General features: G+C 38.8%; 12 protein-coding genes and 1 long non-coding RNA gene across 21 annotated transcripts; 7 read left to right on the top strand and 6 right to left on the bottom strand.

Moving 5' to 3' along the window:
* The first annotated feature begins 19,727 nt into the window (after positions 1-19,727).
* LOC306910150 (serine/threonine-protein kinase Sgk1) lies at positions 19,728-31,597 on the top strand. Of its 2 annotated transcripts, none has more exons than XM_079484458.1 (12): positions 19,728-20,106; positions 26,148-26,223; positions 27,623-27,730; positions 27,831-27,888; positions 27,991-28,074; positions 28,174-28,305; positions 28,405-28,517; positions 28,627-28,750; positions 28,845-28,940; positions 29,099-29,254; positions 29,341-29,430; positions 29,531-31,597. In XM_079484458.1, exons 1-12 carry the CDS (start codon positions 20,073-20,075, stop codon positions 29,696-29,698), a joined length of 1,239 nt encoding a protein of 412 aa, XP_079340584.1. In that variant the 5' UTR covers positions 19,728-20,072; the 3' UTR covers positions 29,699-31,597. The 2 variants fall into 2 exon arrangements, with proteins under 2 accessions (XP_079340584.1, XP_079340583.1); XM_079484457.1 differs by lacking the exon at positions 19,728-20,106 and adding an exon at positions 25,352-25,602 and having other exon boundaries at positions 29,531-31,595.
* Positions 31,598-31,740: 143 nt separating this feature from the next.
* eya3 (EYA transcriptional coactivator and phosphatase 3) lies at positions 31,741-52,038 on the top strand. 2 transcript variants are annotated; one of them, XM_079485157.1, is made up of 19 exons: positions 31,741-31,903; positions 40,242-40,362; positions 40,460-40,509; positions 41,732-41,841; positions 41,921-41,989; positions 42,519-42,591; positions 43,056-43,165; positions 43,400-43,537; positions 43,768-43,847; positions 43,991-44,171; positions 46,629-46,798; positions 47,621-47,704; positions 47,797-47,886; positions 47,977-48,035; positions 48,416-48,570; positions 48,982-49,096; positions 49,391-49,512; positions 49,857-49,957; positions 50,043-52,038. In XM_079485157.1, exons 2-19 carry the CDS (start codon positions 40,330-40,332, stop codon positions 50,121-50,123), a joined length of 1,821 nt encoding a protein of 606 aa, XP_079341283.1. In that variant the 5' UTR covers positions 31,741-31,903; positions 40,242-40,329; the 3' UTR covers positions 50,124-52,038. The 2 variants fall into 2 exon arrangements, with proteins under 2 accessions (XP_079341283.1, XP_079341284.1); XM_079485158.1 differs by lacking the exon at positions 43,400-43,537 and having other exon boundaries at positions 31,784-31,903.
* Positions 52,039-53,617: 1,579 nt separating this feature from the next.
* Positions 53,618-63,942, bottom strand: xkr8.3 (XK related 8, tandem duplicate 3). The gene is made up of 6 exons (XM_079485082.1): positions 63,466-63,942; positions 61,053-61,240; positions 59,510-60,246; positions 56,030-56,340; positions 55,726-55,916; positions 53,618-55,458 (listed from the first exon to the last, which is right to left on the bottom strand). The coding sequence occupies exons 1-6, from the start codon at positions 63,798-63,800 to the stop codon at positions 54,731-54,733; spliced, it is 2,490 nt and encodes an 829-aa protein (XP_079341208.1). The 5' UTR covers positions 63,801-63,942; the 3' UTR covers positions 53,618-54,730.
* Positions 63,943-69,091: 5,149 nt separating this feature from the next.
* Positions 69,092-95,842, bottom strand: ptp4a3a (protein tyrosine phosphatase 4A3a). The gene is made up of 6 exons (XM_079484433.1): positions 95,279-95,842; positions 77,276-77,774; positions 76,724-76,816; positions 72,023-72,153; positions 70,481-70,555; positions 69,092-70,089 (listed from the first exon to the last, which is right to left on the bottom strand). Exons 2-6 carry the CDS (start codon positions 77,378-77,380, stop codon positions 69,972-69,974), a joined length of 522 nt encoding a protein of 173 aa, XP_079340559.1. The 5' UTR covers positions 77,381-77,774; positions 95,279-95,842; the 3' UTR covers positions 69,092-69,971.
* Positions 95,843-99,135: 3,293 nt separating this feature from the next.
* rims3 (regulating synaptic membrane exocytosis 3) lies at positions 99,136-144,552 on the bottom strand. The gene is made up of 7 exons (XM_079484149.1): positions 144,352-144,552; positions 131,784-132,073; positions 105,806-105,947; positions 105,167-105,279; positions 104,742-104,843; positions 104,497-104,636; positions 99,136-104,290 (listed from the first exon to the last, which is right to left on the bottom strand). The coding sequence occupies exons 2-7, from the start codon at positions 132,031-132,033 to the stop codon at positions 104,078-104,080; spliced, it is 960 nt and encodes a 319-aa protein (XP_079340275.1). The 5' UTR covers positions 132,034-132,073; positions 144,352-144,552; the 3' UTR covers positions 99,136-104,077.
* A 3,994-nt stretch (positions 144,553-148,546) lies between these two features.
* glcci1a (glucocorticoid induced 1a) lies at positions 148,547-183,404 on the bottom strand. Its single transcript, XM_079485639.1, has 8 exons — positions 182,530-183,404; positions 166,745-166,896; positions 158,517-158,606; positions 153,454-153,588; positions 153,213-153,362; positions 152,891-153,098; positions 151,893-152,013; positions 148,547-151,327 (listed from the first exon to the last, which is right to left on the bottom strand). The coding sequence occupies exons 1-8, from the start codon at positions 182,936-182,938 to the stop codon at positions 150,994-150,996; spliced, it is 1,599 nt and encodes a 532-aa protein (XP_079341765.1). The 5' UTR covers positions 182,939-183,404; the 3' UTR covers positions 148,547-150,993.
* On the top strand, positions 148,875-155,168 carry LOC306910799. Its single transcript, XR_013788203.1, has 2 exons — positions 148,875-148,998; positions 152,910-155,168. It is a non-coding gene; the product is annotated as an uncharacterized lncRNA (long non-coding RNA).
* Positions 183,405-183,536: 132 nt separating the features above from the next.
* umad1 (UBAP1-MVB12-associated (UMA) domain containing 1) lies at positions 183,537-196,806 on the bottom strand. Of its 2 annotated transcripts, none has more exons than XM_079484248.1 (4): positions 196,746-196,806; positions 196,291-196,378; positions 186,619-186,704; positions 183,537-184,764 (listed from the first exon to the last, which is right to left on the bottom strand). In XM_079484248.1, exons 2-4 carry the CDS (start codon positions 196,367-196,369, stop codon positions 184,486-184,488), a joined length of 444 nt encoding a protein of 147 aa, XP_079340374.1. In that variant the 5' UTR covers positions 196,370-196,378; positions 196,746-196,806; the 3' UTR covers positions 183,537-184,485. The 2 variants fall into 2 exon arrangements, with proteins under 2 accessions (XP_079340374.1, XP_079340375.1); XM_079484249.1 differs by having other exon boundaries at positions 183,605-184,764; positions 196,291-196,398; positions 196,746-196,795.
* A 334-nt stretch (positions 196,807-197,140) lies between these two features.
* Positions 197,141-200,112, top strand: rpa3 (replication protein A3). Its single transcript, XM_079485638.1, has 5 exons — positions 197,141-197,458; positions 197,654-197,728; positions 197,813-197,921; positions 197,997-198,692; positions 199,332-200,112. Exons 1-4 carry the CDS (start codon positions 197,360-197,362, stop codon positions 198,077-198,079), a joined length of 366 nt encoding a protein of 121 aa, XP_079341764.1. The 5' UTR covers positions 197,141-197,359; the 3' UTR covers positions 198,080-198,692; positions 199,332-200,112.
* Positions 200,113-203,660: 3,548 nt separating this feature from the next.
* Positions 203,661-213,474, bottom strand: LOC306910731 (NACHT, LRR and PYD domains-containing protein 3-like). 3 transcript variants are annotated; one of them, XM_079485520.1, is made up of 17 exons: positions 213,283-213,471; positions 213,083-213,175; positions 212,785-212,871; positions 212,031-212,138; positions 211,749-211,856; positions 211,479-211,586; positions 210,640-210,710; positions 210,243-210,386; positions 208,154-209,909; positions 207,860-208,033; positions 206,981-207,151; positions 206,285-206,458; positions 205,948-206,121; positions 205,446-205,619; positions 205,140-205,313; positions 204,582-204,755; positions 203,661-204,304 (listed from the first exon to the last, which is right to left on the bottom strand). In XM_079485520.1, the coding sequence occupies exons 8-17, from the start codon at positions 210,277-210,279 to the stop codon at positions 204,295-204,297; spliced, it is 3,018 nt and encodes a 1,005-aa protein (XP_079341646.1). In that variant the 5' UTR covers positions 210,280-210,386; positions 210,640-210,710; positions 211,479-211,586; positions 211,749-211,856; positions 212,031-212,138; positions 212,785-212,871; positions 213,083-213,175; positions 213,283-213,471; the 3' UTR covers positions 203,661-204,294. The 3 variants fall into 3 exon arrangements, with proteins under 3 accessions (XP_079341646.1, XP_079341644.1, XP_079341645.1); XM_079485518.1 differs by having other exon boundaries at positions 210,243-210,303; positions 210,644-210,710; XM_079485519.1 differs by having other exon boundaries at positions 213,083-213,474.
* Positions 213,475-219,293: 5,819 nt separating this feature from the next.
* Positions 219,294-237,716, top strand: col28a1a (collagen, type XXVIII, alpha 1a). 2 transcript variants are annotated; one of them, XM_079485660.1, is made up of 35 exons: positions 219,294-219,514; positions 220,503-220,651; positions 220,799-221,364; positions 222,651-222,671; positions 222,757-222,816; positions 223,667-223,720; positions 223,808-223,852; positions 224,289-224,315; positions 224,452-224,496; positions 224,577-224,621; positions 225,480-225,533; positions 225,627-225,695; positions 225,849-225,917; positions 226,072-226,140; positions 226,244-226,312; positions 226,407-226,475; positions 226,575-226,643; positions 226,860-226,928; positions 227,020-227,091; positions 227,390-227,458; positions 228,136-228,207; positions 229,448-229,516; positions 229,664-229,732; positions 229,818-229,886; positions 229,970-230,038; positions 230,126-230,194; positions 230,271-230,339; positions 230,431-230,499; positions 230,586-230,666; positions 235,184-235,219; positions 235,294-235,330; positions 235,438-235,989; positions 236,081-236,214; positions 237,042-237,131; positions 237,244-237,716. In XM_079485660.1, exons 2-34 carry the CDS (start codon positions 220,531-220,533, stop codon positions 237,126-237,128), a joined length of 3,144 nt encoding a protein of 1,047 aa, XP_079341786.1. In that variant the 5' UTR covers positions 219,294-219,514; positions 220,503-220,530; the 3' UTR covers positions 237,129-237,131; positions 237,244-237,716. The 2 variants fall into 2 exon arrangements, with proteins under 2 accessions (XP_079341786.1, XP_079341785.1); XM_079485659.1 differs by having other exon boundaries at positions 236,894-237,131.
* Positions 237,717-243,040: 5,324 nt separating this feature from the next.
* sdhaf3 (succinate dehydrogenase complex assembly factor 3) lies at positions 243,041-252,154 on the top strand. The gene is made up of 2 exons (XM_079484090.1): positions 243,041-243,439; positions 249,644-252,154. The coding sequence occupies exons 1-2, from the start codon at positions 243,269-243,271 to the stop codon at positions 249,836-249,838; spliced, it is 366 nt and encodes a 121-aa protein (XP_079340216.1). The 5' UTR covers positions 243,041-243,268; the 3' UTR covers positions 249,839-252,154.
* A 31,836-nt stretch (positions 252,155-283,990) lies between these two features.
* tac1 (tachykinin precursor 1) lies at positions 283,991-286,809 on the top strand. Of its 3 annotated transcripts, none has more exons than XM_079484017.1 (5): positions 283,991-284,512; positions 285,214-285,316; positions 285,426-285,452; positions 286,058-286,114; positions 286,290-286,809. In XM_079484017.1, exons 1-5 carry the CDS (start codon positions 284,399-284,401, stop codon positions 286,334-286,336), a joined length of 348 nt encoding a protein of 115 aa, XP_079340143.1. In that variant the 5' UTR covers positions 283,991-284,398; the 3' UTR covers positions 286,337-286,809. The 3 variants fall into 3 exon arrangements, with proteins under 3 accessions (XP_079340143.1, XP_079340144.1, XP_079340145.1); XM_079484018.1 differs by having other exon boundaries at positions 284,023-284,512; positions 285,429-285,452; XM_079484019.1 differs by lacking the exon at positions 285,426-285,452 and having other exon boundaries at positions 284,050-284,512.
* Positions 286,810-288,358: the final 1,549 nt, after the last annotated feature.

Below are 288,358 nucleotides of genomic sequence, written 5' to 3'. Positions count from 1 at the left end.
TTTGGGAATCCCTACTGTAAAGCACTACAGGTCATGAACTTAAGTAAAACAGTTGATTTCATATTATTACAGTGTGCTGTAAAACTGTGCGTAATGAAAGTACCCATAGTTAAGAAATACCCACAGTAGCTTGTTTAAGGGTACATTGTTATTACAAAAATGTAGATAAGTGTATGTAGCAGTTAACTGTATGTTAACTTTCTCAATCACAAGATTGTTGTCTAGGATACTATACCAGTGTCATGCATACCAGATCCTTTTAAAATAGGTACCCCTCAGTTTTAAAATCGTATCCCTTCGTTTCCCAAACTTTGCATATTGTTCCCCTTTACGTGTGTAGATATACATTATTGTTATAAATTGTTACGCTGTCAATTATATTTAATTTTTGCGGGCTATAATCTAAAGCGTTACACAAATTGTATGTTTACATTTCTATAGAAATCGGTTTATTCACGGCAATGAAAGCATATTTCTTTATGTGGCCAAGTGTAAAGAGAGTGTGCCTACCAATTCAAGAACAAAACAATCTGATTTGCGTAAACTTACCAAGTCAATATCTTTAAGTGACCTACATTTCTGTTGATTCTTATGTTAACATATGGTTGGTTGGCTGTAACCCGTGGCTGAATTCAACATGCTTTAATCAATAAAAAAGATAAGAGCATATCTGAAAATACCTTTTGTCCTCACATGAACAGGGTCAGAACATGCTGTAGAAACTCTCTATTGTTCATTTATCTGAGGAATCCAGTGGCATGGAGTAGGAGTTCAAGAAGAAAAAAAATATAATCAGTCCTTCAAAACAACATGGACATTCCGGAATGAAGGGGCGGGACAAATGGGGTAAGATGGTAAACAGACAGCTATAGTTGACCGTGCAAGATCTCACAAAGCAAATACAAGAAGAATTCAAGTATTGATGCTAACTTGTTGTAGCAACACACCTGAAATCATTAACTTGGCACACTCCTGTGATTTATAACTACTTTGGTTTATAGATTGTCTAAAACTAAGATTTGTAACATGGTTTACATGGTTCCCTTCATAAAGCTGTCCTGGAACTGAAAGTAGAACGACAGACGACTCTATAGCGTGATTCAGAGTCGACTCCTTTTTTCCCAAGCGAATAACTTTGCTGTGCGTTCACTTTCGGTAGCTTGGCAGACTACTTACATTCACAACCAGCAACATTACACACAGCATGAAATGTAATTTTAAGGTCATTGTAATAGTTACTCTTTTAAGACTTTAAGAAATTGGTTAAATGGTCCATATTGAACATATATAAATAAAAAATAACACAAAATTATATAGATCAATTCATTTTTTAAATTGTAATAATTGGACAGCTTCCAGGGGGATTACATGCATGAATGTTTAGACACAATATTGCAAACAAAACACACAAGAACTTCAAAACTTACAGTCTCTGACTTCCACAAAAAACAATCTTCACATCATCATTTCAATTTCAAGATTTGTGGTAAACTAAACAAAATTGTCTATTTTTAAAAGAGGTGGAATCATTTAATAAGTGAACTTCCATTTTCAGTTGAAATTACATTACAGTAATACATCAAACAAAGCTGGACATTTCACAACTGAATCTCACAAACAAGCTCAAGTCTCAACTGTGTCATTCATTTTAGCTTCATCATGTCGTCCTGATGGGAGTTCCCTTGACAAGTAACCAGAAAGATGCATATGTCATGGCTTCATAGGATTATTTTTTAACATGGACCTTTAGTCTTATACAACAGAAACACATGGAGTGTCCTCATCTGGATGCTGTTATTAGAAGTGCTGGTCTGAGTGAAATTTGGCCTAAATGTCATCTGATACTGCCACACCAAAAGATAATCAGGCCGATTTCTCCCCTTCCAACAGTCCTACCGATGATCTAAAATGGCTCTTAAGATAATTTTATCAGATTTTCCTGTGGTGTGATCGGAGCCAATCTTAAATATTCAACATGAAATCCTGATGTGTGGGGGAAACCCAGAGGACAAACGCACAAGAACTCTGAAAGTTCTCAGAAAGCCAGAAGCTGACGGAAATATAACCACTGTAGTTATCACTTCAACAAACCCTTTTCTTGATGTCAGCATCCTGCTGTTTGTCTCCAGGACTCTAGAGGTCACCTGTATTCCCCCAGGTCTTAGTTTTTCCTCTTGTGTCCTTGTTAGCGTTATCCAGGTCACTTGTGCCTTGTTTCCCCTAGAATATTTAAGCTGTCTTTTCCCCTTATTCCTCACTTGGTTTATGATTCTTGACTATGCGTCTCCTGCTGTCTCCCATTGAGTGTGTCACAGTAAGCAAAGTTATCCCAAGTAAGCTGTTCGTAGTTTTTTGCTTTTTCTCCCCTCGTGGAGCTATTTTATTTACCTCCTGTGATTTTTGCAATATCTTTTTTGTTAGTAATACCTCTTTCTGAGAACTTTTGTTGGACTTTTTATGGACTTGCAAAGTACCTTTCTTTTTAAATAAATTACCTTTACCTGGAGTATTGCCTTGAGTGTTTCGTTTGGATCCAACACTATCTGCTCTGTGGCTCAGTGGTAGATCTCTCAACCCACCACACTTGAGACCCCAGTTGTGACACTTGATCATGGCAATTACGAATAATTTCAATAAAAACCAAGCTATGTGCAAGTGACGGTAGTAGTTGGAGTCCGAGTGTTCGGATGCTTTAAGGTGGAACAGGAAAAATAGCCTACATTGTAAGAAAATTGAAAATGAACATACAGTATGAACTTTTGATGGAATTGTCCTTCTGCTCTTCAAAAACCTTTGACCTGTGATAGTCTAACCTAGTGTAGTGACACTAATTTAGTCAAACTGAATAATTGTATTGTTTTTAATAAACCAGTTCATTTACAGTAGATTTTACCACATTTCACATACATTACATGACCCTTCATATAATGGATGTAAATGGGTTCCCCGGGGTCAAGAGTTCTTAATCCGAAACAATCGTGATCCACGTGCGCCTGGTGACATATTGACATCTTGTAAAGCGAATCTTTAGTTTACATTTTATGCATTTGGATAAAAAACACACTTTAATCCAAAGCAACTACATTGCATTGTACTATACATTTGTTTCTGACTATGTGCAACCCCCTGGGATCAGACCATCATGTACAAGATCTGCACACGCGTCCTCCCTCTACTATGTAAACACCCAGTGTCCGTTTACCTTTGAGATTGACATACGTCATTTATGCGACATTCAGACATCAACATTTAGTACCTCAACAACACACATAACATGACGGCCTTTGGCGAAGTACATTCATTTCACACTCTCAAGGGAACTAATGCTCACCTGCAAACACAGATGTGGGTCAAGCCTTATGGGAACAAATTGCGTCTGAGCAAAGGGCTCAGATTTTGACAGTCTGCAAATCCACCTCACTGCTTGCACATAGGGGACATTTCACACATTCCTGTAATGTTCTCACTGGCTGTAGGCTGGAGTTTTCTACTTGTCTAGAAACTTGTTTGTGTTGCTAAAATCAGGGGTGTGTGGGCAATGGCCTCATAATGCCCCTCTTTCAGAGGCTCGGGCGTCACTCCACCCTTTTCCATGAGGGATCATGTGTACTTTCATTCCACCTCAATCCCATTTTGACTGGAGGTCTAACACAAACACATGGGTTATTTGCAGGCAAAATTCTGTCATATTTTATGCATGTGTGTTTGTGAACTCAAATGACTTTTATTCATTTGTGGAGCACAATAGGAGATAAAGGAAGCAAGAGTAGCTTTTTTTTGTATTTTGAGTCTTTATTCCCACTGTCTCAATTTGACTTTTGCACTTTTTGCACTTATGTTTTTGTCAAATCTGGCACAATGCATCTTTGCAATGCGTAAAGGACATTCACTGGATAAACATAAATACTTCTTAACTCAGAAATGTATCATACAAGTATTTTTTGTTTGCTTGCTTTTGAAGCTTGGCGGCACGTGTACTCTTAGTTTCATAGAGAAAAGACATTTGTATGTATTTGTATGAACATTCTTAAAAAGATTCTAGGTGCGTTCCATAGAAGAATTAAATGCATGTGGGTTAAGACATGAGAGGGAGTGAATAATGCATGTATATATATAAAGTGCTTGTAATGAATTAGTGCACTGTCAGTATTAAATGCATTGTGCTCGATCCATAACTTATTACATAAATCCTGCTAGGATATTTGACATCGCATCTTATTAATGAGCCAGACTCTGTAAACTGAAACTGTACTTGTGCTGAGAGTCAAGAGGAATCCACTGGCACACAACCTACAAATGAACTCAGCAGCGTTACGACAAACTGTTTTCTACAGTGTCTGCCGCTCTACGCACAGTTGAGCTCTAAGGAAATACTTAACTGTACTGTATGAGAATTTTCAGACAGATTGTTTATTATACACAGAAAAGACAATAACTCACACACGCTGAGTACATTGAGATCACTTCCATAAAAGCATACGAAATCCATATTTCCATAGAATTTCACACGTGAAAGCAGAATGTTATTTTTTTATATAACTTTACTTTTTCAAATACAAAAATCATGCAAATTCATCTGAAAAAAATGAGATACTCCACCTTGTATTAATTGTTTCTGTCGAAAACATATTGAAGCTTATGAGGAAAGCTTTCTAGGGCTTTTCCCCATATAATGGCCTTCAACGGGGAGGGCATCCTGGAGGCACTCCAAGGCAGTACGAGCCATACATTATATTTATGTTTAAGAAGTGTTTACGTTTTCGTTTTCTTAGAGAATGACTAATCGTTTTCCTAGACAACACAATATTTTAACATCGGCTGGTACTCCTTTAATAGTTTAAAATATCCCTATTTTTGTTTAAATATTAGTTTTTTACAAAGTTCTTCTTTTGTAAAATATTGAATTTAAGGTCCTGTTACCTTGCATTTAATAGAGGATATAAGGATGAGATCATTTTAATTTCCAGGTGAACTATTGCTCTAAGGGTCGATAATAATGTTGTAAAATTGTCGGCCAAGAGTTTATAACATTTGTTTGTTTAATGATCCAATATGATGACAATGATGAAAAAGATGTCACTGTGCATCACTGACAAGAACATTTTCAAGTGGGTAGCCAAAAGATGACATCATCTTTATTTATGGAGCAGCTTTAATCCAGACCTCTGATAGACTGGATAATTTTTCTTATGAGAAAGAGATTGATGCATTTAAGAAAAACACATTATATTAATCTGAACCTTTCATTTTAATGGAAAATAAATCCTAGATAAATGACAGAAGCATTAAATCTTTCGAATTGCAGAATAAGAGGCATTGCTGGTGATATAACATTTGTTAAGCTTAGAGATTGAACCCAAAGGTGAAATCTTTCTTTTAAGCTTCTGAAGGGGTTTAGCCGATATTGCCGCTTCTCTTAGAGCTGTTTGCTACAGCAATTGAAAATGGGCAAAAACAACTGTTAGACTTAAATTGAAGGGGCATGAGCCATCAAGGAGAAAATGTTATAGCAGTATTTCTTACTATTGATGACGATATTAGAACAGTTTAGCAACCGCATCGAAGCACCTTGCCAACCTTGTGACTTTGAGTTTGTCATTGGCAGAGCAGTATTTTTACATCAAAAATAATGTTATAATCTAATGACGTAGTGCTAAGAAAGACCAGTAGTGTTCTACACTGTCTGCAAAAGCTACAGGGAAAAACATAGAAACAAAGCTCGTGCTATTTTTTGTTATTGTCGAATCAACACTTTTCACTATCATTAATAAAACCGAGTGTGGTTGCAGGAACATAGCGGGCATTGGCATCACTCAGCCCCAGCTGGGCAACCTCACTGCCCCAGCTGTGCCTTTAACCATTTAGATTCATTACTTTCTGTCGCTACATTGGTTTAGTCCCTTTCTCTCCTGTTCGTCTTACGTAATATCTTTCTCTCTCGCTCTCTCTCTATGAGATTCTGGGTAATTCCAGGTGATCTTTCTTTCACTGCTGAGTAATCATCAGAGGGCTCATATCTACATCGGCCCCATGCGAATGCATCCATACGCAGAGGCTGCTGGAGCGCTGTGATGCCGTCTCCGTTGCAGGGCATTGACCTGATTTGGAGGCCTATAAATAAAAGCTTTATTCAGGGTGAATGGAAGTGTGCGTGTGTTGTTGGGAGGGCACACTGGCACATTATTCCCCATTGATCGCAGCTGTGAACAAACATCAAGTTGAGTGAGCAGTCTAATGAGTGACTAACAAGAATCAATACAAATCTGTCGATTTCCCCCGAAGAAAATCACAACCCTGCTGATATCTACAAAACTGCCAATGAGCTACTTTGCCCTGTGGTTGAAGTGTTGAAGAGTTATTTGTATCCTGGTTAAATCGCTCCTTGTTAAATCCGTCCTAAATCCTTCCATTCTCAACGATAGACAATCTTCCTCTCTACTTCAACAAAAACGTGGCATGTTTGTTTGACAGTCATTAGACAGCATCCACGATGAAGGGATAACCTTATGTGTTTTCACATGACGACTTGGTACATTACATAATGAGATCTGCCAGTTTGAGTCAATATTCTTGAAGTGATTTGATAACGATAACTGTAACGATAACCGTAACTATAACTATAACTATATTTGCATCCACACCAGCAGACGATAGCAATAATGTTATGTTTATTTTAAGCTTGCGTGCTTCAGTGTTCCCAGTCACTAAAATAAATGTAGATGACCTGCTAATGATGCTTTTTTTTCATACCCGAACATCTTTTCTCCGAAATATGACAGCAAAGGCTGGGACGCTCACTCTGAAGGCTGAAGGTACGCTCGTGTCCGGGATGTAATGCATATATTTTGCCAGCTTGCTGAATCATAAGCGTTACATATGCTGACTCATAAGCGTTACATAAACTGTAAAGACCACTACATTCTTTAATTCTGACATAAATCCGGCGTTGCGATCACCAATAGTAAAACGTCTTCTGCCAGAAACTGTATGACACTATGCTTTATTGTTCATCAGCCGGGATTTTTTCAATGAAAGTGATCCCCATGATGGTTCTCTGTATATCTATCATTACCGCTAATCTCCTGAATTAAGAACGATACTTAAAACGTTATGTTTTAAAGTTATCGGTATAGTTACAATGTGAACTGTCACGATTCTGCCTCTTTTAAACATGTTTTCTTAGTCTTGTTCCTGCATTCAGTCAGTCTAGTTTTTAGTTCAGTCTAGCTGGTGTTCCTGTCAAGGTCCTGTTTATCTGCTGCAGTGCTGTGTTACTCTCTCGTGGGCTTTTGTTTTGTGTCCCCTTTGTATTAAAGTATTTTTGTTAAACCTCCACTCCTGACAGTGAATGGCCCTTATTCGAGCTAAGTTTCCTTTAAAATTGTTCTCTCTTGCTTGTAAAACCCATCCAGGTCAACTACAACTGGAAAATACTTTTGACTAGTAAAGCAAGTATTTGCATATTTACAAAACAAATAGACTGCCCCTCTAACACACAAGTGAGTTCAAAATACATGTCTGTGAAGGAAATCCCACACATCTATCCATTCAAGCTAATGTAATATTATATATTCATTCAAATTTATGACAATAATATCGCTCAGAATTCCCTAATTGGTATCATAAACTGATTTAATACTTCTGAAGGAAGTCTCCTGGGTGAGTGCCGCTTACAGGTCAAAAGAGCTCAAACTTTGAATAAAAAGTCGATGTTTTTTACTAGCTTTATAATCCACCACCCAAACATTTCATTAGTTTTATTGCTCAAACACTAGAAGATCACCTCACTTCATCATTTGAGGTATAATTCACAGCAAGCAAGTTTAAACAATAGGGTTTAAGGCGTTAAAATGGCAATTTGTTATATTTTACAAAGTGGCAAATTCACATAAATTGTCATGCATTTTAATTCAATCTTTTGCAAATGATGGTTATTGGTTAGGTTTAGGGATGGGAGTTGGGCTTTTTTCTAATAATTGTAAAATGGTTACGAGTTCCATTAAGAAGGATGCTAAAGCGTTGAATATTCTAAATAAATATTGTGTGATTTATGCTGCAGGTTGTTCAGACAGACCTGATGTCTTCATGACTCCATAATAAACCCAAAAGGCCCAGAGCAAAATGACAGAAGCGTTCGCATATCCTGCTTATGCAATCACTACGTTCAACTCAACTTAACCGTCGACTCCCAGAGTAAGAGAGGATAACCAGACACGGAGGAAACAACAATAGCGCCAGGCCTGTGTAATTCAGTCCCTTAGGTCACAGAGATTCAATACATTTTTATGGAAAGCACCAGATTCACAGTACTCTAAAATGCTTTGCATTTGTCCCCAGACCCCACATTTATGTACGAAAATTGTCATCAGTGGTGCTGGGAGATAAGACATATTTGCAGAAAAGTACAAAGTGACTGGAATCAAGAGATACAAATGTCAGGAAATTCAGATTTTAAACTGGGTTGTACAACTGCAATAGGCAACTTAATGTAACAATAAAAGGCCTATAATAATAATAAAGTAATAATAGTATTGTTTTTGTTTTGTAACTAAAATGTACTTATTTTTTTCCCTGTTAAGGGATAGTTCACCTAAAAAGCACATTTCTGTCAACATTTACTCACCTTCAGATTGTTCCAAAGCTGTAAAAATGGACAATATTCGGAAAAATGTTAGTAACCAAACAGATCTCTCCCCCCATTGACTCCCACATTATTTATTTTCCCTTTTATGGCATTAAACGGGGAAGGAGATCTGCTTCCAAATATCTTCCTTTGTGTCTAACAAAGACATTTACTGTATACAGGTTTAGAACAACCCGAGGGTGAGTAAATTGTGTCAGAATTTTCATTTTTGGGTGAACGGTCCCTTTAAAAACCTCGGAAATGCTATCCACAAGTTTCCTACGCCCCATGACGCTTTGATGTGTGAAACTTCCGGTTCAATGTTAACAAGCGCTATTCTGCCATATTTCAATTCATTCGTTTATAGCGGAATGTGAATTTACACACTTTCAGCACTTATAAACTACATCAGGATACCGTCCACTGCTTAATAGAGGATTTAGATGATGATTTTAATACTTTGATATTGGGATAGTAAATAATAATTTTTTGGTATTTAAATGAGAAGTGCAAAGTGTTACATGGGCCGCTTGCACAGATCATAGAGATGCTGAATCAGGCATATCAGCTGAGAAATGTAGTCCATGTGATATATTCCAGCAGATTTTTGACAACGTGTCCGTAAAATACAGTAAAGAATCGCACTTCTATTGAAGAATATAAGACCTTTTAAAACTGCAAACTCTTTTAAACTATGAGCACATTCAGTCAATCTTTGTCAGTTGAGATAAGGGTTTTGTCTTTTAAAAACTGTACAGTCCCTCACGGGAGCAGTCTGTCTTCACTTTAGATCTACTGTGAAGTGTTCTTTTAAGACGTGAAATAAGCTTCGCCTGGTTGAACAGCCATGAACAGCAGTGTTGTTCATCAGTTTCCAAATAATTTTTTAATGGATTCCCACATGAAACCAACGGTATTGCAACTCAAAATATGAATAACAGTCTCATTTTCTGTCATCAGAACAAGTTATTTAACGCTGTAATTCACTACTTCCGCCACTTCATGGAAGTTGCACCCACGTTCATTTTTACTGTAGGGCAATTCCGTGAAAATGTCAACCTTACCATGAAAAAATGTACTTACGTTTTTACTATGGTAACACACAGATATTAAGTTTGGTGGTTCGAATACCCATGTGAGTTCTCTCTTCAAATTTGTAAAGCATTTGTTTTATTTTTAGTGCATGATTTTTCATAGTCAGGTAAGTACCATTTTCAGGGTTGTCACATCCATAACGCTACATATTCCTCTTAAAAGGACACATGAAAATTAAAATACTGTAACTATTTCATGTTCTATAAAGAGCATCCCTTCTCCATTCATTGGGTATCATTGCTTCAGAATTTTACATTTTATTTCACAGAAATCTTTTTTTGAAAGTCTGTCGTTTCACAAAAACCGAATCCTTTTTTGTCCCTTCCATAACGCATGTTTATTTCCCTTTTTGTAAATAGAAAATGTGTTCATAGAATGACATTTTTTATGTTAAGGCTTAGTAAAATCTAAACAGATGCTTCGTTCGTAACAAATTCATTCTTTGAGCATTTTAATATCCCGTCCACGACCACGTCAGTAAACTTGTGGATAGCGCCAATGTTTTATATTAATTTGACTAGGTCAGATCCCATTCGAACTCACATTCCAATATAATCAGAGCATTTAGATCAAATTTTTTCAAGCATTTCAATGTTTTTTTTTTTTGCTGAAGGACATTGCACATTCATTCAGATGATGTATGGCCATAATCCCGCACATAGGTATGATGGCATCATTTCGTAACATAATGACATTCATTTGGGGACATGTTCTTTTCAACCGAAGGATGCAACAGGATGGACAATCTGATCAAATGAACACGAGACCTTTAATTTAAAGGGATAATCAGGCCTAAGAATTTACATAAGCTTTTATTTTGAGCCCATGTAGAATGCTGCAGAAGACTCTATAGTAACACAGGCTGGTAAATGGCAGGTTTCAGAGTTAAGTGGTATACAAGGACAAGGAATGTTTGATTTTTGCCACCACACCCATTCTGATGACAAAATTGTTTTCAGAGAATATTTGTTTATAAGTTCAGCATTTTATTAGTAGAGAGGCAGCATTCTTGGCATCTACCGAGAACACCCTAACAAAACATCCTATCAACCATCCATCAACTCAACTCATTAAAAGCTAAAATCACCTGTTGTGCCAAATAGCAGAAAATATATTTTCATAAATATAGATTTAATGCTTAGTGGATTTCATTTTGTCCTTAAAAATCATATGTCCATGTTCAGTCTTGTTTTGTGTCACATAGAATGGCCTCGGACTGGACATCTACTTAGGAAGTCACATGGAGGTCTTTCGGTTTGGTGAAGTTTCCATTCAGTACTGTTTTGTAAGCATGTGTTTTTTTGCTATTTCAATTCATTCACAGCACTTCAAGGCATCGTGACGTCAAATTCTGGGAGTTAAACGCAAGTTGTCAACAAAGGGCCATTTAGCTGGAAGCGCATGTGATTATCCACCTGCACATGTGCGTTATCTTTTACCCCTCAGGGATATCGTCACATGCTGTTTATACGTATGTGTATGTGTGTGACGCCGGCATTCTTTCTGCAATGAGGAACTACAAACGTAGATTTCACGTGAGCAGGGCAACACTGGAATCACAACAACTACAACTCTTTGTGGAACGGCACAGGGAGAGGCCTTAACACTGATATCCCTGGAGGTATCTCCCCACAGGCTCAGGTGTCGGAATGCAGTATTCCCTTCGTGAATAATGAAGGGGTGCTTTCAACTTTCCTCTGGCAGAAATATCTAGAACACCCGCTGTCTTTGTCTCCAAGCCATTTACATTTATTTTCTGCGGGATGTTTTGTAGTTGTTGGAAGCCTATCATATTTCTCCTTCACTACTCTTGGTGGAACGATCTAACAAAATCACTCCGGTTAACCACATCTCTCACCGTATTCAAAAGACAATAAGGAATATTTTCTGTGCATACTTGACAGGAAAATGTTGACTGCTCTTCTATTTATCAATTGATTTTAGGGTTTGGGGTGAGGTCAAATAAAATACTTTTTTGATATAAGGTTATAAATATGTAATTGTACATACCATAGACCGCGGAACTGGGGGGGCCAGGGGGGGCCACGGCCCGGGCAACTTTTGTACTCTGACAAACTATCTTATATGAATAAAAGCCTAAGTTGTATCTGTGTTTTTACGAGCCAAACAATACTAGTCACCACAACGGCGGGGCACCTGTTTACCCGCTGGTGGCATTAACAGGTTGCGACAATGAAGAGACTTTTACAAATAAACTGGCAAAACAAAATGAGCAAACTACTCCAGCTTCCACTGTGGCCTCAACAACAGACCCGGAGCGTCCATCTCCACCACGGACTCTGACGAGCTCTAAATAGCTCGGAATAAAATAAAGTGATCCGCAACGTTATTTAATATATCAGTAATATTGTCTGTTTCAATGCATATGCTCCCCCACACCCCCCCCGTGACTTGAAATTATGGCCCCCCCTTGTTCAGATGCATTCCGCGGTCCATGGTACATACACACACGGTCTGTATATTGAAAGTCGTACTGGGTGACACGACAAAAACGTTAACGGCGAAAAAAGGTTGTGCTGGCCCACACAAAATAAAAAGGGGGGAAATTTGTTTCCATGAACATGAATAAATAGATTCCAAATTTCGTGCCAATGCCACGAACTGCCTTGAAACTGGGTTGCTCTCTCAACAGGTGTGCATTGTGAAAACTGTAACTTAGTATAAGCACTTCTCGTATTATTGCTTCCTTATGATATATCGCTTGTTTATTTCCCAATTTGGATGAAAGCGTATGCTAAATTCCTAACTTAAATGTAAATATAATTTGAAACAGCAATCCAAAAATGAAAATCTGTCAAGATGTACTGTACTAACTCTCATGTTGTTCCCCATCGGTAAATGATATTTTCAGTGTAAAAGAGAATTTCTTAAAAATGACAGTCCTCCGAATAGGACCAAAGACACTATGGACGTAAAAATAATGCATTTTATGCAACTAGTTCACTATTCTTTACGTATTTTGAAAAAGTATACTGTGTTTGGGTTTTGCAATGTTGTTCCATCAATTATGCAGCTATGTTGTTCACGGCTCGCAAAGCTGTCATCGCGGTTTCAGATAATTCGTAGACATCTCTTTGAAGGTCCTTTTTGACAGAATGAAAAAAATAATTACTAAAATTTCCTTTGTGCACCATCGACGAAGTGAAAGCATGCAGGCTTGAAACAACATCAGAGTGCAACGTGAGTAAATAATGAGAGGAATTTAATTTGTGGGTGTTAACAGCAATTACAGTTGTTATGACAGTATCATTCTTTTTCTATTTAATATAAGGACTGTGGTAACTCCCACGTGTTTGCTCACATCGCACACATAGACTCAATGGGCTGGATCCAGATTCGGCAAGACCCGAGCCTGTCAAAGCAGATACCCCTAACTTTTGATGTCACTCTGTCAGATTCCACATGTTCATGGTTGTTTTGAGTGGTGTGGTGGTCCATCCTGTTGACATTCAGGAGTCACAACCTTTATATTTCTTTCTTAATTGTCTTTGAGGGGAACCTTAAAGGCCAAACGGACGTGAGATCTTTGCCGCGCATACTCAACATAATTTACCGACCCACTTGTCACCAACAGAGATGGTTCATTTCCTGAAAGTGCACTGAGGCAGACTGTAGAGCCATGGATTGTAATTGGAATCATTAAAGGTCGCCTGCCTCACTGATACGTTTGATTCAGTGAATGCTGTTTCTGCTCAATGGAGCATTTGTGTTGTTGCCAAAGAAGGCAAGGACACCAGAAAGGGGATGCCAATGTGAAAGTAAGGTCGATGCACAGGCAGATTTAATCAAGATCTACCACAGCATTTTTTTATATTAAGCCCAAATGTCCATTGCAGAATTTAAAAACAAATCTTGTGCATTTTATATATTACATTAGCATTTATCTGCATACAGAATGAGACAAGATAGTTTATTTACAATTGAGACGTACTATTACCAACATACAAACAAACAAACAAACTGCTTGTATGGCTGATGAAAAGCTCTGGATGATTATCTTTTTTTGTAGAGTATTTAAACCTGGCTGCAGCTTCAAAATGTTATGAATGAATTTTTACTTTCATATTTGTGAGAATCCAGAATTCTCTGTGTCCGATCTGTTGCAACATTGCAAGTACAGATATATGTTTTGTCCAACCGATCTCCATCTATTACGGCGTGCTCAGTACACGTTGACCTAACCAATGTGTAAACTTGTTATTGTGTGAGATGTTCAGACATAAGTGATATGTTCGTCACTTCCTTACTTATGCATATATATACTGAACCCATCTTTAGTAAAATTTTACTTTGGGTGAACTACACTTCTGTGTCTGTGTCATTCTTGGTCCCCGGATCCGGTTCCTCTGATTGCTCCATCGACTAGACCCTTCAACTCACGAAAGCTGTATACCTAGGCAAAGTAATAATGTTACAATTTACAAGCATTTCCAAGCTTGTTGGGATATTAATAAACGCATCAAGGTTACATTGAATCATAAAAAGTGGGTGTCACATAATACAATGTATACAACTATATAAACAGGGAAGGGTCATTGTCCCCGTCCAGATTCGCCTCGGTGCCCCTCCAAAAATATACAGCTGACAAATCATGCGTGATGATATATGATTATATATAGTTAAATATCTGATTGCCCCCCCAGATGAAGCCAGCCTACAATAGGGCCTGAGAATAAATGTAAACAATAATTACTTTTATTGAAAACAAAGTTTGGAAAAAGGTTCAAAATTTACATTAAATAAGAAATAAGAAACAACGTGATACAAATTGTGCTTTTTCAAAAAGATGCATCATTAAACAATTGCAATGTTACAACAAAAGAAAGTTGCCAACCACTGAACCAAAATGACTGATACATGTGGTGAGAGTGAGTACAAAAATACTTCTCGACCAACTCATCTCAATTATTACTGTACAAAATACAGGCTACCTTCACATTATGCAATCATTTTCAATAATCGTGCATTAAATCATTCTTTTGTATCCAAACAAATTGTCATGCCATAGTCGATAATGGATATCGACTCAACAGATCCATTAAACAACATATAAAACTGTCTGGTTTTTGAAATAACATATGGCTATGACCTGCTTACAGTCTGACTTCTGGCTAACACACTTGTTTTAAAGGCATAATATCATGAAGGCAGTCCACCCACCCCCCGCACTTGCATCAGTATGGAACAACTCTCATTCACTAACCCTCTATAAGTCCATAATCCTATTTACTACACAGTCACTATTGTATAACCTCAATGGCCTGGTGTCATAACCATAAGACGGCATAGATTTTACATTAGAAGTCCTTACCCGCGCCAGGGCAGACGCAGGACCTCTGTGTGGCAAATATTAGGGATTTTTTTAATAGACCGGTGACTCCACACACTCTCAATCATCAGAAATGTTGATGCATGACACGTAACATGTGGGCATGGGCTATTATGAGTTTGTCCTTTACAAACCTGGTGCCCTCAGTTTAACATTAAAGGCCCTTCTTCACTTTACTCAACCTAGTGTCCTTCTAATCTTAAAGCCACAAACAATTAAAGTATTCATCTGAATGCAGTGCTATCCCATCTCAAATACATGCTTACCTCTCCAAGGAAGCATTCTTCTTTATCACAGGACAACGAAAAACAGTCAGGATTGGTTACGTAAGGATATTTAAATCGCTTTTATAAAGATGCATTAGAAAAAATCATTACTAGTGTGCAATTTTAGACAAAACAATGGCACTGATCAATTTCAGGGCAAGTTATTTTCAGTTAAGACAGTTCAAACATTAATTTTAGTCTAGAACTACTCTTAAGCCTTGTTTATGAAACCGGGCAGAGTATAATGAAACTTTTGGTCTATGCATTTGGTCTATACTTAAATCTAAAGGGATACATTTTTCAGTATGTGTGTTAGCTAGATCAAACGCAAGACCTTTGCACCGCTAAGGCATTTCTCTAACTGAGTGGGAAGAAGTTTTAAAACTGTAAACTCGAGTTTAAAATGATTGAATTAAAAATGAAATAGAGACCAGTAGAGACTAGAAGTGTACTGATCACTTTCGTGCCATGAATAGCGAGTCTAGTGCATTCCTCTCACATGGATTTGTTATAATCCCTGATAATCTGGAATGAATGACGAGACATTCTTAGAACTAGAGCTAAACATTTTAGGCACTTAAGACAAAAGCAATTCAGCTTGCAGGAGCTGCACTCTCAGCCCATAATTCATTGCTTTGTGTCAACCAGCAGTAGAGTCTTGTGCTCGCTGCATATCACATATTAGATCTCTCACTGTATGTTGAAGGGATAGCTCACCCAAAAAATGTCATGATTTATTCGCCCTCATGCCATTCAATAGCAGTGTAGGATTCCATTTTCTGTGGGACACAAAGATATTTTGAGAAATGCGGTTTTGTGTCCATACAATGGAGTGTTGTTGAGGCACCAATCTTCTTCTACAAAATCGTATTTTGTGTTCCGCAGAAGAAAGTCATACAGGTTTTGAATGGCATGAGGGTGACTAAAAGATGAAAGAATCTTTATTTTTGTGTAAATTGTTCCTTTAACTTAGATTATTCTCAAAAGGAATATCTGTTTTAGTAACAGAGAAGTGAGAGAGGCTAGCATTTAAAGGGATCTTGGTCAGCCTGTGGCTAAAATAGAGCTAGCTAGCTACCTCATAGCATTACCTTAGGTGATTTTCCTATATACAAAATGTTAATATATTAAATAATTGAATACTTTTTTTAATATATAGAATTTTATATTGTAAATATATTACAATATTACAGTATTGAAATTCTTTATAGTTTGAAAAATATAAGCACCTGGTTCAAATATGGAAATTCATTATTTAATCAATTGTATGATATTATTCTGTACATTCTCATATATAGTTTGCTAACTTAAATTTAACTTATCAAAGGTCCCAGGTGTAAGCTGCTCAAGGCTGTTGTATGTGCTAAACACAGAAAGATGATCGAGGAGTCCGTAAAACAGTCATTCCAAACTCAGCGACGGTCAAAGGCTATTTAAAGTGTGTTCTTGACTCAAAGAGTAATCTTTGTTCCTCAAACTAATCCATCTCTATCTCTCTCTGCATCTTTTCTACCCACACATGAGCATGAATAAGCATGAGTGAGCTATCCACATACACGTCCTATGGCACTGAATTATTACTGAATGGTAGGCCTGTTTACTGAAGTAGATGCAATATTGATGTTGCAATATGTTGTATTCATGAGCTCACAGTTAAAATATTTCAGATTTAATGAAGAAATGGTGGGTGATGCTTGCCTGTGTAAATCTGCTGCTATAACAATGCGTTTGAGAGTTTTAGTGTGTTGCTAAGGTTTTTCAATGTCGGTTGCTAGGGTACTTCGGGTAGTTAAATTAGCCTATTTAAGAGCGGATTGTTTGCCAGGGTGTCAGGTGTGGTGAAAGTGCAGTTTATCAACCTGAGAGACGTTTGATCTCTTTTTCGCTTCCTTTGTTATGGAATGAGATGTATTTGCTCTTGTTTACACTGTGATAAGAAAAGTGACATTCTTGGGCTTACAATAAATTCTCGATGGCTTGTCATCACCCCAGTCATGTGTTCTTATAGTTTTCAGCATTCCACAGTACACAACGTTCCCCTGGAGTCTTCTTCCGTAAATCAGTTCCCTACACGTGATGTCTAAAATATAAATACAACTGCAGTTCAACAGTGGTGTGCATTCATATTTTTCGCTAAATGTTTTGCTAATTAGTTAATGTGAAACTAAATTCATTAGAAGCTCGTTTTATCAATTACTTAGAAAACCACATGATCAGACAACACATACCAACTCACTGGTAAGCACACAACCCTCCAGCATTATTGCTCTCTGCAGAGCTGCTTTATAGCTAATGTTTAGTAAATATTCAACAAAAGAGGTTCCTTTAAAGTTTAAAGACAAAAACATATGTAGACAACATCGGTCTTGTTATTCGTGTGTTAACGTTGAACAAAAGCATGTGTCTAACTTAAACTTATATTGAAATAAAACATTTTTACAACATAGATGGTCAAGTGAGAAGAGACCGGTGCATCTGTACTGGCATGTGCACAGTTACTGCTCAAGAAGGGAAATAACACACTTCATCATGACTCATATTGTGCCTCCCTCAGCCTAGGCCCAAGCACCGCTCTTCTGAACAACGATAACCACTTAAAAAACCCAAAACTAAATCTCAAAGATAAATCAACACGAAACCCGAACAAGTCTTTCATTTTACTGAACAACACTTAAAATGATAGTTAATCCGGTAAATACAAAGCACGGGAACCACAGAAGCCAAGGTAGTTATATCTATAAAAATGATTTATGTAGTCTCAACACAAAATAAATAAGTAAACTTAATATCACCTATTTAAGTTGGTTTAACATAATAATTTGCTCAACTAAAATTACTCAAACAAAATAATAAATGTCAAACCAAAATGAGTCGATTTTATTAACAAGATTTTTACGTTATTTTATCTATAATCATTTGTTAAAAACATGAACATTATTCTATTAAGTATATTTTTCATAAAATCTAAGGCACATAATCTTTTTTTTATGTATTATACATACTATTATGCTTTTAAGTTGGCTTCATCTCTTGTTTTCCAGTTTCCTAATGTGAAGCTTAAAATATGTAAGCGTGAAGGTGTTGCTAAAGAAAATGTCAAATGTAAATAAAGATCTGGTCAAGGACATCTGTGATCATCTGTGAGCAGATGACTGAAATGGAAAGTGACTAAAAAAAAGAAATTCCAGTCACACACTAAATCTATTTGAAACAGGAAGCGAAACTTAAGCTTCAGATAAATATCCGGGCTTTACAAAAAGTACCATCATTTGTACTTCCCGTGTTTAAAGCTCTTATTATCTAGTGACGTGTGATATGTGACATTAAAACATTAAGATGTTAGATATAAACATCTTATAAAATTCAGTGCTTTCCTTGAAATGAGAAGCGAGAACACTTATTTTGTTTTAAAAAGGATCATAAAGAAGTTAGTACATAAGATAGATCCACAGTAACTTGTGACCCCATCGTTCAGAATGCCTGCCTAGAAAAACTCAATTAATACCTGATTTATATCACTTTTGCAGTGGTTTGATAAGAAAATATTGCAGTGCTGAAATGGATTTTGTGGCCTTGCTTTGATTCCAGACCAACTCAGTTGGTGTGTGGAATGCAGAAAGACATAAATATTCAGGTGGCCTATAGAAAGACCGAACAATAATAAGAATGTAATAGGTTCATTAAGCTTCCCGTGTGTCATTAAGACAGCCATTTAAAGACCACGTTAATCTACACGGCCTAGAAAATGCCATTTCCAGCCCCTGCTGAGTGAGGCCGGTCTCTATTACCCATAAGGCCATCAACATAAAACTGTTCTATCGGCGGGGATGAATGTGCACTCGGCAGGAAACAAAGTCATAAAGATTTTGATCGTCTTTCTAATAATTATGTCTTGGATAGCTTTAATAAGGTGAGTTAACCTTTAGCATATAAGGATATGTTCCACATTTTATTGAAACGTTCAGCCGTGGTACATTTGCATGTGTTGATTTGAATACGGCTGAATGAAAGATCGCTGTTCGGAATATTTCTTCATACTTTGCTTATACATACCCCTCTCTGTGCAAATGAATTGCATAACCTATTTTCCCCTGACTTTAATTCGGTGGTTTCTCTCTCTACCACCGCTGACCAGTTTGCCCAACCCTGCCCAGGTGTAGCTGCGTATTTGCACGAATACGCAGTTCGTGACTGCAGGGAACTAAAAAAGCGAACTGCTAAGTCATTGTTTTTCCTTTTTTCACTCAAAATGTTCTCTCGGTACAACAAGGGACCTAAGAGGTCATTAGAAGTCACCTCGGGTATTGGCCTAGTGACTGGTGTAACCTGGAGACTGCTTTCCCTAGGGCGGGACCAGAATGCTCGTGAGACGAGCGGCTATCCGACACCTGCCGCTTTGTTGTGTTTGTGAGACACGGGAACAAGGGAGCTGGGAGGGAAGAATAGGTGCGTCACAAAGATTTGGTTTCAGCTATCACTGGACTATGAGAAAGAGCAGGAAAGAGCGAGAAGACGGATGAGGCTGGTAATTTGCTGATCTTTGAAATTGAAGCGATGAGTCTGCCTCGAATAATAGTGCAACAAGGGAGAGATAGTCTCTTAGACACACACTCGTATTCAGAAGATACAGATGCAAAATGCTAAACTCCTGAGGATTCTGCATTTTCGAAGGACTTGTGACTTATCAGACTAACCAATAAGGATTGAACATCTGATTTACATTCTGAGAGATATTCTAATGACAATGAAGACTGGGAAAAAATCCTTCATAGGTAGGAACCTTTTATACTTGAACTGATCTGTGTCATTCTGCATGTTACTATTTATATGAAACTTTACTGGACTCACATTTTGTCCTGTTTAAATGCTTATTCAGAATGAAATGCATTATGTCCACATTTCAGTCTAATGATTTAAATGCACTTAGATAAACTCAAATTAATTTATTTCTGCCAAGTATGCGTCAATATAAAGTGGCTCCAAAAGTATTTGGGTACATACTGAATGACCGGCATTGTATGATTGCTATTGCATTGGATTGCAAAAAATATTTTCCTAAATGATTTAAATGATTTCACACGTTTTTAAGCCAATCTGACTATGACATTTACTAAATAATGGTCATAAGGTGATTTTAGGAAATCATTTCCTCTCAAGTTCACACAGGTGCTGTGGCAGAGTAACCACGGGTGTAGTTTACCACTTTGACAATAGACATGTTCCACCATGGTTTCGACAACCAGAATGAGTTCAGATACCATTTGTCTTCTTTATTTTATCATTTACATCAACAATTACATCTAATTTTATTAACAGCTATTACTCATGTTATTTAATGTGCTTTAGTGCTGTGACATTTCTACAGGTGTGCGTCAATACCCAGAAACTTTTTGGACCATTGTATTTAGGCACTTCATATTGTATTGTCTTGTATAGTCTCGTCTTTCACTTTGTTTAAGGGAAATATTCCATTCCATAGCGTGCAAACAGGAAACACCACAGAAGCAAACTGACACATATTGTCTCCAGTGGATTGGCTTTGATAGTCAATTCAATTCATTCATCCATCACAATAGACATAATCCACTTTAGTCTGATCCAGTTGTCCAGGCTTTGATCTTTCAGGCTTTCTGTTTGTTTTATCTGTTACCTGGGTGAGCAGGAAGCTCTTTTCCATTAAATAGAATCAAACATGTTTAGTATTTATCCCATTTAAACCAAAAGATTTTAGGATTATGAATTTGAAACAAGAAAATGTATTTAAGACTTGAGCTACTGTTCACAAGTCACTAAAGGTCACTACATTTCCTGTCAAAAAGGGTCACATTTTTGGCTACCGATGCATTCTTAAGAGCATTCTTCACATTTTTCTGAGATAACAGAGATCAACAGGTTTCACACAATCTTTACTGTCTTTAAACCCAAGTGTTAACGTACGATATTAAGAGAGTTTTATATCCAATTTATTCACTTATAATCTGTTTTCAATGCAACTTTTCTTACTAAAACACTTATATTGTTATCGATCATAATGAAGAAGTTTGAGTTCAATTAGAAAAAATGGAAGCATTTCACTTGTGTCTCAGACTTGTGGACTCGTGTGGACACTGTAACAAACAGTATCTCATTTCTTTCACATTCATTGAGTCCCATTTGCATTAAAACTTGATTTAAAGAGCCTTTTCCTTCCTCATATATATAAATATATATGTACAGTATGTATATATGATTTTTGAACAATTTACAGTGCTGAAAAGGTTCTTCACAGCGATCCCACAGAAGAACCATTTTCTGTTCCACAAAGAACCATCTCTTTTTAATAATCTGAAGAACGTTTTTTCATTTTTTTGTGGAACCAAAAGGTTCTTCTATGGCATCTTAGAACCTTTTGAAGCACCTTTTGTGTACCTTGAGTTTATATATGTTTAATGGATTGCATACTGTAATAGAGAACTGATCCTTTTTGCAACCTAAATAATTTCCCTCATCATTACACCTTACATTATATTATTGGATTTACTGTTTTGCATTATAAAATGTTTTGCAACAGCTTAATGTTGAATTTCATTCTGTTCACCTAGAAACAACACACAGTTACAGTATCTCAAGCATGGCAGACATTCAGCAGTTGCTCCTAGTTAAGAACTGTAACTGAAAAAAATCCCTGAAGTGAGACATCAAGCTATTACAAAGATGGTACTATATTCAATTCCCATAGTGAAACATATAGATCAACACAGTGTGGATTTTTTATGACTGGTTGAAAAACTTTATAATAAATCTAACATTGATGTATGAATTCACCACAAGAATCCGTTCCTGATCCAAAAAATCTTATCTAAATTGACTTCTAATGACAAATATTAAACTATTAAAATCTTCAGTTTGTACATTGAAACACTGCATCAACCGTATTTACATTAAGAGCTTACTGTGAAATTGTTTGGATATTCTATACAGGGCTATAACTGAGCGTTAAAGGGCTTCTTCACGTGCTAGACGTTGCATCAGCAATGCAAAAGGTCACAAGTTCGATCCCAGGGTGCACACATACTGGTAAATGTACAGATTGTGACTGTACGCCAGACAACAGAACTGCCAAATGCATAAATGTAAACATAACAAAAAAATGTCATCAATAATAGAATGGAATATACATGTAGCTTGTTTCTGAAATGATTTTCCATTGCTGAACTGAATGGTAATGAATACAGTTGGCTAAGAGAGTAACCCATTTAACACCCACATACACTGGCCTCTATTACAATGTCCCTGTTGAGCTCCTAATATAACAATCCAAAAGCACTTCAAAGAATAATATGTAGAAAAAGACTTAATGAAGTCGAATACATAAAGAGAAAAACGGAAGTAGTGGGAGAAAGTCATATGTAAATCACTGAAAGTTATAGAAATTTAAAAACAAACAGCAGGTCCCTCTTGACCAACGCTAAAGAAGAATCACATATGTTTGAGTGTGCGGGCATAGGGTTGGCTTCATATTCATTACAGCGAGATGATATGGGTCCAGTCTGCCTCGAGCAGTGAAAAGCATTGGCATAAGTAGAGAATACCCCCCAGCCCTCCACCTTCAGATGACTCACTTCCTGCCCACCATAGTGTGACAGGCGATATCTGGCCAAATGACATTCTGCCTGTTATGTAAATGGAGGCGTTCAGTAAATCAGCAGAGACTGGCGTCTCCACAGTAACATGGTAAGTCTAGTAACAGGAAGGATAATAGTTGGACCTCGGACAAAAATGACAGGTTGACTCATTCAGAGGACTTTCGGGAAGCGGGGGAAAGACTTCACCACCTGACCATTTGGCAGATGAGATACTATTACAGTAACGTGGTTATGTGAAAACAATGGCAGGCTTGTAGGGTGATTTTATCTGGCCTAAATATTTACATTTATAAACAATTACAGTAACGTGGAAATGCAAAGGGAAGTTACATTTTTGGGAAATGCTTGTCTTAAGAACTCGCAATGTTACTGGAATCTTTTAAAGTTTGATGGCTCTGATGATAGTTCAGTCTTAATCTGTGTTGATGTATTTCCTTATAAATTCTTTGATTGTAATTTTCTTTTAATTCAGATTCGCTCAATAGGACTAGGTGTTATAATCCCACTATTTCAGCACAGTTGAATTGCCCAATGGGACATTTCCCACGCCTTGTGCATGACAGAGGAAGCAGTCAAGTTAGGAAAAGGAGGTCTGAGGTTTCCCTGGGTTCGTCGGGTAGGCATCCTCTGTGTTTGGGGCACAAATGATTATAGAAATATATACCTATTCTAAATATATACATGAGTTGTGATCCATTCGTCACATCCATTATCCTGGGAGATTACATATTTTAACATATTTAAGTCGTTTTTTTCTAGTTTTTGTCAGGAGTTATTGGGTGGAGAAAAATGTGCAAGATGATTCATCAATAATTAGAGAAAGCATTTAATGCATATCTGACTTTAAAGCTTGTTAACTTGTATATGTAAATGCAACATGATTTGTCTTATTTTAACCAGATACAGCAACATATTTCTTATTGAAATAAAAGTGCATTTACCCTGCTGTGTTTCTTATAGAATCTTCTCATCACAATTAAATGTGTTAACCTACAATTAACCTACAACAGTACATTCAAATCTATATGCATTTGCAGAAATTATAAACTATTTATAGTGCCTTCAGGTTAAACATATAATCAAACCCACAACTTTGGTGTTGATGCTAGCAAACTCAGTTGATCTGTTGAAGTGAATATGTGCATTGCAAGTTAATGAGCACTATCAAGTAGTTCATTTAACTATTTACATTATTTTTTATTTAAAAATGACAATTCCTGTTACCCAGGTTTCCTCTTAACAACTGAAAGATGGGATGTTTGGTTGAATAAACTCTCATATCGCATGTTACCTAAGTCAGATGAGGTCATGCCACCCGATCCCGATCTCATGTCAACAGATCTTGGCAGGACTGCTCATCTAAAGTAACCCATCACCTGCAGTGTTCAATTGCGTCCACGACAGGACAACGGCTTCTCTGAAACTACTCAACCTCTTTGTCTACGATGAAAGGATGAAAAAGAACATTACACATTTCAGACCGGTCTGACAGAGAGAGCAGGTTTTGCCTTCCACAAGCAAAGTCCTAAGTAGGGAAAGTGGAATTTAAGGAGTAAAGCAACATAAGTAAAACCACTTGATTCATCATATGTTGTCTGTAGAATAACTTAAATTTACTAAATGTTTATGTCCGAACCCTATTGTATAAGATATATCTAAGTACCCCCACAACATTGACCTCGGTTAAAGGAGTTCTGTGTTAAAAGACAGCAAAGATTTGCATCTGCCGTCTGCAGTAGCCTACTGTACATGAGATGGCACGGGGCATCAGTTTATGTAATCTTGACCGTGCTGCCTCCTCACACCCTTGACCTTCTGGGATGGCTTGATCGTTGAGCTGTGGATGAGATGAGAGTCACAAGATTTAAAGTATGCGTCATATGAGTTTATCACCCGTCTGTATGTAAAGCTTAACATCAAGCAAGGGATTTTCGAACATCTGTTCACCATTCAAATATATTGCATTCATTTTATGCAGACCTCGCAGTACATTAAGGCATACGGCAGATGCTTATCCAAAGCAACGGTGCACACAAGGCCATCAGTATGTGTTCCTTAAGGAGCTAGAGGAACAATTTTATAAACGTCACACTGAAACATTTTCCACAAAGCACTGCATTACTGCATTTCCTTTCTCAGTTTTCATCGCTTCACCTCATTTTTCATTAGAAGGCTTATGTCAGTTCATCCGTTACACTCTGGTGGGATCACAGTCCAGATGTGTAGTTATTTTCCATTGATAGAAAGTGTCCAATCTGCTCAGGTTGAATGGAGCCTTTCCGCTTCTCGTCCCGTCGCCCCCTACAGGCGCAACGGGGAGTTGCGGAATCCCGTGACGTCACTATTCGCCAGACCCCTTGGTTACACGAGTGATGTCACTAGCCTCGCCTCCACAACCACGTGTTCCATATAAAAACATCAGATGAGCGCAGGCGGTTTAGACAGTAGCGCTGACTATCCGACAGCGGAACATTGAGACCGAGTAGTGCGGTTGGCTGCTGGGAGATCACCGCGATTCGATATTAAGGGACGCGTTCCTCTCTTGGATTTATTATTATTATCTTTTAAGTGTGATGGCTGTTACTCAGACTGGATGTGACTTGACATACTGCAAGATGAGGGGGATCGTGTCTGTCCTTACTGGTGCGTTTGAAAAGATTTGAGTTCTTATGGGTCATAGATTTGTGCCTTTTTTGTACAAAATTGTAACGGAGAAATTGAAACGAATGACGCGTATAATGATGGTCTTGGATTTCTGATAATTGTCGTTGTTTGTTTTCCAAAGAGGATCCAGTGTATGCGAATAGATAATCGTGTATTAATTCATGTTGGCTTGCTTTTCTGGTCAATTGTATTCGTTTATTTATTTTCGATTAATTAAATGTAGTGGTCAGCATCTCATTCAAGTACCTTCAGTGTAAATGATGAGCGTCAATTCCTATAATAAGAAAATAGCTGCCTATACAATACTCAATACAGTTTAATCATGCGTCTGTAAGACACTTTCCAAGTGACGTTTTATCGGTTCTCTGCAACATCTGTATCACATCATCTCTGGCATACCCCATTACTATTTGACAGTTTAAGGGATTTCTGTCACGTGGTTGAAATTTTGTTCAGCTCAAAAGCAGTGGTATTCGTGACGTCAGTTGAGGATTTCCTTCTGACGTAAATTGCTTTTTTTGCAGCTTTCATCAAAGAAAGAAAGATGGGCTTAAACGACTTCATCCAGAAACTGGTTTCCAATCCTCCCATTTGTCAACAGTGAGTAGACCATCATTATCTATCTATCTATCTATCTATCTATCTATCTATCTATCTATCTATCTATCTATCTATCTATCTATCTATCTATCTATCTATCTATCTATCTATCTATCTATCTATCTATCTATCTATATATATATATATATATATATATATATATATATATATATATATATATATTTGTTCCAAAAATCATGAAATCATGTTTTCATTGTTATCATTTTTTCATTGTATTAGTTAGCTGTATTTTTATTATGGCTTAAAAACAAACCAACTTTAATATTTGATTGATAATAATTGGCGCGCACAATAAAAAAACAAGATCCTTTTATTTTTGAGTTATCTCATTTTGAAACCAAACTCATATAAGAAGAGGAAGAATCAATTGTATTGTGCATTGCAATTCATGTAGAATATATTATATGTGAAGGAAATACGGCAAAACAAATAAATAAGAAATAGATGGTCCGAGACACTTTCCTGTGGGGGTTCAGGACTTTTCCAGCTTTCATTCACCAAATCAACAGTATGACCTGGATGGTGTATTTATATTTATCTTAGTTTACTGCACTAAACCATGGTGGGGGTTATAATCTCATTAATGTGTTTGGCTGTACATTCTGCAGGTTAATCTGTGCCCGGCGTTAAAGCCAGCACCAGAATAGCGCTCCATGGAAGGCATCTGTTCAGTCGGCCACTTGGGGGCTGTAAGCACCTTTGAGAAAATCCCTCTTGTCCCTTAGATGAGGATAAGGGTCTAATTCAATTAAGTGCGGCCCATTTGGTCTTGGTGTCAGCCTAGAGTCGATCAGGTCGGACCAGCGGAAAATTTCCCACTGCTTCATCTCTGTCCCTTTATATCCACCGCAATGTGTTCAAATTCTGCAGGGTTTCTAATAGATTAAAGTTGTCAAGAGACCAAAATCTGTTGTAACGAAAAAGATTCAGACTCAAAGTTGCTTATTTGCAGTTTTATTTAATTCATATATTCTACTTTTATTGCATTAATAGATGATTCGTCAAAGAGTTTGAAATCTCTGCTTTCCAAATTCACATAGCTCCAAAAACTTGATCAACACTTCCATCTATCAGCCAGTAGCAGTTCTACAAGACGGAGGAATAATATAATTCTAGGATTATTTCCAATTAAATTGACATATTCTTACAAGTATAACATAACATAAAAATGAGCACTGTATTAAAGTGGCTTTTGTTTTCAATTTAAACTGTCAACACATGACAGTGTTTTTGTGTGGGGCGAGACAAAATGATTATGTTTTAGAATAATTCCCATTACAATAGGACAACACGGTTAAACCTAACGCGATGTTTTTGGGTTTGTAATATTCCTCTCAGAGGTTAAATCTGTAATGTTTTTTCATCTTCTTGTCCTCAGTACCGAGGTTGGCTCCTTCCTAAAAGTCGATGAGAACCAGAATGAGGAGCTTGAGGAGAGCCATCAGTGTCTGACCAATCCCAGGAGCTCTTTGGCTGAGGAAACCCAGTATGTACTAATTCCTTGCTGTTTTCTCCGGCATTTGTCTGTACGCCAAACCAACACACTTTCTGCATTACTAATGTTTCGATTTTTCTTTCCTTAACAGGATCAAACCCACAGATTTCGACTACTTGAAGATCATTGGGAAGGGGAGCTTTGGAAAGGTGAGCACAAAGACCTTAATTCAGCTAATGGTGTAGTCAATGATGCGAAAGGCAGTCTGTCAATATCTAAGCCGAGGTCACTAACTCTATTTTATTCATCAGGTTCTGCTTGCACGGCACAAGGAAAGCGAACAATACTACGCCGTTAAGGTGCTACAGAAGAAAATCATTCTTAAAAAGAAAGAGGTAAGACCTAATGCATGTTTTCACACCAAAGACGTGAACGTACTTTGCCATTCTTAAGCGCATTTATCATAAAAATTCCCCTTAAATTATTTATTACAGCAAAAGCATATCATGGCAGAGAGGAGTGTATTAATGAAGAACATCAAGCATCCATTTCTGGTCGGGCTGCACTACTCCTTTCAAACCACAGACAAGCTATACTTTGTGTTAGACTACGTCAATGGAGGCGAGGTGGGTAAACAATGCAATAATGCTCTTGCGCACACCGAAAATGCCACACCTCAGCTCAAAATAGCTGAACACTGAACTCTTTATCTTTTTATCTTACAGCTGTTCTACCACCTTCAGCGTGAGAGGGTGTTTCTAGAGCCCAGGGCAAGATTTTATGCTGCTGAAATTGCCAGTGCACTGGGTTACCTTCACTCCCTGCACATAGTTTACAGGTGTGTGAGAGTGTGGCGCCCCCTATCGGAGGAGAAGGACTATCACATAAATTCTGCTCATTTTGCACAGTAACAATGGGATTATACTATTACCTCGTTGGTTTTACAGAGATCTCAAGCCAGAAAACATCCTTTTGGATTCTCAGGGCCACATTGTACTCACAGATTTTGGTCTATGCAAAGAGGGACTGGATCCCAATGGAACAACCACAACATTCTGTGGAACTCCTGAGGTCAGTTTGGTTTTCTGGGGTTCATTCCTAACATGCAAGTTCATACAGAAAATCTCGATTTGAACAATGTGTTGATTTCTTCTTTCTCCCACAGTACTTGGCACCAGAGGTGCTTCAGAAGCAGGCCTATGATCGCACAGTAGATTGGTGGTGCTTGGGATCAGTACTGTTCGAGATGCTATATGGACTGGTGAGAAAAACCTAAGATCCTTTGCATGAAAGTTATCACTTCACCATTGAGGCCTTAAACATGTTGAGCATTTGCATACTTGTGGAGAATCTTTTGGCTTCAGAAAGGTATACAGTATGTGAACAGTGTGAATGAATCGTTCTTTTTTCTTCATCCAGCCTCCGTTCTACAGTCGTAACACTGCCGAGATGTACAACAATATCCTTCACAAACCTCTGGCGTTGAAGCCCAACGTGTCCAACGCTGGTCGTGATTTGCTGGAAGGTTTGCTGCACAAAGATCGTACCAAGAGACTGGGATCAAAAGATGACTTTGTAAGTCGGACTCATGCTATCCATTCACATGCATACCATTTATTTTGAGATTTCTGTTTCTTATATCAGCATTTTGTTTCCTGCAGCTGGAGCTAAAGTTCCATAGCTTCTTCTCACCCATCAACTGGGATGAACTTATGAGCAAGAAAATCACCCCTCCTTTTATTCCCTCAGTGGTAAGTTCAACTCTTTACCTACACTGGTAAAGATGCCAATAAAAAGAATTATAAACAGCATTTTTGATCGGGTATGTAACAGTTTCTTTTTAACCCACAGAGTGGTCCCACAGATTTGCGGCATTTTGACCCTGAGTTCACCCACTTACCCGTGTCTACCTCCCTTTGCAACACCGACAGCCTGCACGTGACCAGCAGCGTGCGTGAAGCAGCAGGCGCCTTCCCGGGTTTTTCCTACGCTCCCCCTGCCGATGATGCCTTCCAGTAAAGGCTTCCGACAGGCATCCCTGAACTCCCAGAACGTCCATTTCTGCCTCGCTAGAACCAACAGGAACAGACTAAGATCAGTCAGCCCAAAAGAGGGACTTCTTAGCCCTTCCTAATTTTTAAGAACACGTGACATGGCAGCACAAGGGCCCAAGACGAGCTTGAGACTTTTGAAGTCTCAAAGGACATTGATGGGAACAGCTTCCAGACGCATAGTGTGCCAAGGAGTGGATGCACAGATGACCTGAGCTCTCAGAGAGAGAGCTTAGAAGTGCCTGAGAGTTAAAAATGACGACATGGCTGTGGAAAAACTGCACAGCAGACTTACTAGTTTACCGGTGATAACACCAGCTACTGGGCGAAATGCCTTCTGTGATCATGTTTCTAGATTTGATCAAAATGTCACATGGAACAGTTTCTTTTATGATGTTTTATTTGTGTTTCCATGCATTATTGCACAGTGGAGGAAAAGGATAAAGGAAAGTACAAATATATATGGTTTGAAAGGGGTTTATTGTACACAAACCCCGTCAGTACAAGAGGACACAGGCAGTCCGACGCAAATATCAACACATTTTTAATGCATTTTTTTCATCCTATTGACAAATGTTTAGTTGATACAATAACTACATTATTTTCATATGGTTTGTCTAATGATACTCAAATCAATGTGAACATTTGTAGGTTTAGATTAGACCGATTGAGGTTAGAACATTTTCCTCAACCACAAGGGTGCTAGCTGTGATTATTTGTCGAAATGAGTAGATGACACCTTGTGTTCCTCTTAAGAGAATTATTGTCTTACTAGTACTTTCTGTCCTTTTTTCTCCAATGCACTTTTACGCATAATGCCAGACACTGTTTCTTGGAAAGCCTGTTTTAGTTATAAAATGTTATCATACACTTAGTGGAATGAATGTACATTTTATTCCACAATTTACAAGAATTGTACATCAAGTCGGCACACAAAAGCTCCAAAAATATCAAAAATTTATTAATTAAAAGACTTTCGCATGGTGTGTGACGTATTTTTTAAATAATTTTTTTTTATATATTTGGAGCTTTGGTGTGCCAATTTTTCCGTCCACTTGAAGTTGATATGCGTGCTTTTGTCTTCTTTTCATTCCACAATTATCAGACACTGTTATTATTTTATCACAGTTGCGCACACGGCATATCTATTAGATTGTATTAAATTCATTTGCTTCTTGTCTAGAGGTTCTATAGTATAGTAGCCCAGAAAGAACCTTGTCTCTTCTTTTTTGTTCAAATTGTGCCTGTTCAGCTTTTGTGTTCTGAATTTTACATGTGTCTACCGTTCCTTCCGGCATTGTTCGGCTGGGATCTGGGGTGCAATAGAGATTAACAATTTGTCATACAAGGCGATTGAATGATATCGTTCGATCAAGACGTGGGATTTTGATCCTCATAAAACTCCCTAATTTAACTGTAACATATTTAATATCTTCGGACCAATAATGTTCTTTACGTTGTTCTTTAGATGACTACAAACATGGCAATACAGAAGTTTATTTTCTTCCATTTTTGGAAGTTACTCATATATTGTTTTATATTTTTCCATGTATATTTATTTACATGCCACAGATTGTACCTCTAATGATCAGAGTATTAATTTTTAGAATGATAAAATATTGGAGAATTATCTATTTGAATGCTTAATAAAAATGTCAGAATACATACAGCACATGTTTTAGTGTATTTATTTGTTAGACTTTTAATTTCAAACATATCTAGAAACATATAATGTAACATAGTAAGAAAAGAGAAAGTAATACTAAATCAATATGTAAATTAATTTATATATCATTTATAATTAAATAAGTAAGTACTGTTAAAGGTTTTCGTTGAATGAACTAACAATAAACAACTTTTACAGCATTTATTGTTCTTCTTACTAGATCTTTTTGCTTAAAAATGGAATTGCTGATCATCAGCGTACATGAAACAATAGTAAATATTTTAAAATTAACTTAAATCCAGGTTAAAATCTGCTTAAATATTTATGCTTTGTTCGTACTATTCTCTTTGTGATTCGGAGAAGCGCCTGTGGTTTCTGCGCATGCGTGTTTCGAACTGCAGCGACTTCCTGCCAAATAGTTGTCCCTAACAACATAAGGCGCTCTATCGAGGGAATTTAAGACCAGGGAAACATAAAGTTTCCTCGACGGTAGCACTTGGTGACATGGTAAGAGTTTATTTCCCATTTGTGTTCAATACACATCGTGTTTAAACGCTTTCATTGGCGGCTTAGGCTGAACTATTAAGGTCACTGGACAACGAGCTAAGTAAAACACGTTTGCTAGCGGGTTAAAGTGTGCTAACCGCTATGTTACACTAAAACACAGTTACACTGGAATGCCGTTTGTGTCTCTTCTTTTATATTGTACACGTCAGGAATGGCTCGTGGTTCACATTCTCCAAACATGCTCGCAACAAATGTGTAAATATCGTAAATATACGAACTAGCCACGGTGCTTGTGAGGAGCGCTGTCTGTGTCTCAAAACCTAGTGGGCTGCCTGAATAGTTAGCATTGTTTAAGGATCACTGGGGGATAAATAGATGTTAGGAAAGCCTAGGTCACGGGATCTTAACCTTCGCTGGTCACCTGTCCTTGGATTGAAGCCTCTTGCTCTTCGACCCAGCATGTGTGCTTGCTTTTAGTTACATTGCTTTCATTCTGCAGTTATAAGTCCCAGTATGTGATTCAAAGGCGATCAATGACTGTATATAATGTGATGGTTTAATGTTGTGCTACATCTGAACATGTCCACTATCTGCAGTCTAAAGATTCGTGCTGGCTGAATAGTTTTTCTCATTCAAAAGATCTTTGTACTCGTATGTCATATTTTGTCACCAACTACATTTGCTTCTTCATATTTTAGCTTATTTAAAATACCAACACATTCTCTAAATATCATTGGATGCTTTTAAACTATAGCAGAGTTCCAAAAATAGGCTACCTGCCACTTATGGCTACCTTCCTTTGCTGATAGATAGATGACACTCGTCTATTTTAGTGGATTATATTTGTCTTCAAGCTTGTAAACGCAAGCCTAAAGATCACAAGAAACCTAACACTACCGTTGGAATGCTATTATAAGCATGTTTAAATGGTCCAAAATGCTAAATGTGGCTTAATCTGTTAAAATCAAATTCAGTATACACCTAAGCATATTATGTAAAGAAATGCAGAAGATCCTAGAATGTGAACGGAAAGCACATCAACAAAAGAACACGGGACAATCTGTAAGTGCTTTGCATTCATGTTCGAGTCTTCTGCTTTTCTTGACATAATATGCGTTTTTATATGGTGTATATTAAACTTTAAACACACTTGGGTATATTGAAACAGAACAGGTTATTTTACAATTAAGATGCAGTATAACAAACAAAATAGCTGTAAAGAGGGGCTGCGATCATTTGGACCGCTGCCTTTTATGTGAGGGTGATGTTAAATTCGACAACACAATCTCATCCGCCATGTTAATGAAGCAATGAATGAACTATATGCTCCCTGTTGTAACATCCACCTGTTGTAAAAAGAAAAGTGACATCTATTGGACAATAGTAGCAATAACATAACGTTAATGAAGGATCAGTGCTTGCGGAAATGTGAAAGAAAATAAAATCGATTCACAGCTTTTGAGAATCGATATTGAATCGACCGCATTTTTAAATCCGATTTACTGCCTATTATTAGAAAATGAATGTGTTTTTACACCGTGTGTGTACGTAAACTTGTTGTTGGACACTCTCTGACCTAAGTAGGATGTTAAAAATCACTAGAGCGGGCAGCACGCATGCCCAGACCTGACAAATGCTGTGATTATAGAGCTGGACAAAGGACGTGGCGACTACAAAATTATTAACGATAATCTTAAATCCAATAATTTTTTTTATTTTGCCTTGTTGTGCAAGCACTGTCGAGCTTGTGCAGAGGCAGCAGTTTTTGGCAGAGAGGATCTGGAATCCCCTGGTTAGTCCTGGTTTCCCTCTGAGGTTTTTTTCTCCTCCAATGGAGTTTTGGGTTCCGCGCCACCGTTTGCATACCGTTTGCCTGGCCGGGGGGGCTGCTAGAATTTTATAGTTTTATTTAATTAACACTGCATGTAGCAATTTATGTTATTTTATTTATGTGATCTCGATTCGAACACCCACACGATCTCATTAATAAAAATCTATGATTCTCGTGTTTCTATTATTAACTTATACCTCCAACATAACGCTTCAATCTGTTTTGGTGCTGCTGCAGAAGCAGAGAAAGCATTATCATCATTAGGTATGACACAACATCAGTCTTTTCAACCACACACTATCATTATTTCTGTGTCAAATGATCACAGATTCAAGATTTAAAGAAGCTTTATTGGCATAAAACATTTTTACATTGCCAAAAAATTAAACACATAAAAACATACACAATTACAGATTAAGATAAAAATAAAAGTATATGAGTATCTATATATACATCTCAAAATAAACAGAAAAAGTTGTGCTGGTTGTTCTTTTGTCGTGGCAAGACTTGACATATCTTGCAGCCAGGTTTGAGCTTCTTGGGTTTTCTCCCAGTATCTATGAAACCGTGTCCTTTTGTTGAAGCTGGTTAAAGTCACAGAAGTACTGGGATTAAAGCGGAGAGTTGCAGACTCGCACACATGATTGACGCGTTTACAAATGCACACCTTGCCCAAATTAATCTCACACCAAATACCAGTCCAACATAAAGTTAATACAGCTTGACAACAAAACTGCTCTTAGGATTGTCTTTCAGGATTGTATCACATTGTTCTGATAATGCTTCACATCTTAACTAGACAGTTTGTAGCATGGACAAATCCGAGTGCGTGCGGTCCACCTTATTGTTGGTGTAAATGTGGGTACCGCCATCTTTTAGCTGTTTGTGTTCAGACTTGCCGTGAGTAGAGGTCGACCGATATTAGATTTTGCCGAACCATGAAACTGTAATGTTCCTTTAAATAAAACATCTAAACATGAACTATATTGATAAGTATTGAAGTTAGCTGTATGGTTTAAACAGTAGTTATAAGTGGTTTTTTTTTTTACATTGACAATTAAACAAATGTTTCTTGCATCAAATTAATGACAACTGAGAGATCAATTGTTAAATTCTTTATTTTAAAACATTACATACAGTTTTTACTTTGAAAAAGCCCTGATGAGCTGAGTCTTGCTGTTCTTGAAAATACTCTTCTTTAAAAACAGCATCACAAATGAATAAATTATAAGAATGGCTTTATCTGCTTCTATTACTGTTATCATAATGATCAACACAAGAATACAAAGCGCTTTGACAAACTTGGTCTCTTAGCAATATTTGGAAGTGTTTGCCTATAGTGGATAGCAGTGCCTTAAGCCATAATAATGTGGCATGTAGATAAACACTTCGTGAGATTTACTTTATAGACTTATTACGCCGAATAGAAACATGACCTCTGTGATTTTGGTGATTTAATATATTGTCGTGTATATGCATGTTTCTTCACTTTAAAAAATGTATTAGCCGATTGTGTTTCCACATAAACCAGTTTTCTGTTGCGGAGGCAGGGCACACACATACACACACAAAACTATTATTTATAAATCCTACAGTCCCATACTACAGTCGTGACATTTAAACATTTTTGCATGTATTTTCTCTCATATTGTACTTACCACTTGAGCTAAGAGGCTACTAATGTTAGCGCGCAGCTGTATATTATCTGCAAAATTCTGCTGTTTTCTCCATTAATGCAGAATTTTTAACATGTCCTGTGTACTGCAATGTGCTCTACCTTGTCATTGTCAAACGTTTAAATCCACCAATAATATAGCCGTTCCGTGTGTAGTGTAGTCTCACGTGTGCGTCTCCACAGAAACAAAAAGTATGAATCTGTCGACCTCTACCGGTGAGCCACTTTAGCTAACTGCAGTTGCATTTCGAGTGAGACAAGTGTGCCGTTTTGACTGGCTAGTTAATATTTATGATGGAACCCAAACTTAATGTGTGCAGTTAGAGGATGCCGGAATAAACGTAAAACATGTCTTCAAAACATTTGTTTTTACCTTGATCCACGCGCCACAGCTGAATCTGGAACCATTATTCATTATTGTAGCCTACTGAATGCCCTTTCTCCTGGACAATTTACGTTCTTGACTACAGTAACTAATAAACATTGTTCAAAGGCAGCTATTTATGGTGAGAGTGACACTAAATGTACAAAAATATCATTATATATCATAGATTATATATATAAACAAAATATATTTAGCACAACTAGATAAACGGTATGCAATAAGTGGTATAATAATATTAGCAGCAGTTAATATTTAGCTAAATTATCGGCCATATCGGTATTGGCCAATAAATGGTAATTTGTTATCCTATCCGCCGATAATAACATTAAGGCCGATATATTATAGCCAAAAATCATAAATAATTTCCTCTGGTTAAACTTCTTAAGCTGCACCCTGCTCACAGTTAAAATACAGTACAGTATCTTTCTGTCGTGATCGTTCACTTATTGCCTTTTGTTGCAGTATTAGGAAATGTTATATGAATCATCTGTTATCTGTGCATCCCTAGTTAGAGTTTTAATATGTGTTTAGCAGTTTAAAACCTAATAGGCTAAAGCAAACCTTCCTGCCAGCGGATCGCAGCTGCATGAAGTTAACAGTTACAGGATGTTACATTTTCATTAATTTGGCAGACGCTTTTATCCAAATCACATTTTACATTTTGTCAACATGTTAAACATTACTGCTAGCCTAGTTTACCAACATTCACATGGGTCTTTCGCATCCGCAGCGCCTCGGACTGCCAGAAGAGCTTTGGGATCGAGCAGCGGGCTTCTGAACAGTAGCAGACTGTACCACGAGTAGTACAAGTTCATATTGCGTTATTTTAAATACATTCACAGGCAAACCTCTTCAACAATTGAGCATCTATTCTGACTTACACATGTGCAACCACAGCTCTTTACTAAAAGCTACGACTGCTATGAGAACAAAGCATCATTTTTGTACAATCACTGCCTGTCAGATAAGTTTGTGACAAAACATTTTGCAGTGTTTACATATTGTTTATAAATGCTGCTGCATAATATATTCATTAAAATAGAAGTTGAATTGGTTTCATAAAATACAAGTTGATTTTATAATGCCTACATTTTTAGCGTCAGGTTATTTTAAACCATTTACAGGTGATGTCTATCTTTGAGCCCTTCAAGCATTCTGTAGATGTCAAGAAATTGATAAATCTTTCTAAAGACCTTTTATTGCAAGTGTCACCATGAATTTGTTTTACTGTAGAAATATTCCATATACAACAGGAGGTTACTTCAATGCATTCATTCTTTTTACTTACTTTTCTGTGCTTTGTGTTGATTTATATTTGAGATTTAGGAGAGTTTGGGTATTATTTTTGAGTCAAACAACATTTTGTGAACATTGAAACTGTTAAGAGGATGACCGCTGATGTTCTCAAGTGTTTCTCAAATTGAATATAATTGAATCCATATCATCACAGCCCTTCTTCCAATAAATCAGCCAAATTACATCCGTAACCATCAGATAACTTTAAATGAGCAAGCGTTGTTCTTTCATCTTTAAATAGAAAACACCATACTTGCATTATACAACCCACATCAGCCGTCCAACTATGCCATATGAGGAGTTTATTTACTAGGTTTGAACTGGGCACGTGCCGGTATCAGATTGTCATCATATGATAATTGCTGATGGTTTTATAACAGTATTGTATTGCATTATGAAACAGGTTGAAAGATGAGCTTTATCATTATGATTAATTTACAGTTTTAGTTTGGTTAACATTGTTAGCACCAAGTGGCCTTTGAAATGAGAAGGTGTAATCGAAGCAATCGTGAAAAGAACCTTCAATAAACACTTAAAGAAATAAATACAAACTAATAATCACGTAAGGACGACATACAAAAACAACATGCTGCCCTTCTTTTTGACAGTTTCCTCTATAAGTAATTCATCGAAGTTAATCCATATTGAAGGAATGTGGCTAATATGATTTTTTATAATTTGGTAAAATTTTCTATTACAGATAATCACAATAAGTGGAAAAACTTGATGGACAATTTTCTTATTAATAGACTTTTATTTAAGCAGTAAGTAATGCCAATATTCATCTTATTACATAACAATAAAAACCGTTATGTGTATAAGTGTTTATTCTAAGTATTTTCTACTAATATGTATGTATGTGCTGTAAATTCTGATCTGGAAAATTGGAATAGATTTGTTACAAACACGGTTGCATGTCTGCTATTTGTGACGGCACTTGTAGACACTTGCAGAAATCCATTGTGGAAACTAAAGCCTTTGGTTTTCTACCTGTATATGCAGGGCTCTAGTCGCTCCAACTTTCAATTGATCGCACCCTCTTTTATAGTAAATATAAAGACCTCAGGTTAATTTGGCACTCAGGTCTTTTAAAAGAATCGGCTATAGACCACTTCATAATTGTCCTTTATTGCCCTCTTTATTTTTACCACATACAATACAATTAAATGAGCTAGCTCAAAACTCAGTAGCAACCTAGAACTAAATTATTATATACATGCATTACTACACATTGTCATAAATAAACTTTAAATACTTTTGTTAAATGGTCTAAGCACGCTTGTGTTTTGAGTGTCTGATTTGATGGGTTCAGACAGTGAGTCTCGTGAGTTCAGTGTTTGAAGTGTGAGTTGTTTCAACAAAATGAATCGGTTCAAATGAGTCATTACGTTGCGAATCGGACATTGAAACGCTTTTAGTTTTTCACAGCTGTTAGGACATCGCAAAGGATAGAAGTTAACAGGGATAACACTTCACTGCATAGGATTTGTCCTTTATGTCAGCTGCATGTGCGGGACACTTGTCAGGGATGAAAAGCAAACATGTTTTGAGCACATTCACACCCAGCTGTAATTCAAGTAAAAATATTCTCCGAAGGCGCCCTGTGAATCATGGATTCTGTCTTGCTTGCTTTTATATTTACATTTACAATTATGCATTTGGCAGACGCTTTTATCCAAAGCGACTTACATTGCATTATCCTATGCATTTATACATAGGTATCTGCAATCCCCTGGGATCGAACCCACAACCTTGCGTTGTTAACGCAATGCTCTTACCACTGAGCTACAGGAAACCTTTTGATTCAATTGTGATGCACAGACCGAACCGAATATGACGTCAATGTTTCGTAAAATCGTTTTAAAAGCATATGGAGCAGTCTGTCCTGCGACGCTTTTATGCCATTCGGTCTGCACACACTTTAGTTTGGAGACGGAGGGAGTGCTGCTCGCTCTTTCCTGCGACTATCACAAGCATGCCGTTCACCACTCATAAATCACATTAAATGTTAAATCATTTACGCGCACCAATGCGACCCTATCAAATTTAACCTGGCACGTTATAAAAAACGAGCAGTTTCGTCGCAGTATATAGCCCTGATATGTTTATTTTTGTACATACGATAATACGATGTAGCCTTTCAAGGTATACTCCATTGGATTGTGTGCAAACACAGGCAGTCAATGCTTTGTACTCTTTAAAAAGGCTTAAGTTGTTCAAAGGCAGGTATATCCTGACCTCCTCATATAAATGCTTTTCAATGTGGGTGTCCATTGTTAATATTTCCAATAGTTTCTGTCTGTTCCTCATTTTCTCCCTTTGAATAAAAAGACAATGCAATGTTGCCTTAACTGTTGGCTCACATAGTGTTTTTTTGTAGTGTAAGTAAGTAGTATAGTGTTTGTAAGAAAGAACATAAAACATAATTTTAGGGTAAACCAATGGGAAACCCAAAGGTTTTTGATGTGTGTTTGCACAGCTTGTTTTAAATGTCATCTGTAGATTTTTCCACATTTGCCACAGTAGACAAAAGTAGACTGTATTAAACCTGTCAAGATCATGCTCTTGGGACATTGATCTCGACATTGCATAAGCATTGTTCCGGCGACACGTGATTTACCAAACCTTGTAGTCTCACATTTACATGAATGAAGATTTAAATGCAAGTGGACGTCTGACCCTCATTTTCCTCCTCTAGCTTCCAATTTATAAATGCAGTTGAAGGACGGCACGGGTGAATAAAATTAGGTTACATCTTATCTCTGTGGATGAGACAGCTTGTGCAGAAACACCTAATGCCATTGATATAATCAGTAAAGAATACAACCTTCCTAGTTTTCACTAAATGTAGGTTAGTATTCATGTAAGGAGACACGTCCGTGTAAATCCAGGCATGTGCGCTGTAAAGTGGGAGGGTATAAACAATACATCTGGTGCCTTTGTGGGGAAGCCTCACGTGCCTCACCTGCCGCGGCTGACCTCACCTGCTACCAGGTTGAGAGTAGGATTAGGATCGGCAAGACCCATTTTTTGCCATAAATTTCGCATAGACAGTGCTTGGCGGCCCGATCACGCGCACACGGGCGCGAAGGTAGGGGCTGGAAGAGCATATATATAGAGATGTCCCAGTCACTTATGGTGTTTTACTCAGGGCCTTGGCCGAAGCAGTAACAGCGACTCCAGAGACTGACAAAGCAGATTTACCCGGGCAAACGGTGCAGAATTCCTCTCTCACAGCCATGGACGAATCACACGAGGTGCCTGAGCTACCCGTGAGTACATGGCCAATGTTAATTTAAGCAGTAACAAAATAGTTACATGGATATAGGGAAGACTGATAACCAATTTTTCTGTTATTTTGTTCAACAGTCAAAGAAAGCACGGCACGATCCAGAAGTAAGTCAGGAGAGTGATTCAAGGTGAGATTACATGCATTTTTGTTATGTTTTTTCGTAGGAACCCAGCATTCATTTTAAAACACCAGCAGCATCCAATATGGTCAGATGAAACCGCTGCGCCTTGTATAGAATCATTTTAAAAGGTCTTTTGTTTTCAATTTGTACTCAAATTTTGATGACAGAAATGAGGTTGAGTGATTAAGTTAAATAGCAAAAGCAGGGCAATAGTGGGAATGTTATGTCCATGTCTTGAATGTAATACAAAAGAATAAAGATTTTACAATAATAGGGACCTGACTTAAAAACAATATGCATGTAAATAGTTCGACTGAATGATTATGAAAAGCACTGACTGATAAGTTGGAAATTGTATTATGGGTAAAGTAACAAGAAAAAGTACTGTGCTAATGGTTGCACTTTATTACAGGAACATAGTCAGTTATACATTATGAAAATATATTTTTACATGCTATTGTCCGCATTCGATTTGCATTGTGCCAAGTCAAGAAATTGCATGTTCTTTATATGTCTGGTTTTATTCTGCAGTTGTGAGCATGTGTGTTTTTAGCTTTTCATGAACAGAGAAACATGTACTATCTATCCATCATTATTAAACATTGTAAATATAGCTCTCACATTATACACGGCTATATTGTAAGTATACACGGCTTGTTCACATATTTATTTTACACCTTTTGCATGTATCTAACAACCTAAATGTTTAAGGTTTAAAGGTATAAGAGTATCCTGTATAACAGGATATAAGAAATTCGTGCTCTTTTGTGTCCTTGAGACGAGATGAAGAAAGGTTTTTGATCTGGCAAAGTTGCATGACTTCCTTATTCCGTGGGACATTATCATTTTTGAGAACAGCCACAACCACTGTTTCTATTCACAGAAGAGAAAATATTTTAAAAGCTCCATATTTTCTAGGAGTTTAGTTGTGTTGTCTGTACTGGATATGTTATTTTGAGAAAACATAGCATGTTGTAGTTTTATTCATTGTATCATTCAGTGCTAGAAACCACCTGATTAATTCAGTAAAATATTTAACCACAGAAATCTTAATGTTCACTTATAAAAGATATTTTATATTTAATACCTGAAGCTTTAAAAATATTTTCAAATAATATGCAATGAATACATTTTTAAATACCTTACATTAGTTTGTTTTCCCACTTGTACTTAAAGAGAGAGAGGGAGAGGTTGGGCATCTATACCATTTGTATTTTTTATTTTACAGAGGCATGGTTGCTAATGACAACAGCAATCCCATGAACCAGAGCGACTCGACAGCTCTAGACTCAGAGGTCAACTCATATCCACCATCATCTGTCAATCATCTACACACAAGTAAGTTCAGTTCTGTTCTCACCTTGATCTTCGGAATGTGATTACATTTGTTTCATACAATAATGTAAATTTCCTTCAGATCGGTCAGATCAAGAGACTTTATCAAGAGCCCAGGCTTGTGACACAGGAAATGCATATACTCGCAATGGTAATGTCCAGTTGCTCTCTTGAAATCTCCCTTTTTTCTTACACGTTTACACCAGTGGAATTGTGGTTTCATTCTTCCTAAACATCCTACATTTAACTTGAATTATGTATTTAACTTTATTTAGCAATCTGTTTGCATGGTTGAGTATCATTGCACATTTTTTGTACTGACGATAATTGAATATTATAAACCGTGACAGCTAATATCTTGTTGATACTTCACTCGGTATAACACAGTCATATTAAGCGAATCTGTAAATAACCCAGTAATGTTTAAAAATGAATCAATAAATAAAAGGGACTAGTAACGTAATGTGTTATACAGCGCACTTACTAGTCTTTGGAAAATAAATGTCCAATTAGGTTTCAATTGCATAGTATTATAATACTGAAAATACGATGTATTCTGAGCCCTCTTCATTTTTCATAATGATATCTCTAACTATTGCCTAAATGTATGTAAAGCTGCTTTGCAACAATGCAAAATTGTGCTGTATAAATAAAATGTAATGTATTCCTTTTTTCAACAGCCGTTACATGCAAAGATCTCACCACAACCACTGCCACCGAATATACCTCACAGATCTACCAAGGAAGCAATAAGTACTGAACTCCTTCCTGAAACTCCTGAATTTTGAAATGAAATCTTTTTAGGATCGTTCCAGGTTCAGTATGAGTCGTTACAGATATCATGTGCGATATGTAGCCACAGAAAGGGTTAAGGTACAAGCAAGTAAAAAGGAACTTTCATGCACAGTAATGTACTTATAGCGAAGGTCAGGGCATAGAAATAAATGCTAAACGTCTCGCACTGTTCCAAATGTATAGCTATAAGATTTACACATAATCGAAACTGCATACTAATCGCTTTGCCGAGTTGTTTAGTACGTTATGTTCCGAGATTCTAAGAATGAACAGAGTTAAAACTCAATGAAGTCTTTAATGCATTTAAGCAACTTTTTTCGTCTTACATTTCTGCTTTTTAACTCTCTGGATCATCTACATATGACCTATAGTATAAAGCCCACACACTGTTCTGGTTTTAACTATCCTTTGTTTTTCTTAAGCCCTGCGGTCACTGCATATGCCGGTCAAGTGGCTTTCCCCTCCCTGGGCCAGTCGTCCATATACAGCGGCTTTCCTCAGTCTGGCCAGACATACGGGCTGCCGCCATTTGGTCTGTGCCTCACCCTGTTGCAGTCTATGCATTCACTCATCAGAACACTTCACCCAAACTCATTTCCACTTAAACCCTCACCTTGCTTTCACACCGTATGCTCACAGATCACATCGAGCCACATTTCAAGTTACATCCTGTTCTTAACCGCCTTCTAATCACCTCTTTCAATTCTGCATCCCTTCTCTCCTCCACTCGCCCTCTCATGCTCCATCTCTCCGTGCATGGCCTCAGGCACCATGTGGCCGGGCTTAAAGACAGAGTCACGGCTGCCAGAGGCGCCCTCTGTTGGCCAGACGGGGTTTCTCAGCTTCAGCTCAGGCTATACCTCAACCCAACCCAGCCAGATCCACTACACCTACCCCAGCCAAGGCAAGCCTGCTACAGCTCTCTCTCTTTCTCTGCCTCCCATCGATAGCTCTACACGCTCACTGCAGCACACTGCTTCATCAGTACGGGAGTCGAAAGACCCACCAAGATCCATCTACCTAAAACCACTTCCATTTACACTCAAAGTGTTCTATCCAGTTCGATTTATCATCCCCATGAGGTGTAGGAATGCGTTCACTGCAAACTCTTTATTGTTGTTCGTATATGTTTAGGTTCCTGTTTCACTACATCAAGTGTGTACACCAACATCCCCTCTGCAACTGCAGTGACCACAGCCACCGCCACACATCAGGTGAGCTTTCCAAGTCACACGAAACCACCAGCAGAGTCCTAACAGGAAGAAACCAAACGTTTGCAAGAACATACTTCGTCATGGTGTGAGGCAACTGCCTTTGCTAAATGTTAAATAAATGGTGTTGTTTCTGATCTCTTCAGGAGTTTACAAATTACAACACTCTCGGCCAGAGCCAGTTCTCCCAGTACTACGTTCCCCCTCCCAGTTACTTGTCTGCTGGGCTGCCCAGCAATGATCGAGATGGAGCAGGTGTGGTGGCCCCTGGATATCCAGCCATTAAGACAGAAGGCAGTGCTTCAGCGGACCTTCCCAACACAACAGGTGTGTTATCTACCTTCTAACTTTTGTCATATGCACTAGGCAGCTAGCCAGTCAGATTAATACAGTTGGGTATCTTTGTTGTTTTGGTGATTATGGATGTCCACCTTCTGCCAACAGTGTCAAGTCAAGTCAAGTCAGCTTTATTTATATAGCGCTTTTTACAATTTTCATTGTTACAAAGCAGCTGTACAAGAAAAAATGACTATAAGTAAAACATAAAAGGTTATGGAATTCAAAACACAGGTCAAATATCAGACACACAATAAATTACTATATGCAGAGTTAATTAAATAAGACTATCAAATTCTAGCAGCCCCCCCGGCCAGGCAAAACAGTGCAAAACAGTATGCAAACGGTGGCGAGGAACCCAAAACTCCATTGGAGGAGAAAAAAAACCTCGGAGGGAAACCAGGCCTAACCAGGGGATTCCAGTTCCCCTCTGGCAAAAACTGCAGCCTCTGCACAAGCTCAACAGTGCTTGCACAACAAGGCGAAAAAAAAAAAAAATTAGATTTAAAATTATCATTAATAATCTAATAGTGGCTGAAGTTTTGTAGGGACGTCACTTCCTTCGTCCAGCATTTGTCAGGTCTAGGAATGGATTGCGCCCTGCTCGCTCCGCTCTTGTAACCTTGGAACAATGAGACAAGACTGGCTGAGAGTAGAGTACTGTTCTGCACTCTTTGATGCAACAAATGCATCAGTTGTTATTGGAAGTGTCCCTGGTTCCGGTTGATCTAACTAGTGCAGCCTAGATCTTTGAAATACATATATTATGATAATCTAGTGTATGCAAGATTAAAAAGATGCGTCTTTAGTCTAGATTTAAACTGACAGAGTGTGTCCGCCTCCCGGACATTGCAGGGAAGACTGTTCCAAAGTTTAGGCGCTAGATAGGAAAAGGATCTGCCGCCTGCACTTGATTTTGAAATTCTAGGTATTACCAACTGACCTGACGCCTGAGAGCGTAGTGCACGTGATGGACTATAATACGTAAGAAGTTCTCTCAAGTAGTGAGGAGCTAAACCATGCAAGGCTTTATAGGTAATAAGCAAGATTTTAAAATTTATGCGATGCTTTATAGGTAACCAGTGCAAGGTTGACAGAACCGGGCTAATATGCTCATACTTTTTTGTACGTGTAAGAACTCGAGCTGCCGCATTTTGGACCAGTTGGAGTTTTTGTAATAGGCCTGCAGGGCAACCACCTAATAGTGCATTACAGTAATCTAGTCTTGATGTCATAAAGGCATGTATAAGCTTCTCCGCATCTGATGATGACAGCATATGACGTAATTTAGATATATTTTTAAGATGGAAAAACGCAATCTTACAGGTTTTGGCGACCTGGTTCTCAAATGACAGAGTACTATCGAATATAAAGCCAAGATTCTTAGCTGAAGATGAGGGTTTTATGGAACATCCATCAATAGTTAAGCAGTATTCTTGGTTGTTACGTAGGGCGGTTTTCGGTCCGATAAGTAACACTTCAGTTTTGTCCGAGTTCAGTAATAAAAAATTGCTACTCATCCACTTTTTTATATCGACAATGCATTCCACTATTCGATGGAATTGCTGTGTTTCGTGAGGCTTCGAGGAAATATAAAGTTGCGTATCATCAGCATAGCAGTGAAAGCTTACTCCGTGTCGCTTTATTATATCTCCTAGGGGTAACATGTATAATGCGAAGAGCATAGGCCCTAGTACTGAGCCCTGTGGTACACCGTACTGGACTTGCGATTTGCGTGATACCTCATTGTTTATTTTTACATATTGGAAACGGTCGCATAAATAAGATCTAAGCCATTTCAAAGCTATTTCCTTAATACCGACATAATTTTCAAGTCTATGTAGGAGCATGCTGTGGTCAATGGTGTCGAATGCAGCACTAAGATCTAGCAGCACCAATAAGGAGATACAACCTCGGTCGGACGCCATAAACAGATCATTTGTAACTCTAATCAGAGCAGTCTCTGTACTGTAATGTGCTCTAAATCCAGACTGGAAATCTTCATTAATCTCATTCCTTTGGAGGAAGGAACATATTTGAGTTGAGACTACTTTTTCCAGAACTTTAGATAAGAAAGGTAGATTCGAAATAGGTCTATAGTTAACTAGTTCTCCAGGGTCCAGATGGGGTTTTTTGACAAGGGGCCTTATAACAGCCACCTTATATGCTTTAGGCACATGTCCTAATGTCAGAGATGAGTTAATAATGCTAAGTAGAGGATCTATAATTTCTGGGAGCATCTCTTTCAGAAGATTTGTAGGTATAGGGTCTAGCATGCATGTAGTCGATTTAGATGATCTAATGATTTTCGATAGTTCATCGTGATCTATAGTAGAAAATAAACGTAATTTCTCCTTAGGGGTGCTGTAGTAAGTCGTTTGTTCAGCGGGTTTCGCATCTGGTTGCATAGTTATAAAGTGTAGTTTATACAGTTGCTTTTTCTTGTAGATGAGTCCCCGGGTGAGACTCTGCCAACAGGTGTGGCTCTGCCCACCGGGATGGCTCTTCCCACAGGCGCACGGGATCAGGACGAGCCCAATCGCAAAAACCCTGCCGGCAAAGCTAAAGGCAAAGCCAAGAAGTCAGACAGCTCCCAAACCACAGACAATGACCTTGAGGTAATCCAGCAGTTTTCAGAGACTTAGGAAATGTACTTGGATACTTAACAACATTTACTGTTTATTGCTATGTTTTAAGGTAAAATGTTCGTTTTGTTTTATTCTGTGAACCACTAAAAACATTTCGCCCAAATTCCAGACCAAAATACAGTTTCTTTCTGCATTTATTTGAAATTGCAGAATTTGAGGTCTGATCTTTTTCTGTTATTTTGACCGATTTTTCAAAGAAAACCGTTCACATTCACTTTTAAGTAATAGTAATAGTTGTACATACCTTTTATGTGGTGACCTCGATTTTTATCATAGTTTTCATGTGTCTTGTGATTCTGTCAGTCTTTCACATTGCTGTTGGATGACTTGGTTGAAATTCAACACAGACTGGAGTGTAATGACCACAATACATCTAGAAATGCTTTTGAAATGAAAATTTGGAACTGTCTAATTTTTTTTCTGCGACTGTATAATAATATAGCATATAATATTAATCACATATGTGACACTGGACAACAAAACCACCCTTATGGGTCATTGAGATTTTAACTTTGTCTGAAAGTTGAATAATAAAGCTTTCTACTGATGTATGGGTTGTTTGCTTTCTACTGATGTGTGGTTGTTATCTTTCTACTGATGTATTGGTTGTTAGCTTTCTACTGATGTGTGGTTGTTAGCTTTCTACTGATGTATGGGTTGTTAGCTTTCTACTGATGTGTGGTTGTTAGCTTTCTACTGATGTATGGGTTGTTAGCTTTCTACTGATGTGTGGTTGTTAGCTTTCTACTGATGTATGGGTTGTTAGCTTTTGACATTATTTTCTTTTCTCAGCGTGTCTTCTTGTGGGATCTCGACGAAACCATTATCATTTTCCACTCTCTTCTTACTGGATCATTTGCTCAAAAGTTTGGCAAGGTATGACAGATTCATGTTATAAAGATTAAACATCTTGACTGTAAATATGTGACAGTAAACCTTTGTTTACTGTTGTGTTGTGTGTTATACAGGACCCAGCGACGGTTCTTAATCTGGGCCTGCAGATGGAGGAGTTGATTTTTGAGCTTGCAGACACTCATCTCTTCTTTAATGATCTCGAGGTATAAATAAAGTGTAACAACTCTGTTTTTCTTTCAGTTTGCAATGTATTTTGTTGATGAGTAGGACATCATCTTTACCTTTGAACGCAGGAATGTGATCAAGTCCATGTTGATGATGTTGCCTCAGATGACAATGGGCAGGATTTGAGGTAATGAAACAATAAAACAAGGAAGCCATGTCTGTAATTAGTTTGGAATTTTGTTAATAGTTGCGATTTTAACTAATAAAACACAACATCAATGTTGGACGAACTGTTCCTTTCAGTCACAACTTTGCATATTTAATACATATTGGTACGTTCACACACCATGACCAAAGTAAAGTGCACTGAACTCGAAATATCTAAGACCCAGTGGCATACTGTATACCCTACACATACTGACCAGCTTGCTAAATCGGCAAGTAACTTCCTGGTTGGTAAATTGAGTTTCTTGGAATGCCATGTTGTAGCTGCCATCTGCGTAATACCATAAACGTACTTAATAAGACAGGTCACTGGCTTCATCCATGCTAACGGTTTTGTCTTAGCAACTACAACTTCTCCAGCGATGGCTTCACCGGTCCCAATGCAGGCGGGGGTTCCACCATCGCGGTTCAGGGGGGCGTAGATTGGATGCGTAAGCTGGCCTTTAGGTATCGCCGTCTCAAAGAGATCTACAATGGATTCAAAGGGAATGTGGGAGGTAAGGATACCACATTTTTCTTCTCCCGAATCCACAGTGTTGTCCAGCAGGGCGGTGCCGTTTCTTAGTCACCAAAAAGCATTTGATCCCAATATTTAGTATTTTATCCACTTAAGAATATTAAAATAAACCTTCATGCATGTATGCGTCATGATTAAATCGTCAGTGCATCATATATGGAATATCTGGTTTGCCATTTTAGGACATCAATGCCCATATCAAAACCAGCAGATATATTTGATGTTTTGAAATCCAAATCTATTGATGCATATGTCATAGCTGGATGTTACAAAACGTAACATTCGTTTGTATCCTGTAGTATCTTTTATTACTACATTAGTCTAATGCAGTCTGTCTTTAGTCAGTGTATTTCAATAGATCAACAGCAAAACTTCTCTGGTGTTCCTTCAGGTCTGCTGAGCCCCATGAAGAGAGATTTACTGCACAGACTGCGCTCAGACATTGAGAACGTCACAGATGCCTGGCTGAGCACTGCCCTCAAGTCTCTCCTGCTCATTCAGTCAAGGTGCGATTCACTTGGAGCGCAATTGTATTTGCTGTCTAAACAGGCATGATCTCAACACAGTGGGCCGGTTGTTCAATGTGGATACTTTAATTTATCATAGTATGGTCCTGTGGCTCAGTGGTAGAGCATTGCATTAGCAGCGTAAAAGGTTGTCGGTCCGATACCCAGGGAACACACACACACACACACACACACTGATAAAAAAATGTGCAATCAAAATGTGTGTGTCTGCTGAATGCATAAATGTAAAGGTCATACTAACAGTGAACTAAAGGTTTGGTTGGTTGTTCACAGGGGCAAATGTATGAATGTTCTGGTTACCACCACTCAGCTGGTTCCTGCTTTGGCTAAAGTGCTGCTTTATGGCCTGGCTGATGTCTTTCCCATCGAGAACATCTACAGCGCCACTAAAATCGGTAAAGCATGAAGGAAAATCATTTATTTTGATTCATTTGGATTTATAAATCATAAGTGAACATGAATATTTTAGCATATTAAAGATATCACTCATCATTATATATCTCTTATTTGATGAAAACTAAGATTTTTGGGGGACAGAAATTAAGTGAGGACCATGTAAAATGCTAAAAATTGTCCTAAGCAGGTTTTATAGCCTTGAAAGCAGACGCTTATCAGTCAAATGCCTGCGATATTAAAAATCAAACAATAGTCCCAAGTACTGAAGTACCAATGCTGTCGACATCACTAGTATGACCACAGGAGAAACACTTTTGACGCTGACTGGTACTTGTGTTAACAGGAAAAGAGAGCTGCTTTGAACGTATCATCTCTCGCTTTGGGAAGAAAGTGACTTACGTTGTTATAGGGGACGGTCGTGATGAAGAATTCGCAGCAAAGCAGGTATAGTCAAGACACTTTAAATCAAGTTTTGTACAGATAAAGCCAAGTGCAGTTGACCTATTCAGCATATATTCTTTTTCTTTAGCACAACATACCGTTTTGGCGAATTTCCTCTCACGGGGACCTGATTTCCCTTCACCAAGCTCTGGAACTGGACTTCTTATAAATGAAGAACTGGATGAAAGACATGGATCTGGTCAGCAGCCCCGAGCAGCAAGTCTTCAGCTGCATTACGGCCCCCCATCTGCAAACCCACCCATCCTAAACCCCATCCTTAGCTGAACTCTGCTCAGAGACAGAACTCAACAAAATGGGTCACATGTGTGACTCTTAGATCTCGCAAACCCTCCGTTCCCTCAATGGCAGCTATTCTCCCCCGACATGAGACTTGCACTGGGACACCATTTAACACAGTACATGAGAAAAAATGTGCATCTATCTCAGCCTCTTATTAAAAAAAAACATGGCAGGTTAAAGCCTGCCAGCCTTGCCATCTTCAACGCAACTGCATTCACCAAAGGAGTACCCCATGACCAAAGGTCTGCACTGGCATAGAAACTTCTGGACTTTGACATTTCATTCTTAGTTTATTTTGCATTCATTTTTAAGGGCTGAAATGTAAATTGGAGTAATTTTGTACTTATTCGAAGGCTTAATACTGGTTGTTATAGGATGGCATAAATAAGAAAGGATTTATGCACATTTATTCAAGTGCAGATATTGAAATGGTACGTACAGGGTTTAACATCAATCCTACATTCAGTTTCATGGGTATGATAGTGTCTCATGGTGTCTATAAAGTGTCCTTTAGAACGAATCAGACCAGTTAAAAAAATGTCAAGTAATATCATACTTTCTTTGTTCATTTGCCCTTAGGAAATATGTCTTTGTGTGTCTAACCACATTCAGTTCCTATATTATGTTTTAGCCAGAAGATGCTGGAACGTCATTCCAGGCTCTGTTATTTTCTTTAATTTGTACGTACTTGGGAGAAACCCATCTGATAGTGTGCAATACATTTCTGGTCAGTGATAAGAGATCGTTTCAACTTTGTTTGAAGGTGGTTTTACGAGCACAGTGGGTAATGTTCCTGGCCGCTGTGAGATTTCGACTGAACGTTACTGAGCCTGAAGAAAAAACATTTTTACGCAAGCAGCTTTGACAATTAAGAATGTTGTTCTCTTCATTTGTTTGCATAGTTGTGTGTCCTTGTTTGCGTTTTTCTGTACATATTTATATTGTGCCTTTTTAACTATAATCACCATTCAGTAAATGTATTATCTTTAAGGGAATTACTGAAAAATGACAACATGCGTTTATATTTTTTGTTTGCTTTCTGGTGAAGTGTTACATTTGAGTCATAGGCCCTATGCTGTTATATTTGTCATTTTCTGCTAGTTTGATGCTTGTGATCTGTGTTGGCCTCTGAGGTTTTCAAATGTCTCTGCATAAATCATATTATTTCGTCTTGCTTTTATCGGATGATAGCAAACACTTTGCAATGGGTTTTTATTTGTTAAGGCATTAGCTGGCATAAACTAACAATGAACAATATCGTTTTACAGCATTTATTCATCTTTAGTGTATCAGTACATTTTTATGTAGTTATTCTATTATTTTGCATTAACGTTAGCAAATACTTGATTTTGATGTCAAAGTTTCAGTAACTGTTGTAATGAACATAAGCGAAGATTTAATAGATACTGTAGATTCTTAGTTTAGTGTTAGTTCAAGTATGCTAATGTTAACAAATGGAACTTAATTGTAAGGTGTTACTTTGAGATCTTCGCTTCTGGTGCTTTTTTCTACTCCGTTTGTTTCCTGCATTTTTCAGGAACGTTATCTGGTCCTGGCATGCTGTCTATCTGCTACATGAATGTATCATCATTGCTGTTGGGATTTGGTAGTAATGCACAGACAATCAAGGGATGTAACTGCTCTTGTATAAGTGTAACCCTGAAATAATATATCTGTCATCATTATTTTGAACGTGGGTAATGATTTCTCCACAGCAAATATCTGTGCTACACTGCTCCTGCCTGGTTTTGTGTACGTTCATTAAATACTTTTGAGGCTGGTCCAACTGCCTTGTTTCTTTCTGATCCCAACAATGATTTGCCGTATTCTCCCTAAAATACGTATTCTACAGTTGATATAATATTTGTTGGAGACGGTTTTAAAGCAACAACATAAACAAACGGTACTGCGCATGCACACGTTTTTGGACTGACCTTAACTTCCCGTACACATTCTCAAAAACGGGCGCATCTCAAAAATGTTTTATATCACGATCAAGTTCTTTTTCTGTTGTAACCTAATTCAAAAAAGCTGACTTTTATTCTAGATTTATTACATGCGAAGTAAAATATTTCAAGAGGGGTTTCTGTATATATTTTCTCAGATGCAGCTAAAAAAACGATTTATGAAATCTCAAAATTATGTTAAATCAGAACTCAATACATGGTTGGGGCTCCTTTTGTATGAATTATTATCTGACATGGAATGGATTTACTTAAGTAAAAGTAATATTTTTTAAGTTCTGTCCACCTTTGGGTAGGCCTAAGTGATAATGTATGAGCATTCCATAGATTTACAAATAAAGAGAAAACATACAGACTGCAATGTACGCAAGGTTACAATAAACAGACATGATCCTACACGCTCTTAAATGACAACTTAAATTAGTCTTTAAATACACTTTATGAAATAATTAATACAGCGTATGAAATGCATTAAATAATACACAACATCAAAAGCCTTAAAAGGACTGACTATTGACATTTATAGACGCAGCATAGACATAACAATTAGGGTAAGAATCAATTTAGCTATACGCAGCAGTATCGGGAGTCTTTATCTGCTTTATCTGAAGTTCAAGATTGTGAAATTCAGGGTGTGGCGTGTGAGTGTGTGAACTTGCTGAAATGAGACTTGAGAGCACTGGGGCCCGTTGCAATAAGGAAGTTCAACCAACATCGAGTCAAAATGAGAACTGAGTTGATTTACACCGATTTTTGATTTCTGAACAGATGATTTGAGTTAGTTCTATCAACTCTGGGCAGGCTTACCTTGAGTTAAGTGCTTGCACCACAACCACGACGAGCCATGGTCAATGCAGCTCTGATATTACGCTTCACCAAGGCAATGGCACCAAAAAAAGTAACATGGCGGCAGAAAGCGCACACTTTCCACTCAGCAGTGGATTTACTAATGTGCTGAAAATGACTTAAAATTAAATTAATAAGTAGATAAATGTACCAATAAACAAAGAAATGAATCAGAAAATGAATGAAGAAATGAAAAAAACTGAAATAATAAAACATTATCATGTTCTCATGGGCATTAGACGTCATTGTGTGTATAGGACACTTGTAGGGGCGTCATACTCTCATGTCAAAGTCGAACCCTTCTGAGCAGATGAAATTAATAGTTTATTACCTTTTTCGCCTCATTTCTGCATTAATGTCTGTATTTATTAATTTGTTTATTCATGCACTTCATTTATACACTTTATTAAGAAATTGATTATCCTGCATAGAAAACTACGATTTGTGAGAACATGTGATGGAAAGAATATGCTCTGATGTAATACACGGCCATGATGGCTGACTGTCAGGGAACGTAAAGGAGGAGAACCCAAGCACACACAGCGGTACGTAGAATCGCAAGACGTTTATTAACAAAGGACCCACGATGGGGAAAATAATAAACTAAACAACGCAAACCACAAAACAAACTGTAAAACAAAGGCTTCCCTCGAAGGGGCAAAAAACAGAGGAACAGGATTAATTTAACTAGACACAAGGCAGGAACTGTATACACGGTATATGGGAACAAGGATCAGCGGTAAGTACAGCACATCGACAAGGTATGGGGAATGAAACACTGGCGGAAAGCTCAACGAGGGGGCGGGGTCAAGAGACCAGACAGGAGAACGCATGGCCATCATAAACAAACAATGACCATGCGTTCCCCCCAAAAACATAACATAACCATTACAGTATCCTTTTTGCAGTGAGTTCATGTTAAAAGTTATTGGGTTTAGGTACATTAACTTGCTTTTAGTACATTATTTATAAGATTCTATATTTCTTTGAATTATAGGCAAATTTGGATAAAGGGATGTTGTTAATTATGGCCCGATGTAAGGAATTGCTTTGTTTGTTATAATCTTCAAAATCAATCACATTTTTGACAGACTAAACATGCTGGTAAAGTGAGGTAAAGTGTACATATTTGGGTTTCAGAATGAAGTGAGGCAAAATGGCTACATAGCGCCACCTACAGAATTTCAGTTAAGCAGCAGTGCAACTAGCGAATAGAGAAGGGTTTAAAAGTTGTCCGAATTTTATTTTAAAAACATCCCTGATTCTTTTTTTATTTATGTGAAAAAGATGCAGTCCAGGGACTTACTATGCAAATAAGAACCATAATTATTATTATTAAAGTATGTAATTTATTTTTTTATTATGCCATAAATAAACAAATAAATTAAACAGTGGTCCGAAGAACAGGCATTGTTGCTTGTTTGCTAATCTGGGAATGTAAATTTCATTGTCTCTCATCTGTATTATGTATAATATTATGTATCCGATATAGTAATGCATCTGAAAATCGTATACCTTATAAACGTAATGTTTTGTAAACAAAAGACGTGCAAAACCACAGCAGCAATTTTAAATAATATTTCTATAAAATAATACATCAACCACATTGTTATAAACTATATTAACTAGATATGTCAAGACATAGACAGTCTTTTGAAAGTGGACACTACGAATAGAAATTAGCAGCCATAGTCCTCATTCTCTTCTGAGCTCCAGTGACAGGTTGTGTTGGAGTTGGAGTTTCAGGTGAGACATCTGTAGCTGAGTCCGTCTCTACCAAATGAATACATGCTGCTGCTCGTGGGGTGTTTACAGGCTCATTCAATTCACCTATTTTCTTCATATCACAGTTAGGATGGAAGACTTTGTAGTATATAATTCTCACGATAGTTCCTGAAACGTACAAACTTGCTAGTGTAATGATCATTATATAAGGTGGAAGGAGAATAATGCACGCATGCTCCATCTTCCACCACCAGAACCCAAGTAGTGCCATTGTGTCCAACCCCAAAACAGTATAATAGATGATGCTCTTTAATTTTGTGGTTTTGCTTCCTACATTAAACCAGCTGAAGTACCAGATCAGTCCAACAGTAGCTCTGAAGAGCCATTCCCAACGTGGATCTTCCATGAAATCCGTTTTCTGTCTCCAGACCACCAAAACCAGGACCATCCACACAGAGAGGAAGTGAGCAATAATGTAGCATGGAAACACAGAAGTAAAGAGTGCTAGAGCGGTCACACGGGGGGCGATAACTAAAAAGTTCCAGAAGAAGTAGATTACAGATTTGGTCCAGGTCATCTTGCGTTTGTCAGGAAGAAATTCACGCATGCTCTGGTGGTACGTGACAACACTCCAGGCGATTGCGACAAATGCTGCGAGGGTTTTTAAACCTGAAATAAAAAAATTATGTCATTAAATCTAATAACCATCTAATAACACTTTCATAATACTCTTCTGCATATATTACATTACAATGTACATGAAAACATAGATATTAAATTATAATTTATATTTAATTTTCATGATTAAAGTCCTTTAGTTGCTTTACTTTTATGGAAAAAGCTTTCTTTTGTTCCAAAGAAATTATAAATAATACATTCTCATTTTTGAATGCAACACTCATGTTCTCAACAAATGTTTTGAAGTTCAGGACATACCTGTGAAAAGCTGTAGTTCTTGCCTCGCCGCGATTATCGAAATCATAAGTGTGAGCTGGGGAGCATTTTCAGAAAACGCCTCTATTAGTCGGAGCATATAAAGATCATGGTTCAGGTTTACTGCAACGCCTTCCTGGAAGCAATCAGTCTGTCGAAATCTGCGTGTCGAGATTTCCACAAGCCCTGCATACCTGTGAAAACAAGGCACTTGCTTGTCAAGATCATAAAAAATTGAATCGTACAAGAAAGTAAATACATTTTGATTCCATGTAACAAAGTAACGAATGAACTGTTTGTCGCGGACCTCAGAAAGACTCCAAGCTGCATGACGTGGAACGCATTGAGTAAATGATGTCTGTTTACATATTTTTCCACATGGGTCTGAAGCTTGTCCAATGAATCAGAATACCAGCGCCAGCTAAACACCTGCACTAACACTGAAGAAAACAGCAGCAGAAAGATTATGACACCCATGTACACATGAGCCCCATCCTGATAAAAAGCTACAACAGTCCAAACATCCAGTCCAATATCCAGAAGGGAAGAGAGCAATCCAAATAAAGAAAACACGTAATCCTTCAAAGAATAATGGAAAGGGAAGGTTTCTTCCATGATTCAGTCCAGTACAAAATAAACACTGTACAACATGAAGAGAACGGTTCAATGGATATATAGTGTGGACAACTAATGAAACAGAAAGTAAACACGTAAACACACCCACACAAAAAGTCCACCCATGTCTTTATCAATGAATGATTTGTCATGTGTGTGGACTTGGTAAAATGAATAACATGCTGGAACATGTGACCCGACATTTTGAAATTCCAAATAATTGTCAAATACATCAGCTGTACAGCTGAAATCAGATGATTTACAGGAAGCCTGTAGAAAGATAAAAGGGATTCAAACTAAAAGAGACGCTCTAATGGAGTAACATTAGGCTATGACATTGTCTATTGGACAATAGCAAAATAATAACAAATAAAAAAGAACATGTAAAAGTTCTTTATTACATCATTAACAATGATAACTATACCAATAAAATATAGCACAATGACATAGTGATTAGAAAAATACAAATTAAGATGTACAACTAACAATGAACAATACATATACAGCATTTACTATCCACTGCTCAAAAATGAAGGGAATAATTGTTTATTGTTTCATTACTGTGATCAAATTAGAATCAGCCTGTATTTTCATTTCATGATTCTGATTGGCCATTCACGACATTTGCAGGTTCATTATTCTCAGATAACAACCTCTCAAAACGAATAACACACGGTAACCGGGTGAAGCAAATCATTTTGACAGTTTTCTTTGACAAATTAAATATGTACTTGTTTTTAATAACATATTCACGTATGACATTATATTGACAAATGATTGAACCAAATTGCCTGTTCGTGACATTTGAACGTCATTTCTTACCTTAAAACCGAAAGTAAACAGATTTTCCTCGCGGAACGTTTGCATTCGGCAAAAATGAGCTAATAAAATATTTCAAAATCACATTCATGTCCAGGTTTTTTTTATGTGGCAAGTAGCCGTGTAATAAGCAGGATAATACAGGCAAGCCGGCTGTTATCACAAAATAAGCCCAAAATAAATAGGCCTAAGTGAGACCCTCCGGTTCGGGTCTTGATCACACTGTTGGGGCTTATTTCTGCGATAACAACCGGCTGCCATAATGCACCCTGAACTAACATAAATTATTGTTTTGACATTTCAATTAAAGAGGAGTAATATGTGCTAAAAAACGATATTGTTTATTGTACGTGTTAGTTAATGAAGTTACTAATGGTAACAAATGCAACCGTAACTGTTACCGAAGTGTTTATAAGATGGTAGTCGGACAATTTATATTAAAAGCAATATCGTGGAAATGTCATATTAGTGTCAGCCCTTAGTCACTTTAAGTTACATCCAAAATGACCAAAAGAAATAAAACAGGTGATACTTAAGTGTCGGATTAAAAAATCTGTAGATTTTTGTTTATGATCAATTCATACAGTTACTACTGACAATGATTGACTGGCAAACCTGATATACAAGTCTCCCTCTAGGCTCCTAGTTTTGGGCCTGCTGATTTTGCTCACTGGCTCAAGTCAACAGAGCGCACCCTGTAGACTTTATTATATTATATCCTGAGATGGCTTTGGATCGATCTATGGGGCGTTTATCCCTTTTATTGCCTACCAGGCACAAATAAATGCACACCTCTCAAGTGATGGCTTCAGAGGACTGAACAGATTCAAGAAACACCAACAATTATTGAAATTCCTTCACTGTACCCCTAACAGGAAAATACCATTCCCAGCGGTGCTTCCCGACAGCCTGGTGAACGGTTGTCAAGTTGACCAACTGGAAATACTTGATACGGTTTCTCAGAAACAACAACAAATAAACACAGAGCACAAGCGTCAAAATAATCTGGCTGAAAACGGATTTATATATGAAACACAAAACACTCCAGAAGAGTAACATTAAATCATAACTCATGTGTCACAGCATGATGAGTGGACACAATATCACCATGTTCTACCATGTGCATGAGACTTACTGTATGACATCAAGTTGACAGGAAACCACAGCAATAGACAAAAAAGTATTGCATAAGGAATAAGGTTAACGTTACTGCAAGGAAAAATGAATATTGCATTACATATATATTAAAATAACACATTTATAAATGAAAATAATGGACCAAACAATGGTAGTGTATGGTGGAAAACCTATGTAACATGTAAGAGAACAATGTACCTTATTTGTATTAATAATTTGTAAATGTGTTCACAGTGTTCTTTATTCCATATTCAATATGGAATTTCTGGGAATTTCAAGATGTCAAACTCTGGGAATTTTCTAGTCATTACAAATATAAAACTGACATTAATATACATGTCACTAAGTGTAAACAGAAGCAGAAATTGTGTGCATGACCTCTGACATAATGACAAAACACGCCCCAGTCAAAAAAGAAAAAAAACAAATCGTTCTCATTTGGATTGGTTTTACATTATGATAGAAAATCCATTAGCATTCAACAAACTCATAAATACCATTCAGTGCAAAACAAATAAAGCTTTTGCCACGTGACTGAGATCTTAATTGATAAATGCTCACATATTTGTTTTTCACAAAATACCAAATAAAGCAATTGTATGAAAAACTATTCACTGCCAATATCCTCTTCTATCAATTTTTCCTCCATGGAATTTCCTTTCTGGGATTTGTTTCTTTTCTACACAACAAAGGCATATATAGACCAGCGGATGCCAAGCTTGAAAGACAAACAACCACTATAAAATTCATGAGATATTTACCTGAGAAAGAGCAAACTTTTTTTAATTCTAATCCCTGCATGTGAATTTTCTATTTCTCACATAAATTCAATGTATGGCTTTAGAACAGAGGTTCTCAAACTTTTCAGATCACATACCAAATAACATTAGTTGTGTCATGCACAACCAGGGCTCTCTTCAAGTACCACTAGTGGTACGCGTACCACAGTTTGAGAACCACTGCTTTAGATCATATGAACCTACTGTAGCGTATCAGTAGTGTTAATGACTACTTTGGCTTTTTTTGTAGCTTAGTGACTGCCCTGGTCACTGTATACTTTCACTTTGAAAAAAAAAGCAATGTGAACAATCCAAAGTCAATCATCATGAAACTAAGACAACAGAGTATGACAAAATCCTTTTCAATTAGCTTTTTTCTAAACAGAAGGTGGCTGGTTTAACTTTAATTTAAACATTTTGTACAATCCTCACAATACCGATGCATTCCTTGCTTCACTTCTTTCTGTTTTAAATACATAGGACGTCCGGTTTGTGTAAAAGTTAGCAGCTTGCCTGCCCATCCTTGTGTTGGAGATGTGAAAAGAAGCAGAGTCAGTCTGAACAGTGCTGAATGGTTGCACACCATCAGATACATCTTCTAAATCCTTCCCAGAATCCACCGGTCGCCACAGCTTGGGGTGAAAGCAGTTATAATAAAGGACTTTAATCAGTAACCCCAAGACATATGCAAGAGGAACGGAAATACTGAGAAAAAGGGCGTACGACCGGGTCGTTTCCGGATCTCTGTGACACCACCACGTGACCAGAAGAATGCCGCTGTCTGAGATCATCAACAAGTGGTAGATGATACTTCTGCCCCTGGTGTGGCCTTCAGCCACATTAAACCAGCTGAAGTACCAGATGAGACCTATGATGGCCCGATAGAGCCATTCCCCCACGGTGCTGTCCATGAATTCGGTGCGTTGTCTCCAGGCCCAGAAGACAAAGACGGACCACAATAACAAGAAGTGAACAGCAATATGCCAGGGCAGCACAGAGGCAAAGAGAGCGACAGATGCCACACGTGGACCGATCAAAAAGAGGTTCCAGAGGAAGTAGACGAGCGAGGACGTCCAACCCTGTTTGTCCTTGTCAGGAAGAAAAGAACGGAGCGACCGATGATAATCCACCACCATCCAGGCTATAGAGGTTGTGGAGGCGACCGCACTCACACCTGTATAACAGACGCATCAGGATCATGAAAAATAGGCAGAATGTGTTAAATGAAACATTTATTAAACATAAAGCTTATTATTATAACTCATTCTTTCTGAGGAGGAAATAACACGAGAAGTGACAGGACACAGAGTTTGTTCTGATAGGGTCAGATTGATCTCTGAAACTTGAAGCCACAGAAGTTGTGTGTCATACCTACAATGAAGTTCCTGGTTTTGTTTCATGTCAATGCTGGACTTGAAGTAGACTGTACTCTAAATGTGCAACTTCGCGGCTACAACCACATAGAAACACACACTTCTGCATTGTTTTTAAAATCCTTTTGTTTTTTCACTCTACAGCAGTAACCACTGACTAAATGTATGTTAAGCTGCTGTCCAACAATGCAAAATGTTAAGATATATATATATATATATACAAATATATATAGTACTATATATAAATAAAACAGAATAGAAATAAATGTTTCCCAAATCCGCCTAGGGCAATAACAGAACACACTCCATCGACAGTGTAGAGGCTGATCAGACAGAACGTGTATTTTGCGCCTCTTTTGAATTGTTTTCAGTTGGCAGGGAGCGTTTTGCAGGTTTTGTAAATGACACCCCTGGATGACAATGTCAGCCTCAGCAAGCATGAGAAAATCATTTTTAACACAAGCTGACAAGAGGAAACTGAGCTCAAACTAGAGGAAGTTTAATTAAAGACTGTATTAACCAGCAACAAATGCACCTCATGTGAACTGTCATGCCGAAGGCTACAGAAATGTGATTCCATGGCGTCTGAGGTGAAGTGGTTACCCACATTGGACAACCCTTGCGTGGTTTGAACTCAGCATGATGTACATCATGAGGGTGAGTTGAGGTGCGCTCTCACAGAACGTCTCGATGAGGCGAAGCATGCTGAGGTCATGAGTCATATAAATCGCATATTCTGATCCAGTTCCCCCTTCTCGCCACACACGAAAGCCTTGCCAGATGGCTGATATGTGCCTATAGAAAGATTACAAAAGAGCAATTGATATCAAGTATTAACATCAATTTTAAAAACACAGTTATACATTTAATGTATATACAACTATTCAGAAAAGACACTGTGTACCTTGAAGCATAATGTGAATTAATAGCAATACGTAACAGGTTACCACCACAATACTATACATTTTCGGATTTGGCAGACAAGCGACATTCAAGGTATAAATTTGATCTTGTCTTATTAACCAGGTATTAACCCTTCCTCAGTGCCATCTGTTCGGTGTGTCTCGTTCTTGTCTATTTTCTACAATAAATGATCTGTCAGAGTGACAGTGACTGAAGTCCATGTGACATAAACAGGGTTGTGACACCTACAGGGGATTTAATGGGAAAATGTTAACATGTATTAGCAGTCATTTGGTTTTTGACATAGGCTGCAGTTATTATGATCAAACAACATGTTCAATTTTGGTATAACACCATTGTTCCAAGAGTATTTAATGCAAGGGGTTATGACATTGACAAGACTGACTAGTATAGTTATTAAATCATTTAAGCAGGTCACAATTCTTGTTTCTCGGGCTCTACGTATTTGCATGTTTTTGGGTAAAATGTGACATCTCACACACTAGGTCATATAACAACAAGCACTATACCACCAACTCCTGCTGCATTCTGTACATATAATAATACATAATACAAATGATATACTAATGGTTCACAATATCAACTGAATACATTATGAACCATCAGCTGACCATTAGAAATTTCTGTATTATTTCTGTAGTATTTACAGTTGAAGAAGAGGAAGGAGGACAAATCACCTGATAAAGACACCCAGCTGACACACATGCAAGAAGAAGAATCTGCAGCCTCACCTGATACAGACACCCAGCTGACACACATGCAAGAGGAAGATGAAGAATATGAAGAAGAAGAAGAAGGATCTGCAGCCTCACCTGATAAAGACACCCAGCTGACACACATGCAAGAGGAAGATGAAGAATATGAAGAAGAAGAAGAAGGATCTGCAGCCTCACCTGATAAAGACACCCAGCTGACACCCATGCAAGAAGAAGAAGAAGAAGAAGAAGAAGAAGAAGAAGAAGAAGAAGAAGAAGAAGAAGAAGAAGAAGAAGAAGAAGAAGAAGAAGAAGAAGAAGAAGAAGAAGAAGGAGGATCTGCAGCCTCACCTGATAAAGACACCCAGCTGACACCCATGCAAGAAGAAGAAAAAGAAGAAGAAGAAGAAGCAGAAGAAGAAGAAGAAGAAGAAGAAGAAGAAGAAGAAGAAGAAGGATCTGCAGCCTCACCTGATAAAGACACCCAGCTGAAACACATGCAAGAAGAAGAAGAAGAAGAAGAAGAAGAAGAAGAAGGAGGATCTGCAGCCTCACCTGATAAAGACACCCAGCTGACACCCATGCAAGAAGAAGAAGAAGAAGAAGAAGAAGAAGAAGAAGAAGGATCTGCAGCCTCACCTGATAAAGATACCCAGCTGACACCCATGCAAGAAGAAGAAGAAGAAGAAGAAGAAGAAGAAGAAGAAGAAGAAGAAGAAGAAGAAGAAGAAGAAGAAGAAGAAGAAGAAGAAGGATCTGCAGCCTCACCTGATAAAGACACCCAGCTGACACACATGCAAGAAGAAGAAGAAAAAGAAAAAGAAGAAGAAAAAGAAGAAGAAAAAGAAGAAGAAGAAAAAGAAGAAGAAGAAGGATCTGCAGCCTCACCTGATAAAGACACCCAGCTGACACCCATGCAAGAAGAAGAAGAAGAAGAAGAAGAAGAAGAAGAAGAAGAAGAAGAAGAAGAAGAAGAAGAAGAAGGATCTGCAGCCTCACCTGATAAAGACACCCAGCTGACACACATGCAAGAAGAAGAAGAAGAAAAAGAAGAAGAAAAAGAAGAAGAAAAAGAAGAAGAAGAAAAAGAAGAAGAAGAAGGATCTGCAGCCTCACCTGATAAAGACACCCAGCTGACACACATGCAGGAAGAAGAAGAAGAAGAAGAAGAAGAAGAAGAAGAAGAAGAAGAAGAAGAAGAAGAAGAAGAAGAAGAAGAAGAAGAAGAAGAAGAAGAAGAAGAAGAAGAAGAAGAAGAAGAAGAAGGATCTGCAGCCTCACCTGATAAAGACACCCAGCTGACACACATGCAAGAAGAAGATGAAGAAAAAGAAGAAGAAGAAAAAGAAGAAGAAGAAAAAGAAGAAGAAAAAGAAGAAGAAGAAGGATCTGCAGCCTCACCTGATAAAGACACCCAGCTGACACACATGCAGGAAGAGCGCAAGTTTGACTTGTTTCGCTCCGCCGAACAGCACCAGATTCCCGGCTAATGTCTGAGAATCAAAGTCCTCCAAATCGCGGTCATACTGAAGCCAGAGCCAGCTAAACGTCTGAATGACGACAGACGACACGAGCATAAATCCCACAAACACTCCAAACCACATGACATTTCCATGCGTGTAAAACTCCTTCGCCACCCACACATCCGAGCCCACGTCAAACAGAAATGTGCACACGCCGATGATAGTGAAAACAAAATCCAGCCAAGAATATTTAGAGAGAGTTGGACACTCCATGTTGGGATCAGCCCGCACTCAACGAAGCGACTGCTTGAAATATAAACGCAGGATGCATCTAGCAGAGCAACGTTAGCATGCTTAGGGTTCAAGTTAAAACCCACGGATACAAGTTCAGCAACTTGCGTGTGATTTCCATGAACACTCAGATTCAGCGCGCAAACGTCTCGCGTTTAAACGATCTCTGTCGCTGCAGACACGCTTTTCCGCAACTCTGCCTTTGTATAAACAATAAAACGGTCTTTGCAATACAACGTGAGTCACGCCCGCGTGACGTCACGCCGCCACTGCACACGTAAGGAAATACAAACGCGTTCGCCATAAGTACATTTCATACACGTAAATACAGTGTTTGTACAACATTTAAATAATCTGCATAAATAATAAGTTGTTAAAAGTAAATATTAAATCAATGTGTATAGGTACAGTTGAAAATGCTAAGAAGTATTTATTTTATTAAGTTTAATGTCTTCGTGAGATTCTTAACAGTTTTTGTAGCGGTTATTTTGCAGTAGTTTCACTTGAGCGTATATGCATTTCGACCAGCAGAGCGCAGTGTTGTGCCGTAACAAAAGACTTTAAATGTGCAAAGAAACACGTTTAGCACATTAACCAGATGTTGCTTTCATACTAACTGCTGTAGCAGTGATGAGATGTTTGATCTTAATAGAGTTTTCTGCTCTGTGTAAAAGTGCCACCTAGAGAGATGTTACGTTACATGTGCATGAAGTTTTGCCATTGTTGATTCAGTACGGAGCCCTTTTAGGGACATGGTGGTTGGAACAAAATGAGTGGCTCTTCGGCGTTTGCGTTTTTAAAACCGGAGCTACTAAACATATTTGCGTTATCTCGCACAACATTTAAACGTATGTTGTGCCGCTCCGTACATTAACAATGGAGCGGTTCATAGTAGATTCCCGGGCCAATAACTCGTGAGCTAAACACAAATAACACATAATTCCTTAAGCAAGGATTGAACAACATAGTCTTCCTCAAAACGAGAATGTAAAGTTAACTCTATATGAGCAGGTGACATAGACTAGTCCAAGGGACCATCTGCAAAGTGACTGTAAATCCGAAAAGACACTTGACAAAATAACACTTTAATGCTCTCCTGCTGAATTTAAACTGGTTTTAGTTATACTACATATAGTACTGAAGTTAATGACTAAAAGCAACATTGCAATATCAAAATAAGCGAGGCGGCCAAGAAGAAGAAGCAGGAGGATCTGCAGGCTCACCTGATAAAGACACCCAGCTGACACACATGCAAGAAGAAGAAGAAGCAGAAGAAGAAGCAGAAGAAGAAGAAGAATCTGCAGCCTCACCTGATAAAGACACCCAGCTGAGACACATGCAAGAAGAAGAAGAAGAAGAATCTGCAGCATCACCTGATAAAGACACCCAGCTGACACACATGCAAGAAGAAGAAGAAGCAGAAGAAGAAGAAGAATCTGCAGCCTCACCTGATAAAGACACCCAGCTGAGACACATGCAAGAAGAAGAAGAAGAAGAATCTGCAGCCTCACCTGATAAAGACACCCAGCTGACACACATGCAAGAAGAAGAAGAAGAAGAATCTGCAGCATCACCTGATAAAGACACCCAGCTGACACACATGCAAGAAGAAGGAGAAGAATCTGCAGCCTCACCTGATAAAGACACCCAGCTGACACACATGCAAGAAGAAGAAGAAGAAGAATCTGCAGCATCACCTGATAAAGACACCCAGCTGACACACATGCAAGAAGAAGGAGAAGAATCTGCAGCCTCACCTGATAAAGACACCCAGCTGACACACATGCAAGAAGAAGAAGAAGAAGAAGAATCTGCAGCCTCACCTGATAAAGACACCCAGCTGACACACATGCAAGAAGAAGAAGAAGAATCTGCAGCCTCACCTGATAAAGACACCCAGCTGACACACATGCAAGAAGAAGAAGAAGAAGAAGAAGAATCTGCAGCCTCACCTGATAAAGACACCCAGCTGACACACATGCAAGAAGAAGAAGAAGAAGAAGAATCTGCAGCCTCACCTGATAAAGACACCCAGCTGACACACATGCAAGAAGAAGAAGAAGAAGAAGAATCTGCAGCCTCACCTGATAAAGACACCCAGCTGACAAACATGCAAGAAGAAGAAGAAGAATCTGCAGCCTCACCTGATAAAGACACCCAGCTGACACACATGCAAGAAGAAGAAGAAGAAGAAGAAGAATCTGCAGCCTCACCTGATAAAGACACCCAGCTGACACACATGCAAGAAGAAGAAGAAGAATCTGCAGCCTCACCTGATAAAGACACCCAGCTGACAAACATGCAAGAAGAAGAAGAAGAAGAATATGCAGCCTCACCTGATAAAGACACCCAGCTGACACACATGCAAGAAGAAGAAGAAGAAGAATCTGCAGCCTCACCTGATAAAGACACCCAGCTGACACACATTCAAGAAGAAGAAGAAGAATCTGCAGCCTCACCTGATAAAGACACCCAGCTGAGACACATGCAAGAAGAAGAAGAAGAAGAAGAAGAATCTGCAGCCTCACCTGATAAAGACACCCAGCTGATACACATGCAAGAAGAAGAAGAAGAAGAAGAATCTGCAGCCTCACCTGATAAAGACACCCAGCTGACACACATGCAAGAAGAAGAAGAAGAAGAATCTGCAGCCTCACCTGATAAAGACACCCAGCTGACACACATGCAAGAAGAAGAAGAAGAATCTGCAGCCTCACCTGATAAAGACACCCAGCTGACAAACATGCAAGAAGAAGAAGAAGAATCTGCAGCCTCACCTGATAAAGACACCCAGCTGACACACATGCAAGAAGAAGAAGAAGAAGAATCTGCAGCCTCCCCTGATAAAGACACCCAGCTGATACACATGCAAGAAGAAGAAGAAGAATCTGCAGCCTCACCTGATAAAGACACCCAGCTGACAAACATGCAAGAAGAAGAAGAAGAATCTGCAGCCTCACCTGATAAAGACACCCAGCTGACACACATGCAAGAAGAAGAAGAAGAATCTGCAGCCTCACCTGCTAAAGACACCCAGCTGACACACATGCAAGAAGAAGAAGAATCTGCAGCCTCACCTGATAAAGACACCCAGCTGATACACATGCAAGAAGAAGAAGAAGAAGAAGAAAAAGAAGAATCTGTTCTACAGCATCACCTGACACCCAGCTGACACACATCCAAGAAGAAGAAGATTTTCAATCAAATGAAAGGAGGCGGAAATTAATGGTTACAAAGCCAGGCAATGACCAATCAAATCAAAGAAGACGGAGCTACTGTCACGCCTTTAGCTAAAGTGACTAAAACATTCAATGGTTGTGAACCGTTCAGTGTTTAACGGTGGAAATGTTGAACATCTGACAGTATTCATTGATGCAAACAACAAAATGCTAATTTAGATGAAAAATATGTCATTTACGTGATTCGTGTAAATTACGATTATCTGTTAATTCATCGTTTTATTTGGGATGATGTTAAGGATAATTGTGTGCATGTTGTAAATTAATTTATTGGTAATAAAGTAAATAATACTAAATAAAAAAATGTGAAGGCTTGGAGGAAAATGATCTCAGCTTGGATGAACAAGCATCACCTTCAGCTGCACCCGGCCCAGACAGAACTACTCGTGTTAATCACTCCCTCCAAAGCAGCCAGGAACCTCGGAGTCCTATTTGATGCACAGCTGTCCTTCAATGATCACATTGCGATCACGCCGATGTGATGTGCCTTATTTAACATTCGAAAGGTTAGACCCTATCTCACTGAGGTCTCATGTGATTCCCCTTTTCATCTCTCTCCACTGGCTACCAGTTGAAGCCCTGATTACAAAAATCTATGGTCACAAATGTAACCACTTTATTTGTGTTAAAAATGTGCCATGCGGATGCAATTACATCCCAGGATACTTCTCTGAGGTGAGAAAATACTTATTCTATAAATGAGGAGTTTGGTTCCAAAATGTGAACTAAATTTTTAAGAATTGTCAAAAATCATGTTTTTGTTTTGTTTTGGTGTGTTAGCTGTATTGTTTATTTATTATGCTTAAATCAAAATCAACCAACTGCTGTTTGATTTTAATATTAGTAGAAATGCACATTAAAGACACATGATTTTCGAAAACTTTAAAAACTTAAAGGAATTAAGGATAAATCCATTCCGGACGCGGGCAGCGTGACAAAAGAACCAAATAATCAGTTTTGCATTTACTCATTTAGCAGATGCTTCATTCAGGGCGAGTAAGCAACTTGCCAGTAGGAGAGAATATAACCACTCTCAAGACAGTTTGTGGCATAGACGTGGCAAAATATCCCTTTTTTTAGTGTCAGTGAGCACAACCTTTTATTATTGTCAATTAGTACGACTTTCAAAACACAGACTACGTGTGTATTCATATTTTTATAACCTGATAAGAAAAAGGAATTCACGCGAATGAGCCACCTTGTAAAATAGGTATGAATTCCCATCAGATTGCGTCATATTTAATTTTATTCTGTACAAAATCAGAGCAGCCATGTTGCCAGAATTTATGTTTTGTCATATTATTTAATTTAACTTTGTTAAACCTAAAGATACTTTAAAATAAATAGGCTATTAGGTGAAACAGGAGTGACTCATCAAGTAGTGTTCCATTTCTAATATAACCGGACTGCATCCTCCCGTCCTCAAGAGTTACCTGTCTATCATGCATGACAAGAAAACACCTATGAATATCACTGGCTCCTAACATTGTGGTCTACTTCAGATCAGAATATTACAATTACATGCAATTAGTAGTGCTCCTAACATCCATAATTCCAGATTGTTTATGTGTGCTGACTGTAAAATATTGTATATTATGTATCTCTCAAAAAAGCTTTTAAGTGTAAAACAAGATTTGATTATCAGATATTTCAGGATGTCAGGGAACAGTATGAGTTTTGGTTTCCTTTGAAGCGATACTGTAGCCGTCCGCTGTAGTTACCGCACGCAAGGGTTACATATTTCCCCCATTTGCTTTAAATAAAAGATCGAGAATAGCTCCCGTTTAAAAACTGGGCTGTATTACCTAAACATCTTTAGGAGAAACTCAGAAAAATAATGCCTCATTCATGAAACATTCGTAAATACAGAACACGTATATTTTGAGTAATCTTTAGCAGAGTAAATTGTTTGCTTTGTGAATCATAAAAGTCATTTTAATCTTTCATCCTTTAGGTGGCAGTATGGGAATATTTTGAAGTGGGGTGAGTTGCTTACACATAATAAGGTCAACCTGTGACAAAACACAAGTACTGTAGAGTCATGATTGCACAGCCTTTATTTGTATTATGCAGCTGGAGGGGTGTTCTAAAAAACAAGCATTTTAAACCACCTTCAAACTCGATCACTGAGTAATTCATCCACATGACAAGTATCATAGACAGCTCAACCTGTGAAACCATTCCCAGGGAGTCCTGAAAGGTCTAAACCACTTAACACATTATAATTACCCAAATAACCAAACGGTTTCATTTGGAAAGAACAAGTTAAGCACATATACACACATAAAAAGCATTATCCTGGATAAATTCACAGACCTTCATCTAGCTCTTTAAAAATCATTCAACATCTGGTTCTCAGTCGACTAGAAGTAGCAGAGAGTTGGTTTATGTAACAGAAATCTTTCACGTTAGCCCTTCTCAAGTCCACTTTGACCAATGTTAGCTTACAAAACATCAAAGCATCATGGAAAAGGTCCGAAGTAAAAAGATTTGTGCTGAAAACAGAGTTTTAAAGGAGCCGTAAGTTGTCTAAAAATCTGACTCAAGGCAAGAGAGTACAGAAAGAAAAACAAGAGTAGAGGAAGCAAGAAAGGGCACATTTTTTCCAAGATTCACATTGTTTTCACACCAGCTGGTTCTTTCGGACAATCACCATCTTTTGAGGCATGATTAGTCTTGGTGCAGGGTCAAAGGTCGTAGGTTGCTATCTCATTGACCTCCGAGATAGGCAGCCTTTTGGCGACCTCCAAACGGCAAGCCTCAGACGGGCCATGGCAGTATCCACACCACAAACCGAGTGAAGGAGATTGAGGCACCAGTGGGATCATTCGACCAGACCGAATCCGTTTGTATTTTAATGGCAAATCAGCAAAGTGCATCCGTTGTGGTCAGGTTCAGCTCGTTGAGGATTCAGTCACATGATGCAACACTTGTTCTTGAAAAAGTGAGGGTGCTTGTAGCGCAGTCTCTGTTTGGACCGATATTTCTCTAGATAGGTAAGCTGCTTGCTGTTTATGGCGCCCCTGCGTTTCCTGCGAATGCAAAAATAAGAAATGAGCTGTTTGTTAAAGGGGTAGTTCACCTGAAAATCCTGTCATCATTTACTCACCCTGTTGTCATTTTAAGCGTAGAAGATATCTTGAAGAATGTTGGGAATAGAACAACGGTGGTACCCATTGCATTGCATTGGTTCTGTGTCTATCTATGCAATAGAACTTCTGTTGTCTGGTTACCAACATTCTTCAAATTATCTTCTTTTGTTTTCATCAGAAGAAAGAAAGTCATACAGATTTGAAACGACAAGAGGGAGAGTGAAGGTTTTTAGTGTGTTAATAAAAAGGTTCTTCAGCAAGTATGGTGACTAAGTTGACGTCATATACTTTACATTTGTCGTCCTTGTATGAGGTCAAGAGATGTACGTACTGTCTGATGAACTGGATGGCATCTTCATACTTCATCCCACTTTCGATCAAAGCCAAAGCCACGAGGACTGGAGCTCTGCAGAAAAGAAACAAACCTCAATGGGGGGCAAAATCTGTTTGGTTACAAGCATTCTTCCAAATATCTTTCGCCATGTTCATCAGAACAAAGAAATGAATACAGATTTGGAACAACTCGAAGGCGAGTAAATGATGACAGAATTTTCATTTTTGGGTAAAGTGTCCCTTTAACACTGGATTCAACTCAATAAGTTCAACTACAAACAAACTCTTAAACATACATTCATCATTTTGATAACTACATTGAACATATCTGACTAAACATGCCACAGCCTTGAATAAAGGAAAGATGTGCGCTTTAGACTAATAACACAAGAAGAAACAAAAATCATTTTACTGCGATTATTTAGCTTTCACAATTGTTGGAAGCCAAAATTGAAATTCGATGAAGATAAACTGCACAGCTCTAACTTAAAAATGTAAACAAACGCTCAACCGTGAGTGAGGACGACTAAGGACCAGCATCGGCTTTAAACATACCCTAAACAGAAAGGAATGCTCAAATATACGGTGCCCCAGTTCAGTACTTGCATCATCTGAACTGAATGAAAATAAACAAGTTGGGCCAAAAAGCATTGGCACTCTTTCAAGAGTCGAGGCCGATTCCCTTTGGAAGCAGATGAAGTGCGTCAGAGTTTGTGAAGGCAGACCACCCCTCCTTCATCCTGACGTCACTCGTGTTGTTTGTGGTATTTTGTTGAGCTTGTAAGTGCGCCATTAGAGCTTTGATATATCACCTGGAGGGCCTTACCACGATTATTATGTTATGTAATATTGGTTGTAAGAGTTTCTGACTTTGTTTTCTCTCTGTAATATTGAAACTGTGTGAGAATCCGAACCCACTGAGTACAAGTACACTGCGTAGTTATACAAGTTCCCACTTTCTCAGTAAAGAGCCAAAATAGAACACAAGGGAACGTCACTCATTTATGACTAAAGAATCTCAGGGACAGACATTCTGTTGAAAAGGTCACAGAAAGAGCGCGCGTCTGAGAAGGACAGTACAAACATACGCTCGTAAAAGAACACTTCCTGTTTTGTCTTCGTCCCTCACCCCGTTGCTTCTAAAAACACAGCCGAGTAAGTGCACTTTGGAGACTGTTGACTTTGGCGGAGCACTCTGTCCACTTTAAAGCCTCCGAAGATGCACCTCTCACTCGCTACAAAGGCAGTACGACTTTAGTCCATAGGGAACGATCAACTGTGTCCACGGTTAATAGAGGAGATGGGTCTCCTGGGAAACCAGGAGGTTCATAATGTTCTTTAGAGCACACAGTGCATATTCTTTTCCAGATTGAGGTTCAGAGCAGGGCACCAGAGGTGGGCTTTGCTTGTGAGCCACCAGACGAGAAATGAACCCATTTTCCTCTCTGAGTTCTCAGGGTGGGTATAAAAACAGCCAGTTAAAAGCATGTTTAAATCTTCATGTCTGTGGAACTCCATTTTCACGAATACGTCAACTGACCTTCCTAGACCGGCCACGCAGTGCACAGCCACACAGCAGCCGGGGTCTTCCATGAAGCGTCTCTTCAGTAAACTCAACCAGTCCTCCACAACCTTGGAGGGAGGCGGAGCGCCATCGTCAAAAGGCCAGTCCTGGAAAGAGAAGATTAAACTTCATATTTGTTCATTGTAGTGAACATTTAGTGAATGTAGCTCTATTAATAAATGTACAATATTTATTTTTGTATTTATAGTTATATTAGGTTATTCAAACACTTTGCTTATGTGGTTGATATTTTGTTATTTATTTCTTTAATATTGCCATTTAGGTTTAATTTACTTTTACTTTAGATATTTCTAGTAAATAACATTAAAGACTTAACTTACAGCGCCAAGGCAACTAATTTTAGTTAAGTGTAACTTTTTCAAATGATATTCAGGTCCATATTTTATTTAATAACCCAGAAATAGACCATTTCACAAGACGTAAACAATACCAGTTCAAAAGCACTTCCTGTTTTAGCTTTCGTAAGACTACGCAAACGTTACAAAACCAATAGACTATTTAGAACAGAATCAAAATGATAAATTAACATAATTGTATGTGTGAATTATATATAAATTCATGTTTTTATTAATAATATTAATTGTCAGGTAGGTTATATTCTGCCTTCCACCTTAATAATGTAAATCCATCTTTTTGGTATGCAGAGCCTGCGAAATCCACATCTTCATTGTAAACAATCTTGAAGTTAAATCCAAAATAATAGTGTCAAAACACTTTTTGTAGCTAAGGTACAGTATCAGTATTAACAGGGCTTAAAGTTTCGATTTTCTGGCCCGTCTGAGACAGATTTGCAGGCATTAAATTCTTGTACACTTGGCTCTTAGAAAAGTAGGTTATCCAGACGGTGTAGAGACAAAGTATGGACTGTAACATTTCTATGTTGGTAGGGAACAGCATTCAGAAATAGCCTTTCAGCTCAACCAAAGCAAATGACTGCCAACGTACTATGAAGCCGAGAACTCTCACGTCAACTGAGCTTGTTCTTGCATTGAGTGCTCAGATTTAAGAAATCATTAGACAATATATATATATATTTTATATTTGTAAAAATAATATTTATATTATTATATTTGCGTGTAGCAATCACATGACGAGTGGAAGAAAGATATGGACCTTTTTGAAATATGATATCTGAAATAAATGAGGATGAAACATCCGTCCATGTTTAATGTGCAAATCCATCAGTGAAACGGTACATTGCAGCATATAAAACATTTAAATAAACGTCAGTAAATAAACAAAACTTAAATAATATAAGAAAGTTAAATATGAAATAAAAAGCTCCAGTCTTAACAATTCCATTTGAAACAAAACGTTTAAACCTACATTGGCTTTTCTATTCAGATTGGCATATAAAAAATTACTTTTCCCAACTCATTGATGGAAAATGTTGAAATTGTCCAGATTAAGATGTGTGCAGCTGCACTTATCTGCACCAAGCAAACGGGTCATAGCCGGTTTTGATTGTATGTATCCGTTCATTTCATCCGGAGAATTACCTGGGTTTTGCCGTGCAGGCCCACGCTTGAACGCACCAACGAAACGGTCTCCTCAAATTTCTGTGTTAATGTAATATATTTTAAATAAAACCATCCACAAATGAAAGGCAATAAATACCAATCCTTATCACAACTGTCATTTTTATTACACTTATATTTGTCACAGTGACGTGCACCCCCGTCATGGACTTTACCACGGCGGTGGTGCGGTTTTCACAGCCACCGTCACAGCCCTAGGCTGTATATCAACAATTTCTAAATTTAGAGTTTGATTCAAACATTACACAGCACCTTTATATAATCCCAAAAATTGCCAAATGGCAGTGCCTGGAGGCATGTGAAACCTTAATTATGGCGTACGTGTGTCTGTCCTGTAGTCCTGTGACCTGAAGTTGAGAGGTTAATCACAGCCCTCTTAACAAGCGGTCCAGTTAATCCCATCCCACTTTTCTCGCCGCCCACCCAAAACACCGTTGAGGGTCTCTGATGTTGTACAGCTGCTGAGGGACGTGGCTAATGCAGACCAGCAAACTAACTGGCATGCCTTCACAAGCATAGATGTCCGCATAAACACATACTCGTGATCCATCGAGGCTTGGCAGGGCAAGCTTTAATTATAAAAAGCTTTCACGCGGCACAAACGCAGATCAGTCAGCATTCAGAGACCTCAAAATATCACTCGTCACATGAGACCACTGACTGATATGCAGTCACACAACAGCCTCGGGGATAGGACGCTCAGCAGGTGTGAGCCCCTTCGAGTAAACAAGGCGACTGGCAAGGCCTCTTTAGAGAATAGCCTCTGATGCGTGAATGGCACGACACAAATGCTTCCTCCACTTCCTCCAGTCCATCCTATTGATTTCCAGGGAAAACATGCCTCGTGCAGAAACCTGCTGCAGAAGAGCGGATGGAGATCTGTCTATGATGTAATGCAGGTTGGGTAAACAGCCATGGCCTACTTTGGGAATGCAGAATTGGATGCCAGGTCACATGCACATATCTTTCTACAGATGAACTGATCTGGAAGAGTGGCATGTGCGCACCTCCTGGGAGCACACAGTTAAGTCCCTTGTTGTAGGTGCTCTGAACATCGAACAACACGCAGAACACCGCTGATTGTTCCCACTGGGTCTTTTTTTGCCTTGCAAAGTTTCTCAGCAACTTATGTGCCAGATGAGTGACATTTTGTGAGCTCACCATGGCGCTGCTGACCAAAACAACAAACATGCGTTTCAGATAAAGCAATGGCGTAACAGGAACGCAACTGATATTAAAAGAGTCTGAAACATTGACATCTTATATTAAAATACATAAAACACAAAGGAACTGATATTAGGTGCGCCATAAACATTGAGATCTTGCAATAACGACAAACGCTTGTTCTATATAAAATGGCATGCGACGGGTGTTTCATGACTGCCATCCCATGAGCTTGCCATAAAATTACAGATAAAACAGCAAACGCGTATTTTGTTTTAATTTAAATAAAACACGTACGGCAGTAAACTACATTAAATGCGTCACGTAAACAATGTCCAACGCGTCACACATTGCAGCGTTTTACTTCATTCTGCCCTTGTATCTTTTTATAGAAGTCTTATTCACTTCAAGTTAAAAAAACAACCAATCACTCCAGAGGACGCAACAATAGGATGGATGGTTGTGTTTGTGTGAATTATTGAGTTCTGCAAGAATATTGGCTCCGTTGTGGCCTTCAGGTCCACAAAACGCAGTCAGGCCTTATGCAACACTTCGCCTTGAGTTTCTCCTTTCCTCAGTCTTACTGTGAGAAAGTCTAGAAAAAGTATAAAAGAAAGGTTGGGTGGGCGGGGACCGAACGGAGGCCACACGGTGAGACCAGGCTCTGCAGCTACCATAGCAACAGTGCAACGTTGACGTGGGTAATAAGAAACACGTGCAGCTGCTTGGAAGAGAACATTCTCTATAATGAACATAGTGTGTGTGAGAGAGTATATGGGGTCAGCGGAGTCAGCGGGGACCTTTCTCTTTCTCGTCTAATGCAGATAATCGTCCCGTGTGCTTCATCTTTTTCTCCATGTCTTCCTTTAAGTGTGAAGTAAACGTTATTTATTACACGGCTCTTGGAAATGCTTAATTCTTATTGGTAAACAACATCATTCTGAAGACAAAAGCTTTCGTATGACTGGCAAATTTCATAAATGCTCCTGCTTGTTAATCTCTGCTCTGTGGTCTCTTGATCAAAAATATTTGAACTTGAATTCTTAACTCGTGTCCATTTGAGTAGTTTTGTAATAAGCAGGTCAATGTACATTCAGCTGGGTGAACAAGACCCCGATGGGTAGAAACATATTTTATGACTCGAAAGGGGTTTATTTAGCAAAAAATGTCCAGCTAACTAGAAATTACACAACAACTAAAGGAACACAAGTACCGGTAAATCATTTAATGTTTTAATGAATCATTAATGTTTTATTTGATTATATTTATTATATAAAATATATAAAGCTGCGATCTGCTTCTATATCAGTATGCCTGTTTAAAAAATAAAGTTTATTTTTACATGGGTTAGAATCAAATGAGATAAAGCGTACATTTTCGCCTAAATTGCACTCAACAGGAAAAATTACAGAAATAAGTAACAAAAAATATATATGTTTTTTATTTACTTGCTCAATACATTATTTTGTTCATACATTTTTTTTTATCCAAACATCAGATTGCAACTTTGGCTCATACGAGCCATTGTGCCGCCTTAAATGTAAGTGTCTATCCTTTAAAAGAACCAAGTTCACCCAATGGACGCTCTTCACCGATGTGTTCAGTCTCAGATCTTTTTTATTATAAAACCTTTAAAGACGCCTTTATGTTTAAAGTCTCCAAAACCCGAATCCTCTCTTTAATGGCTTACTGTAGCCAGAGAGGTAAGATCACCCCATTAGATTTCTGAAGAGTTTTGGGTGGCAAGACCACTGGCAGTAGAGGGAAGACCGTCTTGGCGCATACAGAATAATAGAACCGATAAATTAGTTGAAATGAGTGGTCCGATATCACATAATCCCCAGATGTGTGTAACTGGGAATATCAGACAGTTGGATGGGGTGATCAACCAATCAGAACCCAGTATTCAAGCCTAAAGTTATTTTTAACAGATAGCAAGACAATGTGCACTCACCACAACTGTAATTCCATCCTTTTCCAGCGGGGTTTTGTCGTAGGTTATCTCGCAAACTCTGACCACCGTTGTGGCACCGTACTTCTTAAGATCCTGAGTAAGATCATGGGGGAAAAAACGATAAGTGAATAAAACAAAATCAATCACCCTTTCTACTTACACATTTTTTGAAAATGCATTAAACCACAAACACAATTACTTTAATGGAAGGAAAAGTAAGGTAAGCCACCCATGAACATCCCCTGTCCCTTATCCCTGCCATGTGACTGGAGCACCGGGATGGGTTTCCATGGCAACGGATCCTTTGTAGATGTGCTGTTATCATTAAAGCCTCCATGGTTCATGCACACTTTCCCAGCAAGATAAGAATGAGTGGGCCATGTGACAGTAGAGTTGTCTTAAGATAGACCATGTGAGCCAAGACGGGATGTGCTGTTTAAGTGTGTTTGTGTGCTTCAGAAAGGGCTAAAAGGAGAAGCGGTAGGAGGGAGGGAACAGACGGCACAAATACACACATTAGTGTGTTGGATAAGACGGAGAGAAAGTACTCACCTCAATGAAGCTGTTTAGAGTGGAGTTTGTCGGGTTGTGAGTAATCAAGAACCTCATGTTCTTGTAGCACACCTCCACGGGGGCCGGCCGGTTCATCCGAGCCATTGTGCCGCCTTAAACGTAAGTGTCCGACCTTTAAAAGAACCAAGTTCACCCAATGGACGCTCTTCACCGATGTGTTCAGTCTCAGATCTTTTTTTATTATAAAACCATTAAAGACGCCTTGATGTTTAAAGTCTCCAAAACCCGAATCCTCTCTTTAATGGCTTACTGTAGCCAGAGAGGTAAGATCACCCCATTAGATTTCTGAAGAGTTTTGGGTGGCAAGACCACTGGCAGTAGAGGGAAGATCGTCTTGGCGCATCCAGAAATCAGATCAGGCCAGCGAGTAGCGCATCGAGCATTATCTTCTGGTTCAAACAAGTGGATGTTGAGCGTGGCAGTAATCTCCAGTCCTCTGAAAGAACGCCATGGACAAGGCCTCTACCGAGGGGAAGAGCTGTTAAAAAGAAATAGAAAAAATACGTAAGTTTTCTATTCTAAAATGTTATATCGACAAGCAGAACCCAGGACAGTCTGTTTAAGAAAAACATGACGCACAACGCCGTTCACGTTAACTGTGAGTCTGTGACAACAGATTACATACAGTGTCCCTGAACCCACCCACACAATCCCATATTACGCACACACACGAGAGCATTGCGCAACAAAGGCTGATAGAAACTTAAATAAAGACAAAATAAATAAATACTAGAGCTGGGCAAGTGAACGTGTTATTGTCATGTTAACCCATTAATTAATTAATTCTGATTATAATTTTTTTATTTCGAAAGTCTGTGGCTCACTGGCTCTGCAAACGTACAGATAAACCATGTTTCATAGAAGGGGTGGGCTGTTGATTGGAACCGGCTTGGGATGGACGTCACCAGGTGTCTCAACCAAGTAGAGTATTTGGGGTTGGCCTAAAACTGCTGAAGTGTGCACATGAACCATGAACACCAAAACTGAATGAAGCAAGGTACCGTAACCAAACTCTTACATAGACATTTCGTCATAAATCTCTTCCAGATGGCATAGAAAAAAACACTCAATTTCTTCTCCCCTCCTTCACCCATGCATCATCGGTGCCCTCGCCTCATAAAGATGTAATATGCACGGGTGTCAGAGCCTTATTTAATGCAATTGATGATAACGCGGAAGGAAATCCATAGCCTGCAGAATACCCAAAATACCCCCGGCTAAGGTACAAAGCACAATAAGTTTTGTATACAGTGTGAGGCTAATGCAGAAAACATGTTTAAACATGCACGCCAAGAGAGTCAAAACTACTATACTGAGTTCTCTTTCAAGTCTTCTTACTCTGAAACAGAAAAATGATGGTCCGTGTAAAAGCATTCTATATATATATATATTTATATTAGATCCATATATCTGAATAGAGTACTCTTAAAGGGGCAGCAGCATGATAAAGATCTGTTTATAATGTTCATCAAAAAACAACGGACGGGCCCAAAACCCTCATTCAAGGAATTGTGTTCTCCTTAAATGAAGAAGAAAAAAGAAGCATGCAATCATTTAGTTGTTAAAGATGTGCTTTAAATACAGTACACTTTACACTTTGTGTTGAAAGAGTGTTGAAGTTTACGTATAAGCAGTAAAATCAATAATCATTATAACTTGTTTTTCTATATCAAACTAGACAGAATTTTTATGCCCTGGCAGTGGCAGATAGCTTTGGTATATATATTTTTATATGACCTTGAACTTCACAAATCCGTACCTGTCTAGATTCAGTAAAGTTTAAAAGAAACAAACTTACTCCCCCTGTTTTCAGTTATTCACTTAAGAACGAAAAAAAAACTTGATACAAATACACCACATCACTGACAGCCTCTGATATCAAAACGTCTGTTACTTACCAGAGTGGCTTAGTTCTGCATCGCTATTTCATTGTTTAAATCATAAATTTAATGTTGTGGATACAGCGCAGTTAGGCTGGGAGATGCGTGACACGGCGAGGGATTCTGTTGTGTGAATGCTCTCCCGCTTGCTTGTGTGTTTTACTGAGCATTCCCCACAGATCTGTTACTGTAGGGACCTACACGGGAGACCAGAGCAGAGCAGTGGAGACTGAATGAGGGATGGGCACGATTCCCCAGGAGTACTCAATACTGACAGTAGCAATCGATTGTGACAACATAATTGACTGCTTTAAAACTTTATGCTGATCTCAATTGTGTAACAACTAACATGCACAAATCTGCCTAACATTTCAAAGTGAGATGGGAGTGTCTCATTGCAAAAGATGATATATCAACATAGAATATGTCCGCCTAATCCTATTCGTCGAGCTGCCAACACATGAACTGTCAACAATTCTTTTAATTCACATACAGAATTTACATACAAAAGGATGACTTGAACCTTGAATGTTGTCAATTCCAAACAAATTAGATTTTTTGGGAAATAAATATGTTATTTGAATGTCAATGTATATTAATATTCTATTGTATATCAATTGTGCTGAATTAAATTTAACTCTCTCACTCTCGTCATTTCAAACCCAAATGACTTGCTTTCTTCTGCAGTACACAAAACAAGATTTTTTGAAGAAAGTTACTAGCCTGCACCCGTTCACTTGTAATGTATGGACACAAAACCAATGCAAGTAAATGGGTGCCAGTTAACAACAATATTCAAAATATCTTCTTTTGTGTTCTGCGGAACAAAGACATTTGAAAAGGGTTGAAATCACATGGAAGTGAGTGACTGATGGCAGATTTTTGGGGTGGGCCCAACACTTTAAGTTAACATTTGTTTATGTTGTTGCCACTGAAACCGTGGATATCTATTTTATAAACAAATCTAATGTTTAAAATGCTTGCCAGCTTCACATTTCAAAACATACTTGCCAATGAAATCACCGTAACGTGCATATTTTTATGCTCAAAATAAAGGTTTTAATTCATGCAGGTACACTCAACCTGCACGTCAGCCCTTGGCTAAAGAAATATTTCTATGACATCACTTTTGCATATTTCTTTAATTAAAAAGGCAGGAATTCCTTCACTAGGGCCGCCATATTGTTACTTGAATATGCATACACAACAAACTGCACTGCTTGTTTTTGCGTGGTAGCTTACCATTCTGAACAGCCCAGCATCCAGTAAGATAAACAATTAAATTAGCTTTGATCCTGGAGCTCTGAGTAAATAAGACTGCTCCAAAATCAGCGAGATAAGAACTTCCTTTGGGAAGTTGCTTTGGGTCTTTAACTACAGTTCTAATCGATAAAAACTTGAATAACTACAGCTTGATCTCATTTGCATTTCCTCTACTTTCTACAAAAAGTCCACTCTTTCTAAAATCTAGATTTTTCAGACAAAAACGAATATTTTCTTTCATTTTGTGATGCAAGATAAAGAACAAAACAACACCAAGTAAACAATAATATCCAAACAACATTGACCTATTTGATCCGTTTATGGCATTCCTACTTTTACCAGTACCATTAGGATTTACTTTTATTATTTATTTAACAAATATCATGGTTAAAGGGGTCATATTGGATGGCTAAAATGAACATTATGTGTGTATTTGGTGTAATACGCCGTTTACGGTTAAAACGTTTTCACAGTATGTGCATTACTGTTGCTCCTCTCTGCACCGCCTTTCTGAAATGCCTCGTTTTTTAACAAAGCTTATCAGTGTAAAAAGCGCTGTGAATGGCCGAATACCTCAAGCATGTGCATACAACATATCAGCCTTCAAAGCATATTGACAGCTGATAATGTAAACGGTACCGTGTGAGTTCAAGCCAGAAAATGCATTTGACCAAGTAGATTAACTTTGCCAACGCGACTTTGCCAGGAGAGTGTAACAGATCGGTAAGGTTTTATTTAAAAAACTATTATTATGTCTCATATATGCATGAATACGAAAACACATCATAAGTCTCCTTTAAACCACAATTATGTAGGGAGATCATAGTTAATCTGTGGTCATAGTCAATCATAGTCAATTCTTGCCTGGTGGATGAAGAGGAGAAATAAATGCCGATTTAAGAGCACAGTAAAAAATATAGGCACACAGACAATTGAAGTTGTTTTTAAAGAAATATTCAATGAAGAGACCAAAGCCATGCCCAGGGTCCAGAACATAGACTACAAGTGGGCTAGACTCAGCCAGTGAGTGACACCCTAGCAACACCTTGGAAACCACCCATACATTTATTGCTTCTAATCTAGCAGTTTAATCATATCCAAAATCCCCAAATATGCTGAATCGGGTAAAAATCTCAATCGATGTAGAACAATGAGCCATGAACAACAGTTGTTGGGAGAAAGACCAGCGTGTAAAACAAACGCTGAGTGCGATACTTCTGACACTAGGTCCACGGGGGGGAACTCACTTGTACTGGTCTCAAGAATTCCATGCAGAGTAAGGTTAGTATTATCTGTGCTATATCAACAACACACAGGGGTCACCCACTCATTCACAGAAACAGACTTCTGAAGATCTGTAAATAGTCACCAGTAAATCCACAGCATTATCGTGAACTTCCCAGCCGAGTTTTTCTTTCTAGTTGTTTTCCCTCATAAGCAGGGTCATACGGAGTCAGCAGACTTTTGTTTTAATTCCACTCTAAATCCACAGAATAGTTTTAAATATATGTACATTTGTACAGCAAACTGCGCATACTAGTAACACGCTCACAATGTGTGCATCTACTTGTCAATAACAAGCATTAAAATCCACGGAATTCCACAGTTGTATGCGGAGAGCAGCGATCGCTTATTCCGGTGCTGCCTCATCTAGCATTGGTACGCTGAGTGTGGAATAAGCTGGCGCTGTGCTACAGCTCCTTCTACAAGGGACCTCGAACCAGCCGTCAGTCCGGCATGGGAGTCGGTCGCGTCTGCCGCTATAGCACCTCTTGAGATCAGGAAGTGCACCTTACCTGAGACCTGCAGAGCTCTCTCTCACCTGTGCCGCTTCATTTTGAAACACTTTAAACATGAGTATATTTGCATGGTCGCCCGTGGCGATCTCCGCAAAAATATCACTCACAAATTTGTATTTTTGGTCGCAAAAGCAACCGTTTTTGGCGCAGTCTGGAGCCCTGATGACAGTGTTGTGCTTGTCTTCACAGACCAATTACCAAGCCTGTTTCCCTCAAGACCACAAATACTACTTAAATATTTGCGCTGACAATTTGAAGTGCTGCTTTGGGCAACTGGGACCTTTGTACGACGACACTAACAAATAATGTACAGCAAAACATGAGGGCAGATGGAGAGATGAGTAAAAGAAAATGACAATGGGTGAAGCGACCCAAAAATAAAAGTTCTGTCATCGTTTACTCACCCTGTCATTTCAAAACCTGTTTGACTTTCCTTCTTGTGCAGAACACAAATTTTTTTAAAGAATGTTGTCAAATGGGACCCATTCACTTGCATTGGTTTTATGTCCATACATTAAAGTGAATGGGTGCTGGCGCAGTTCGGTTACCAATTTTCTTCCAAATATCTTATTTAGCATTCTACGGAAGAATGAAAGTCAAACAGCTTTGAAATGACAAGAGGGTGAGTAAATGATGATAGAATTGTAAGTCGCTTTGGATTAAAGCGTCTGCTAAATGAATAAAATGTAAATGATGCATAATTTTTCTGAACTTTTGGATATATGCGTTACTCTTACAAACCCTTGTGTTTTTCATGACAGCACACAATCTACAAAGAAATTACTCAATTTGTATCTTTAGAGTGCATCAAGGAGTTACACTGGCAGTTCAGTTTGCTCAGGAATTACAAACACATCATATGCACTTTAGCACATGATGAGTACGTCAGTTACCCATGTGGACAAAAATACAGTATAATAAGTGTTGACAGAGACGATGAATTTACCTTGTACACCAGCTGCATATGAATTTGCAATTAGTATGCCTCCTTAAAAAGCACGGCTTGCGGACAGCAGAAAGTCTGCATGACATGTATTACCCAATAGGTTGAGTTACTATTTCAGTCACCAAGTCTTTGGACATTGCCAAAAATGTGGCCTTCCTGAAATATCAGTTAACTCAGGTGATAAAGACAGATCAGGTCAACTAGTTATCCGACAAACAACAAGTTTGCCGAGTTAGTGAGTGAGTCAATCGTTTTTTTTTCAAGCTGGGTTTTAAATCTTTAGACATGTCAGCCAGGCTAATTGTATTCCACAAACAGCTTAAAGTGATGATGAGAGTGGCCTGTGCACTACGTGTCACCTGTGTGTTATAAATAGACCCGGCAGCTGCTTTGTGATACATTTAGTTCTGGCCAGACCCGGCCACTGGATATGAGATATCATCAGGCTGGGGGGGGTGTTTTGAACACGGTCTAGCTTTGTGAAGTTTGTTTGAGAGTCCAACTGTGATCCTGAGCGATGGAAAATCTGTAGTTAATTATGGATTGGTTGGACTGTTGATATGGAAAAAATGGCATCATAACGTTGTTGTGGTGGAAAGTCCAAGAGGAAGTTAACCAGTGAAGTGAGATCAAGAACAGAATACAGAAGCTGAACTGATCATTTGTGGTGTCTGATTGACAGAAGAATAAAATCATAACAGTTCACAACTTCGTATTACATGACATGTGTTGGTCCAGCTCGTACAGATATGTTACGCACTATGGAGTCTATGGAAGCCATGAAGTCATCTTGGCAACTTGAAGACAACTTCGTGTCTTGGCTTGGTTACAGCAAGCTCTCAAACTGCAACAAAAGCTCTCAAACTGCAACAAAAGAGGCAAATCAGACGCTTCACTTTAATACATTGTAACCGTTGGGAATATTTTTCATATATAGCTTTTCAACTCCAGCTCTCACAGAATGTGGATCCCAAACTGTCATTTGGGGAAAGTCACTTGTCTGTTGCGGTGTATTACATTTAGACTGTTTATTCCTATGACTAAAAATGTCACTTGTTCATTGGTTTACGCGTTTTTCTGCTTGGACACTGGATGCACCACGAGAGGCGCGAACGTGGATGATGCACGCATTTGGACTCACTGCTCTCTGTCGTCTGCAAATATAACTCGAGTGTGAGCAACGGGACATGGTGAGAAAGTGGCGCATTTTCCATGAGATTTAGATGTTAATGTCCCCTAAACAATACACACCTTCCATTTGTTCATTTCTTCCAAAAAGTGGTGGGGACATGTTCCACCCGCAAAATACACCTATGCAACCAAATATTTATTTATTAGCACCAAAAAAACATCAAATATCTAAAGAAAGCGAGTTGGGATCAGCTGTCGAACACCAGGGGATCATTCATAGAAATGCCACACAGAAACATTTATCCTGTCCCACCAGCGTCAGTTGCCAGACACACACCCCTCCAGACATCACCTCAGAACCGAAAGTAAAAAGTGGAGCACAAAAAGGCACGTAAGAGTGTTTCTTATAACGGGAAACGCCACTCAGTAGACTAGCATGAAATGCAGCCGATCGCAGTGCATAATGTCACGTAATTTATAAATGGAGGCACATTTGGGAGTGGTAGTTTCTTAATTTGATTGTATATAAATGGGTTATGAGTTTAAATCGGGTCAGTCGCACCAGTGCGCCTCAATATTTTTTCACTGTCGCACAGACTAATTTCCAGTCGCAGTGTAGAGCCCTTGTGCTGTATATTGGTTTTGCACTTTGTCATGTCAGCTTCAAGATCACATTCCACTATCTGACTAGATCTTGGGGACAAATGATTTAGATGGAAACAAAATTGTTAATATAATAATTAAAAAAGTGAAATTAAAAGTTTTGAAATAATAAAACAAACTATAAACTTCCTTCACTTTCACTCATGGAAAAAAGAAGTACAAAAGAACTGTATATCATCTAAAATGAATAATCCAGATTTAAAAGGGATTCATTTCTACCCCATGGATATCACAATGGCTTTGATCACGTCTTTGGTTGCAGCTAAACAGGTCCATTTACAGGAAAACAGGAAGAGGTCGACAACCTACAGGTGCCACTTAACATAACACCACGTGTATGAGCTGGGTGAGTGATTTCAGAATGAAAGATTAAGCAGAAAAGTAGTAAATATTATTCACAAACAAAGAGTTTTGATACTCATCTAAAACTGGGTTGAGAGACATTTCCCTTAAAACTGCAGGCCGCAAACATCGAAATGCAAGCAAGTACAACAATTGCAAATCACTCCCTATGCTAAACCTGAAACATGTAATTTTCTTTGCAAACTGGGTTAACAGTAGGCATTTTAGTATCAAAATAAATATTACACACTTCAGCTTTAAAGCTATGAAGAGTTCAGCCAAATATAATCATTGGAGTTTTTTTTTTACATTTATGCATTTGGCAGATCCTTTAATCCAAAGCGATTTACATTGCATTATACTATACATTTGTTTCTAAGTATGTGCAATCTCTGGGATTGAAGCCATGACCTTACGCCATGCTCTTACCTCTGAGCTACAGGAAAGCAGTGTATATGTCATGTATATGAAATAGGTATATGACATTCTTTTATCAGGTGAACATAAAATATTCATCTTTTACACGGTTCAACATGGCAAAGCTCCAAAGCACATACACCCATCATTAAAGTCATCAAAATGACTCCAGTGTGCAAATCATTGTAAGATGCAAGAACCAATGAGATATGAGATCATTATATACAGTATTGTGTGTTTTCTCTCAGAAACGTATCATTTTACTTCAGACAACATTTACTAAACCACTGTCATTTTGGAGTCATTTGGATTATCTCAATGATGGATGTTGACCACCCTATATATATATATATAAAATATAAAACATGACAGCATTTTAATATAACATTATTGTATTGTATTCAGCTGAGAAAAGGCATGTACAAAAATGTAATTTACATCTGGGATGGCATGAGGGTAAATCAATTATGAGAGAATTTTAATATTTTGGTGAACTATTCCTTTAAGGACAGCTGAAACCAAACATATAGTACACATGAAGAGTTTGGTTCATGTTTTTTTATTGTGCATTCAAATGAACATCAATCGAACTGCAGTTGGTTTGTTTTATATAAGCTACAATAAAAAAAACAGCTTACTAACACAATAAAAACAGGATAACGAAAGAGAACATTATTAAAAAAACATATTTTTAGTCCTTTTAACTGGGCACAATTTCACATATAAAACCCTGTGTCCCTCTCGGATGTTCTTTACAAGAGCAAGACTATTAACTCTTCCTCTAAACACCTGAGAGACCACCAGTGGTCTGTAGATTTGTCTGAATGCTGGTATCAGAATTCTCACAGAACTCTGAAAGGTCAGGAATGCCCAAATTTGGCAGAGCAGGAATGGGGATCACAACACAGGAAATCCCTCATCCTGTCTCCCATGAAGTGTCAATAAAACTCAAAACATTGTGCCAGGTGGGAGTATTTACGCACCCTTGTGCATTATTAAGTAATACTCGTATTAGATGTACTTTATAAGATGTACAATTTATTAGATACTACACTTTACCAAATCTACTACAAACTGGATATTTTGGGTAATGCTGAACTATTTTTCATGGGACATTCCCTGTTTCTGCAGCTGTGAGCTTTCAAACAACAGGCAACACTATTCTGATGTCAGAGGGTTTCCTGTCTGAGAACTGCAGCTGGACCCGAGTGTTTGTGAAAAAAAAAAACAGTTGGGGAGGCAAAAACTCAAACTTGTGTTTGCAAACAAGTCAAAACGCATCCGCAGACAAGCTTTTTTCAAACTCATCTTCTCATGAATCTTTTGATCACATTAAATCAAAATATCTCTTTTCTTTATAATTGTACACATTCATTAGAACATAATAAACAACAAAACTCTATTCTTTTATTTTAATCAGAAGGCATGGACTTTCTTTGCCTTGGAAATTCATTTCATTTTCTGATCTGCTCATGTAAAGTGGGTAGAAACCCAATTTCATTATCCAAAATAATAACCAATAATTAACCGATCATACCACAGCACGATTCTATCCAATCAAGTCCAAAGCAAAAATTTTCTTCAATGATATATCTTACCTAATATTTAATTTCACTCAGAAATATGCTATTTTAAATGACTTATAGCACTTGTCTGCACTTTTTTGCAACTGTAATCTGTTATGCAAGAGCTGAACTCTTCTTTCCCGATGATCCCAGAATGAAGAAGAGGATGGGAGTTTTCAAGGTCAAAAGAGCTGTTTTACTGACTACTCAACAAATATAAAATCTAAATCATGAGTTTTTTCACTGTTACACCCCAAAAACGTCCAAGCACATATCAGATCAGATCAGACAGCCCTGTGTGTGTAATTTCTGCAAGACGGCATGTCGTGATGGCCTCCATATTAAACCCCCAAAGTTGAGCTAACGGTTTTGTCATAAAGCAGAAACGTAACAATAGACTGTATCAAATATGGGCGTAGTGTTCATTACGTCACCCATAGGTTTCTGATGGGCTTTTTTGAAGCTTAAAGTGGGAGGAGCTCACTCCCGGATTATCGAAAATGGGCAAAGAGCCATGATGTGGTTGGAGCTGAGGCAAATGGTTGCTGAAACCACTTGTCACTCGAGTAACCACACACCTAATTTGCAGAATTTTAAGGCTTAATGTATGTTAAACAGGTGAGTTATAAAAAGAGCGTCACCCTCCTCACAGTTGTCATAGCTATATTGACCAAAATTACCAAAACAAATTGTACCAGGCTGTAAACATGTTTTTTCGGCTGTGACATGGGGCTCAATCAATTTCTGCTCTCTTTTGGAGGCAGTCTCTAGCGGCCAGCCAAGGAATTGCAGTTTAAGTCACATCTGTGTTGAATGCTGTCACGAGACTTAGCTTCATGATCAGAAGGTTGCCGCTTGAATCTAACCTTGTGTCAAGATTTGTAAACAGTGACTGCACACACAAAAAGTGCGGTGCAATTTCCCTCTTTCCCCACCCTCATGATTAAATCCCAGACCTGCGTCAGAGCAGGCTCGGCCAGCCACCCATGGCCCTCCATTGGATTAATTAAAAGCATTTCTATTATAACCACTTCATGGGATGAGAACAATAACCCACTGTCAAAAAGCAATACAACGTTCAGATGTACAGCAGTTCCATCTGTGAAAAGTTATTGTTTTCCTCCGTGTTTTAAATTTAGAGGACAAGACTTTATTAGAAACCCTTTCCCTGTTGTGTAATTTCCTATTTATAAATGTACCAGTGTAGCAGGTCTGTGAAACAGTTTTGCACGTGATTTAGGGCGGCAGAGCCTAAATGTTTGTGTGAGGTGTGTTTGGCGTGATGTTTGTTTGTGTGTGGTGAAATCAATGGCGCACTGATATTTTAGTTGTTTTCGCGTTTGAAACTTGTTTTCCTGCTGCACTGTGTCCATATTTAGAGCTTTGAGATTTCCAAGATGTGGAAAAAGGCGAGGAAGGCGCGGTACAGATTTTTCAATATGTCATCTGCTTGTTTTGCGTGAATGATAATGAGCTGCACAGTCTAACGTATTACTACACACGTGTGATGCTTGTGCATTTGTCTTCGTCACTGTCAGTACACGATCCGTTCTGAGCATGCGCGTAATTACGAATTCTAAAACTTCATGGTTTTCCTACACTATTGGTACCACGCAGGCGATGAAACATTTGACGGCCAGGCGGCAGGTGGCATATTTTTGGTTTTGTAGGCTAGCGTTACATAGTGTAACCGTTCACGGCGAGTCTGTTTTTAAATGTTGCTTATGTTACCATTCCGATGTGTTTATGTGGTTGCCAATCCAAAATAATAGAGTTGTTACATGAACATAGATGATTTTGGTTACATGTGGAATAAAGTATTTTTATCGACTGGAAATCTCCTCTAAACTCCATTTTCAAAGACGCTTTGTGTCGTTTTTTTAATAAAAATCTGATAATACTATTAACTTTAAATATAGTAATTTATTAGTATGGGTCAATATAGGCTAATATATCTATCCATTTAATCTAAATTAGTAAAATAATCCCTTCGATGGCATTTACAGAAGCCAATAAGGAACATAACACATATGTTTAACTAGACTATATTAATTTACATGAAGAACTACAAACTACAAAGTCAGGGGAAACATTACAGTATATCAAACTGAATTGACAGAACGCATAGTGAAAAGAGACCCGGTGGACATCATCATAATTTTCGCATGAGCGGTTTCTACAATGTCGTTGTGCGCATGCGCGAACGGATCGTGCAGGTGGAAAGGATCGTGTACTGACAGTCACTATATGAGGACATAACAACATGAACTCCATCTCCAGAACTGATCTGAGAGCTTATTTCATAAGCAAAAACTGTCAAAAGTCTGTTTAACTTGAACGTCCAGATTAAAAACAGTGTATTGTATTAAAACGTTAACTATACTAAATTGTAGTATTGCTGTAGAAAAACTGATAAACTACATAAACACTTGAGTATACTAACTCTTATCTACTAAACTATTTTTACTACAGTTAGGTTCAAAAACACTATTGTATCAGCTAACGTAGGTATTTTACTGCAAATTACCCCTGTAAATAATATAATAGTATGTCTATGTTTATTGAGCAAATCCATCAGTTAAACGGTACACTACAGCATATAAAGCATTTAAATAAACATAGTACTGGGCAGTATGACCATAAATTAATATAACAGTGTTTTCCAGATTCAAACCGGTTTTCAACTTAAAATGCTCTTTTATATTGCCATGGTGAGTGAATATTGTAGAAAAATTCCACACTAGTATTATATAGGTTAACAAGTCCCACAAAATGGTTTTGTTTATGAAGAGGTGGCACTCATGATGAAGTGAAGGAATCAGGATGTATGATAGTTAAGTCAAAATACAGAACCTCTTAACTGTGTGTAGTTACAAGTTGTTTGCTAAATTTGCAATGTTAACAATCCCCTTCCCCTATAATAACTGAAAAGTTTAGACTTATTGCACAAACGAAATAGCACGCAAAGGTAACTTACATACATTACATTTAAGCAAATAAATAGAGAAAAAAAGATTGAAATAAATGTATTCCTTGGTAGCCTCTGTCACGGTACTTTATCACCATGGTGGCGCGGTGGTCACGGCCACTGTCACAACCCTACATACAACCTTATTTCTCCTAAATATTGCCATAAAGTCCACCGCCCAGTCAAAAATGGCTATAGCATGCAAGACAACCGACATTCAAATATTAGCACAGAAGAATCCTTGAATGTCTGTCAACGACAAAGACATAAGAGGAAACTTTCTGTAAGGTTTAGTGTATGTACAGTAAAACTGTATACAATGCAACTATATGATGTAAGTATAACTCTTGGATATTCAATAGCATAAAAAATTATGAACTCTAAACCTCCTGTGATGTTTCATTTTGTGTAATGTTTCTACATCAGCCGATACATTTGCCTTTGATGCTAAACTACAGATTGTATTGTGGCCTATTCCTTCTCCTATTAACATTGACACTAAAATATTGAGGATTATCAGACACAAGAGAGTGGTGCGCACTGATGTCTTGGCAGTCCAAACCACTAATGGGAAGTAATCTGTAGTCAAGAACGATTCGTCATAACATAATAAGCTATTAATAAACCCTTCACCCTAACAAGCCTGAACAATGCTAAGGGCCTCTTGAGGCATCTGTATTATGATGCATGAGAATTGTCATCTTGGTTACAACGTTAGGTATGGAACGCATTAATGGACTGCTTTCAGGATGGTGAAAAGACAGTCAAAATGGCTGTGAAAAGCATTTACCTAATGCAAAAGATCTGATATGTTAAATATGCCTGCAGAATAGCCAAGAAAATTTCCATTGCGTTATTCACACAGAAGCAAACACAAAATACAATTTAACAAACGACTTCTTAAATAACTTTGATGATACTTTTCCATTTAGCAAACCGGTGGACGCACTTTTTAAATGAGTTTGAACCAGTCAAGCATTTCATGTTTAGAGATCAAACTACCTGGAGAAATTTACATTTTTTGAAACAAAATTAAAACCGCTAACTACCTGCAACTACGTTTTATTGGCTATTGTTTAGGCCGGCATTCATCCATAGAAAGTCCAATAGAAAACACTGACACGTGCCTCGGATCACAAAGACTACCAGTTCTATTTTGCAAGGGCCAACCCTAACAAAAGTAGGCAACAAGTTGTCCGAGCAACTCTAAACACTTCTAACACAAGAGTACATCAGTAGGCGCTCTAGAGCACATGGCTTAATAAATCCCCTGCTGCGTAAAACGAAACCCAAGTTATGTTTACTTGGCAAAAGCTGAGATGTTGATGCCAGCTGCATGTTTGAAAGTTAACAGTTTAATATGTTTGTTGCATAAAGGCTGTCAGATGTTCTTACGTCTAAAATAAACGTAATAATGAATTTAATCTCAAATGCACACGTGTTTATTCAGAGTGAAATAAATGCTGAAGATACATCTAAGCTGTCCAAGTGGTAATTGACAAAATATACCAAAATAAAACATTAATATTGTATGTTGAGTTAAACTATACTATAATATAAAATATTGCACATGCAGTCACACTTCTTTATAGATTTTTTTTTATCTTTTAGTAATTGTGTGAGACAATTGTAAGGGACCGTCCTGATAAAAATAACCAATAATTCACAATAGAATTTTGATGCAATTAAATACATTGGATGGATATTCACCCCAAACTGAAAATCGGTTCATCATTTACTCACACACGTGTCATTTTAAACCTGACTTTATTTCTTGTTCTTTCAGAACACAAAAGAAGATATTTTGGAGAATGCTGGAACTCCTACTGACTTCCAATGTACAATGGACAGAAAACTAAAGAAATGTCACAAAATATCTTCTTTTGTGCTCCACAGTCATATGGCATTGAATGACATAAGGGTAAACATGGTCACATTTTAATTTTGGGTGAAATATCATTTAAGCCTGCAGGATGTTTTGTTGATTTGATGTTACCTGCCCAGAGTTTAATACATATGTTGAGATCACCCGCTAGGGCTCGCATCGAGATTTCACTCATTTAATAAGTATCAGAAAAAACAACAGCCCACCAATGGCACATCACTTTAAGTTACATGAAAACATGAAAAATTGTCAATCATTACGCATACTGGTGCGACTTCAACACATGTTCTTATGGACATTAAGAAGCTTCCCACGTCCGATATCTATAGCATTCTGAAAGAAAAAATAAAGAAGGCAAGGGTAATGATAAACAATATAATTCTTGGTCGGCCAGACCCAAGCTTACAAATCCACTTTAATTCTGGGGCATTTCAATTTTTGAGCATGTATAATTTAGATAAGCATTTAATTTAGAAAATCAACTTTAATTTCAAAATTAAGTGTCTGCAATGGTGTAAGGAGGGAGCACTTAAAAAGTGTGTGTGTGGAGGGGAAGGTGGTCACAAACACCTTGGCCTAGGAATATTAGACGTATGGTAATAGCCAGACTTCATAAAAAGACTAGTCAGCTGAAAAGACCAGACACATAATATTTGATTTATAATAAAACATCCACTTATGTAAATGGAATTTTTAAAAGCTGAACAATTGTCTCCTAAAATCCCAAATTTTTATAATGAGATCAGAAGCTTTATGATAACAAAAAATTTAAAGTTATATCAAATCAGCATTTACTAGAATACAAATGAGCCTCTATCACCTGCGGCTATGGGTGAGTGTGTGGCTAACAACTGTTTAGAAAAGAGATAATTACGTGACCCAAAACTGGTATGGGTCAAGCGGTGGCTGATACTCATCAACCTTGGCACAGACTTCAAAGCCAGTGTGACTGGAAACTATCCAGAACTCAAACATTGAGAGAATACACAAAGATTTTTCGGATACGATTAGTCCTTTGGTTGAAAGAGCTCTGTGAACCCTGCCATTGCCTAACACTACCTTGTGTGCTTTAGGAGTTTATTTTCATAACAGAAGTTAGTGGCTGCTGTTGTCATCCAGCTTGGCGGGTTGCATCTGAATTTCCCTAGTTCACTTGCGGACAAGTTTTATAGACTACAGCCTAGGGAAAGTAAATTCCTAAGGAACCGAATGGAAGGGGAGTCCCATATAGCTAAAATCGCACTGCAAAAAGAGCAGTCGGCTGACATCTCATGGAATCCTGAACGTCACTGATATCGCAGAAACAGCTCTTTCTGGCACAAGGACTGAAGGTCATGTGGATGTATTTATTTGAGGCTCGGGACCCTCTTGGGGAAAGCTCTGCAGAATTCTTGGTCCTGAGAATTCACTGGTCTTTCTCTTACCACAGAAGAGATATGCTGCTGAGATGCTATCGTTTTGGAGGATGAAAGACATCATGTGCAAAGCAGACAATAATACTACCTATTTTCGTTTGTATGCTTGCAGCATAAATGTGATATCTCTGAAAGATGTTGAAACTAGTAACTTTGTATTAGCACCTATTGTACTATTGCTCTTGTATGACATATCGCTTATTGATCCCTGAACTCTTTGTAAGTCGCTTTGGATAAAAGCGTCTGCTAAATGACTTAATGTAAAAATCACAGAGAGTTTACTCCACTAAGGTGTGTTTTCTGTGCGGACAGCTTTGCCTCCGGTCTTTAAGCAGCCATTAGGTAAAACACGTGAGACAGGGCAATATGGATGAAGGGGGCCTCTACAACACCAACAATGAGTCCTTTTAACTGGCAACGAAAGTTGACAAAGAATTTAAATGCAAATACAGCCATGCGAGAGGATGTGAATAAAACAGATGGTCCACAAAGACAGTATACATTTTCTTAGGGAAAAAAACATCAGCGGTGCCTACCCCACAAACGTACGAATAAACCCATTGTTAGGGGTTTTAAGTGTGTTACCAGTGTGTTGCTATGGAGTTTTAAGGTGGGTGTCCAGCCCCCCTATTTACCCTCAAAGTCACAACGATTTTTTTGTTCTAGATATAGCAACGATCTCTTTTCAAACATATTCCTACTTCAATTGTTCCCTTTTTTATTGTTCACCAGGTGAACATCACAAATCCGAATAGCACGCCACACAATTCGATGATCCCCACAACTTTACATCAACTTTATACAGTAAGCCCCGTCCAGCAGGTTAAAACGCCACTGACAGCCATTTCAAAACAAAAGATGTATAAAATGTGTTCTTCGGTGCATATAGTGGTCATTGACTCTACTGGAAATGGTCTGTTTATTGGTTTGCTGTCTGGCTTACCTTCCTCCATCGGTCATGCCAGCTTTACCCAACACAAACCTCCAGTTCTGGCCCTGTCTACTAAAACGCCACACAGACAAATAGAAGAAATAAGCACGTTTAACATCCACGTTAAAAAGACTTATATAACGGACTAAAAATATGAACCCGTGATGTGGGTGAATTGGCTGTTAATAACACATGTTTGCTACCAGATATTGGTGTGCAAACTAGACAACAGTGTCAAACTACAGAAATAGTATTGTGTTAAAAACTGTTTAAGGCGGATTTTGTTCTTGCAGAATACTTCAGACAGACCCGCATCTTTGTCGACACCACAGACAATAACAGAAAAAAAACAAGATGCCACACTTAAATCCACACCATAAACATACAACACTGTGTGATTCTGCTACAAATCTTCTTTATAATTATAATGAAACATTAACAAACGTTAACAGAATCACTTCTTCGCAACGGGCATTTCTCCCGACATATCCCACACAAAACGGCACTTTAAACACGTTAGCATCAAAGGCGGCCATTTGCGTAAAATACACCTCATACCTCCTTAAAATCGATTAAAACGCCCGAAAACTACACCGAGCGCACCGCCATACCGTGTTTTCTGACAGAAAGCCGGTCTGGGCAACACCCTCGACCCAAAATCTGACTAATTGTTCATCACGCACGGTTCTCCGCTCCAACATTCAGTATATTTGTAGCCGTTTTAGCATTCAACGCGAATATAACCCTATAGTGAGAATGAGCGTTCATTCTACTTACCGAAACGTTCCCACAAATAATCTACAATGCCTCAGCCTCGCCATGCGATCGTAGTGATGTCCGAGTCGCGAAGGAATCGCTCTTTTCGACCAGCTCTTCTCAGTGAATCATAAGAATCGATACTCGTGTCCAGATCATTCGGTTAGACCGATTCGCACTAGCTCACCGAAATCACGACCAGCCGAGTTGCTCTTCAGCGCTTTAACTGAAGAGAATGTCACGAAAATGTCAATTCAGCCCAAGTGGTTTTGTTCCTGCGTCATTGTACGTATTGCTTTAGACATTACAACTGTTGCTACGCACTATTGGTGGAAGCCGATAAATGAAAAGCTAATCTTGAACAAATTCAAACAGTAGATCAGATTCCCCTTTATTCCTAGAAATGCGAGTAAATTCTGAAAAATTCATAATGTTAATGCCTAATTGAGAATTACCAACAACTCCATACATAAAATCACGATCTCTATGACTTGAGCGTGTTAATATAAACTAAAATGTCTAAGTAAACAACAAATACTCAAACCCTTCTCCATGAGTTCATTAAACTGACTCCTGAATGTGAACTGTTCGAACGAACCGATTCAGGCAAACGAATCGAACTCCCCAGCACGTTCTCGGTGAAGTGGTCCTCCCACAATCTCTCTATGCGTCACCGAACTCCACATGACGATAGAATCGTATAGTTTTAGCCAGCCAGGTTAAAACTTCAAGCGGGATTTTAATGATTAGTTCTGTTAACCCATATATTTATCAGACTTTTTTGTTTGACAAACGTTCATGCTTTTATTTATGTCACGTGAACTCTCACGAATCGAGATTTAGCAGAAGCATGTTGAGTATATAAGACACGATTGAATAAAATAACTTTTTATTTTATTTTATTAAAGTTGATCATTTTACTGCCTCTTCTTTTGCCTTATCGATGCCATTTAAATCTTAAGCCTTAAAGAAAAAACGCATTTAATTCTGGGCTTTCAATGAGTTTGTAAAGTAGCGGTAACAGAAACATGGTCATGTAAATGACAAATGAAATAGCTGCATAATCGGCGGCACAGGCTTATTGTGTTAACAATAACAACCATTAGTATAAACTTTATTAAATGTGGCGATCATTCAACTGTGAACACCCCTGTTTAATGGACTCGTTACCACTTATTAAGTATTTCATTTGCATGCGAGCTCAGTGTGAACTGCTGTCATGACTATAAGCATCGGAATGTCACAGTTTTGATTCAGATTGAATCGAACGCCGTTGCATTAGGCCTGCATTATTTTTTATTTGCAAAGTATTTTAAGTGTAAGCTACGCGTATTTATCGCAAAGCAAATATCTGCATGCCTCCATTCAGTTTAAAACCGAATTCTTAAAGTGATAAAATAGAATAAATACAGCAGTTTATATATATAACCAAATAAAATGATCATATATATATATATATGCAGTTCACATGTTGAGTGCTTGTGATATGCTTTGGTGGGAGTCTCCTCATGATTTGAGCTGTATCACCTGATGAATATTTACTGTGAACAAAATGGTATTTGGTTCTATTTACTTAAAGATGAACATTTCATATTTTTTATACGATCTTTATTATTTTATCTACACATTTTTTTATATTGTATTATACATTAGCAAATGTATTATGATGGAAACAATGATTAAAAACACAAACTTCAGAAATTCTTTAAACCTTCTGCTTTAACAGCATTTAGCTGGCATACACACGTTTCATTATCATTGTTATCTCAGTGTTGTAAACTGTTTAAAACATTGTTTAATATTTTATTCATGTAAAACGTTAACTATACCACCTCCGTATCTTAACCTGAAGCTTTAATTCCTTATTTTTAGATTTGGATGATGGATTTGAAGAGTGTTTTTGTTCTGTTCACAAACGTCTTCTAAATAAATTCATGTAAACGTATATTTTGAATTTCTTGCACGTTTCTTATTTATAATAGATTTTAGTCCCAATAGATTTCCAGTTTTGCTAAAATTCCCATTAATACTTTCTTGGATGATTTAAATAAGTGCTAACATCTCTTGACACGTGTTATTGATAACTTTTACAGTGGTGAAAATAAAAAAACAGAAACAGTATTAATGGGATACTTGCCTTTATAAATCTCACTTATCACTGGCCAACATGTAAAATCTTACGCTAAAAATGCCTCGTAAGACAAGAGTAACGTCTTATAGCAATATTTTACAACATTAAGCAAGTGTATAAATTGATGAAGTTACTTTGTAACTTTTCGCCACATTGCTATTTAATCGCGCAAACAGGACTATGCATGCACGCCCAGATGTTCACACCCCCATCAATTATGTAAAAGAGTCATTAATGAAGAATGCATCAACTATCAACGATGTGCTCCATATATAGGCCGATAAGAGACAGGACCAGGCACTCATCCCTCAGAGCTCACTTCGGCAGGACCTCAAAGATGCAGAGACAGCACAGCGACATGGTTGTCAAGAGAAAGTACAGGAGATACTCCAAACAGAAAATGACCTACCTTGGTCTGATCGCCTATGTCATTCAGAACGCGCCGGAGAAAAGATTAACGTTTTGCGAGGTAAGTTCACATTTATTAGCAGTGAAAAATGATAAGAAAATATTGACATCAAACAATGCTTTTGCTACATAATAATATTGCAGCTTTTTCACCAGAAGGGCAGTTTTTGGTGCTTTTAAATGGACACTTGGTTTGTTGGTTTGTAACTAATACATGTTTTCATTCATCAGTTAATGAATGAGATCGGGACGTTTGTCGATGGGGATCGAAAAGGACTTGAAAATAACATCAGAGTCTGTTTATCATTAAACGACTGTTTTGTAAAGGTACGTTCTTCTTCCTCTTCTCTTATTATTATTATTAAGATGATTATTAGTCTTTGTACTAATGTTCTCGTTTCCGATTACAGGTGCCCATAAATCCAGAGTGTCCAAGCGCAAGACGCAATTTTTGGAAATTGGATGACAGCAAAATTACTCCAAAGATGCTGCGACGACACTTCAGCGGTATGCGCGACATGTTTCCTGACATTTCTGGAAACTCAGAAACTTCACCCACGAGAAATGCAACTGAAAAAAAAGTCAGCAGCAGCAATGGCACCGAGACAGAAACGAGGTTCTCCAGCTCGTTTTCCATCGAGTCCATTTTGCAGCGGGAAAGCAGCGCCCCCACGAGTCCTGCCTATTTTCCAAGAACCTTCACAAATATGGGTCCTGACCTGACACCAGGTGCAGCCCACGGGTTTGCATGCAAGAGGAAGACATGGGACTACCAGGATCAAATGCAATATGACCACTTTAGAGGATCCTATTCACACCTCTCTTACCCATCTTACTTTCTGGGCCAGATGAACGAGGGCTGCAGTCCTATGAACCCCCCATCTAAGAGAATGTGCACCGGACCCGAACTGTCTTATAACTATACAGCTTTTGACAACACCAGGCAATTCCCTTCTAACTCTGTGGCCTGGGCCTACATATAGTACTGCACTTAACCAATTTACTTAACCAAAACATTTCTGAAAGTGTTTCGGATTTCTTGTGCATAGTTGAAAATGTCTGAAATGTTTCATTTGCAAAATAAAATGAAGCAATATCTTTTCTATAAAATGTATGTGTATATTGATTTTGTTATAGGCTAATGGGTTAAATACAGTATTTCAGGGTTACTTACAGGCAAAACCTTCACCAATACACCTTATAGAATATACATTTAACACATGTTGTAAAATCTAATGCAAATTGAAATTTCCTGTAAACATTGCTTAAATTACAACATATTTAGAAAGAAGTACATGCACACATTCATCATACATAGTTCAGACACAAGTAAAGAGTTGATTCAAATAAAATTTATTGACCTCCAGCTTCCAGTCAATATGCATGCATATACAGGCTTGAGTCAAAATTATTTTATTTTTTTGTAGGTTTCCCGTCCTTTTCTTATGAAACAGCGTGCACCTTAAATAATCAGTTCGGCAGCGTAGCACAAAAATACCAGTTTTACATTATCAAATACTGCACATAGAAAACATTTACAAAGCACAAGTATAAAATTACAACTTCCTCTTATACAGCTCTTTATCAATCTATTGCTGCAAAACATGGTCATTACTGCAGCACATTGTCATGTCAAATACTTTACAAAAGATCTCAGTGACTAATAAAGTTATAACCAACCACTAACACTTCTGATAAATCTGGGCTACTTTTATCTTTGGGGGCTTTAGATAGTGTTGGATAATATGAAACCACTCGAGATTTTAAATGTAAAAGCCGGATTCATTGGACGAAGTTATCAAGGGTGCTAGATTTAGGTTAAAGTGTCACAACAGTGTTTCGTGCTGATCATTGTCATGAATAATGTAAATGACTAATTTATGAAGACAACGAAAGACATCAACTGTTAACAGACTTGAAAACAGACTGCAAATGACCGTCTTTGCATTTGTAAGATAAAAACATTTCACTGCTAGATTCAACCCCAGAGTGCTTTTTTGCTAAAGTGTACAATAAATGTATGCAGGTTCTGAGGTCTGTATCATCATATTTAAATGAACAGAAATGTTTATCTCTCTTTAAATCAACATTTTAAAGAGATCATGGCGTCTTCTATGGCTCTTCTAGAAAATAAACAACACAGACATGCTACTGAGAAATACCTCTTCTCACAAGACTGACATTCTCCAAATCATTTTGCAAAGTTCAATCCAGTAAATGTTACAAAATCACTAACAGACATCTTATGTTTTTCAGAAAAATAAAGATTGAGCGCTTAGCACTCAAATGTAATTTAATTGAGTATCATTGTCTTTTATGAAGCATCATACATTTTTCCAGAATTCATTCTGCACGGAGAGGTGCTGATGTTGTTTTGGTAATTCGGGGACTCAAATTGCATCACATAAATTTCCGTTTAAATTGAAAATGGCTACGATTGAGTAGAGTTTGAGATGCTTAGTGTCACTATAAGTTTTAAAATTGAAGCCAAGTACTCAATGCGTTGGGCATTCAATAGCTTGTATATGCCTTTAAATAATATTCACAAGTAAGGCATATTACAAGTTCTAATAAAAGTATGAGAATTCTCAATGAACTATTCACCAATAAGCTAAATAACCCTTTATATTCACAAACGTGATAAATCAGACCTCATATTACGAGGGTTTTAAATGGGTCAAGGTGCAAAGGGAAATAACATTCATAGTAGATCAATCTCCTTAAATAAAGCCATCTCTCAACATTTACAGATCATATACATACAATACCAGAGAAGCAAAAATCCCATAAATGCACACATAAAATCATAAATCATACGTACAGTCATACATATCATTCTTCATTTACAATCTGATCATTTTGATCCGCAACTAAAATAAGTACGACTGTATCCGTTCTGACCGCTTTCCACCAACTCAAACAAGCAGTTCATTCATTTTCTGTAATCTATGTTTTAAGATCATTCCCCAGTCAGGCTGGAGTCACCTCTTACACTCACACATAAACTGCTCATGCTGTAAAACGTCCCAGATCAATTGTATCTATTCTATCATGAAAGAAAATATAGGTTTTAGCATATGAAAGCAACAATATACTTTGATTAAACACCAATGCATTTAAACTAGCCCGCTGGTTTGGGACTTCTCTGTTATTTACAGTGCAACACCATAACTCCAAAGAGCCAACACCGCCTAAACAAACATTTACAGAAGCATCTGACAAGTGTTTCTGAAACTGTCATGGTGGCGAGAACCAAAAGCAAACCTTCAAACATCAAAATGCATCCAAACTCAGCAGTAAACTGCAAATCTAGATTGTTCCTCAGCGTTGCATTTGATCTGGCTATAGAGTCAAACTACACCCATCCACTAAGAAAAAATGTGCACAATTCAAATAGTCATGCATTCAAACTAAAATGCGAGACCAATACAAGTTTGTAAATAGTTCATCATAATGTAAAGGGACATATAGAATCCCGGTTTCCAAAAAATCACATATAAAAATATCAATATCTATTATAGTTGTTTCATAGTGTTTACCAAGGACAAACATTCAGCTGTAAATACAATTTTGTTTTCAGTACAATAATACAATTTGAATTCATCATTAGTTAAATTATTTTCTGACTTTAATCTACAGACTTTATTCTGTTAATGGTGCAACACGAAGGTTAAACTCAATCCAAACTTGTGCAAATACAAAAAAAGACTGAATTCATTGAGACAGAGGAGAGTTGATACTTTCATTTACGTTTTTTATACATTTAAAGGCAACAACAAGAAGAGGACCTATGGCATATGTTCTAAATCTATCAAGATATTTGCGGTCAACTGGCCTGGAATTGTTTCTGTAGTATGAGTTGTCTCATTCTTCACTGAAATGTTCTATTTTTGCAGTTTACGTAAACATAAAAAAGTGCTAGTGTGTTTGGTCAAACGTACTGTAGATATTTGGCCTTGCAGACACGTTTATTGTGCATGTTAACCTCCTAAGTGTATTTTTGTTTATTTATGTTACAAAATATAAAGTAGTTGTCTTCAGATGAATATTCCTAGTAATTCAACAACATCTAAAGGAAGAGGAAACATTTTCAATGTTGATCGAAAATGATGAGCAGAGATAAATTACAAATCTTTCTACGCAGGAAGTCCATAAATGTCAGTCAGTGTTATAAACAGTAAAGATTTGTTTTCATTTCTAGAAACCTTTGTGGTTTCTATACCGCCAGTTCAGAGACATTTGTGCATGTAAAGTGTAGTATAGGAATATATGAAATGAGATTTCAAAATATGCAATGTGATAATATTAGTAATAAGTATTAAAAGTAGGGTAATTGTTGGATTATTCTGTGCTGAATAGTACATCTTGCATGGTAGATGAAAAAGACAGCCGTTGAAACAGCATGTACAAAATACCACACCCCAAAAAACTACCACGACTGTTGATACGATCTAAAATTTGTAAAGCTTTGCTGATGGTGCTGGAGAGTCAATAAAAGCAGATCTTTACTGTAGACTATCTTGACACTTCATATCAAAGACTCAAACAACTTTAGTGCCTGTGCACTTCTTATAGGGTGCAACTCACAATAAAAGAGATTTCTCAGATTAGGCAAAGGATGACACTGTGTGCCATAATGGTAATTTTAGTGTCTCTGTATGTTTACCAGCATCTCATATGACAAACAAACAAAAACTGACATTGAACATACATAAATGAAATAAAATATTAAGATTTTGCGCATTTTAGAAACAAATCCTTTATCTTCTAATAGAAGTGCGATGAAAACCTAGATTTTTTTGCCAACTGTGCTGCTTTCCATACAATACTTAATATGCGGGGCACACTCGAGTGGGAAACCACCTAGAAAGCCCCTCGTCTTCGGCGAGGAAGTTAAAGAAGACAGATTGGACAGGAATAATCTCAATAACAGAGGTCAAGAGCTCCACAACAAAAAACGTCCAGGATTAAAATGATTTGGATTTGTTCTGGGCTTTAAGATCGTACTGGGAGAGAAACCTCATTGTCGGTCCTCATATTGTTGAGTGTGATGTTTGTTCAGCGTTGCCCTCCTGAGTGTAACAGGAAATGTAAAAGGCCTTTGAAACAGTTGGATCCACATGCTGGTAGAAAACTAGTTCAAGTCCAATGAAGCTCCAGCACAAAGAGATGATGTACCATTACCAGATCAGGGCTACGTTCGCCAGGAAAGCTTAGTGTCAATACGTGCTACGGGACAAGTTCTTGTTTTCCAGTGGATGCCCTCCTACTTTTTCCATCATGTGTATCCCACAATGCAGCTGGAAATGAGGGTTGCTGGTCAAACTGGACAGCTGGTTCTCCTTTACATACGGAGGGTTTGATTTCCACTGACCACGGTGTCTGCAGCTCAGTGCAGATTATATTTTTCAGACGAAAAGTAGCAAAATAAATGACCTAAAGTCTATTATTCTACACATTTTCTGAAAGGCAAGCTTAAAATAGCAGTTTACATATTTTGTTCAACGAGGGTTGCGAATAAACGTGCAGAGTGCAGTCGATAAATACATGAACACAAATACCAATCGATATATTTATTAACTCAGCGCTCGGAAAAGGAAAGAAGAAAACGCTACCTTATGCGACAGCAGCTGTATACATTTCCAATAACCTGACCTGTGGACTTGAGCCCTGCCCTTTATAAAGTGGAATTCTCTATGTAGTCTACGAGTTATTTTTTTTGCATCTCTAAGTCATCGACTCTGCTACATATCCATATTCTATTATATGACACTACAGATAATAAGAATTGCTTTGGTTTTTAAAAAATAAAACTTTTATCGGGTTTGGCATAGAGAACTGAGTGACCCCTGAGGGTCCGGTCCCTACAAGTCAACTTCAAGTCTAGAACCCGCACTGCCTTCGAGTGGCACGGCCCACAGGAGTCAACACAAATGCTACATTGTCAGGAACATTTCGAGATATAATTATTGAATGCCCTTGTTTGTTTTGTGTCGTGACCTGCGGGTAATGGATCTACGTCTGGTTACACACATCCACCCAGGTGCGTGTGAGCTGTTGTATGTGTCAATCCTGATTTGTAGCCAACTCTGAAATATCTCGGTAATATATTGGTGAGGGACGCTTTCCAGCTCTGGGTTATGAGTTGGTAATATCTATCAGAGTGTGTGTGCATGCTTCTGGGGTGGGTGTCGGGGAATATTGAACAAAGATACACACAAAGAGATAGAGAACACAGGCATATTTAAGGGGACGTGGATGGCTGGGTCTCTCGGCCGCACTTAGGTGCACGAGGGGCTGGTGGCGCTCTCGAGCGAGGACTGTGAGAGACGGCGCGTCAGGGGGCCGATGCTGGGGTCCGCCAGAGAGGAGGTCGGGAAAAGCTTGTACCAGCCGCTCACCATTGATGACAGATCTAGGTCATCCAGAAGGATCTGTGCCATTCCCATGAAACACTTGCTGTCCATGCGACCGTAGTCACCCCACACAATCACCTAGTGGAGCGCAATGTGAGCATTAGAGACACATTTGACTTAACAGAAAAAATAAGAACGGCATTGCTGCATCAAACTCAAAATTCAGCCTGGACACGCAGAAATAAACCATGTTGGTCTGAGCTGATCTTGTCATGTTAGATCTGTTATTGTCCTGCTGTCTGTTTGTAAAGGACATTTTGACGGAGTGATTTTGACTTCGATACCTGTAACACTTTCCCCTGAGGGCTCTCGTCAAACATCAGAGATTGCTGGAAGGTGGGATCGAGGGTCTTCTTGACCACTTTGGTTTTCTTCTTAGAGAGACACATGCCGTTCTCCAGGACATATACCTTTACATATGTTGCTGGTATAGAAGAAAACAGAGTATGAGCATCATTCTGTGGACAGAGTTAAGATGCACATATAATTCTGAGAGGCAGAATGACATTGTAACTTAAAATGGCGTTACCTGCAATGTTCTTTGACCCTGGTTTAGGGGTCAGCCCACGGGCCTGTGTGATCTCAACCTCTAACTGACCTCCTCTATCCACCACACCTACATAAACATCACCTGCAGAGAGAAAACCAGACAGCTTGCAATGCTTTCAGCCAACAGCAGGTGGAGTCAAATAGCAAGTCATTTTCTTAGGAGTTTCTGCCCTGATACTGTTTTAAATACAGAGATTAACTATGTAACCTATGCTTATGTCTATTATAACCTATTGTACATATTTTTATGAGAGTTAGTGACTAAGTAATACGTGACTATAAAGAGATAAGATGATATAATGCAAAATGTAATTTTCTTTCATTATTACATTAAGCAAAGCTGTTTTTAAATATAATTCAATATTCAGAACACTTATGCAAATGCAAAAAAGGCTAAAAACGTACCCATTGGATGTGTGGCTAATGTTTGCCTTCCTACAATCTGGGCGGGTCCAAGACCATCCAGGAAGTCACTGAACTGGCTCTCAGGGCCCAGTCTAGTAGTGGGGAAGATGAATCTAAAATACACCCGTAACATTTAAATATAAGTAAATGCTTATTGCAATGGTAAATTGCAAAATTTCAGAAGCTAGTGTGTCTATATCTCAGAATATCATGTTATTAATCAAATTTGTCAATACAAAGTATGTTAATTTAAAATATCATTCATCACTGTAACTATTTGAACCACTAATAATGAATGAATCACCGCTGAAATAACAGAGGACGTAAATAATGTTTATGAATTTACATCCTAAGCTAAAAAACTCATGGTTTAATGGTTTCAACATTTTTTCTTTTAATTTTTGTGAAGTAAAATTACTATACTGTTCACACAACATCTCACACGCACCTGGGTTTCCCCCCCTACTTGTACATTGTCATTTAATATTACTGTGATTTGACATTTTTTTACTGTATTTCAAAAATAGGTGAAAATGATGTAAAATAAAACAGTAAAACTCTGTGAAAGTATTTGTTTTTACATTGTTCACAAGATATATGGTAATGGGTAATGCTGTTTTTATGATACATCACACTCACGTTCCGTCAGAGCTGTTGCTGTTGGTGCTGCCGTCGGTCGAATCCTTGCTGCCCTGTCGCGTGACACGGTTCCTCATCTCCACGGCGATACCCGTCTCCGTGCTCCGCCTGATGGTGCTACGTAGCTTTTTGGTTCCTCCATCTGCATGCAAACACACACGCATATAACAATGACAAAAACTCCTAAATATTATGGAAGACAAAAGCACATCGCATAAAAAGTGTTTATGAAGAAGTCAGCTGAGCTTATATAGTCTGCTCATCTTTCATACCAAGAGCCATTAACTCAGGTAGTAATGTAAACTCATCCGTACACATGCTGAGCGTGGCTGCATTTAGCTGAATAACTTTCCAGCTGAACAATTAATCCAGACATAGCGAACGTGTGTAATGATTAATCAGACGCTTCTGTTCGTATCCTTAAGGACCAAATATGGAAGCCAAATCGGATAAACCATATGAAGATGACGGATAAATGTGGAACACCATCAGCAATACAGTAGGTGTAAATAAACAATGCTATATTTAACTTTCAAACTTCAGTTCCCCATTTAAAGTACACTCAGGGGCTACTGTGTGTAAGCCACTCAGGAGTTATAAAGTGCAACACCCAAGCAAGTAGGTACTGCGGTAGTCTCTCTAAAAAGACAAACAAAAGCATAACTACAGTTATGTATATTGATTTGGGATATTGATGAAAATAAACCTCTGTAAAAATTCTTACGTACATTTATATGGCTTTATTGATTGAAACAAATGTTTGTTGTTATAGGTCCCCTAAAAGTGTTAAAAACTAAAGTTCAGTTGCTTCCTTAAATGTCCAGTGTATGGAATTTAGCCGCATCTAGTGGTGAGGCTGAGAATTGCAACAAATGGCTCACTCCACCCCTTCCTTTCGAAACACTACGGAGACTGACACAGGTCTAAGATGTCATCACGTTTTTACTTCTTTGCCGAAGGAGATAACAAATTTGGGAAATGCTCTGTAGAGCTCTTTGTCTATTTAGGGATACTGTAGAAACAAAATGGCGAATTCCATTCAAGGGCACCGACGGCGTACGTATATAGAAATAGCTCATTCTAAGGAAATAAAAACATAAACCTTCATTATGTAAGGTCTTTGTACACATCTGAAGACTTAGTTATGTATATTATATTGCCTTGTGTTAATAGATCCTCCAAAAATTACACACGTCACCTTTAAATATTGAAGTATTATCAAATTCCGAAGAGTTTGTTGGAGTAATGGCTGGCGGCTCACAGATCTGGAAGATGCACAAGACTAGTGCATCTAGGCAATCTGCTTGAGCTTGGCAATGAGAGCCAAGCCGCTGCCCTCACCATATAAAGTGAGAGAAGAGATGAGAGAAACAGACGACGCTGATGTTGGGGAAGAGATAAACACAGTGCTTTATGCTGAGAGTGTATCAGTCAAACGATCTCAAAGGTAATGTAAGGTGCACGATCACAGAAAGTGATGGCTTCATAATTGGCTCTGGATTTGATAGGAGCAGATAAAACTCTGAGCCAAGAGTTCATCACAGTTGTGAAATAAACTCTAGACAGGTGATAAAAACCTATTCTTTTACCAACCTTAAGACGTTCATTTTGCAAGTGACCGTGTTGACTGTATATAATCCTGCCTATTGCAATGGAGGCATTAAAGGCACAGTTCACCCAAAAAAAAAATTTCTTTGAAAATGTATTTACTGTCATGTCATTCTTTCCATTATGTAAACCTATATGAGATATTTTGAAGAAACAGTGATAACCAAATCACATGGCCCCCATTAAAGGCATAGCCCCCCCCAAAATAAAATTCTGTCATTATTTACGGTTTCAAATCTGTATACATTTCATTGTTCTGATTGAACACAGAGAAAGATATTTGAAAGAATGATTATGACCAAACAGTTATTGGACACTACTGACTCCCATAGGAGCATGTCTTTATACTTTTTTATTTTGTTTGACACAAAAGAAGATATTTTGAAGAATGTAGGACAGCAAACAGTTCTGGGGCACTTTTGACTACCATTTTAATTTTTCCTACTATGGTAGTCGATGGGGTATAAGAACTGTTTGGCTGCTAGCATTCGTAAAAATATTGTTCTCTGTGTTCAACCACAACAAGAAATGTATACAGATTTGGACCAACTAGCGATTAATCATAACATCATTTTCATTTTTGGGTGAAGTATCTCTTTCACTTCAACTGTATGGAAAAACCCCTGAGACATTTCTTTATATTCTTTAAAGATATATTTAATATACTTGTATATATATAATTCTTCCTTTTGTGTTGTGTATAGGTGCCCCTTTTGACCAATCAAAATCAAGCATTCTAGATTTCTTGGTTTTCTAATCTAATTATAAAGCCCTTAAACGTATAGACTGAGCCTTTACTAAAATCAATATCTAAACTGTAGCTCACTTGGTAGAGCATTCTGTTAACAATGCAAACGTCATGGGTTCGAGCCCAGTGCTCACACAAGGAAATGTATAGCTTGAACACACTTCGGTTAAAATGATCTACGTATCAAATGTATGCATGTAAATTATTAAATGAAAGTAAATAAGGAACGGCAAATGGTGACACTATTAAAAGATGATGGCTCGGTTAATGGGCAAATGACAGAATGTGGGGTGTCGCTGAGAATGATACACATTCTGATGGCAGGACTGCAATACTTGCGTTCACAGCAGACTCTTGCTTACTGTCGTAAGCTCACTGTCTTTAATATAAAATGAGTCTCGAGTGTGTGCATTACAGAGAGAGAGAAAACAGAGTTCTAAAAATACAGACAGAACATGCAGTGTGGGATCCAGGAACACAGTGAAATTCACAGATTGTTGCATTAAACATGAACTGTGTGTGATTGCAGAAAGAGTCAAACACCACAGACCATACAGCTAGGAAATGTTTGAGAAACGAAATAGGAGACATTTCAGAACAGACACTTCGTGGAAATGAATCAGTACATGTTGTCCATTAAATATATGCCTGGTTGAGAATGGCAACTTCACATTCAGTCGTCTTTATGCTCGGAGGGTTTAACACTGCAGTCGCATGTCAAGCACTCCTGAAAAACTGGGATAAGTGACTCTCTTGCATCTATATTTATAGTGGCCACTGACTTCGCATTAATGGTGATGGGGGGGTTTGGGGTATGCATGAGATGTTTACTTTCTATAAAGGAAAAAATGTATCCAAGTCTAAGCTGGTTAGCTAGTCTTAGGTGGTTTCCCAGTTTGGTTGGGCTGGTTTGCTGAATTTAAACACCAGCGTGTCCAGCCAGGGGCACCCGATGGGAGGAATAACTGTGTGGAAGCGGTGGTAAAAATGCAATGAAAACATTATTTTGAGCCAATTGAATGAAACTAGACAAAGGTTCTAGGTAAAGTTCAGGAAAGGGTCATGAACATGTACATATCATACACTGACAAAATGGCTAAATTCAGGAAAACAATTGCAGAATGAAGATGAATTAGTAACGGTTAATATAAAGAAATATAGACATTTCTCTTCACGTTTCCTCACAGTAGATGGCGAACCCGCCATAAAACCTAAAGGGCCCTATCGTACACCTAGTGCAAGGCTCAGCGCAAGTGTTTTTGCTAGTTTTATCCTGATACGTCTGTTGTATTCTAGTGGGTTTTGGTTTTATTTATTTGATGTAGTTAGATTTTAGTTTTAAAGTGATAGTTCACCCAAAAATAAATATTCTGTCATCATGTATTTAAAGGGATCGTTCACCCAAATATGGAAATTCTATTATGAATTACTCACTCTCTAGTTGTTCCAAACCTGTATACATTTCTTTTTTTTGTTGAACACAGAGAAAGGTATTTAGATGAATGCTTCTAACCAAACAGTTCTTGGACCCCTTTGACTTCCGTCGGAAATATAAAATGATAGTCAAAAGTAAGCCTACCCCAGAACTGTTTGCTACATTCTTCAAAATATCTTCTTTTGTGTTCAACAGAACAAATACATTAAAACAGATTTCGAACAACTTGAAGGTGAGTAAATGATGACAGAATATATTTGTCGGTGAACTATCCCTTTAACCACTTATCATTTCAAATCTGTATGACTTTTCTTATGCAGAACAAAAAAGAAGATATTTTGAAGAATGGTGGTAACCATTCATTTCTATTGTATAAACACAAAACCAATGCTTGTTGTCTGGTTACCAACATTCTTCAAAATATCTTCTTTTGTGTGCTGCAGAAGAAAAAAGTTATACAGTTTTGAAATGACAAAGGGTGAGTGGAACAAGCAAGGGGGGAAGAGAGCCGTGAGGGAACGGTCGAGTTTCACCGGTCTTGCATGTCTCACGGAGGAGCTCCAGGAGCATAAAAGGATGAGTGACAGGACGGTTTGACGACAGACCATACTATACATTCATTTGACTAATTACAACATAATAGACACAATTTTATTTACATTTGTTAAACAAAAACAATACCATGTTTCTATATATCTGTATACACGTAAAGCTGCTTTGCAAACGCAAAACAGTGAAAAGCACAATTGAAATAAAATTGCTTCTGTAAGATAACTCTCTCAGTAGATTTAAAACAAAGCAGAATTTGGTCAGTAAAAGTCAAATCCAAATATAGAAATACACACACAAATATAGCTTACTGAAACATAACTGCATCGTAAGCAACATATGCTCAGGGTTGCAAGATGCTTCTAAAACACACTTTTTACGGCTCCGTTTCTATCTATATTTCTTCACAGGATGTGTCATTCTGCAGCTTCCCTTGTACCCAAATGTCTCCTCAGTTTGTTAAACCCACTGGCAACTCACTGCTTATCCATGGTAAATACCAGAACAGCAGCACAGCACTTTGATGAAACATTAAAGGGTCCATCTCAAAGAGGATTAGAGATGGGTAGGTTAAAACAGGCTGGGCAAGAGGTGTTAAAAAGATTCATCGTGTCCACAAGATGGCTCATCTGTGAGTTAAAAGAGACGCAAGCACAAAACTTGTTTCCACCTGTGGCTACGGTGGACATGGCATTCATGCGGCCGACCGAGTCTCTAAAATGGGAAATGCCCTGTCTACCAGAGATGCATCTTTCTGTCTGGTCTCTGTGGCAACAGCTCGCTCTCTCCAGACAGATATCATGGGGCACAGACATTTTAGATTACCTAGGGCTAAAAATACTGCCTTATCGGCCAACAGGACACGACTAATCAATGGCTGATACTTCAGGAAGATCTACACGTGGGTGGTCTGTGATGGTGTTGATGCGAAGGAGAATCACATTAGAGGGCTTGCACAAAATAAACAGTTTATTCAGAGGCTAAATATGAAACAGATATCAGAAACGAAGCCGTGCACCGCTTGGATCTCTCAGGCGATAAGAAATATAAAACATGGACTACTTATAGCATTTTCGATAGGCCTACGCTTTGAGGATGTGGAGGATGCTAATTTAAGATACTCGCTGGGTGCGTTCAGATAAGAGCACAACAGAGACCGCCCACATTCTAAAAGGTCTGGTTTCCAGAATTTCAAAAGCTTTTAGAAATCGCTTTTAATAAAGACCCATTCAAAGCCATGAGCTAAGCAGTCCTTCTCAGAAATCTATAACATTTTCACTTAAAATCAGACTTAAGTTTGTCTTAAATGAGGAAATGAAGTACTCCTTTCAAGAAATATTGGACTACAGTTTATCATTGCATACTGTGTACTTTTTGTATACTATAAAAACAGTATAGACGTGTGTTTGTTTTGGAAGCACATGGCCATTGATTGTGCCTGTGCTTCCTGTCCTGCATCTTAGCCCCCCCCCCCCCCGTTCTCTTGTTCATTTTCCCATTATCAGTTCACACCCTTCACCTGTTGCCCGTGTTATGCCTCTATTGTTCCTGTCCTATTTAATGACCTTGTGTTTGCTGTCCTGTGCAGGATCGTTTGTCTTCATATCCCGTCGTGGCCTGTTGACCCTGTGCTGTCTTTAAGTTAAGGTATTCGTCTTGAGGTTTGTTAAGGTATTAGTTTTGAGGTTTGTTGAGGTATTCGTCTTGAGGTTTGTTAAGGTATTAGTTTTGAGGTTTGTTGAGGTATTAGTCTTGAGGTTTGTTAAGGTACCAGTCTTGAGGTTTGTTAAGGTATTAGTCTTGAGGTTTGTTGAGGTATTAGTCTTGAGGTTTGTTAAGGTACCAGTCTTGAGGTTTGTTAAGGTACCAGTCTTGAGGTTTGTTGCGTTCTGTTTCATGTCATTCTCATGACACTAGATATTACTCTTGTATGTTATCAAACCTATTATATGGCACTATTGGTAAATATGTTGGCCTTTGAGTCAGGAACGGAATATATACGTGCCTCCACTGGTTTCTTGCCTGGTCGGTTGTCTTCACGCCTGCCGGAGAGACTCATTAGACATCTCATCTCAGCGGGAGACACCCGTAACACATTATATTCTGTTCTCTTCTCCACATCTCCATGATGATGAGCATTACCGATGAGAGAGTGACTGATATGAAGTGGATGGCAGAGAGGATGGGGACAGAAAGACAGTAAATAGAGAGAGAGCGAGTGGAAGAAAGAAAGATGGGGTGCAGTGGATGAGTGGTAGGGTTTGGGTTTCTATTTTTAAGTCCGTAATCAGGAATATCTCAAGGGAGGGCTGAGAAGCTGTGAGGAAGCATTGTGACACGACTTCCAACACATAATAACCTTCTAGTGCCTCCAACCCTTGTTATAACAATATACAACTTTAATACTTCGACACTTTCCTATCACATCCTTCAAAGAGGATGTCATTGCTAGATGGGTAAAGGGATATTCACGCCAAAAAACACATTTACTCTCTGTGATTTGATCCATGATAATTCCCAAAATACTGCTAACTAATAAAACATAGTAAAAACATGATAACATAATAAAAAAACATGTTTTTTTTAAACATTTTGGAACCAAACTCTTCATACTTCATATCTTCATATTTTGAAGAATGTTGGTAACCAACCAACACTGGCCCCCATTGATTTCCATTGCATTAGACATCCAATGCAATGCATACAAACCACATTTGAGACCTTTTTCAAAACATCAACTTTTGTGTTACACAGAAGAAAGGATAATATACAGGTGTTAATAATAGCGAGGGTGAAAAAAACATGAAGGTTTATTTTGGGGTGAACCATCCATGTAACTATCCTAGAATCAATCCTTACACCCTTTTAATCATGGTGCTTCAAAAAGTTCTTCGATGCCATAGAAGAACATTTTGGTTCCATAAAGAACCTTTAACATCTGAAAAAACCTTCTGTTTCACCAAAGGTACTTTGTGGCGAAAAAAGGTTCTTCAGATTAAATGATTATATTATGTATTATATTGCATTATTTGGTTTTACTTTTGTGCTCTATGTTCATTTGTATGCAAACAATCACTCTTTTACTACTATAACACAAAATTGTAAACAAGATATTTGTTAAAATACACCAGACTGATGCATTTACCTTTTTAATGTACATTATTTCTTTAATGGGAAGGAGATTCATATATCAATCAGATAGTGTTGTAATTTAATTCTTGCAATGATTTTTTCGATGTTTTGAATGCGTTTAAGAGATATTCTGTATAATATTTCTATAAAAGTATGTATTTATACATACAGGACATGTTAATGTGTGTTGTGGACACTGTGCCGCCTTAAAAAAATGGACGCATGAAGCCACTGGCTGTGATCTTGTATGTGGGGTGCTTAAACAGCGGGATGTAAAGTAGAGTGTGAATATAAATGGACAGGAGTATCAAGGCGTGGTGAAACAGGGTCATAGTTTCATCTTCATCATTCAACAAGGAGGTCATTTGCGTGCCCCTTAACAACACTTTGAGTAAAACTCCAACTACCGACGATTTGAGAGAAGGCAGATCTGCCATTATAACAGATGGCAAACAGCCACCCTCCTTCTTCCACCGAGCCCATTCACCAACTTAAAAATACACTCTGAGGCTGGTACACTCACTGAATCCACCTGTTATTCATTGCATGTTGAGTTCCTGTTCTTCTTCTGAAACAAACATAGCATATATGCAAAGGACATTGCATTGGGTACACAAAATTTAAGTAGCGTATGGACATCTTCCAACTCAAAGTGTTAGAGAACCACTTTAGCATGCGTTGCTTTCTCTAAGGTAAGAAGTCAAACCCATCTCCACTAGAAAGCTTCTTCAGTTGATACTTATTAACCCACTGTGGCCCAGTGACTTTCTCTACACGCCGACACCTTCAGTCCATACACCCACGACTCAGTACACAGGACACTACAGAGTCCCGCAGTGATCCCAACCCTTCTTGTCTAATCCTCCAGCCTTGATGCTCTCTTCCTCTCGCACACTCGTTCTCTCCCCCCACCCCGTTTCCATGGTAATGCAGTCTGCAATGCAGCAAGATCCCATTGTGTCGGCCTCTTGCTCTGTTCCATTGGCTTGTTTGCTTCCTTTTCCTCAACACGCCCCTTTATTCTCATCCTTTTCTATAAGTCTACCTGTCTTTGTCTTTTTGTCTTTGTTTGGCAGATCTATCTATCTATCTATCATCTATCTATCTATCATCTATCTATCTATCTATCTATCTATCTATCTATCTATCTATCTATCTATCTATCTATCTATCTATCTATCTATCTATCTATCTATCTATCTATCTATCTATCTATCTATCTATCTATCTATCTATCTATCTATCTATCTATCTATCTATCTATCTATCTATCTATCTATCTATCTATCTATCTATCTATCTATCTATCTATCTATCTATCTATCTATCTATCTATCTATCTATCTATCTATCTATCTATCTATCTATCTATCTATCTATCTATCTATCTATCTATCTATCTATCTATCTATCTATCTATCTATCTATCTATCTATCTATCTATCTATCTATCTATCTATCTATCTATCTATCTATCTCTATTTTTAATAGCATTTTTTGCATACCAATTAGTTAATAACACAAATGTTTGGGAGCATAAAAAGACTTACTGTATTACACACAAATATTGGGTAAAATAGGCCACATTTGATCAGTTTTCACAGTGCTGTACATTTCTATTGACAGAATTGGTTGCAATGCATTCTGGGATTGCATGTCTTTAAATTAGGAGTGTATAAATCTAAACATGGCTTAACATAGTAACAAATCTCCCGCCAAACAATCCATTGTAACCCTTAGCTACCTGTCAAACCTGTAAATCTTTCAGCTGGGTGATGATTATGGCATTTCAATGCCTAGTCTATGCAACTGATACCCTTTCCGTTGAAGAAAGCGCACACAGCGGGTAACTGACTCTATGTTATTAGAGTCATGCGGTTGTGTGGGTAAAATATCAGTGTTATGTAACACGGACGCGAGAAAGGTGCCATACCATGTGGTATGAGAGGGGTTTCTTCTCTGTGGCATTTAGAGAGTGTTAATTAAAGCGATCTTTCCCTGGCACTCTGATGAGTAAACCGAACCCTGGAGGACGGCCATGAGGCTGAGGAATGAGATATAGGGAGTGTGTTTGTTCAATGCTGACACTAGCTCTGCTGTGTTTTACATTTACTGCCACGAGCAACACTGAATCAAGCATGCAAGCTGTTATTACAGATAAAAAACTGCATGCCTGTGCATGTAAGTATTACTCATCCGTGTATGATAAATGCACACGGTCAGCATAAATAGCCTACTGCCACTGGTTGTTTGGTTAAAATGATTGATAGAAAGGACCATTCTAAGACATTTTAGAGCTAATTCATGAATATGAAAAGCCCCAAAGTAATGAGAAATAATGTTTAAAGCAGTCTCAAACAGCATCTGTGAAATATTTATAGAGGGAACATAAGGTTGTGTTGACGTCCAACGGTCTATGTATACCAGGCGTTGTTTGCGTTTATTTCATGACACTGCGCGTGTAGATGTGTCTGAGGAATTTGTACGTCATGGTATGTCGGAGTTATTTCAGGCACCCGCGCTGTTGGCCGGTTACATAAGACTCCGGGAGGTCTGATTCTTTCCACTTAAAATAAAGAATCTGTAAGTGGGAAGAGAGGAGAAGCATCCTACAGACTCTCAGAAGCAGAGAGCGAATGAATACGATAAAAATAAAGTCAGTGTGCTCCAAAATAATATCTGTGGATAATAGTGTCACAATTAAGAGGAAATAATAGAATATAATTATGTTATTTTTAACAAGACTAAGCAGCAAGCTACAGTTATTGCAATAGTCAATATAGAACATTATTACAACTACATCAACTATTGAGCTTGTTATTTGATGTTACGGTGCATTGAATGTTGCGCCATCTTTGGAGGATGGCTGCTGCATTGTGTGTTCAATGCAGTGTTTTTCTTGTTTGATTAGGAAATATAACGGTAGGTCGATCTCTCTGTGTTAGAAACTGCAATAGCATTACGCAGAGTCGTTCAGGAAAAAGCCAATCGTTCTTTCACTTTCAATTTCTCCATATATCAAACAAAAATGTAACGGTACATATCAGAACAATAATTGCAGTTGAGTATTAAGCTCCTAATATGGAGGCGCCACTGCAACATTCAACATTGGGCATGACATCAGCTTCAAATTCTCTATTGAGGAATCTTTATATCATTTGTCTTAGATAAAATCATATTAATGCCACATTTACAGAATCTTTAAAAAAAAGCATGTTACTTCACATCTAAATGCAACTGTTGGTTTATAATGTGACACATTATATTGTTTATGACAGTAGAAGTGTGTCATCTGTTAGCATTTAGCTTTTTTTGCTATACCACACATTTCATAACAAAATATATTACATTTTATACAGTTTAAAAATGTGTCATATCTAGTCATAATTGATCCTGTCCATAACAAAGCTGATGAAGTATCTTTATAGAACTTCCATGTGCAATTTTAGTATTAGATTTATCACAAGGGGGACATTTTTTTAATGTTGAATGAATTTCCAGAAAAAAAGATATGATTGTGCTTATACTGGCCACCCCTGGGTCATACATTGTGTGCAAACAAATTGTTTCAGAAACCAATCTTACAAGCTATAGCTATACAGTCGCAATGCATATGCAATGGCAAGTCGGAAATATCATTAAATAAGGAGGCTTGACATTTGCAGAAGTGTGTGTCTTCAGCTGCCGGTTGGCTGCAATATAGAAAGCTGTTTTTAGAGTCCAGTGTCTCTCTAACTTGCTCATTGGCTGTAGATGAAACTGCAACATTGTACCGCACATAGCAACAGTAACCAAGATGTTGTTGATGGGGGAACATGGCTCTGATTAGATTCACAAAAACAACGGTCGCTTCTTAGAGACCATTAATTAGTGATGGCTGGTCTGAGTGGAATGTGGCTGTGAATGTCTGTGTGTGTGTGTGTGTGTGTGTGTATGTGTGTGGTTTTATGTTTTGTGATAAGCAGTCGTATTGATTTATCCCTACTGAGCTTTTCATCATCAAAGATAGAGATGCATTGAAGGTTTGCCTTTAGAGGGTTTGATGTTCTATGACCTTATACAAAGATCTCTCACAATTCACCTGCTCTATATGTTCGGACCTAGGCATGTGCGGGAGTACTCGAGTGCTTGGAAATGACAAGCAATGGTAGATCATGAAAATACAATAACTGAATCAAACTTCAAACATTTCACACTGATGCATGTCTAATAAGAACCATGTGAAAATGTGACACACATTTTTCATTTTGTGGTATGTTACAGTGACATTTCAATCGTTACCTAGCAGTTTGGTTGGATAAATGAAAAACAGATAGAAACAGCTAGATAGCTTGGTGAGGCTGGTTGACCAGGCAGTCTTCGTACACAACATCAATAGCCAAAGTCCAAAGCTTGTCTATACAGACTAACAAATAAAAAAAACAAATGGAACATACCCCCAAACTCTTAGAAGTCGACAATGTAACCATAAGCACAACCATTTAATTTTTGTTTTGCATTCTATTGTATTGTGTCTGTCTGTCTGTTTGTCTGTCTAACTATCACACTTACAGCTGGAACATTTAACACAATTTACTCTTTTTTACGTATGTGCTGAGCTAAAATGATCATTTCTATTAAATTCTGTCAACAACATTTCTGCCAAATATCACATAAAATAATGTTTTTCAAGGCACTTGGGAACATACTGTATGCGTTAGGCATCAAGTAATCATGTACACCAGAATAAACAACTGAAGATAAACACAGGGCACAATAAATGCCTGAGTATTAACACTATGCTCTGTTTTTAACCTTTGAACGTATGTCAGGTTTCTGTGTTTGTCCTCTGGACCAAAGACTGGGTACTGATGCCCGCCAGCTTGGCACTGGCCGGTCCACCCACTCAACACCTCATGTCCATCTGGGGCTAAAACAAAGATGCTTCCTCTGAACTGCACCGAGAAAATGTATCTTAAAGGGGTCATTTGACGTGGCTAAAACGAATATTATTGTAATACAATGTGTAAACATGATTTAAGGTTTAAAAACGCTGTATTTTCCACATACCGGGCGTTGTTTGTGTCTCCTCTTTGCTGCACTTCTCTGAAACACGCTGTTATTTCACAAAGCTCATCGCTCTGAAAAGCGAGGTGTGCTATGATTGGACAGTTCACTAGTGCGTAGTGATTGGTCGAATACTGCACAGAAATGTAATGCCTCTTATAAACAAACAACCATATACATCATACAGAGTTTGTGTGAGACAGAAACAAGCATTACAGCAGGGAATGGTAACATAATAAATATTATGTTACCTCACGTTACTAACTCACGTTAGTCTGTAACAAAGTCTTTTACTTACAATACTTACAATTTTTACATTAAATTCGCCAAAATGTATACATTTTTAAACTAACACAAGAAAAATCACACTTCTACTTATAACTGTTAAATCGGATACAGTTCATCTGCCTGGCCCGTACATGCGTCTACACAAAATACATCAATTCCCTAAATTACACCATCCGAGGCAAAATATCTCCAAATTCTAGTTTTGTTCAACCATAAGATCTGCTCCCGATTAAGAATAACAGTTCAGCTGGCATTTGGACGGTGTAAATCTTGTTGTCGTGATATAAAACGCATCATTGGGCAACCTTCGGCTGATCGGCGATCAGTAACTAAATGTCAGATGCTGTTTGGGTAACGTTTCGGGTGTGAATGGTGCACCGCCGGCTGTGGGTGGGAAAGGGTGGAGATAGGGATTTCACAAGATATGAGTGAGAAATGAAGGATAATTACTTTGGGGTTAATTACAGAAGGGGGAGAGCACATCTTCCATCTGTGTGTAATGTAGGAACCGTAAACGCGCTGCTAGTCATTACTGCTGCCGCTGATTCAATCTACAGGGTTGAAAGCGCAGTCATGTGTCTAAGCTACACACCCAAACAACATCCCCTGCCGATGTGTCTAATCACATTGATGAAATCACAATTCGCTATAAAAATTGATAATCTGGTGTATAAATTCAGCCCAAATGATTTATGCACGTGAAAGGTGATACACTCACAATAACGTAAAGGGCAGCATGGTGATAAAGGGTGTACGATTACGGGGAGCAAGTTTTAATTTGATCACTTGCAGGGAATGAGAAAATGAGAGTATGAGTTGAAATGGATACTCATCTTGGCAGCTCTGTCTGTCCGGCACATATGTCAACTGGCCGTAGATGTAGTTGCCAGGATTCAGCATGTGAGTCAGTGTCTTTGACAGTGTCAGTGTCTCTGTTGGGTGTCTTTGTTCCAGAAAGATGTTTCATTGTAGCAGGTGTATATATTGCACCTCTGCGGTGTCTAGCATCTAAACATGGGCAATTTCATGCTAATATCAACCTAACCATTGAAAAATAAATTTTTACTATACCGATAGTACATATGTCCATTTAGTTGTTTTCTAATGCATGAGAGGTTAAAGCATTTTTTTTTGTTAAAGCATGATTTTCCTTTATCATTATTATCACATAATGGTTGATATTCCTCATAAATGGTTACATAAAAATAAATAAATAAACTGTTTTATGTTCTATGAAGTGCTATGTTTTCTTCATTTGCTGGGTATTATTGCTTCTGAGTTATGCATTTTAATTTACAGAAATTCTGCAACGTAATCTCTCAAAAACAGTGTCCTTTTTCGTCAAATCTATCATACATGTGTAGTGAGGTAGGCGGGACGAGAGCCGGGATTTGAGGCCGGAGGAGATCAGGAGGAGGAGATCGGGAACAAAAGAGGACGAGCGACCGGACCGTCAGTGAGAGAGATATATTGAGTAATCTATTGTCTTTCTAATCTCTCCAAAAAGGTATTTACACATCCGAGTGATATTGTGTCTGTGAACATTTTACAAAGCATGTATAAGCAGAACATGCAATGAAAATTTGAATTTACACAACCTGAATAAAGCAGAAAATTGCAATTGCAATGATTGCAATGACACCCAAAACACACACTTAGATACTGGCTACATTTGAAACGACACATGCACTGAAGTGACAAAGACACAAAAAGAGAAATCCTTCAAAGAGTTGTTCATTCACAATCGTGTGCCCTCTATGGTGTTAAAACAGGATCATCGCCTGGAGATCACACTCTGTTGCAGCCTTCATCCGTCTTTGAGGCCTTTGGATCGTGCTTTGTCTGAACACTCGACCTTGGCGCCTTGGGTGACCCTACCAGGAGCTGAAGCTCCAAACGGCATTGCTCTCAGGCTCATTGGAACAGACAAGGTTCTCCACCATAGCAAGGTGGCAATCCAGGGAGAACAAAACAGGATACACGCTGATTGTCATGACAACAGCAGAGTTAATTGCGGCTGTAATGCGGCATTATATGGAAGAGAAATTGAAAAATGGAATGGGACTAGTTCAAGTCCTTTTTTCCAGCACTCGTAGTATTCTGTATAATAAAGATAACCTCTGTAAGAGTTCGACATGTACAGCAGTACGTGAGATGAGAGCCACAACACTACATTTGCTCTTCAGCATGCAGCACAGGAGAGATTACCATACAGCACTGCACAAATGTTTCATATCTGCTCATTTAAAACTCTGCAAACAAAGCATGCAAAACCACAGACTTCAATAATAGCAAATATTTTGTACACGCAGAGCTACAGAGTTCGGGAACGCAACGTCATGCACCACAGAAAATCCAAGCATCAGCACAAAATCCCGCAAACATTAAGCATGGCAGAATGGATCTACACATAGATCATACTTCATCACATCATCACTACATCATCATCATGTCCATCGTAACAACTCTTGACAATATGATTCGGTTACACAGCTATTTTACAACCACAGATACATTGATTCACAGAATCATAGCACTGAAGCATCAGTAACAATAATAAAAGAAATTTTGTTCATCAGGTTGTAATTCATAATTTTCACCTCTCTCCCGCCATCTCAGTTTGAAACATAAAATTGCAGGTACATATATTTAGGTGTTGAAAAACAACTGACATTTCCGTCCAAATCCTACCTGACAGCTCAAATGATCATTATTATGAGCTTACTTTTGTAAAACGTTGTGGGTTAAGGACAAAGTTTTTAACACGGATTCTTCATGTACTTGAATAACTACTTTTGTTTATTTTTCAACCAAACATTTTACAGAGTGCAGCCTTAAGGTGGCATATCATATTATTGTAAAGGTGAGCAATAAAATGACCTTTTTATATGCGACCTAAAAAAAACCTCTGGTCTGAAGAATATTCACATAATGCAAACTTGCAAGGGAAGTTATGAGAAATTACTTTCAGGAACTCAAATACTGTAATGCAGGCTGATTCCCTTGGCCATTTTGCCAAATGTGCTTTCAAGGGAAATGAGGTATTATCAGGAAATGTCAAAAATGATTCAGCGTTGTCTGAGTCACTCGCCTCGTATGCATAAAAACATTGACCCCGTTTCAAAAATAACATCCAACGTTCAAAGTCGATTTTGAGAATTTTACACTCAATCATCAATGAGATGATCATTCTGTATCTGTTTATAACTCTGGAATCAATAGCTTATTAAAACTCCCATTGCTGTGGGATTGTGAGAACTGACACTATTAGCACCTTAACAACCAGATCTTATACAGCCAGCATACAAATGATCTGTATGTGTGCCACTGTTAGACTAATTCAGACTTAAAGCATTGCCTGACCCACAGCCGTGGCATCCATGTACATCACAATAGATCAAGGGCAACTGGGAAACATACATGTAATTGATAATCGAGATTAATTACAAGCCAATATACATTATTCATTATTATTGAGTAATGGACGCTCTCGGGTGAGCAATATGCTCTTATTCTAGAGAACGTGCCGTGTTGTAAAGAGTGAGATCATCCAATTCTCACTATAAACTAGTTTTATACAGTTTTATAAAGCTTATTGCTTTAGCTTCCTTCCTCAATTATTTTACACATTACCTTGTGAGGCCAAGAGAATTGAAAACCAGGCAGATGAGCGGAAAATACACATTGAAGAAACTGAAGAAAGTGGCAGATGTGTTGGACACATCATCACCCATGCTGTCAAAGCGACTTCCTCAACAGGTTGTAAATTACTCTAGGAAGAACAAAACGTACTGCTCAGGAACACATGTTTAAGGACCAACTCAAGAAACCTTGATAGCATGAAAAAACATTCAGCCACAACTGCATTATGTTGTGAAGACACTTGCCCATCTTCCCTTTGTTAGTCATACAGACATTGGGGTTTCTATGTAGGGTGTTTACACTTTTCAGGGTCAGTGACTCCTAATGCATTATAAATTACACATCAACTCTATACTGAAAGCGTAGATGTTAGCATGTTGGTAACTGGAGTTTTAGACTAGCTTGTAAGAAGTCCATTTGCTCATGATAGACCACCAGCACTCCCATGTTTACCTCCTTAAAGTGCAGTTTAGCCAAAATACCAGCAGAAGAAGGTTGCAAAGCCTGTTATTTCCCTGCATTACAGTGCTCTCTCTCCACATGTGGTCCACGTAGCACCAAACACATGAATCCCGGCAAAACAGGTACGAATTGTTGTTACTATAAAACACACAAGGAGAGCCTCCAAAAATAGAACATAAACCTTTAGCATAAAGTCAGTCAACACTGCTGACATGTCTGTCAAAAAGACTGCTATGACAAAAAATACACATGTGCTGAAAAGCATCCTCATGTGGAGATAAGATGAATTGATAAGATGTTTATATTGTCTTCCGACTCTGGTGTGCTTTCAAAAAAACCGATCAAATGTTTATAATAAACCCTCCATCTCTTCAAGCTGTTTTTTCGGGCTGGCAGCAACACACTAGTTTCCAGCAATAGTTTCAATTTCACATCATTACTGAGAAAAATGATGCGTATGATGCTGTGTTAGTCGGTGGGCGATGTGGCCTCAGTTGTCATAGGCAGGTCTGTTAATGCGATCATAGTTTTATGGAGCTGTTTCACTCGCCAGACAGACTGCTGCTTTGCAGTGATTCACTGTGTTTGGCGAATCTCTTGTTCGTTGTCACTTGGCGCGCTATATTTAACACCTGTGAGCGCTTTTGTGTACGATTGAGCCATTGATCTTGAGTCGATTCCCAGATCTCAGATGCACTGCGTTAGAGACTCAACCAACCGCTTGCTCTAAGGATGTTTTCACACCTAGATCGTTTGAGCCCTCCAAACACTCTTGGTGCAGTTCAGCGTGTCCAAGTCCAAGTGATGTCAGACCCCCCTAAAAGGCCCCAAAAGCGAACCGTACTCAGACCTCCTCTGGAGGTGAAAAGCAAATTGTCAACATAATTTTGATTAATATCAACATTTACCATTCTTTTAATATTATTATATTGTAAAATTACGTTTGGTAATATGAACTAACAAGTTGTGTTTTTCAGTAATTAACAATCAAAGTATAAATGCTGTTTATTCATTATTATTGAATTTATAACCACTGTCAATTATAATAACCTTATTGTAATACAATCCACTGCTGTACAGTAAACTGGAGTCTGAGTTCTTGTGAAGTTATGGTGTGAACAAAAAGGGCCCGAGATCACTTTAGTGCTCAAGAGAACCAAAATATGAACTAGCTTCTCTTTTGAGTCCACTATACTGTGAACACCAAAAGGACTTCCTGGGTTACTTTAAGTGAACCGGGTTTGGTTCTTTTAAAACGAGCTATATGCGATATATATATGGGGAATCATAATGGAATTATGCTTAGGGCACCAAAATGGCTAGATCCACAAAACCCTATTTTTAATGTGGAGAGAGACAATTATTGTTGATTTGGCTTGCCATACACTCTCTCCGGTCTGGTCTCTGTTCCTGCCCTCTCATCTGCTCATTGATTGTTAATTATTTCATGCCCTACACCTGTTCCCCTCTTGATTTGGGTCCCTATTTAATGCCCTTGTGTCTGCTGTCTTGTGCTGAATCATTTTGCCTTGTTTGTTCCTTGTCACCCTCCTGGTTTGTAGTGGTCTGTCAGCTTGTTTAGTTATACATAGTTAGTGCCTAGTCTAGTCTAGTCTCTAGTCTTTCCCGCTGTCTGCGCCTGGGTCCTCTGTCCTTGTCCTCTCACCGATCCTGACAGGTTCTAATATGTATCAAATGTCTTTTGTCGTGTCGCGTTCGGTGTAGGTATGGTGTTCGACTCTGTGCTTACAAATGTTTTTTTTTTTCCTGATATTTACATTCAGATCATTTTTCATCATGCCTTTCTACTTTCTTGCTGTCCATAAATTGAACAGGTCATTGTTTCCGCCGTGCTTTGAGAGTTCTATGCAAATACCCTCAGCAATCTAATATCCTGACTTTGTTTGTTTAAAATAGTCTGAAATCGTGTACTGTGACAGTTCTGAGACATACTACATCTGGCATGATTCATTGTCATGTGACTATGTTGATTTCTCAAACAAAAAACAAATGACAACTGTAAAAATAGTTTACTCAGGTGTGGTAAAACAAGTAACATGTAACTATGGTTTCTAACTAAATCACTCACAATTGAAAAGAGGCTCCCGGCAAACAATGTTTTAAAGGTCCAGTGTGTAATCTTTCGGAAGATCTATAAACAAAAATGCAATATAATATACATAACTATGTGTTCAGAGGTGTATAAAGACACTACATAACGGAGAAAGTCATTGGTTGCAATTCACAACCACAAATTTCCACATTGCTCCTTTAAGTCATTTAAATTGAGTAACTTTTTGAATTTGGTGGCTCGTCCTCAGCTCCCGTGGCCCCATGGGATAGAAAAATGTCCATCTGACACATACTTATGCATTTTTTTTGTCTTGCATACTGTTTTGCATGCTCATTGTAAATATTTTTTTTATTTTATTTCAAATGCAGGGCAAGTCAGTAAAGCATTAATCAGATTATAAATGGTTGAATAAATGCCAGCAGGAGAAGACCAATAAAAATTCAGAATGCAAAAAGCAAAATAAACAGTTTACAACAAGGTTGTATTTGTTAGTGAATGCACTGGCTAACATAAACTATCAATGAACAATATAGTTTCTCAGCATTGCTCGTTGTTAGTCCGTGTTAGCTGTATGAACGTTTGCTAATTTTTGTTATTGTGTTATTGTTATGTTATGTAAATGTGTATACTATAATGCGTCCTTAACAATGAATGAGCCATGATTTATTGTAGCCGATCCACTGGCTTTTGGTCTGTTCACGTTCATGTGTTTTGAAGGAGGCGCGGCTTTGGAACGCAGTTTGCATGGAAAGATTGTCTGCTTTCAAAGCTAGCAGCCTAAAGTTAACATTATCAGAAGGACAGATGTTTTCATCCTCAGTACTTAACAATATATTTCATTTAATAATAAAAAATGTATGATCCATTTAAAATAGGAACATTGGAAAACGTGCTTAGGAAAAACATAACACCTCAGAGTTCTATCTGTGCTGCCAAAGCGTTTCCAGAGCACACCATGTTTGCGAACCAGTGCTTCTTTTAGATCAAAGTGTGCGTGGTCTGCATAAAGGTGTAACGTCTCTCTGTCGTTTGTCAATATGAATATGACTGACACCTCAAATCCACTTCCTCCAGCTAATCTGATCCCCGAAGCCCTTGATGCCCGTGAAACGCACCTTTCCAAGAATAGATTGTAGAGGAAGACAATAAAGACTGCACAAAGAGATGAAACATCTAAAACATGACAGGCAGAAAAATAAAAAGCTCGCCTTTATAGGAAATGGAAGATCAACTACAAAGCAAAAGCAAAGAAAGATAAAGCAATGATACAGAGAGGCTGAAACAGGAAGCAAAAATACAAAAAAGACATCAGCCTTGAAAAGACAATATTATAGAGCCACAGCCGGGCATCGAGATTATGTGTCGGAAGCTCATAACTGTGTCAACGTATAAAGGGAACAGTAGAAGAGGGTTTAAAGAGCAGGGAACAAATGCTCCAGAACAGCTTCCAAGACCATCAAAGCAGCCCAGACAGAAAGTCAAACCAGAGAAAACAGTTCTTCATGTGCCCGAGCTGTTTTTGGGAGTGCAGGGCTCACCAGGAGAGCACGGTGGAAGAATGAGTCAGAGCTTGCAGGGTCAGAGACGCTCTTTCCAGCTTACTGTGATCACTGGCACCTTTTTGTACTCGCTAAGAATAGCAGTGAATAAAGGCAAGCTCCAAAAACGAACTGCGACCTGGCATCATCGTACCTGTACCCCAGCTGGAACTCATAAAAGTGTACTGAAATAGTTCATCCAAAAATGAAAAATCTGTCATCATTTGCTCACCCTCGTGTCGCTCCAAATAAGATAGTATTTTTTCCATGACGGATTGCATTAAAGAAAATGTTCACACAGCTCTTTTCCAAAAAGGATGAGATTTTGTCAGGCTCCAAAAAAACTTCTATAGCAAATAAGGATTGAAATAAATGTTCTCAGTCGAAAACGGTTCTTCGGGCATCATTATTTTTAGGAGTGTGAAGTGTTGAATTATAGTAGAAAAGAAATTAAAATATGAAACTTTCAAACTTTCCATGCAGCTGGTCACAAGAGATTGATAACCAGTGCCGTGTGGATTACCGACATCGCAGCACCAGATTTGAATACACGCAGAGTGAGATTAGAAGGCAATTTATATTTTTCAAGCTGAATGTCTTTACGAGACATTTAATTCATGAATCTAACGGAAGCAGCTCAAACACAATTACAAAGCCAATGAATGAGAGTCGAGCAGTTGTTCAATGCCATTTTGCTAATGTCATCTCAGTTGGTGGGAATGGATGCTTTTCACCGCCGGAAAGATGCGGCCCGCTGGGCTCATTGTGAAAGAGATCTCTATCAAGAGAGGAATGTAAAACACGACGGGAAAAAGAAACCTGTTTTGACCCTGTTGATCAATATATTGACCAGGGTGTCATCTGAAGCATGTAACCGCGGTCCAAATTGATTTTAATGACACATCTTGTCCGAGAGATGTGAAACCAAGCAGAACTGAGTGTGAGCTTTATTGCCCAAACTCCTAAATTTTGGACAGTGGACAATGATGGAAACTATTGGTGGTGGCAAACCATACATTTTTGAATAGGCGAGATTGAGAGTCCATTATAGGATGGGAGATTGGCATGTGTGAAAAAAATCTGAAAATACTAAAGAATGCAAAATACAGATACCACTGGCAGATGTGGCAACATGTATGATAGCATCTTAACCAACAGGACCAACTTGGTCAACCAAAAGGACCAGAAAGAATATCAGCGCTGTCAAGAATTAACCATTGAAAAACACATATTAGAGGTTAACCACAAACCAGAATAGTACATCTTCCTCAATTGTCTGTGGTTCAACCATTACCACTACAGAGAAAACCCTGCAATACAAATGGCTTAAAAACGCGCTGGGGCAAGATAAAAGTGTGTGAGATTTTGTTGGTCTTCCATCACTCAATGTCAGATTCAGATACATCTAAATATAGAACCACTCTCTTCATTAGCACGACCCTCAGTACCCGCCGGGAAAAGATTGACAGGTCATTTTGAAAGAAGTGTTGTCAGCTGTGTTTTAATAAAAACTGAGTTGCGTGAAGCTTCCTCGCTGTCGCCATGGAGATGGAGCGGGTGCCAGTGATGTCTTCCTGCCAGACCGATTCAGTGCTGCTGGAACCTAAAAAAGTGCGTTGTTGTACCATGGCATGGATGCTTGGCTGGGTTCCATGTGCAAGTCAAAGTGACAAAGCAAAGTAAAACATTTGGTCGGGATAAGGGCAGGAGGTGTGATGCCTTGATGCCCCAGACAGGTGAACCACAGAGCCAAAACCACTTCTCTCCCAAACTGTACACAAACCCAGGCTGCAGTCTCATCAACACTGCTGGGAGAACCTGAGACATGACAGCACGCTGAAAAGGTCATGCTTTATAGAACACACACGTGATAAAGCACAGGTTCCTGAGACAGAAAAAGACACCGAAGAGAAAACTGACTGTTTGCTATGACGCCTTAAAAACAATATAGACCAATTCCACCTTAGCAGCTGTTGTTCTTCACTATATTACCAGACATGCTATTGCTTCTAATGAAATATTTTTTGAATGAAAGTTCACATACATTTTTCAAAATAAGCTCAACGGGAGCACATGGTATCCAGAGGGCACAGGCTGAATGTTGCCCTTTTCTAAATCTGAAATAAATCTTGAGAAGGGCGTGTAGTGAGTTTGACAGTGGCAGCCCTTATTTTCTCCAAAGAAAAATACTGTACATACTTACATTTAAATGATACCTATATTTGTTCCAAATAAATTTATAATTGAAAAAAGCCCACATTTTAATAATATCTATTACATTTTACAAAAATGTCAACACTGTAGAAACACTGAAAACCACAGTTCTTTGCTTCATTCTTATGGGACATTGTGTAGAGCAGTGGATCTGACTTCCAAGGGGACCTCAAGGTGACCAATATTTTAAAATGAGATAAAACCAGCATTGAAATACATTCAAATATATTTCTTGTCATTTGGACATTTGTATTGTTCATAAACGTTTTTCGGCTATTATAAAGCTCTAAAAGATGTTATTGTGAGTTTGAGTGGTTGTTGAATAGAATTGGGGCATTGGAGTCAAAAAGGTTGAGAACCCCTGCTGTAAAGAATAGAGAATTGAAAAAGATCACAAATCTATAGTAAATATAGTTTCAACAATTTGTCAACACGTATTACCCATAAACAAAACAGATGTTTACTATGTATAATGAATGTTAGTTACGATACCATAAACATATCTTTCGATACTATACTGGACCAGGAGAAGTGTTACGATACCGTGCAATGTTGGTAATCCAAAATTCCAATCTACAAAATGAACAATTTCCTAAACGCACAGATCTAGATGAAAAACGTCTGAATTTCAGAATACTTTATAAATGAGAATGAATAACTATATGAAAAACTCAAGACCAATAAGAAAATGGCAAGAAGCAACCCACTTGAAATATTCAGTAGTGTACTTTTGTATTTACTAGAGTAAACCGCAGTATACTGTAATACATTCACGATGCTACCATCGCACCGGTCCACCACACAACCCTATTTACTAGTACATTAAGTATTTTTGTAGTTTGTTCTTCACTGTTAGCTAAGACCACTCGCATGGCTACACCACAACATTTGTGTTTGTGTAGGTGCTTGCGGGAGAGAGAAAGTGATTTACACATCTCTTCCTCCTGGGCACAGAGGCTGCAATTACCCCACAGGAGCACAATTACACCGGAGGAGAGTAAAAATAAGACAGTATAAAAAGAAAGGAGCCAAAAGAAAGAACAAGAAGAAACTTCCATATTGTAATCAAGGTTGGTGAAAGCCAAAGTGAGACTTTCTCTCTCTCTCTCTCTCCTTCGCTCGCTGGCTCACCTGCTAAATTTGTACAAATGGAATTCAGCTGCAGGTTTATTCTTGGGAGAAAGCAAGGTTATGTTGTATTACTCAGCCACGCATCCGGTCATTCATGAGTCATGAAGGGTGATCAGGAGGCTAGCCCGTTCCTGGGCCCCACTATAAGCAGGGCACAATCTTCACATGCTCTTCTGAGTAATACGCAGCCTTTATATCTTGCGGCCACAAATAAACAGGACCAGTCATGGCAAAAATAATGAAAGCGTATCACCGTATACCCACAACTTATTACGGCATTCAGTGAATTATTACTTAACCGTATGACTAAACGCCAAGTTTACGCCATAAAACATTTCCAAAGTAATCTGCAAGATGTTTATCATTTACAAGTCATAAAAATTTTGCTTTAATTTGTTTTTATAGGCTAACTCTTGGATCTTAATATTGTGTGCTCCCTACTTCGATAAGTGTTTGGAACCTGTACTGTTTTTTGTAAGTTCTTTGGTTTCTTTGCATGCGTCTGAGTTCTCAACCACTGGGATTTAATGACATAATGTCATCATTTTTATTTACATGCTGTATTATTGTACCGTATTATTTTATTTTAAACAAAGTACTGTTCATATAAAATTTTATGACCAGAACTGTATATGTAGAGTTAATCATATAATTTATCATAATTTATTAACCCGCATTTGATGTGAATGTTGGCATTAGAGAACAGTGACATAAGCAGGCACGATGCTGCAAGTTCTCCGAATGAAATGATTTTTATGTCACAGTATAAATGTCACAGCCAATCGAAACATTTGAACATGTTTAATATGCAGTTATGTGACCAATAGGCCAATAAGATTGGACTGTGGGTGGGACTACTCAACGTGACTGACTTAAACGAACATTAATAAACACTGTTATTCGCTTTATAGTGGGAAATCTGCTTAGGACACATTGTAGGTAAACTTGATTTATTCAGTTTGTTTCCTAGATTGATCACTTTCGAGTTAGTTCTCAGAAATACATTGGTAATGCTACAATACGTAACTCCTTACTCTACATCGCCATCTCTGTTCGAAACATAGAATTGCAGGTTATTTCACGTACCGTTTTATGTATGTATGATGTCAAACTGACACCAAATCTGACAAAACAGATTTCACTTAATTGTCATTATAAGCTAACCATTACAAATCGGGGAAAGGTGTTTCTTGTATGTACTTGACCAACATTTCATTATTTTTACACAGGGATGAAATAAATACTCTCTGTGTACTGTTGCATAATTGTTATAAAAAATTATGTTTTATTGAAAATGTCTGTGAAATAACAGCTTGATCTATTTATAAAATTTGGCGAAGAAACCGTCCTAAATTTGATTTTACGATAATTTCTCAAAGTGCGTTTGTGTGATTCATAGAACGAAAGTACGCACAGAAAACAGGTTTACGCCCTCTATCAGATCCCAAATGATTGTGAAATTGCACACAGATGAACAGTTTCAGATCTCTGCATTTTAATGATGTCTAATTAATGTCATCGATATGTGAAAGAGCAACTGTCAACGTCCAAATCCTATACAAGTGGCAAGCATGACTTATATTTCCAAAAACCTGCAGCACTTGGACAAGCAAAAGTGCATACGTCTTCTCAGACCCTGACGTGGCGCCAATCACTTTTCAACATCAAAGACCGTTTTTATACTTATGAACATTGCCGTGGATTTTTGCGTATGCATGCTTTACGATCAATTTTTTTATAAATGAGGCCCCAGGAGCGAGTGAAGGCACAAAGTCCAGAACCAGAGAGAAATTTAGAAGGTAGAAAAGAGACAGAAATTGGCAGACGGTTAAATTTAGAACTGTGATAATGGCAGGACTTTTTAACCTTGTGAGAGTGTGTAGATGTGAAACAGCAAAGCAAACTAACAAGAACCAGCTAAGAAAGTTGAGACGAGGTGAAGGCAAAATAAATAGCTTTGAAGCAGAAAAACTACACGTCATGCAGAAATGGCAAACTAAGGCGTGAAATTGTTCTGGCTGCTTCTGTGAGAGTGAATTGAACAAAGTTAACAACAAGCATGTACTGTTTAACACACCTAACACCAGACAGAAATTGTGAAAGCTTCCTACCTTGCTGGTTGAGCTGGAGTGTGCTCTTGCTCCACTGTGACAGACCCACAATAGCCACCATCTTGGCTCCCAGACTGGAGCGACGCTTCTTGTTTCCAACCAGGCCTGTGTTCTCGGGACCTGTGCTGCTGGGGCTCTTCTCCAGACTGTACATGGCCCCGCTGATGCTGGAACTGCGAATAACATTTCGGGCCGCCACCGCACTCATCCCCCCTGGACTGGGGACGTCCACTGAGCTGCTTAGCATCATGGTCCGACGGGAGCCTCTTGGGCGCAGGGCTGGACTGAGGCTGTGGAGAAGAGAATAAGTGGATGGTTGATTCATAAATAGAAAACCTTTTTTTTTACAATGGGCTGGACGGAAGATTCAAGCCCTGTGATCGTTGAGTTTTTACTATTGTTGTCCCCTCTATCAAAATAAAATATATTTACAAATGCACAATATATTCTATAACATTCTGTATATTTCACAGCTATTTCTGAGATTTGTCAAGTCTCAACTCTCTCAATAAAAATTTCAATATGATCTCAAACACTTGACCCAAATCCATCTTATTTTACCTACTTTCATTTTTATGCTCCATGCTCTTCAGGGCCGTGAAATGACCTTTAAAGGCGCAGGTGCTCAAAGTATAAAAGGGGCACATGGAACAAGGTTTTACATCAATACTGTATATCGAGTTGGTTTGGTTTACTTCGAGACTAGAAATTTGAGTTTTTGGTTTCAGAAAAGCTGATTTGAGTTAGTTCAATTTACTCTGGGTAGGCTTACCCTGGGTTAAGCGCATGCACCACGACTATAAAAAGCCATCATCAATGCAGCTCCGATATTACGATTCACCATGGAAACGTCACCAAAAAAGCAACATGGCGGCAGAAACCACTTTAGAGCGAAGCACACTTTTCGCTCTGCATACAGTGGATTTACTGATGTGCTGAAAGTGAGTTTAAATGAATATATAGATAAATGTACCAATAAACAAAGAAATTATACATTCAATTGAATAAAAAACAGAAATAAGACAGAAATAATATATAATTATAAGTATATAATTTTCACTTATGTGCTTAAGTTATACGAAAGAGACGTCATTTTGTAGGACACCTGTAGGGTGTCAGACTCTCGTGCAAAGTTAGACTCATCGCCCGTTCGTACTCTGCACGTCATAATTAATTGTTTATTACATTTATCGCTTCATTTCTGCATGTATGTCTGTGTTTATTCGTTTATTTATTCATGCACTTTATTTAAATACTTCATTAAGTCATTTCTGGTCGTCCATAGAAAATGATACTCTGATGTAATACACGTACGATGGCTGATGTTATTGATGTAAGGATGGATGACATATATATCAATATATCTAATTCACTGTAAAGAAAAAAATGGTGTAGTTTAAATAAAAATGCACAGGAAAATTACAAAATTCCACTCAGGTACTAAATTGCTCTCCTGAAATCAAAGTACATCACTATGATTTATTGCAGCCTCTTCGTGTACTGAATCCTCCATAAAAGCAAATATGACATATTAGTTACTGAGATGGTCTCTGTGTGATCTAAATGTGTGCCATGAATGACTGAGTTAGGAGGAGATCGAAATAAACTCTGGGTTTACCAAAGAAAGCCTGATTCTGACCAGGTAAGGTTCACAGAGTATGTTACTATGGTTACTCTTTTAGAAACAGTGCTTGAGTTACCCCGCTTTCTCGGGTTGGACATACCTCAGATTCTGAAATGGAAAACTTAATTGTGTCGAACCGACAGATGAGATTTGCCTTGAGAACCAATGAAGGCCAATGAAATTAGTGAATGAAATTTGCATGCCGTACTCCGCCCCCGGATATCCAGGTATAATAGGGAGACAGCGTGCTCACCTTTTGTGCTGAGTAGCCTGAGAGCATCTTACGACTGCTGCAGTGGATGGCCAGTGTTGTGGCATGAAGAACACAACGTCTCGTTCCCTCCATCATGGAACAGAGGTAACATGCGTAACCGAGACGTTCCCTTTCTGTCGGTCTCTCGACGTTGTGTCGAACCGACAGATGAGGGTCCTATGGAAAACGCCACAGCACTGTGCCGTGTCACAATCTCTAGCAAAGCGACGATGACTGGCCTGCACGTGTCAGACTTGAGCACTATTGCGAAATTTTAACCATCCAGTGGACAGGCAGGGGGTCACTGAGTACGGGAGCATCCCTGCCTCTGCTGAGGTGAAAAGGATGCCCGAAGCTCGGGTGGAGGTCTTGCGAATTGGACCGACTAGCCGAGACGTATCATATTCCCAGCCACCGTGATTGTTTGGGAATGCTAACCAAGCACTCAGGGACCTCACAGGGGGGCTAGAGATACGATCTGTGTCATCGACCCCGCGGGGGTGGTTTGTTGGCTAGCCGTGCTCTCGACGCACCGTCAAAGTGAGAGTGCTGAGGGCTGCTTATTTTTGCCGAACACCGTCATTCAGAGGGTGAGAGCGGCTGCAAAAGAAGGACCCAGAGAGAGATGTCTCCTTGTGAGAAAGCGGGCGCTAGGTCCCTGAAGGCGCCCAGTAGGTGTTGGGATGGGACAGGGACCGTCCCAGTCCGACTGGCCAGTAAAGAAATGGCTGGGGTCGGGCCCGATGGTTTCAATCTCTCTGGGTGGGCCTTCCCTCGACATCTTCTGCCGGGGGGCACCAGAACCGGAATCAACCCAAAGAGGACCGTGGCGGCTGGGGAGCAGATCGCGTGCGAGACCTCGATGGCCGAAAGGCGGCAGGGTCACCGTCGAGGGCTGCAGGGAGCAGTCCATGACAGCGCCACCGATCAGCCCACCTTGCGAGAGGGGGGAGTCGGGAAAGTGTACTTTGAGTCAGAGGTGTCTCTCCAGGAGCACTGGTGTGGACATCGTCCGACCCAGGGCCTGCGCCTCCACCTTGGTGGCCCAGAGGGCAAATCGGTGGCGGCACGGAGGTCTTTGGGCAGTCTTACCCCTGTGGGGCTCTCTTAGCGCCCTGGCCTGGTTTTGCAAGCTCTCGAAACCGGAGATGTCGAAACTTTACATGCCTTGGACGGAAGTCTAGGTCGTCCTTCCCAGGTGGCTGCCGTCTGCGGACATCCGCCACGGCATCCTTCACCGGTGGCACATCGACATAGGACCTAGCTATGGAGGACATATCCAGAAGGCTGCCACAGCATGTTGGACCCCTGAACACCTGCGGCAGCCACTGTGTCCGTCCCCGTCCTCAATGAGTGCATCCATGAGATCAGCGGGCAATGCCACGCTGAGGAAATTAGTTATTTTAGAAAAACCCCTCTGGAACTGCCAAGACACCTGGGGAATCTCGGCTGCACCGCGACGTAGAATCCGGCAATTCGTAGATTGTCATCAGATGCGAAGGCTCCGAAGAACAAAAGGTGAATGAATGACCCTTTTATACCTGGATATCCGGGGGCGGAGTCTGGCAAGCAAATTTAATTCGCAAATTTCATTGGCCTTTTCAAAACTAGTCAGAAGATGATAGGTTCTCAAGGCAAACGCCATCTGTCGGTTCGACACAACGTCGAGAGACCGACAGAAAGGGAACCAAGAGTTTTCCTCATGTCAGGTTTAATATACCCAGAGTTTTCACTAAACATACTTTCCCAAACAGGCCCCAGGTCCTTCAGAATCTTAGCTTTTTCAGCAATTCTGTATATTTGTCTCATGTTTTGAAGTACCTCTATGATGTTGAGATTCATCTATTCACATTGAGGACAATCGAGAGACTCATACACTACTATTACAAAAGATAGAAACATTCAGTGATGTTTATGAAGGCAACATGATTCATTTAAAGCCTTTCATAGTGTCATGAATCTGCCTTCATGTCATGTCTATTCTTGGTCTTGAGGCAGATTCATGACAAAGTCTTATGTTTTATGTGAGAGAGAGATGTTGGTTCGATTGGCTTTCTTGCTCTCTCTCTGGTCCGTGTCTTTGTTCCCGCCATCTCGTTTCCTCGTTAACCTTCCCTGAGTGTTTCAGTACCCGCACCTGGCCCTTGTTAATTATCCTCTGTCTGTCTCCCTTTAAAACATCCTCGTGTTCATTGTCCTGTGCTCGTTCGTTGTACATGTTACCTTGTCAATGATCCTAGTTGTGAGAAATACTTTCAAGTATATTCTAGTCTGTGTTAGTTTCAGTCTTAGTGTTTTGTAGTTGAGTTCTTGTTCAGTGTTTAGTTATCAGTTATTGTGTGCCCTGCTTTTTCCCCTCGGGGGTTTTTGGTTTGTTTCCTGTTTTATTATTTATTAAAGCCTTGTTAACCCCTTCATCATCCGTGTCTGTCTGCACTTGGGTTCTCCTCGGTGATTCATAACACATAGGCCATAAAAATACATATGTTACTCAGGAAATGAAATAAAAATAATTCACCAAAAACATTTTCAACACCCACCTGAGTTTAAATGAATAAAATATAAATAAATATAATTCTCTTCTAACCCTCTTTTAATGATAATGATAATAATGATAATTATAAAAATAGCCTTGATACAGAATAAGCATTTACAGCAGTGTTTTGATAACTGTTTTGAAGGCACTTTACTGTAAATACTGCAATAATAATTCTTTAATTAGTTTTAGTCAAATAACATAAGAAGACCCTTGGCGCCTATGAAACGTTTCTCAACCAGACAGCAAAGATCGATTCAAGAAGTGAACGTGCACTTTTGTCTGTATTGCTGTGTGTAGAAGCAGCATTATGAGCAGCTGATATCACTTCAGTTCAGCATTATAAACAACAGCCCCCTTGCTCTCTTCACGGCGTTCTTGTAAAATACAACTACTGCTACTATAACTACTTCTACTGGGCTACTTATAATAATTACAATAAAAAAGTTAACAAGCACACCGCTACACCAAAGAAAAAATAATTTATTCATTTTATTAGCATATTTGTTTTTCCTTATGAGAGGAGAAATGGTTTTAAGGCAAGACACAACCGAGTAAAAGCGAGACAGACATGCAATTTGGTTTATTGAACTGTAAATACAATCTTATATATCATCACTGTCCTTCCAAAACCTTTGATGTCCAAATTAGCTGTTTTTCAGGAAATGGAAAAAAACGCTGTAGTTTTAAAGTGATTAAATACAGTTTTGTCAAAGAGGATAAGCACTTTTTAATACTTTTTATTTGTAAGAAATAAGCAAAACCCAGTGACAAACATAAAGGGAGACTAATAATAATGATTGAAATAAAAAATTAAAAATCATGAAACATGGAGATACAAGGTTTCAGAAGGACATCAGCGATATGTTTTTAAAATAAATATTTATATATTTAATTGATAATAAATATAGTAGTAAATATTGATATTACATTATTTAATGCTCAGGACCCGGTGCGTTATTAGTTCTGTGCGGTCATTACATGAGAATAGTTGACCTGGCCAGTCATAATAAAGTATTCCATATATACTGTATATACTCATACAGTAGATACTAAAATAAAGAAATGCTTACGTCTAAGCTCTGAGATATGGATTTCAAACTGCTGATCTGTGACACATATTTCTCCAGTTTGGTTTGGCTCAACTCTAATGGACATAAAACATTCACAGGCTCACAATAAGCTGACCTGATGAATTATTTACAGGTAGGACTGAGATGACATCTGAAGTGCGCGTGAGCTGACAAATAAAATCGCTCTCCTGCAGGTGAAAAGGCAGCTGCGTTCTCTCCATATGTAGCTTTCCCACAATGCAAGGAAGGTTTGTGGCTCGAGTTCAGATGCTCTGTGAATTAAATCATTGAATACAAAATATAATCCATCTGCCATCTTTATCTGTCTCTGTGAACAGCATCTGCCTGCTTGTTTTTTACGCTCCTGTTCTCTTTCTCTCTTTCAATGCTTTGATCTGCTTTTCCTCATATCAGCTGAAGTGTTTCTGGGTCCACAGCCGGCCTCCCTCTTGGAAAAGAATCAGCCTGCCTCCCTGAGTGATAATAATCATAATTTAGAGCTGGATCGGCTATAACGCTCCTTTGAAATGAAAATGAAATGAAAGCACAGAAAGTCTTTATCATAGTAATCAGTTTGGTTTGGGTCTGCTAATGTGGGGTATGAATGGCCGGGAGAGACAAGTGAGGAACAACGGATCAAAATGTGCCAGCAATGCAAATCAAAGTGACCCGTGGCCCTTGCTTGGGGTATTAACCGTGTGGGCGCTGATGAGCTCAGACAGATTGAGATGGCACCTTTCCTTAAGTGTGTTAACATTTCTTAGCCGGTCAAGGCAGAAAGACATCACCCGTGATGACCCGTGTCGCATAGACAAAGTGTGCCTCTTTTGGGGACAACCTGTGACAGATGAAGCAGCTCCTAATCATTTTCAGTGTCCTGACGGGACTTTGTAGAATGGGAACCTTGTACACACTGAATCACAAATACCCATGTTCCGCTGACACAAAGCCGATACTCGTAAAAGACCAAGTGCCCGATCTGGCCATCTTTTAACACAATGTAATGTTTGTAAAGTTTCTTAAACCATAAAAACGTTATAGGCCCACAATATCCCCAACACAAAACGTTTTAACAACGAGGTTAGTCTATTGGTTCATAATGAGTTTTTTTTACTTTAAAATTCCAATGATGGTTTCTATGTTTTTTTTCAGCAGGGATCTGAACATAGAACAACACAGATCATATATAGAGTTCAAGGGAAGAGCTGCAGGTGCAAGTGCAATCAGTGTCTCAGGTGCGGGTGTAATCAAAGTGGAGTTCGATGCAAGGGGGTGATGGGAAATGTAGTTTGTGCCAATATAGGTCCGAGGAACGAGAGCGGGTGAAACTGGGAGAGTGTGCTGGAGCAGGGGAGGGGGCGTGGCCCGCAGACGTGTAGGGTTGTTAAAACTATTAAGTTTCTATGTTTTTTTCAACAGGCCAATGTTTTCCATTATAACATCATTATGAACCATAGGCTTTTTCCATTAAAACTATTTAAAAAATCATTTTTGTAGTGTGTTTTGGGCATTATTCCAGTAAGATTAAAGCTGCCAGCTCACTACAGCAAGAGAATCCATAACATACCAGTAGACACCATTATGGTTTGCATTAAAGCCAATACAATTCCCATTATGACTATTAAATCAGGGTTTCAGCAGAGAACACCATTAAATCCTACAGGAATAACGGCCAAAAAGCAACATTTTGTTTGGTTTTAATGGTTTATAACGGTTTATAATGGTATTTTAATGGGCAATATTAGAATTTCTGTGATGGTTTCTATTGGGTTTCTATTAGAGACGGACTAATATGTTGGCCAATAATCGGTATTAGTCAATAAAAGCTATTTTTACACTATCGGCAGAGAGTTTAAAAACAGCCGATGGTCAGCGCCGATATATCCTGTCAATCAAAACAAAAAAAATGAATTTGTGCTCTGTACTGTATATGGTAAATGTTAAGAAACATTACCAGTTTGATGTTCAATATTAACAGTCTATAGATTTAGCATCGGTGCATCTCTTCTATTGCTTTTAAAAGAAAGAAACATGCATGCAGATGGGATGGCATGGGGTGAGTAAATTACCATATAATGTTAAGTTTCCTGCGAGCTCTTCCTTTAACTTCAAATTTACTGTACAGGTACAGGTTAGTTTCATTGTTGTGCTGGTCAATCCGAACCAAACCAGCGAGATTCAGCATAAACCAGCTTTCATCAGCAAATTCATGTTGGGGAAAGCTGATCTCGTCACACATTTGTAGAGTTCAGCAGAGCTGGGTCCTTAAGAGGAGCAGTTTACGAATGAAAAAGTTAAGATGACCCTCCGCAGGCGCTCTCAAGCCGTCTCCCTGCAGAGTCCAAACCTCAGAGAAGTGAAGGGCCTGTCATTAGTCACCAAAGAAAACGGGCCAGCCCATCCATCACTGCCCTGTTAACCCACTTCACCACACAGGGAGGTCTAAATCTGGGCCTGTGCTCAACACATTATCTCCTAATGCTTCTTTTTATGGGTTAGAGAGACACGGTTTATTATATGAACAAAAATCTCAGCTGTTTGAGGTCCTTTTGGTTTAAAACTCCATTAATCCATATTAGATGCTTAATTAAAGGCGCTGTATGGTCACTGCATTTGCTTTGCTGTCAGGGTGAACGTGTGATTTATGTGAGTAATCGAGTGACAAATTAAACAAATTAGATTTAAAATTATAATCGATTTTGGCCTTGTCAATTTCTGGGAAGTGGATGTCAGTTATTGCAGCTTTTCTCCGTCAACTGGTTAAGGAAAAAATTTCCTCATTCCTGATTCGAAACGAAATAGAGAATATGTTTTAAAGCTTTGGCATCAGAAACACTGAGCTTCTAAAAGCTCTTTTCCATTTATATTTATTTTGGCATCACATGTGGGATTTTTATTTGAGTTATTTCTCGTTTAAAGCCACACACTGCCAGGGATTACAGGTCGGGTCCCTTGTACATCGCACTTGAGAGTGAGAGAAGAGATACGAAGAGGATGTGTGAACATGGTGTCTGTGGGGTTCCTGTCACTGCACGAGCTGTGCTGTGTCACGCCATGAGTAATGCTACAGTCACGCTCACACACAAACACAAAACATAGACCTTAAAAGCTCTATTAGTATGGTGTGCTCATAGATACATCAGTTTTAATACTAATACAATAATTACATTTACCCTGACAGAGAAACATCATGATTTGCCAATTTATTATATTTTTAAATGTCTAATATTGCCAACTGTTTTTGTAAAGACATTAGCAAACTTTTCTTAGACATTGCGAAAACTGGATTTCAGAACACAATCAATATCACAACACCAATAGTTTGTGTGTGTGTGTGTGTGTGTGAGAGAGAGAGAGAGAGAGAGAGAGAGAGAGAGAGAGAGAGAGAGAGAAAAGAATTAAAGCAGGTATGTGATATGATGTGAACACGATATCCATGGAAATGTATACCATTAATATTACTGTAAACATTCACTTTTGGATAAGGTGACCAGACAGTCCCGCTTTCAAAAGGTTTGTCCTTGCATCCCAAAAAGGATTTAGCAAATGTTAAAATGTCACAGTTTCAGCTGTTAGTCTCATAACTCACTTTTATCTATCAAATTAAATGTCCTCAGTGTCCTCTAGCTTTCGTCTCTAGAATCATTTACAGACGAAGAAGTTAATTTGCAGACAGATCAGTCTATAACGCATCTGGTTGCCATGACAGTAATTGAATGCGCCCGCAGCTGTCTGCGGGTCTTTCAGTTTAAGAAATTCACAAATTAAAATGTGAATTATTTTTTTAGTTTTTAAAAGTAATAAAAATAGACGGTTTCCTCAGATTCTTTGCAGAGGTCTACCGCAAGAATAGTTTGGGCCGCATAACTTGCTGAAATAATCGATAAAAAAATGTTGACCGATGACAACAACTGAAGCATATATGATCAGAAGTCAAAGATATTAGGTAGATATAACCTACATCTGACTTAAGATGGTTTGTTGTTTTGTAACTTGTAATGTACAGCCGTGTGGCATGTATAGACAAGCAGAGGCATCCGTCACTGCTTTGCACTTGGTTAAGATCTTATTTACAATCTGGTGACCATCCGGCACATCACACAAACAACATCCTAACAAACACTTAAAACACCTTAGCAACTGCTTAGCAACTCCCTAGAAACCTCCCAGGAGCGAAAAGGAAAATAGGCCATTCTATTGTTATCTGGTCAGATAAATGTAAGTCATTACTTCCCTCTCGCTTACCCCTCTTATCTTCGTTTTCTTATCTTTTCCCCTGATTTTCCAGAAAATATTGAGTGAATTCTCCTGGGTGAGTGTGAGCTCTTCGGTTCGGGTGGCAGTAGTGGTACAGTCGAGACCGCCAAAACCGAGACCAATTACAAGACCGAGACCAGAGGGTGTCGAGAACAAGACTTTGAGGGGCCGAGACCAAGACCAAGGCAGGCCATGTCGAGACCAAGACCAGCACCTCCAAAATTCATATAAAAAGATCCACAAGACACTAAAAACTCATAATAAAATAATAATAGAAGTAATTGAATGATTTATTAGGACGGAAATGTGTGTGTAGGATGTTTTATGTTCCATGTTTTATCACCCACTTACAGTAACATTTTTCAATTTTTGTGCAGATAAAATGAAAACATTTAAATTGTGGGCCTTTGTGTGTGTTCATTTTGTTGACAGATTTCTTTAAGAAAATCCCCCATTCTTCTCTTATCAGCAATAAGAGTAACAAAAGTAACAACATAATAAAATAAGGAACAGGTGGTTAATGCTTTTAAAGCCAGAAGTTTTACATCCATCACATGAATGATGTTAACACATAATTCAGACAATGCAGCAGCAATTTAATGCAATTCCCACGGTTGTGGTCTTGACCGGTCTTGAAATAAAATCCAGAGACCACGTCACAACTCTGAGACCAAGACAAGACCTATACCAAAGACAGTCGAGACCGACACAAGACCATCTTGAGACCAAGACCCGTCTTGAGTACTACAACACTAGGTGACGGATCAAAGAGCATTGATTCATCTCGCAGATTCACACCGATTTACTCTTCTATCGAGTTTATTTTCACACTCTTTCACACAGTTCTACACAGCACTGAATATGAAATCCTTTAAATGGACCAAAAGTGTACATTAGCAGGAGAAAGATGGGGTAGAGAGGGTTGCAGACGAAAAAAACATGAGTGAAAGCACTCTGTATTTAAGGGTTGCAGTCGACCACAGAGTAGCTGCATATTTAATGTGCCCTTTGCATGTGAGTTTAATCCCAGCATTACGATGCCTCAGTTATTGGAGAAAGATGCTGAAATAGGGCATCAACAAAAACAAGATGTACAGTCAAATCCCTAATCTGAATACTTCCAAGTGTGCATATACATGCAAGTGCGTATAAGTATCACACGATAAAGGATTTTATTTTTAAAGAGACTAAATCACATAGGTCACAATAGGTTGGAAGTACTGAAGCAACAATGAAGCACCATCCTCGAACCTCACCATTGCACCATAAAAGCACACACAAAACACAACACAAAAATCATGAATTATACTCTGTAAAATACAGTAGTTAAAAATTGCTATTTTGTAATTTTCTCGTTGATCAAATCATGGTGCTTCAAAAGGTTATTCGATGCCATAAAAGAACCTTTTGGTTCCGTAAAGAAGATTTCTTCCAAAAACCTAAGAATGAGATGGAGCTTTAAAGAACCTTTGACTATATGGTTCTTTGAGGAACCAAAAATGGTTTTTCAATGGCATCGCCACTTTGAAGAAATGTATTTACAGTATCAAGAAAAACAAACTCGTTGGAAACGTGTTTGAACATCCTGACAGGAACAGAGCACTTCACAAACATTTGCTTAATGCCGCAACAGCTTCAAAAATGACTCGAAGAATCGAATAAACACCTTTCCGAACCAAAGCCAACAAAAATGCATGGCATTTGCGTAAGAATCTGGGCTCATGAGCACTGGATGATAATGAAAATAAGTGATGACTAGAGTACATAGCTACATACTGTATATATCCCAGCATCATCATCAGATGCGAATGCCTAGCACTTCTTGATAAAAGCAACCCATTAAACCCTAATGCCTTGCCTTTGACCTCACATCAGTGTGCAGGCACCAAACAGTCTGGCAGCTGCGAACAAAGCTATAAATCCAGCGGGTTTGCTGCCCTCGTGCCGCTCTCTGAGAATGGATGGGTGTGCTTAAATTAGCGAAAGGTGTTAACCGCCCGTTCTCCAGCCCTTGTGGCCTTCAGACGCTTTATGGATTTAACAGTATTACTGGAACAAAGAGTACCACTGATCCAATCATATATCTATAGATACAACAGGTTAAGCCGATTAGCTGCCTATTGAGTTCTACAAACTGAACACTCAACAGACCCTCAATAAAACAAGAGCGTTTGTCACTTAGACGGCTATAAAATGCAGACACTGAGAAATAAGTGTGATGAAAAACATCAACGGAGAAATAGTTGACCTTACGCACTTACGATTCAACATGCATGATGTTCAGATAGGCTACAATTCAGTATTTAAATATTTATACAAAAAGCAATGTTTAGTAATAAGAACCAATAACCTATTTAATAAATACACCCAAAGGGTTCAGTGAGGTAGAGATGTGAAATATCAGTTAAGATTTGTATTATATTAGAGGCTGTTTTGGCTCAAAAAGTCCCACTTGAGAGAATGCATTGCATGGCAACATACCCACAACCTCTCGAAACTCTTCAAAAATAGATCTCATTCAAACAAACATGACGATATATTTAAGAAAAACTCATGAAACATGAACTATTTTAAAAGGGATGCGTTACAGAAATTGCAAACGGATCGCATAGAGACGGCGCCGAAAATAGATTCACCGGATTTGCAATATTTATGCAATGCACAAAATTGCAAAATGCATTTTAAAAGATGCCTTAAAAAAGCGGTGCATGCACGGCGGACGAGAATTTGCTGCATAAGTTGCCTTTAAATGTTAGATTTAGTCTATTAACGTTATGTCAGAGCATCATCTGCCTTGATTTGCGAGTCCAGAAAAAAACCCTTACCGGTAAACAGCGAGAAGAAGAGGCACGGGATCGTTGAAAGTTGTCAGATGATGCTGTGAATCTGTCGTATCGTTGCAGATAATGTCATTGTTTGGGTTGGTTTTATGTGCGGGTGCCGGTGCTGCATCTACGGATCGCTACAGAGCGACTGACTGGCGAGCGGCTGCGGCTGCTGCTCAGCCTCCTCACAGCGAGCGCGTCACCATGGTTACACACCTGACCCGCTGGGCCCTACTGGGGCAGGTGTGTAACCATAGAGACGCGCCAGAGGTGATGAGGATGGACACAACGCGACAAATTGGGAGGGGCAAATATTTACTCCCCTGGCGCGAGGCTCAACGGGATGAGAAGCGGTTATTAGGATTCTAATGATCTACATGTACCCGTACATCCTGACCAGGCTCACATTATCAGAGTTCACTCGTTTCTGGTGTACTTTCTTTCATTTTCCTGCAAATAACAAACAAATAAGTAAAAATGTGTCACAAACACCTGTTCTTATATGTTCTATGTTCACATAGTAAGAATATAAATCTAAGTTTGAAATAAGTCCTCACAAGACAAAATGCTATGTGAGATGTCATAATGATACATATTTGATTTTAAAAGAGTATGGATTATGCATATATCAATGGGTGACGGCGTATTCATCTGGAAAGTGATGTTGGTAAATGCTGACCCACTCTGTCCTGCCAGAATGAATGAATGCAACGGTCACGTTTGCTTTTGCTCAGACACGTTTCAGTAATCTTGACCGGTGTGTCCCTGTGGAAAGGTCTGCGAGTTGGGAAGAATCCCTAATGCTAATCCTCTCCGCGGGGTCACTCAGATTGACCTCCCGTCAGTCTGTTTTCTTCTTACCGCATTCGTTTGTTTTATTTTTGAGTCGTGCATTGGAGAAGAGGGATATAAACCCATCTTGTACCAGGGAAGTTTAAAGGACCTACTGATATCCGTGACCCAGAGGATAAGATATAGTTCTGCCAGAGAGATAGACTAGGTCAAGCTAATCTAAACATTTGAAGAGCCCTATATATTAACACATATTAATATATTGTGGTTTACTCATTCCAGACTGTTGTTGTTGTTGTTATGAAAAGGAGGTCAGAGTTGTTTTGGGGCATTGAACCGTGAACAGTTTTCATAGCGATGTTTACATACCGTACTGTATTAATGAGCCATGATGAGATCTTACCAGAATAGCAATCGCAGGTCTGCAAGCATCCTGTGTGTAAACCGGATTAGTAAGGAAACAGCGATCATTTCCTTGCAACAGACCCTTTAAAGCGGGCATCTGGTTGTGTCATGATGAAATTGATGTTAGAATTGTGTGGCCGTGTGGTTTTGTAACTGGACGTGTTTTATAGGTCAGACTCATACACTTTTGTATTCGTAATGAATGTTGTTTAATGTATTCTCTGAGATCCGCTTAAATGGTGTGGATAAATGAACTTTCAGCTATGAGGGAATTGAAAAGGACTCCCTGTACAGCGTGCATAAAATACCAAACGTGTTTCTACGGCCAAAGCTGTGAATGGAGTCTAATGTTTCATGTTCTAGCATCCCAAAGTATTTCTTGTGCACGTTGAAAGTGCCCCAGATCAAATAGAGACAGTGATACATCAGATATCACACAGCAAATAAAAAAGGTTGTTAGGAAATATTTTCATATGATTCAGAAATATTTTCCACAAGTCCAATGCATTTAGAGCATTTTAAAGCCTAACAGGGTTTTTCACCCTCATCAAGACCAAAGAGACACGTTTACAATATATTTTCGTACTGGAAACTGCTGCAGGCCTACATTTACACTATATAGTCGGTGTTTGCTGTCCGTGTAGTTTGCTAGTGGCGAATGTTGCTGAATATCACGAGCATATATAGACTCGAGTGTAGCATCTGCAACATAATTGTAAGGTCAGCTAAATTTCACCTCCGTTCATCAGCAGTTCATCTCTAAACTGCGCTGCAATGGTAAAACCTCTGAATCAGACGTCACATAGACCTCCTACACACAAATCAATAGAGCAATTATAAGATGACAGGACCAGATTCAATATACACTAACACAGCATATTTGATAACAATGTCACTGCACTGATTCAGCACCTTGCTCAAGGAAACCTTTGCATGAAAATCTGTCAAACAGTCAAATCTGATGTTCATGAAACAGCGCCCTCTGCTGTACTCGCTGGGGTCTTGCCGTTGAAAAATCTCAAATCTGCAAAAGCTCTGGATCAGGCTTTTGCTTCTCTCTGCATCGATCCTTGTACATTATTATGAAAAAGGTTTTTAATTTAGCAAAAGACCTGAAGTCTTTTAGAAAAAAATCATTTCATCATTTCAAACATGTATTCATATACTTTTTTCATATGCAGAACACAAACAAATGATATTTTGTTGGTAACCGAACAATGGCGTTGCCCATTCACTTCTATTGTATGGACACAAAACCAATGCAATTGAATGGGCACTGCAACTTAACATTCTTCAAAATATCTTATTTTTGGGCTCTACAGAAGAAATGACATACATGTTCAGTATTTTTGGGTGAACTATCCCTGTTACACTCCACCTGGCTTTATTACTGCATACAGTTTACAATTTGTGCTATTTTGTTACTGGAGCCTTCAGAGAGCAACCTGGACATTTTGTATAACCCTTTATTTTGTAAATCACAGGGATTTGTAACCACTATTTCAAACCACTAGTTTGTTTTAACAGTTCCCCAGATTTGTGGTTGGTGATAAATCAATATATCTAAAGAAAGAAATTGTAATGGCAAGGAAACTGGAATTGAATTCTGCTGATATTTATTTTAATAAGACACAATGTTCATGTTCTTGATTTAAAGAGACGATCTGCCTCTTGTGGTTAAATGCTGAATAAAGTGTAGTCTGTTGATATTTGATAGCTGAAGTTACCACACACAGACATTGGACTATGCAGAACTTAAAGCAAACTCAGCAGGAGCATACACTCGAGCAAGACTGCAAGAGACAGGTTATAGGCTTTTAGAAATAATTCTCTTAAGAGCAATCCTTATCATATGCAGGCGAGGTGCCTGCGAAGCATTTTGATTGTTGTTTTTCAAAGTCTTTGATAGTTTCCCCCATAAAATCAATTGATATCCTTTATCTCCATTCACACACACATCACACACTGATATGCAGTCACAACAACAAAATTATTTATTGCCATTGTGTGTGAACAGACAGCAGGTCAGCCTGACATATTCACCTGAACTACAAACTCATTTCCTACCGATGGCTTGCCAACATTGTGCCAGCAATGTGCGCTGGTCAAATGACCAGTGCTGGTTTTATCGATCGATGGCTTTATCAACAGGTTGTGTGCTGATTTGGCTTTAGAGTCAAAGATGAATGGATATGAAATGGTCCAACAATTCAAGCATTTAAACAGTATGCAAATTATTGTTGAAGTTTTGCAGATTTTTAGCAAAACCACAAAAACCCTTATTGCAAATGTTTCGCAACAAAACCACTGTTTTTTTAAACTCAAAGTATTTTTTTAAATAAGATGCAGCATAAAATTTAGCATTCTCACTATTTAAAAGCCTGTTTAATTGATCGTGAAATATTATGTGGCTGATTCTATGAAATGGATAAATTCATGTTTTGATTGACAACACAACACATTATGGTTTGACCTTGGTTATGATAAAAATGTTGCTTTATGTTGAGAAAACTTAAACTCTTATAAATCATGAATGCTTGTAACCTTCTCATGGACAAAATGTTGATTATTTAACAGGAATGTGGAGACAAAAAAACAAAGCGATGGTCCATTCATCATCACAAACGCGTCCTTTTGTTTTCAACATACTCCATAAACATGTTTGTAATAATGACGCCTCTGACAAACAAGTGTTTCTTCTTGAACTAAAAGCGTTTGCGGACAGACTTGTGGGTTATTTCATTAATTAAACGTATCTTTGGTATAAATAAGGCCGGAACAAAACGCGTTTGGTAGAATCACACAAATAACAAAAATTATATATTGCACACCCCATAAACCAAGAAATAATTATTTTTTAGGATCATTACTGATATTATTTATGATCACTATTTTCAGTCAATTTAATGAATGTAAAAAAGTCCCATAATTATTACTGTAATGTGAAAAAAGATCAAATATGTATTTTGATGGGGTGAAATATGACGTGGTTAATGTTCAATATGAGATCAGACTTTTATTTTGAAATGACCAACTTTGTATGCAGAAAGTAATAACCCATTTCTATATAACATCAAAAACGTTTATGGCTGTCAAATGATTAATCGCACCCAGAATAAAAGTTTATGTTTATATAATATATGTCTGTGTGTCATGACCCTGTCCTCCTAGTAGCTGTTTCTCTTGTTCTGGCTGATGGGATCATGACAGTCCCACGTCTTGTGTCTGTGTTTGGAAGCACATGGCCATTGTTTGTTTCTTTGTGCCATGTGCTCTCCTGTCTTGAGTCTTAGCCCCGCCCCCTTGTTAACATATTAATTAACCTGTTATCAATTCACGCCCTTAACCTGTTATGCCTCTTTTGTTCCTCTCCTATTTAATGCCCTTGTGTTTGCTGTGCTGGATCGTTTGTCTTCATCCCAGTCTTGTCCTGTCTGTCAGTCTGTCAAGGTTAGTTCGGATTAATTTTGTTATAGTATATTGTTCTTGTTTTCCCCTCAAGGGATTTTGAGTTTTTTTGTCTGTGTCAAATAAATAGTTTTTTGTTGAGAGCTTTCTACACTTGGGTTCTGTTTTATCAGTTTCATGACATCTGTGTACTGTGCATATTGTATTTAAAAATACAGAAGTGCATATATTTAAGAAAATTAAAAAAAATAATAAACGTTTGTGTAATTTAAATTATTGGTAAATATTTTTTAAATAAGCAAATGTGTATGTGTATGTATATGTTTAAGTACAAAATTTATACGCACAGTGCAAAGACGTATATTATGCAAACATAATTTTTATTCTGGATGTGATCAATCGCGATTAATCGTTTGACAGCTCCAGAAACATTACATACCTGTGATCTGGAATGTCATTTTTCTCATTAGATAATATTGTCTGTTTGGTCTTCGTCTGGTCTAGTATAGTACATACAGCGTGTCTGACCTGCACATCATCCAGACAGCACAGAACACAGAATGTCATGAAATGTAAAACCTATCCACCTCCAGAGCCGCAGAAGCCCATCAGTTTCCAGCTAACAGTCTCATGACCACCATAAACCCCACGACTATGATGGATAAAAAAACTGCCTCTGCAGGTGGATATCATTGTAAAATGCAGGAAATGATTGAATGGGAACAGTGAAAGGCGCTGAATCTGAATACGTGGATGTACATTCCGAATAACCTGAGATTAAATATCAAGCGATACACCTGAAACGAGGCCACAGGTGGACACTGTGCAACATATCTAAAAAATCTTTTGTTATTGTCAATTATTTTCTCTTTCTTCGATTTTTCTCAAAGGGTGGGAAACCTGGATAGACTATAAACGTAAACAGCATCTTCGTAATGTACATAACACAGCAATACACGGATTTAAATTCAAACAAGCTTTTTTCTTTATATATATTTTTTTCATATATAGATATATTGATAGAGAGAGCTTATTCATACTGTGGATGTTGAAAGAGAACATGACACATGAAATGTTAAACATACTATCAGTTTCAAATGCATGCCGACACTATTTAGACCTTCCTTGAAGCTTTAAGGCCAGTTCACACCAGAAACGAAAACTATGAGCGTCCAAACCAACAGATTATATTGTAATGTTTATTCTAAACTCATGTGCTTGCTTTATATCTATTTTGTCTGGCTGTCAATGTTTTACATATATGAGCCAAAAAACACTGTTACTCTGTATCCTTTATTGTTATAGTTGCGGTGGACTCCTTTTCTCTTCAAATCTTTATCTTGTGCTGTCACAGATCGCACATATACTAAACTTTATAGTTATCGTTCTTAGCGTGAACAGGTTTAGTCTATTTTTCCTCATAAATCAAGGGTGTATTAAAAGAAAACACCTCACTGCGCTGTCAGCTTATAGTGCTCATACAAAAGCCACTTTGCTTAAATTTTAAGCACACACGAAAGCTAAGCTGCGTTTGACAACAGCTGTGCAAGTTGCTCAGTATCAACGTTGATTCAAAAGAAAACGTACCTGCAAACACATCCACATGTGTATTATGTGACACTATAAAAGCGAAACGGGAAAATCTGGAATGTGATAGAACTTACTGATAGGCGAATTTAATAAATAAGACTTCGCTACGATACTCCTAAAGCTCACTCAATTCTAGGTAGCAGTGAAGCCATTTTGATTTTTGATTTGCATATTCTAAGGTCCGTGGGGCCTTTTCCCATAATGCCTCAGTTCTTCTGATGTGCTAAAGTGTGGCATGGCCAAATTCTTTAACCCTTCTTCTGCACTTAGAAACATTTGCTCGGGCCACAGTTGCTTTGCCATGCAGATAGTAAAGATTCAGCACAAAGGTGGGGTTCATCAAATAGAAGGGAGTGGAGGTAACGGTCTTTTACACAGCCTGTGATGGGCGGGGGGCCGGGGTGTGGTGCGACATGGCGGGGAACGGCAGAGACCAGCTCCGCACGCCTAGCTGACTTCAAAGTTCTGAGGCAGGGAAGGCGATTCCGTGGGCGCCTCCTGTTGATGGGAGGGTGAACTGGCAAGTGATTCTGGAGGGTCGTCTGTACTCGTGCTGGTGGAGACCTGAGTGGGCATGTGGTAATTTTGGGGGGCTAGATGGAATAATGAGCTGGGGCCGGCCTGCGGGCCCAGTTTCTCCTCGTCCTCCTGCTGGGAGCTGGAATGCTGGAGCAGGGAGCCAGTGAGCTTGACTCGGCAAAACGCGGAGCCGGTGGAGATGAAATTGACTTTGTTTTTGTCAGGGCAGGAGAAGAGGGGGACGGTGGCTGATTGTCTGGACCTGAGAAAGAGAGAAAAAGGAAACATATTTTAGTAAAATGAGGTCTAGAGATAGTACTAATGTACTGCATACTACACCATGCTATTGTTTACATGTTTATTTATGTATATTTAAAATACAAATTTTCCAAATAAAACAAGGGATAAACAACAACAATAACAAAAACAACAATTTATAACAATGTATATACCTGTATTTATCAAAAATAATGTCAATATAGATTTAAATATGCACATCGAGGAATATATAAATAATAAAAACTATATAATTAATAATAAAATAAAGACAATCATGAAAATAAAAATATTTACAGCCTTGCTGTAAATTGTCTCTATAGTCTGTGCAGCACCATGTAATAATACCACATATCCTGTGTATCAGATAAAATAATGTTGGTTAAAAGATCATGGTTTTTATTGCAGGTTTATTTGTCACAAAAAGGTCTCAATTTTCAGGTGTGCGTTCAGTGTGTATCCTCATTGGAGCACACACAATGTAGAAATCATGGAGACAGAAATGTACATATGTCATTCTAAACGTACTAAAGTGGGTTAAGTCTACTCACGTCATCTCCTCAAACACTTTGATCTTCTCACAGCCCTCTGGCGGCTCTCTTTTAAACATGTAGCTGTTGTTGGGTTTAGGAGATGATGCAAATTTGGGAAGAGGAGAACTGCTGCCGCTATCTGCAGGAGGAAATGGGAATTACACCTCAGGACACTTCATGATTTAACATTGCTTCTGGGAATTGTGCGCAATTATAGCATTAATGATAGCTTTATATATGTCAACATTCCTGGACCAATTGTTTTGGATTTTTTGCAATATAATAAGGATAGAGGTGCAGGAAACACAGTCAGAATTTCTAAGAACATTATAGAAAATATGTAGACATTGAGAAACTGTAAATGGAACAAAATGGAGAACAAGTCATGAATTTCGAGTCCTATAATAAAAAAAAAACCTGTGATCATCTATTCTTTTTGAATATCAATGCTATGACGTCAAGCTTAAACTAATTTCTCTCAAAGGGATAGTTCACCCAAACCCCCACCTCATTTCCTTATTTCCTTCCTTCCTTATTTTTCCGGCTGAACACAAAGGAAGGTAACAATTGACTACCATAGTAGGAAATATTTACATGGCGCATCAAAACGGTTTGCTTTCACAAATTCTTCAGAATATCTCATTTTGTGTTCAATAGAACAAAGGTAAACAATATTTTTTCTACTACGGTGGTAAATGATGTTCCAGAACTGAAATTGATAACATTCTTCCACATATCTTTCTTTGTGTTTAACAGAACAAAGAAATATATACAGTTATGGAACAACTTCAGAGTGAGTAAACGGTGACAGAATTTAGATTTTTGGGTGACTGTCCCTTTAAATTCTACACTGAAAGAAAACATGTAGTAATAACGGATTAAGCAGTTGTTTGGATAATAGCATATCTGAGATAAAAAGACTGCTGTTATTTGTAAAATCCATATTTGGTGTAAAACCGAAAAAAAATTTTTTATTCAAAGCTCAATGTTCTGAAACTCAATGCTGTCTGTGTGACCTTTGTCCCTGTCGTCCAGCATCTCATCAGTGGAATATGGGCTGCCGTCGTGTGAACGGGGAGGGCACGCCGGAGAGGGGCACGGAGACAGGCTGGAGCAGCTACTGGAACGTCCGGGTACTGACGGTGTCTGCATGTCCACGCCGCGACTGCTGCTGCTGCGCTGAGGGGGAAACGGAGCCCTCCGTCCATCAGGGACCTCCAGCGCCTGAGAGCCAACCAAATAGTCTTTGAACAAGCATAGCTTCTGAACGTGATTTCACCAAAAAAGACTTGGACAAATGTATACTCTGTATAAAGAGGCCTTCAGTTGTGTATGTACCTTCAGCTCATCCTTTTCTCCATTGTCTTTGATGAAAACCTTTTCCAGCTCGTGGTTGATGCCCTCCATGCTGCTGGGAACTCTGGAGATGGAGGGCTTTGGCACTGCGATGTTGGACAGTGGCATCTGTGCTGACTTCGACATGGGTGTCTGCAGGAAGAATGTCACACGGTCGTCTCAACGAACACAAATGATGCTGAATACAGTGATATTATGTGTTTGTGTGAGCGCAGACCGGCACCTGGATGGCTGTGCTGATAGAGGGAGTGATGGTGGTGGTACAGCTGTAGAGGGGGGACAGAAGCTCTTTACTGTCCTTACACTGCCGTCCTCCGCCCTGTTTACTGCGCTGCAGATGGAGCCTGAGCTTAGCGATCTGTTAAACACAATGTGATTGAATTTGAAGACAAAATGCTCACACATAAGTAAAATGCTCACAAGTAAAGCTCCAAAAAAGTCGTGTTGGAACAATATAATATTTCCTACATGAGACATAACTAAACCTATTTAAACATTTCACCTTTTGAGTAGCAAGCACAGATCACTGCCACCTGCTGGTATGGAAAGGGATTTCCTCTTATAAAGGCGCAGCATAGTCGTGCTTTGGACCCAGACGCAGTCAAAGTGAGCCGACCATTTAGCCTGCTTTCAACTGAAGATAAATGATCTTTAATCCCATTTGCCACATCTTGATGCATCTGTAGTGCTCTGGGGTTGGTTGCACCAGCTGTGCGTAAGTTACAACTTAGCCTAGTTTTGACTTAAACTGTCACTAAGTTACAATTTACGGACTACTTAATATTTTTCAGTTGCACCATTCAACTTAGTTGAAGCGTAATGTTACGTATGAACTAAATATTTACAGAAGCGTCCCATCAGGAGTAACTGTAGCTGTGTGTTCACACCGAGCGCGAATGAGGCGTCAAGCGCGAGTGATTTACATGTTAAGTCAATGCAAAGACGCGATAGACGCGCTTGCGGCGCGAATAGCGCGAATGAGGCGGCGCGAATGACGCGAATAGCGCGAATGACGCGAATTGCGCGAATGACGCGAATCGCGCGAGTTGAAAAATCTGAACTTTGGCGAAAATTCGCGCCGCATTAACCAATCAGGCGCCTGCTTGAGTAGTGACGTAGACGACGTAGCGAGCAGAGGCAGAAATAAAAAATGGAGGACAAGCTCATCTCAGTGTGTGGACACCCGGAGCTATATGATACGTGTTCATAAAAATAGGAATAAAAAGGATCTTGCTTGGAAGAAAGTGAGTGAGGAGGTCGGAGAATCCGGTAAATTGTAAAAACATTTTCGTGAAGCGAATTTCACTCGCGAATGACGCGAATAGCGCGAATGACGCGTTTTTCACGCGCGAATAGCGCGAATGACGCGTTTTTCACGCGCGAATAGCGCGAATGACGCGAATGAAGCGAGTAAACAGAAAATGTTCAAACGTCAAACTACTCGCGAATAGCGCGTTTTTGACGCCTCATTCGCGCTCTATGTGAACACACAGTAGGAATAAAATAGCAGACTCACTGAACTAACTGAATAGGCTCTTATTTCACTCGACATTCTTCGACGATATACACACATCGTAATGCTGACATTTACAGTCACTTACCTTTTAAAATAGAGAACATTATGTGATGACATTACATTGTTGGCGAACAAGAACACGTCCTAGAGCGTCTCCGTGTGTGTATCTGCCTGTGTTGTGCACGTCAAAATAAAAGAATCGTATTTTTATTTCATTGGCGGTTGGCAGTAACATTAAATCACCCATATTGCATGTCATTTATTATAGTGTTTATAGGCTGTATTTTTATTTATTTACTGTTATTATGTCAGGTAAAGTAGGTTTAAATCAAGAATGTTTTGAAATTCACAACATTTCAACATAACTTTTTCACACGAATTCAAAGACTGCTATTGGACTATTAAAGGTAAACGTCATATTATGCGACTACGTATTACTTTACGGAGAACTTAAAAACTACTATCTACTCTCTGCCTTAAAACCAAATGGTGCAACCAAATAACAGATTTAGTTACAAACTAGTAGTTCCTCTGAAACTACAACACTGATTCTTAATCAGTAGTGAGGTACCTACAGAGAGATTAAGACATCACAGACACTTACAAGGCAGTTCCAAAGGTTGGGCAGCACCACTTTGCTGCCTTCTAAGCACCCTTGCTTTCATTGAAAATTATAAGGTAATGTGGTTCAAAACAAATATTACAATATGAAAAAAGGCCAAAGTGGCAGAGATAGATATGGGCATAAACCAAGTGATCCAGTGAAAACAGTTTTCATTGATTCTTGCTGAATTCAGCATGGCCACAAGGGGTCATTACAAACCAGACCTTTAAAAAGGCTCCACTAAATGATCTACCAAAATCAGGCAGCTGATATTTAACACTCAAAAGTTTGTTTAGCGGTGTCCCTCAGGGTTCATACGGTGGCCCGCTCTGCTTTCTCAAACTGGCCTGATCACTCAGTGTTTACTTGAGGGGTTTGTGTGCAGTTGATTACAGTGTTTACTGCCTGTACGTATGGAAACAATGGGACAAGTCTAGACTTGTTCATGCAGATGACACATCTGGTCGATGGTTCTTTCTTCACACAGATAGTTTGGCTTCATAATGTCACAGAACATTTAACTGCAGCCAAGGCCACACCTCAGCAGGGGAGGCACTATCCGTCCACCTCTGTTTGCAACAGATTACAGACGCCATTCTACAAACCTGCAAATCTGTTGCAACAAACACGAAACAAATATTCTGTTTAAGAATTACAAATGCATAAAAGAGATGTTTTTCGGAGGTGCCTGGGCTGAAATAAATTCACAGCATAGGCTCAGCAGGGGAAATCCTGAATGTGCTTTTTTGTAAGTAAGTCAATATATGCAACCTTAATCCACTTAAGAGGTGTAAGGAGTTAAAAGCCACTAAGTGGAAGCACTTGTGTGAACCCGGATACAAATATTAACATTTGAGGACATGAACTTCATATATGAAGGAAAAATGGATCATACCGACCTTTGTCTCCAAATTTAGAGAAACACTATGAGATTATTCAGGACTTGCTGAATAAGCTCCTTGTAAAATGTTTCTAAAAGTTTTGAAGTACGTGTATGACAATCTTGAGAAAGGAAACAGAGGGGACAACCAATCAAACTAGATTCACACATGCTGTGTCCACATTTGATGCTCTGTTGTTAAAGGAACGGTAAACTCAAAAACCCTCAAGTGTAGGGCTGATCGATTCATCAAAATCGAATCGCGATGTCAGACGTTGCGATTTGCTAATCGATAGAGGCTGAGATGTAGATGCGATGTGAAAAATATGAAACGCGTCTGATCCAAGTCTGCTTTGAGTGGCATTTGTGTTTGTTATACTGTATCTTAATTGTAAAATAACCTGTTCCGTTTCAAAATACTCAAGTGCGTCTAGAGATTAAAGTTTAATATACAGGTTTGTGGCTCTTCATTTCATTTTTTTCACCATTGTAATGTGATATTTACTGATCTTTTTTTGAAATATCTATAGGATCTGTATTAAATCCATATTCATTGACTCATATCGAATCGAGTGTTTGTGAATCGTAATCAAACCAAATCGGAACATCAGAATCGATACCCAGCCCTACTTTGTAACCTATGCAGTATTTTAATAATTCACTACAACAATAGAAAACTTTATGGATTTAAGGCTGATAAAGGGAGTTGTATTTGTTATAATGGAAACTATAATAGTGTACACTGGTATTTGGATTCTATTGATGTGATGTAATCTGGCAGCTGGGAACCAATAGAACAACAGTAGTTCCTGTAATGCCCAAAACACACAACCAAAGGAATTTTATAATGGTTTTAATGGAAACAATTAGAATTTCTGTAATGGCTTTTATTGTTTTATTTCAGTAGGGTAACTATACCCATACTGTGCTTCACACTATTCACCATATTGAGCTGAATGTTGACAAAATGTTATTGCAAATCAAATTGCAATGTCTGTCAGAAAAATAAAATAAACGCAATTACATATTTTCCCAAATCGCACAGCCCTACCCATGTGTTTTTAAACCTCTATGACTCTTTTTTGTCAAGGAAAATGAAACAGCTATTAGTTGAATGCTGATTTTACAGTGTTCCATCTCATTCCAGTATACTTCGTCTTGCGCCAGCAAGCCAAGTACTTATAGGTCACATGGATTTTACGGTATATGCAATGGATTGCGAGGGGACAAAATAGGACAAACATGAAGAGGATTATTAATAACAGTAATAAACTGATTTATCTTACAGAAGTTCAATGTCTTCTCCCAATAAAAACTGATGCCAACATTAACCATTGTGAAAATGCTGGCACACGCAGCAGAAAATATTGCGAGTTTGAGGGTTTGTTTAGGAAATGGCGCACGCTGCTAGTGTAAAAATGAATGCAAATGCAAAAAACAATGGATTTTAATGAACTCAAAAGGGATTTAAGAATTTTTCAAACTCTTTTACTCAAAGCAGTTTACATTGCATTTAAGGTATGCATTTCATCAGTACATATAATCTCTGGAAATGACCTCGATGATCTTGGCACTCCTAGTGCCACCATCTCTTTTTGATCTAGAAGAACGCATCAAAGATCATCAACAAATAATATGATAAAACCACAGTGAAAGGACACGTGCAACATGACTCTGCACATACGACAAGCTTTGAATCCCCCACTTCTTTACTGTTCTGTAGGTTTGGAGGCATTAGGAAACCCATGAATTGGGCGGAGGGTGATAATGGTGGTTGCAGGGAGGGGAAGTGAGTTGTTAAAGGGGGAGATAGTCTTATCTTCCCTGAACCGTCAGGGTGGGGCTGAGCACCCGTGATAAGGTTGACTATGCTGCGGTTAGCGCTAGCAATAACACGCCGTGCAGCGCAGGAAGTCTGAAGCCGCACAGGAAGTTATATATAGCAGAAGGTGCAGGGCAAGTCGGATGGGTCGGAGTGACTGGCAGCAATTTGCAGAGATACGGGCAAGGAGTTAAATTTTCAACAACCCCCCCCCCGACAGCTTTTCGTGTGAGCGGCTGTATCGCAACCGCACAGGATGAGATCATCGCGAAGGCAGAATTGTAGAGCTCATCACTTTCAGGATACTGAGAGCTCTGTTAATAGCTGTTAGTGCGATTGCACTTTCTTCCTCTCTGAACCCAAGGGGGAAAACTACACAACTGCAAGCTCATGACACACTACATATAGTGTTTCGCTGCTGAACGCGAGTGCGTTTCCTGCTATGGGTGTGTAAGCGTGTGTACCTCTTTAAGCTGGTCGGCACTTCCCCACGACGCAGAGCGCTGGTGTGTGTTTCTTTCCTCCTTGGTTTCCTCACTCCAACATCCAGGAGTCTGCAACAAACACACGCATATAAAGATTGACGTAACGATCTCAAAGAGGACACAAAAGTGACTATTGTTTTTATATAAAGCTAATTATAATGGACTAACCCAAATCCACACCCTTAGACTCTATTAATATACAATTCTAAGGAGGTGCAAAACTACGTTTGCATAATTGACTGGTTGGTAGGTTGTCGGAACGACTCGCCAGTCTCAAGAAAGTCGTGTGTAATTTCTTATATTTTTCTTATATTAAGTCTACCCGAGGAGATCAGTTGTCTCTCATTGAGCATTCACATAAGACAAAAACAGTTTGAATGGGCCGCAAAAGATAATAACAGAATGCAAGGGTGTTGAGGCTCAATTTTGTAAACTATTTCTAACTTAACCTGCCATATTAAAAACTGTATTGATGATGCTTCTAAACCCTAAAAACACTGTTAGCTATTATATTAGCTATTATATTCCCCACAAAAGATGCCGACTAAAAACCTGTGTTCTGTGTTCAAACGAAAAGCGAAAAACATCGAACACCAGGGAGTGTTTTCACATGTCTTAACGTGCCAACGAGTAGGTGTCAATGAGCTCTTCCCACAAATTTCTCACTCGAGTTGAAATTTTTCAGCACGGAAGATGCGATTGATGCATGCTCAATGCGAGTCATTCGCATTGCCTGGCACGAGATTTGCCTCTATTCACGTCTCTGAATTGACTTCATGTAATTTACTCATGCAAATAGTTCAATACGCATTTGGTGTGAACACAGCACTTCTGCAGTAAATATCCAGTCAGACGCCAATTTCTTACAAAATTCTTAAAATTTTTGTTATTGCAATATGTAAAAAATGTTGTTGATCCCTGTAGGGTCTATTTCGAGAGTAACTTAAAATAGTCTGTGGGTGTCCACCACACAAAAACTCTCAATGAACTTATTCGATCATCTTTAAATTAATCCGCATTCTTAAAATAAATGACAGAATAAAAATACATTGAAAAAGAGGTTCAAAACAAATAGGTTCAGCCTCAAACCTATATACATTTTTTTGAAAGATATTTGGAAGAATTGTAGCAACGGATATTTTTGGGGCACCATTGACGACCATCGTACAAATATTTCAATGGTAGCCAAAGATGCCCCAGAACTGTTTGTTTTCTTCAAAATCTCTCTTCTTTTGTGTTCAACAGAACAAAAACAGTTACACTATATTTTTGGTAGTCAGTTGTGCCCCAGAAATCTCAGTTGCTAACATTCTTCAAAATATATTTCTCCGTGTTCAACAGAACAAAATAATTTATACAGATTTGAGGCTGAACCTATTTGTTCGGCATTTATTATAGTATGCACAATCACATGATGTCTACATCATTTAGACAGTTTCCAAGACATCCCTAGGATTTGTCAGCTTTAGCTCACTTTCACTGACAATATTTTAAAACCTGATCCCCTCACACACAGCAATAAATCACATTCTTATGCATCGCACTTTTGACTCAAAATTTCGCACCAAAATCACAAAGTCCTCATTGTTCCTGCAGATTGTCCTGCTGGGTTTCAATAAACGCTCACTGACATTCTGTTACTTTACTTTCTGGTACTGGGGGCACATGTGGATGTGATGTACTGTATGACCTTTGGCATTCGCTGAGTCTGCACACCGACACAACGCACATCTCTCTCAAACAAACAATGTGTATTGTAAAGTGTGTGTGTTTGGGCGAGTCGCTGAAATGTCACAACTTCTGACGTAACTTATTATGCAAAAGTAAAAATAAATGAAATGTCGTTCGACGTCTTCCTGTTTGTCCCTGCTTGGCTGCGGTCAGAAGAAAAAAAGTGTCTACATTTGCATTTCGTGATGCAAGTATCAGATCCTCAAGGGCAGCTCAAGAATAGTTTGTGCGTTGAGATCAATTTCGGGGGAACAACACTGATGTTGTCATGACACTCGGCACATGTCTTGTTTTGTGTTGAGCTCTCGAGAGAATTAACCGACACATAACATGCTAGTGAAATAGCCTGAATTGATTTTTTCTACTTTAAATTGCATAAACATTAAACGTTCAAACATAAAATACATAAAATTCCCAAAGTGTTTTGTTTACATATATATTTGCTTTGCTACATAACATTTTTAGCTCTATTCCAGCAAAAATGTAGACTGAATTTGAGAGCCTGAAGCTGCTACCAGAAGTGGATCAGGGCCTGTGAAAGAAGAGAAACCCCTGCATTCACCCGCCTGACAGACGTCACACTTCAAAGCTTGGCATTTGGAAACAGATCGACACTAGAAGACCACGGGAAACAGCTTTGAAGGCCTTTTTTGTTCTTTTTTATGTCCTTTTAAAGAATTAGCTCACCCAAAAATGAAAATACTGACTTCATCTGGATTGACATTTACGGCTCTTTCTTTTTCTTTAATACGTACAAAACCCATAAACAAAAAATATAAAAAAGGGGTAAATAACATTTACCATTTACACTAAACTGACCTTATACAAATTTCCAGTTCTATACTGTTAATGCATAAATGAACAAATCCTTTCTCAGTGCCTTTAAATCTCAGCTTCAAAAAAATGTATATCCATATCCATATCTCCTCAAAGGTGTTATGTTTATCTTTTAGAATACAACCAGAATGGCTGGAGTTACATAGGTCCGCTTTCACCCTTTTCTATACAATGAAAGCGAACAGGGATCACGGGCAAAACCAGTTTGGTCATTTTCACCAAATGGAAAAACATCCAACATATATAGAGCTATAAAGTAGTCCATAAGACTTGCCTGCTGTAATGTAAGTCTTGCGAAGCCATGCTTGTGTAAGGAACATTTATAGGTAATAAAGTTTGAGGCAATAAAAGCTATTTGCTAGAAACCTTCTCCTCCACTGTAGCTCTATAATCATATATTCCCCGTGTTTCATGTGTCATGTGAACATTCATACGTAGCAGTGGGAATGAGATTTGAGAGCTATTGTGTGGTGGAAGAGAGGGTTTTCATCAAATAGCAACTCCTCAATGTGCCTCACACAAAGCATTAATATGATATAATGTACAAATGCACCGATACTAAATTTTTCCACTGATATTCTGATTATTATACCGATTATTCAGAGTGATATCTGCCGATATGGATAGTTTGGTGGTTACACGCCTTAAATCAATTCTGAAGACTCAATTACTATTTCTTAACTTTCTGATTGTTATTAATTCATATAATGACTTCATATTAAACATCAAACTGGTGACGTTTCTAAGCATTTTGTATAAACACACTACGAGTTCATTACATTATGCTGTCCTCTTTTGATTGACAGGATATATTGGCCAGGGGCGTTTCTAGACCTAAGGCGCTACGGGGCACATGGCCCATTATTTTTCCTACCTTTTTTCTGAAAGCCTGCTAAAACTATATCTTCAACGTAATTAACATGGTTTGAGGCATAAATGGCATACACTGCATGACATTTTTTTCTTGCAAGTTCACTTTCTTCTTCATTACACAATGATAATGCGGCAGTTCAAACTAAGTCATACGTCTGTATTTAGCCTGTATATATGTAGCACATTGGTCCTGTGAGGCACGACATTTCGTTCCACTGTATGTCCCTGTACTGTATTAAACTTGAACTTGAACAATGAGTAATTACATCTATCGAGTCAAGAAACCAGTCATTTTATTGCAACTAAAATAAAGAGCATGTTTAATCTAAAAAAGTTTTCCTAAGACGTTTTCCTTAAATGTCTGAGACCTGACTGTCTGGGGTTGTAGAGTAGTATGTTTATCAAGTCTTGAAAATCAATATTATTTAGAAACTTACTTTAGCATGTTTTCATAGCCAACCTCAGTCGCATTTCGTCACCTCTGTGCGCAGCTGCGTGCTGCAGTTGTTGCAAGGAAACACAGATGCGCACTTACATAAGAACGACATTAGTCGCCACAAGAGTTTGCGTTTTCGGTTGAAGTGTGCGACTGCATTGCTTTTATGCAAACAGACAGACAGACACAGAGATTCCTGCCTTTATAAGAAAGTAAAATATGTTCAACCCCCTCCCTCCGAGGTGTTGATTACTACCGAAGCTTCGATGCTCCAAAAATGGTCTTCGGACCAGCCTGGATAATGAAGCCCGAGGGGGATACACAGGGAGAGAAAGAGGGGAACCTTGACAGCAAATGGGTCATGTCGAATATTGTTATTAGTAGAATAAGTACTTTTTGGAGAATGATAAACCCAGGGCACTAAATGCTTTCCTTACATGACAAAAAGCATCATAAACAAACTTCAAAACACATCATTTTATGCCTCACAGAGTAAAAAAAAGGGTTTGAAACAACTTTAGAATAAGTAATGACACAATGTTTTTGCATGAACTGTTTCTTTAAGACCTGATAAAGCGGAACTATGGTGGGATGCACGTGGCTTTTTATGGAGCCGGTGTTCACCTGATCTGTTTGCGATACTGCTGAATGGGCCGCTGTGAATCAGTATGACGCGGAGGACGAGGGGTTAAGCCCAAGACACTGTTCAATAATGGAGTGGGAAAAATTGGAATCCCAACGGAGCTAATCTATAATGCTGTTGTGCACAGAGAGTATAGAGAGATGCAGCCTTACACTACTAGCATTTGTCCTGAGAAACACTACACATCAAATATTTTAATTTCTTTGAGATCGGGTATCATGCTATGTCATGCATTCAGATTTCTTTACACTGTTAAACATGTTGGCTTCTCATGCTTAACATGGTCAACTTGTTATAAATGAGTTGCACTTATGACGTAGGATATAACGCTGGATTTGGCGATTGTTTGAAACTGATAGATGGCGCAGTCCCAGTGCTAAAAGATGCCGGACATGAACCGGATGCGGTAAGTCATACGCCTGTATTTTGCAATCGGCGTGTATGTGCATAATGTACAAAACACGAAGGGATTAATGTGATGATGTGTTGCTTGCTCGTGCTGTAGTTCCATCCCACTCTCCCCACTTGTCCCACCTCTAGCAGCTCGAGTTTTTCCGGAAATAATCGTACAGCTGTATCTCTCTTTTATAAATTTGATCAAACTAAATACTCTTCGAAGATACGACGTATGCATTTCTACTGTATAGGCACTCAAGTTTAATATATTAATAACCAAAATCATTGCGAATTTAATACATACACTATATATTTTTTGCCATTATAAAATGACCAGACGCCTACTGAAAGCATTCTTCTTTTATGACAGGCCTGTGTCAATTGGACATACCGCCACCTACTGTCCCTGTGTATTTATATACATGTATCTGATCTTATGTTTGACGTCTCATATTTTACTTTTATATATGTGAAACGTGTGTGCTTCTCTTAAATGCGGCCTGTCCGATTTCCGATTGTTTAGACAAAGTCAGGCCAAGTACAAAAACAACATTGTAGCCAATCAGCAGTAAGGTGCACAGTGTACAGTACGGACATTAGTCGAGTCGAGTTCAGACGAAAGCGAAAGTTGGGAGAAGGGCTATGAGAAATCGGACACCCCGCCTTAACAAGAATGGGTTTAGGTTGCAAACATTTGACGTCACAGATTTTGACAAAAAAAATGGCGGCCTCCAAGTACAAAGTTTATGAATCCTGTGAGAGTTACACTGTTTTTTAATTTCACATTTATAAAGCCATATATCTCTCTATACCCAAGATTTATTTTAAAGGCAACACCCGAGCTTAAGCAAGCAAATCAAATTAGTTAACATTTCAGACGAACTGACTGGTTATACAAAGAATCTACAAAGTACTCCTTTTACCCACGTATGAAATTTCACACCATAACTCGGCAAAGAAATACAGGAAGCACAAAATTAGTATCTTTACAGTAGTAGAGCCAAACAGAGTGTGTGGTTTGTGTTGCCATGCAGCAGTGAAAACAGGATGTTTGGGGTCATGTGACACGCTGGAACTTCTTCGCTGCTCTCATGACCCCTGAGTCCAAATGCGCCAGAGCGCAGGACCTCTGACCTTTCATTCACTCACTGCATGTGTTAAAGGGGCCACGTTCTGCACTTTTTGTAGCATTGTATTCCAGAAGCCTACAAATGTAGTCTAGGTTTATTGACTAGACGGCAGCATATTAATTACTTTCCTGACCCTTAGATTTAAACTGTACTATTTGCTTCTGTACCTTTAAGACTGTTGTGATGGGAAAACATATGAAATGAGTATTAACAGAGAACTCTATATGATATTGGCTGCAGTATAACATCACTACATTACTTCTCATCGCATTGATGCGCTTTTCCATGAAGCTGAACTCAGCTGAACTTCCAACACTTCTGGCTCAAACTTTCTGTCAGTGACAGCCAAAACATTTTCTCAACTTCATCCAAAAAAGAAAGTCTGTCCTTATTTACTTACTCTCATGTTCTTCCAAACCTGTATGCTGGTTTTCCAGCAGATTTCTAAATGCTCTTTTCCAGACAAAAAAGTAGTCCTTACATTCATACATTTGATTCATTAATGTTCATGCCCACGTTCAAATTATGAAACAATTCATTTTTTCCTTCAACCTTCCCTCACAAGTTTCCATGATTCTGAGTCAGGTCGGATGTTTCTCCGTTAAACTAACCATCAAAAACAAACACTTCACATGTTATCAGTTTCAAACCCAAGCAAGTGCACAAAGTGTTCTTAGAGCACCAGAATATTTTTGTCAGTTCTCAAGTCTTTAACGGGATATTTTGTAGAATGTTAACAGCGGAAGCCCGTACACACAAGTAACAACATTCCAGTGTCATCTCGTCTTTCTGGGTGATGAACATGACACTCCGTGCATGCAGAGACACACAATGAGAGGCACGGCCGAGTCTTTACCTTTAGACACACTGCTCTCCGGCAGGTGCCAAATCTCACCCTCAGTGTAGCAGCAGATGGTGGGTAGAAGCGTGAGATTGTGGGGATTGTGTCCGGGGATGACACACCTGCTGACATTTGGGGGTAAATGAGCATCTGACCTTAACCTTTTTCAATAGAACTAGGGATCTCAAACGATTAATCGCGATTAATCACATCCAGAATAAAAGTTTGTGCTTACATAATATATGTCTGTCTACTGTTATTTTGTATTCATGAAAACATACATGCATATTTTTTGTAAAAATGTATGAACGTTTATATATAATTTCAATTATTGGTAAATATAAAAGAAATACATCCTAATAATTCCTAAATATACATGTATGTGTTTATAAATACACAATTATTATATTATATTATAAAGCACAGTACATAGACATACATAAACACAAACTTTTAATCTTTTAAGTAAATTACGATTAATCGTGTATAGTTATAATGCACTAGTGGAAACGGAATTATCTATATTAAAAGGTTCTAGGTAGTCTTCATGTGTTTTTTCTTTTCGGTAATTATAAAATTATAATATTATGAATATGTGTGAATGTAAATTATCTTCATACAGAATCATTTGCACTACCGGAGATTCAAGCGTATTTTGGCATTTTATTCAAACATTGGGTGACAGAGACACATGCCTTCTTCAGTCTGGAACGTCTGTGTCTTTGTCCCCCAATGTTTTAATAAAATACCAAAATACGTTTGAGTGGAAATGATTCTGTATGAAGATAATTGTTTAGATTATCTTACCACAACAACAGAAGAAAGACAAGAGCTCAGTGCAAAAGACTTTTAAGACCATTTAAACTTGGGTCAAGTAAGCAGAAGGGTTTCACACAGCCTCTGCTTTTACACAATTATATAAGTGACTCTTGACTTGTATTGTTTGTCTAGGTAGTTCAATTCAATGTTTTCAGCGGTAGAAAAATGTACTTAAGACTTAAGAAAAATCCTTCCAGATGTTGCATGTGGGAATCTGTGGTGTCTGTGATTATTTGTGTAGCACCAAGTGCAAATGCTAAAAGTAACGTTAGTTTACTATGTTTGACTAACTCTTTAATGCAGCTTCAGAAATGCAATCATATTCACAGTAAGAATTCACATACAGCAATACAAATACAGTACATGAAGGTCAAAACTAAGTATTTACAGTAAACAAATAATCTTGAACTAAAATGATACCCGTAACGTTTGCAAATACACCTGAACAGACAGTTCAGGTTAACACGTGGTTATTTAAACACAGGGGGTGAAAGTGCCTACCTGTGTGGACTTGTCTTTCATGCACGAGGGGTTGTGCAGGTGGGATTCACGAGGCCACTGCCCTATCAGGTAGGGTCCGGTGATAGCACCAAGAGAGGAAGTCCGTCTAATAGCACCTGTGCTCCGCACCTGCTGCGACTTTGACCTCTCAACTGTCAGAAGGAAACAGAAAGAGAAAGAGAGAGGAACAGGTGAGTTGTGAGCAGGTGCAGCGGGGAGTATTTTCCCTACAGCAGTAGTTGCAGATGCACAAATGAATGCCAAACAATGTTTTACCAGATTATATCAAATTGTTCGTCATTTTCATTGTAAAATGTATGTAAAAATACAACAGGACATGTTTTTTGGTTAACAATAAATAAGCTTAAAATACAAAGTGCAAAAATTGTTAAAGATGAGTTGCAATAAATCCAACCTTGCCATGCCTCAAACATCACTATTTTCAAGCTATAACTTGTTTGGTACAATTAATGAAACATCTGATATGGAGCAAGTACAGTACATAAAGCAGTTGGTGTTGTAAATGGTCTCTTTGTCCTGATTCACAGAGGCAATACTATTCATACTATTCATTTATAAGTTAAGCTGTTTATTTAGCTAGACACGTTCACTTCAACCCAGTGCTTGAAGTGGGAAAGAAAAGGTTCCGGTACTTTCTTGTGCACATTGCCATATGGAAATCATTACCATATTTTACATTTCTAGAAGGAAAAACAGTATTTGGACATTGCTGGTAAAACCTTTTACCCATGACAGCATTTTTGGAATTATTTTGTTAAATAATAATTACATAATACCACACAGTCTTATTTTATGCCTTACATGCCATATAACGTATATGTTATGTTTTAAAGTATGTCAAATCGAACACATATTACATTATGAGACAAACCACCTAATGCCGGAGCCTCACCAAAAGATTTTTTAAATCTCATACGAGTTTCAAACTGTGAGAAACCACAAACATGAGAGTCCTGACTGTGAACACAGGAAATATGTTTACATTTGTTCACTGTATGTTTATTACAGTGTGTGTTTAATATAAACAAATATAACATATAAAATATTTATCATTGAGACTAAAGCATTTAAGGAGGAACAGCACTAGATATAATTGAATATTGATATTGTTGTATTATATATATATATATATATACTGTTTTGTAAATAATCTCCTGAAAGAGTCCACTGGCTTCACAAGCTCCACTGGACCCTTTTTTTCTGTTCTACCTTAAAGCATCAGCACACTCGGACTCCTGCCACTACCGTCACTTGCACTAAACCAGATTTGTTTTGCAATGATAGTGTTTGTAATGCGTTTGACAGAAAATTGACAGATTGAAGAAAGGGGTTTGGTTGAAGTCATGACTCATGACTACAGTTGTTATGCTATCAGGCTTTCTGATCGGGTATCGTTTTGTTCCATGTGACCAAAAAACAGCGTTCTCGTGCGTTTGTCCTCTGGGTTTCCCCCACACAACGTGTTGAATATTTTTGCGATTCACGACTCCGATGTTCTTCCGATCAGGTTCATTCACTCTTAACACACACCACAGGAAAATCTGATAAGATCATCTGTAGAGCCCTTTAAGATCAGCGGGACTTTACCTAGGATAGTCGGAAGGGGAGAAGCAATTTAGGGTTTAACACAGCACAATTTACTAAAGATAAGTAGTTGGCATGCTTATCATCTTTATTGTAAAACTTTATTTTTGAAGAGGTTTGCCTGAATGTTTTTAAAATTATGTGAACTTGCAAATGCTATACTGTTCTTGTGGGACTTTCAGCTCAGCCGCTGTTCAGCTGCGCGATCGCTCTCCTAAAGCGCTGCTGGATGCACGAACCGCCATACTAGAGCTTCAATGCGCGAGACGCCTGCAAGGGTTGAAACCCGTCCGTCTTGTGCGTGTTTACATGGAAACACGGTTTGGAAAGTAGCACCGTGGAATGGAAAATCGAATGTAATGAAAACAGGTCACACCACAACAAAATGTGCACTCACACAAATGCTTTCAAATATATTTGGAGTAACAGGTTAAATTTAGGGAGCGTAAAATAGGGAGCACTCCATCATGCCAATTGCTTCCACACGCAAATCATGGGAGATTGCATCCGTACCTAAAGCTATGATGTTGCCTGTATCTTTGTAGATATGTTATTTTCGCCTTCACACATCTCACTACACACAGTCATTAGCGCCCGCCTGCAGACTGTCTTCTTGGATGGAATTCTGTAAACCCAGTTATATTGGTCAATCTGTTGAAATTGGGCAGCACCATGCCATAGACCCTATATGGAATGCCTGCAATCTCTAGCCAAAAAAAGCGTAATGGCTAATTCTAACGCCGTGGCTCTGGATACTCACCCACTGAGATGAAAACTGCCTTGCGGCGAGTCTTCCGGTCCGTTAAAATATGTTAAAGGTAAGAAGGATGGCTCGCTCGTAGTGAGATTACACTTCCAAGCACTGCTTCAACCCGCATAAAGATAGGTACAAAAAGTAACCTGCTTCAGACAAAAATGGAAACATAGTGGCACGAGTTACAGATTACAGCTTTAAACTGCTTTAAAAAAGGTTGTGCATATATATTTATTACAGAATTATTCTGGCATCCACATCTGTCTTTTTTTTACAGCGGGCAACAAAATAACCCAGTAAATGCATAACTAACTCTGCAATAAAATCATTCGCTCAATATTAATTTGTTTGGACGACTTGTAAATTACGCCAGAATGTTTCTTTATCGAGCTGTAGTGACGATGCTATGCCTTTTTTAGGTGGGCTTTAGCCACCCTAAAGTTCTAGCTTAGCCCCCCCGCTAAAAATGTGAGTAATTATGTAATCTGTTCAAGAATTGGAGATCGCTTTATAGTTCTCTAAACTCTTATTATGAAAATGCCGGCAGGCTGCGATATTTAGCGAATTCTTCAGTTCACAGCGGCACAGAGTGGAGTGAACGTCACAAGCAGAGGATAAAGGAGTGTGCATTAACATGACATCTGCATCTTTGCCATTCTTCGTTATATATGCAGGTTACATAATAAGATGCGTGAGCGACCCTTTTCCACCCACTGTAAAAAGTGTTGTCTTCGTTTACCCCTCGTCAAACTGTTAACTAGCCTAGTTGTTCACCACAAGCAAGATGAAAGAACTTCACACCAAAGACGTCTGATCAGAATGAATGGCAGGGAAACATCATATCAAGTTATCCCTTCTACTAAATAATGACTCTGTAGTATATTGTGACATTTATTATATGGATTTGTGCTGGTGTTGTCACTTTGAATTATAAATGTTGCAGATTGATCGATTAATGTGATATTCATTTTAATACCAATAACTTTATTCTGCATATTCTTTCTTAATGATTTATTTAAAGTAATATATACAGCTTAGAGGGTGGCTATAAACATACATATATATCCTCTTTGGAGGCTGAGCCCACCTAATATTGAAAACCTAGAATCGCCCCGTCGAGCTGTATGTGCTGTGTATATTTGGTAGGATGCTCGGTCAACTTCAAGGTTGTGTGTAACTACGAAATCACATCTATAGCAGCATTGTTACAAATATTGTGCTTTAAAAATATCTGAATTACTATGCAGTTGCCGTTTTAGACGGACAGTATATTAAAACACAAGTTGGTTCTACTGAATAAATCTTGCATAAAAGCTTAAAATTTGTATAACACGAATAACACTGTAACAAAATCTACATTAAGATGCATAATGCATATTTAATACCTTAATTCCTAAGATACTCACATTTGATCACTATATGTGACGCCTGGGAAACAACCGACAACTTGGCTGTCTAGTATCTACAGAAGCAGCTGTCTTCTAATGTAGCATCCTATTTAAAACTTTGTGTTTGGCTACGGCTACATCCAACGTGCTTGATCTGTTACACTTTAGTTATGTTCAAACATGATAAAACTACCTCCAGCACATCGCTTATCCCATATAGACAGGGAGAAAGGCCGGGCATGTTCAAGGGCATGTAATCTTATCTAATCTGTCAGAGATTGACACCTTCCTGGAGTGGATTTTACATCTCTCTGTGCTTCTATGCATCATCTTTATGGCTTTAAGAAGACAAACTCAGGTATCTGTGTACACAAGGCACTTCTAGGCAAACTGCACTCGTGTCAATGTGAAAAGCAGAACCTTGGGAATCGAACCCAATGCTGCGGCGCTGAGCTAATAATAAATGCTAGTGACTGTTTAACCAGCAACACCTTCTTGAACAACCAACGTCATTATAAAGTTACGATTATATTACAGTGAAAATGTTTAAGTGAGGCACAAGTTTGGATCTACTTGGAAATTTGGCACAAAACAAGTAATTCCATTAATTTCTTTGACCTGTTGGACACAAACTTTTAATTTCCTTTCGTCTGTTTTACATGCTTCTGTGTAACCTCACAACCTGACTAGACTAGACCAGCTTCAAGGAAAGATCTGCGGGTCTATCATTGTAAGTTTGTCCAACTGTCATAACCAACTCTGAAAATATGGAAATTCTGCATGAATCCAGACCTGTGTCCTTAACCTACACTCCTTAAAATAAAAGGTGCTAATCGATGACATAGAAGAATGATCTTTGGCTGCAGAACCTTGACGATGAAACATTAAGAAACATTTTTTTCTTTTAAGTAAAATTTTTACTAAATGCTTCTTGGAAAACAGAATGTGGTTCTTCTGAGGCATTGTTGAAAACAATTCTTTTAGCACCTTGTACAAGATGACGACCTGTGGTTACTTCTGCAATTTTGCATTGCATTCCACTGTGCATTTGGAGAGTAGTCTTATCTTGAATCTACATGGTTTTTGGGAGACCTGGGTGTATTGACAATACATTACAGTCGTAGTGATACCATAGTAGTAAAAATTGAAGGTAGTCATAAGTGCCCCAGAACTGTTTGTTTTCCTACATTCCTCAAAATATCTTCTTTTGTCCAACAGAACCAAAAAATCCCTAAAAAGTTTTTCCTACTATGGCAGTCAATAGTGCTTCAGAACTGTTGGCTGCTAACATTATTCCAAAATATCTCTCTTTGTGTTCAACCGAATAAAGAAATGTATAAATGTTTGTAGTAATTCATGACAGAATTTAGATCATCATCGCTGTGTGTTTTAACCGTGTGAAGCCCACATAACACGAGCACAGTGAGAATCAAAAGAAAATAACATACAGAAATACAGTGGAGGAAATATTTGTTGGTTGAGGTTTAAATGTCAGAGCAGGCATGCAAAATAGTCAACGGTGCAGAAGTTTATCTCTAAGGATCCAAGCAAACCTGAGCATACTAGAGACATGAGTGTACAGTTGCTATGGTAATCAGTGCAGGGTCATTCAGTGCACAGCTAATGGATTACAGTGACAGTCCATTCTAGAACACCATATTTAGAATTGGCCCTTATCTCACTGTGTGCTTTTGAGGAAGTGCCGACTAGAGACTGAGTCAGTGGAATACTATATGTAGGTTAACTCCTGTTTAAACTAAAAAAGAGAATTGTAGGTTAACAAAACAAATTTATTTTATGGGTATTAAAAAGAAAGTGTTACCCGTAAACATTGTAACTATTAAAGACTAAAATGTTATTTATGTAGCGCTTTTTACAATGTTGCATTGTTTTAAAGCAGCTTAACAGGAAGAAAACAAAACAAAAAGAAAATCACAAAAAGGTAGAAATGGAGAAAAAACCTTGAGAGAAACTAGTCTCAGCCGGGAGGATCAGGTCTCCCCTGACATGTTACAGCTGCACTCAGTGACTGATTAGATGTTACTGAGTAAATGTGAACTACCTGCATATTCACTAATATGAAAAGCAATATATAATAAATAGTAGATTAGTGCTATCTCGTCGCTTTAGAATTAGATGGTTCAATTTGACATTTTGGTCAAATTTGGTCACATATTCCTATTCTGTGACAATCTACATTATGCCATGATTTATTTTAATGTGTGCATTTTGGGACTTTTATTAAGAAAACAAAAAGGTTCTATCTACAATATCATTTCTTTATGTGCTATAAGATTCTATCTGCAAGAGCCAATCAGCACTTTGAATGCACACAAGAGGACCAATCAGGAAGGAAACAGTGCAAGACAAAACAACATTTTAAAGAAACCTCAAGGTTGACTGTTTTATTGATACTCTTGTCAACGAGAGCATCTCAATATTTATAAACACAACACTAGCACGCAGCGCTAGCTTCTTATTACATGTGTTTACATATGATGGCAAATAGTCAACAACGGCAAGAGTCTTGATTAAAACAATAAACATTATTATGTTTTTTTTCAGCCATACTCGTCTCTAAAAATGAATTTGATCAGTCCCACCTTCTGTGGATAAAGCATCGATACAACAATTAGCATGGCCTTTTATGCTTAACTTGAACAAGAAAGAAATCATCCTAGAATATGAAATAAGTGCCATAAAAAACATGTAAATGTCCCTTTTTTACACATTATTATTCACTAATTTCATGTTTTAACAAAAGTTAAAAGTAAATTGTTTGTGTTGCTTGAAAATGTATTGCTTTAATGAATGTTTTGCAGATAGAACCTTATAATTCTAAACCGAAAGTGATTTTTCAGAATCAGAAGATTCTACCTGAAAAAAAACATTTACAAATTTCAGAAATGTTTGATATTGTTCATTTGGAATAAATGAAGGGTCTCTGTCTTTTTCATGTATAAAAGAGACTTGTTCCTCATATCATTTTTGCGATATGAAATGCAAAAACTTTAAAGCTCAATATCTCAAAACTATTCAGACCACAGATCTATATAATTTCAAGGCGACGATCTATCATCATTGTTTTTTATAAGTATGACATTTAAAGTCTTCAGCAGTAGTGACGGGTAGAGACAGAGGGAGGAATTGACACATAGCAGGAAAAGCTGGTGCAGATTTATGCAGAGTTAAGGTCCATTCACACCACCGGCAATCTGAACTCATTCATTTTCAAGAGCTGCTGACTTCTGAACATGAGCGAGCATTCTTGACAGGATATGAGTGTGTCCAGAGACTCCACACATCTGTGAACCAAACCAGGACGCATTTTTTACTACACATAAGAGTGCGTCTCAAAAGATGAAGCAGTGAGAAATGCTGATTTAATACTTTGCGCCTGTAATGCTTATTTCAAGCATTGTGTTTAATATACTATGTTACTGAATGTATTAACATAACAGAATGTTTTGGCTATAAACGTAGGGGTGTTCTATTAAAGCGGACGTAACACACGCAGTTTCTGCCAATTTTATATTTATCTTGATTACCTATAGAGTAGTATTGCGTACTTCGTATCTTTTCACTCTCTCTCTTTCTCTCGCTCCAGCTGGTCCAACTTGTTTTTTGACAAGTTGACCACGTCAAGCATCAGAAGCCAGCACATTTAACACTGTAAAGAAGTCAGAATACCTGAAACACTGTTGCACCCCACCTTTAAGAAACCCGGCCTGACTTTTAGTACTGACTTAAGCATTGTGAAGAGAAAACTACTGAACCACTAAGTAAACCAATAGTGAACCTGCAAGGGTAAAATACTATGGATATTCATGACTCCGCAAATTCATGACATAAACACACAATATCTATGACAATGAAAATCAATGACCTGTGACAGGCTCCGCCCCTAATACAATTACGCAGACGAGATGCAGGTAAATGGATGGATTATAATATTAAATCACTTTTCAAAAAAGGTAACAGTACACTCATTATCATCATAATGAATAACAAATTACACCACTCTCAGTACTGCAATGACTAAAACAAAAAAGACTATATACACTTCAAATAAAATAAACATGACAATATTAGTGTTTCTAATTTAGTAACGCAGATTTAATTCCGTATCTTAATTCCGAGTGGTCAGATTAAATCAGATTATGTATTGACATTGATAACTGTTGAAGTGTAATTTTTACATTGATATTATTTTTCTGTATCTAAATGTTTACTCAAATACTTCGCTTTGAAAAAACCTCCCGATTTCTCGGTAATATCTCTGCTGGTGGTATGGACTATAAAGGTTTGGATTTGCTATAAACCGCATGCTACAAACCATCATCTCAGAATAACTAGAACTGCGACAACGACAGCTACGCTTATTCGCAAGTCATGTTGGAATTGATAAAACACGAGGTGGTTGAGGTTGACTTGGTGCACGGTTCGACATGCCCAAATGTTGCTCGGTGAGTGTGGAAGGCATTTGCTCATGGAGGTCTGGCAATGAAGTCCTTCCTCTCAGTCTGCTTTAGAGTTTCCTGAGAGCAGATGGAAAGAGGCAGAGCGGAGTCATGCCAAAAAACTATTCTCTGACACCCCCGCAGCAGGGCAGGGTCGACAGATTGAGATGGAAAAAGAAAAGTCTTTACATCATCTTTCCCTTTATCTGTTTGAGAAGTGTGAGCGTGGAGAACGGGAGGCACATGTGGAATACCTGTGGTACAAGTATGAGGGGTAAATTAAAGTAACGAATGTTTGTTTGTGTGTGTGGGGTGGACGAAACTCTGAAAGATCTTCTGCTATTATTAACAAACTCACATTTTGACAAACATAATCCTAGTTTCACTCTGAGCTGTGAATGAGGTCATATTAGTTGTGGGACAGGTGGTTTTGCTCGCTGCACGGCGGGGGAATAAAACAATTGCTAAGCTGCAGAACTGCAGCCTGCAGGTTATGATATCTTCACATGTGTGGAATTCTTTTATGGCATTTATATGATTTATTCGGAAATTGCAAACTTTGCTCCTGGCTTCTGCTCTTCACTCGGTTATAGTGGGTAAAGTGAGGCGAGCGAACTTTATTTGGCGGGATATAACGCATTAGCCAAGGTAAAGGCAGGGCGAGCCAATATCATCATCAATGCTGGATATGTGGAAGTTTCAGGCTTTTAGAGTAAATAAAGTCCCTGTCGGGAGTCGATTTGCATGGCAGAAAACACAGCCGCTATTGTACGACGTCCATCAGCACAGATGGAGTTCTGTTGGGTCGAGCGAAACGTTTCGCGCAAGGAAACAAAAACTAACCGCGAGGTAGTGAGACATGCAAATGTGAACTTTTCCCCTCTGAATGCGACTAACATTCAGTTAACTTTCATGTCATGGTTAGTAATGTGGAGACAAAAGATAAATTGGCTGGAAACTTTTTAACACTAAAGCACCACCAAAAAGTACAAGATGCAATATTTGTCCTCAAGATATCACTAATAATAATGTTCATTACAGAAGAAATACATTGAGCCTTTAGTTTTCTTGCAAGTGGCTATTAATGCACCGGAAGGATGCATCCAAAAAAGAAAAGATTATAGTCATTGGTGAAAACTGGAGACTAGATGTCAGGGTCTACAGCTGTTGAGTTATATATTAAGATAAACAAGAACAGAGAGAACAAGAGAGATATTTTTAAAGGCAAGACAGACTCTGCATTAGCCAATAAGAGTATACAATGAGACCAGAAAGTACTTTAACACTTAAGCCACACGTTACAACATACAAATGAAATCCATTACACATCAAATGCCTTACAAATCATGCTTAAGAGTAAATGATGAGATGTCTCCTAAGATCTCAGCTTTCATGTGTAGGATCCTCTGTGTCCACCTATACATTAGCGTAGTTCTATACATATGGACGTACTCCACACGTGTTTTATCCCACTATGGCACAGCATATCCACTGTTTATTCTTTAAGAGACTCAAAAGAATTGTTGGGAAATGTTTTGTGAAAATTACGCTTTTATCTCTATATAATAAATCCCACTCGGTGTGCTATTTTGCTTTTTTGGATCAGTGTGTCCTAGTGTAAGAATTATTCTCGAACATGAAACAATTTGAAATTCCTTTTCACTAAAACACACAGAACCTGTTCACAAGTAAGGATACGAATACTTTTGCAACTTATCTCCACAACATGTGGAAAAACAAAATGACACGGCAAGACACTAAAAAGGATTAAACCTGTTTTTGTGAAAGCTCTGGAAAAGGTTTTATGGTGCAGTAAAACACTATTCCATAAATAGCACAATTTAATAATTCATGCAAACATGACATGTAATGATTTAATGTGGAATTGCCAGAAGCTGGAAACATTTTCACATTTAAAGGAGGAGTAACATGCTATTACATCCATTGTGCCGTCTTTATACTGTTGAACGTTCTGGGTCCCAAAGCTATACATGGTCAACTTGTTCAAATACGAGTTGGACGCATGACGTAGTTCTGTGCTTGATACTGTCAGCCAGCACTACAACCTCTTTCGGAAATTTTTTTAGAAGTCTGGATCCTTGTTTCAAAACAAGGATCCTATGGTTTTATTGGCCATTCTCCTGGAAGAGCACGCCCATGAATGAACCAAAGAGCGAGCGGAAGAGCAAGTAAAACTTTGTGGAATATCTATGTTTTGTAACCAATCGGCGTCTCCATGCATGTGATGTAAACAAAATGATCATTTGGACGGGTGTCACGATAGCAGTTAGCCATTTCAGAGTTTTAAAATAGAAAATACAAAGCTTTACATTCTATGATAATATGAGGTATATGAAATAATGCCTTTTAAAGTGTTACCAATGTATGGTACGGCCCCGGATTTCAATTGTGTTGTAATCTTTTACGTGAGCTTTCACAACCGATGCATGCCCGATATTAGCATTACAGTAAATTCCATAAATGTTTGTAAGTATGAATAACACATACTGCGGCTGTACAGTTTCTTTGGGATTCTGTAATGATGCATTTACATGCATTACACCTTTTAAAAACTGGCAAATACAGAAGACAATTAAAACATTATGAGTGGTGACTTATACGAAAAGACGTCCATCTGTAGTCGTTGCTGCTGTGGTTCGTGTTCTACTACAGACTCTGGGTCTGATTCTGGATCATATATGTAAGGCTCGATCAAACAGTAAGCCATAGCGAACGTCATGATAACAACAAAACTTTTTGGTACAGTATTAACATCCATGCAACAGAGTCACGCAGTACTCGTCGTTGGCTCCGCCCATCGGAACGCCCCCGGGAGGTCGGCTTTCTTCTGAAATAATCGTACAGCTGTTTCTGTCTTCTGTAAATGTGACAAAACTAAAGATTTTGCAGAGATATGAAGAACGCAATCCTACTCTGCAGGTACTCAAGATTAACATAAGATTGGCAGAACCATTTTATTTAACCCCTCCTTTAAAGTATGACAGAGTTCATTGGTGGTGAACATGGAGCCAACATAGTCTATTTTATAACAAGGCCACTGCATTTAACTTCAGCTTGCCTTTCACGCTGACCATGTACCTACGTAACTGTTCAAAATATTATAAAACCATTTAAAAATGTAAAGTGTAACGAACATGACAAGATATTTAACAAAATGATATCCTGCTGTTCAAACTTTCAAAAGACTACGATGCTCGCTGTGAAGTAAAAAAAGTGCCTCTGCAATTCGTTTGGGGATTTTTTCTTTTGATTTAATGCTTCCTGTCAACCTAATATAGTGGTTACATTATTGTGAAGCTATCCAACGGCAAACAGGGATTAAAAATAGAGAAACGGTCTCAAGTCGTGTTCTTTCCAAAAGCCTAGCGAGGCTAAGTTTGGCAGGGGAAAGATCTGCAAGAGAAACAGATGGGAGTGAGGTGTGTTCGTGTGTTGAGTGCCTGTGTTTTCTGAATTAGTGTTACGTCACAATCCTGTTCTTACCCATGGGATGTGTGAGATAACAGTTCAGATCTCAGTCGGCTGCTACCTGTCAGCTACTCTTGAACAACACTTAGCATGCAGATGAAAGCACAATCTGAGCTCTACAGTGTTCAATGCAGCACACACACAAAGCCACAGCTAAAAAGGCCAAACCCTGCTCTCACAGAACAAACTAATCATGCTTTGGAAAATCAGATATGGATCAAACAGACAGTAACTAAAAGTATGTTGTACATTTTTACCTAAAAGAAAACCTTAAAATAATATAAAAATACACTGAAAAAAGATTTTTAGATATTTAGAGGAGTTATTCACATTTTTCAGTTATGTGGTTACCTTGGTTCAGAAAAGTGTTGCCTTTGCTAAGGGAGTGGGCGGTTACATTTTTTAAATATGAATTTTTGCTAAACTCGGTTAAATTATCTTAAGATACAAGAAAATGTATTGTCATATTCATTTAAAACATTTATGTTGAGAACGTTGTAACAAACTTAAATTTGGCGACTTGAACATAAGTCATGCTGAGTAAACATAACTTTATTATGTGCAACCGATGTTAATCTAACAGATTATTTTACAGTGTAGTAATAAAATATGTCTATGTTGACTGTCAACTTTATAACATAACATTATAAACGGAACACCATTTTATAGTAAAGGATAACTTTATTCTAATGGAAATAGAAGCTTGTATATACAAATCATCATGTTAGGCCTTTTATCTTTTAAGACTATTATCAGTATTAAACTATATTAGAAAGCCCATGCAGGAGATCCCCCACAAAAAACATTTGAATTTATTAACATATCCAAGCAACTGAAAGCAAAGAAAGCATTTATTTTTAGGCCTGTCCAAAATCCCTCCCAGTAAGAGAGACTTCACAGATTGACTGGGCATCAGCATCCGGCAACAAATGTCCACTTTTACATTACATCCAGTAACTTTTAAATGTTTTACCAAAGTCCACTTGCTCAAATAGCATGATACATTCAAACAAATATGGTTTCTTAAAATAATCTGTCCAGGGACAATTCTCCATAAATATACTGGAACGGTTTTAAGCTTAAAGCTATATTTAAACTTAAGTCCCTGTGCATGGCACGAGAAAAATACTTTTACAGTGCCATACAGCTGAAAATCACTTTGAGAACTTGCCTGCATCGAGTTCCATTTAACATTTGTGTTCTGGAATGAAGGACACCTAAGAAACACATCTGATAAAGGTTAGAGGTCTACTTAAGCCGAGCTGTCACTAGGGAACTGTGAGACTACTTGAATTGCTATGGCGCTTACACTACACAGGAAGGATTCTGGTCATCCTTCATCTTCTTGTTGTAGCATCACGCACACTACACTACACAACACAACGCACACAATGTGCGCTAACAACAAAACTTTGGTCAAGGATCAACAGCGAAAACACCTCCCACATCGTGAACACTTCTAGTTTAATGGTGGATGGCAAATGAGTTGCTTGTGAGTTTATGCCATCCACTAGAATGGAGCGTGAAACATTGAAGTGTTATTAAAGTGTTTTCTATATTCCATTATACAGACTTGTTGCTTTAGGATAGTTTAAAACAGCTTTGTGTATGTTATACTAGCCATCAAACACGCTCTGTAATGTTAACGAATACATAATTTTATTTACATTTACAATTTACATTTGAATTCCTCTTATGCTAAAATTTGACGCAAACCTTCTGCGCTGGGATTGGCTGGATTAGTTCCATTGCGGCACACATATAAAATAACGCCGCTTCTGGAATAGCTCGAGACAGGTCCGGATCACGTTGCACAACTTATACTTATGCGAGAACCTTAGAAATCTGTCAGCGACAGCTAAATCCAGCCAAAAATCACATCAATTTACTTATTAGAAGTCCCGAAGAGACAAGTTGATTTATTCAGGAAACAGCTAAGTTAACAAAACACAAATTCAACCTACTAAACAGTCACAAAATCTGAAAATATGTAGTTTTGCGCAACACCACTCTCAAACACAGAGTAACTGCATGGAGCGTTGAGTGAGAAACATTACATTCTTCATAATGCAGTTTCTTTCTGCAACACTCCTCACCACGTCTCCTTTACAAGCACATATTGATTTTTGTTGAACGATCAGACACTGATATCCCCAAGAATGGCTGACCCATTACACCAGAGAAAGTTTGCTTTTGAGCAACGTCAAGGTTAGCAAGAGCTAACCAAAAAGTCACACACATAGAAAGAGCTCCTTTTGTCATTCATAAAGCACAATTCTGAGATAAAGAGAACATAACAACTGAGAGATAAGCCATCATCAGGCAGGCAAAAATGAACAAAGATATACAAAAATGATGATGACAAACAATGTATTTATTACCTCATTCAATAAATAGTCGTTTTTGTGATGGTCGAACAACAGCATGGGACTGCCTACTGATAATAGTCTGGTATTACAGTATGATGTCACCACTAATAATCCTGCAGTGTTGTCCGGGGAAGGCTTTCTGCATCGATCAATGGAGGTCATAATACATGCTCACTTCAGATGGGATGGACTTCTAGTTACCGCCTATTAGCCTTCAGTGTTCTGTAGGTAGAATGCCACACCACCAGTCCCTTTTCATAACCAGTGAACCAAATCATGTCTAAAGATGCGTGTATGCATGACAATAAAAGCTTAGAGGACAGTGCTTTCATTTCTGTCTACAGTAATGGTGTTGACTTTGATATCTCACCTTCTCGCAAGACGGCATTTGTATCGAGGCATATTATGGGTGTGAATAAAGAAGAAAACAAGTTGCCACCTCAACTTTGTAGTGCTCTTCATAGAAATTTCCACCATTTGCATTATAAAATTTGTCGAATACATTTTGACCAAGTGTCTTAAGGTCTTGGCATTGGAAACTAAGATAACAAATCATGTGGAATTTGCAAGACTTGTTGTGAAAACGACGTTCCACTCTAAGACTGAATAACAAAACTGTCCAAATACCTTTCATCTTACTTGTAAACAACATTGTATTGTTGATATTTTGTAATTTGTTGAGATAACAGCCATACTTGCTCAAGTGTGGCTTGTATTCAAACATTTTGTCACTCCCGTAAATCTGTCTTTGATGACAGTGACGGTTTTTACAAATACACATATCTGTAGTAATATAACTGTGGACACCACAGGACTAAACATGGACATTTCATTCTTGAGAATGAATAAACAGCCTACTGCATGTTGTTAACCTCCCTCATAGTTTCGTAAATATAGCTCACTTACAACCATTTTGGGATTTGGGACTTACATGGCTAAATTAAGCTATATTGCCCCAAAACACATTATTTAGGGTTTATAATAATGTTATAAGCACCGTAGCAAGCTGATGGATTTGCGATAAACCCTTCGCGTAATTGTTTCCATTCCTGCTCTGGTAAACAACAGCACATTAACTACACTAAAAAGATCTCACATGTGAATCCTGAAGCGTTACACGTTACAAGATCTGAAAAGATCTCGAGTAACGTTCCTGAAGCTACTGAGCGCTAGCTTTAGCGAAGCTGAACCGACCCGGGCCACGTCTCCAATCCAAGACAATATTTGCGTTCACTGGAGGCATCGTCACGTACACAAGGTGCGTTTTTGCGTTTGCAAACATCTACTAAGCGCATCGGACCGGAGAGGTCTGGAGATCGCGACGCGTCTGACGCAGCCCAATAAATACAAAACACTGCACAACCATCAGAGACACCATCATGAACGTGACGAAAGCACGGTTCATAACATTATTTGCATTGCGTTCATAATTCAAACTAGTACTTACATAATATGCGTTTCATTCAGTGCATTCGAAATAAAACAACCATTTGACTGCAGTAATGCTAGATGATGTCATACTGTATGCAAGATCCATACAAACCGCGCATGTGTGTCTGCTTGTAACGTTATCGTATTGTACGTTTCAAAATGCGAATGTACTGACGTCAAAACAGCCTGACCCAATTACACGACTCAAGCACCAGGCGTTTGGAAAGATGCTCTCGGATGCACGAAATTAATGGCTGTCGAGGAAGCAGGAGCCGGGCCTGTTGTTTACCTCTTAGCACAGGTGAATGAGGACAGCACTCCGGCGAGTTCCTGTGCTGCTCCGGCGGAGAGCGCCTCTGCCACGAGATCAGCCGGCCGTCCAGCGAGCCGCTTCCTGCCGGACTGGCGATAGTCGGGCTGCCGGGACTCGAGGCGCAGTGCTGGGCTGATGCTGTCGGTTCTGTGTTACTCCCGACTGAGATGGAGGAGGGCGCGGGAGGGCGGGTCGGACTGTGCGGTTGATTTCCACGCAAGAGCTGGTAGGGTACCGTGGCGCGAATGGGCTGCAACCGGCTCGCGTTGCCACTGCCGTTACCGGCGGAGGATGATGATGCTGCTGAGGAGGAGGAGGAAGTGTTGATGGGGGACCCGTCATTGCCGCGTCTGACACGAGCCGAGTTCACAGGTGATGCTGACATTACTGAAATAGACTAAATCTAACACTTCTTCTGCAAAACAACCAAGTCGATTTTCACGCTGACAACATATGCACGTAGAGCGCGAGCTTTAAATAAACTTTTGGATACACATGGAGAAAATAAGTGTCGGATTTCTTTCAAAATATAAACCTGGTTTAATGTTGGCGTAGTGCGCAGATGCAGCTTGTTGGTAGTCAGCTAGTATATCTGTAGCAACGTAGCTTCCCTGAAATAAGTTTTGATCCTTTTTAGCTGTGTGCATTAGTCGTGCAGAAGACGCTTAGCTGTAAGACGTGTAAATGACGTGTTTTTAAAATGCGTCAAGATACTATTCCAGTCTTATAAGGAAAGTAAAGAAAAGTTGACGTTGAGCAAACGTGATCCCGACTGTCGTGCGTCCCAGCACCCTTCTCCGCCTCCAAGTGACTCGAACTTCAGCGGCGCAGCCACTAAGGATTGTGGGCGTGAGCTTTCGGCGCTGTGACGATCTCTGATAGGTGCACTGCGTGATCCAAATAAAACTTGATTGGTTCGAATAGAACGATGGATTCATTGAGGTTTAGAATGGTTTGTTTTCTGACTTGCTATTGGTTCGGATAAATGACCTACGGACTTATAAGGAAACTGAAATTATTGCTACAGTCATTATTACGCAGTAACCCAAATAGTTTCGCATGTTTAATTACACATGTCCGAGATTTATACACACCAGAAAGCAATTAGCAACATCATAATACAATATTTTATTCAAAGTCATTTATTACATTACATGCTCAGTATCGAGCATAAACGGTGTATTTCTGTTTCAGATATGAATCCGTAGGAAATAACAGTGCAATAGAATGAACCCAAAGAGTAAAGACACTACAGTTTGGAGGATATTAATAGCCACAAATAAAATAACCACGTCGAGCTTGACAAAAGGAACATGGATGTATATTCACACTTCGTCGAGAGAAAGATTTGATGTGATATCCAGTAAATAAACATCTGCTCCCAATGTGAAAATGTACACATAGCGCAACTCCTGAGTGCATTGTTTAAATAGCAGCATGCGTTATAACTCACTAAACTTCAATTGAAATAAACCTACGTTACACAGAATGGTGTGCAGACCCTCAAACCTTCTTGTATTTAATCCAAACAGAACTGAACTAAGAAAACTATTGAGTGAAAGGCCAACGCAGATCTATGTCGAAAGGAAAGATGATCAAAAACACGGATGCAACTACTAAACAATGTAGTAGCTTTGAAAAATAAGTCAGGATATCGTCTTATGTTACGGGATCAGAGTCAAAATTCAGAAATGCAGTTGACAGTGATACCCATAAATTTGATAATGCGTCAGTAATGCACATCTTACCCAAAAAGACATCCTGAGAGACTGTAAACCATATTGACGCTCACTTCAACTTGTTTAAACAAAATGGACAATATCTTAAGACCACCACATTATGGCCAGCGCACTAAAAACTTTGTTGACTTAAGGAAAGGCAACGTGTAAGTATATCCTGTCAACCGAAAGGTCATGGTTCACCGTAACCGAGTCAAGGCTCACAAAGCACAGAGTTCTCCAAGGTGAAGTCATAACCAAAGTTGGCTAGCTTGTCGTTGATGTCGTGAGGCAAGATGATATCTGGAACAAGATTTAGGCCCATCTGCATGGCCAGGATATGTGGTGCTAATGTGAAGGGTATATCTCCTAGAAGTTCAGGCAGGGCAGGGGCGACATCTGTATTTTGTGTTTCTGAGGACGTCTCAGCCGACGTGGGCTGGATGGATGCCTGAGACGTCTCTGTGGTTCCTCTGTTCCCAGCGCTGGATGACTGAGCAAAAAGACAAAAGAGAATTCGCATTGAAAACTGAGATCATATATTGTTTTAACCTAGATTTTAAGATTTCCTAAAAATAGTGTTAAAATCATGTCTTGTTAAGCTGCGGTCACGCTTGACAAAATTGGAACATTGTCTGACCTGTGCGTCTTGGTGCTTAGGTGTAGCCATGGTTATAAGCACATTGCTTTGCAGTTGCTAGGGTCCCATACTAGGCCAAAACAAAAAAGCTAACTGGACAGTAGAAATGGATGTGCCAAATTTATAAGGTAGCACAAACGATGCGGGATAAATTGCCTGATTCAGAATGAGCACCGAATGCTTGAATTTGGGATTAAAGTCTGCACTGTTTAATATAACCATGCACACAATGTAACATTCCCACAGGTGTTGTTTGCAATTAACTGGGCATGTAAACGGAATCATGTTGAAAGTGGTTGGCGGTGGTTTTAGTCTCAACTTTCCTGTTTGTCCCATGTATGTGCCAAGCACATGTCAGGCAGTAAAGAACAATCTATTAATCTCTGTTCTGTATAGTGTAACATGAGACTTGTAATGTATACTGCAGATCAAGAAAATCGAAGCTCTGGAACGTCTTAATCATTGGAACAGGTACATTTAGAAATATCTTGGTTTCTATTTTTGCTGCATTGCTTTGGGTAGCAGAGCTCATTGGTCCAGATTCCTCCTCCACATACTTGTACATTAAAAAAACTATTATGTTTTGATTGGCTGTATTGTAACCGTTTCACAGTTTTTTTCCGCTTTCAGTAAAAACATAAAAATGACTTTACACTGGAAATAATAAGCTCGGTTAGGACACGTGTTCCACTGTTCAGAGGTCCAGGTTTTGTGCTTTTATGACACATTTATGCGTTTACAATAACAATTAAGTAATTCTTTGCTCACCCTCAAATTCTGTGGTCGCTTGTGAAGCTGTGCTTTTATGGCATTTCTCAGCTTCCATTCTGTTCCTGTTAATGTACTGCAGCACCAGCTGTTGCGCTTCATTTACTTATGTGGTTTTCCATAATTTCCGTCCATTCATACATTGTTAATCGTGCTTTCTAACACATATAATATCTATTTCAAGAGTAAACTCCAATAACCGGCTCCAGGTTTTGGGGTTTTAAGAAATCCCCTCATATTAAAAGAGAAGGAGCCTCTTTCATTAGCCGTATGGCTCCAGGCGGTGCTGTGGAACAGATTGCTGAATGGAAGTACCACGTGTTGCGAGGTTCAGTTCTGCCACCTGTCACACACCCGGCTGCTCGGCCAGCACAACTCAAGGGCTCTTTCTATCTCTCTCCACAGGGCCGTTGCGTATCTAGCACATGGAAATCACCCCGCCTTCTGATGTAATAAGTGATAAAATACTTTCTGGTGTTATATAATGTATTACGTTCAGGTAGATTTCTATATTTTGGGAAGAAGGTGAGTGTGGGTGCTTGCGCCTGTGCTAAAGATGGTGCTGAAGGTGGTTACCAGGCTGTTGCTATGGTCACATTTTATTTTAAGGTCCGATTACCTACGACCTTTGCCTCAATAAACATCAATTTGGTGCTTGTTATTATATAGTTAGGTAGTTGTAAGGGTTAGGTATTGGGAACGATTAGGGATGTAGAATATTGTCATGCAGAATATGTGCTTTATGATTACTAATAAACAGACAATATTAGAATAATATGCATGCTAATAAACAACTTGTTAATAGTGAGAATTTGTCCCTGTACTAAAGTCTTACCGTTGCTATGATGTACTGAGCATTTGTAAACAAACCGACAAAGGCACAGTAGAAGTATAGTGTATGAGAACATGTTGGGTCATAGTTCATGAACAGAAACTCACCTTAAACGGCTGTACAATTACATTTGTTGCCGGCTGCACAATGTTCAAGGTCTGCATTTTGCGTTGCTGCTCTTCGACAGTTTCACCTGAAGAAGGGAATATAAGAAATGTAAGAAAGAACAGAAATGTAAGGAGAATGAAATTTTTACTACAGTGTGTGTTCCCCAAAAGCTTCACAAAAAGAGCTTTGAAAGGTTTGCAAACAGCTTAGATATTTTTCCACTTTCACTATAAAGACAGAAACGTCAACTAACAAGTCGTTTTCTGGTTTTTATTACGGATTACGGCTATCAGATCTCATGAGTACTTACAGGCACAATTAATGCTGTTCCTTGACAGACAACTGCAACACCGTGGGATCATTTTAAAAGCTAAAATAAATGACGTATAACACTCCTGTGTGACAAATCCTCCTCCAGCTGCCTTCTAGCAGATAACCGAGAATTTCATCTCAGAACCTGACTCTTGTTTCCATCGTGGTATTGTTACACATCCCAAATCTCTCCGCTTTAAAAAAATAGTAAACCCAACCTCTCCTTGTTTCTCCTGAGCGTTGTGGTGTCTTATTTACCACAGAATCCCTGAGCATCTGCTCACCTCTGGGGCCTTCACATACACACACCAGAGCTCCTCCCTGTTATTACCACAGAGATCACTGCTTTTGATCTCTTCACAACACCACTCAGCAAATAACTCATTTGATATGGTGTCGTACCAGTCACTTGAAGTATTTTTCACACCATATGCCTCTTGCCTAAGACCTTACGGCCCACGTTAGTTGATGTGAAGACGGGCCGTTCCTGATTTCAATGAGCAAAAGATCATAACAACAATGTAACCGAACAGCTTTATGTGCCGTTAGTTTGGTGGTTAAGACTGTGATCTCAGCGTCAGATAGCATGTCCATGGATCATTCATGAACTCCCTGATGCAAAGATATACAAAATATTAAACTAGTTTCTACGGGCCACTATCTGCCAATTGGAATGGTGAACTACTGTTGCCAAGTCTGCTCTTTTCATGTGAAATTCAGGCTACTTTAAAACTGTTGCAAGGGGTGAAAAGTCTTGTTCTTCAGCAGTAAATCTTAATGGTTTTGTTTATGAAGTAAAATGCTGGTATTTGAACTAGAAGCATTAGGCTAGCCATTGGATTTTGTTGCCCGGATCTAGCAACCCTATCAGGCCGGCCGAAAAGCACAAGTTCCAATTGGGCAATTGGTCTTTATTTCAGTTTCTCTACATCTGCACACCTCAGTAAAACTTAGTTAATTTCTTAGTTTTAATTTGTTTTTTTTAGTTCTGTGAAAATACTCAGTGCTCATTGCTTAAAGACATAAGTGTACCAAAGGCCCAAATAATAATAAATTTCTTCAGTGCTGTCTGTACAAGATTGTGTGGAGATTGCTGAGCTATTATTTAAATGATCCATTTCAGCGTTGCATTCTAAGCTATTATTGTTTTCAGAATTACCCACCACAATATGTTGTGCAAAAAACAAGTGTGGTCAGTGGTCATACAGTTCCTAATGTTGTAACTGGAAGATATTTAGCCAAAGCAAACATGTGGATCAAACTATAGACAGTCAAAGGACTCTTTGAGATCAGGACTTTGGGCATCTAATGGAAGATTTTAAGTTTAAAGGAAAAAATGTTGAAAGGAGTCAAAAATGATTTACAAAAAGGAATGTTGAAGAGAAGTGGAGCTAGGGTAAAATTAACTAATACAACGAAAAGGAGGACTATTTTCGGCCACCCCAAAAATCCCCCAAGACAATCCATATTTTATTTTGTGCCAATGAATGTTTAGTTTTTAAAAAACCAAGAATCATCTTTGTTTTATCCATTCATGTCTTCTTTTTTAGTACTGTCAGCCTGAAAAACCCAAAACATCCTCTTGATCCAGTGCAGTTCAAGCACTCCATGATACTATGCGTGTTACTGATATTAATTTATTCAACTTTAATCTATTCTATACACACTTTCCATGCACATAACATTAATATAGGTTTATATTAAGTTTATAAGTGCGCTCATCTATATCTGCTGATGGTATTGATACTTGAGAATGTTCATTTGGTAATACAGTCTTTATTTGTCTGCCCTGTATTACGTAAAGATGTGTACAATCTAATAAAATATATTATTTTGTTGTACAGCTGAATTCTATTCTATGAACATTTTCTATTCTATTAGCATTTTCTTGAAGCCAATACACATTATTTAAAGGAGTCATATGACACGGCTAAAACAAAATTATTGTTTGTTTTAAACGTAATTTAATGTGTATACACGATTTAAGGTTCAAAAACTCTGTATTTTCCACATACCGTGCATGGTTGTATCTCCTCTTTGCCTCGTCTCTCAGAAACATGCAGATTTTTTACAAAGCTCCTTTTACAAAAATGTGCTATGATTGGCCAGTTAACCAGTGCGTAGGAATTGGTCGAATACTGCAAGCGTGTGACGGAAATGTAACGCTTCTTACCATATTAGGAACATCAGGTTCCAAAGCAATTGTATTGACAGCTCCGCCCACCTTACTTGCGTATACTTTTGGGCGGTCTTAGTCAAATCATACCACGAACTGACATAGTTCCCTTTCGAGAGCGATCACTTCGACATTGCGGAGACCGCATATGAAACTCCTCCTCTTTTTCACTTTTCCTGAAGTCCTATAGGATAACGCCAGTTAAAAAACTGGCCAATTGTCGCAAGACATGCACAGTATGCAAATACTGACGAATCTAGACAGTATAAATACAGTGCATGAGACGACAATACCTCAGAATCTTCTTTTTCACGCTGCCATCGTTGAAGACGCAACTGGATACTTCTTTCACCGCATCCGATGGCTTCTTTCTGTCGTCTCTGCGCGGGCCCCATTGGCCCGCAGGATACTCACGAGCACTGCATTGCCTGCCTGGGCCTTGCCCATGCGGAGGATGCACTCTGCGAGTCCGATTGCGCGCACTGTGCGGACCTGCCGGCGCGTGTTTTGAGGACTCGCAGGAACATTGCTCGTGGACTCTTAGGGTCGAGGCTCACCGCCGCCAACGAGCCGCTGGTGAGTCCACCCACTCCACGAGGTGGCGGCGACGACCCGGCTCCGGGCCCCCGTCCTCTGCCGTCACCTCATTCCCCAGTCGACGAGGTCCTTCGTCCTCCGCCTTCCATCGCGGACGCCGTTTCCTTCGGCGTCGAGGAGGACGATGACTCCATGTCCATATCAGCTTCGGACAAGGACTGGGCAGGATCGGAGCGTGATCGTCCCGATCCGGAGAGCACCCCGGACCTCCACGAGGAGTTCGTCAGGGTTCTCGAAAAAGCTGTAAGCGAGCTCGACATCACCTGGGATCCACCTGAGATGCCGGCGAAGAGTAAGCTCGACTCCTGGTACTTTCAGGCGAGTCGCCGCCAGGCCACGTCGAAAAGGAGTTCGCCGTTCTTCCCAGATGTCCACGAGCACGTGGTGAAGACGTGGTCAGCACCTCAGTCGGCGCGCGTCCACGCTGCTACGCCGGCCATGTTTGCCCACGTGGTCGGGGCCGAGGCCCACGGTTACGTGCGCATGCCACCCGTCGAGGAGACCCTCGCCGCTCATTTGTGCCCTTCCGCCACCTCGCTGGGCTCGGACCCAGGCCTGCCCTCGAAGCCGTGCAGGTTTACCGCCCATCTCGCTGGTAAGGCATACGCGTCCGCTGGCGAGGCCGCCTCCGCCTTGCACACTATGGCGGTGCTGCAGGTGTTCCAGGCAAAGATCCTTCAGTCGCTGGATAGCGGCAGCCTGGAGACGGACGCTACACGGGATCTGAGGGCAGCGACCGACTTCGCGCTGATGGCTACGAAACGCACCGCCCAGGCTATCGGCAGATCTATGGGGTTTATGGTCGTCCTCCACCGTCATCTGTGGCTTACGCTGGCGGATCTAAAGGACGCCGATCGTAAGTCCCTGCTCAACGCGCCGATCACTCCCTCCGGCCTCTTTGGTGACGTCATGGAGTCGGTAGTAGAGCGTTTTGGTGAGGCGCAAAAGCGCGCCAAGGCCATGAGTCACGTGCTGCCTCGACGCTCTTACCAACCGTCTCCGAGAGCCCGCTCTTCATCCGCGCCTCACTCCTCGCAGAGACCCGCCAAACAGCACGCGGCTCCCGCACCGGCTAGTCGAGGTCGCGAACCGGACGTCCGTCCTAAACAATGGGCGGGCCCAGCAAAGAAGAGGTACGGGCCGAAGAGAGGTCCACGCCACGACGGCGGAGCGTCATCGGCTGCCAAGCCGTCGTCCTGACGGACCTGGGAAGAGGAGGAGAGAGTCTGTGAGCGTGCCGGCGGACCCCAAGCGCCGCTGTTTGCAACAGTTTTCCCCCGCGGTTGCGGGCGATTATTGCAATGTTGTAAGTGTTGTTTGTGTGAATGCAATAAAAACACATACCTGTTCACAGAAGGAGCTTTTTCCCCCTCACACACACAATGCTGCGTCCCTTGCCCTGCCACGGTGCAGCGCGAAGCCGCAGCTAGTCACAACTATAACCAGCATTCCCTCGTCCACGGACGCTCCCGTGGACGAGGGACCGCTGGAGTCTCACGCGCGAGATATTTTCCCGCCAGTGCATTTAGCCTCGCTGGGCCAGCGCGCTACCCTAAACGGTCCGATGACGGTAACCCCCGATCAGATTCGGCCGTTATGTCTGTTTCTGGACGCGTGGAAAGCCATCCCAGGCATCTCTCTTTGGCTGCTAAACGTGATAGAACACGGGTACTCCCTGCAGTTCAGGCGCAGACCTCCCCGCTTCAGCGGTGTGGTCCCGTCGCTTACGTCAGCGCAAAACGCACCTGTGCTAAGGCAGGAAATCCGCAGCCTGCTCGCGAAGGGAGCGATCGAGCGTGTCCCCCCGAACGAGCGGGAAAGCGGGTTTTACAGCCGGTATTTTGTAGTGCCCAAGAGAGATGGTGGTCTGCGTCCGATTCTGGACTTGAGACCCGTCAACCGAGCGCTTCACAAGCGAGCGTTCAGAATGACAACTCTAAAACAGATCCTGGCACAAGTGCGTCCCGGGGACTGGTTTGTTTCCGTAGATCTGAAGGATGCGTACTTCCATGTTCAGATAAACAAGCGCCACCGAAGGTTCCTGCGATTCGCATTCGAGGATTCAGCGTACCAATTTGCCGTCCTCCCATTCGGGCTGGCATTAGCTCCGCGCACATTCTCGAAGTGCGTGGACGCGGCGCTTTCCCCTCTCAGAGCGAGCGGAATGCGCATTCTCAATTATCTGGACGATTGGCTGATTTTAGCCCACTCTCGGAAGGCGCTAATCGGTCACACGCAGATGCTGCTTGGTCACTTGGCATCCCTGGGGCTGCGCGTGAACATGCAGAAGAGCAAACTCACGCCGAGTCAGTCTATAACGTATCTGGGGGTATGTTTCGACTCAGTGGAGATGCGCGCTCGTCTCTCCCTAGAGAGGACGGAGTCCATCTCTTCAGCTCTACATTTGCTCAGGCTGGGCCGGTCTGTTCCCCTGAGGGAGTTCCAGAGGCTTTTGGGTCTCATGGCGTCGGCGGTCTGCCACCTAGGTCTTCTGCACATGCGACCGCTTCAGTTCTGGCTGAAGGCTCGGGTTCCATGGAGAGCATGGTCCTCGGGCCAGGCGCGAGTCCCGGTTACACGCCGCTGCCTCGACGCCCTGAGTCCATGGCGCGACCCGAGCATGTTCAGTCGGGGAGTTCCCCTGGGGCTGGTGACGAGACGCACAGTCGTTACGACGGATGCATCGTCCTCGGGATGGGGCGCGGTGTGCGAGGGCATGCCGGCATCCGGCCTTTGGTCACAGTCTCTGAGGAAATGGCACATAAATCGCTTGGAACTAAAGGCGGTGTCTCTAGCTCTTCATACTTTCCAGTCGAGGCTGGAGCAGAAACATGTTCTGATTCGCACCGACAACATGTCCGTGGTTTCGTACATAAATCGCCAGGGAGGGATCCGTTCCGGAGCTCTTTTCAAACAGGCGGCGGATCTCCTACTGTGGGCGGATCGGCATATACTCTCTATCAGAGCAGCGCATATCCCCGGTCATCTGAACCGCGGAGCGGACATGCTTTCGAGGGAGGGTCTTCAGCACGGGGAATGGAGGCTTCATCCCGACACAGTCCTGTTAATTTGGGAACGCTTCGGGAAAGCGGAGGTGGATCTATTCGCGACAAGCGAGAACGCACACTGCCCGTTGTATTTCTCGCTGATCCACTCCCCTATGGGGAGCGACGCGCTGACGGGGCGTTGGCCGGCCGTTCGGCTTTACGCGTTTCCTCCGGTGAAGATTTTACCCCTAGTGCTGTGCAAAGTCAGAGAGGAGACGGCGTCGGTGATTCTCGTCGCTCCGTTCTGGCCGAATCAACCATGGTTCCCGGACCTGAGGGAGTTGTTGACGGCACCGCCGTGGCGGATTCCCCTCAGGAGAGACCTGTTGTCCCAAGTGAACGGCACGATTTGGCACCCCAGCCCGGAGTTGTGGAACCTTCATGCCTGGCCGCTTCGGGGATTCTAACTGCACTCCCTCAGCGTGTGCTGGATACTATTTCGGAGTCTCGCGCGCCGTCTACCAGACGTTTATACGCTCTAAAATGGGGGGTGTTTGCTAAATGGTGCAGCAGCAACAATATCGACCCGGCGTCTTGCCCCGTGTCTGATATTTTGTCTTTCCTGCAGCACAGGCTGGACAGCGGCGGCCTCCCGTCAACGCTGAAGGTTTACGTAGCGGCCATCGCCTCGTTTCGTTCCCCGGTTGATGGGCAATCGATTGGTAGGCACATGCTGGTGGTCAGATTCCTCAGAGGAGCGAGGAGACTTTTCCCCCCGCGAACCCCTTCGGTGCCACCTTGGGACTTAGCACTGGTGTTGAAGGCTCTCTCTTCTCCCCCCTTTGAGCCTTTGGACGCGGCTTCGGTAAGAGAGCTCACTCTAAAAACCGTTCTCCTTCTCGCCCTTGCTTCGGCTAAGCGCATAGGGGATTTGCAAGCGCTCTCAGTCGGCGCTGATTTCATTCGTTTTGGGCCAGGCGACTGCAGCGTCACTCTCCGGCCAAAATCGGGTTATGTGCCGAAGTCCATGTCTACCCCTTTTAGAGCTCAGGTCATTTCCTTGCCCGCCTTGTCTTCCGAGTCGTCAGACCCACAGGATGCTGACGCTCAGAGAGCGGTATGCCCGGTAAGGGTATTGCGGGCTTACATAGATCGCACGGCCGGGTTTCGGCAGTCGGAGCAGCTCTTTATTTGTTTTGGTGGGGGTACTAAAGGCCGGGCTGTCTCGAAACAGAGGCTCTCTCACTGGGTAGTGGACGCTATTACCTTGGCGTACGAAAGCCAGGGTCAGAACTGCCCCTTCGGTATCAGAGCTCATTCGACTAGGGCTATCGCCTCTTCGTGGGCCTGGTCTAGGGGCACATCTATTCAGGACATATGCTGTGCAGCTGGCTGGTCTTCTCAGAATACTTTCGCCAGGTTCTACAGATTGGATGTGTCCTCGTTGGCTTCTCAAGTCCTCTCGGTGAGTGCTGATTAAGCTTATCTTCTACCTTGTAATGTATTGTGCTACACAGTTGTTGCCGCATTGCTGTTTACACTGTGCTTGGTGTACTTATATTCGCTATTATATCGCCCGGGTTTCCGTGCTGGTTCTACTGCTGTGGTGTCTGCCCTGTTCAGCGCAGCCCGCTGCATTCGTTGGGTTTGGATATGCAAATTCGACAAAAGACCCATCTAGCAGTTCATTGGCGTGCTCAGTGATCTAGCAGCTCATAGGCCGGTTTCAGCCAATCAGCGGTTAACGCTTGGGGCAACCTCGCGAATGGTTGGTTTGTCTGCTCCGCATACTGTGTACGTGTTATCCCAGTTATCGGGCTGTTTTTGCTAGCTCTCACGGCGGGATTGTACTACCGTTCCATATGCGGTCTCCGCAATGTCGAAGTGACCGCTCTCGAAAGGGAACGTCTCGGTTACTTTCGTAACCTCGGTTCCCTGAGAAGCGGGAACGAGACATTGCGGAGAACGCCGTGTTCGCGGCTTATCTCTGGTCAAGCGTTCTATCGTAGATTCTGAGGTATTGTCGTCTCATGCACTGTATTTATACTGTCTAGATTCGTCAGTATTTGCATACTGTGCATGTCTTGCGACAATTGGCCAGTTTTTTAACTGGCGTTATCCTATAGGACTTCAGGAAAAGTGAAAAAGAGGAGGAGTTTCATATGCGGTCTCCGCAATGTCTCGTTCCCGCTTCTCAGGGAACCGAGGTTACGAAAGTAACCGAGACGATTTGTGGGGGTGTGGTTACACGAGGTGTTTCAGGCAGGTTTGGGTGAGCATTCGCTTTTAGATCGAATGAATCTTTTAATCCGATACTTACTCTTATGTTATTAATCAGGCATATTTATATTAAGTTTGTTTGCATTGGTGAGGTCAAGATGTCTCAGTACACGGATGACCCTGTGTTATTCGTTGTTTAATGGTTATCTGGGAATTACATACTGTATTTCGGAATATCACGACTGACCAACAACAATGATGTTCTCTAGATAGTGAAGTGAATAGTGATAGACCGATATATTGCACGGTAAAATGGTCACTGAGAGGTGGATAAGATACAAATGAAATTTTATTAATACAATTAAATTCCTTTAAATTTCATTAATGTTTAACTGCCCGAGTTTAACATAATGTCACGTGTGCACCCTTTAATGGTTTCTGTTTTAATGCTAAGCTACATGCTACTAACCATCCACATAATACACAATAATCGTTCATTTAGTTTCACCAATGTTCTGTGTCTTTCATGGACAGAAATGGCATTTTTGTTCTATTGGCTTCTTATCAGCTAACTGGACACAGTGCTTTAATAGTAACTGCGTCGGTCATATCGGTTGACCGATAATTCTAAACCAACATGTAATAATAAGATTTATCTCCCCTTCATTGAATCCCAGCTGTTAAGATAAACATTTTCAGAGCTGACCCTCAAAAGATGGTATTGATGGCCCTATCAAAAGCCGAGTGTAAGCCAGGCAAACTCCCAGTTTTATGTCTGGCTCTATGGAATGTCTATTTTCACAATCCTATCATTTTAAGATAGACCAATCCACTCTGGTTGAATATGATTTTCATTCAGAAATATCTCACTTTATTACAGAAGTAAATGTATAGCATTTATGTATGTATAGCATATAGGATCCTAATTGGGCTGATGTACAGCAATGGAAATACCAATATGCCCCCTTCCCTATCCACTCCATGGCATCTCTCCACCCAATTTAACACATGCACCGTTCTAACAAGGTTGTGGATATTTTCATGGTCTGATAAGAATGATACACACGTTTTTTTCTGAGACCACAAACCCTCAATTATTATGGTATATATGCCGATTACTTTTCTGGTAAGAAGTGTTCATTATTAGCCAAGTTCACAGTAAGAAGTCATTTAAGACTTTACGCAATTTCAGACAATGCATGGCTGCCCTCTTGAGGTGGTTCATTGGTAAGAATGTCTATATTGTCGCTGCAATACAAACCTATCTGTTTTTTTATATCGATGGACCCTCCTTTCCTTCTTTTCTAACCCATGTATGTAGTTTATTTGTCTTTAAATGGCCGGTGATTTTCACGAAACAAGTTCACGGCATAACTCACCAAGAATGACGAATCCATCCGTTTCTCTCTCAGATGACCTTTTAGCTCCGTCCTTCTTGAATCCGAAGAAACTTAACATCGTGCGGGTCTGTGTCGAAAGAGTCAATGCTATAACACATGTGATGAATTGATCTAATGCAGTATTTACATTTGTTACGAATGTGCTTTTGCTGTAACGTTACTAGCTGAAATATAAAATGCAAAGAACCTGGTTTTATAAAAGCTATAACAAGAATTTAAGCTAATGTTAAAGTTCCTGTTTTGACAGATCGAACTTAACAAGGGTTAGTTAGTCAAGTTCACGTTGTACATTTAATCATCTAACGTTATATTTTCTACAAAAGAGCAACAACTAAAAACCACTTCAACTTTGAGTTAAAGGCACATGCTCTGTAACTGTAATTCATGTGTATTTCATATATATTTGTATAGGACTGTGGTAAAAATCGAGCTACCCGACAGAAGTTTTGTTTACGAGTCCTTGGCACGTCGTGTTCGTCTGCTTATTCAGTCCGTGGGGAAACAAAAGACAAAAGCTAATGTGCCTCCCTCCTGAATAGGTATTAAAGTAAATTCAAGCTTATATTAATATTTTCCTCATAATTTTACACAGTTGAGCCCATGCTATATATTGAAAATTCAACACAAAAAAGATTAATTTATACATGTACTAATTAATTACTCTCTCTCTCTCTCTCTCTCTCTCTCTCTCTCTCTCTCTCTCTCTCTCTCTCTCTCTCTCTCTCTCTCTCTCTCTCTCTCTCTCTCTCTATATATATATATATATATATATATATATAGTATATAATAATATATATAAGTATATAATCAGGATTGTTATGATGACAAAACACAAACAACTGTAACGTAGCACACTTTGAAACAGTCCACACCGTTTCTAGGAACTAATAGTGAGTGCATTGGGGATCTGTTTCCAACATTTTTACATGCTCCGGAAATACGTCACATGACATTCATTTTCCCGCGGTTCGGAGTGTTTGCCTGAACTGCTCGCAAGATCCCGGTTTACTTTGCAATTTCGTATGTTGTTTTGCCACAGAAACTCACAATGTCGGGCGTGTTTGAGTCTCCAAAAGTTAGAATAAATGCATCAATGTTATCGCAGTATATCAGTCGAACAGTCTGCTTTCTTGGACGCTTGGAAAAGGTAATTTATTGACGTTTATAAAAATCTGTCACGTCACAGATAGCTGTATTGTTGTTTATTGATAAATACAGTAATACAATCACGTGTATCGTATAGTTGCAAAATAAGCCTGCCAATGCAAATTCTTACGCATGTTGTAAATAATCGGATATTGATGGTGTGTATCGGATTGTAAACATGGCTGTGAATTGGCAGGTTCACCCATCAGGAAAAGCGCTGAGTCTTACAGACGGAGAGGGAAAGACCGCATCAGTGGAACTGAATGACCCCGTGAGTTTGAGCGGCTCAGCCTGTTACAGCCCAGTTCACGTTATGGGCCTTTATTCAAATGTTTTGTTATTTCCTCCTCTGTAGCTGGATGAAGAGCTGAGTGGGATCGTGGAGGTTATCGGCATGGTATCCAACAAAGGAACAATCATGGCTGCTTCATACACTCAATATCGAGAGGACAAAATCCCCTTTGGTATTATTTCTTAGATGCATTTTGATTCACCTTCATTGAGCCGCTATTAAAAATACACGTTATGTTTCTCTACAGATTTGGAGCTATACAACGAAGGCCTGAAAGTTCTTCATGATTATCCACAGCATTACCCATTTGAGGTGTCCGCAAGCGGGTGAAACTGTCCATGCAGCACACTTTTTTTATTTTGGAGGTATTTTTGTATAATTAAATCTATACTTTGTTTTCTAAAGTACTTGTTCCGAGTTTTTTACCGGAAATAAAATGTAATGTTCTTGTTCACAATTTAAAAACCTTATGCAGTCATACGGACTAACACAATGCCGACAGATAATCTTAATTCTATCATTTTTTGTAATTCCCTAGTACTGGAATTGAATGTAATTGTATGTATATACCATACATCTCCTGTTTACTAACAAAAGTCATGAACCTGAACAAACACTTGGTTTGAAATAAATGTGAACCTGTCTCAACAAATCATATTTCCTGTTTAGATGGTAATACATGACTGAATGTCTGGGTAGCACAAATATTTATTGCCTGTAACAAATGTAATTCAACTCTCCATAGTAACAGACAATTAAAAAGATGTAGATTTGTGCGGAAAGGCTCTGCAACAAAACTAGACGCTTTGCAATGGCTTTGCTTTGTCGTTCAGTGTTTTACAACATTTTTAGAATGGTGCACCCCTTCAAACAATAAACATCTCTATTTACATATTTAAGCAGAGACTACGATCATACAAGTACTCCATACTATATTAATACGGTTTGTATTGTAAAATATTATATATAGCATATCAGTATATTCAATTGTGCAAGATTTTAATACCAAGTTACATATTAACATAAATAAAAAAATAACACATTTTACAGATCCGTGAACAGGTTACGTTATATTTACTATAAGAGCAGTGGTTAGAGCATGGCACTAGCAATGCCAAGGTTGTGGGTTGGATCCCAGGGGATTGCACATACTAAGAATCAAATGTATAAGACAATGCAATGTAAGTCGCTTTGGATAAAAGCGTCTGCCAAATGCGTGAATGTATACATTTATAATCTATAGCAAGTCTGTGTTCATCGAGATAAATGCAATGGTACTATATATGCCTACACGGCTTATGCATCATGTTTAATATGATCCAAAATCAGTGGTCACCACCAAACCACTAAATGTTTTGTTTCTGCTATATTGTTGCAAGTCTAGACAGAGTTATTTTTGTTCCACTGTTGTAAAATAGCCTTTAACAATAACATGCAGTTAGTAAAAAGTTTACATTTTGTCTAGGATAACTTGTGTTTTATCAGTTATGAAACATATCCTTTGCTTTAAATTTATAGGATTAAAACCTCAACTGGACATCCATTACGAACTCGGTTCACATAATTTTTACATAATGTTCAGGCGGCGCGATTCAGAACTGTTGCCTCACAGAAGGTCTCTGGTCTTTTCTATATTTGTTTGCATGTTCCCCTATGTCAGCACGGAATTTCCCCTGGGTGCTCTGGTTTTCTCCCACAGTCCAAATACAGATTCAGAACTTTAGAGATAAAGGGCTAAAATTGCCCTTCCTTCCAACTTATGTGTCAATGCCAAGAATATGGCCATGTTGAAATGGTGTTAAATGACAAATAAATCAATTGGTTTTTTTTATTCTTTATTTATATAGTGCTTTTTAGTCAAAACAAAAAAAGGTGAAAACACAGAAGACAGACACACCCACACACAAAACACAACACGCACCAACACGTTATCAACCAGTAGGCTATCAGTGTTTATTTATTTTTGTGTTTTGTTTTTCTATTTAGTTATTTTATTTATTCGATTTCAGTAAATGCATTTCTATATTGTTTTTTAAATGCTTTGTTTATTGAAACGAAACTGCACGCATTTCCATTATCAGTTCAGTTTGACATTATAAACGTAGGCTACACTATAACCTTTCTGTTATTTAAACTTGGCCAAGTGATATGTAACTGTAATGGTCGGCAGACCAGGAATGCCTTCATAGATGTGCATTTTCTGAAAGTTAATGCATACCCATAGAATGTTTGTCAACCAATCAGATGGAAGCATTCAACAGCCCTGTGGTATAAATTAATGTTAATAGTTTGTTTGATTTGAAAAAATGATTTGGAAATGCTGAAATTGACATGAACTAAGATAAATAAATGCTGTAGAAGTGATGTTCATTGTTAACTAATGCACACAGATGCAAACATTTCATTTATTTAACTTGAGACACATTCACGTTGAGTCATATTTTGCTCTTTGTAACTGTTAATAAGACTCATTTGTGGAATTTAAGGAAAACGACATTTAAAATGTCATCAATGTAATATATATTATCTTGACCTTTTGCTCATGAAGAAGAAAATTCACAAGGAATGCAGCTCCAAAGCAGCATTTTCACGTTTATTTGACAGTAAGTATTTGGTTTGCACCTTAATGTTTTTCCTTTTTAATCTTCACTGCCTCAGGATGGGTTGTCAATTACCTTCTGACATATTTATCAAATCACCTTAGCAAAGTGAGTTCAAGAAACCTTCCATACCCCAGGGTGATGAATGTATAGAACCAGGGCTGTAAAACTGTCTTTGAGCACTGTGCAACAGCAAAGCTGAAATCACATATCATGGTACATATTTTGTCAATGCTGAACATCTAATGCTCCACATGTGTAAAATGTAATAGCTTGAAGCTCATATTGTGATAGGTTCTTGTGCAAGACTAAAGGCACAGAACGATTAAAATGGTCCGTCATGATGCTGGATTAAAATTGAAATTGAGGGCAGGAGTTAAAATATTTTCTTTGGCACGAGTAGTAACAAGGCAACTTGTCAAATTTAAAAAGAAGCTATTTGCAAAAACAAATCTACATTGACGCATTTGGCAGACGCTTTTATCCAAAGCGACTTACATTGAATTGTATCAGGGCTGGACTAGGACAAAAAAAGGGCCCTGGCATTTTTACTCAGACCGGCCCACCATAATGGGTCGGACACAACCAACCAGTACACCATCCTTGCGGTCCCTGTAGATATGCATATCTACTGTTCCATTCCCCCAAAAACCTACAAAGCTGAGAACTAAGTGCCATGGACCAGTGTACTCACTCGCTCTTGACTGACTCCCTGGTGATAGACCTATACCTACTTGTGGTGTGATTCGCGCAAATTGAGCGTTAGTAAGGGAAGCCAAACAATCCAATAGTGGGATGAGACAACGGGGTATTACAGAGCTCGCGCCGCGCTGACATGTCATCTGCGCGATTCAATTTCCAATCGCCAACCGATGGGCAGTGTGGCACCAACCAATCCGCTGCACTGACCAATTAAAACATATACAATGTTCATTTGGCGCCACTCATTTACATTTTACCCATAAACCTCTGCTATTATTAACATAAATAGTTGAGGTAAAATGGCTAGGCGCAAAACGTACCACAATAATAAAATAAATTACCTGAACATGTAAACTGTCCTATATAATTTCCAGGAGGTTGGCGTGCTCCTCAAGACTACTATATTACGAATACGAAGTCATTGAAGTTTCTGCTTTGTACAGGTCTTTCCGTAGCCTCTATAGTATAGAGTCTATACATATGTGCAGTTCTTCAAAGTATCGATGCAAAACACTACCGTTTACTTGTACACTATTAAAGATAATAATAAAAAAATATTATGCATTTCATCCTGATTTCCTTTGTCTTTTGTAGGGAAAAACTGATAGAAAACAATAAAACTGATAGATAAAACTGATGTAAACAAATGTAAATGTTTTTAAGAAATGATGGGTTTCTTTATTGTACATTTGAGTGTACGGTTTGCGCTGTTTAAATAAAGTGTGCGCTGACGAGGAGTCGGCTGGCTGAGCGATTGAATCGCGCAGATGACATGTCAGCGCGGCGCGAGCTCTGTAATGCCCGCTGTCTCGTCCAACTTTTGGATTATTTGGCTTCCCATAGTTCGCGCGAGTGCGAAAATTCACGCCGCGTTTACGAACCAGAGGCTTGCTCTAGTAGGGACGTGATTATGACATAGCGAGCGGAGGCAGGAATCCGAAACAACAATGAAGGACTGCGCCTCTGAAGGATTTGATGGACCCAGACATGGCGCCGAACGAGTCTACGTCGTTCTTCAGCCTTCCATAGCACATAATGCGCAGCTATCCTCTCAACTAAATCCATGTCCGCCATTTCGCAATTAGACGGGCGCCGCCTGACAGAAGCCCCTCCATGACGCGAATGAAGCGAGTAAAAGCAAAATGTTCAAGCGTCCAACTAGACGCTAATAGCGCGATCTACTGCCTATGGTGTGAACACTCTATAAAACAGTACTGACTGCATCTGACACGAGAAACTGGGGGGGTGGAGTCTGTTAAGAGATGATTGGGCCAGCCCAGTGTCAGTATGGAAAATGAACCAATGGGCCGCTGTCCCTGCTTTATGGGCCGGTCGTTGGCCGATTAAAAAATATTATATTATATTATATCGGCCCCCAAGTGCGTCGGCCCACCGGGCATTTGCCCGGTATGCCAGATTACCAGTCCAGCACTGCATTGCACATTATACACTCACCTAAAGGATTATTAGGAACACCTGTTCAATTTCTCATTAATGCAATTATCTAATCAACCAATCACATGGCAGTTGCTTCAATGCATTTAGGGATGTGGTCCTGGTCAAGACAATCTTCTGAACTACAAACTGAATGTCAGAATGGGAAAGAAAGGTGATTTAGGCCCCTTAGTGCCAATTGGGCATAGTTTAAATGCCACGGCCTACCTGAGCATTGTTTCTGACCATGTCCATCCCTTTATGACCACCATGTACCCATCCTCTGATGGCTACTTCCAGCAGGATAATGCACCATGTCACAAAGCTCGAATAATTTCAAATTGCTTTCTTGAACATGACAATGAGTTCACTGTACTAAAATGGCCCCCACAGTCACCAGATCTCAACCCAATAGAGCATCTTTGGGATGTTGGGTAACGGGAGCTTCATGCCCTGGATGTGCATCCCACAAATCTCAATCAACTGCAAGATGCTATCCTATCAATATGGGCCAACATTTCTAAAGAAGCTTGTTGAATCAATGCCACATAGAATTATGGCAGTTCTGAAGGTGAAAGGGGGTCAAACACAGTATTAGTATGGTGTTCCTTATAATACTTTAGGTGAGTGTACATTTGATTCAGACTATGTGCAATCGCCTGTGATCAAACCCATGACCTTGGCACTGCTAGTGTCATGCTCTAAACACTGAGCCACAGGAAAGATATGACCATTTTAAACTCAAATATATATGGTAAATTACGTTACATTTATGGTAAATGGCAACGCCATTTACCATAATATATATTTCCATAATATGTACCATTTGATTACACAAACATGTTTTAATTTGTAAAAACAGTGTATAGGCCTGTAGAGCGTTTAGCTTTAGGGGACGATGCTGTAGGTTACTTTCTAAGCCAAAGTTTTACCTTTAACCTGAACATTTTTAGAACAGCCTCTTTCCTAAACATGACAAATGGATGTGAATATACTAGACAATTTCTCTGGTCTAATCTTCTGCCTGAGGAAATTATTATATTAGAAAATGATTATTAATGTTCTAATTTTAAAAAAAAAGCGAGATCTTTTAGTTTAAGTTAATAACTCTAGTTTGGACATGCAGATTTCTTGTAACATGCAAACATGTGCTATCATAAGAAACCAAACAAATAAATGGTTAAATGTTTATTTATTGATCGATTGTTTAGCTGTCACTACATTAATGGAAGCAAACAATGTATACAGTATATATTAGTAACAGACCAGTAAAAAGATAACAATGTTTAGATACAAAAAACAATAATATTAGACCTGTGCATATAGCAATAGCTTTGCTTTATAAAGACCAGTGTTTTCCAAAATTGTACAGTTGTGCACCGCATCAAACACTAAACATCCTCCTATAAACCACTTCTTACTGGGCACACACACATACGCTTTAGTCACACAATGTATATGTTAATACAACATTGTATATTGCAAAATATCTCACTGAATATAAAGAAAATTAAAATAACCCTTGCATGTTTAAATAATACACACCCCTAAATAGGTTACTTCACAAAACACCACGAGAATGATTCTTCTGCCGTCGCCGTTTAGCCGGGTTCTTCTTTCCGTGTCAATATCCAGATGGCGCTGAAACATCCGCCATGAAGGTAATAGCTCATCAGCAGAGCTCAAAGGGAATTCAAAGATGAGAGTTTTACACTGAAGCTGCATTCGCTGGGGAGGAATCCCATCCAGTGCTGGTGTTTGTCCAATAGTAGGCTGTTTGTTTCTCATTGTAGCTTCTTAAGGTTCCTGTTAAACATAACTTAATACAAGATAAAAAAAATGTAAGAACACGTTTTTTATGCATCATTATTACTGTACACAAACATGACCGTTATAATACACATTTATGGAGTATGTACATCATTAACATAATTTTGTGCATTCCACAAGACATAAACGTGCCTTTAAACATACGTATGATCAACAAATGTCAAGGTTTTTCATAAAGATTCCATAATAGAAATCTTTTTAAATGACAATTTAATGTGAATTTTAAAACAATTAGATCAAACGGCTTGTCAATATCAATAACTTACTGTAGTTTCTCCAGTTTACAGCGTGGATCCTTCTGTAAATCAGAGAGCAGCTTGTTCCCTGAATCTCCCAATTTATTACATCTCAGATTCAGTTCTCTCAGGTGTGTGGGCTTCGATCTCAGAGCCGAAACTAGAGCAGCACAACCTGCCTCTTCAATACAGCAGCTAGACAACCTATAGACAGAAAACAAAAAGCTCCTTAAATTTAACTGGGCAAAATTCTGAATTTAAGGATTCATGAACATGAATTTCATTTGCACTAAGCAGGGAGGTCCAAGTGGTAATTGTGGGATGTGTTATTCTACCCTTCTCCAAAAAAATTGTTTTAATATAATAAGAAATACAACATTTTGTTGGTTAAATGGATTTATATATATATTTTTCTGTATTTGTCTCTATTTGCATCAAGTGTGATAATAATGATAATTGCCTACATTTATTTCTGCATTACACCTCCCTGTAGCTTTTGAATTCCTAGAAAGAGTCCTATACTATCACTCCTGTCCTATACAATCAGACCTGAGGTTCGAAGCTAACAGTCACATAAATAAGACTTACTGTAGTATCTCTAGTTTACAGTTTGGATCCTCAAGTAGATCTGAGAGCAGCTCCAATGCTGAACACTCTGGTTTATTACAGCTCAGATCCAGTTCTGCCAGGTGTGATGGGTTTAGTCTCAGCGCTGAAAACAGAGCGGCACAACCTTTCTCTCCGATATGGCAGTTGTGCAGACTGCAGATACAAAAGAGAAATACGCTGCGTTATTACAGCTGGACAATTGAGTTGACACTGTGTGCAGGGTTGTGTGTGAGCAGAAATCTTTTTCATATTAAACCGTTCATGTCATTTAAAAAAACTTATTACTGTAGCTTCTCTAGTTTGAAGTGTAAATCCTGAAGTAGATCAGAGAGCAGCATCACTCCCGAATCTTCAAGGTTATTGCCATTTAGATTCAGTTCTCTCAGGTGGGAAGGGTTTGATCCCAGAGCTGAAGCCAGATCAGTACATTGTTCTTTTGTTATACTGCAGTTGTATAGTCTGCAGAAGAAAACAAGAGAAAAAATCATTGCCAAGCCAAATGCCATTGTAAATTCACTATAGAGTAAATAGCCTACACAATAAGGGCCATAGCTGGGGTATTCTGGGGGCCTGAAAAGTGTTTTACCTAAGCCCCCCATCACCAACTTATAGAGGAACATTATGTATCAAATTTGATATCATATATTGTCACTTTGAAACGTTATATTTAGATGTAGCAAAAAAATTAGTTGTAAACCCTTTAATTTCAGTTTTTTTTATTCAAATAAGCAAAATGATATTGTAGGCAACAGATCGTTTATCTGCTGTATGATAAAACTAAACTCACTTTAGCTTCTTCAGTTTACATTGTGGATTCTCCAATAGTTTAGAAAGTAGTTTCATTCCCAAATCTCCGAGTTTATTATAGCCTAGATTCAGTTCTCTCAGGTGTGATGGGTTTGATATCAGCGCTGAAGCCAGAGCAGCACAGTTTCCTTCTGGAATACTGCAGTTATACAGTCTGTAAAGGGCAAGAGATAAACATCTCATAGTTACAGTACAGCTGGAAAGACGCATTAATTCTGGAATAAGTACACACAATAGTTATATTTTAACTAAATGGACAAAATATTGAACCAGATATTTTTATTTGAACCATTTACATAAGTAATCTTTTAACTTACTGTATTTTTTGCAGTTTACATTGTGGATTCTCCAACAGATCCGAAAGCCCCTTCACTCCTGAATCACCTAGTTTATTATAGCCCAGATTCAGTTCTATCAGGTGCGAGGGGTTTGATCTCAGAGCTGAAGCCAGAGCAGCACAACCTTCTTCTGGAATACTGCAGTTGTTCAGTCTGCGGAGAGAACGGGAACAACACTTACAGCTACATTTAAAAAACATTCTGTAGAAATTACAGTAGAACTGGCAGCAGTTTGCCAGTAACTTACTGTAGATTTACGTTTATATAATTTACTGACAACAGTTTGATCAAAGATAAATGATCCTTAAACATTAACAAGTGGTTAACCTTACAGAAAAAAACTAAAAAATAATAGCCACATGCAAAGCATTCTGGGAACCAAAATTTGAAAATAAACAGTAAAAGGTTTATGTGAATATCTGGTTCCCAGGAGCAAACGCTGTTATTTTATATTTTTTTCTGTAAAGATAAAGACTTGTTAATGTTTAATAGGAATTTATCGTTTTGCCAATACATTAGATATAAATATAAACCTACAGTAAGAAACTGGCAACTAGCTGCATACCTACAGCAAAAACGTTTACAGTATAGATGAACACATATTTGCTTGAGTGAGGATAACCTGTGCACTCATATTTTAACTATATTGACAAAATATGATAAAATACCACTTACTCTAGTTTCTCTATTCTACATTGGGGATCCATTAGTACATCAAAAAGCTTAATCCCAAAATGTCCTAGGGTACTGTAGTTCAGATTGAGTTCTCTCAGGTGTGAGGGGTTTGATTTCAGTGCTGAAGCTAAAAAAGCACAACCTTCTTCTCCAATTCTGCAGTCAGTCAGTCTGCAAAGAACATAAAACACAATTTAAGTAATTATGTGTTCCATGGACACACCATGTAAGTGTAGATTAAAGTCCCATATTTTTTTAACATAGCATTAACCGCTAGTTAAGGTCTGAATATCCAAACTAAAAAAAACATTTTATGTGAAGGCTGTTGCTTAACCAGCTGTTTACGAGCACTATTCATTCATATCGCAGATTTCGGATACTTTTACGAACTGTCTGGTCATCTGGAATTTCAGGTAAAGTTATTGTAGTTTTACAGTGTATAGTAGCATTGTTTTGCAGTTTGCCTTTGGCATCTGATAAAAAGTTTGGACCTGAAGCGGTGGTGTTGGATGTCAAACTGAATAAGCATATATCCAGATCTCTTAAAATGTTGTTAGGTTGCATTTGTTTTCGTTCAACCACCACCAAATAAATGCTGGAGCTGTCCAAACTGCACAGCCATATGTTTAAATACATCATTGCTTTTGTGTTGTCTCAAAACGAACACAAGTAATGTTTTTAGTAATGACGTGTACAACGTGTAGCAACGTAAACTTACTGTGTGCTCATAAACTAAATCGCTTTCTGTGACGGTTCGGCTTAGGGATGGGCCAAGGGTTAGGGAAGGGAATATATACAGTTTGTAAAGTTTAAAAACCATTATGTCTTTGGAAAGCAAAGTGTGTGTGTCTATTCACTGACTGTGAAGAATGAACTTACATTAGTGTCTCCAGGTAACAGTTTGAATTCTCCAGTCCAGCAGAGAGCAACTTAATTCCTGAATCTTGCAGTTTATTGTGACTCAGGTTCAGTTGTTTCAGATTTGATGAATTTGAGCTGAGAACTGTGGTCAGTGCTGAGCAGCTTCTCTCTGTGAGATTACAGCCACTGAGACTGGGAATGGTACAAATAACTATGTTTATCATTCTATATAATAAAAACTGTACATATCTGCTGTTTTATTAATAATTAATATCATTAACAGTTTGAAATTTTTCACCATAAAATACTTACTTGGCATTTGTAGATGCTTTGATCACAGGTAGCAGCCTCAGAAGACATTCTTCCGATCGAATATATTTACTTAGTGTAAACTGATTTAACTCTTCCTCTGAGTGCAGCAACACAAATACCAGAGCCGACCAATGAGAAGGAGACAGTTTGAGTCCATGTCGATTCCTGCTACCTGCTCTGCTCAGGTAGGCTTGTACTTCCTGCACTAGAGAATGATCATTCAGTTCATTCAGACAGTGGAACAGATTGATGGATTTCTCTGGAGAGGGATTCTCTCTGATCTTCTGCTTAATGTACTCAACAATTTCCTGGGAGCTGTCAGAGCAACCTTCTGTAAATGTGAAGAGGCCTCTAATTATTGTCTGATTCGACTTCAATGAAAGACCCAGAAGAAAACGGAGGAAAAGGTCCAGGTTTCCATTCTCACTCTGCATGGCCTGGTCAACTGCTCTCTTTAAAAAATCACTTAATGTTGACTGGTAGAAACTGATGAGATTTGTGGCTCTGTGCACAAAAAGAAGAAACACATACAGAGCAGCAATAAACTCTTGGATGGTCAGATGTACAAAGCTGAACACCTTCCCCAGGTATATTCCAGTCCCCTCTTTGAAGATTTGGGTACAAATTCCTGAATACACAGCTGCTTCTCTCACATCTATGCCACAATCTCTCACATCCTCCTCGTAGAACATCGTGTTCCCTTTTTCCATTTGTTCAAAAGCCAGTTTTCCCAGTGATAGAATACTTTTTCTGGCCTGTTGAGGATCCACCTCACTTTTCCCATCATACTTTTGGAATTTCAGTCTTATCTGAAAGATCAGGAATTGTGTGAACATTTGAGTGAGAGTCTTGGGGATCTCTACACTCTCTGTTCCACTCAACATTGTCTCGAGAACAGTGGCTGAAACCCAACAGAAGACTGGGATGTGACACATGATGTATAGACTTCTGGATGATTTGATGTGTGTGATGATTGTACTTGCCAGACTCTCATCATTTATTCTCTTCTTGAAATATTCATCCTTCTGAGGGTCATTGAAACCGCGGACATCAGTGACCTGGTCAACAAACTCAGGAGGAATCTGATCGGCCGCTGCTGGTCGAGAGGTTATCCAGAGCAATGCAGAAGGAAGCAGATTCCCCTTGATGAGGTTTGTTAACAGGACGTCCACTGAGGCTGATTCTGTGACATCAGATAAACTTGGATGGTTCTGGAAATCCAGAGGAATTCGACACTCATCCAGACCATCAAAGATGAACAGAACTTTGAAGTCATCAAGGTCTGTTGATCTCAGTTTTTTTATGTCTGTAAAAGAATGATGAAGCAGCTTCAACAAACTGAAATTTTGATCCTTTATCAAGTTCAGTTCTCTGAAAGGAAGTGGAAATATGAAGTGAACATCTTGATTTTCCTTTCCTTCTGCCCAGTCCAAAAGGAACTTCTGCACTGAGACTGTTTTGCCAATTCCAGAAACTCCTGTAGTCAATACAGTTCTGATGGATTTGCTTCGCCCCTTGAACATGTCTTTGCATTTGACTGGTGTTTCCTGTATTTCTGGACATCTGGTAGATGTCTCCATCCGTCTCACCTCATGCTCAGTATTGATTTCTACAGTCCCTCCCTTTGTAATGTAAAGCTCTGTGTAGATTCCATGCAGAAGAGTTGCACTTCGTGTGTTTAAGATTCCTTCATTAATTATCTGATATTTCTCCATTATTCTGGATTTGTGTTTTTTCATACACAAAGGGGCAAGTTCTGATGAACAGAGAAAAATAAATGGAAATGAGTATATTTGATGCATTCTATCCTCGAGTAGTAACAGCAGTGTTCTCTTTACACTTTTGCAGAATGAGGTTTGGTATTAGGTGAGAGACGACAGAAAGGGAACTTTGTGGTTTTACACATTTCTACATTCCAATCTACAGAATATAGTGTATCAACAAAATCATTGTAGCTGTTTTTTTTTCCTTAATTGCATCAATTTCTTCATTAAATCTTCATTACATATTATTAGAAAGTAAGGACATTTTGATAAAGATGAAATTCTTTAGTTATAATGATAACAGTTCCATGTCTCAGTGCCCTTACTGGTCTGTAGCATGTTAGCGAGGTCTGTCTGGTTCATCTTCCTCAGGACATGCAGTGTGATCTTCAAAAGGATAAGGTTTGTATAAGGTACGTTTTAGTTAGCTGTATTTTTTCAGTTATTAGGCTCAAATCATAACCAACCAACTGCAGTTGGATTGATATTAATTGGAATGCATTATGAAAATAATGAACATAAAAAAATAAATTTGTGAACACGTGTTTTTTCACATAAACTTATGTTTTGATATTTTTGGCTTTTCTGCAGGGGTATGAATGTATATTTTGTCTGTATGTAACTGTGTAGGAGCTTACTTTAGGTCTCATCTTTAGGTAGCAAAATGTTTAAGCAAGCTGATGTGGTTGATAGACACAAAACTTAAGATACAACACAAAACACTTACGGTAAAAATGGAGTCCAGCTGCTTTTTTGGGGCTGATCTTAACTTTATTAATTCATCTTCCTTGTTTCTGTTGATCATAACAGTAACATTTAGAGATTTCTGACATATAAAATATACAGATATACTGAAGTCGAGAAATGAGCTTATTTAAGAGTGTTGTTTAAACACGCTGCGGCTATGAAAATAAAAATAGTACGTGAAATATTCCGTACACTTACAATTTTTGGGGAGATATATGGGAGTGTTTGCGCAATTTATGTCTTACCTTTGGGAAAATTTGGAATTTTAATTTACGCAATTTAAAGGGTAATGGAAATGCATCTGTTGTTGTTCGTATTTTAATACAGTATTTTAGTTTAAACGTAGTTTTCAATAAAATGTGTTTTGTTTAGATTTTTTATTTGAATCACTGTATTGTATAAACAGCACCATGACAAACATTTCAACAACTCTTTGTTTGTCTTTGAAACATTTTCACAAAGCAAGGTTAGTTGTAAAACAATTCTGTTACACAAAATATCGTTAATAAACATATTTGTGTTCTCTACCTTGTACAAAGCATAATTTTAACATAGATTTAATTTTAACATTTAATTATTTATGTTAAATGATTTCATTTTTGTTCTGTAGCAGAGATGAATATGTATAATTCTTAAACCAAAGCCAAAAACGCTTGGGTTGTGCCCTGCTCTCCACTATAGTAACATCGTTAAAAAAATTCACTCTCTGTCTACTTTTTTCATTAATTCTGAAAATGGTTTAAATATGAAATAATGTCAACATTTAATCATAGAGAGGAAATCTCTTTTCACCACCCGTGTTAAACTCTTCTCACCTCACGTCAGCAGATGGGTCAGTCTCACTGAATGAAGGTGGTTTATTCATTGACCAGTCACTCTTCATGGACACACAGCTGGGTTCTGGAGGTTCTCTCAGAGACGCTCTACGACACATCAACATATTGATATTGTTAAAAACTGTCCTCACTCTGTCACAAACTTCTAATTTTCATAGTTTCTGAAAACTGTGTGTAAATATCAAATGAAATGAGAGGAGATCTCTTCTCTTTTCAGAGGTCCACCATCTGTGTTGAAACTCTTCTCACCTCATATCACTAAAAGGGTCAGTCTCACTGAATGAAGGTGGTTTATTCATTGACCAGTCACTCTTCATGGACACACAGCTGGGTTCTGGAGGTTCTCTCAGAGACGCACTACGACACAACAACATATTGACATTGTTAAAAACTCTCTTCACTCTGTCACAAACTCCTAATTTTCATAAATTCTGAAAACTGTGTGTAAATATAAAATGAAACAAGAAACGTTATTTGAGAGAGGAGATCTCTTTTCTTTTCAGAGGTCCAACATCTTGAAACTCTTCTCACCTCATATCACTAAAAGGGTCAGTCTCACTGAATGAAGGTGGTTTATTCATTGACCAGTCACTCTTCATGGACACACAGCTGGGTTCTGGAGATTCTCTCTGAGACGCACTACGACACAACAACATATCAAGGCTGTTAAGGCTACTATCCATAACTTTAAAGTGGTAGATATATTTAGGCTACGATTAGGTCCTTTTACGTCATGTGCTTGTGCGGATGCGTCAAGAATAAACTAGCTTCACAGTTATTGTTTTCTGAGCTTTCCTCCTCTTTACCCCAGTGTCTCCCCAATTCATGAAGAAGCATAAGAAAAGTTTTAAACGTCTCTTTTAAAGTCTACCCGAAACCACTAATTTCAGAACCAACCCTGCAGATTTTCTGATCTAAGTGAACCGATGAACCGATGAAGACCAACTGACCCTCTTTTCATTTCAAACCTCAATGACTATCTTCTATCGCAGAACACAAAAAGAGGATATTTTGAAGAATGTTGTTAAAGGGCACCCATTCACTTGCATTGGTTTTCTGTCCATACAATGGAAGTGAATGGGTGCCATCGGGGCTGTTCGGTTACCAACTTTCTTCAAAATATATAATTTTGTGTTCTGCGGAAAGAAAGTCACAAATGTTTGAAATGAAAAGAGGGGGAATAAATGATTTTGTGAATGCATTTTTGGGTGAACAATCTTAAGTTTTAGCACAACCCAGAAACAAGCATAAAGAAAATAACACTGAAAATGAATGCAATTCTCACCTCACATCAGAAGAGTCTGTCTCACTAAATGAAAGTGGTTTCTTCATGGACACACAGCTGGGTTCAGGAGATTCTCCATGGATCACACTAAAACATAACAAAATATGAACACTTTAGACTCTTATACGTAGCTCTGTTACAAGCGCTCTTCTTTTTTGTTCTTTTTTTAATTGGTTAAATACTGTGTTGTAGTAAATTCCTTCATTGTAGTAGTTTGTTGACTTTTGGGACTGATACAATAAAGTATTTTCAAAAGCACATATGACTTAGTCTGACTGAAGTGATCTAATCTTCTTACCTTTTTTCTGTCTTTGTTTCACTTTCTTTATAAACACTCTTTTCTGTGTCCATGGTGTCATTTAAAAGTTGAATTTAAACCTGCAAAGAAACTCTACACAGGCTTTCTGATGAATCCACTGATATTGCGCCAGGTGATAAAAGGTTTAGTATAACTTTTAAGTAGTACGTTTAAGCTTGAGTAAAATGTTTAACACATACCTGAAGTTGTTGTCGTCTATGTTGAATATGACTGTGGGTAGACGAATAAATTGCAAAACACTGCAGCCTACATTTTACAAAATCCCTTTAACTATACTTTTGGTTTTTGTTTAGTTTAAATTTCAGAAAATGTACAGATTCCGCAAAACACAAACTGTAACACCTGCTTGTTTTGCACCTTTTGAGAACAAGATAGTTTCACTTTTACCATTTGGCAGTGGAGGAGCCTGAGAGCTGCCAAGCAACATTCCTAAATCACCTGTGATACAAAACCACAACAAATAACTAAAGCCTGATGCACGCTGTGCGATTTTGTTGCTGATCCCATGATCAGTCTGCCAGAATTTTATCAGAGGAAAATCTCGGCCATGTCAAGCTAGCAATCAAAGACTACCATTGGCGGACTGGCCAATTGGCATATAGGGACTTTTTTTAGTTAAATAGTAAGTCATATTTGACAGGACAAAATGTGGTCAATAGTATAAAAACAATTATAGTAAAATATGTGTATTATGTTTTAACTAAATAATATAATCATCAGTCGTTGGTCTGCCCAATGCTCAATACTTCAATGGTACATTGCTTAAGGCCAAGCATCTGCCATATTGACGCAAGTCCAGACAAAGCTTTGGTTGTACAGAATCAGCTTTAAAATAAACATATTAAATATGTTCTTAAATGCAGGACTGTTTATTTATATTGGTAGCAGAATATCACTTTAGTTTACAGTCTTGCCATGTGTCACGAATGCTAGTGAAGAATCCGCTGTCGGCCACCGGAGGTCTCACTCTCATGCGCATTAGCTTTGGCTAAGAACTACATTTCCCAAAAAGCCACATGCTGGGACTGAGTACTGCACACCTGATCATCATCATCACCAGACTATTTAAACTCTACCTGCCCATGAACACATTGCAAAGTCTTGTTTGCCCGGCTACATTTCTGAGTGTTATAGTATCCTTGTATTGTTTACCTGTGTTTGAACCCTGCCTTGTATTACCGTTTCTGACTCTTCTCTGCCTGCCCCTGATCTCTGCTGTACCTGGATACCTACCTCTGTTAGGATGTTATCTGGATGTTATCTGCCTGCCTTGACCTTTTGCCAGTTTTTGACTACGTCTGTAGCCCTGTCTCTGATATTGTTGTCTGCCCGGTTATTCTGATCCACGCCTGCTTTTTACGTTGCGCCTGCACTTATTGACTAATAAAACTGCATATGGATCCTACCCCGTCTGAGTCTTTGTTACACCATGTTACATGTAACTTATTAATTACACTAAATTCAGGGAGGAAGGGAGGAAGGAGATCAGCACTGGACTTTATGGTGTGTTTGTAAAACAAACATTTTTGTTTTATTGTTTGTGCATTTAATGAATGGTTGTTTTACGTTCGCCGGTTCCTGTCTCCTTCCTTCCTTTTATGGATCTGTGTATACAAACGTACAGAACAAAACAAGAACAAAAAGCTATAACAAACAGGTAAACATACGGAACAAAACCAAAACGGCTCAGATCTGCAGCTACTGTATAACACATCAAGATTTACCAATGATGGATGGGTTAAACAGATCACACGGGTGATAAACAATATTGAGTCTGGGTAAAGGGTTACAGGAAATGTAGTCTAAGTTATCTACAGAGTCCAAGAGGGAGTGCCCTCTGGTGGAGCATGGGGGCACTTTACTTGACGGGTGTAACATTGATATTATCTAATCCCATTTAAACAATTACAAATCTTGTAAATGGCCTGTTAGGATACATGATGCATTATCTCTTTTCTCTACATTTAACAGATGTTAACTGTCTTCTGTCCTGATAGTTTAAGAGCAGATTTGTGTTTCATTTAACACTTGTTAAACCTTGTACAATTGGCTAAAAACTATCATCTGTGTGTGCATGGACGACTCCAACATTGAGGTCCCCAAGGCCCAGACCTCTGTAGTTTTGTCGTGAAAAACATTACCCTATAGTATTCAAATGTATTTAGTACTGCCAATTTTGTAGAAGATGCCTAGATAGCTGATCTCAGATCTGATCTACCTCAGCTGTTTAACAGCGCACTTAAGTGTCAATCTGATTGAGTTGTCCAATCAAATTAAAGAAGGCGAGAGTTTCCATAGATGGTATGGACTTGTCGTCACTTTACCACGTGAACTCCTGCTGGAGCGTGCCCTCCTGGGTAGCAAAACACTCTGCAAAATGACTGCTTACATCAGAAAACACAATTCCGCACAACATTCCAGTGTCCAGGAACATCTGATTCCTTTGTAAGTGGCAGTCAAGCCGTAAGCGACCGTATGCTTGTTATTTCAGAAAATGATTGCACGTTTTAGTGCCCGATTCTTTGTTTCTCCTATTGTGTAGAGGCGGTGCTGTCCAAGCCCACAGAAACAAGGGATGCCTCGTCCTCTGCATGATCCGAAGAAGTGCCGGGGCATGATTCAGAAGCGGACGCAAGAACTTATATGTTTTACAAATAATTAAAATTCATCACATTTAAACAAATGCTCGTTCTTTAGTTCTGTTCCTATATTATTTAAAGTTACAGTTAACTCAAAAATGGAAATTCTATTCACTCTCTTATGTCATTTCATACCCAAATGCATCTGGTAGTATTTGTAAAAAAATATAAATTGACCATGTGTGTACTTTCATTACTGATAACACGAAAAGACACAATTGTAATTTGCACCTCAAACTTTTAAAATGCACATATGTAGATCAAGAAAGTAATATTTTTTTGTCTGGGACAAATTCAGTTTTTGGACCTCAGTATTTCCAAAATCCTGTGTACGGCTATCAAGATCTACTTAACAAAGAATCTCGATCCATGATCTGAATTGAAATACAGGGTTGTACACTACATTTTTTGCACTTAGCACTGGTACTACAGAGGTTTGAAGTTGTACAGGTAGCACAAGTATAAAACGTCTGTTATCATCTTTAAAAAACACAAATGCACAGATCATCAGATAAATATCCTGGTTAACATCAAAGGACATTAATGTTTGCCAACATAAAAATACTATAGTATATACTACTTTGCCTATAGTAAACTGCAGTAAAATTCTTAGATAATGTAGTGTGTTTGAACCTTACTATAGTAAATATTAAAGTATACTTCTATTACTACAGTTGATCAATGTTCAACAAGAATGCCACAATTCTATGTCAGACACTATAGAACACTACAGTATTTTTTTAGGTTAACCTTTGTTTTATTTTGACGGGTTGTTGTGAAGACGCTCTGACAATAGACACTTGACTTTCAGTGTAAGTAGTTCAGTACACGATAGTTTCAGTTAAATGCACCTGGAATAAACTCTCAGGGCAACTCTGGACATGATGTTAATGTCCTCATAAAGTGAGACGGACAAATCCATGAGCGTTAAATTGTGCAAAAGTGAAAAGTGGATTCCGTTGAAAAGCGGATTGAGGACGCCTTCAAGATCGTTCTCTATTTAAGATCGTCTGGTCACCCATCCGGCCCTGCCTGTGTGTTATGTATTGAATAACAATACCCTTTAAAAATCCTTCAGTAAAGTAGACATCACCTTACACACAACACACTACATGAATGCTATATACTGTGCATGCTTTATAATGTGTTTTTCTACAATATAGAAGAATCTAAAGTATCAGTTACGCATTGGTTTGTGCTAGATGTTTTTCTTAAATCAGATTTTTTTGAAGTCCACTGCCTCAGGATGGGTTCTCATTTACCTTCTGACATGTTTAACAAATCACCCAAGCACAGTGAGTTCAAGAAACCTTCCATACCCTAAGGACATGAATGTAAGTTCCAAAGGCCATTTAACTGTGCAATAGCAACACTCTGCACACTTCACACATCATGAAAAATCACACATCATAATGCATCAACTCACATGGGTTAAGTTAAATGGCTTAAAGCACCACTGTGTAAGTATAGAACCAATTATCATTATCAGGATGTGCCCTGGGCAACATATTTACCTGGAATTGACTTAAATGTGATGTATCAGTTAAAGAGATAAAAGATGTCTTCTTTAGGAAAGAAACCTAGAGCAGGAACCTGTCCATTTCAACAAGAAACCATTTGCAAAAACAAATGACAAGTTAAAAGGTCAAAGAGCTGAAATGATATACTTTGTGGTTACTGCTCATCTCCAGTTGTAAATGTAGTGTATAGGCCTTTCAGAGTTAACATGCGTGCAGTTTTGGGCGTTGATGATTTAGGTTATTTTTTACCTTTAACCTGAACATTTCATGTAGAACATCTTTCCTAAACATGACAAAAAGGATGTAAATATATGCTACATATATCACCTGCCCCAAGAATATGAAACAGCTCAGGTCTCCTAGTGACTTTTCATGTGTGGTTTAAAAAATCGTGACATCACAGCCTTAAAATATGTGAAATATGATCTGAAACTGATCTGTATCTCATGAGGCATGTCTGGGTATTTACTCTAAAAAAAAGGTGTTTGTTTTTTAACATCGGTAAAGAAAACATATCATTCATGTATTTACAGACAATGATACAAGTAACAAACAGCATACATTTGTCACGGGAGGCGTGGTGGAAGAACCCAATTGCAGGCAGCTTTGGACAAAACCTAAGGCTATGCCGTGACTCCGCTGTAAGACCAAGAATAAACATGACATGATAGCGGAATCATGACAACATTTTTCTTACCGTTAATCTCAACGATAACACATTGTGTAATCACAAATTTAATGACGAACATCAATCGATTGATTTGTGTTCATAGACACGAATTTTCACCTTTTTTGTTTCAATCAGCAAAAATTGTAATGTCACCAACTAAATCGAAGTTAGACTACTTTAAAACAAATGAACGTTCATCAATTGAACAACCTATTTTATGAGGTGGCTCATTCATGTAAATTTGTACGATCTAACTTTGTTTCATTATTTCATTTGACTTTGCCCCCGCGACTATATAGTTTTAGGGGCGGGGTTAGGGTGGGCCTTTCAAGTATAGGACAAAAATGTGAATATGCAGTATGTAAATAGACAATTCACTTGTTTATGCTTGGTCCTGGAACTTGTATGTATGGGCATTTATGTACATTCATGTTATGTTTACTTTTTTCTAAACATAATATATATGTGGCGAGCAGGGCTGGACGAGAGCCGTGAGGGAAAGGCGCGAACAATGTGTGTGTCGTTGCTTTGACACCTCGAACAATGTGTGTGTTTTAGCACAATTTGCCTTTAGCACATGCGATTTTAGGGTTGGGGTGGCTTACAGCCACCTTGTAAAATATGTGCGACTTCCCTTGATATCAGGTTATAAATCTATAAATGTGTGTATATTGAATCAATTCAGGTTTCACCTGAATCAGGTGTCTGAATACACCTAGTGTTCACGTGAAACTATGTAAACTAACTTTAAAATATGGATTGTAGGATGCTTTTAAACAGTTTTGAAAAAGTTCCCTTCAATATTTCTTACTTAAAGTAAGATTTTTTTAAAACCATTATCATTTTAGAGATTTAAGCATAAACCCTTAGCATAAAAGATTTCTGCAATCATGAAAAACATAAATGGAGTAAAATATGTCTTTCCCTTTTTATGTTCAGTACCAAAACTTTTTTCAATCATCCTGTAAGTAGCACCATATAGAGTTTCTTGTTTTTAAACTTTACAAAGCACTAAAATCTATAACCAGTATGTCTGGTAAATATAAAACTAATTATATTTACAAATGAATCATTTATTTTGAAGTGTGAGAAGTTTTCTGAAACAAAATTAGCTTGGGGACAAAACTCTAGTTTGGACCTGCAGATTTCTTTAAGGATTTTCCTTTACCACCTGCCTAGAGTAGTCTTAATAACTACAGTTATACTATAATCAGTAATATTATGTTTTCAAGACACATTTTCATACTTTCCCAATGTGTGTGTTGCAGCTGAGATGTAAAATGTTTAAAGAAACAAGAATTATCCATGTCAGAATAACCTCCCTCCCTTACACAAAAAGGAGGTTAAACTCTACGAGTCCCAGAGCATTCGACCGGTTACTGCAGGAAACTGACACACCGAGACTGAGACAGTGTAAGGACAGTATTTCTTTATAAGAGACTATATGTCTGGCCCTCGATGAAACCTTGGCTCTTTTGCTTCGAACACTTTCCTATCAGGATATCACACACAATGAGCAATTGGTCATACGTGATCTGACTGGATTATTAAGGAGACAGATAGTACGTCAGTGAACAATCCGGTAAGGGTCAATCTGAATACACTCATTGTGATATTAATCAATTCCATTATAAATTGTATTGATTCTGAAGAATATAGTAACATAGTCTTTCTATATGAATATTTATATATATACACAATGATGCACACATAGCTAAAATTATTAAACATATTCAATATCTATTACAATTGTTAAATGACTATGTTTGTTCCAGATTGTGTTCTTTATAAATAACAGCAACGCTTACATGATGTGAGGTTTAAACACAACTTTATGGTATTATATGTAAACTTTCAAAAAATGACCAATGCGATAATAGTTCAAAATATCATTGTAGTCAGTCAGTCAGTCAGATATGTGCTGTTGTTAATGAACTGAGCTGCAAATTCAAGATATTCTATGGCAAATATGTACCATTGTAACTTTAGTTAAGTGTCCAGACACTGTAAAAAATGTATAAATCTAACGTATATAATTTCTGGTAAAATTACAGGGTTTTCTCTGTTTTTCTTGTAAATATGCTGTCTTTTGTGTAATTTAATGGATTTTGACCGTATTTCAAAAATAGAGTGTAAAAAATCCTTTAAAAAAGGACATTTTCCAGAAGCTGGGGCGCCAGAAATATAAAGCAGGCTTCCTTAAAATATATGAAAAATAACTGTTATGTCAAATTAAAATGTTATACATTATACGTGAAAAATCAGCAAAAAGCGAACGGTAAAATTCTGTAAAATTATGCTTTTTTACAGTGTAGTTACAGTAATAAGCTTGATTTTCTAAAATATAACTGAGTTTACCCACCACTGTTGCTAAAAAATTAAAAGTTAAACAAACAAAATTCTAAAGCTTGCAAAGATTTGACGAAAATACAATCGTATTATTATTTTTTATAATAATATATTTTTTTAGTTTAGTTACCAATGATTGGCTCTTTACAATTGCCATAGAACCAGAGGTAAATATATAATGTAAGGGCAAACAATTAGTATAACATGTTTTATTTGTGTAGATACTGAAGGTTTAAATAAGCAGGAAGGATGGAGTGTAGAGTGATGCTGTGTCTCCTGCTGCTGATGTTGTCCTGGAGGGTGAAAAGCCAGAGCAGAAGAAAACACAGACAAAAGCCTAATACCAATGTCATCCTAAATGAAGGCAAACGTAAGAAGCCCAATTTGCGAACATTGTATATATTCTATTTCCTTCTTTTTTCTTTTAATCTATTTATTTATCTCTTGTTTTTGTCATTATGCCGGTCTACTTAATTTCAATGTTCAATGTTATTCTTATATTCTTCTGCATTACTAGCTCTTTTTTGTCCAGTGGAGGTGGCTTTCTTGGTGGACAGCTCTGAGAGGGCCGTGATGCTTTTGTTTGAGAAGCAGAAAGATTTTGTGTTGCGTTTCAGCACCAGACTGATGCAGCTGCAGGTGCCAGAATGGCGGATGCGGGTGAGACTCGCCATCCTGCAGTACAGCAGCACAGTCTCTGTTGAACACAACTTTCGAGACTGGCAGGACATTGATGTTTTTCAAAGCAAAGTGGATGCTATGTCCTACATCGGCCATGGGACCTACTCAGCTTACGCCATCTCCAACGCCACCCAGATGTTCACCAGAGAAACCGATGGCAGCAGTCTGAGAGCCGCAATTCTGCTGACGGATGGGGTGGACCACCCACGCAGCCCCAACGCTGTGAGCACAGCCGCAGATGCCAAAAACCGCAACATCCGTATGTTTGTCATTGGGCTGTCAGGACCCGGAATAGATGACCAGGATTATGGTAGACTGAGATCTATCGCCAGTGCACCGCCACAGCAGCACATGTTCAGCCTCACTGACACACAGCTGGATGAAAAACTTTACAGAGAAATGGTGAGTGTTTGGAGTCTGAGCAGCGATAATGGTGAGATGATGCGATCTGTGAGCCAATCGACTAGCACATCGATGTGAATGAATCAAACTGATTGGCTTTCAGATAATTCATAGCCAATGGCAAAGTATGTTTATTCTACCTCTACATTAAAATAGTCTCATTGGCGTGCCATAAGCAATATGCCACCACATGCTATCAGAGGTCTAACAGTAACCCACCTCCACCCCCAGCTCCCATTTGATCAGGATATCATTTAAATTAGAATGTTTTAATCCTAAGCATCTTTCAATTCTACTCACATGTTGTACAAACAGTATCATCCTTAATTCCAGTGCCGATCCTTCCTATATGCAAACTATCGTACTCAAGTTGCCTAGGGCCCCTGCACCACCAGGGGGCCCACATGAGTACCGAATCAAAAACACTATAATGTAAACAAGACGCTATAACTTTTTATAACAACTTGATGCAAAAGAACCTGAAGGCATGTGTTTTTGTACAATTTCAAAGTCTTCTTAGTTTTGCCAAATGCATGTACAGATTCACAAATTAAGTATTTGTCAGCTGGCATACAGTTGGTTTGACGTTGGACGTTTCATAGTCCTGAATTTAGGGACCGTCTCTAAAGTCACATACACATTAATATACACTTTTAGATGTTTGATATTTATTACAATAATTATTTTTATTTCACTATTGTATGGGTTCATACACAAAACGAACCATTAAGCTCAATATCATTTACAGGGAATGACTTACAGTCATAAAACTGTACAGTGTTCATGTCTCTGCTTTAATGCACACCACTGCAATTCACTGTATTTCGCTTGCCCTTGATAATATGTCATATTTGGGACATCACATTTAGATAATGTGTTTTCGTATGCTTAGCTTTCTTGAGTAAACTGCATTTATCATGCTTTATTTTAATAAGTTAATCACGCATTTGGTTAGTAAAAAACACATCACATTTGCGTAAGGTAAGGTAAAAAAAAGTGAATCCAAATGCTATACTGCATTGTTTTTACTGTCAGTTTAATGTTCTTTCAGTTTTAATTCATTTAAGCGTGTTAATTGATGTATAATTTTTATTTCTTATAGTTTACAGTTAAGTTTATCTAATTTTAACTGCTTTGACCAGGGCTCATCACAAAGGTATGCATAGGGCCCCAAGACGTCTAAGATCTGCATTGTTTATTTCTATTCACATACACACAATATGTTCCCATCAGTTTCAGTGTACATACAGTAAGTCTAATTGTAATGTTGTCTACTCTCTTTACAGAGTGAAATCGCTAACACAGTTGTGAGTATGTTTTAGATACATTACTCTCTTATCCAGTTCCATCACTTGTAGGTTGTTAGAAAATCATTTCAAACCTCTGTTACAGTGTCCACAGTCCAAATCTTGTCTGTGTGAGAAAGGAGAGAGGGGACGTCCAGGAAATCCAGTGAGTTTATCTTTCTAATTTTTCTTTCCTCATGGCAGACCTTAAAATAAACTTTGCTTCATAATATGGGAAACAATGTTGTTTCAAAGATTGAGAAAAGCCTGACCTGATCTGGTCAACAGTAATCCCTCTGCTCTGTTGTTCTAAACCTGGTGTTCGGGCAGAGCAGAGCAGGTGGCACATTAAAGGCCAGGAATTCACATACTGCAAATGTAGTAGGTCCTATAGCTCCTCTGTTCAGATGAGAATTCAAATAGAGTAGTAGCCTAAATTTACATCTGACAATAGACATCTTTGCTTATTGTTCAAATAAATGTGTTTAGTTCAAAGAGGTAAAACACATTTACAATACACCCAGAAGTTTGCCTCTTTGTCTAATCATTTTTGAGGTTGTAAGATAAATAATTTGCTCAATTTCGTTCCATACTCTTCCTATTTTGATGGTTCAATCTAACCTTGTAAATATGCTTTCTTCCTGGCATCACTTTCATTTCAGTATATGTACGGCTTCACAACATGCAGCACAGAAAGGTTACAAATCTAATGCAGTGAACTTGGCAGAGATAATATAAAACCACACCAATGCTTAATAATTCACTCTAAGTGAGAGTTCAGACCTTAAAGAATTAGATTTATCCACACTGTGAAAAAACAAATTTACTTTGACTGTTGCGTCTAAACTTTTCAGTTGGCTCAGTTTTGATGCCTATTTAAAAGAATGCCTATTAAAAAGACTGTTGCCATAAGTGATGTCTGAGCTGATAGCAGTCGCTAGAAGTTAATGGCTGAGTTTTTTAATGTTATGTAAAATGCATGATTCGAAAGGTGTCTGCTGTTCTTTCTTGCAAAGGGTAAACAAGGGGATCCGGGATTTGATGGACCTGCTGGACCAAGAGGATTTAGGGTAAGTGTCGTCTTATGTCTAATGCAAGCATCCATATTCTTAGCACTCCAATTTTTATCATGTAATATATTCCCTTGTTATTCACAGGGGGAATCAGGCTTAAACGGGCGTCCCGGATTAGAGGGTATAAGGGTATTATATTCTTTTACATCACTTATTTTCATTATCAAAATGCAACTATTAATATTGTTGTATAAACAACTGAGGAGAAACAGGTCAAAGTAACAGAAACGATGCTCCTTATTTAATCAGACCTCAAATACTGCAAATAATACAAGTTCATATTCACTTTTGAACATTAAAAATAATAATATTTTTTTTATGTGATAACCTGGATTTTTATCACAGTTTTAGTGTGTTTAATGTCGTTCGCATTGCTGTCGGACGACTTTATGTTACTCCTGAGGTTTGATTTAGTTGAATTTCAACAGACACTGGACTGGAATGGACACAATACATCTGGAATTGATGATTTAATGAAAATTTGGAATGGTCTCTTAATTATTTCCGTGGCTTTATGTTTGTTTTGTTTACTGATCCGTTTCGTTGTTCGGTTGCTTTGTTACAGGGACAACGAGGAGCTAAAGGAGAAAAGGTTTGTATATTTGACGTTAAGTATTTTATGGGATTTTATTTCATGTATTTGAAAGGGTGATACACAATACTGTAGGTAAAATTAGACAGAACAAAACAACTATAGCTTTCACTGTCTCTCTTTCTCTGCTCGGTAGGGAGTTAAAGGAGAGTGTGGCACCCTGGGAATGAAAGGAGTTCAAGTAGGAGTTTACAGATGTAATTTTCTGGGTCTGTGGTCTTTGCTGGTGTCTGTTTTTCACCCCTTACCTTATTTCCACAGGGCCCAGATGGACCCCCAGGATCTCAAGGACCAAAAGGAGATCCGGTTGGCCCTTTTATACATTTTGTCTTGTCTTTATGAGATTCTATCTATGAATGCCACATTTATATATGTACATTTCCTCATGTCTAGAACAAAAGCACTACAGACTTATGAATGAAAACGTTACATACTTTACTTCAGCGAGGAAATGATCATGAATACAAAGATACAGACCGTCATAGTTAGATGGCTTCTCCAGCTCCTGCACATATGGAATGTGATCGTGGGATTAAGCGATATCCATACACTAGATTCAGGCCTTCACTGCATTGTTCCCGGGTCACAGCTTTCTTTGTCTATCGGGGTTAGCATAAGCACGGAGGGTTATTGTCTCTAGCTCATCTCCTTTATTTTTCGTCGCAGTGATTTTGGCGCGTTGACAGCAGCCACTGTTAAAACATCCATTCGGTTTTAGAAAGGTCACATCATGTTTCCATTTCCCACACAGCCTTATCTCTTGTGATGGCAAATCCGTTAGGCTGTTGTGGTTGTCCTGAGATATCACATTGATGGCGACTGATGGAATAGTTCACTGTAAAAAACAGCTAGTAAAAGATTTACTTAACTTTTTTTGGAAATTTGCACATTCGCAAAAACAATCCTATGGGTGTATTTTACCGGACATGCATCGGAAGTAAAACTTTATTAGATTTTTACATTGTCTGTATTCAAGCGTTTAGAGAAATGACTTAGGGTATTATCTAGTATATTACTGAATGAACGTTCCTCTGACAGTCCTTAGCAGAAGAATTTCAACCATTGTATTCTGTCAGTTAAACTTACTTTAACGTACAGTATATGTCAATGTATTGAATGTGAGATGATGATAAAGACGACTAATTGATTCGATTTTTATTTCAGGGGCCAACTGGCAGTCCTGGTGACATAGGCCCTGAGGGCCCTATTGGACCTAAAGTAAGAAGATAAGACACCTTAAAGATGTGACATTATAAATGGTTATCATAACAATAAGAAAATAACAAGGAATAACGATGACCTCTTTCTGAGGGTGAACGAGGACCCAGTGGACCCACCGGACCTTCAGGTGACCCTGGCATTGGGTTTCCTGGTTCAAAAGTAATCTTTTAACTTTTTATAAATGTTGTGTTCCACAAATATCTTGCTCCTTTCTTTTCAAAACAATAATTATAAAACACAATACAATATAAATACAAATCTGGTCTGTAATCATAGAAGAATCACATAAAATAACTGTTTGTGTTTGCTAAGGGGGACAAAGGCAACCAGGGGAGACCTGGGCCACTCGGACCTACTGGTATAGGCGAGCCAGGACACCCTGTGAGTTTACAGGACAAGCTACTGTATATTAAACTGACGTGAATCATACTTTATTGGCACCACTACAGGGCGTTAAACATTCTCATATTTACAGTATACATCCTATCCACCAAGTGTGTATTATAGACTACTAATAAGTAGTATATCTGTTTAGGGCCCACCAGGACCCCAAGGAGTTCAAGGAAGCCAAGGTTTCCCAGGGGAGGGATCGCCAGGACCAAAGGCAAGAGTTAACAACAGATAACTCCATTCACCAGCTTCAATGTGATAGCTGTACAGGAATGTCCATGAAAAATCAGCTCTGTTGTTTACTACACTGGTTTTAGGGTGACAGAGGATTTGAGGGCCCTAAAGGTTTTAGGGGATTGCCAGGGATTGGCAACAAGGGGGAGAAGGTATGGCATTTTTTACAAAAGAATTATGTTAAAGTGATGATGGAGTATCACATGTAGTCATAAGACACCGCTCTGAGAACATCTGTTTTTGTAGGGTAACATCGGGGAGCCAGGTGTACCTGGACTGATGGGATTTCCAGGAGCAGGGATCCAGGGAGAGAAGGCAAATGTTCTTCACATACCAATGACTCTGCAGCAATTCATAGTTTAAAAAAGCACCTTTTCATTTTAAATGCTTTTATTATGTCACGTCTTGGTACAGGGTGACCAGGGGCTCATAGGACCACCCGGCACAAAAGGCCCTTCTGGAGTGGGGAAAGTTGGCCCAAAGGTACATTGTGTCAATCTAGTATTAAAAGGAAAATATCTTAAGAGACTGTGGGTAAGTGCTGTAAATGAAATGTATTATTTACCTTGTAAAACAATTGGGCTGTGTGGCAGTGTTATCATTTTGTACTCAGTTTTATTACATTTTTGTGAAGTTGTTTGTTTTATGTTTAATTCTACAGTACATAACATGTACCGTGTATCTTGCATTTGTTCAAAGGGAGACCAGGGCTTTCCAGGAGAGTCTGGACTTCAAGGTGAGAGAGGAACCGGAGAACCTGGGTCAAAGGTACAGTATTGTATGGACAAAATACGTGTTTCAATACACACAAATCGGCACATAAATGTTCTATGTAGCAGTGGCGAATCTGTAATTTTAGGGAGAGCCAGGAGCAGATGGAGCAGCCGGTTTTCCTGGAATCCCAGGAGAAGATGGATCTGTGGGTCAAAAGGTTGGAAAGATGTTTATTATGAGTGATGGGTTCGTTCTAATCAGATTATGGTTGGTCATTTAAAATAAAATCATGGTGTTAATCTCTCTCTCTCTCTCTCTTTATAAACACACACACATATAATGTATATACATATACAGTGTTTTCAGGGGCGAGTGGTTGATTTTATAAATGTAAATATAAATGTAAATTTTTCTATTCATTTTCTCCTTTCTGTATTTCAAATTAACGTGTGTAATGTATTGTCACAATATTTAGCAAAGTATTTTTACTTTATATATTTTTTTTTTAACTTTAGGGTGAGATGGGTTTACCGGGCGATCGAGGTGCAGAGGGCGCACCAGGAAAAGGAATTCCTGGTGAGAAGGTACTGTACATTGCCGTTTCCAATGTTCCACATGTTATATTCTATGCCATTAGATCAAGTTATAGTTAAAATGTGGGCACAGCATTGCAAACATTGATCAATAGTCTTGAAAGTAGAGTCACACATTTGAAAGGACCTTTCCAGTAATCACGGTTTACCCATGTAGGTGAAATTGAGAGACATATTTTATATCACTCATTGCAGATTTACGTCACAGTAAAAAGCAGACATTTATGTACTGCAATGTGTTTACAGATCAAATCAGTCATTTACTGTAGATGTTTCAGGCTATACCACATACTAGTGTAAAGTTGAAAGTTGCCAATAACAATACCAGGCCAAAAAACTAATGTTGTACTTATTTTAATGACAATGATGCACAAATTTCCACAAATCGGATTACTTCAATGCAAAAAAGTTTAATAACTTTAACAAGAAATTATATTTTACATTTTATATTTAAACTGCACAAAACCTTTAACATGTAAAATCTTATGAGGTTTTAAAATATGTCATGTAATTTGACAATTTTAAAAATCACAATAGGACAATTGGGAATATTTGTTTTGAAAAATGTAAAAAACTAAACAATTCAAATACAATGTAATCATCTAATAATAGAGAATGTAAATATGTTGAATATGATGAATATTGTAATAAATATAAATCTTTTTCAGGGGGACCGGGGTGATAGAGGACCTCGGGGTCTCCCAGGAAGTTCAGGAACAGTGGGACCCCCAGGGGCCAAGGTGGGTGGCGCAGTGAATGTAATGAAACACATTCAATCTTTTTTTGGAAAGGGAATGTGGGGGTTCATGTCAAGGTCGTCGTGTTTAGAAGTTTGGAATGTTAGATTTTATGATTCTATGACTTTTTACATGTCTTGAACAGGTTTTAGGCTTTTAAGGCTGCTTATGATTTACGCAATAATGGACATGCTTCCCCGGATTTTATAATACGAGAATAAAAGCTATGATATATTGATCTATCAGTCACTAGGCAACAGTTTACCTCTTTTAAAAACGTAGTCAAGATATTAAAAGTGAGGCACACACTATTGTGCTGTTGCTGCTACTTTATGTACAGTAATGCAAGGTGTAATATTGCACAATATAACACATATGATCATTTAAAGTCATGAAAGACAAAAAATACTTCATAATAGTTAAAATAATTAAATAATAATATTGAAAGTATCTTAAATAACAACAACAACAATAATAGTAATCAAAAGAAATAAATATTATAATAATATAATATTAACATATTATAGCATTGATTATAAAAGTCTTGATGATTAAACATTTTATTAAAAAGATAATGAAAGACAAATAAAAATATTGAATAGTAGAAAAAATAATTTAGTTATAATTTTTTAAAATAATAATAAAATAATATTATACACTGACATAATAAATGAATTACTTATTGTTGTAATAAATACATACTTTATTGCAGTGATTCTACAAGTTTTGATGATAAAAAATTTATTTAAAAGTTTGTCATGAAAGACAAAGAAAATTTATAAATAATAAAATAATAATACTAAATAAATAAATTATTACATTATGTTAATAATAATTATTAAAATAATCAACAATCATAATAATAATAATGAATTATTGCAGTGATTATAAAAATGTAATTAATGTTTTAAAATATGTGTTTATTATTATCTACACAATTCCATATTTTACTTTATAATACTTAAATATTTTATATATCTGCTTTGAAACTGGATAAGTAACTGTTATGGATCATGAAGGCTTTTTTTGAATTTGCGTGAATGTACAAAGTACTGTTGTTACACTGGTCGTTTTTTTCCTCAAATTTGCCTTACTATTACAAGACATTTAGATGTTAAACAAAATAAACTTTTAAATAAAACAGCACTCTTTATTACATTACACAGCACTATAAGATAGAAAATTAAGCATACATGGGATAATCGATTTAACTATCTTAATAAGATTTTCTTACATTTTACAGGGAGAACCAGGAAGTTTTGGTATGGTGGGTTTACCGGGACCACCGGGCCGTGGATTAACTGGTTCGAAGGTGCATGACTTCTAACCAATAATCAATCATTGTACACAAGTGAACCTTTTACAGTGACTTTTATGGGCATTATTTGATTTTACATCAGATTTTTTTACACACATTCTTTACCATTTATTTGTTATGCATGTTTTTTGGGTTTGTTAGGGTGAATCAGGACCACCAGGTCCCCAAGGTCCTGATGGAGAACCTGGGGTTGGGACTGCGGGACCAAAGGTAATACTATATGAAACATGTTCTCGTACTATTTTATTTATGGAATTATTTTACCAAATTTAAGCCAAATCTTGGAACGTTTCAGGGTGATCGAGGAAGTCCGGGGCTGATAGGGCCACAAGGAATAAAGGGAGAGGGTTACCCTGGACCCCAGGTGTGTGATGGAGACTTAATTTATATTTGACAAACAAAACAAAAAGAAAAATAGTAAAATTGATCAATGTGATATTTTCTTAGGGACTTCTAGGGTTACCTGGGCTGCCAGGTGAAGTTGGACCTGAAGGACATGGAATTCCTGGACCAAAGGTTTTGTTACTACACCAAACTAACGATGATCTATTTAATTTATTCACAACTATTGCTGTTACTATTTAGAATGTTGTTTGTTCTCAGGGAGATAGGGGCTTTTCTGGTGCTCCGGGCCCTACAGGGACTCCAGGAATTGGACTGCTGGGACCAAAGGTTGAAAATTGCCTTTTTTTAAAGGAAATTTCCTCAGAACTTACTTAATACTAAATATAAATCTGGTATTTTAAAGGGTGCAATGGGCCAGACTGGCGCTCCTGGTCCACCAGGCATTCCAGGGGAGGGCATTCAAGGTCCCAAGGTAAAAACACAATGATCATACTGCCAACAACTAGCTCAGCCTTACAGCTTTATGTAATGTCTAAACAAACATTTTTTCATAATAACAACAGGGGGAGCCAGGGTTTCAAGGATCCCTCGGCCCTAGGGGGTTTCCAGGTGATGGTCCGCCAGGAGATAAGGTAACAGATATGCAAACACTGGCAGAGTGTAATATAATTAAACGTTTGAAATACAAAGATACAATCATTTAGGCTTGTGGTTTCAGGGCAACAGAGGCCTGAAGGGGGAACATGGAAAAAAGGGAGGGAGAGGAGAACATGGAATACCTGGACAAACAGGACCCAAGGTACTACAGATGCTTTTGAACTAGACCACCCTCTCACCTGATGAGCAGTTACTATAGGTACATACGAGCATCCCCAAAACACCAATGGTGGCATACTGAAATATGAGTTTGTGCTGCCCAACGGTTTTATAGTTTCTATTTTCTGGAAATAAAATCCATATGGGGGCACCAAAGATAAAACAATAACTTCACAACTTTGATTCGATTATTAATAATGGCCATTACTGGCTCTGTATACACCAAAAAATTGGGAATTTTATATTGGTAAGGTTCACCCAAAAACGAAAATTCTGTCACCATTTACAAATCTGTATACATATCTTTGTTCGACAGATCTCATCCTCCATTGACTCCCATAGTATTTATTTTCTCTATGGCTGTCGTGAATGTGGTGGAAGAACCCAAGTGCTGGCAGCGGTGAAGGGGTTAACAAGACTTTACTATATAAATAACAAAACCAAAACACCCACGATGGGGGAAAACACTAACAAGACTAAAATACAAAACAGAAAACAAACACTTCCCACAAGGAGGGCAAAAACAAACTAAATAAGAACAACAACACAACGTCTTAAACACAGGGATGGTAGACAACGGGCAAGGCAAGAATACAGTACTAGGAACCTGAACAAGTACAATGAACAAGCTGTCACGATCGTGGAGGTAGAACCCAATTCCAGGCAGCAGTGGAAGTTAAACAATAACTTCCCACAAAACAAACACCCACGATGGGGGAAAACTGAACTAAGGCAAGGTACAGAAAATAAAGACTTCCCACGAGGGGGCATAAATAAACAAACAGGAACAATAAACAAGGCACTTCAAAATACACAAAGGGGTTATCAGGATCAAGAACACGAACAAGGTAACTGGGAACACAAGGCAGGAAACATGTACACGAGCCAAGACACAGGCACAACGAACGAGCACAAGACAATAGACATGAGGGCATTAAATAGAGAAACTAACAAAGGATAATTAACAAGGGACAGGTGTGGGTAATGAAACACTCAGGGGAAGCTAACGAGGAAACATGAGGGGCGGGGCCAGAGACGAGACAGGAGAGAACACATTATGTCATGACTGACAATAATATGTTTCTCTCCACACAAAACACGTGGCCCTGTCAAATCGACACCTGCTCTCCGCCACTCTCCACCTGGACTCAACCCTCACTTCCCCTGACGACATCACCAACCACCTCAACTCCACTTTGTCTACCTCCCTCAACACACTGGCCCCCCTCAAAACAAAAACTGTCACTTTTAACTCCTCTTCACCCTGGTACACATCTGCGCTACGGAAAAGGAAGCAAACTGGCCGCCAACTTGAACGTCTGATAAATAAATCATCCCTCACAGTCCATCATGAAGCCTACAAACTTCATCTCACTGCCTACAAAGATGCCCTCATTGCTGCCAAAGCCGCCTACCTTTCCACCATTCTCACCGACCCCTGCCAAAACCCCAGAACCCTCTTCTCCACAATGAACAATCTCATCAAGCCTTGGACCGACACCCTCCCTACCTCTACTCCTGATCTCTGCAACTCATTCCTTCACTTTTTTGCTGATAAAATTCACAACATTTACCAATCCCTATCCCCTGTTTCTCACCTCCCAGGATCTACTCCAGCACCCACCACAACTCCTCTTCTTCCCGTCCCTGCCGACTTCCCAACCCCCCCTCCTCACTGCCTCCTCACCCAGTTTACCCGGTAACTCCCCCAGAAATCTCAAAACTCATCTGCTCTTCCACACCCACCACCTGCTCCCTTGACCCCCTCCCTACTCCACTCCTGAAGTCCTGCCTCCCCGTGCTGTGCCCCTACCTCACTAAACTCTTCAACTCCTCACTGTCCCTTGGAATTGTCCCCTCTGCCCTCAAAACTGCCGCTGTCACCCCAATCCTTAAAAAACCTGGTCTCGATCCCTCCTCCCTTAACAATTACCGCCCAATATCCAATCTCCCCTTTATGTCTAAAACCCTGGAACGTATAGTCGCTGCACAACTACAAACCCATCTTCATGCCAACAACCAACTCAAACCCCTCCAATCTGGTTTTCGCCCCACCACAGCACAGAACCCACCCTCCACAAAGTCCTCAATGACCTCCTCACCTCGGCTGACACCGGTTCCCTCAACATTCTCATCCTACTCGACCTGAGTGCAGCCTTCGATACAGTGAGCCATAACATCCTGCTCACCAGACTCAAAGACCTCGGCATGGAAGGTACTGCGCTCAGCTGGCTCCATTCCTACCTATCCAACAGATCCCCCTTCATCTCTCTCCATAACCACACCTCTGCCACAGTCACCCAAGGCGTTCCCCAAGGCTCCGTACTCGGCCCCCTCCACTTCCTCATCTGCATCCTCCCTCTTGGTCAGTTATTCCGCCACTTCAGCCTGGACTTCCACTGCTATGCTGATGACATTCAGATCTATCTCAGCACCAAATCCCCCCACAATCCACCCCTCTCCCACATTAAATCCTGTCTATCAGCTGTTAAAACTTGGATGCAACACAACTTTCTCAAACTCAACAGTGATAAAACGGAATTCCTCCTCATAGGCTCCAAATCCACACTCAGCAAAACCAATAACCCCACTCTCACCATCGACGGCACCATTGTCTTCCCATCCTCCCAGGCCCGCAACCTTGGCGTGATCTTTGACTCCACCCTCTCCCTTGAGCCTCACATCCGCTAAGTCGTTAAAACCTCCTTCTTTCACCTCTGCAACATCGCCAAAATCAGACCCTCTCCCACACTCCCAGCTGCCGAAAGACTCATTCATGCCTTTATCTCCTCCCGACTGGACTACTGCAACTCACTTCTCTTCGGCATCAGCTCTACCCACATCAACCGACTGGTCCAGAACTCAGCCGCCCGACTCATCACCCGCTCCAAATCTTGGCATCACATCACTCCAGTCCTTAAACAGCTCCACTGGCTTCCCATCTCCCACCGGATCACCTACAAAATCCTGGTCCTCACCTACAAAGCCCTTCACCATCTGGACCCCACATATCTCACTGACCTCCTTTCCCCGTACCAACCCTCACGGTCCCTCAGATCCACCTCAGCCGGTCTCCTCTCCATCCAAAAGTCCAAACTCCGCAGTTTTGGGGACAGAGAATTCTCTAGGGCAGCTCCCAGGCTCCAGAACTCCCTCCCCCATGACATTCGCACTTCTGATTCACTTTCCATCTTCCAGTCCCGCCTCAAGACCCATCTCTTTACCTCTGCCTACCCAGAGCCCAATGCCCCATTTGTTGCATCTTCTTGTAAAGCGACTTTGAGTACTTGAAAAGCGCTATATAAATTCACTTTATTATTATTATTATTATCCTGCCACTAGACTAGGAAATTAAGACCTGAAAAGGCAGAATCATGACAGGACCCTCCTTAATGAACGCCCCAGGCGTTCACCCAGGGAGCCAACTAACAGTACAAGACTGACTGGGAAACAGACAACATCCAACAACACATTGTAAACATAACCAAGGGCAGACAGGCAAGGACAACCAAAGGGTTAGGGTGACATAATAAAAATAACAAACATGGGAGGGGGGTGGGGGAACACAAGAGTTCATGGGAGGAAGTCCAGAGGGATTGGGACAGGGTGAGGCAGTCTTAGTTCTGGGTGGAGGCGCTAGAGAGCGCGGAGTCCCCGAGGCTCTGACAGTCCCTGGCTGAGAGGCCGGCTGGGCAGGGCTGGGTACCGGCTGGGCGCTATACTAGGAACGAGAGGGGCGGGGCCAATGATGAGACTGGAGAAAACACATATTATGTCCTGATTGTCAATAATATGTTTCCCTCCATACAAAATGTGTGGGTCTGTCATGATTCTGCCACTAGACCAAAAATCAAGACAAGAGAAGGCAGAATCATGACAATAGCAGCAAATGGGAGATTAATTTGGTTACACTCTTTAAAATATCTTCCTTTGTGTTTAGCAGAACAAAGACATTCATACGGGTCTGGAAGAATCTGAGAGTGAGTGAATGAAAACAGAATTTTCGTTGCCTTCTAGATGTCTTAATATGTCTAGTCATTTTAAAGGTGTTGGCGACATGATTCTCAAATGACAAAGTACTATTGAATAAAACGTCAAGATTCTTTGCTCAAGACGAGGGTTTTATGGCACATCCGTCAATAGTTAAGCAGTATTCTTGGTTGTTACGTATGGCAGTTTACGGTCCAATAAGTAACACTTCTGTTTTGTCCGAGTTCAGTAATAAGAAATTGTTACTCATCCACTTTTTCTTATCGACTATGCATTCCACTTTTCGATGGAATTGCTGTGTTTCATGAGGCTTCCAGGAAATATAGTTTCGTATCATCAGCATAACAGTGAAAGCTTACTCCGTATAATACATGAATCAATGCAAACACAGCAGAATGGGTAAATGTGGTGCACTTTCAATGTTCACTGTCCTTACTTACATTAGATGGATCAGGATGTTTTTACTTGACAAATGACTCTATCATTTATAAGACTGAACTAATATTGTAGGGGCGACCAGGAGATAAGGGAGAGCCTGGCTTGTCGGTGAGTCAAAACATCCTTTTCACTTTTATCAGAACACAAATATTGCATAAATTAAAGCTCTGTTTATATTAAAGAGAGAAGAGGTGATCCGAGTAATTCTGGAAATATGTGGTATGTAACCATCTCTATCGCTGTAGCAGCAAATTTTTCAGAGTAAGCTGAATAGGGATTTTTGTAGGGATAGAGATATTTATTGAATTCTGGGTGTTTGTTTGCAGGATGTGGATTCAAATGCCGGAGTCCTCTGGAGCTGGTCTTCATTATCGACAGCTCAGAGAGTGTTGGTCCTGAGAACTTTGAGGTGGTGAAGGATTTCGTAAACATTCTGATCGACCGCATGTCCGTGAGCTGGGATGCCGCGCGTGTGGGGGTGGTGCTCTACAGTCACGTGGACATGGTGGTGACCAGCCTTCAGCAGATGTCCGACCAAGCTGGTGTCAAAGCTGCCGTGCGTATGATGCCATACCTGGGCGAGGGGACCTTCACAGGTAGCGCCATTCGACGGGCTGCTCAGCTGTTTCAGGCAGCCCGACCGGGTGTAAGGAAGGTCGCGGTTGTGGTGACGGACGGTCTGTCGGACGTACGGGATACAGTGAGTCTGGAAGAGGCTGCGGAAGAAGCTCATGCTGATGGGATTAAGATCTTTGTGATTGGTGCTGTGAATAGCAGCAACCCACAGTACACAGAGTTTAGGAATGAGATGAACATTTTAGCCTCTGATCCGGATTCTGAATACGTCTACTTGATTGATGACTTTATGGCACTGCCCTGTACGTAGGCCAGACCGAGATTAAAAAAGTGATTTCCTTGAAATTATGGTTTACTTAGCTAAATGTTTTTCTGTTTTTTTATATGATTTAGCATTGGAGGGTAGGCTGCTGAGTCAGATCTGCGAACATGATTATGGCAATGCTTTGCGTCCATTCAGGCCTGGTCCGGTTCCAGACAGCGATCAGGCTCCAATCAGTAATTACATCATTACGGAGAGCAAAGAGGTGTTCTTACATTCTTAAACATTAGCAACTTTTTATGTAGAAAACTATATAAGCTTTCTAAAAATAGTTGGTAACACGTCAGCATAGGGGGTAATTTTCACTATTAACTACTTGTTAGTAGCAAGCCTATTATTGTCATATTGGCTGTTTATTAGTACGTATAAAGCGCATATTCTGCATGACCGTATTCTACATCCCTAATCCTTCCCAATACCTAAACCTAACTACTATCTTACTTACTATTAATAAGCAACAAATTAAGAGTTTATTGGGGAAAAAGACGTAATTAATGGTTTAATAGCGAGAATTGCCCCCTATACTGAAGTGTGACCAAATTGTTCAATTAACTTACAAAATAAAATAAAAATAGCAATATTGCTTAATACTTTATTAATTATGTCTGAGTACAACAATGTCTGACAAGATAAAGAAACATCATACAATTCTATTAAATCTTAATAAATAATTAACTTCTACAGTATTAATAAATAATTATTAAATAAAAAAGTAAATAATTTCTAAAACATTATTTTAAATGTGACTTAATCTTAAGCTTTTTCTTAAAAAAAATTACATATAAAAAATCAAAATATTGTTCTCATTATTATAAAAGAACCATTAACGTTATGCTTACTGATGTTATGACTGGTAATAATCTGAAAGTCTCTCTTTATCTCAGATTGGTCTTTCAGCAGAGTTTGAAAACCCTTCGCATCAACTTTTAGACTACGAAGATGTTATTTTTAATGAGTCTGCCAACAAGCTACCTAAAGTGACCACAGACCCATCAGGAAACACAATGGGACCCAAGTCCTCTGTCCCAGCAGTGGGACCCCAGACACCCTCAAACTTGGTGCCTGTTCCTGAAATTGCCCCACAACCATTACCCCCATCTCAGCCCGAGGTCTTTGTAAAAGGTAAATCACATTTATTTGCAGGGCAGCATCTCTACAAACTAAAAACATCCTTTCTCAGTGTGTCATTGCATGTTTGCATTAACATTGGATATGTATGCTTTTGTTTTTTCAGATAGAGGCTGTGGTCAGGAACTGGACCCTGGGCCATGTAGGGCATACAGTGTGATGTGGTACTATGACCTGGAGGCCAACGCATGCGCAAAGTTCTGGTATGGTGGTTGCCAAGGCAACAGCAACCGCTTTGAGACAGTGGACATTTGTAGAAAAACCTGTGTGCTGCAGACATAACACACCCTACAATCAAGCACAATGCTTTATTCACTGATTTATTTTCATCAAGCTTTGTTACCATTACAATAATGCTGATATACAGTATGTTTATTTAGTGCTGTTATTGAAATGGATTGTGTCGAGTTTTGTTTACGATAGTCGCACTGAAAGTGTTTTTTATACTCCATTAAAGGGGTCATTTCATGTAAACCAGACGTAAGAAAGTACATGTAGTTTATTTGTATTACTCCATACTAAAATGTGTAATTACACTGTAACACGGGCACTGTAAAATAAAGTCTAACCCAACCCAGTAACTTGTTTTGGTGAGTCAATCTCTACAAGCCTGAGAAAAAATGAGCCGATCAGATTTCGTGCCCCATTCAGACATAGTTAGAGGCTCTTATTATAATATAACTGCCCCTAATCTGAACATTTCCACATATGGTGCTGCCTCCAGTCTTGTTTTGGCAAGCGTCACGCGTGTATTAGTTCCGACACCATGGCAAGTTCGAGCAAAGCAACTGAGCGAACTGTTGTGTTGTTAGCTGCACAGAACACTATTTAGATTCTCAGCCTCAGAGGATACAAGAGAAATGGATTTCCTCCAGACTGAACGAGGCAAAGGTGCAGAAAAAAGCATTAAGCCTCATTCATGAAACATTCGCAAATATATGAGCAAATTCCAAGCAATTTGCACGTAAAACGGACCTTGCTGAAAACTTCGTAAACACCAGATTTGATAGTAAAATGAGTATGTTAATCAATTCCAATCACTCGTAAACATTCATTCACAATTAGCATAATCACTGCCTATGAATTACTGCTACCCAAATCAGGTGCGTATCTATGAATGTTGTAGAATCCTCTGGACACCCTTCTCAGGTATGGCTACATTGTATTGCATAAATGTAAAAGCGACTAATAGGCTATATGTGTCATGGTTCTCGAGTGGTGAGACAAGGAGAGAGGACCCAGGTGCAGACAGCGGGTAAGGGGTTAACAGATAATTTAATAAATAATAAAACAAAGACTCACGTGGGGGTAACAGAACAAAACATGACATGGGTACAATAACAAGACAGGACTAAAACTACACTTAAACAATACTAAAATAAACTATAAACATGAACAACTAGACTAGACTAGACTAGACTAGACTAGACTAGACTAGACTAGACTAGACTAGACTAGACTAGACTAGACTAGACTAGACTAGACACAGGAACTCACCACACAAGCCACAATGAACCAGCACAAGACAGAAGACACAAGGGCATTAAATAAGGGACCAAATCAAGAGGGGAACAGGTGAAGGGCATTAATCAATAATGAGGTAAGGAGAGGATGGGAACAGATACGAGACCTGAGAGAGTGTATGGAAGTCCAAAAGGGCCATAAATACCTCTCTCCACACAAAACATGAGGTTCTGTCATGATCCTGCCACTAAACCAAGAGAAACATGACATGATGCGGCAGAATCATGACAATATGCCTAACAATGAATTAAACTGTGTCCAAAGTATTTTTAGACAGCTGAAATAATTCCTGGTGCTCTTCTGAACACAACCAGCTGGTGGTGCTTGAGAACGCCTGGAGGCACTGTGCATTTTTCAATAGACGCGATGTCCGAGGCAGTTTCCTGTTACTAGTATCTTGTTTTGAAGAATGTTACTTATAAAATATAATAAATGCAGTAACCAATAATATTAACTCCTCCATTATTGTGTTGTACAAGTATGATCCATTTACTGGACAGGACAGTAAAGAGCTTAAAGAGTAAAAAATGAAAGTGTAAAGAAACTTGTGTAATATCATTATGATACATAGTGCATCAAAAACCAGTTTGTCTAAAAGAATACAGAACATTTGAATGTTTACGCACCATTTACATGTGTTAGGGAGCAGGTGTAAATTAATTTTGTACCAACTAACACTTTGAAAATACAAACATTTTCATGAATCTGAAAATTCACGTCAAAACAACTTTACGAACAAATCGGTCTCTGCATGTTTCATGAAAGAGGCCCATTGTAAGTACCGTTTTTTTTAAGTAACTTGTGTAAAAATATGTAAACTGTCACTGTGACACGTTTGTCTGTTTACTCGTTGAAACACCTTTCCCTTATAGAATAAACTTGACGCGTTTGTTTTTGTCAGGAACAGGTTTGAAGAGCTATTGTGAGCACACAGTCAAGATATGTGTTAATCAGACATTATTAGTTTAACATTTTTTAATGTAAAAAAAGTAAAAAAAGTAAAACTCAATTTTCAAAAGGTAAATCCAGTCAGCGATCCAATGCATTTACAGGAGTTCACATAAAAATCATCCTAAAGGTAAATTCACAGTTCAGAAAAGTAAATCTCAAATTTCCAAAATGTAAATCCACAGGTAGTACTCTGTCATTGTATGTCAAACACTGACAACTGATGTGTTTAGTGTTTCAGACAGATGGGGTTTGACATGAGATCGTATCATCTTCTGACTAGTTTTGAAAAGGCCAATGGAATCGGCGAATGAAAATTTGCATGCCGGACTCCGCCGCCAGATATCCGGGTATAAAGGGGAGACGGCGTGCTGCATTCATTCACCTTTTGTGCTGGGGAGCCTGAGAGCATCTCTCGACTGCTGCAGCAGACGGCAAGTGTTGTGGCATGAGGGACACAACGTCTCGTTACCTCCATCAGGGAAAAGAGGTTACATACGTACATACGAGACATTCCCTTTCTGTTGGTCTCTCGAGTTGTCGAACTAACAGATGGAATCAGCACGCACTCTCTGTGTCCAGCGGGTGCCTAGAGTTGCGGATATCCCACGTTGGCTAGACCCCAGCCTGGCCACATGCCCAGAATCCTCACCACTCCCGCCTGGGACAAGGTGGGGAACCTGCAGGCACTCCCTCTGGGAAAATGTCCCAACCCTCTCTCTGTCATGTCCAGTGCGCGCCCTGCGCCACTACTTAGACCGAACACAGAGCTCTCGCTCTCCGCAGCTCTTTGTGTGTGTTCGGGGACAGAAGGGAGGCTGTCTCCAAACAGAGACTGGCGCACTGGATTGTGGATGCCATCACTTGGCTTTCCGATCTCAGGCTGGGCGTACGCCTGCGAAACGCCTTCTCCTCTCAATAGGCAAGTAAGCACGCTATGACATCCTCCCTATTTCCTCCCTTGGCCGAAGAATAGGCATTCCATCCATCTCTAAGCACTTCAGGGTTATGGGCCCGGCGGAGCAGCTCATATTTAAGACCAGTATATGTGAGCTTCCCTCACGAGGTGAACCCTTGTATCTGGGCTGGTGCTCCACATGTAGTGTGGACTACTCCCAACCTTGGGTGTATGCTTTCACACTGTTGGTTCCCCTGTCGGCTAACCTGTGACCTCCCCTCGGTGGACTTCACTGCTTCTGTGCACCCCTGGTTTGGGCCCCGCACTACTGCTCCACTGGTGAGACCGTGTAGGTATTCCACGTATAATCTTCCTTCGGCAGATGTTGTCTCCGTAGCGTTGCCTTCCTTCCTCAGGAGAGGAAGTAGTGCTACCCAGTGCTCCTTATGGTGTCGGGCGGACCTAACCCTAACGGCCAGTAGTAAGAACCTCTCGTCGTGATCACACGAATTGATGCCTTACTACACCACTGGATCTTAACGATTCGTGAGGACGCTCTTTCGTGACTCGGCCAGGCCGGTCAGTGTCATTCCGCTGGAAATCGTGACGCAGCGCAGCATCGTGGTGTTTTCGAGAGGAACCCGATTCTGTCACCCGACACAACGCCTGGAGACTGACAGAAAGGGAACGTCTTGGTTACGGATGTAACCTTGGTTTCCTGATGTAGGGAACGAGACGTTGTGTCCATCATGCCACAGGCGCTGTGCCGGCCCACTGCAGCGACGATTGTGCCTCTCAAGTTCCTCAGGCCAAAAAAGTAAATGAATGGGAATGGGGTGGAGTCTGGTGTGCGTCCCATTGGCCACGGTCATTGGCCTTTTTCAAAGTATAATCAGACATGATAGGTTGTCAACTCAAACCCCATTCTGTCAGTCTCGACACAGCGTCTCGGTTCCACCATCGGAGAACTGAGGTTACATCTGTAACCAAGACATTTGCTGTATTTAAGTGATATAGTTCCAATCATGATGATGTTTTTTTTTAACTGACCTGGACTTCCCATCACTACAAGCCTTGTTGAAATAAAAGCATGGATAACCCTTTCATAGTCCTTAAAAGAGATAAATGGTGTTACTTTAGCAAAGACTTTTATTTGAGAAAAAAAACCTTATCTGAAAGAAAACTCCAGCGTCCATTTAAAACGGAGGAAGATCGATAATTGGCGGAGCGACCCATGACGTCGTCTATGAAGCCGAGAGATTGACCCTTCGGTGAACCAATGGGATAACAAGATGGACATGGAGGAGGAACAGCGGAGAGAGAAAAAACACAGCCACACCCACAGAGACGTAACAAAGTAAAATAAAATTCAGCCATGATTCATTAATTTTACTTTATCTGGAATAATAAGGACATTCTTTTCAAACAAAAACTATTTTCTTTGAAAATTGGTTTCGAAATAATATTGTTTTGGTAGACCAACTTTTTAATTCAGATGGCCTTCTTTTTACTTATAAGGAATTCTTGTCCAAATATAATATTCCTATACCACCAAGGGAATTTGCAACTGTTTTGGAGCAATTTCTTCTAAAATATGCATGTTATTTAAACAACAAAAAAGATTAGATTACCAGCAACTTCCACCCCTCTCACCAAATCAGTCCCTTGTAGGTAAAATATGTTTCTCCAGTCATTATAATTGTAACAGGTCAATAAGAGCCCTTTTTCAGAAAGATATTGTTTTAAGACCAAATGTTATTGCTTACTGGAGTCAGTTTGTGAGTGATGTTGACTGGAAAAAAGTCTGGCTTCTACCCAATCGCTATCTCTTAACAAACAAGATTAAAGAAGTATCTTTTAAACTTCTTCATAGAATATACCCTGCTATACACTATTTAACCAAATTTAAAAAGGATATTGATGAAAGTTGTAGTTTTTGCAAAAAGAAGCCAGAAACAGCTGTTCATTTATTTTGGCACTGCCCTTATGTATCTTTTTCTTTGGCAAAATGTACTGTGTTTCATTGTTCGAAATGTTGATGAAAATTTTACATTACTGTGGAAAATTGTTCTACTAGTTATTGTAAACTCAAAAGATAAACAACCCCGCACTTATTTTATTAATTTTTTTATTTTAATGGCTAAATTCCACATTCAGAAATGCAAATTTTCAGGGAAAAAGCCGTGTTTTGTTGCATTTGAAAATGAAGTGAAGCTTTATATTGAGACAATATTGCCCTCGAAGAAACAAAAAGCTATTAAAATTCTGCAAGCAGGTACACTCTTTAAAGTATTCCTATAATAGCCTACTGACTGTACCTCCCCCTAGCTTTTGAAATGTACTGTATTTCTATTGTCTGTTTTGATACTTTCTTCAATAATTTAAAAAAAAATGATTCATTCATTTATATGAACAACTTTAACGTTTATTAATGTATGTGAGCGGTTTTAACTAATGTCAAACGTCTACTTAAAAATCCGGGTGGCCCAGCAGCGTGCTTTTTGTTAACTGCATTACATTTCAGTCGCCAACAGATGGCAGCAGCTACTAAACTCAAGCGCCGCTCACTGCAGTGAAGAAGTCTGGACAAACAAGGACGTTAGATAACGAGCGCATGTGACATTTATAGTTAAATAACATCCAGTCGGACTATGTTTGAATTATCTTAGGACTTCTTCGCCTTGTGACATTTTCTTGCCAATTTTGCTCCATTTTCTGGGTGCGAAGAGTCACTTGCTGTTAGGTCAGAATTTGCAAGGTTATGGCAAGTCATGTGTCAAAGGTTCGGTCTCTGTATAAAAGAATCCTGTTACTGCACCGCTTCATGCCGATACACCTGCGAGCTTTGGGCGATCAGTATGTGAAAGATGAATTCAGAAAACACAAGACCGCGTCACATGAAGAGGTCAAACGCTTCGTGGCTGAATGGGAGGTGAGAAAGAAATGCTGTAGCCTATATTAGGTCTTTAAGATTGAGCAAAGTAAATAAATGAAGTGTTTGCTTCCACAATGAGAGAACATTAATTATGATCCACAAGTTTTTTTATCATGTTATCATGTTTTTATTGTGTTAGTAGCTGTATTTCTTTGTTATAATGGCTTAAATCAAAATAAACCAATAGCAGTTTAATTGAAATGCACAATAAAAACATGATTTTTAAATGAAAGAATATGAATGCAAATAAAAGCCTTAAAAGTCAACAAATTTGGAAACCAAGTCATTTATCCCAATACGTTTCATTGCACTTAAATATGAAAGTATCAGCAATCAAATGATTAACAAATTTGATGAACAAGTTTTAATTCAACTCCCCATGGCCTGTAATGATTACAATTGTCCACACGATGGCAGCAGACCCCCTTGTGTCTTTATCCTATTGCAACTCATGTTCTTCATTCTGTACCAGAAACCACAGCTGTACTCAAAACATGATCTGTATACATTAATTCCGTTATACATTTTCATTAAGCATCACTTTGCTACTAACGCCTCATTCTTTTATTTCAATTCGGAAGTAGTTGCGTCTCCGGCAGCAGGCTCGTATAAACTGTTACGTGACAAATCTGCAGATTAAATTCGCAGCACGAACTCCACTCAGACGTGCTACAGCAAGAACGGTTGGAAACTGGAGATGCTTTTTGAGTCCTGAAGGAGTTTTCACAAGTTATATTATACCTGCAGCACACAGAAGTAGATGCAACGCGAGGCTGGTTCTCCCTGAAGTCTTCGCAGTCATGCAGTGTCATTTCAGAGAACTGGATGTTCTTGGATTGACATTGACAGTAACAGATATTCTCTAAAATGGTAAAAGCCACCCACTCACAGGTAGCGAGAGTCGCGCCGTCCTTGTACAGAAAGAGACGTACGCTTCCTCCAAAGTAGGCATCTTACTGAGAGGAAGCTATTCTTTTTTTTGAGAGGAAGCAATTTAAGCTATTTTAAGTGTGTAGATAGCTGCATCCATAAGTAAGTAGACATAACTAAAGGGACACTTCACCCAAAAAAGACAATTCTGTCATCATTTACTCGCCTTCGAGTTGTTCCAAATCTGTATACATTTCTTTGTTCGGATGAAAACATAGAAATATACTTGGAAGAATGTTTGTAACCAAACAGATGTTGCCCCCGATTTACTCCCATTGAAGGAAAAATAACTTTTTTTAAATCTTTTTTTGGGTCTGTTGAACACAAAAGAAGGCACTTTGAAAAAAAGTAAACAGTACTGGGGCACAACGACCGTTCCTACTATGGGAGTCGATGGGGGTTATAAGCATTCTTCCGAATATCTTTCTCTGTGTTCATCCGAACATTTATAAAGATTTGGAACAACTCGAAGGCGAGTGAATGATGATGGAATTGTCATTTTTGGGTGAAGGATCCCTTAAGCATCATAAACATAATGGAACCATGTTATACATAAGCAGCAGGATGTGCGATACATAAAGTGTTCTTTAAGGGATAGTTCGCCCAAAAAAGAAAATTCTGTCATCATTTATTCCTAGATGGTTCTAAATCTGTATACATTTCTTTGTTCAGATGAACACAAAGGCAGATATTTGGAATAATGTCTGTAACCAAACAGATTTCCCCCTTCATTGACTCCTATAGTATTTCTTTTCCCTACTATGGCAGTAAATGGGGGATTTCTATCCCTTAATATCAAGCATGCGAGACTCATGCGAAGAAGCAATTCTCTTGACACAACTTTATTGATACTGTTTATTATAATGTAGCCTTTTTACATTCATGAACATATTTTAAACATTGGTCAAATCCACCAAGCATCTTAGTTTATGTCTTAAAGCTTGTTGCAATGCATTCTGGTATAAGGTTCTCAGAAAGTTCTGTACAGTGGGTATGATCATTTTATGTATAAAACAGTAGATCACACAAAAAAAATATATTTTTTACAGGCAGGTTCACATATAGCTAGCCAAATAGAAACATTCCAGCATTGGCAACCAAATTTTGCAGTTTGTACTTGACTTATGTTTTAGAGCCGGTCACGGCGCACACTTCAGCTGTAAACAGTGGAGTCCACTCTGATATTAGTTCTGGGAAAGAGCCAGTCTGTACCTAAGATCTCCTCCCCTCCCGTTCATCACGAGGTGAGTGAATCACGGCGAGGTCTCCGGTTTCAAAGCGCTGCTGGGAAAAAAGAGAAAAGCGGGTGGTGGGGTGTATGTGGCGATGGAGTCAGGAACAGACGTGGAGCGAGTCCCCAAATGTGATTAGGAGCACAGATTGTTCACTTTAATCCCGTTACAGTAGAGGACCCCGGGGACTTCTCATCGCCTAATAAATCGCCCGCATTGAGACAGACAAGCTTTCCCTTAGGAGTCAAAAGAGAGGAAACGTGTAAATAAACAGCTGCAGAAAAAAATAAGAGAATATCTCTCAAATAATTGTGTGTTTCTTTCTGTAAACTACTAACAATATATCTCCCAAATTTTAAATAGAAATATTGTTTCTATTTGCATTTATTTGTAGAAAATAAAATATGGAGGAACTAAATAACAGAAAAGATGCTCTGTATTTTCAAGTGCATTTCGGGAAGTTTAAAATGTATTCGATAACCTCGTCAATCCTATCAGTTTTGCACATTGCCCTTGGATGACTTTGATGTCACACCTGAGGTTTCATTTTGTTGAACTTCACCAGACACTGGACTGGAATGGCCACAATACATCTAGAATTCTTGATTCAATGAAAATTTGGAATGATTTCTTTAATAATAAGTCGTGAGATGCTTTTGTTTTTCGACATGAATGATACTAAATTGTGGCTCGTTGAGTGACAGACTGAAGGTCTCCCATCATCGCTGTTATTGGTGAGGTACACAAAAGCTTTTTTTTTTAATCGAAACATAAATGAGATGCAGTGAGGATGTCATTCTCCTTTGCTGCTAAAATGTCCTGAAAGGAAATCTTCATCAAGAACATAATGAATCAACATAAATAACAATGCTGAATCAAACCTACTTGCAATGCTGACAATGACACACCCACATCTCGTCCTTCATCTGTCACGGACGCGCATCTTAGCGGGAACGTTGGTCTTGGGAGAGAGTGGGGTTGTGAAAGGTATGAGACGGGGGGTTTGTCCGAATGCAGCTTATAAATCTTGTTCATTGTACAAAGCATTTAAAAAAATGTCAGGTTTCAACAGCGTTAAACAGGAGCTTGCTTGTCTAAACCCAGTTCAAAGTGAACCATTATAAGCTGTCTTTTTTCTGTATTATTTGTACCCCACTTACATCTGTTGAAATACTTCAGATTTAAAATAGAATCTATCGTTTACTGTAATCCATACAGAGTAGTGAACGTGGAGCCAATCTGTGTGTCTATACTTTTTTTTAACTTCTTTGCCCTTGGGAAAGTCAGGCTATTCCAGGCAAGCTCGAAAAAGGATCGCCTACCTGCGTCATTTCGATAGTGTTTATATTCAGGAGGAGAGCTTCACCAAAAAGCTTGCCATTCAACATCCTACCCCCCCCCCAATCCATTCTTAAAATATTACTCCTTGGCACATGTTCAATCTAATTACATTATGTAGCGGAAGAAGCTTCTCAGACAAATGGCTTTTTGCTTGCAAAATTGAATTGCGTCCGCATTCCAATACGTGAGTGAATGGAAGCCCTTAATGGTTTCGTTTTAATCTGAATGAGTCTGTTCGTAATTTCTTAAATTGGATCGTAAGCAGTCGTGACAGTTTCTATGAAAAGGTCCAACAACATGGTGCATATGATATAATCCGTCAACACTTGAGATTATGGTGTGCGAGTTCTCAGCGTTACAGATTCTGGAACTTTGCGTGCAGTAGTAGACAATTTAAGAATCAAGTTTTATTCTACTTAGCCATTTTTGTTAGTCTATATATGAACACAACATGGATTCCAATGATTCTCAACAACTACGTTAATGGATCTTAATGATTCCAGTAATGACTGTCAAATATTTTGATAATGATTCACTATTAAATACGGGTTCTCCTATGTTGTAAATTGTGTTATACTATTGAGTAATACTACTTTTATTGTGCTACTTGTTACTGCAAACGTTTTTTATTTATTGATACTTTTCATCATAATTTACTACGAGTTAATATGATTCTTTAGGGTGCTCATGAAATGTATGTAACATATTTAGACTAAAATGTCTTATCGGCCTTGTAAAAAAAACACCCTTTTTTACGCAGCGCGTAAGGAAAGGTTTTGCAACGGGCCCATTCATACCTCTCTGTTGTCCAGCCCATAACATACCGGCTGTGTGTTTTCTTTCAGATTCTCTGAGCAAGCAGACACAACGGAAGCCTAACTGAAAATTGTATCTGGTGTCCCCTTTTTCTTTGAGTGGTTTTGAGTTGCCCACTCCCATGATGTATAAACGGGAAGTTCTCTGTGACAGCGGTTTATCTTCAGGACTATTTTTACATAGTCCATAGGCGATGTGTAGTTCAGCGAGTGATTCAGACAAACTGATTCACAACGCATTCATCTGTGTTTTTGACTTACAATGTCAACCCTAAACATACATTTTTTAACTCTTTGTCTTGTTTTCCAGTAAAAATATACAAATCTTGAATTCTTCATTTCAGGGAATGTTTAATTAAAGGTCCAGTGTACGACATTTAGCGGCATCTAGTGGTGAGGTTTTGAATTTCAACCAATAGCTCACTGCACCCTTCCCTTTAAAGCACTAGGGTGGCTGGCACAGAACTTATATGTCGTCATGTTTTCGCTTCTTTGCGGAAGGAGATAACGTATTTATGAAAAAACCTCTGTTAGAGCCGTTAGTCCTTTTAGGCCTACTGTAGAAACAACATGGCAAAGTTTGTCAATTCATTCTAAGGTAATAAAAACATAGCGCTTCATTATGTAAGGTATTTATTTTCTTTATAGACCTCTGAAGACCCTGTTATGTATATTATACTGCAATTCTGTCAATAGACCCTCCTAAAGATTACACATTGGGCCTTTAATTTAGTGAGGTTTATGCTTAAAGCTAGAAAAACTGCTATGGAAAATAAATAATATTAAAGAGCAAAAAATTGCTGTATTTTCTTTTAATAATTCTCTTATTTGGAGAATGCGAAAAACAATATAATTTTTTTTGTACCGAACACCCAACAGTAAACAACTGAGACACACTTTTGTGGAATAATCTTGACACAATAGATAAGAGACACAATGTTTAACTCCGTCTCATAAACAGAAGACATTCATTGGACATTGAACTTGTAGAGACTTTCATACAGACTGTAATTGCTGAATAGATGGAGTGCTTTCAGCTCTCTTGAAGAGACAGATATAATCCAGCAGGCCTTGACCTCCATTAGACCTTAATAGATTCAGTGATCTTACACTCCCCCCAGCAACCCCTGTGACCGGCGTTTCATCATGTGAATTGCAATCAATGCATTTACAACAAATAGAAATAAATAATTCTGCCAGAGTCCTTATAGTAAATCAATAGAGCTCTTATCAAATGATTTTTTGACTTGCGCTTGTGTGTAGAATCAATACGAAGACCAAAACAAGCATGATATACTGGCATGTACATTAAGGCATCGGTTTCCTACCAAAGTTTATTTTTGTTTTAACACCTTGACTAAGTCAGTGTTCTAACCAGTTGCAAAAGCAACACATTTTAAGGGACTTGCAATGTGTTTGTCTTTATTAAATGCAAAACTTCTGCAATATGTTACGATTTAAAGGACAGTTCACCCAAAAATTTAAATTCTGTCATCATTTACTCATCCTCAAATTGTTTCAAAACTGTATACATTTATTTGTTCCGGTGAACACAGAGAAAGATATGTGGACGAATTCTTGTAACCAAACAGTTCTTGGACCCCATTGACTGCCAGGAAAAGGTAGGAACATTTACAGGGTTTTTTTGGCACTCTTGACTATCTTGTAATCTTTCCTACTATGGTGGGCAATGGGGTCCAAGAACTGTTTGGTTACAAGAATTCGTCCACATATCTTTCTCTGTGTTCAACCAAACAAATAAATCAATGCAGGTTTGGACCAACTTCGAGAGTGAGTAATTCATGATTTTTGGGTGAACTCATACAATGAGATACATTCAATTTATATCATAGAATATTCTTCTGTTCTTGTTTTCTGTGCAGGTCTACAAAGACACCCTCCAAACACAGATTCTCGAGTCGGTGGACAGAAAAAAGTTGGTGTTTGGGGCCGATTTATCGGAAGAGAAACTAAAAGGATTTCAGGACGAGCAGATCGGGCAGCTTTATGAGCTAATGCTTGAGTCTACAAAACCCAGCCGGCAGTTTGACATTCAAGAGGAGGATATGCCAAAATAATGCTTTCCTTCATCTCCAATGGGAGATATTTGGACTTCAAATAAAGTCATTTTGTTAATAACCAAGGCTGCTGAGAACGGGTAAATGTAGTACCCAAATCAACACAAAGTGGATTAGTACTTGACTTGGTCAACCCTAGAAATGTTTAAACGGTTATAATGGTTCCTGCGCCTCTGTTGAAAATCTTTGAGCTCAGGCTATGGTCCACCTAATAAATAAAATGGAATTATATTGGTGGAAACACATTTTACTCAAATCTCAGTATATTTCTAAAGGCTTGCAGAATCCTTTAATTATTTTCTTGTCATTTGTTTGTATTTGTCTTTTACAGCAGCTCTTAAAAAGTCTGTTCAGTCTTACGTACACATTTTTCAGATCGTCCTAAATAATAGTTCACTCGAATGTGACACACCACCTCAAGTTGAGGTTGAGTAATTTGTGACATGATCTTCACTTTTGGGTGCACTATCCCTTTAAGATCAAAAGCCGTTTGGTTGTACTACTAGCAAGGATGCCGAACAGGTGTGTTTCTTGGCAAGGCTTCGGTGTATTGAAACCAAAGTGGGTAAATGTGCCTCCAGGAGAAGTTTGCAGACAAAGGAAAACTTTCCACCGTTCTCCAGAGACTCTTTGCGGCTGAGATCAATAATGCTTGCTTCGCTCTTCGAATTATTAGATTGTCTGAAAAATAATACCTCGTTAGCCTGAGAGACACTATCTTCTTATATACTTCCATTAGAGATGTTCAGGAAACCATCAGCGCTGTCATGTGCAATCAGTGGATAGGTGGAGACACGTTGAACTTTAACAAACGCTGCACCCAGTGATACGCGTCTTTAGTCAAGTAAAGAAAACGATTTGCTCGGCATTGAATGCTAAAATCAATGATTCGAGAAGAAATCAGCATTCATTTGAGAGCGTGCCGTGTGAACTCGATGACAAGCAACACTCCAAAGTGTTCTGAATAGAGGCGTTTAAGCGGAGGTGTTTGTTTTGTTGCAGCACTTCAACATGACTCCCTCGTCGTGCAAATTAATATTTCTGAATGCCACTTCACTCATAAAACAGGCGGTAAGCACACAGTGCAGCTCCTGTAGAAGTGCGTGCATGTGTGACAAAATCAATCTCTCCCAACAAAAAGCTCAAAAATAGATACAATCACGTTTCGACTATGTGTATCATACTGTATTTTTAAGACCGTTTAAAACATGTTTTTGTTTGAATGCTAGTAAAGGTTTATGTCATAAAAATGTATTTCTTTTGTAAAGATGCCAAAGATCCTTTGTGATGTAGTATTGGCCAAGGCATGACTCTGAGCTCATAATATTTCGTCCAGAGAATGTAAAATTTCAGGGTTCATGGCAAAACTCTGGGGTAATCTCTATGCTTTTGTGTCGGCACAGTGTGAGAAGGTGATAAAACAGGTGTGCGTAGACTGTAACCTTTAAAAAGGGCGAATATCCTTTGAGTGGACTGTGACGAGCCATTTGAAAGCCTTTGGGCAGATCCAGGGATATGGATGAGACATTTTTACCTCGAAACTTTGGGAAAATGTCTTATCAATATGTTGAATCGTGTGTTTAGATTTAACTAAACCCCTGATGGTAGAGTAAAGAATATCAAGTCTGTGCCGTGTCTTCTATTTGAAAAAAGCGAAAAATATACATGTTTTATGGATGTGACACGGTTTTGAGAGACAGCATACTGTACATTGTAGGATTTCAGGGAAGTCAAATGCACCAACCAGAAGCAATAATATCCTACAAATGAAGAAGGGCTCTTCATAGACCAGAAAACATTTGCCTATTAATGAGAAATGTGGAGGGTTATGGATGTGACTTACAGTAACTGACTTTGGAAAATCATTCTTTAAAGTGTTAAAAACACTGAGACTTCACTTGGGTATTTAAACCACCAAATATTGACATCTGAGCTTTGGTAAAAACATGTTTTTTTAGCATGGAATGGCCCTTTATGGTGTTTTTAAGGGTGCACATAAAGGTTGTGTTTGTGAAGTTCACTACAGGTCCGTACTGAAGATATGATCCTAGAAGAGCCCTTTGGGTTGCAGTTAAGCCTTGTTCCAAACGGCGTATTACAGTAAAGAGTAGTTATTACTCCTGAGTGCAAGGTATCATTATCCATGTAAGTGACAAGTATTATGTGTGGAACTATATAACATTTATACAGTGTGTAATTAGTTCAAAACATGATTAAGTTCAGACCTTACAAGCTGGATTTATGGGCAGTGTAATCTGTTTTCTACTTGTAGAGCACGAATCATGTGAAGTTTAAGTAATAAAAGTCAACAAGCTGTAAAATGAAGCAGGAGATAGATATTGCTCAGAGGCAATAAAAGGTGTCCAGGTTAGCAGCGGGGCGCTGAAGTGGACACATCAGGTTGTGTGCTTCTGACAAATCAATTTCATTTGTTGACACATTGCATAATTCATAATCTAAAGCACAGTTTTAGTCAAACAAACACTGTCCATCACAAATCAACCGGTGCAAAAGACGTAGATGAATTTGTAAATATAGAAGTGACACAAATAGAAAATGATTATTAAAATGAACATGAGAAAGAAAATCCTAATTGAATCAAAGTAATGAGAATACACAGACTATTTACAGTACGCTCTAAAAAATAAAGCTGCTTTGCGATGCCATAGAATAACTTTTTTGTATAAATGATACAAAGAACATTTAACATCCGAAGAGCCTTTCTGTTTCGCAAAAGGTTCTTTGGTGAGAAGACATATGGAATTGCTGTGAAGACACCTATATTGACACCCTATAAATCACCTTTATTTTGTATTAAAATTTTTTTAGAAGCTGGGGTGCCAGAAATAGTCTGGAAATAAATAAAAATTCCCTGTAAAATTATATTTTCTGTAATTTGACGGTGTTTGACCTTATTTAAAAAATGGATTGTAAAAAATCTCGTAAAAAAATACATTTCCGGCAGCTGGGGCACCGGAAATTTACCGTAAAATAACACTTCTTCCCTGTAAAATTGTGTTTTTCTTCAAAATTTGTAATTTGACATTTTTGACCATATTTCAAAAGCGTGTAAAAGAATCGTTTGGTAAAATGTTTGTTTTTGGACATTATTATGAAAATCTGTAAAAAAACAAATAACAGTAAAGCTCTGTAATGTCTATATATGTTTATGATTCCTGATGATTCATTCTGAAAGTTTTTGTAATGTCAGAAAATAGTAGCCCTAAATGAGGCTTCACTTTTTTATTACAAAATATAACTTAAAATAATATTTAGTAAATGACTACCCAGAAGCGAATTGTTGTCGAGCATGTTCTTGACAGGCTTTGCCGTTTTTGCATCACGACTCAATTTGATAGTACTTTCAACCGAGTGTTGATTTGCAAAGGAAACATCACTAGATGTGCTACGTTAAGTGCATCTGTGACATACCTCTGCCCCATTCAGGGCCTGTGAATGTGTTCATGCACGGCAGCTGAAGAGAGAGAGCTGGGATCGATGATTTTGAAGGGTACGTTCAGGACGTGACTCAAAGCCTCGTTCAGGTTTGGCTCTTAAAAACTGAAGAACCTCTCTCTCATCTTTCAAATATCGTCTGCACGCCTTCCTTTTTAATGTTTACGGAAATTGTTGAAAACGCCAAAATCCTATTCATATACTTTCATAAACATAAACTCACTGCACAACAGTTTTACTGATGCTTTGTAAGTGCCCTCTCTCTGTATGAGACTCTGATATAAGTGCATGATGTTAAATTGGCTTGGTTTTGGCTAACCCAGCGTAAATTCTCTCCAACAAACAATAACCTAGCGCTCGCGACCGACTTAATAGGTGGCTCTATTAATTGCTAGTGTGATCACGACGCGTCCACAAAAAAGTGAAAAGAGTTTGTTTGTACAAGTGCCGGCCTCGTTCGTGAGACATGACAACAATAAACCGCTCAAGTGTTTTGTTCCACTAAAGGTCACCCTGCTAAATCCATTCACTCACTCGGTTTTTCCATCATCATTCAGCTCTGTGCTGATAACACCTTTTACATTTTTGATAAGTTAAATCTTCGCTGCTATTTCTATCCTTTCTTTCTCCTGTAACTGTAACATTAGCTCTAGAGGCTGAACTGCGATCATTCACTTGCTTCTCTTCTGCTTCACGCTAGAGATTTAATACAGTAAATTGGAATAATCTGAATTATTAAAAGTCAGGTATTCGAGAGCTTTCTGGACGGAGGTGCTTGTTCACTCCCGACACTTCATATTTTATTTAAGGTACAGAATTCTTCTAATGATTTTCTAGGAGCTCTTATGAGCCCCATACATAGAGAAAGTACTTTTTGAAATGACTGTATGGTTATCATTTTCCAAAATCATTTACAATCATAAGGGATTGTAAGATAGCAATTCAGTTTTAAAAAGCCCATTTTTAGTGCGGATGTATTGGCTGTTTCAATGGGACATTTTGGTGGGACAGGTGGGCTTTATTGTTCAAAGGCAATTCCATGCAAATGTCAACCTTACCATGAAGAAATAAGACTTTTTACTAAACTGATAACTCAACATCTGGTGGCTCAAATACATATCTGAGGTATATATATTTTGAAATGTACAACATGTCATATATTAAATCATGCCATATAACTGTCGTCATCTGTTACCCAGCCAGTTACAAACTTCTGCATTCTGTGTTTCTTTGAAGAATGTGCATTTAATCACAGATGTCTGATAGACAGGCGTCGTGTGTTTCTGTCAGTAGAGATTCCTCACAGGTCACAGTGGAGGGTGACCACAGAGCGAGCGAGCGAAGATCAATCCCAGCTGCGCTAATAAGGAGTTTGATGCGAGGAGGCAGTGTGGAGAATAGAGTCACCCATCAGATTGACACGCCGATGAACGGCCGTGACATCCCATCTGCCTGTGTCTGCGCACCCCCATCGCGACGCAAAACACATTGACAGATCAATATATTCCTCATCTGTATCAACTGACCGTAGACACGGGTGAAGCTGAATTCTACTGTAAAGCATATAGTGCAATGGACACAGATCATTGACGGAGGATATTCTTTTGTGAAAGAATTGCGAATTGCTCTGAAACTTGAAATTAAACTTGAGGTTAAACTCTTCTCTGAACTTTGAGAGTGTCTGACTTTTGAAGGATTATGTGGCATGTTATACTCCATGTAAAACTATTTTATAAATATTTTGCATGCTAATTTTGTGACTTCGTATTAACTATGCGCTTCTTTTTATATAAATTTTAAAATTACATTTATGCATTTGGCACATGTGGTTATCCTAGCACTGTCAAATGATTCATTGCGATTCATCGCTTCCAGAATAAAAGTTTGTGTTTACTTCCTAAACGTCTGTGTACAGTGCATGATAATTTTGTATTTATAAACCCATGCACATACCTATATTTAAGAAAATATCTAAAAGACATAAAATAATACACATGTATATATAATATAAAGTATTGGTAAATACAAATAAATACATGTATTTCCAATATATGTACATATGTGTTTATAAATACAAAATTAATATGCACAGTACACAGACATACACATACAGACATAAACACAAACATATAAAATATTCATCTGGATTAATCACATTCTGAATATATAGTAAATGAATCCAAAGTGATTTACACATTGGATACATTTTATCTGTATGTGTTTCCTTGGAATCGAACCCACAACCCTGGGTGTTAAATCAACACTCTACCAATTGAGCGACAGCTATAGTTTGATGTTGATGTTAAAAGAAATATGAATAAATGATGTTTGGAAATAGTAAAAAAACACACCAACTTCCGCCATGAAATTAGACTTTGAAGGCAATTAAAAAAATATAGAAAATATTATGAAACGTAATTGCCTATTCGAGAAAGATCTTGGCAACCCCGTTTTCTTGCAGATCGGGGACCAGAATCAATCTTACGCATTCATTTTCTGACCCCTCTTGAGAACGAAGCAAACCTTGCATAATGTCTCCTCGTTTTTAATAAAATTTTCATTTAATGAGTGGCTATTTCAAAACATTAAAAAATAACTCCTGATTTAATGTATCACGCACAGAGGATTCCACACCTATGAATATTCATTAGTGTATTCCAATTAAACTATTAGGCCGCATAAGTGTGTCATTAGCAGCTTTCATCTACACCTGCTTCAATACTTTCCATAATGAAATGAGACCCTGTTGTGCTAAGATCCTGACAACAAAATTGTTATGGGATTCTTTGGTGTTTTACTGGCGATTCATTAAGATAATTGTGCAAATATTCACACATCCAAAAAGGTTGTACGCACTCCTTTAAATGCATTTACACAGCCTTGTGTACCACACATTGCTCTCACAGCTCGTGCACTGTTCCCCAAGTCCTCCAAAGCCTTGTGATAGTTTCATTTGTTAGACTTATTGTTGTACCTAAAATATTTTGACTTCAGTGATGTTGGCCGTCAAATGAACAGTTGTGGCAATATATGTTCATTGGTTGGTAAACCATTTAAAACATTTGCATTTGACATTAGAAGATCTGGCGTTGTAAAGATAATTTTAACGAAACATCAGCTTACCAGAAGGGAAGAAAAAATGTGTATCACAATAATGTGTGTCAACAATGTAGTATCAGTTTACATCTAAAATGTTTGTGCCATTTGGGAAATATAATTCGTCCTGAAGTGAATGCTCACAAATTCACATTTTGTAATACTAATAGGCACATGAATGAACTTCATGGGTTTCGATGTGAGGGTTAGCACAGACTCAATGGCTCAGTACATTGGATGTTTGATGTTCCAATGATGCAGAATTATTTCGCAGGAGCAATGTGGCAGAACTTTAATGAAGTGTTATTGATCCACGCCTATGGAATCAACAAACATTGTGAAGTGTTATTTTCAGTGCAATGTTCTAGTGGGCATGAATATACGCACACAAACAGTGCCACTGCGCCAAGGACACAAAAGGAAGAGGAACCATTTAAACAAGAGTGAAAGGCTAAAATATGTTGGAAGTTTCAATAGTAAGATTTAGATAGAGACTGGAGCAAATGTAATGGATAGGTCTCCCAAAATAAAAAGAAATTGGTATAAGGTTCATTTCAAAGCATTATCAATAGGCCATTTCAGTCGGTGTCTGTTGAATTTCAACAAAATCAAACCTCAGGAGTGACTCAAAGTCATCCAACAGCAATGTGAAAGACTGAGAGCATGACAAGAAATCAAGACATACAAAAATAATGTTCAAATATTACTGCTGTATTGGTTAAATGTGTAAAAAGTGGTAAAATGTTATTAAAAATATGAATGTAAAAGTGTATATGGACTTGTTTTCTTTGCACTATTTGAGGTCTGAAAAAATACAGATACAAATATTTTTTGTTTTTGTTTTGACCTGTTTCTCCAGTTTTCCTTTGCTGCAGACAAATGCAAATAGATACACTTTTTTAATTTGAACTATTAACAATATTTCTTCCAGATTTCACAGGATGAAAAAAAATGAAAAGTATTTTACATAAACACACACTGTAAAAACATTCTGTGGAAATGACAGTATTCCTGGCAGTAGTTCGCCAGTAACTTACTGTAGATTTACATTTATGTAATTTACTGGCAAAAGTCTGTTTAAAGATAAATGATCATTAACAAGTATTTATCTTTACAGAAAAAAATATAGTATTCTGGGAATTAAAATTAGAAATCAGAAAAGGGTTGATGTGGATTTCTGGTTCCCAGAATGATTTGCATGAGGCTGTTATTTTTTCATTTTTTCAGTAAGATAAACACTTGTTAATGTTTAATGTTCATTTATCTGTAAAAAAAAATCTTTTACAGTGTAATGGTAAATTCTGAAAATAATTTTGAGATTGGTTTCTAGTTGTTTTCTGCCGCAGTATGTTTATTCATCTTTTAATATTTTTAAGCCAAAATGACATCTTGTTGGAAGAATGACTGAAATCTGCTATACCATTGCTATGAACATTTTAGCATCCACCATAAGGCCTTCATAAAAGTCCAAGTGAGCGAGATGTTATTGATATTAAGGATGCATTCGAAGAGAAATGTGCTCTCAGCGATAGGAGCCACAATAGAAATTTCCCATGTGCACCTGTCATTTACACCGATTCAGCTATTGACAAATCACTGATGAATAATCCTTCTCTGTTGGAGGTCACAAAACTTAAGAACATTGATCTGTTTGTCTGTGGCTTCACATATGATCCAAAAAACCCACACAGGACAAAGTAAATAACCCCCTTTATTTCTTTATTTAAAATACAAAACAAAGTACACACACATGCCTGAGAGATTTTTGTAAAGGTCAAAACATGATCTTTCCTTGTATCGCCTACCAAATGACACTAGTTGATGTGGAAAAAGGTCAAATGTAAGAGATGTAAGCTTGAGAAGGACAAGACTGTTAAGCTCGGCACCCTGATATCCACACATGTATATGATAATGAATCCGGGCTGCTAACACACTGTAGCTCCATCTCCAATCCTTAAAAAACAAGATTTACTGGATCGATGGTTTGCTGGATCACTATTGTGCACTTGGGATTGCTCTACGGTGACTGTCAGTCTTCATTTAGTGTGCTTGAAATTGTTTAGGATGCAAATTACATGCTTATAAGCAACAGTGTTTGCTAAATCTATCAGGCTCAGTTAGGCCATGGCTCAACACATCCAGAAAGATCTATAGCCTCCCATGGCACCTTGGGAAAGTTCACATTTTCAGATTACACTTTGATAAATGTTGTGACATTGAATGGGCAGAGAGCTTTACAAGTAGCACCTCCTTTTCCGATTGATTTTCTTGCACTTGCGGGTGAGAAAAAAGACCACGGGGCTGCTTTTATCCCCTCGCAAACATTTCCTAAAAATATTTCTGCAGAAATCGAGGTGGAAAAGCACATTTGCTTTCAATGAGGTAACCCAGATTTTAAACACGCTAATTTGAAAATGGAACATAGTGTCGCTATATTTTTGTGAATTTAAGCCATTTTAAATGCAACCTGTTTGATCTTTAGTGCCACATAAGTAACTTTTATGCTTTAAGTCCTTGCTTTAATACTTTATTAGTGTTTTTAAAAGAAACCTCTCTCCCACAGACACTATCGCAAGACTAAAGGCCTCCGTATCATAAATAACAAACATGTTCCACGTTGAGCCACTTTCTAGCGCGGATGAAATATACAAATGGCCGTGTTCAATACACCACTGTTTCTTCAGTTCTTTACAGACGTGCAGCATGCAAATTTTCTACAGGGGTGATCTGAGGACGTATGCTTTTGCAGATGCTTTTATCAAAAGTGACAGCGCATTCACGATATACATTGTATGCTTATGTGCTTTAACTCGGCATTGAACCCATGATCTTGTTGTTGCTTGCACTATGCTGTATCATTTGATCAACTAAACAAGAAAAAAATAAATGAACCGGAAGCCTAACGTTAAAATTATTTTGTCTTTATTCAAAAAACAGGATTCACAACGCAAACATGTTGTGATGAACCTGTAGCATTCAAGTGTTTGTAGAAACCTGTTGCATAATGCTTACTTTCACATAAGTTAAATAAATGATCAATTCAATAAATAAGTAAACAAACTTTGCGCACATTGTGTTCTGTATAGCATTTGTTTAGCTGTATGTCATTAAATGTGGAATAAATAAGAAAGTTTACTCCAAAACAAGAGGTTGTCATTATCTTCTCACCCTTATGCTAACTAATTCATATCTGTAGCTTTTTTTCTATGGCAACATTTAGTCATTTAGCAGATATACGGCTGTATGCCAAGAAAGAGGTTTATGTGGTTATAATGACTTTAACACACGGGAAACAAGATTTTGATCGCGCCGAGCGGGTTTACACAGGGTTCAGCAGATTTAATATATGTCCAATATTCTTATTTGAATGGGTGTATTAGGGTGAAGTGACCCGGGTGGGCTGAGATCAGATGCAGAGTTATTGAGAGCAGAGCAGGCAGCAGTGGGTGGTCAGATAACCCAGAGCGCTCCACTTTAGAAACACCATTAAAAACAGCATACCGAATTCAGAACAGCATCTCAACATTGATCAGAAACACAGGGGATTTTCTCTCTAAGAAGTCTAGTCATAAAAAAATGCAACACATTTGAAGATTGCACAATTGCAGACCAAAATAACAGTTTTCTCTAGCTGAACTTCATACAAATGTATTAATGTGATCGCTACATCCATCAGGGAAATGTAACATGTCATGTTTGTATATTATTTGACAATTGGTGTACTTTTAAAAGACAGAGCTATTTTAAATTCAAGCATTCATTTTAAGTGACTTTGATGTCAATTCCACTTCGGCGCACACACATACTGTATATTACGCTGTAAACATTTTTGCTGTAGCTCAGTGGCAAGAGTATTGCATTAACAATGCAAGGTTGTGGGTTCGATCCCGGGGGATTGCAGAAACCTATGTATAAATGTATAGGATAATGCAATGTAAGTCTCTCTGGATAGAAGCGTCACATGTAAATGTGAAATGTATGCAGCTAGTTGCCAGTAACTTTCTGTAGATTTATATTTTTCTAATGTATTGGCAACAGTTGTTCAAAGATAAATGAACATTAAACATGAACAAGTAAAGTAACTTTATGGTTACAGCAAAAAAACATAAAACAACAGCCTCATGCAAAGCATTCTGGGAAAACCGCTGCCAGTAATACTGTAATTTCTACATACATTCTTTACAGTGCAGTGTTTAGTTTAATAACATCAGAAGTAGCTGTAATTAAATTACAGGAAAAATAAGAGTAATCCCTTACTTTTCATTTTTTTAAAGGGAAAAGTAATTATATTACAGTAACTACTCAGTAACTAGATACACCCAACACAGATCATCTGTATCTGCATATCGACTGATATTTTTGTCTGGATTTTGTCTTTTCTGTTTTAAGTGAGAGGAAAACGAATGCGTTTTTGAGAGATGATTTCTAAAATGAGCAAACCAGAAACAATGATATCCAACAAATGGAGGGTTCACAAAATAGTTATCTTATTTTAATTTGAAAGTTTCATTTATGAGCATTATGGACATTTCTGAATGTGACAATTCACTTATGGAAAACTGTGCTTTAAAAACCAAAAAGTGCTTTAAAAACTTCAAGAGAGACTTCACATGGGTTTTTAAACCACCAAATATTGACATCTCTGCCCTTTCTGTACGACATTTGGTATATACTTGATCTTTAGGTTGACATTTGCATGACATTGCCCAACTAGTATGTACTGTATATTAATAATACAGTATCTAGTGTGAAATTTCTAGCTATTGCCTATTTTCATTTTTCATAGTAAATGTATGCATTTAGGGTGGGAAAGATCATGTGTTGGTAAATAATCAAATTAAGTAGAATTAGAACGGCCTTATTTACATCATGTCTGCTTCAACAGAGACATTTGATTCATGTCCGTATTCCTCATCTTAACTTTCACACTACCTCATGTATTGACTTTGCCCAGTGTGCTTCCAGTTTTGACTTTAACCCATTTTTGAGTTGGAATTACAGGAATTGACATTTTTATTACATCTACAGTATGGCAGTAGTCATTCATGCTCTTACCAGTGCTTTATAGGGTACTATCTTACTAGAAATATCACGCTAAACTGTACCACTGTAAATATGAAATCTATATTTCACAGTGCATACTGCGTTTTCTGTGTGAATTGTTTGTTAAATTTTATTGCCCAAATGTTTCTATTTTCACAGCTGCAGGACTTAGAACAGCATACGCGTCCACAGACAGGAACACATCATTCTCAGAGCGTTCGCCTCCACAGACACTTCGGGAACAACCCATATTGCGTTAATCTTGGAGACATTTTCATTCCATACCATTAATTCTCATGTATTCTGTACTTCAAGAGTTGACAGTGAGTCACATGGTTGTGAGAGTGTCTGTTCAGTAGAGTGTTTAATCTGTGTATGTGTGTGTGTTTGCTCACGGGGAAACCTACTCATTACCGCTAAGAAAAACTCCTGCTGGATTCAACAATCGGATGGGGTAAATTAAAGGCCTTGTTCCAAAAAAGGCAGGAACTGCAATTATTCATGCATTCAAACTCACAGCTGGTAGTCACGTGACCTACATATGTGACATTACAACCTAATGTAAGTCTCGTGCGATATAATGGAAATATCAAACATGTGGTCGTTGACAGTAAAATGGATTGTTTCTCTTGTCCTTCAAGCTAAACTCAAACATCCAATACTCACCCTGGAAACATCCAAATGATACCTTCCATCCATACCATCTGAAAAACATTTTCAATCTTTAGTAAAAGAACAAATAGACATAAAATGACAGTGTAGATTTCATTTTGTAGAGGCAGCTGTGGTCGAGGAGTCAAAGGGCCAACAGGATCACGATAACATAATGTGGTTTTCCTGAAGTGGTTGGAGTGGGAGTACTGGAAGGATATTTTTGACAGGAAGCTGGGCTGCGCTGCAACATAATGATGTTTTGATGCTGATAAACTCATTTAGTTGACGATTCAGTTTGCGATTATTTGATCATCAGTTGTACAGTATGTTGGGTTGTCGAATCCCTTATCCTGATAGTTCGAGTACAATTTTGTTATTTTCCAAATTTACTTTTGTTTGTCATACGTGATTTCTTTTACTGCCTATCTCACTCTTTTCTCCGTAACCTTTTAAACCCAACATTTATCCTTTTGACTTTGAGTTTACACCTAGACTCATTTGGGACCTAGGGACATAATAAAGAAGTGCTCATAAACAGAAAAGAACAGGTTGGTTTACCACTAAACATACATAGGGCTTTGACTTTCTGGTCATGTGAAAAATCACAGACAACATTACATTTCTTATTGAAAATGTCTTTTAAATACAGTCAACATTTGCAGATATCCAGCTTTTTTCTAAAATGTTTCTATTTAAAAGCATAATAAAGTCCAAAACGAAACCTGATTGTTTGCTTAGCTGTCAATCATATGCAGGCCCGGCTCGTGGGGTTGTGGGGCCCTAGGCTACACTATGAAAATGGGCCCCACTGGTATTAAAGTAAACAAATCACACAAAAATTACAATGTATATATTTAAGTGTAGAAAGGTGCAAAATATTCAACACAATGTTGTTATAGTCAACAACTGCAACTTTAAGTGATCAAAAAGAAGATCAAATCTAAATAAAATATAATAAATAATAACAAAACTGTATATGAAAGTGCAACACCAACATATTCAACATAATGTTGTTATTAGTGCAACAACTGTAACTGAAATGTAAACATTTAAACATAGATAAGGTCAAGTGCACTTAAAAAAAGGCAAAAAGATAACATTTTAAATATACATCAAATATAATAGATAATAACAAAACTGAATACACAATTGATATTGAAATGCAGCGCAACCTACGATCTTCACTTTGCGTGACTTTTTTGCTGTGTATAAATGTGTATAAAATAAAATGACCCACTTTGATAAACTATTTACAATAAACACTGCAAAATTTGTATGAAAATAGGAATTGTAATTTTTATTTAACTGGGACTTTAAGTGCCACTACAATTCATATTGCGTGTTTATATTGTAACTGATTGTAATCTTCTGTATCTTTGTTTGTTTAATTTAAGTTTGAGGTGCTGTTGTTATTTTAAAAGAACAGTCAGTCAAATCTAGCCGCATCTAGCAATTCGCTTTTGCAAATTGCAACCAACGGTTCACGTACCCCTCCCTTTCGAAGCACTATGGAGGCTGACAAAAAATGGTGAATTGCATGCAGGGGACCGTGGTATATGTAGATCGAAATAGCTCATTCTAATGTAATAAAAACATAAGGCTTTATCGTGTAAGGTCTTTATACGCAATATTTGTGAACAAAGTATGTTTTGCTAAAATGACAGATCTATACCCTTTTTTTCTTTAAAACTCTCAACACTGGGCTATTGCAGCTTCATTGTTCATTGTTCATCGTGCTTTGCGTTGGATCATGTCTTCTTTATTTGATTTCACATGTAGCTACACGAATAAGTATCACGATCAATTATCAGGATATTAAAAAGCGTTTTCATTTTGCATCCTTAAACAAAGAAACTTTGCATCTCAGCTCTACAAGTGACATTTTAACAGTTTAAAAGCTTCTCAGTTTGTGAATGGCTGTAAACACTGTGTCCAAGCACAAAGAATGTCTAGAGAGAACATGAATAACATAATTTAATGTAATTATCCAACACTTGGACGGAAATTATATTACGCACTAATGGAACGATCAAGTCCGTTGACTTGGAACAAAAAGCACCACTTTCTGCATAATCTCTCTAACATCTGCAATCGGATATTGGAAATGACTGTCAATTTTACACGCCCAAATAAATATGTGATTTTTACAAATGCGGCCCAAGCTACATTACTTTATTCAACAATATGTTTTCCTATTGGATTCAGAGGCACGGAAGTGTGTTGTTGGAAGGCTCTGTATTTGGTAAAGGATTTCAATTTACAGTGTTTTTTTCCATTTCCTTAAACAGCTCATTTAGACACGCTAGGACAGCTACAATATCCACGATTTTTAACTAATTTAGTTTAATCAAATATAGTGTCGTGTCATACCTAAAATCTCATTGGTTATTGCTCGTGACATTTTATCTAGACACACAGAAGCCAATAAGATTTTAGATTATTAATGTGCTTCCTTTTAGAGCTGCTAAATATTAAATATTATTTATGAAATATTATCTTTCTATCAAATTTGAGATAAATATGTCTTTTTCGGACCTTTAACATGCTGAATCCCACATCAGGATGAACGCTGCAGGGAAATTCTGGGATGGTGCAAGGAATGGGGGTGAGTAGATTATTTGAGAAGGGTCTTTAAATTAATTTTCATCTTGAAATGTGAAAACCACGTGGCTGCAGGTTCCTAATATATGTTCCTAATATATATTCCTAATGTTTAAAATTTGATGTGGGTTTTGTAAAATGCTGGGAAACTTCAATAACAAATGTGTCTAACCGATGTGTATGTGGCCCTGCTTCACTCCCTTAAACATGAGCCAAGGGAAATTGCGATTTACAACCGTGATTCATCAGAGCAGCTCTACAAGAAGCTGTCTGGTCAAGGGCATGATCAACATCACACACCTCACATTATCTTTACACATTGATTCCTGCATGAGTAATTTGATTTATCACTCTAGCAGGCGTTTTTATATCCCTGTCCAACTAAGATTCATAGGGGATGATGTCTTTCTTCATTCTAAACACGATTCTAAAGTTGCAGAGGAGAGTTTTTAACACATTCTGTTTAATTTATTTTTGCAACCCTGCCTAATTTAATTGACAATACTACTACATAGCTTTTTTGTCTAAATGGTTCCACAAAGAACCTTCAACGTCTGAAGAACCTTTCTGTTTCAGAAAAGGTGGCAAAAAAACGTTCTTCAGATTATAAAAAAGTATTTAAAGAACCTTTGACTGAATGATTCCGTGTGGAACCAAAAAAGTTCCTCCGTGGCATCGCTGTGAAGAACCTTTTAAGCACCTTTACTTTTAAGAGCGTAGGTGGGTTGTAACAGTAAAAAAGATGTATGCATGAATACTTAATACATTTATAGTGTGTTTAAAAAATTGTCATTTACCATCTACGGTGAATTCTGTTAAAATGATGTTGTTACAACTTAATGGTGTGTTAAACACTCACCGACTCCACATTAAAATATTAAAATATGAATGTTGCCCATAAATATCATATGTATGCTGGAGTGATGTAATCACAAGAAGCTACGGACACTTGAATGAAATTGTCACACCTTATTCCAGCAATATCCTCATATAAATTTAATAAATGCCAACTTTTATTTTGGTATTGCTCCAGCTGAATGAGATTATGGGAAAAATTCCAAAAGTTCCACTTTGTCATTTTATTATTTAGTCCATTTTAAGTGTATAATTTTAAGAGTCCTTTGTTTAATGCTGGATACAGTACTGTGCACATCATTTTGTACACAATTATTTAAAATGAAAGTTCCTTTTGGCTGCACACAATGTCTCATCGGATAAATTTCAACACAATTATGACAAAAGCAGTAAAATTATTTTGAAAAGAACGCTTAACCTAACATAAACCTCATAATCCAAAAAAACATAATTTGTCTAGAACAAACAATTTAAATAGGTCTAAACAGGCTAAAAAAATAACATTATTAGCATGTTTTTATAGGAATATTATTTTTATTTAAGCAGCCAACAAGTTCCCATCATACCTGTAAACGTCTTCAATAAAAGCATCCCAGAATGCAGCTCATGGGGTTGTTTGAGAAAATGTTCAGAAGGCCTACTGTATAGATGTAGTATAGCGCTACATATTTTTGTACAATTATTTTAGTGTATGAATTATCAGCTAGGTTAGCTGACTTTACAAAGTCTCAATCATTGTTATCACAATATTGCTTTCCAGTGCTTTATTTGTCCAATTTGTTTACATGGTAATTATCTTCAGCAACAGCATAAACACAATTGCTTCTCATTGTTTTGATAGAAATCCAGTCACAAAGTTTACCATCATGCCTGTTATGTGCACTGAATCTCTAATCAGATTTGAAAATTTGAGAATATATAAGAATGCATCTAAATAGACCATCGGAATCAATTTGATCCATTCTTTATTCCTGTAAACAGAGTCTATTCCAAGAATCTTGGAATAAAACAGCCGCAAGCAGCCCTGGAGGAATAAAACCTGGTTGCTTCTATTTTACTTCACAATCTTTTTATCATAAATCACAGGGATCATAAATACCATGTGACTCATACTGTATATTACGGCAACATGAGTCAATACAAATTTAATTGCACATCTGACCTTTTTGATATTGTTGAGATCGGAAATTAATTAAATAAAGAGAAGTATTTTAGTTGGAGGATGCATAGGCAAAAGTTTATATCTGTTTTATGTCTTTGTTCAAAATTCATGGACAGGTCTGTTTTGGACTACTTGCACAACTTTTTAACAAATGTTAATAACACTTAAAGGGACAGTTCACCCAAAAATTCAAATTCTGCCATTAACTCACCCTCAAGTTGTTCCAAACCTGTTGTCATGATTCTGACGCATTATGTTATGTTTCTCTTGGTTTAGTGGCAGGATCATGAAAGAACCTCATGTTTTGTGTGGAGGGAGTCATTTATGGCCCTTATGGCCTTCCATACACTCTCTCCGGTCTTGTCTCATCCCACCCCTTTCGTCTCCTTGTTAGTACCTCATGCCCCGCAGCTGTCCCTCTTGATTTGTCCCCTTATTTAATGCCCTGGTGTTGTCTGTCCTGTGTTGGTTCATTGTGATTGTGTGTTGAGTTCCTGTGGCCCTAGTCTAGTCTAGTCTAGTCTAGTCTAGTCTAGTCTAGTCTAGTCTAGTCTAGTCTAGTCTAGACTATTTTTAATGAGTCTTGTTTAAGTGTAGTTAGTCATAGTCCTGTCTTGTCATGCATGTATTGTATCCATCCCTGTTTTGTTATGTCCCCCGCTCGTGGGTTTTTGTTTTGTTATTTATTTTTAAATGTATTTTGTAACCCCTTACCTGCTGTCTGCACCTGGGTCCTCTTGTCCATGCTCACCATCCCGATCCTGACCGAATGAACCAGCCCTCACAGGACCCAGCAGATGGGGGATCGTTATAGGAGTGGTTGAAACTGCTAGGTTCCCGTTCAGGGTCGAGGTCCCACAGAGAAACTTTCAGGGTCGAGACCGCCGGGCTCCCCTCCAGGGTCGAAGCCGCCGGAATCCTGTTTGTCACTTTAGGGGGCCTTGGGCGTTCATTAAGGGGGGGGCATCTGTCATGATTCTGCCTCATCATGTCAGAGTCATGGCAGGGCCTCATGTTTTGTGTGGAGAGAAACACATTATTGTTGGTTATGACCTGATGTGCTTTCTCTCCGATCTTGTCTTTGGCCCCGTCCCTTTCGTTTCCTTGAAGCTTCCCACCTGTGTCTCATTACCCACACCTGCCAAAAGTTATCTCCTTTATTAGTCTCCCTATTTAATGGCCTCATGTTTTTGTCCTGTACTCAATTGTTATGCTATGTACCGTTACTCGTTTGCCTAGTAGTTCATGCCGGTGTTACCAGATTGCCTTGTCGTGTTTCATCCCGTGTCATTAGTTAGTCTTGTTCCAGTCATTTATGTGTAAATCTAGTTTTCCTGTTTTCTTATTTTGTCCCCGTCGTGGGAAGTGGTATGTTTAGTATTCTTGTTTGGTTCCGTGTCTCCCCATCATGGGTCTGTTTTTCACATTGACAAAGGCTCTGCAAACATTGTACATTCGTACTTTATGCCTGCAAAATGTTCATTTTGTATGTTCCTCTCTACAGGTAACAGTCATCACAGATTATATCAGAATCAAGCCTCTTTGCCAGAACAGTTTAAATAATCAGTTAAACTTCATCATTGGATTCTCGTGCAAGAGATTTCTAAAACTTTATCGCCACCCATTTTTTAAGTCTTGGCCTTCTCCATCGTATGTCATCATAGATACATGTGAATAATAACCCATGAGAATTTATTTGTCACTTTAAACAAGCAATTATCTTCCGCTTCAATTCTCTTTGCTTTGTGAACATTAAATTATACCACAATTAGATGTTACATAAGTAGCCCTGCATGGCCACAATTTGACCGAATGGGATTTTGTTGAAATTGAACTCTCTAATTAGTTTCAGGCTCTGGAACATTTCATCCAGTGTCCATCTCTCCTCTGACATGTCTGTTTGTTAGCCAGGGACAGACACAGGCATGCACAAAAATATTCATTCTTTGTGGCTCCTCTGTGTGGGAAAATAGTCAAGTAACCGTGAATGTGCTTTGTAAAACTAGCAAAATGACACCCTGGGCATCCGCACATACCAACCAATGCCATAAGTATATAGGACTCTTTGTTGGTCCAAACAAGTTGCACACATTATTGTTTTATAATTATTTTTTACACCTTTATATAAAAGATCAAGGTTGACCCGCAGGCCAATTTCTTGGTAGCCCAGAATACAAAGAATGAACTAGATATTTCGCTTTCAACCTTGTGTAAGAAAAAATCTAATGAATGCGTATTAATATAAAGCCTTGATGTATGTTTTTTTTGTGCTTGGAGTGCTTTTAAAACCTAAAGGTCACATTTCTTTAACAAACTCTCACTCTTCCTTTTTTAAAGGAATGTGACCTTGAGGTTTGTTTTTAACTTTAGCTGTTTAAAAAACATTTCATAACCCAGCAAACACACAACGTTGTCAAAATGTAGCCAACCTTTTAAGTACGTTGTAACAACATGATCAAATGATTGATGTTTCTATGTTGTGTGGTAAGGTTGTCACAAAGTTATCTTTTAACCTGCTTTTGGGGCAATTTCTTTAGGTTGTGTGTAAGTTGTATGGACAACCAGCAAACTACATTTAACTGTTACTGTACAGAAGCAGCTTTTACATTTCAGCTGACAGCTGGGCTGTCTGTGGAAGAAGTGTCTGCCCTGATTGTCGGAAGAATAAATGAGTATTGGTATTCATTTCTGTCACAAAAATAGATAAAACAATACTGAATCAGTACAATTTAGCAAGGTAATCATAACAAGAATAAACGTTTTAGATTTACATTTAGTCATTTAGCAGACGCTTTTATCCAAAGCGACTTACAAAGAATTCAGGAAGAAATAAGCGAAATGTCATAAAAGAGCAATAGTACGATAGGTGCTAATACAAAGTTACTAGTTTCAACAAAAGCTAGACCACTACCTGTTTAGAAAAGAGAGAGGGTTTGTGTACTTTTTTGTCATTATCAATTATTCACAGAAGAGATGGTTTTAAGTAGTTTTATGAAGGTTGTGAGAGATGTGGTTGACCAGACAGAGTTAGGAAGAATATTCCACCAGGAAGGAGTTGTGAAGGACAATGAGCGGGAAAGAGATTTAATGCCCTTATGAGAAGGCAATACAAGGTGAGGCTTGTTTGCAGAACGCAGGGTTCTTGATGGGTTGTAGGAATGCAGGAGGGTGTGAAAGTATGCCGGAGCAGATCCAGTGATAGTCCTGTAGGCAAGCATCAGTGACTTGAATCTGATAGGGGCTTCAACCGGTAGCCAGTGGAGAGAGATGAAAAGGGGTGTCACATGAGCCCTTTTGGGCTGTTGGAAGATGAGGCGTGCTGCTGCGTTTTGAACCAGCTGAAGTGGTTTGATAGCCTTTGCAGGACGACCTGCAAGGAGAGCATTGCAGTAGTCCAACCTTGAGATTGCCAGGGCCTGGACAAGGAGTTGTGCCGTATTCTCCATGCGATAGGGTCTAACCTTTCGAATGTTGAATAAGGCATATCGGAATGATCGCGTTATCTTGGCAATGTGATCATTAAAGGACAGCTGTTCATCAAATATGACTCAGAGGTTCCTGGCTGATTCGGAGGGAGTGATTGTGGATTTGCCAAGTTGGATAGTAAAATCGTGGTGCACAGTGGGGTGTGCCGGAAACACGAGTAGTTCTGTTTTTTTGCCGGTTTCAGCTGGGGGTGATGCTCTTTCATCCAATCTGAGATGTCACATAGGCAGGCTGTTATGCGAGCCGCTACAGTGGTATCTTCTGGGTGAAACGAGATGTAGATCTGGGTGTTGTCAGCATAACAGTGATACGAGAAGCCGTGTGCCCGTATGATGGGTCCTAAGCATGTCATGTAGATGCAAAAAAGCAGCGGTCCAAGCACCGATCCCTGAGGGACCCCAGTGAGTGGGGGACAGCGAGCCCCTCCATGACACCTTGAAGGATCCGCCGGAGAGGTAGGATTGGAACCAGCAGAGAGGGGAGCCTGAGATTCCTTAAAATGACAGGGTTGCTATCAGTATCTGGTGATTGACTGTGTCAAACAGTGCAGATAGGTCTAGCAGAATCAGGACCGAGGGTTTGGATACCTCCTTGTCTAGCCGCAGTGCTTCTGTGACCGATAGCAGTGCAGTCTCAGTGGAATGGTTTGTTTTGAAGCCAGATAGCTTGTCATCCAGTAGTTTGTTCTGGGAGAGGTATGAAGAAACCTGGTTGAAAACTGCCCTTTCATGAGTTTTAGCAATAAAAGAGAGGAGAGAGACAGGTCTGGAACTGTCGGTAGTAGAGGGGTCCAATGTGGGTTTATTAAGTGGGGGCGTGACCTGCGCCTGTTTGAATGTGGATGGAAAAGTGCCGGTGAGCAGGGAGGTGTTAATGATGTGTTTGAGTGTAGGTGTGACTGTTAAAATAAACAGGTGGTGGTGTTGGTGTAGTGCATGTAGAGAGGAGCATGTTGAAAGGGATGAAGAAGTGGTCAGAAATGTGAAGAGGTGTGACTTTAGAGTGTAACCATCCTCCGGAAATGATGAGAGGAGCACATCTAATTTTTCGATGAAGATGTGCAGAGGACCTGAGGGGCGGTAATCTATGCCAATACTGAGCTGAGTAAGAGAAGTTATATTAACAGCGTGGTATTCAAATTAATAGTTGTTGCATAGGAAGATCAATTTCCAATCCAAGTATTATGGTTTCTTTATCATTTCTACATATACAGTTGTGTTCAAAATAGCAGTGTTTAAAAAAGGGAATAATAACTTTTATTTCAATACACAAATGCATTGGGAACACTGCACATTTTATTCTAAATCAAAAAGGAAAAGGAATGTTAGGCTGGTAAAAAAATAGCAGTGTCTGCATTTTTCTTTTCAAATTCAAACATTCAATGTATAAAATGAAAACTGCTTGAAGATTTAGCGTTCTTCTGTATCACTGAACAAATATTTAGTTGTACAGCCACGGTTTCTGAGAACTACTTCACATATGTGTTGCATGGAGTCGACCAACTTCTGGCACCTGTTAACAGGTATTCCAGACCGGGACGATTACACTACACACCACAATGCTCTGTATTTCTTGGTTTTGCCTCAGAAACATGATGATTTGATGTCCCCCCACACGTTTTCTATTGGATTAAGGTCTGGAGATTGGGCTGGCCCCTTCATAACGTTAATCTTGTTGGTCTGGAACCAAGATGCTGCTCGACGCTTACTGGTGTGTTTGGGGTCGTTGTCTTGTTGAAGCACCCATTTCAAGAGCATTTGCTCTTCGGCATAAGGCAACAAGACCTCTTTAAGTATTTTAATGTACTCAAACATGGTTTTTGAGATGTGGTCATTCCTTTTGTTCTATCCAGTCAAGCTGCCAGCTAGTATGACGGTTTACAGTCATTAATTTATTTTTATTATTATCAATTAAACCATATAACTGTACTTATATATGTTTTGTTTTTAGAAGAGTAATTTCATGTTACATAACTCTTTTATTTGTGTGCACGTATTTATAATAAAGCGAAATTATGTAACGCTGCATTGTTACTCTTTAAAGTTTTCATAGGTTGGTGTTTATTATATATATTATGTTATATATTATATATTATGATTATTTTAAACATTATAGAACCGATATTATGAATAATAATTGTATTGTTATTATCATTATTAAAAGTTCAAAAATCTAAATTTGTTTTGGTAATGGACGGAAATAATTTGCTATGGAAACAAGGATTTACGAAAGCAGTCTGAATGTCGTCTCACAGTTACTGAATGTTGCAGAGCTACGTTGCAACAGTCTTCTAGCATCTTTTACGTTGCCACAGTGTTGCCAGCACGTAGAGAGCAATGTGGCTAGAGGAAAAATAAAACGTGGCACCAATGTGGTCACAACGTGAATGTGTTTGTTGGGAACACACAGAATATAATTTTTTTTAATTTTGGATACAACAATAAATATGTTGTATCTCTGAAAACTACCATTCCCTTTCTGTCGGTCTCTCGACGTTGTGTCGAACCGACAGATGGGGTTTGACTTGAGAACCTATCATCTTCTGACTATTTTGAAAAGGCCAATGAAATTGGCGAAATAAATTTCTCGCTCGTCTGGCCACTCCCCAAAAGACGGCACTTTCGCCATCTTGCTCCTTTCCCACGTACTCGGACACGATGCGTGATGAAAATGAGATGTCCATTGCAGCATCGGAGGGTGACGTACTGGCTTCCAACCCGGATGATTCCTTGGAGCTCCCTCCCCCGGGAGGTTGAGCTCGGGATGAAACGGACGTCGAAAAGTCTGCCATGCGCTCTCGGGCTACCGCGAGCATTCGGAGGCGATGCACAGCACTTTTTGCCTTTTTGTCCCCGAGGTGCATGAGGAGCTCGGTTAGACTGGGAACGCCCCCTTTTCGGAGCGTTTTCCGTCAAACTGACTCTGTCACTTTCTCTTCCCTCGATGGGGGGGCAGCTAGGGGCTACGTCAACGTACCCGGTGACGTGACGCGCAGTGCAGAGTATAAACATAGCCAGCCCTCAGCACTCTCACCTCAACGGTGCGTTGAGCTGCGCCATCGCCAGGCAGGAAACACAGCGGAGCTGGTCCTTTCCCGTGGGGGTCTCCCCCGGCGGGGGACCGGCACTGCTGGCTGTCGAACCACCCCCCGCGGGGGCGATGAAGCAGATCGTACCTCTAGTCCCCCTGTTTCGGTCTTTGGGTGCTTGGGTAGCACTTTCCAAGCCGTCACGGTGGCTACAGAATACGGTCCGTCTCGGCTATGCGATCCAATTCGCCAGGCCTCCGCCCAGGTTTCGGGGCATCCTCTTCACCTCAGCAGAGGCAGAGATGCTCCTGTACTACGGGCCGAGATTGCCCGTCCCCCGGCCGAGATGTCCAGCAGGTTTTACAGCCCCAACTTTGTCGTCCCCAAGAAAGGCGGAGGGTTGCGCCCTATTCTCGATTCTCGCCTCGGAGAGAGTGGCGACTCCACCCCCGCGCAGTTCAGCTCATTTGGGTGCAGTTCGGGCAGGCGCAGGTCGACCTGTTTTCCTCCCTGGACACCACCCATTGCCTGCTTTGGTACTCCCTGACCGAGGGCCTCCTCGGCACGGATACCCTAGCGCACAGCTGGCCGCGCGACAAGCGGAAGTACGCCTTCCCCCCCAATGAGCCTAATTGCACAGGTCCTGTGCAAGGTCAGGGAAGAGGAGCATCAAGTCTGAGTAGTTGCGCCTTACTGGCCCAACCGGACTTGGTTCTCGGAGCCGGACTAATGCTCTTGACGACAACTCCCCCCTGGCCGATTCCTCTGACTTTGCAGGGGAAGGGTACGTTGTGGCATCCGAGACCAGACCTCTGGGACCTCCATGTCTGGCTTCTGGATGGGACGAGGAGACCCTGAGTGGTCTACCCCCTTTCGGTGGTAGAGACCATTACACAGGCAAGGGCCCCGGCCACGAGGCAGCTTTACGCCTTTAAGTGGCGCCTCTTCTCGTCCTGGTGTTCTTCTCGTGGAGAAGACCCACGGAAATGCTCGATCGGGTACGTGCTGTCCTTCCTTCAGGAGAGGCTGGAGAGGAAACTCTCCCCGTCCACACTGAAAGTGTATGTAGCTGCAATTGCCGATCAACCCTGTCCGTGTTGTGGCCGGTACGCGCGTTGCGCCTCTACCTAAGCTCTGAGCAGCTCTTTATCTGTTTTTCGGAGGTCAGCATAAGGAGGGCTGTCTCCAAACAGAGGTTGGCGCACTGGATCGTGGAAACCGTTACGAAAGCATACCGATCACAGGACTGCCCGTGCCCACTGGCAGTGAGGGCACACTCCACTCGGGGTGTGGCCTCCTCAGGGGCACTGGCTTAGGGCGCCTCTCTGGCAGATATTTGTAGAGCTGCGGGTTGGGCTACGCCTTCGTGAGGTTCTATAACGGCCGGTAGGGTGTACGCCTGCGAAAGCGCCTTCCCCCCCTTTCCGGGAGGGTCAGTGCGCTAATTCAGCCTCACTTCTGTCCCCTCGGGGCGAAGAAAGTTATGGGTAATAGAGGGTATGCAATGACCTGACTTTCTCACATTAAAACGATTGGACACATCCCCTTGAGTGCCTGACACGCCTCATCGAGTGGCAAAACACGCAGCAAAATGACTGCTTTCAATAGGAAAAATTAAATGAAAAGCAGTTGGACTCAACTGTGATTCTTAAGAGTTGGTCCTAACTAGTTGGTCACATCGGTATAGGGGGCAATTCTCGCTATTAACAAACCATTTACTTCCACTTTTTCCCTATAAACTCTTAATTTGTTGCTTATTAATAATTAGTAAGGTAGTAATCACTAAGCACTAAGCACTCCATGGCGGCGGACTGTGCGGAGCAGCCTGCCTCCTATGGCCGGGTATCAGCTGAGTTATCACATAGCTCTAACCGGACCTAGTGCCCCACACGTAGTAACCCCGCAACAGGGTGGTTCCGTCTGACGTTTTCCTCATGAGATTTTCCCTTTCGTGGTGACCCATGACCTCCTCCAGGTGGACGTCCACCTAGCGGTACCTTGGTCCGCGCTTACCTTCCATGAGTTCTCCCCTGCGGGCGAGACCATGTTGGTGTCTCCACTATATTCCTCCCTGCGGTGGGAAGTGGTACAAGATACAAGGCCTCCGTCTGTGGTGGCCGAGGGCAGGTGCCTTTCATCTTTGCCAAAGCTCTGGGACGCCATGCCAAACCCACTGGATGGTTACAATTTCGCGCTAGCGCTCGCGTCTGACACGCCTAGGCCAGTCACCGTCGCTTCGCTAGAGATTGTGACGCGGCATAGTGCTGTGGCGTTTTCCATAGGAACCCCATCTGTCGGTTCGACACAACGTCGAGAGACCGACAGAAAGGGAACGTCTCGGTTACGTATGTAACCTCCGTTCCCTGATGGAGGGAACGAGACGTTGTGTCCCTCGTGCCACAACACTTGTCGCCCGCTGCAGCAGTCATGAGATGCTCTCAGGCTCCTCAGCACAAAAGGTGAATGAATGCAGCACGCCATCTCCCTTTTATACCCGGATATCCGGTGGCGGAGTCCGGCATGCAAATTTCATTCACCAATTTCATTGGCCTTTTCAAAATAGTCAGAAGATGATAGGTTCTCAAGTGAAACCCCATCTGTCGGTTCGACACAACGTCTCGTTCCCTCCATCAGGGAACGGAGGTTACATACGTAAAGAGACGTTTTTTTACATGTGTCTATGTAGTATGATATTGGAAATATACTTTGCAATTGTGACTTTTGTTAGTAACACTACACTTCTATTGGGCACATATACCTTAGGATAAATCCCTATGAAGTTCTGATCCATATAGACATGCTTTCATCACACAGTTCCTTCAGATTTTTCATCCGCACATCCGAAAGCTATTTTATTCTCTGCAGATCCAGTCACTAGGAAGACTGAACTAATTGACATGCTCATGAAACCATCTGAGATGACTTTGATGTGATGCAATATTATGCTGAAAGATATGTAAATTGGGGCCATGAAGGGATTATGCCATTGTGGCACATGGTAAGCAGCAATATTCAAAGCGGTGAAGTTCAAACAATGATTGATTATTAATAATGAACACAAACTGAGCCAGAAAACATCCCTCACACCATTTAACCACTTGCACAATTCAAGGCAGGTTGAGTGGATTCATGCCGGTGGCGCCAAATTTGGACACCTCCATCTGTGTGCCCCGGCAGAAATTAGGATTCAACTGTTTTTTCATTCAGCTTTTCATTTTTGGCTCAATATGTACAGCATTAGCAACGGATATCTAAAAAACACACAGTTTACTTGAGGTGTACATTTGATCAGTATGTATGTCACTTTTGATAAAGCCAAAGTCAGTACTACTTTGTTCTATTGAACACAAAATAAGATACTTTTGACTACCATTGCGTTGTAATTAGTCAATGGTGACCTGGGAATGTTTTGTTACAAGAATTCCAAATATCTTTCTGTTCCTCAGAACAAAGAAATGTATTCAGATTTGGAGCAACTCTCGGGTGAGTAAATAATGACTGAATTTTTATAATCGGGTGAACTCTCCCATTAATGTAAATGTACTACAATTCCCCTTCAAGATTTAACATGTGCATTATAAAATGGTATTTTGCTTACCACAACTCTATATGGTGCTTAAGAAAATCTTCATGGACATTCTCTCAGCTCTTTGTTTACTTCTCCCATCAACTGATGCTCACTGGATGATTTCTTGTTTTGGCACCGTTTTGAGTCAAATCATGTTTTGTCCCAATAGAAAAACTCAAACTCCCATCTGACACCAACGATCTTGCCAAATCACTGAGCTAACAATTTCCCCATTGTGATGGTTGATGTGAAAATTACCTGCATCTGCATGATTTACAGCACTGTTGCCACATCGTTGGCTGGTCAAATAATCACAAACAGGTGTTACTAATAAAGTTCTCAGTGAGTAAACATGTGCCTCTGATATTGCAGGCACATTTTCTGATATATGCTGACATTTGAAGGTTTCATCCACTAAATCTCAACCATTTTCAAGGCCCCCTGTTGTCCACAAAAATATAGAAGGGACCCCCACTGACAGTTCCTTTCCAATGTTTCTAGAGCAGAGGCAGGCAAACTTGGTCCTGGAAGGCCGGTATCCTGTAGACTTTAGCTTCAACCATAATGAAACACACCTGGTGCAGCTAATCACATTCTTCAGAATGAAAACACTGTATCCCAATACACCTAATTATACTATTCCCTAAAATGATGTACTGCTTTAGTTATGAAAAAATATGCACATTTTAGTTAGTAGTAAAACAGTATGCATGCATTGGGACATACTAGACATACTAACGTGAAACGGACATGACCGTTGTTGCCTAGATGACGGCTCTCACTAAATACTCGAGTCAGATCCGTGGGCGTGGCTTGTTGAATTTGACTAAATCGTTGGTGTTTTAGAATCCTACAATACCCTAACCCACATCATAAACTTAACCATGTAGACTACCTATGGTCCTTGAACCTGACATACAAACACTTCCGCATAATGTCGTCTGACTAGAAACACCAAGGATTTAGGGAGAGCCTCTTGATGACACTGGCATCATTATGAACAGTCACACACATTCAAATATAGCTCATCTATGCATTGTAATGTGTAATGTTTACTGTATACTTACATTTCTTTTATTGATTCAGTGAAGCATCACTTGTTTAATTTTATTAATGCAGTGTAGCATTGCTAAACTCCTCCCTCTCACAGTAAGTTATGGGTAATAGAGGGTATGCAATGACCTGACTTTCTCACATTAAAACGATTGAACACATCCCCTTGAGTGCCTGACACGCCCCATCGAGTGGCAAAACACGCAGCAAAATGACTGCTTTCAATAGGAAAAACGAAATGAAAAGCAGTTGGACTCAACGGTGATTCTTATGAGTTGGTCCTAACTAGTTGGTCACATCGGTATAGGGGGCAATTCTCGCTATTAACAAACCATTTACTTCCACTTTTTCCCTATAAACTCTTAATTTGTTGCTTATTAATAATTAGTAAGGTAGATGATAGGTTTAGGTATTGGATAGGATTAGGGTTGTAGAGTATGGACATACAGAATAAGTGCTTTATAAGTACTAATAAACAGCCAATATGCCAATAATATGCATGCTAATAGCAACTTGTTAATAGTGAGAAATGCCCCCATACTATGTGTGGTGAGGAAGGCGGGATGAGAGCCATGAGGCGGGGCCGGTGGCGTGAGTGATAGTTGGAATCAGCTGTGCACGCACCGGCCCCGCCTTACGGCTCTCGTCCCCCCTTCCTCACCACACTATGGTTTGCAAACACACATTTTAATTTGAAATACTATTTAGGACGGACAGTCTGTAAATTGGGATGCAGGGCTAGAAACTTCAAGGCAGGTTTGTGGGAGTTGGTTGGGACAGTGGCCTTCCAGCACCAGGATTTAGATCTTCTTTAGATCTGGGCCACTAGATGGATGTACAGTATATACGCTATGAAAATAAACATAATAATGAATATTTCGTTTTTTAAATGTTTAAGTTTGACTGTTTTTTCTTTTGTTATATAATTTAAGGAGTCATGAGGCCCCTTCGAAACTTAGTTGAGGTCCAAGTGGCCCTTGTTAAGAATAAATTGTCACTTTTTTGTAGTATAAAAAGTGTCATGATGTTACAGATATAATGTTAATTCTCAAAACTGTATTTGTTGCTAAATGATCTGAATTGCACACACAAAACAACTACAGTTGAATGTAATGCTGTCACAATTTTAGATTTTCACCTCACGGTTATCATGTCCAAATGAATTCATAGTAACGATATTTTCACTAAATCTTATTTTGAATGCTATGATTCAAATTCATCTTTAATTTTGTTTATTTTGACTTTGTAACCATTGTAACACATTGTGGCACTAACGCCTGCTTTATTATTAACAATATTATCAAATGTGTAGAATTAACATGGTTGCAATAATCATAGATTATTATAATAAAAAATTACAATTATTGACAGCGACAGTATGTGGTTACACCCCTAGACATGTGTAGATTAGTAGTAACTCAATATGCACTGACAAGTTTCAGATCTTTATAATCACTGAGCCTGTCCAGACAACTCAATGTTCAACCGCCCGGTCAAACAATGACCAAAATCAATAGCTTCTTCAACCCCAGTCAAAGGTGACGAAAGAGATTCAGTCCACTTGTATCACAACACCACAAAACAGCAAAACAAGCTTTCAGAGGAATTCCTGCAGACTCTTTTTTGTTTTCTTCGTGACACCTTGTCTCTTACTAATGTACAGTAAGTGCACGGCATCTATTATAGAACAGACTCATCTCGACCTGGACAGGTGTCCAGCCGTGACTCCGCCTTGTGGACAAAGCTTGAGGAGAATGAAGATGTCACTGATGGGGTTCACAATGTGGATAATCATTCTGTGATTTCTGCCCCCTGTGACGCACATGAAAGGTTTCAACCCACCCAATGCAGAGAGAGCATGCGTGACGCTCCCTCATACACGCCTCCATTGAGTCGATGTTCAGTATCCACGCACACACACATATGCTCATACGCGACTCTATGGCTTATTGATAGTCTTCTCATTGTGAGACGGTAAAGCATCTTCCGCATTGCATTAAAAGCACAAGGCTCCATTTAGTCACATGTCGCGTGATGAAGGGATATGACCAATGACATCATATCGAATGGTTCACGGTGGGCCTTATCAATCACACTGTTCAAATTATAGATGTCAAAATTCGTTTGATTCATTTGCTGAGTGGCGAGGACCATCTACTCTTACAAAGGTTACCTCTGCTGTCTTATACCACAAGTAGGCCGACTTAAAAAAAAACGTTGGAAAGGATATGACAAAGCCAGTCACTTGCTTCCATTTTCACAAATTCCTCCATGCAGTGATCAAAATCCTACACGCTGGCTTTTTTAAAATGCTCTTCAGAGATGTTAGAATATTCCGCACCCCAAGGTTCATAATCATTGCATTCAAGTCAGGGAAAAATGGTTTAAGGTGACTGAATGCTCCGCCAGGCCCTCCCCATTACACTTGGCAGCGTCGGCCCCATTCAGTCTGCATAAGGAGCGCTGCGTAAGTGTACCGCCATAATTAAAGACGCCATAAATGGGAATGTCTGTGCGGCTGAAGGGAAATATGCGACGGAGCATCCAGGGGACATGATAAATAAGAGAAAAGTGAGCCGGCCATCGACAGACCAGGACACTGGGGAACAGCAGTCACATTTGCCTGATTGCTGTATTTTAACAAATGACCAGCATTTTGGACTGAAGTACACACCTGTCTGTACTTCAATTAGGAGGAGATATATCTTCCAGAGAAAAGTGCTTAAAAGGGTCTTAAGTGAGAATATAAAGCACTCGGTTGAAGGCATGTTTTAGGTTTTGGACTGTTAGTGCACAGCTGGAATTGTTTTAAAAACATTCACTGCACTACATAGTCTCAGACATGCATTACCTGAACATTACAATCTAAAATAAAAAGGCTGTGCGTTTCATTTTGACACTAAATATATATAAGTGCCAGTGGGATTTTGTTTAGTAGAAATTACTATACTTAAGCTACATATTGTGACACAAAATGGTGATTTGTGTAGAAACCTACAAAGAAAAATAAGATAGACAGATAATAATAGAGATACTGTATGGGTGAGAGTAGGCAAATGTACATAATTTATGCAATTTCGACAAATTGAATTAAAAGAAAAGTTAGTTTTTCAAAAAAGGGAATTAAAGGGAATAATCCAAAAAAAAAAACCTTTGCATGAACACTGTAACTGTGCATTTTTTACTCTTTGTTAATATTAATATTAGTGAATCCCAATGCACTTGTTCATGTTGTAGTTCACTGTGGGTCTGTCCATTTATTCACGTGCATTAACGAACTTTTGAGTTAAAAATGCTAATGTTAATAAATACAACCTTACTGCATCCTACGAAATGAAAAAACTACTGCATGGCATAGTAATATAACACGACCCAAGGCAAGAAATCAATGACAAATTACGTCACATAAGTTCACAAAAAGAATAACATGCCCTTCCACACATTTAGACTCCTGTAATAACGCTTAGATAAATAGATGATCGCCCATGTTACACTATTGTCATCACGATTTACAACGTTTGATGTGGTGCTTATTGAATATTATTATACTGTTCTGTATTTTGGTCCGTAAATGTTGGATTCAACTTGTAAAATACAAATGTAGCTGGCGAGGATATTCAATTAAATATTGAACTGTGCTTCTCTGCATGGGCTTCACTTTTAATTGTGCCTCATACTTTTCATGCTGTGTTCATAGTACCGTCCTCTGCAAAACAAATAATTAAATATTTTCATTTGAATCATTAAAGTGAAAAGAATTCCTGATGATACAGTTTGGTGTTGTTTTCCCGTCTTGTGTTCTGTTTCATTGCCATGCCATAGAGTTTGAATGGAACGTTCTTAACTGGAAAGAAAAAGACTTCAAAAAGTACACAATGTGCAGCATGCCAGCATTTTATTCATGCCAGCATTTTATTCATAGCTTAACCTCTGCATCATGGCATGTAGGATCAACAGATCTTACCCTTTTCAAAAAAATAGAGGCTTTGATCAAATTTCTGTTAAAGAAACTCATAAGCCATGAAATATTTATGTTACCTGCCAAAAACATGAGATACAAAGTCTAAGATATCAGCAGTAGTCTGAATAAACATGGCTCGGTATAAATTCAGTTGCAAACATTATCCACGACTGTGATAAAGTAATTGCGCTCGGCATGCTTCAGTGCTCCTGCTGCGGTCTGTTCTCTGTGTACTCGATCCTTACGCTGGCTCTGTTGTATTTCTAATTAGAGCAGAGAGTTCTTAGGATGAAGTCTGGTCTGTAATTTCTCAAGATTTCAAAATATATCACATTGCATTTTTGTACAAATGCTCATCGTTGAAATACAGTCAATGACCAATGCAAGGGTTTATTTAGAGTATATATTCTGCTTCTCTCTTTTCCTACGTTCCACTAGTCAGACAGGAACAAAATAGATGCCATTTGGCAACTACAGCTCTCAGATTACTTTAAAAACTAAGAATGCATGTCCAAGAAAACCCTTGCGCTTTTTTGGTTCTTCTGCATTTTTTTATGATGATTGTACACAGACATTGTTGAAATGACACGTAAGAGTAGTTTCAATTGAAGCAAAAGTAATAAGGCTGCTCCTCTTTGAACAACATAATGGGAGTGATTTAACCTGCAGTCTTCTAAAACATATTTGATAAGCAAGCCAAAAAATGCTCTTAAAATTGGCTCTCAAAGGCTTCACTACAACAACCCGCTGTTTAAAGAAAAATAGGCCTTCCTTATTCTTTTTGTGTAGTTTAGGGAACACTGACGAATAGTACTATTATTTTCTTTACAGTATGGTCTCTTTCAACATCTGTTTCTTCAAAGAGAAAGAGGGAATCATCTTTTGGGGTTCAAACCATGAAGCTCTCTGTTCTTGATAATAGAAGAAAATTGATATGAATAGCAGTTCCACTGTTTTAGAAACAGACTTGTTTAAATGTGTGATGTTCCTAGCATCTGTTACTGTCTCTCTCTCTGAAAAGATCAAATGAGTCCATCTATCACCGCAATCTTTTTCTTTCATTCATTTTCCGGTCCTCCATCCTCTCTACGAACGTAATGGAGTGTCATATTTTTGAATAAACATGATAGAGAACCTCATTTTTACTTCTCAGAACTCAGATCATTCTGCAATATTACCTGACCAATCCACGCTAAAATAGAAGTCTGAAGATAGATTCACATCCTCGACCACTCAAACTCAAGTGTTTTTGTTTATTTGATATTATTTGTCTGGTATTATTTGATATTATTTGTAAATAACAGATAGTGCCAAATATGTAAAAAAACACAAAAGGCTCAAATGCAAAAACCATACAATTGCAAATGAAAAAGAACATGTACTAAGAAACAACATTTGCATATGATATTAACACATGATTAAATAATGAGACATCATTGTCGCTAATAAAAGCACTTGAGGAATGAAGAGCGTTTTGGGCTGTGTTCTGAAACAAAAGTCCTTTCTCATGGAAATCAGCTTGGTCCCCACTTCCTCCGTGGGTCATCCACCTCCGAGCATCCTCTCCATGCTTGTCATGAAAAACACTCATTTAACTCTGTGCATATGACTACACTTTCTCCCTCGAAGACACAGCGGTGTAAAAATGACACACTGGCTTTGTAGGCTTTGTGAAAGACAAGCTTACACTTGTAAATCTGAAGGTCTCAATTGAAAGCAAAGGGAGTTCAGAGCCATAGAACCTTGTTAAGAAACCAGAAACCAATAGTGATCTGAATAACCTATAATGTAGCTGTGATGTAAAAACTTTATTAATTCATGCAGTTGCATTGCATTAGCAGCACGAAGCAGAAATAAAAATTACGATTTATGAAATGCACTACAAGTTGTTTAAGATAAAATGTCAGTAAAAATGTCAACAGTTATTCATCAAATTATGATATAAGCTCAACTCCACAACCAAGTGGGTGGTTCTTTATAAAAAGAGACCTTCTACTGTATTTAAAGAAGTGATATTGATGTGTTATTTAACAGAATCCATAATAAAAGTGGTTGCAATATGTTTCATAAAATCGGTGAGAGTTGTCAAAGAATACGAAAACATTTCTGTTGCTCTTGATTGCTCTTCATTAACAAGCCCCATCTCTGACGCAAAAGAACGACTGTGCTCAGATGAAGACGGAACCTCGTAATGCTTGCGTCGAATTAGTCGATAACGTCACTCGTGTCTGCTGTCTAATAGAGATCAGATCCGCAGAGCTTCAGAAAGTGACTTTTCAACTTTAAATACACCGAGAGCAAATATTTTACCACAGTATTAGTCACTGGGGGTCCTCACTGCAAACTGACTAATAAAAAAATAAGTTGTATTGATTTTAAACGTCGGAAGGAACCCGTCACCTCCCTGTTGCTTTGCTATAAAGCCGTGCGCTCCAGTCTTTGTCACGGAAACGCGCAACGGAGGCGCGCACTGAAGACCTGTATTGTACTGCATGTGGAGGATATTGAAATAGAAGAGAAACACATACTCGAAGACTAGACGGCGTTTAGCTTACGTTTGAGGTGCTTTGTGAAAAGAAAAGTCACTGGCTGCATCATGAAATATTTCCTACCGGTTGTAGTGATCTTTCTTGTTTTGTGTCAAGTTTTTGGAGAGGAATTGGGTCCAAAAGAAGACCACGATTACTGGACAAACAACAATCAAATACGGGTGAGTTTTCGAGATTACACCATCATCTAGATAAATGTCGTATGAATGTTACAGCTTTTGGCTGATTTGAGAGTTATTGGTTTGTGTTAGCCTACATGACCATCAAAAATACACATGCTTGTCAAATCACTGTGTTGTACTATATGTACTGTATAATGTGGTATTTTATGTTATATAAAAGTAATTATGCATTAAAGATTACTTTTATATTTAGTCTACGTTTGTAACGTTACTTTACTTTTTGTGTAGCCTATATTTAATAGGGACAGTGTATTAACCATTTAAATAGGAATAATAATAAATTGTAGTAACATGCACTATGATGTTACACGTACAGTTTATTCAATATGGGAGAGTAAGTCGAGAAAAGTAGGAATCCATGCATGGAACACGCGGGTCGCTGTCCAGTGCTGAATTGGTAAACGCTTCTATTGCTTGTTTTGAATGGAGCTCACGTTTCTCATTTGACATTGCGGGTTGGACGACAGCCAAGCACTTTTGTTTCTCATGAGTAAAAAGCATTTATATTTAAGAAGCTCATTCCTATTGCCTTCTGTTGTTATACTGTAAGTGTGAATTCTTTAAAGTTATTAAAATAATAGGTGGTTTTAAAACTGTTAGAGAGATTAGCAGGCTGGTCTTTTACAGTGAGTGATTATCCCGTAACGCTAATGTTCCAGTAATCAAATTACGTGTTGCAGGATGAGTGGCTTCAGACGGATCCATTCAGAGAGATACTTCGGCGCATGACGAGGAAACCCCGACCGCATCAGTTCATCGGTCTGATGGGGAAACGGTCGCCTGGTAAGCCCACTGTATCACTGTCATGGGTGCTATAAAACTGCTATTAAATGTGGCTAATTGAAACCTTAAAACGAATTTTGATTAAAAGATCAATTTTTTTCCAACCCAGCAGCAAATGCACAGATTACACGAAAAAGTAAGTAATCGCAACAAGAGTTGTCTATACTAATGCTTGCTTGGAAAAAAGGTCAGACAGCATACTGAAAGATTTGAGGGTACGATTATAACAACACTACAACGCATGTGAGCAGTATGCATAAAGGATGCAAGGTCATAATGGATGCAACGTATGTAATGCAAAGTAGAATAGGCCTATGATTATATAAAAAGTTTAAGGTTTAAAGTTAAAGAGGAATTTATAGTCTTTCACCTTAAAGGGTTACTTCAAGCAAAAATGAAAATTTTGACATAAATGTACTTATTTACTCACCTTCGAGTTCCAAATCTGCATACATTTCTTTGTTCTTAGGAACACAGAGAAAGACATTTGGAAGAATGCTTATGACCAGACAGATCTTAGGAAAAAATACTTTATCATTTTTGGTTTTTGAAGAATGTAGGACAGCAAACAGTTCTGGGGCACCTCTGGGGGCAAAATCGGTCTGGTAGACTTTTCATTTTTGGGTGAAGCAACCCTCTTACCTTAACCATTTTACAGCAGTAACCGTAGAAGAGAGACAGGGAGAAATTATTGACATGCACATAATACCCACTGTAACACCCTTGTGAAATGTATTCCAGGGCATAAAATCAACTCTTTTGTGGGGCTGATGGGTAAAAGAAGCCAAGAGGAACCAGGTAAGAACTGGTCATAGAAAATTATAAAATCATAGCAAAAGGGCACTTTTTTCCATTTGAATAAAATAGATGACAGACCTCAATTGCTAAAACAAAAGTTTCTAGTTTTACGGTTTGTGCTTATATAATGCGCAGTTACTGTGATCATTGGTAAAGCTGACCTTTCTCTTCACAGAATCATACGAATGGGGAACGGTACAGATCTATGACAAAAGGCGTTAACAGCTCAAGTGCGTCACCGTCACATCTGCTTCCGAAAGGATCATGTCATTCTGTGGTTCTCATTACCTTTTTACCAAGTCGGATATCCCCCAAAAAGATTAATTTCACATTGTGGCGATGCGGCAGAGCCGCACCTGTGCCGGTTTATTTCCGGGTCAAACTTTTCAATCGCTTCTCATTTACTGTGATCAAATGTGTTTGTATCAACATCTCTCCAGGTGAGGTGGACCATTAAAGCAAATCTGTGTTTTCACTCGAGGACACGGAGATTTGCGTTGACAATGTCACTACATAGTGCCTCATAGTGTTTTCACCATGACTGACGATGTGGTACAAAAACGAATGAATACTGGTGTACTAAATACTTACACTCTGAGTGTGTTCTCATAAACTGTGCATGTTCTGTCACTGCTGTGATCAAGGGTTTTGGTATCTCTGTGTGATTGTAGCTTGATATTAAAAATATTTTCTTTAATGGTGTAACTTTTCATTCTTTGTCCCATCGGTTGGTTTATCTTGCTTTTCTAAAGTGGTTCTTTTACTCCCCCGTAGATCTAAAACATTTGAATTAAAGAAATATAAAGCTTGTTCAAAGTCATAAAAACACCGACATTTAAGTGCATATATGTAGGCCTACAGATATCGCACACTTCATGCTCAATACAATAACTTTAGCACCTGTGACGCATTACAATTTGCACACAACGGTGCTCATTCATGAAACGCGAGCAGAAGACAATTCTGTGCAAAGGCATTCTTACGTGAATTTAGGATTCACGGAAATGTTCGTATTTTCCAAAGTTTGGTTACAAAGAAATATACACGTGTCGCGTAAAACCGCACGTACCGTTCTGTATTCTTTTCAGACAAAATGACGACACTGCATTGTGATGCGCTATGTATCATAATGATATTTTACGAGTTATTTTATCCTGTCTTTTATTATTTTATGCTTTTTAACGTTGGTTCAAACGCAGAGCTCGTCTCTGTCCTTTTTTACACGAGCCGTCCGATCACAGTGGAGAAGACGTGGGACAAATGGACCAACAATCATACACAACAATGAAGTTAATGTTATTACTGCATTTTCATATTTTATTCATAATAGATATGAATAAAAATAATATATTTAAATAATAAAAATTGTAATATTCTTCTAAATAAGAAACAGGAAGGATAACTGTTGCGGCTATTTCAAATCACAGCACGCAACGCGTCTCCTGAATAACGCGCAGTTCCATTCAAGAGTTCTGACGCGCCACCAGCTGGTCGTTTTCAGAAGAGCACAAGGTATTATTTCAGCTGGCTAAAAACACTTTCGTGGTCGCAGTTTAATTGATTCACTTATTGGTAAGTATAAAGCATATTAGTGCATTTATGCAATAAATGTGGCCAAACCAGACATGCATTCCCAGACACGTAGTTTGCGTAGCTGGCGGGGATTATGTGAATTGTGAAACCCATTTAGAAAACATATTTTAGCAAGTGATGACGTTCTTAAAACGTTAAAGTGACACTGATCGGTTACATTTATTTTGGATAACAGTGTTGGCAAGTCTTCCAATGCATATCAGACTCATGTCACTTTACAATGTTATATCATAGTATCATAGACCAAATATATCATTCTTTCTTTATCTTGAGACTGTTAATGTGTCTTACTCAGCGGGCACAAGGAAAAAAGATGCAGTGAATACAGATAACAGGGTTTAAACCTACAATCTTTGAGTAACCAGTCAAAGTCTCACAAAAAAACATTTTTGCTGAAGATATTTCATTTATTGTTAATACCTACTATTGTTACTTACTGTAAAACTAACCGAAACATTGAAAATGTATTTCAAAAAGTGTGTAAATCAGTTTCAACTACTATATTTACCAATTTAATGTTTCATACATATTAATAGAGTTAATAGAGTTCATCTACCTAGGGTTGCGTTTAAAAAGTTGGTTTATTTAATAAAAAAAGTTATGGCAAGTACCAATAATACTATAATATTACATAATTGGGCATAGATATTG

This window comes from Barbatula barbatula (genome assembly GCF_947034865.1).
Source record: "Barbatula barbatula genome assembly, chromosome: 21".
NCBI classification, from domain to species: Eukaryota; Metazoa; Chordata; class Actinopteri; order Cypriniformes; family Nemacheilidae; genus Barbatula; species Barbatula barbatula.
This window is presented reverse-complemented; position numbering and strand designations above follow the sequence as displayed.

Excerpts from the sequence above, each read along its gene's own strand:
- LOC306910150 (XM_079484457.1), top strand. The coding sequence starts at position 25,533 with ATGGCTGTTACTCAGACTGGATGTGACTTGACATACTGCAAGATGAGG. Across the intron at positions 25,603-26,147 it reads GATCGTGTCTGTCCTTACTG|CTTTCATCAAAGAAAGAAAG; the intron begins GTGCGTTTGAAA and ends CTTTTTTTGCAG. Across the intron at positions 27,731-27,830 it reads TCTTTGGCTGAGGAAACCCA|GATCAAACCCACAGATTTCG; the intron begins GTATGTACTAAT and ends TTTCCTTAACAG.
- eya3 (XM_079485157.1), top strand. The coding sequence starts at position 40,330 with ATGGACGAATCACACGAGGTGCCTGAGCTACCC. Across the intron at positions 47,705-47,796 it reads TTGCTCAAAAGTTTGGCAAG|GACCCAGCGACGGTTCTTAA; the intron begins GTATGACAGATT and ends TGTGTTATACAG. Across the intron at positions 49,513-49,856 it reads CTACAGCGCCACTAAAATCG|GAAAAGAGAGCTGCTTTGAA; the intron begins GTAAAGCATGAA and ends TTGTGTTAACAG.
- xkr8.3 (XM_079485082.1), bottom strand. The coding sequence starts at position 63,800 with ATGGAGTGTCCAACTCTCTCTAAATATTCTTGGCTGGATTTTGTTTTC. Across the intron at positions 61,241-63,465 it reads CAGCTGGGTGTCTTTATCAG|GCACATATCAGCCATCTGGC; the intron begins GTGAGGCTGCAG and ends ATCTTTCTATAG. Across the intron at positions 55,917-56,029 it reads CAGCTTGGAGTCTTTCTGAG|GTATGCAGGGCTTGTGGAAA; the intron begins GTCCGCGACAAA and ends TTGTTTTCACAG.
- ptp4a3a (XM_079484433.1), bottom strand. The coding sequence starts at position 77,380 with ATGGCTCGGATGAACCGGCCGGCCCCCGTGGAGGTGTGCTACAAGAAC. Across the intron at positions 70,556-72,022 it reads TGCGTGGCCGGTCTAGGAAG|AGCTCCAGTCCTCGTGGCTT; the intron begins GTCAGTTGACGT and ends TCTTTTCTGCAG. Across the intron at positions 70,090-70,480 it reads GCCATCCAGTTCATCAGACA|GAAACGCAGGGGCGCCATAA; the intron begins GTACGTACATCT and ends TTGCATTCGCAG.
- rims3 (XM_079484149.1), bottom strand. The coding sequence starts at position 132,033 with ATGATGCTAAGCAGCTCAGTGGACGTCCCCAGTCCAGGGGGGATGAGT. Across the intron at positions 105,280-105,805 it reads AGCAACAGCTCTGACGGAAC|ATTCATCTTCCCCACTACTA; the intron begins GTGAGTGTGATG and ends GGTGTATTTTAG. Across the intron at positions 104,291-104,496 it reads CTCAGGGGAAAGTGTTACAG|GTGATTGTGTGGGGTGACTA; the intron begins GTATCGAAGTCA and ends GCGCTCCACTAG.
- glcci1a (XM_079485639.1), bottom strand. The coding sequence starts at position 182,938 with ATGTCAGCATCACCTGTGAACTCGGCTCGTGTCAGACGCGGCAATGAC. Across the intron at positions 153,363-153,453 it reads CTATCAGCACAGCCATCCAG|ACACCCATGTCGAAGTCAGC; the intron begins GTGCCGGTCTGC and ends TTCTTCCTGCAG. Across the intron at positions 153,099-153,212 it reads GAGAAAAGGATGAGCTGAAG|GCGCTGGAGGTCCCTGATGG; the intron begins GTACATACACAA and ends GTTGGCTCTCAG.
- umad1 (XM_079484248.1), bottom strand. The coding sequence starts at position 196,369 with ATGTTAAGTTTCTTCGGATTCAAGAAGGACGGAGCTAAAAGGTCATCT. Across the intron at positions 186,705-196,290 it reads GGATGGATTCGTCATTCTTG|GTGAAACTGTCGAAGAGCAG; the intron begins GTGAGTTATGCC and ends TCCCTTCTTCAG. Across the intron at positions 184,765-186,618 it reads TAATTGTACAGCCGTTTAAG|TCATCCAGCGCTGGGAACAG; the intron begins GTGAGTTTCTGT and ends CTTTTTGCTCAG.
- rpa3 (XM_079485638.1), top strand. The coding sequence starts at position 197,360 with ATGTCGGGCGTGTTTGAGTCTCCAAAAGTTAGAATAAATGCATCAATG. Across the intron at positions 197,459-197,653 it reads TTCTTGGACGCTTGGAAAAG|GTTCACCCATCAGGAAAAGC; the intron begins GTAATTTATTGA and ends GTGAATTGGCAG. Across the intron at positions 197,729-197,812 it reads CAGTGGAACTGAATGACCCC|CTGGATGAAGAGCTGAGTGG; the intron begins GTGAGTTTGAGC and ends CCTCCTCTGTAG.
- LOC306910731 (XM_079485518.1), bottom strand. The coding sequence starts at position 213,135 with ATGGACACAGAAAAGAGTGTTTATAAAGAAAGTGAAACAAAGACAGAA. Across the intron at positions 210,304-210,643 it reads AGCTGGACTCCATTTTTACC|ATCACACTGCATGTCCTGAG; the intron begins GTAAGTGTTTTG and ends ATCCTTTTGAAG. Across the intron at positions 206,122-206,284 it reads TGTAAACTGCAAAAAATACA|ACTGTATAACTGCAGTATTC; the intron begins GTAAGTTAAAAG and ends TGCCCTTTACAG.
- col28a1a (XM_079485659.1), top strand. The coding sequence starts at position 220,531 with ATGGAGTGTAGAGTGATGCTGTGTCTCCTGCTGCTGATGTTGTCCTGG. Across the intron at positions 227,092-227,389 it reads ATGGATCTGTGGGTCAAAAG|GGTGAGATGGGTTTACCGGG; the intron begins GTTGGAAAGATG and ends TTTTAACTTTAG. Across the intron at positions 230,667-235,183 it reads CTGGACAAACAGGACCCAAG|GGGCGACCAGGAGATAAGGG; the intron begins GTACTACAGATG and ends CTAATATTGTAG.
- sdhaf3 (XM_079484090.1), top strand. The coding sequence starts at position 243,269 with ATGGCAAGTCATGTGTCAAAGGTTCGGTCTCTGTATAAAAGAATCCTG. Across the intron at positions 243,440-249,643 it reads GCTTCGTGGCTGAATGGGAG|GTCTACAAAGACACCCTCCA; the intron begins GTGAGAAAGAAA and ends TTTTCTGTGCAG.
- tac1 (XM_079484017.1), top strand. The coding sequence starts at position 284,399 with ATGAAATATTTCCTACCGGTTGTAGTGATCTTTCTTGTTTTGTGTCAA. Across the intron at positions 285,317-285,425 it reads GATGGGGAAACGGTCGCCTG|CAGCAAATGCACAGATTACA; the intron begins GTAAGCCCACTG and ends TTTCCAACCCAG. Across the intron at positions 285,453-286,057 it reads TGCACAGATTACACGAAAAA|GGCATAAAATCAACTCTTTT; the intron begins GTAAGTAATCGC and ends AATGTATTCCAG.